The sequence below is a fragment of the Tasmannia lanceolata genome, unplaced genomic scaffold, assembly GCF_043159265.1.
Source record: "Tasmannia lanceolata isolate RefF3 unplaced genomic scaffold, GAP_Taslan_0.1 ptg000002l, whole genome shotgun sequence".
Lineage (NCBI taxonomy): Eukaryota > Viridiplantae > Streptophyta > Magnoliopsida > Canellales > Winteraceae > Tasmannia > Tasmannia lanceolata.
In genome coordinates, this window is record NW_027518679.1 from 52,985,148 (window position 1) to 53,273,505 (window position 288,358).

General features: G+C 38.4%; 14 protein-coding genes, 1 non-coding gene and 1 pseudogene across 31 annotated transcripts; 9 read left to right on the forward strand and 7 right to left on the reverse strand.

Annotated features, from left to right (window-relative positions):
* Nucleotides 1–4,115: 4,115 nt before the first annotated feature.
* Nucleotides 4,116–10,906, forward strand: LOC143878457 (RGG repeats nuclear RNA binding protein A-like). 2 transcript variants are annotated; one of them, XM_077380755.1, is made up of 7 exons: nucleotides 4,116–4,542; nucleotides 5,986–6,289; nucleotides 6,388–6,456; nucleotides 6,570–6,702; nucleotides 8,911–9,069; nucleotides 9,173–9,233; nucleotides 10,439–10,662. In XM_077380755.1, exons 1-7 carry the CDS (start codon nucleotides 4,368–4,370, stop codon nucleotides 10,444–10,446), a joined length of 909 nt encoding a protein of 302 aa, XP_077236870.1. In that variant the 5' UTR covers nucleotides 4,116–4,367; the 3' UTR covers nucleotides 10,447–10,662. The 2 variants fall into 2 exon arrangements, with proteins under 2 accessions (XP_077236870.1, XP_077236865.1); XM_077380750.1 differs by having other exon boundaries at nucleotides 4,117–4,542; nucleotides 9,173–9,229; nucleotides 10,439–10,906.
* Nucleotides 10,907–11,882: 976 nt separating this feature from the next.
* On the reverse strand, nucleotides 11,883–19,828 carry LOC143878474 (GTP-binding protein YPTM2-like). The gene is made up of 8 exons (XM_077380762.1): nucleotides 19,609–19,828; nucleotides 17,968–18,040; nucleotides 13,662–13,709; nucleotides 13,524–13,571; nucleotides 13,165–13,236; nucleotides 12,904–13,059; nucleotides 12,259–12,362; nucleotides 11,883–12,169 (listed from the first exon to the last, which is right to left on the reverse strand). Exons 1-8 carry the CDS (start codon nucleotides 19,620–19,622, stop codon nucleotides 12,073–12,075), a joined length of 612 nt encoding a protein of 203 aa, XP_077236877.1. The 5' UTR covers nucleotides 19,623–19,828; the 3' UTR covers nucleotides 11,883–12,072.
* A 4,571-nt stretch (nucleotides 19,829–24,399) lies between these two features.
* NARA5 (pfkB-like carbohydrate kinase family protein) lies at nucleotides 24,400–33,131 on the forward strand. The gene is made up of 5 exons (XM_077380765.1): nucleotides 24,400–24,816; nucleotides 25,163–25,425; nucleotides 25,986–26,103; nucleotides 29,057–29,265; nucleotides 32,486–33,131. The coding sequence occupies exons 1-5, from the start codon at nucleotides 24,475–24,477 to the stop codon at nucleotides 32,937–32,939; spliced, it is 1,386 nt and encodes a 461-aa protein (XP_077236880.1). The 5' UTR covers nucleotides 24,400–24,474; the 3' UTR covers nucleotides 32,940–33,131.
* Nucleotides 33,132–35,226: 2,095 nt separating this feature from the next.
* LOC143878496 (zinc finger CCCH domain-containing protein 56-like) lies at nucleotides 35,227–38,701 on the forward strand. Of its 2 annotated transcripts, none has more exons than XM_077380774.1 (3): nucleotides 35,227–35,460; nucleotides 36,311–37,143; nucleotides 37,599–38,701. In XM_077380774.1, the coding sequence occupies exons 1-3, from the start codon at nucleotides 35,417–35,419 to the stop codon at nucleotides 37,892–37,894; spliced, it is 1,173 nt and encodes a 390-aa protein (XP_077236889.1). In that variant the 5' UTR covers nucleotides 35,227–35,416; the 3' UTR covers nucleotides 37,895–38,701. The 2 variants fall into 2 exon arrangements, with proteins under 2 accessions (XP_077236889.1, XP_077236897.1); XM_077380782.1 differs by having other exon boundaries at nucleotides 35,232–35,460; nucleotides 36,355–37,143.
* Nucleotides 38,702–43,445: 4,744 nt separating this feature from the next.
* On the forward strand, nucleotides 43,446–45,557 carry LOC143886861 (uncharacterized). The gene is made up of 4 exons (XM_077391021.1): nucleotides 43,446–43,582; nucleotides 43,683–43,844; nucleotides 44,268–44,483; nucleotides 45,208–45,557. The coding sequence occupies exons 1-4, from the start codon at nucleotides 43,514–43,516 to the stop codon at nucleotides 45,352–45,354; spliced, it is 594 nt and encodes a 197-aa protein (XP_077247136.1). The 5' UTR covers nucleotides 43,446–43,513; the 3' UTR covers nucleotides 45,355–45,557.
* A 3,420-nt stretch (nucleotides 45,558–48,977) lies between these two features.
* Nucleotides 48,978–49,062, reverse strand: TRNAM-CAU (transfer RNA methionine (anticodon CAU)). The gene is given in 2 exon segments: nucleotides 48,978–49,013; nucleotides 49,025–49,062. It is a non-coding gene; the product is annotated as a tRNA-Met (tRNA).
* A 2,887-nt stretch (nucleotides 49,063–51,949) lies between these two features.
* On the forward strand, nucleotides 51,950–68,234 carry LOC143878511 (pyrophosphate--fructose 6-phosphate 1-phosphotransferase subunit alpha-like). The gene is made up of 19 exons (XM_077380790.1): nucleotides 51,950–52,122; nucleotides 53,535–53,707; nucleotides 54,631–54,743; nucleotides 56,136–56,210; nucleotides 56,992–57,105; nucleotides 57,195–57,262; nucleotides 57,464–57,547; nucleotides 58,205–58,258; nucleotides 58,393–58,473; nucleotides 59,017–59,110; nucleotides 59,975–60,048; nucleotides 60,300–60,410; nucleotides 62,241–62,285; nucleotides 62,377–62,433; nucleotides 62,537–62,641; nucleotides 62,728–62,844; nucleotides 65,746–65,846; nucleotides 66,505–66,670; nucleotides 67,843–68,234. The coding sequence occupies exons 1-19, from the start codon at nucleotides 52,039–52,041 to the stop codon at nucleotides 67,969–67,971; spliced, it is 1,845 nt and encodes a 614-aa protein (XP_077236905.1). The 5' UTR covers nucleotides 51,950–52,038; the 3' UTR covers nucleotides 67,972–68,234.
* LOC143878522 (mitochondrial carnitine/acylcarnitine carrier-like protein) lies at nucleotides 65,475–72,688 on the reverse strand. 2 transcript variants are annotated; one of them, XR_013251006.1, is made up of 5 exons: nucleotides 72,468–72,688; nucleotides 70,595–70,986; nucleotides 69,356–69,914; nucleotides 68,372–68,459; nucleotides 65,475–65,818 (listed from the first exon to the last, which is right to left on the reverse strand). XR_013251006.1 is itself a non-coding variant. In XM_077380797.1 (3 exons), exons 2-3 carry the CDS (start codon nucleotides 70,984–70,986, stop codon nucleotides 69,413–69,415), a joined length of 894 nt encoding a protein of 297 aa, XP_077236912.1. In that variant the 5' UTR covers nucleotides 72,468–72,687; the 3' UTR covers nucleotides 69,171–69,412. The 2 variants fall into 2 exon arrangements, 1 of the variants encoding a protein (XP_077236912.1); XM_077380797.1 differs by lacking the exons at nucleotides 65,475–65,818; nucleotides 68,372–68,459 and having other exon boundaries at nucleotides 69,171–69,914; nucleotides 72,468–72,687.
* Nucleotides 72,689–75,175: 2,487 nt separating this feature from the next.
* Nucleotides 75,176–186,265, reverse strand: GSL8 (glucan synthase-like 8). The gene is made up of 51 exons (XM_077380809.1): nucleotides 185,807–186,265; nucleotides 184,648–184,745; nucleotides 183,311–183,474; nucleotides 170,899–171,022; nucleotides 170,076–170,186; nucleotides 169,794–169,919; nucleotides 167,755–167,844; nucleotides 163,355–163,452; nucleotides 163,151–163,268; nucleotides 162,080–162,211; nucleotides 142,506–142,582; nucleotides 142,336–142,414; nucleotides 130,477–130,569; nucleotides 130,269–130,371; nucleotides 129,995–130,118; nucleotides 129,684–129,873; nucleotides 129,504–129,556; nucleotides 126,041–126,101; nucleotides 125,804–125,885; nucleotides 121,859–121,908; nucleotides 121,616–121,702; nucleotides 121,377–121,462; nucleotides 121,242–121,269; nucleotides 114,839–114,936; nucleotides 114,639–114,720; nucleotides 114,374–114,534; nucleotides 113,863–113,986; nucleotides 110,601–110,698; nucleotides 110,421–110,511; nucleotides 110,177–110,337; nucleotides 109,978–110,087; nucleotides 108,991–109,125; nucleotides 108,738–108,806; nucleotides 108,472–108,649; nucleotides 108,019–108,136; nucleotides 101,797–101,916; nucleotides 98,889–99,004; nucleotides 98,721–98,804; nucleotides 86,977–87,089; nucleotides 84,820–84,872; nucleotides 84,556–84,732; nucleotides 84,400–84,447; nucleotides 83,984–84,142; nucleotides 83,285–83,398; nucleotides 83,084–83,172; nucleotides 82,825–82,983; nucleotides 82,556–82,658; nucleotides 77,772–77,891; nucleotides 76,719–76,769; nucleotides 76,433–76,615; nucleotides 75,176–75,735 (listed from the first exon to the last, which is right to left on the reverse strand). The coding sequence occupies exons 1-51, from the start codon at nucleotides 186,012–186,014 to the stop codon at nucleotides 75,499–75,501; spliced, it is 5,733 nt and encodes a 1,910-aa protein (XP_077236924.1). The 5' UTR covers nucleotides 186,015–186,265; the 3' UTR covers nucleotides 75,176–75,498.
* Nucleotides 186,266–188,819: 2,554 nt separating this feature from the next.
* Nucleotides 188,820–195,276, forward strand: LOC143886869 (uncharacterized). Its single transcript, XM_077391034.1, has 5 exons — nucleotides 188,820–189,025; nucleotides 190,516–190,645; nucleotides 193,086–193,179; nucleotides 194,734–194,814; nucleotides 194,903–195,276. The coding sequence occupies exons 1-5, from the start codon at nucleotides 188,992–188,994 to the stop codon at nucleotides 195,038–195,040; spliced, it is 477 nt and encodes a 158-aa protein (XP_077247149.1). The 5' UTR covers nucleotides 188,820–188,991; the 3' UTR covers nucleotides 195,041–195,276.
* A 697-nt stretch (nucleotides 195,277–195,973) lies between these two features.
* Nucleotides 195,974–210,935, reverse strand: LOC143878543 (protein PARALOG OF AIPP2-like). Of its 8 annotated transcripts, none has more exons than XM_077380829.1 (13): nucleotides 210,482–210,935; nucleotides 209,837–209,914; nucleotides 206,630–207,937; nucleotides 205,298–205,383; nucleotides 204,634–205,172; nucleotides 203,798–204,250; nucleotides 203,024–203,681; nucleotides 202,677–202,907; nucleotides 202,465–202,589; nucleotides 201,631–202,160; nucleotides 196,767–198,164; nucleotides 196,625–196,670; nucleotides 195,974–196,542 (listed from the first exon to the last, which is right to left on the reverse strand). In XM_077380829.1, exons 1-11 carry the CDS (start codon nucleotides 210,551–210,553, stop codon nucleotides 197,100–197,102), a joined length of 5,145 nt encoding a protein of 1,714 aa, XP_077236944.1. In that variant the 5' UTR covers nucleotides 210,554–210,935; the 3' UTR covers nucleotides 195,974–196,542; nucleotides 196,625–196,670; nucleotides 196,767–197,099. The 8 variants fall into 8 exon arrangements, with proteins under 8 accessions (XP_077236944.1, XP_077236941.1, XP_077236934.1 ...); XM_077380826.1 differs by having other exon boundaries at nucleotides 196,625–196,678; XM_077380819.1 differs by having other exon boundaries at nucleotides 196,625–198,164.
* A 10,545-nt stretch (nucleotides 210,936–221,480) lies between these two features.
* On the reverse strand, nucleotides 221,481–222,772 carry LOC143886875 (AT-hook motif nuclear-localized protein 23 pseudogene; annotated as a pseudogene).
* Nucleotides 222,773–243,295: 20,523 nt separating this feature from the next.
* Nucleotides 243,296–250,417, forward strand: LOC143878592 (uncharacterized). The gene is made up of 2 exons (XM_077380870.1): nucleotides 243,296–243,664; nucleotides 250,089–250,417. Exons 1-2 carry the CDS (start codon nucleotides 243,476–243,478, stop codon nucleotides 250,311–250,313), a joined length of 414 nt encoding a protein of 137 aa, XP_077236985.1. The 5' UTR covers nucleotides 243,296–243,475; the 3' UTR covers nucleotides 250,314–250,417.
* Nucleotides 250,418–253,363: 2,946 nt separating this feature from the next.
* On the forward strand, nucleotides 253,364–264,174 carry LOC143886883 (uncharacterized). 2 transcript variants are annotated; one of them, XM_077391053.1, is made up of 6 exons: nucleotides 253,364–254,100; nucleotides 262,037–262,126; nucleotides 262,264–262,364; nucleotides 263,383–263,429; nucleotides 263,554–263,630; nucleotides 263,752–264,174. In XM_077391053.1, the coding sequence occupies exons 1-6, from the start codon at nucleotides 253,822–253,824 to the stop codon at nucleotides 264,025–264,027; spliced, it is 870 nt and encodes a 289-aa protein (XP_077247168.1). In that variant the 5' UTR covers nucleotides 253,364–253,821; the 3' UTR covers nucleotides 264,028–264,174. The 2 variants fall into 2 exon arrangements, with proteins under 2 accessions (XP_077247168.1, XP_077247174.1); XM_077391059.1 differs by having other exon boundaries at nucleotides 262,264–262,358.
* Nucleotides 264,175–267,766: 3,592 nt separating this feature from the next.
* On the forward strand, nucleotides 267,767–274,017 carry LOC143878602 (transthyretin-like protein). Of its 2 annotated transcripts, none has more exons than XM_077380877.1 (5): nucleotides 267,767–268,036; nucleotides 269,051–269,108; nucleotides 269,850–269,951; nucleotides 272,351–272,474; nucleotides 273,233–274,017. In XM_077380877.1, exons 1-5 carry the CDS (start codon nucleotides 267,816–267,818, stop codon nucleotides 273,709–273,711), a joined length of 984 nt encoding a protein of 327 aa, XP_077236992.1. In that variant the 5' UTR covers nucleotides 267,767–267,815; the 3' UTR covers nucleotides 273,712–274,017. The 2 variants fall into 2 exon arrangements, with proteins under 2 accessions (XP_077236992.1, XP_077237000.1); XM_077380885.1 differs by having other exon boundaries at nucleotides 273,236–274,017.
* A 6,053-nt stretch (nucleotides 274,018–280,070) lies between these two features.
* Nucleotides 280,071–284,648, reverse strand: LOC143878619 (protein LSD1). 5 transcript variants are annotated; one of them, XM_077380902.1, is made up of 6 exons: nucleotides 284,499–284,648; nucleotides 284,163–284,311; nucleotides 283,189–283,302; nucleotides 282,625–282,738; nucleotides 282,314–282,423; nucleotides 280,071–280,551 (listed from the first exon to the last, which is right to left on the reverse strand). In XM_077380902.1, exons 2-6 carry the CDS (start codon nucleotides 284,218–284,220, stop codon nucleotides 280,516–280,518), a joined length of 432 nt encoding a protein of 143 aa, XP_077237017.1. In that variant the 5' UTR covers nucleotides 284,221–284,311; nucleotides 284,499–284,648; the 3' UTR covers nucleotides 280,071–280,515. The 5 variants fall into 5 exon arrangements, with proteins under 5 accessions (XP_077237017.1, XP_077237021.1, XP_077237007.1 ...); XM_077380906.1 differs by having other exon boundaries at nucleotides 284,163–284,335; nucleotides 284,499–284,594; XM_077380892.1 differs by having other exon boundaries at nucleotides 284,421–284,578.
* Between the last annotated feature and the right edge of the window lie 3,710 nt (nucleotides 284,649–288,358).

Sequence of the window (288,358 nt, forward strand, 5' to 3'; positions counted from 1 at the left end):
GTTGATGTTAGAGGAGATGGCAGAGGACTCGATGACATTGGTGACATTGATCTTTGATATAGAAAGGTGGGTGAGAGAGCAGATGATAAAGAGACAGCAAAAAATCAATACTTTTTTGCTCGGGAAGGACAGAAAGGGAAGGTTGGTATTGCCTATCCATGTGGAGTTGTGGACCAACGGAAGAATTTTTCAATTTCCATCGAGGCAAAAGGATGGCAACTAAGCCGCTAATCAAGGCTGGTTAGACAGAAAAAATTCTCATTTTCATAACTTTTTTTCACGACAAGTTAGGTAGCCAAAAGCTCCCTTAAGTGTGAAGTGAACCTTGCATTCACAACCTTTGACTAATGTGCCTCATAATGCATGAATGATCCAAACGGAAAAATATTAGAAAAGGAGATCTTTTTTTATTTATAAAGTGCTGCCAATCTTACATATGCTAAGGTCAAACGGCTAAGAGGCCGCTTGAAACCATGCTGATGGTTTGTGGACCACGTGTAAATTTGAAAATGAGAAACGTAGGTTTAAGTAATCGGTAAACCCAAAAAAGAAGGAAATAAATTCTGTAAACCCACAAAAAGAAGGAAATAAACTCCCTCTCTATCTCTCATAAATTATGGTAAAGCCAAAAAGTAAGGAAATAAACTCTCTCCCTCTCTCTCTCCAACCCTTGAATTTTCCCAATGTCTCTTCCCACTGCCACCATCTACTCTCTCCGGCCACCCTGAACTTGCGATCATTTGTTTAAATTCCGATAAAGCCGAAAATAGATATATCTGTGTAGAGATATGTACACACAGGGAGGGAGGGAGGGAGGGAGGGAGAGAGAGAGAGAGAGAGAGAGAGGTGGTCAGTGCGCAATATTTCCAAATTTATTTCCTCCTTTTTTTCGGGCGCATTTGCAAATTTATTTCCTTCTTTTTTGGGTTTACGGATTTGTTGGGGTTCCACGCAAAAAGAAATTAATCCCACACTGGTAAAGTGAGATGGATGCAGATGGGTTAGAAGGGGATGGGCACCCTCCCTCTAATGGCTAGCTTTTAGGTTGAGTTCTACCCGATTAAATTCTCAACAAATGGTTGCAGAGCTTAGGGCGTGGTAACCCCGATTTGCCTCCGAGGGCGGGAGTGTCGCTTGGGGAAGATATTGGAAACCCCAGTGTAGTATCTCGTGGTTCCTACGTTGCCTCTGCGTGGAGGGGCGAGATTGTCCATGTTGCTTCCGCGTGGAAGGGGAGATTGTTGGAGTTCCACGCAAAAGAAAATAATCCCACATCAGTAAAGTGAGATGGATGGGGATGGGTTATAAGGGAATGAGCACCCTCCCTCTAATGGCTATCTTTTAGAGGTGAGTTCAACCTGATTAAATTCCCAACACGATTAACATTTCATATTTTTCAAATTTTCACGTGGTCAAATATCCACCCGTTTGGTTTCAAGCGGCTTCTCAGCCGAAGCCGCTTGTCCTTAGCATTCCTCCTTACATAAAATTTAAAAAGGTATACTTTGATGATGGGGCAAACTCACCTTGTTTTACATTCTCTAACTACCCATCTACAATTTCCAAAAAGCTCTTAAGAGCTTATTAAAACTTAAAAAAGTGTCAAAGACCTCATCAAGTCAATGAGGATACTAGTAGCCTGAAAAAAACTCGCTATGAGTTTTGACAATTGAACGAACTCATGTTATATGTAACTATTTAAACAACCATCAAAGGTTATTACAGTAGCCAGACAGCTCTCAAAAGCTAATTAAAAAAGAAAAGGCAGGCCGAGTTTGTGCAATTATTAAAACTTGGTGTGCTAACATCATATCTCAATTTTTTACCTCCTTCGTTTATGATATTACTAGTGGGACCAATCATGCAATGCACAATGCGTGATGAAAAATGGAGAAAGAAAGGTAGAGAAGATAAGCTTGGAAATAGGTTTAGAAAAACAGTTAAAAAATTAAAAGAGGCGTTAAAAATGCTAAAAGATAAAAAAAGCTTTGAATAAGAATGACATTACATGACAACTCACACATATTTTGCTCTACAAAGATAAATATGAAACACTCATTTAAACACCAATCAATTGTAATTGAGAGAAAGAGAAAGGTATCCATCCATTGTAAGCAAAAGAGAATGATACACATCCATTATAACAAAAAGAGAAGAATTCCTTGCATTCTTCCCTAAATCTCTGAAACCCACATTAGATGCAAGATCAGTGTGGCAAAAGCCTCGAATAGAATATAACCTTTGAAATACATTTGTGTCACCTATTCAAATTCCAAAGAAAAGAAAGTAAAGAGAAGCAATATGAAGTATTTAGTATAATAACAAACACATAGATCAAGTGGGTGGAGACAGCAAATGTAACCTATTACAGGTTAGTTTGGAAAACACAGACAGATAGTCTCATATCTAACCATGGAATCTATGTACTCTACAATATAAAAAGGGGAAATAATATCACCACTATTGTATTTTGATGTTCGCACTCCTCACTTCATTAAAAAGTACAGTATGGCCCACACCAAGGGATGACTGAATCGTCCATTAGACGGGCCATAGCCTCAATAAGTTGTGCCCCAAAAAACATTTCCATAGATTGATCCTAACCTTCCTATCGATAGAGGGAAGTTCTAGGAGTAACGGAAATTTAGCAAGACTGAAATTGGCATGAACAGTGTGCTTAAATACGCAATGAAAAAGGAAATAGCATAAGATATTGAAGATTTGTAATTCGCAATGCCACGTAGGAATTTTTTTGCCACAGATTTGAGGGACGAAAGGGAGGGCTGCCACATAGGCTTGAAGAGTGAAACAACCCTCTCTCTCTCTCTCTCTCTATATATATATATATATATGAGAAAATGGTTCCTGAGGTTAACCTCACATAGCTTATACGAGGTCGCGCTCACAAAACATAAAGGGCCCTCATTGTTAAGATGATTCAAAGCATTCATTTGAAAGGCCCCATCATAGATAGGGTGTGTACAAAAAATCAACTCCATTAAATCATCTTAACCCATCCAAAAATGGAGGGTAAAATGGATAGACACTTTTTGCCCAGAAATTTGCCTATTTTTTCCTCCACTTTTGGAGGGGTTTGGATGATCCAATGGAGCTGATTCTTGGTAAACACCCTATCTATGACGAGGCCTTTCAAATGAATGGTTTGAATCATCCAAACAAAGTGGGCGCCTTATGTTTTGTGAGTGCCACCTCATATAAGCTTATATGAGGTTAATCTCCCCCTGCACGTGTGTGCGTAAATCCAAACGGTAACTGTTACGATAGTGGAATATGAGTCGTTGATCTTGTAGAGCCACTTCATCATCACATGATCAGAACCACACGATTAGAAATGGGAATTTCAGGATTTTTTTCATCCTATCGTTGATCATTTAGATGTCCAAGCTGGTAAAATCACCATCATACTGGCAAGTCTCAATCGTTCACATGTGTGCCACAACATCAATGTGCTACAATTATTTCTGCGACGTGGCAAGTGCAGGGGAATCTACCTCCACTGCAATCAGACGGTTAGGATCATCCCATCAGTACGATTTTTTTTTTGCAAGAAAAATCCACAGCGGGGCGGGGGCCCATGGGGTGTCCGCTTTTAGACAAGTGAAAAAGAAGCGGCATCTCGTGTAGTTTCATGTAAATAGTGTATTTGGTAACAAAGGCGTACGATATATCGCCCCTGGACATTTTTTAATTTTTTATACGTAAATGATATACTCGCCCTCTTTTTATCTTAGGACAGCCCCATCTCGTATAAAACAGTAGTCGAAACTCGAAAGTCGAAACTCGTAACTCATAATCTCAAGTGAATATAGGGCGATGATTCTTTCGCCCCTTATAGGATAATGCGCCTCCTGGTAACGTGATTTGACGTCAAAAAGCGCTAGTCTGCCCCCAACTCACGTCATGTGGGGCGTATTATCATACAAGGGGGCGAAAAAATCATCTCCCGTGAATATATAGTCATAACTCAGAACTCATAAATACTCTTAGTCTCTAGAGACTAGAGAGGGCTGTCCCAAGTAAAAAAAAAAGGGATGAATATATCACTTCCCTTTTTTTTATATTATCTTAACGATAATCCACGAGGCACTGAATGCGATAAATAGTAGATCAGGTTCTGCATTTCATTTCTTCTCCAGTCTCTCACTCTCTCTCAAGTAGCCTGATATTAGGGTTTCATGCACCTCTTTTTCTCCGTTTTTGAAGAAGAAATCTGAGAAAAAAGACTCTCATTCTAATCTTCCTACATCTGTAACCATGGATCGATCGACGAGGAAGAATTAGGGTTTCTGTGGTTGCTGTTACTGCTTCAAAATCTCTGCGAGTTAGGGTTTCTCTTCGTGCGGGAAATGGCAACCACAAACCCTTTCGATCTGTTAGGTTTGTACGAAAATGACGATCCATCGCAACTGATAGATGCAAAGACGCAAATACTTTTGCCTCGGAAAACCCTAGCTCCGATGCAAACTACTGCTCAGCAGCCTCCAAAGCTTCCTTCTAAACCCCTTCCTCCAGCACAAGCAGGTAGGGTTTCTTTATCTTATTCCTCTATTTATGGATTTTGTTTTATTATTTTTCATGTAATTTGTTCGTATTTTCTTTTTTTCATTTTACTTTTGTTTTATGCATTTTATTCTGTTTTTGGATGCTTTATCTGATCGGAAGCTTATTTTGTTGAGCAAGAGCAATTTGATATAGAAATACTGTCCTGTTATTTGTTAGCATTTTCTTTTTCCATCTCTTTTTTGTTTTGTGATTCGATCTGTTGTTCATAGTTTACTGATCGATTCAACATATATATATTTTTGTTTTTGGATACTTTATCTGATTAGAAGCTTAGTTTATTGAGCAATTTGATATAGGAAATTCTGTCATGTTATTTGTTAGTATTTTGTTTTGTGCTTGGATCTGTTGTTCATATTTTATTGATCGATTCGGCAGATTTTTTTGTTTTTGTGCTTAGACCTGTATCTCTTTGTTTATTGATCGATTCAGCAGATTTTGTTTTTGTTTTTGAGTACTTTATCTGATTAGAAGCTTAGTTTATTGAGCGATTTGATATAGCAAATTTTCTTTCTCTTTTTTTCTCTTCGTGGATTTTGTTTTATTATCTTTCTTGATATTTGTTAGTATTTTCTTTTTCCATCACACTTTTGTTTTGCACTTGGATCTGTTGTTTGTAGTTTATTGATGGACTCGGCAGTTTTTTTTTGTTTTGGATACTTTGTCTGATTAGAAACTTAGTTTATTGAGCAATCTGATATAGCAAATCCTGCTTCCATTTTGCTGAAGTTACCTGATGATTAGATTATGCAGTGGAAGAAATGTCGTTTTTCATGGTGATTAGCAGAAACTCTTCGGTTTCGCTGTGTATTTAATTATTTATTCTCTTTTTTGTTAGTATTTTCTTTTTCCATCTCACTTGTCTGTTGTGCTTGGATCTGTCACTCATAGTTTCCTGCTCGATTCGATATATATTTTTTTCCCTTATCTGATCAGAAGTGTATGTTACGTGATGTTCGGATTACACAGCGGGAGAAATGTTGTTTGTTATGGTGATTAGAAGAAATTCTTCAGTTTTCGCTGCATATGTATTCTCTTTGATGTAATGTCTGGTAATCACAGTCGCTTTGGCAAGTCTTTGATACGAGCTAAGCAGGATGAAAACTACTATAACAGTTAAATTTTTTAGAAAAGAAATAGTACTAGAACTGTTGTTGATTTCATTGAGTTTTTTTTTTTCATCCCCCCGCTTTGTTTTTTGTACTTTTCTTGGTGGTTTGCTTGTTTATGGATTGAAGAAGTTCATGTCAATGTCTGTGTGTAGTTTCATATTTTCAGTCAACTTAGAGAACAAAAGCATTGGTGTTGATAATGTAAAAGCATCTGTTCTCGGTGACATTAAGCTTGAAATTAGTGTTTTCTGTATTGTCTTTTTACTCGTGGGTTTGGATTTTTGTGAAATAGTGAGAGATGCAAAGAATGAAATGGGTGCTGGGCGTGGAGGGGGCCGTGATGGTGGACATGGATTTGGTCGTGGACGCGGTGGCGGATTTAACCGTGATTCTGGAAATATTGAAAATGCATATAACAATGGAGTTTCGGATGAGAATGGTGATGTTGGGAAGACCTTAGAAAGGGGACGTGGGTCATATGGTGGACCTCGTGGTGCCTTCCGTGGTGGACGTCGTGGCGGTTTAAGTAATGGAGAGTCTGGCAACGGTGATCGCCCTCAGAGACAATTTGAACGTCGGAGTAGGACTGGGCGTGGGTTGGTATTCATTTATTTATTTTTATGTTCAACTATTTATTACTTGTGCTGTCTTTTACCGGGCTTCTGTTTTTTACTTTAATCTCCCATTTTTGCAGGAACGAGCTTAAACGTGACGGATCCGGTCGTGGAAATTGGGGAACTCCCACTGATGAAGGATTTGTCCTGTGAGTGTAACTCTTGCCAGCCCAAATTCTTTTCATAGAAATTGCTATTGTCCTTTTCTTTTTTCTTCTATTGAATAACAATGTAACAGAGTGTGCTGTATTTGCTGATTTAGGGAAAATGGGGAACTTACCAACGCAAATGAGAGGAACATAAGCCCAGAGAAGCAACTGGGAGAGGAAGATACTGCTGGTGGCAACAAAGAAGATCCTGTGAATGAGCCTGAAGAGAAAGAACCTGAAGATAAGGTGAATGTCTTCCATATTGTTATTGTATGGTCATTTAGTAATATATTCAGTTAACTCTCCTATTCATGATGGCAATCTTAGGGCCTGATTCGTTGCCTTATAAATGTTCTTTTCAATGCAGACACTCAAATATAGCATAATTCATTAAAAGTTATTGCATGAATGAATTCATTATACAGATTTGCACCATTCAATATATATATATATATATATATATATATATATATAGATTTTGCGATGAGAAAATATCTTGAAAGAAATTTGATCTCTCTTGCGATATATAATATTTTCCATCTGTGAAATAATCTATCACAATGATTTCTATAATGCATCCAGTCGGGTCCTTCGTAATTTATATCAACAGTCTAGCCATGTTGTAATTAGCTCTTTGATTCAACTTTGTGTCACCATATGTCAGAGTGTCTTCATTCGTTTATACTTGCGTGTTTCTATATTTGACATTTAATTCCTGTTTGTTGCGTGTTTTCTCATTTTTCATGTCATTGGGGGCTGGAAATAGGAAAGTAAATTGAGCGTTGAGCTGCTTACCTATCATATTATTTTGTGATTTGCTAGTTTGGAGAACTACTGCAAAGTGCAAACTAGTTCATATGTGTAGAGATTAGTGAACACAAGTTTGATTGGGATAGAGAATTGGAGTGGCCCCATATATCTTTATGTGAGTAGAAATACTCACATAGGAGCACGTGATCCATTAGTGCCAATTGAAACTAAAGTGTGTTAACTAACCAACTTCTCCAGTAGCTTAAGCTTTTGGAGAAGTTGGTTACTTAACATGGTATCAAAGCCAAAGGTCTCGAGTTCAAACCTCCCGGATAGCAAAAATTTCACATGTTAAGCTATTGGAGAAGTTGGTAAGTTAACATGGTATCAGAGCCAAAGGTCTCGAGATCAAACCTCCCGGATAGCAAAAATCCACATGCGTTGGTCGGCCCAAAGTGGGACCACATGTGCCACGTGTTTGCCAAGTGGGCCACATGTGCGGGGGAGTGTTAAAGTATAAAAGATAAATAACGCCTTTCTCCAACAGCTTAAGCTATTGGAGAAGTTGGTAAGTTAACAAAGTGATTGCTTTTTTGAGAAAAAATTTTCACTAGAAACTAAGCAGACATGGCTAGAATTAAAAGGAAAATAAAAGGAAGACATCACTGGTACTAAAGAGTTGAGTTTTGAAGACATCACTGGTTACTAAAGAGTTGACTTTTTCCTTGGCTTTGCAGAGGGAATGGGACGGTGAATGCAACCTTTGTGCTCGAACGATCTCTACTATTTAATTGGCAGTTAGTATGGGATTTTGAGGGATTTTTTCGCATATTACAGCTGTATTCATTACGATTCTCAAGAAATTTATATGTAAGAGCTGATTCTTGCTTGAATTGCTCTTCGTTGCTCTTTTTTTCTCGCTGTATCAGTGTGTAAAGCAATAATCCCTGGTATATAAGCTTCCTTTATGCTTCTCCTGTCCCAGCAAATGAAATGATGATGATCAGGCTTTTGTGCTGCTACCCCATGGATACTTGAGTTTGTATTTTAATTGAAAGGAGAGAGATAAGGAATGGAACACACTGCTTTTCTTCCTAGGATCTAGCAGTGAAAGAGCTTCTTGAATTGTTGGATGTTCATGGAAATGGGTACATGATATGTGCTACAAGGCCGTGGAAGAAATGTATGTTTGTATCCTCAATGGGTAAAGATTTGTAGACACAGCTAGAGGAGACCCCTGAGACTTGTTCCTTATTTTATAATGAAACTAAACTAACAAATTGGAATGAAGAGGATCTTTTTACCTTTTACGCATGTATTATGTACAGTAGTATACATGTGTAATGCAAGTATTACATATGCATGTTCAAATCTTGTGTTAATGGCTAATGCTACTTGGTAACTTGTTCTTTATAATGATTTTTAGATCCTCTAATTGCGGTTTGATATCCTTGGCTGTCACGGAAATAGTCTTCCACTCTACATAGCAAACGAGAACAAAACCCTCTTTCTTTGACCTCTCATATGGTTGGGTGGGCAGATTTCATTTTCATTTCGGTTATGAACATTTCAATTGAGCTACCAAGCCAATCATCTAATTTTTAGACTTGTGATTCCCTGGCTCATTGAAGAAAGTGATTTCTTGGATTTCTGACGTTTTCTGGCACTCCCTGATACTGTATATGATGTTTCTTGTTAAAATAGGAGATGACTCTTGAAGAATATGAGAAGGTACTCGAAGAGAAGAGGAAGGCTCTCCAAGCACTGAAAGCAGAAGAAAGAAAGGTTGATTTGGACAAAGATTTTGAATCCATGCAACAGCTTTCTGCTAAGAAGGGCAACGGCGATATCTTCATTAAATTGGTGAGTCTGTAGAAGCGTACTTAAATTTTTTGGTTTTTTTTTTCTTGTTTGTAATTTGAGTAGATGAAGGCAAATATCATAATAATCTATATTGTTTCATTAGGGATCTGAAAAGGATAAAAGAAAAGAGATCGCCGACAAGGAAGAGAAAGCCAAAAACGTACGTAAGACCCATTTTTCCCTTGCTAATAATGTATATGAATAGTAGGTCAACACTAATGATTTTCCTTCTATATATTAACACAGAAAACATTGGAAATAAATGAAAGGCTACTCATATTGGCACTGCCATATTTTAATAATTGCACAAACTCAGCTTGACTTTTCTTTTTTACTCGACTTCTAAGAGCTTTTTGGAACTGGAGTAACTTTTGACAGCTGTTTAAATAATAAAAGACAAGATGAATTTGTGCAATTATCAAAACGTCGTAGTGTCAACATCAATGGCCTAAATGAAAAATGTTGGTCTTTTCCCCATTTCAATAAATATAATTACCCTTTAAAATAAGCAATGGAAGTTGGCTTTTTTTCAGATACTGAACTATAGTGTGATTTTGAGTAGTGCAACACTCATGATACCAATCTCAACACCCAAAACCGAGATCCAATCAGTGGTCTGCATTATAAATGGGCGCTTGTGAACATGCACTAGGTTGTCCATTGATTATATTGTTAGGATTTATCCCTTTGATTCAATATTTGCATGGTGCATCTGCAGCCTGATTGGTACTGCTCAATTGTCCATCTGACAAGCCAATGCTCCAGCAGTTACGAGTTATCCTATATGTGTCTTTTTGGGTAATGCTCACTTAGAGTAGGACTCCTTGATTCCTCTGCATGTACCACAGTTATGGCAAGATTTTTGGGATTAGTGTGACCGTAAGTGTCTTATTTGCATGGAGAAAGAGGACATTTTCAGATGCTCATTTTCATTCGTACTGGTAGTTTAACTAATTGACTGTAACAAACCACCTGCCAGTTAATTCAGTCATGAGTCATACGGAGGGCAATATAAAATGTGTATGGGTGTTCAAGAGCATAGGTTTTTTTTTTTTTTTTAAATAAAATTAAGAGCATAGTTATGTTTATCAACACTATTCTGTAGAATATCTGCATGGGAGACTGACCTGTCACCTGCTATCTGTAATTGCATAATATTTCATAGCTTGAGTACTTTTGCATCTAATTGTTTTGAGTTGCCTATTATGCTGAGTTTGGTTTGGTGAATGGTAAACCAAGTTCTAAGTTTTTATGCATTATATGGAAATTTTCTTTTTCAATTCTAGTGGACAGGACCTTAGCCAATTTTCTGAGTTGGTTGGTTGGTTGGTTGGTTGACTCCCCTGTTTCCTTTGTTGTGGTGTGGCAGTCGGTTAGCATAAACAAGTTCTTGAAGCCAGCAGGAGGAAGGGATTATGGCCCCAGAGGTCGTGGTCGGGGACGTGGGGACCGTGGTTTCAGAGGTGGGTTTGCCAGGGGCAACATGATGAACAATGTGGCTGCTCCTTCCATTGAAGATCCAGCTCATTTCCCGACCTTGGCTGCTAAGTGAGATGGCCCCTCTCTCTCTCTCTCTCTCTCTCTTGGTTTGTTTGGCAGAGTTTATGTAGCAAGATCTGCAGGAATATAGAGTTTTCCTGTATCAAAAGATCTTGAATGCTTTTTTTATTGTATATTTAGGGTTTAATCAATGATTTTCACATGACTCGGCAACATCAGAGCAAATGTTCAGGCACTTTTTCTGTGGTTCAGCTTTTAAAATACGGTACTGTTAGACATTTCAAGGATTAACAGAGTTGGAGGTAGCATTGAATAAAAATACATTGTTGAATGATTATTAGCCTTGTTTAAAATACCAACAGATATGCTGTGGTGCACCAGCAGATTTATGATACACCAAGCTATGTTGGTTTAGGATGACTTAGTTGTCACCCGAGGCAACTGTTTCAAAAGAAAATTGGGCTATTTCATCTCTTGCACAAGCAACAATGAGCCCATTTTTGTATGGGAATAGCTCATTTTTGTTAGGGAAATGCAGTCCCATTTTCTAGCATCCTGTCAATTGGATTACCTTTATGTACCATTGGCCGCCTGCTATGAATCATATATTAAGGGACTTCGATGCATAGTTTGGCACAGTTTTGGACTCCGGAACGGTTCGGAAAACAAAACAAAATAAAATAAAAAACTAGGGACGAGCCCTCTTTAAAATGAAATCCAATATTGGCTGAAAATACACCTACTTCAACCTCCCCAAACGAACAAAGCATCAGAATAGACATTGGATTTCATAGAATGGCCGCTTATCAGAAAGGAGATCCAAAGAGCATCTGATTTGATGAATTGGCTTATCAAATAGTTTTTACAGAGGAAATTTCCCGGAGTTGAATTGCAGACTGTAGGACACTATTCAAATCATTTCACCACTAAAGTACCTGGCGGTCACAAACTTTACTGGTGCCAAAGGGCCGCCTGCTCCCTTAAGTTATTTCCACCTACGGCAGAACGTTCCGTTCCCCATTAATTGAGTAGACCGCGTCACACCACTTGTTCTTTTGATAAGAAGTCTTTCTTCCACCCACAGGTACCACCGACATACGCGCCGGCCGGGTGGTCGGGAAGGATGTATGTGTAAACCATGAGGAATGCTACCCCACAACAACATCCGCAAAAATTATGTAGTTGTCTGGTCCTAAATAATGGCTTTGTACTTCTGATATTTTTACTGTTCTTACGAGGTTCCTTTAAGGTGGAGTGAGAGGAAAGATTAACGTTGCATAAAAGGACAAACTATAGAGTCATGGATATGAATGTGAAGTTCAACACCAATAAGAACACAAATACTATTAGACTAAGTGCTGATTTGTACAGGCATAAAATCAAATAGGTGCAAAGAATCGAATTCAGTTTAGAAACAAATAAATCACAAGAGTGAGTGTGTCTTTCAATAAGAAAGGAAGCTAGTTTTACATGCCATGGGCAGATCAAACACGAAAACATTTCTTAGGAAGAGCAGCAGCTGGTCTTTTGGGCAACTGGTTTACCATGGAACTGCACCGTTGGGGGCCTGGCATTGTTCATGGTTGGTTGGCTTGCCATCCTACAAGGAGAAGAGGAAAACATATGAGAAACAGAGCGGAAATGGAAGTATAAATATAAGGTCACTGTTCGGAAAACAGTCGCTGATACCTGTTTTTTATCTCAGCAGTCATGGCCATGAAGGCCTGTTCTACATTAGTAGCATTTTTCGCACTTGTCTCCAAGAATGGGATCCCAATTTCATCAGCAAATGCCTTGCAAAGAAAAAAACAATGATGTCCTGTTATTATACTTTCCTAAGAAACACAACAGAAATACATGGCATGTTCACAAGGAAAACACGAGATGCAGTAATTTTCGGGATACAAATGGCTTTCTGAAAGAACACTAAAGGTGAGTATTCTTGGGTGCGGGCTTTTGCAACCAGAACCCCAATGGCAAGTAACCAAACCTAGTAAACCACTGTTTTTTAAAAGCTCTCGGTAGTCATGTGGAAATAAACTGTTGGAAATACATCCAGTTAATAAAATCTGCGGTGCAAGGCATGTATATAATGAACACATGTAGGGGAAAGTACAAAAAATTGGAACACCCACGTGCACTGCTTCAGTTACCGACAGATTCAATAATAATACAAAATAAACTAAAGGAAAATCAAATCATAATATTTTTCAAAAAAAAAAGATATTCTAAAGGCTAAAACCACATTGTACATTGATCTCAGAACAAGTAGAATAACTATGGTCAATGACTAAAGATTAATGTAATCATCATACTAGCAAAGAGACAGCTTACCTTGGCTGTCTCATAAGAAACTACTTTATTTGCAGTGAGATCACACTTGTTTCCAACAAGAAGCTTGTTGACATTCTCACTTGCATAACGGTCAATTTCACTCAGCCATTGCTTGACATTGTTAAAGCTTTCCTGGTCCGTCACGTCATAAACCACCTGCCAAAATGAACCAATGTGAGCAGTTTCCCCAACACAACCTACTTTGAGTCTACGTAAAACAATATTGCCTGAGCTGCACAAGGAAAAAAAACTAGTACTCACTATAATCCCATGTGCACCACGATAGTAGCTGCTCGTGATTGTCCTGAAACGTTCTTGCCCAGCAGTGTCCCACTGTGACCCATAAAATTAAACCAGTTATTAACTACAAAGGAAACCATTCATGAAATTGAAACAACAACTAGTGTGAGCAAAGAAAATAGCATTAACGGTGTAAAACTGTAAATTAAGGATAAAATAGAGGGTTATGAATAGACTCATCAATGAGTTACTATTTCATGTTTGAAAACATGGCTATTTAGGTATTTACAGCTAACAAATAATATTCATATAGATAGTTAAATACAGGTTAAAAGACATAACGAAGCCCAAAACCAAATAACAAAGAAACTGAAACTCACTATTTGAAGTTTAACGGTTTTCCCATCCTGCTCCACAGTACGTATTTTCTACCGTAAAAAACAGAATGAGTTATGTCAGTGGTGTACATTTACATCAAAAGAAGATGACGATTAAGTGTGTAGGTAATAAATACTTACAAAATCAACTCCTATTGTGCTGATGTAACTCTCCAGATATGAATCATCCTGTTATTAAAAAGATTAAACAATGATCAAGTTACATTAAAATACAGCACGATACAATTCAACACAGCATATTGGTCATTTGGAACTTGGCAGATGTTAGGATTTATCTCCACCAGCAAAACAATCACATCACATATGCTGCTAGCAAAGCAGAGAACTAAAAAGAAACCATACACTTGATACACAATTTATTAGAGCCATACTTTTTAAACTCAAGTTTGGTTCGCCGATCTTGTTTGCGTGGACAAAGTAGAGCGTAAACTATGTTTCACAGCCAGATAATTTTTTTATAATTCTACAGTTATATAGGCCACATATATTGCATAAAGTAAATATACTAATAAGATTTATAGTGTCACTTCCACACACACACACACACACACACACACATGTACACCCACATGCATTACAATCATATATAATTTACAGTACATAAACTAATAAAGTGTATACTGTATAGTGTCCCATAAACACGTGCATGCGTTCATGCACAAACAACACACACACACACACACACACACACACACACACACACACACACACGAGTAACAAAGTGCATATTCCATATCGTTGCTTTCATATTTCCCTAATCTATATAAAATTTCAACATGTGTATACTAAGTGGCCATATTTTACACTTAATCGACTTCACATTCACCATATCATGCAGTTATAAATTCCTGATAACCAATATACAATGCAGCTGAAGTAACCGTGAGTGTCAGCTGCAGGTACTGAACCTTCATGATTACAGATGGGGTAAGTGAACCCAAGGAAAATTGGTGGCACCTATTACTATTTCTTAGAGGGGAGATGCAGGCCCACTATGAGATAGTTTCTGCATCTGTTGTGGTCAAGGAACCTTGGTTAGTCTCTGTGTTTGCAGTTCATTCCTCTTAGTGATTGCCATTTCATGACATAAGGTGATTAGGGTGTCATTAAATTGGCCAACGGGGCACCAGATGTCCCGTGGAGGATCATCATGTCTTCTAAAAAGATTCCTTGTTTATTGATAGAATTCATGTACTTAATTCTTTAGGGAAGCGAACCCCATGGACACCTAAGTAACCAAATGGGGAATTAGATATTCCCAGGCCCAGCGATCTCCATGGAATGAAGCACAAGGAAGGTCCCCTTCTCATGAATTGATACACAACTCAGTCATTACTCAAAACTTCAGTTCTATATAAATTACCAACGTACTATGCTATGCATGTATTGTGTGTGTGTGTGTGTGTGGGGGGGGGGGGGGGGGGGGGGAGAGAGAGAGAGAGAGAGAGAGAGAGAGAGAGAGAGAGAGAGAGAGAGAGAGAGAGAGAGCTAACTAATACTGAGTTTTCTCCATACATAGCAACTTGTAATTTTATTTGATTAGTGTTATGCACATTATAGAACATCTCCACAGAAAAAAAAAGGGTTTTGATCATTCTGACAAAAAAAAACAGGCATTCAGCACTTTGTTCCCCATTACCTTTTTGACAAGTCGGACGTATATTCATTCATATTTTCAACTCTTAAATAAAACATAAGGGAAAAAAAGGAAAGAAAGTATGACGTGATCTAGCAGCCTTAGGATTAGCTTTATTTATGCTTATTTGGTGGACATCTTGTTTATTATTTATTTACGGTTTTTTTAGTATTTTAGTTGCATAATTACATCTCACTGTTCAATATGTGTGTGTGTGTGTGTGTGTTTGGGGGGGGTCCACATCAACACTATGGCCCACTATGCTACCTTTTACGCATGGCCCACTACTCTACATCCAAGTCTATACCAATTTCAAAGACCTTATAACTCAATTGGCCTTCCACCATGGCCCAACACTGAAACCCTAACCCCCTTCTTTATTTCTCATGGCCTGCTCCTATGGCCAACTACTTAAAGTTCCTCAACCACATCTATATAAAACCTTAATGACCCTCTCTCTCTCTCTCTCTCTCTCTCTCTCTCTCTCTCTCCCTCCTGAATCATGTAGTTGCCACCTTTCCCTCTCCCACTTTCCCTTCATGGCTGAGGTGCCTTTCCTCTCCTTCTTTTCCTCTCCCACTTTCCCTTCATGGCTGAGGTGCCTTTCCTCTCCTTCTTTTCCTCTCCCACTTCCCCTTCATGGCTGAGGTGCAGCCGGCACCCCTTACCTCATTACCCTTTTCCAACACCTTACTCCAGTATGCTTTGTCGTTCACGTGTGACGATCTCATTTGTAAGATTGTTCCCCCTTTGCCCTTGGGCCCTGGTCAAAATCAGAAAGCATTACTTTCAATGTTCCTCCCCTTAGTGGGATAACCATGGCATTGTCTGTTCTTGAAACCTTGATCCATAAGAATTTATGAGTTCCTTAGCGCTCAAGTCCACTACGGATATTACGAAAGCGAAGGGTGCAGTCACAAAGAATCTTGAACCGTAAAGGGAAACACCTAGTAAAGTTAAAAGTCCCTCCTAAAGGACTGGACCAAATCTTAGAGCTTAGAACAAGATCGAAAGCACTTCTTTTCATTCGATAGATGTGGTGCTAAGGTCACACTTCTCTTAATGAGTCTGTCCATTCAAGCAGTTGTTGTAAAGGGTCGCAATCCCTCTTTTGGTGATAGTAGCTCTTCATCCGCTTAAAGTAGGAGCTGAGCTCTTCCGCTAACTTACTAGCTCTTGTAGTAAGGCCCTTCGCCCTTCCCTTGGTATTGTCCCCCCTCCCGCCCCCCCCCCCCCCCCCGCCCCCCCCCCCCCCACACACACACACAAACCACACACACACACAAAATATCAATAACAACAACACCAAACACGCATACACACAAAACACCCACGCACCTCGGCTGGCTTTCCGGCTTTCACTTTCCCCTTCTTCTCTCCTCCTTATTCTCCCCCACCCAACAGATGAGTGCTTCTCCATCATCATTTCTCTCCCTTCCCTTACTCACTTTCTCCTCCCCATCTTTCTCTATCTATATTCTTTGGCCAAGGACAACCCCTTCTCTCTCTCTCTCTCTCTCTCTCTCTCTCTCTCTCTCTATATATATATATATATATATATATATATATATATATATAGAGAGAGAGAGAGAGAGAGAGAACGGTTCCTACACACAAGTGTAGATAAGTTATCTACACACTAGCTTAAAATACAGTGGAGGCCAGAGGGCATATTGTTTGGGTGATCCAAACCATTTATTTGATTGGTCCTCACATAGATAGGGTGTCCACAAAAAAATCAGCTCCATAGGATCATCCCAACCCTACGATTTGTGCAGGTAAAATGGACGTGTATAAACCTTCACAAATCTGTCCATTTTTTGCCTCCACGGTTCTAAGGGTTAGGATGATCCTATGAAGCTGATTTTTTGGGCACACCCTATCTATGTGAGGGCCCATCAAATGAATGGTTTGGATCACCCAAACAATGCGGGCCCCCACTGTATTTCAAGCTACTGTGTAGATAACTTATCTACACTTGCGTGTAGAAACCATTTTCTCTCTCTCTGATATCCCACTCCCAGGTACGGATCTAATCCTGTTTATTTTTTACAGCATATTCCATACTCTCCCCCTCTCGAAAACTTCTCAAATAACCTTTATACCATTTACCATAATCATTCCCTAGCCCTTAACACCCTCATAACCCAACCTTGATACTGCCATCCACCATCATTCCATTAGCTCCATTAGATACTGTTTGGGCCGTAGTTAGGTATATTTTATAAATCTAATTTCCATGACATATCTGATTGAGATATGATTTTATTTCCCATTAGTTACTGTTTTTTTAAGGACTTATTGTATGGAACTTGTATGGGTTCATTATTTCCTATTTGATGAATGAATTCTAAAGCTTTGAATATCTATGAAAGCCCAAGCTGAATTTTGATTATCTAGTTTTGTTTAGCCTGATTTTGAATGAATGCTGCTGTCCTAATTGAACCAGACACTGTTTTATGCTCCAAAGTTCAAAGAAATTAACATGCGAACCTTGGTTTTAACCAAATTATAAAAGGAATCTTCCGAACAGTCCACTAGATGCACGCATCTGATCAATCTCTATTTGTGTGAAGAATAATGTGTTTTCTTGTTTATATTTCCATATACATGTACATCCTTTTTGCTTCTAGAATCCACTTTTAGGACACAACAATCACATCAGTTGCATCTGAGAGTACAAGCACGTAAGACAGTAAGAGTGATGTACCTATTTTCTAAAGATTCTTAACAGCCATGCCAGTCAGAATTATAGAAATGCAAATAATCTTAATAACATCATTTCCTTACCGCAAATCTCAGAAGAAGACATGATTTGCCAACACCTGAATCTCCAATAAGCAAAAGCTTGAACAAATAGTCACTGCGAAAGAGAAATCCCATCAGGTATGCTCTTTGAAAGCCACAAAAGAATAAAAGAAAAGACCCCACATTAGCCATCCACAGCCTCTAACCACCCACTCTTCCTTTTCTTAAAAATAATGATTACAAGTCATTAGAATTATATTCTTGACCAAAATGAATATGTCGGGGAAGAACACAAAGATAACAGAAAAAAAAGGAGTCAGCCTCTTGAAAACAAGATAAGGAGGAAGCTCTTATGAGGCTCTTTTTTTCTTTTTTTTGGAAAAAGAGCACTTATGGGGTCATGCATTTTAAAGCTGATATGGACCAACTCTGAGTCTATGCTGGCCAGGCAATAATGCAAGGCTCTAGTATGACACGATTATTTATCTAGACCTCAAAAATGATAAAGATAGATAGAAAGAGAGAAAGCCAAGTTTAATTGTCCAAAATAGATTTGTAATGGGTGCAGCAGTCATTTAAGCGACTTCTTATAAGGTCAAAGCAACATAACATCTTCAGAATGAATTAAGGTTCTCCATATTAAGAACAATGAAGACAGTGACCGGCATAACAGAAAAGTCCAAATATAAAGTCTAAATGATTAATCTGTGAACAAGATGGCGACAAATAACACAAGGCAAGATAGAAATAATAACATTGGTTGCTCTTAGATCTTAATTAATTACACTTAGACAAAACTGAACATACGTTCCCAGTTGTCGTGATTTTTTTGGCAACTAGTTCTTGGCAGAGTCTAAATTTTTTGCATAATTTCTTTTTTATTGGATGTGACCAAGTGCCAACAAGGAATTATTATGATCTAAGAGATCTCAACCTAAACTTTTGTGTCAACAAGGAAATAAGTCAGCAACTGATGAGAAAAAAGATATCCATATTCGATTGGATATGCAGGCATGAAATTCAGACCATATAAAATTTAGTTATCCTCCTTCTAAACGATAAATATTAAGAGGTGAATAATTGCCTCTTAATTAAGGTGTAAAATAACAATTTAATTGAAACATTCATCTCATACTACCAGATCCGATTGCCTAACTGCCTGTAACTGATGCCCTTACTATTATTTATAATTTACAAGCATATTATTTCCAAAAAAAAAAAAAACGTTTCAGTCTCTGAAATCTGAATCCCATGCATAAACAACGGATTTTTACATGTCACTCAAAATATTGTGAATACGTTGCATGTAAAAAAGGTAATTTATACAAGTTACCCTAATTTATAGTCCGAACCTACACACCACAGTCCGATCATCAGATCTGAACCAAAAAAACTGAGATCTAGATCCTATAACCAGATCGCCACATATGAATCACCAAATACGCTTTGACCCCTTCAAATCCAATTCAATCATAACAAAAGAGGAGAATAAACGCATTAAGCTCCCAAATAAACGACAAACATACAAATTCACGATAATTCCTGGAAAGGCATCATAGATCTGAGAGATTACAACAAATCCGCCATAGTAAATGGAACAAAAACTCGAAAATGAAGAAAAAGTAGGGAATTTCGATCAAACCCTAACAGTTTTTGGGGGGATTCAGAATTTCTGAAACTTACTACTCCGGATTCATAGCGAGAGATCACGAGAGAGAAGGGATTAGGGTCGATTCGCAGAGGCGCCTGTCAGACTGGTTTTTCCGGCACGGATTCTCGGTCAGAGTATCGGATCTTCGAAGGAAAAAAGTAGGGCAAACAAAGATCCGAGGAGAGAAATGATTTTTTTCGGAGAGAGAGAGAGAGAGAGAGAGACTTTAATTGCAAGGTAAAAGGTTGGGGAATAAATAGAGACGGACATGGAGGTTCAATGCTATAGGTCCAACCGCGTAACATCTAATGTGTATATTTACGAAAATAGCCCCCGCGGACCTAGGAAATTAAAATTGAGTACCCTCTGACTTTCTAGAAGAACTTGGAGTATATGTATCTTTTTATTTTGGGTTTTGCTAGGCAAATTCGCGAAAAGCGGGTTACTTTTGAAGGAGAGAACGGCCACACACGCTCACTTTTTTTTTAGCAAATTTTGGATCTAGGGAAAAGATTATGGAAAAAAACCCCAGGGTCTATTAGATTAGATATGGGATTTGCTAGAGTCCGTCCCAAAAGGCATTTTGTAGATAGTCTGTTGCATGTCAGAGCAGCCACCTCGTGAATGAAGACAAAGATATGCTGAAAAGTGAGCCTGTGTGGCTGCTCTGATTTACAATTTGCCTTTAAAACAGGGAATTATCTATTTGGTCTAATAATAGATCTACGATTTTTCGTAGGGCACTGATAAATCGTCCCTCACATATCTTAAATCGGCTCCTTTTAACATAAAATGTTAGGGCGTGTGAATAAAGTTTTTATCTGCCGTTAAACACCGTACAAGTGTAAAACTCACATGCCCTAATGTTTTCCGCTAAAAGGGACCGGTTTAAGATATATGGGGGTCAATTTATCACTCCTCTTTCCATAAAGCAGGGAAGATTTTGGAAAAAAAATCTATTGAAAATGACTTGGGTGTAAAAATCGTTTTATATGGTCTTTTTTTAATAAAAAATTACAGGTACTTGCTAGGCAATTTCTCGGAAAGCCATTTCTCGACCGTCTTTTGCAAATGATGATATCCATGTGAGATGAACAGATTCTATAAGACAAAATCTGCCAAAAAGTCAACATGTGTGGCTGTCATCACATGCAAAAGAAGCTGAGGAATGGCTTTCTAAGAAATTGCCTAGCAAATCCCAAAATTACAATACAGCAAAACAGTCAATAATGATGTCTATGAAATTCTGAAATTTTAGAGTTAAGGGTTATTTTTGTCATTTTGAGTCATACATAGCTGGCTTTGAAAGGTTGGAAAAGCAAATCGATGGCACAACGAACAGTCGCGGGGCTTTGAATCTTTTAGCCCCGTACCAAAAATAATGGCTTTTTTTGTAGTTTTTTTTGTAACATTGGAAAGTGCGTGTTACGTATTGTTGCACTCTGTCCAAGTTAACCGCATGGTTTAAAATTTTGACCAAAATCCGAAATTTCGGTCCGAAATTCCGAAATTTGTCTTTGGAATTTCGAATGAGAGTACATAATTTCGGTCGAAATGACTGAAATTTCAGTTTAAGGGAAGACCGAAACCGGTACCGAAATCAAAATTTTAAACCTTGGTTAACCGAAGAATTATTTTTTTTGTGGAATTTTTTACTGCAGAAAATATTTTTTTCATAATTTTCTTTTACTAACACACCCTCCCCCTTTTCGGTTTAGAAATAAAAGAAGGAGAATATCAATCAAGAGGAAAATGATTGTGAGCTTGAAGCTCATATAGCTTATATGAGCTTGAGGGCCCAAACACATGTGGGCCCACGTTGTTAGGATGATCCAAAGCATTCATTTGAAAGGCCCTTACATAGATAGGGTGTGTACAAAAAATCAGCTCCATAGGATCATCCTAACCCATCCAAAAGTGGAGGGCAAAATGGACAGACACCGTTTACCACAAATCTGCCCATTTTTTCCCTCCGCTTTTGGAGGGGTTAGGATGATCCAATGGAGCTGATTTTTGGTACACACCCTATCTATGATGGGGCCTTGCAAATGAATGGTTTGGATCACCACAAAAAATGTGGGACCCATGTGTTTGGGCCCTCAAGCTCATATAAGCTATATGAGCTTCAAGCTCACAATCATTTTCCTCATCAATCAATGCTGTACGATTCCCATATGCAACAAAGAGAGCCTAGCAAAATCCTAAATGCTACTTGGTTGATCAAGGGCTAGGATCAACTGATCTCGATGGTCTCGTCAACAATTAGCCAAAATTGTGGTGGTCTAAAGTCTAAACAACAAATTTTGATCATGTGGGGCCCAAAAAGTAGTTGTTGGAAGCCAAAATCTAAATGTGGAGCATTTTTTATATATCGTTTTTTTTATCAACCACTCATATGCCCTTGATCATACACTCATGCTAGTTAGACCAACTTGCTTTGTGGCCATTGGATATCAATGATCGAGGCACCTACAGAGTGAACGATCTGGATCCATTGTGGCACGTGGGCATCCAGACTGTTGACACCACAAAAGGTATAGAATCCCTCAAGTTGTTTCCTTATTTTATTGTGATGATCTATCTTTTTTACACGTTTTGGTTAAGTTATATCTTGAGTAATTTGCTTCTAGAAACCAACATTAAATAATGTCTTGATTCTACTTGAAGAAGAGATTTGTTGGGCACAATAACAACTAGTTTGGGAAATGACCAAAATTCCCTTGTTAAGAGTTAAATTTTCAGTTAGGGCCCGTTTGAATGTCAAGAAGATTTTGATTTGGAATTCTCACATTTGCAGTCCTTTTTGCGTTGACAATTGGATCCCGATCAAATCCTTGAATTTCCAATTCAGCGACTGACAGTGAAAAAAAATTAGAATTTCAAATAAGCTGTGGAAATAAGAAATTGGGAATCTATAGATCTGGCAGTTTTCTTCACCCTCTTGGCTCCTCAACCTCTCCCATGCAGCAGGAATTACCCCCTTCCCTCTCTGTCTCCCTCAAAATGAGCTGGCATATCTATTCATTTTGTATTGAAAACTCAATTCCAAATCCAAATACAAAATCTGAAGTATCCAAAAGGGCCCTTAAATAATTTCCCATCGGTGAGAAAATGCTGATGGCGGCTTTCCGCCGGATAGTGAGACTCGTAGGCGTTTGTCCCATGCAGCTCGTCGATGTCACCAGTTTTGACGTGAATGTGAAGAGCATTTGAGTCATTTTAGTAGAACCCAGATTTTGTCCAATCATTAAGGCACTCTCCTTTCTGAAGTCCATTATTTTTCAAAATGTTCAGTGGGGCCCACTTCATTTGTTGGACCACAATGTAAATAGGTATAGAATTTTGATCTCTCTCTCTCTATATCTCTCTAGTCTCTAGTTCCAAGTTCTACTTGCTTTGGAAGCAGCAATTGAGCTTTATGGATTTCAGTGATGTGCTGGGTTTGGATCTTAGCAAGATTATCTCTTCTTCCTCCTTCAACCATGCGGCATGGGAAGTCGATACTTCAACTTTTGGAGTTGCTCAGGTTTGAGAAACAAACCTAGATTTTGTCCCATCATTGAGGCACTCTCCTTTCTGAAGTCCAGTATCTTTCAAAAAGTTCAGTGGGGCCCACTTCATGGCATTATCAAAACCGTTCATTTGTTAGGCCACAATGTAAACAGGTATAGAATTTCTCTCTCTCTCTCTTCTAGTTCCTAGTTCTAGTTGTTTTGGAATCAACAATTGAGCTTTATGGATTTCAGTGTTGTGCTGGGATTAGATCTTAGCAAGAATATCTCTTCTTCCTTCTTCAACCATGAGGCATAGGAAGTCGTTACTTCAACTGCCGGAGCTGCTCGGGTTTGAGAAACATCAGGCACCTAGTGGGAAGCTAAACACAAATACTTTCTCTACATACACAACCGGAGTCATATGAGACATTATATTCGATTCATCAAGAAGTATTGTAGCCATGCATTCCTCAAATCTTGAAAGAGAGGACATATATGAGCTAGAACTCAATTCCATACTTAAAGGCATCCTCATTGCAAAACAAAACCACATTGCAAATCTATGGATAGAATCTGATTCAGTGGTGGCAATGTAGATTACGAGCAAAGAAGCCTAATGTCCATGGAGAAAGGTGGACACTCTTTGTAAACATTGAACACCATATGAAGTACTTAGAGAGTTGAGAGTTGAGAGTTGAGAGTTGGAAAATTTCACACGTGTGGGAGGAAGCAAATGGAGCTGCTAATTTTCTTTGTAGAATGTCTATGCATGTGTGTGAATATCACTGTTTTCATCCCCACTCCCAGATAGAGAGTGAAGTGCTGGAATAGGTAAGAATGTAACTTTTTTTTTGAGGGATTTGCTAGGGACCATCACACAAGGCATTTCACAGAGCGGCTGTTGCACAAGAGATCAGCCACATAGGCTCACTTTTCAACAGATTTTGTCTTATTCATTAATAAATCTGAGGTGGCTGCTCTCTCATGCAACAGCCGCTCAGCAAAATGCCTTCTGCGATGGTCCCTACCAAACCCTAGCTTGCCCTGCTCGGCGAGTTTCGGCAACTGAAAGGCTTTTTCGTAATTTTCATAGAAAGAATGGCGAGTTAATCAAATTCCCTATCATCAAAAACTTCTATCTATCAGCTCTCAAAATCTTGACTCTAGAGCAAGTGATTAACCAAGACGCCACGCATCTCCTGGATCAAAAGACTATTCTACCCCTCCAGAGAAGGTTTCATAACAGGCGATCAAATTATGGATATTTAAAAAAGGATAAGGCTATATTGGGAAACATCCATTCGATAAATCCCCGCTACTACAGTTGATATATCCATATCCAGGCTCCCCACTCTCCCCTTCCATGGAGCCTGGTCCTCCCCTTTAAACGCTACAAAAGCGACTATGGCTTTCTCTAGCCACCTTCTTAGGCTTCCGCTTATCCCGAATTCCCGTTTTGCCCCTGACTTTCCTTACTTTAACTCTTCTCTTCTGACTAAGGGCTACCAAAGATGTTGCGATAGAAGGAGAAAGGAGAGGGTTCTGTGGAGAGAGAGAGGAGAGAAGAAATCTAGGGTTTATGAAAGAAAAAGAGATTGGATTTCTAGGGTGTGTAGCTTTGAAGGCGAAGAGACGAAGAACGAAATTGAGAGCGAAAGTGAAAGTGAAGATTGCGAAGAGGAGGCATCGAATTCTGCCTCGGTTGTGTCAGAGAGATGGGATGTTTTGGGTCTTGGACAGGCCATGGTATAATTCTTTTTTTAAAAAAAAAACTTTTCACGAGAGAGATTGAAAGCACTTTCTATCTGGGTTCTTATCACATGACCCATTTAGGTCCTCTTAGCTTCTCTTCGTCATTTTGTTCTGTCTTTCCCCCCCTTGGTTGTTTTCATGTAGGGAGTTTGTATGTTTTTTCTATTATTCCTTTCCTTCATCTATTTTTTAATTATCCTATAATGTTATTAAAATTCACATTGAGATCATGATCTCTTTCAATTGTATAACAGTCAAGTTTCTTTTTATTTCTTTTGTTAAGATAACCAAATGATAACCTTTCTAGTATTGCTCACATATGTAGCTTTCGCTCTTCCAGGTAGATTTCTCTGGCATGGTTGATGATGATTTTCTACAGAGATTGGGTATAGAAAAGGGGAGGAGGAAAATCATTAACCACGAAGAGAGAGGTAGACTTTTGCGGGCAATGGACGGTTGCAGCTACAAGGCCGCTGCTGGAGGGTCTCTTTCAAACACTATGGTGGCTCTGGCGAGGCTAGGTAGTGGGTCAGTTGGGTGTCCTCACTTGAATGTTGCCATGGCTGGGAGTGTTGGGAATGACCCTTTGGGCGAGTTTTACAGGTATATGCCATTGCTAATTTTACTACATGAACATGTGTGGAAAAATGTAGAAAATAATAGTGGGTCTTTCATGAAGTGTTACGATAACATTAGTTGTGTGGATGAAAGGGTTTATGGGAAATCACCATAATACCAGTTACACTTATTGGTTTTTGGGAAAATGACCAAAATTTCTATCTTGCGAGATGTGCCCCCGTCATTTTTTTTTATTTGGAAAATGATGTTAAATTTTTTTCTAGAAGTACATCCTTGCAAATATGATTGCATATGGATTTCCCAAAACAGTTTCTAGATGTTTTTCATAAATTTTAGGGAAAGGGCATCTAAGGTGCTCTGTGCTCTTTAATTTTAAGTAGTCTATGCATTAAAATTGGCTTAACAGCCCTTTTTATAGCAATACATAGAAAATCGGCCCCATTGCATCTTGTTAATGTTTTAAAACATTCATAACACCTGAAGAAATTTTGGAACCATACCCTCATTTTGCATTTCATGGATGAGATGCCACTGGTGTAGCTAGGAGCGGGTAAGTTATAGATGTCTTCTTTTAATACTTTCAGAGCGAAATTGCGTCGGGCAAATGTGCATTTTCTTTCTGAACCTGTCAAGGATGGGACAACAGGGACAGTTATAGTCCTCACAACTCCAGATGCTCAGCGTGCTATGCTTTCATATCAGGTCAGCTACATTTTGATCGACTTATCACAAGGAAGTTTCTTGTACCATACCTTAGTAAACCTGCAACTCTTTTGTTTACACTTTTAACTTCATTGCACTCTGTACCTTTTAATACTTGTTGACCTCCTACTCATTATTCCCAACTATTAGGTGCATCCTGCTCATCATCTATATTTATATATGTTTCTATATATAGTCATCTTCCTTATGCCTTCAGCTAAGCTCTTTAAACAAAAGGGCACGAGAAAGAGTGGCTAGTCGCTCGCTCTCTCTCTCTCTCTCTCTCTAGGAAAAGTGTTTCTGGTCGATCGACCAGATAACTTATCTGGCCCGTCGACCAGAAACAAAGTGGGGACCACGTTGTTTGGGTGATGCCAGGGGCGGAGCCAGGAATTTACACTTTGGGGGTGGGGGTGTCAGACTAATTTACACTTTGCCAACACTGGTCATTGGGGGCCTTGGCCATCACTTGGAATTTCTGCACATAGCGCTCGGGGGGGGGGTGCAAATTTTTTTATTTTTACGAGGGTTGTTCTGGCTGCAAGTTCACTAAATCATATAAAAGGTGCATCTTTTGGTTCATTTTCTCACAATTTCAATGTTCTTGTTTATGGACATTTTACATTTGGGATTTGCTAGGGTCCATCGCAAAAGGCATTTCGCGGCTGGTCTGTCGCATGTCAGACCAGCCACCTCGTGAATGGAGACAAAACCTAGCAATCCCCTTTACATTTTTCAAAAGCGCACTTCTATCGCCTAAGTATTGGACTACCAATACTGATCCCTTGTCATCAAACACCAATTGATAAAGTAACAATGATGAGACTGCAATTGATAAAGAAACAAAGATGAGTTGGACATCCTGGTGGCTTAGTCCTAGCTTGCTATTTAATGAACAGTAGCCATTCTATTGATTATTGGAAGTATTCACATTCACAAACAGAAATAATACTGATTCTAGAGTCCATGTGTAGGACACAAGTCACTGATCATTAGCAATTGGGACTCATAAATTCACAACCGGTTCTGAGCAGAAAGGAGATCCAAAGTGCGATCAACCTTTTCCTGATTTTTAGTGACATTTCATCTGACAACTGATCCTGGATTTGGTTTCCTGATTTTTAGCAAATTCACCCTAATCTCCACTTGAAAACTGCCGATTTTTCATGAAAAGGAATTCCTGGCAGATAAACGTGCCCAAAGGAGCCGAATTTCTGGAAAATTTTTAGTGTAACTTTCTCCACATCGGATATGAAATTATGAAGTACCTCCACCCAGAAAAGATTATACTCAATTCTTGAACCATCTTGTCAAAAGTACCAATATACCTTTCAAGTTTCACTTCTTGTCATCTTTTTCATGTAATGGGTTAGAACGATCCAATTTTATTTTCAGGTATTCACACATCCAAATGCCAAATATCTTTAAAACCCCACAAATTTATGGTCTTTATTTGAATCCTTAGGCCGTATTTGGCAGCCATTCTCCTGAGTGCTTCTGTGCTTTCTCCCTTCCGCAGAATGGATGGCAGCCGACCCCAACCCACTTGGCCTGCTTCTCTGATTCCCACTTCTCAGGCAACAAAATAAGCAGAAATCACGAAGTAAAGCGGAGTCTTTTCCGCCATTCTGTTCTTCCCTGATTTACCTGATTTGTGAATCACGAGATGAGAACTGTTGCCAAACACGCCCTTAGTAGAGATATGGTGCATTACATACATTAAGTTTGGCCTATTCCATGGAAATGCCTAAAATGAAGAATACACAATATTTTTAATTGTCGAAATCTTGGTAGCAGTGTTTAAAGCCTGTTGCAGCAGTAAAACCTAATAATTAGCCCCTTGATCCACTGGCTACACTAAGGTGGCGCTGATGCACCAATGTGAAATTGTGAGCTCATCGAAATCTCTTCTAGGTGCATGCCATTTGAATCTTCTTTGAGTTAGGCTTTACACTAACTGGGTCCAGAGCAGTTCAATGAGAAGTTGAGAACTGCAGTTGCTTTCATGCCAACGGTAGAGATAGAAATTTTTTGTGGAGTTTCGCAAAATATTTATTTTTTAACAAAATTTTATCAGTATGTCTAAGATGGAGAAATGTGGTAGATGACTTGTTGAGAACAGCTTCTGGCTTACATTGTATGTCCAGTATTGAAGCCATGGCCTTACAACAAGTTCAAGTAGCCTTATAAGTTATAACTTCTTTCAAGCTTTGGTAGTACCCTCAATATAACGGGTGCTTTTTGGTTTGTGTGGTATTACTTGGAATGGCAATTATTGTTTTTCTTTGATTTTTGGTAGGTGAATGGAAATTGTAAATCGAGTGGCACATTAAAGAAAGTCTATAGCTACTGGATTATATGGGAGAACTTATTAAAGGATTAAGTTTTAAACTTTATCTCATTTTATGGAAACTACCTTTCAATTTTAGAAGTAACCTTCATATAACAGATAGGAGCATGGCCCAATAGAAGTTATGCATTGTAATATGATGTAATACACATTCTTCATTATGCACGGACCTACCTTGACTGCTCTATACCTTCCCTCTAGTGGGTCCCTTCATGGATTGCCTATGGGCCAAAAATTTCTTTGATCAGATGACATCCTTTTTGGGCCAGGTAATTTAAGATAGGGCTCACCAGGGGGACATTTGATTCATTTTTTCATCCTCTTCATGGCTGGTGCATCATATTATGATGGATTGGAGTTGTTTTGGAACAGTTCTCATACATATATATATATGCATATACATGCCTTCTTAAGACGTCGAGCTTTTCCATGTGAATTTTGTTGGTCACAACCCACAAATCCTATATGAATATGAGAACCATCGACTTCTTTGGTTCTTCATCATTGGTTCAAACTTTATAGTTTACACATTGACATATGCTCTAGGCCTGGTTTATGGCGTGAATTACACAACCACTAATTTTCATTTCTTGATATTGTCAGGGTACATCTTCAACTATTAACCATGATCCATGCTTGACTGACATAATTTCCAAAACAAGTATACTTGTCATAGAAGGGTATTTATTTGAACTTCCTGATACAACAAAAACAATTGCAAAAGCATGTGAGGATGCCCGAAGGAATGGTTCTCTTATTGCTGTTACTGCATCCGATGTATCGTGCATTGGAAGATATTATGACCATTTTTGGTAAGTAATTACATTTCGGTTTCTTATTTTCATTAATAGTCTCTTCATTTATCAAGGTAAAGGGGTTTACATTTGAAAGTTAGCTTGTTCATCAATATTGATAAGGAAGCTATAAAAATTAATGCCAAAAACAAAATATTGAAGAAATACTGCTTCCCCAACTTACAATAGCTGTCTTATATTTATCATCTTGGGCACCAGTTCCTTTATGTACATTCAATGTAACATTGTAAACCATAAGGAAAAATACAGCGGTTCCTTTATGTACATTCAATCTAACATTGTGACCCATAAGGAAAAATAGCTACCTGCCTTACTTTTGAAACAAAGCTAGTTCATCATTATGACAAGTAATGCCCCAAACAGAACATTGAAGAAATACTGGTCCCCAACTTACACTAGCTGTCTTATATTTATCATCTTTTGCGGCGGTTCTTTCACGTACACCCGGTGCAATACTGTAAACCACAGGGAAAAAATATGACATCAGGCAAGATTGGGAAAGAGCAACTGCAACTTACACATCACATGTTTTTTTTTTTTTGGAATGTCAACTTCATTTATTCAAAAATATTCATAAATGCAGAGCCTGGGGCATTGAGGTGGTCAGTAACATAGCAAAACCCAAGAAAAAAGAAGAAGAAACAAAGGCTATACAACAAAATACCCTCAAGGGGGAGAAAATAAAAAACTCAAAATTGGGCATATTGACAACCTCCCTAGCAAGGTGACTGGCCTCGCCGTTAGCTGATCTTCCCATGTGCTGGAAACTGATGTTATGCCCCTATACCTTATCCATGACCTCTTTGATAGCATCGACACATCTCCATGGGTAAAGGCAATCCCTTCTCAGTCACCTCATAACATTAAGTGAGTCTTCTTCCTCAATGATAATTTCAAGGTCCCTATGCTGTGTCAAAGGTGATAAAGGGTTGTCTTGACCAAGGTTGCCAAGGCGGGAATCGAAAGGGGGATTCGATTCGGGATTCGAAGGCTCCTGGGATGGTTGGAAGCGGGAATCGTGGGTTTGCAAGAGAGTCGACGGGGAATCGTCGGGGAATCGCTGAGAGTCGTTGGGGAGTTGGGATTCGCTGGGGATTCGCAGGGAATAAAGTGGGAATCGGGGTTCCTATAAAGTGGGAATAAGGGTTTTCATAAATTGGGAATCGGGGTTCCCAAAATTGGGAATCAGGGTTCCCCAGAATCAGGGATTCAAATCGAATCACGGTCTTGACGAAGGCCCGGCAAAGAAGCAAAGAAGCCATGAGGCTAGATGTTAATCATGATGGAGAACCATGCTGGCAATATGCTCCTTTTAATCTGCCAACGTTATCTAGACCCAAAACTCATTCTCCCCATCACAGTCTACAAATCCCTATTTCACCCTGTCGTATCTGATATCCTAGTAATGTGAAAAGGAAAAATGTCCAAACCTAAGCAGTATCAACAATTTTGTCTATAAACTGACCTAATCTCCATGGAACACATTTGTTTCTTGAGGCCCAAACTATTGCATTCTTGATTCTTCTTTCACCCAAATCTTTTTCGAGAAGTCTGATTTCCATTAGTAACGCTCTAAGCTATGACTCTTGTCAACAATCTCCTTATTTATACAGGTTCTTTTTCCCCCCTCATTTGTTAAGGTTTTGAATACGGTGATTTCCACGAGGAGGCTGCTCCAGCATCAAACACGAGGACTTCTAATGTATGGCAAGCCCAGGCTCTGATGCTACTTATGAGTTATGACAACATTCAAGACGTGAAAAATGAAGGTGTTAAGGAAAACGATCCCCATATATGGTTCTTATACGCTCGCTCTGATGATCGATCAAATAATCAGAATAAAATTGGCTTGGTCAGGGATTGACTAGTTGACTGATTCTACTGCACTTGGATTAGGCTCTATTGATTCAACTACCAACAGAAGGAAACAATGGTTCTCTCTATTTACTTACCTTTAGTAGGTGGGAATAAGACGAGTAGAAAATAGGCTATTTATGGCTTAAAGCATCTAGGAATCACAAGATTCTAAATTTGGAGAGCAGCACCTTATTATAAGGTTTGTGCAACTATATTTCAGAGACATCAAACCCATGCTTCCTGGTCCCTTCAGCAATTTCTGTTCAACTGGCCTTGCAATGCCTCCTGAGAGCTGACAACAGAGCAGGATTCTCACTAGCTGACTTGACTCTATCCCCCAAACAGAAAATTATGGCCAAGGCTTGACTAATCTGAACGCTCTGAACATTTACTGCTTTCATTGAAAATTGCATCATGTAAGATTGGATCTGCTTCAATGGATGTATTTTCTGATTCTTGCTAAGTTCAACTAATCTGAACCCTCTTTAACTTATCAATGGTGATCATGGGTCTGACTCCTGATTCTCAAAAAAATTTCCACCCATAAGAGTATACAGTTGGTTGATTCCATGTCACAACTTTTTATTAACCTACACAGGGCCTGACCCTACAAGAATACCAAAAAGCCATACTGTTTCCTGTAGGCCCTTTTTGGTTACCTTATACAAATATCAATCACAATGAATTGTTGGAATTGAGGTTGCTTTAGTTACCAAAATCCATACGGTTTCCTCTAAGGCCTCTTTGGTTACCACTGAAATTGATCCATGTTTTTGAATAAGATTATTTTAAGTTAATCTGTTTGCAAATGGAAATGGGACATTGAGGACATTCTGAGGCCATTAACTTAGATGTGAAACTATTATAACCATTATTTGCTTATAAAACTATACTCAAGGGAAACGGTATCAGCACAGCCATATTTTGATATTTGCGCAAACCATCATGTCTTGTATTTAAAGAGCTGTCAAAAGCTTATTACGTCTCCCAAATAGCTCTCACGAGCCAGTTAAAGAAGAAAAGACAGATGGGCTTGTGCAAATATCAAAATATGGTTGTGCTGATAACATCTCCCTACTCAAATACCATAATATACATGTAAGATTTTATGTAAATAATTTTAAGAGGGTATCCAAAGAGGCGCCGTATAAGGGTTCAACTTGGGTTGGGTCAGGTTGATCTTGTACTAAAAAATGATTTGGACCCGACCCGATTTATGGTAAAAGCTCAACCCGGATTTCTAAAAATCCACCTGAGTTGCACCCCTAGGGCCATAGCCGTAACAACTTTTGCCCAAATGTTTCTGTTAGAACTTCTCTTGTACTTAACTATCATTAGCCTCTTGAAATCTTGTCTGCAGGGAAATTATAGGAAACTATGCAGATATTGTCTTTGCAAACATCAATGAGGCAAGAGCCCTCTGCCATTTCTCCACAAAGGATAGTGCAATCTCAGTCACAAAGTACTTGAGCCATCTTGTTCCTCTGGTCTCCGTCACGGATGGCCCAAGTGGCTCATACATTGGCGTTAAAGGTGAAGCCATTTACATACCCCCTTCACCTTGTGTGCCCGTGGACACATGTGGGGCCGGTGATGCCTATGCATCAGGTATTTTATATGGTATTCTTAGGGGAGTCTCAGACTTGAAAGGTATGGGTATGTTGGCCTCGAGAGTGGCCGCCATTGTTGTTGGCCAACAAGGAACTCGTCTTCGAGTTCAAGATGCAGTAGAGCTCGCGGAGTCATTTGAATTCCATCTCAAGAGCTCCAAAATCTGCTCTGATGTTGGGTCAGATCACATCTCCAGCATCTAATCTGGTTTCTTTTTCAATTTTAGTTTACCCTTGTTCCAATTAGACTGAATTTTTTATTCACTGTAATTTAGTTCAAAGCTTTGTTGTACATTTCCAATGTATTACACTCAATTTTTATTTGATTAGATTACTGTTAATGATTGTCAGTGGGAATTCATCTATATTCTTTAAAAAAGCATGATTTTGGGAGGATCTTCTTCTTCTTTCTTCTCTTTAATGTGTTAGCAAAGATTAACCCAGTTTGGTTTTCATAATCTTAAGAAAATTGGGCCTGTAGCTCAATAGTTGAGGTTTGTACCTCAACCATGAGGTCACAGAAAAAAATAGGAATGATATTTCCCCCTTTGTCGGATAAAATCTAACAACCACGCCCCCCCCCTCCGCCGCACGCACACACACAACCCCCACCCACACAACATTTACTGTGAGAATGGTTCACTGGTTGAGGATAAATTCGCACACACACAACCCCCACCCACGCAACATTTACTGTGAGAATGGTTCACTGGTTGAGAATGGTTCACTGGTTGAGGATAAATTCACCCCCTTGAACGTTTTTTTTTTTACCTTTGAAAGTTAACGGCTAATGTTCCGTCAAAGGGGGCACCCCTTTAACCTTTTTTCTTACCTTTGAAAGTTGACGGCTAACGTTCTGTCGGGTGGGGGGGGGGGGATACCATTTCCCAAAAAATATTGTAATATACATGCATAAAAGGTTGGGTGACCTCCCAGGAAGTCCTCATGTTGCACCCGGGTCCATTTTATCATTTCATATAAAAAATACATGCATAAAAGGTACAATGGGACCCACCTATGTGGATGATCTGAACCATTCATTTTTTAATCTCTGCTGTTGATAGAACGTGCTATAAAATTTTTGTCCATAGGATGATTAAAACCCTTTGATTAAGAAGGTTTTTGTATCTTAGTTTTTCTGAATGGTTTAGATAATCCAAATAGGTGTACTTGGATGATCATCCGCTGTGCTTTTGGCTGAGTTTTACCATTGATTTTTGTAGTCATGAAAAAATATTCCATTAAAAATTTGTGGGTCTAGTTGTAAGTTGTAACTTGTAAGTGACGGATAGGATGGGGAGGGGGAGACTTCAGCAGGTGAGAGTAGACCTGGCAAATGGGTGACTGGGCCGGGGTGGGCTTCACCCAACCTGTATGGGTCCGAGTGGTACGGGCCGGGTCACAAATGACCCGGAATCTTACGGGTCACCCGATTTTTTTTGCCAAATGATATATCCACGCCTTTTGATCACCAGGAACACCCTCTGTCAGTGTATCAATGACTAAAGATGGGCTGTTGTACTTATGTCAAAAGAATTCAATGCCCCCTGAGTGCCACAAACACTGAGGGGGTGTTATTCCCACACTATAATAGGATGATCCAAATTGTCTATGTGATGGACATAACGAAAATAAGTAGTTCCCAAAATGTCATTTCCATAGGTTGATCCTAGCCTATGAAACTGTAATAACGGTTTCCAAAAAGCACTTACCAGACAATTAAATACTAAAAGACAAGATACACGAGCGTGTATCTAAACATGGTTGTGCTGAAATCATTTCCCTTATATAGGCTGATCCTAGCTGATCCTAGCCCTCATATCTACATTGGAACGGCATAGAAAGCTCTGTAGATCTGTGGGTTGGATCATCCTATGGAAATGATTGTCAGGGCGCAATCTGTCTATCAAATGGACGGTTTGGATCATCCTACCGTGTAAGTCGTACAGCACACTTGGAAAAATACTGCACCATACTGGCTTACACTTTATAAAATAGCTGTCCAAACTACAAAGCTTACACCTACACCGAGAATTTATATGATGGGTGGCTGTGAAAACACGTGAAGTCTGAAAAAAGTAGGTACGGCCCACTTTTTTCGATGATCCGAACCGTTCATCTATTTTGGCACAGCATAAATAGGTTGTGCCCCAAAAATCATTTCCATAGGATGATCCTAACCCTACGATCTGTAGAAGATCCTATAAATGATTTTTGGAAATCTCCATTTTCAGATCAGTTCAGATCGAAGGGTTAGATCATCCAATGGAAATGATTTTTGGGGCACAACCTATCTACGTTGTGCCCAAACAGATGAACGGTTTGGATCATCAGAAAAAGTGGGCCGTACGTACTTTTTTCAGACTTCACGTGTTTTCACGGCCACCCATCATATAAATTCTCACACCTACAGTATCTTCGAAGTTACTGGTAAAAAAACGGCACTTTTGACTTTTCTTATGGGAGATGATAAATTCGCACCCATGTAGGATGATTCGCACCACTGTTAACCTGAATTGTGGCTGATTTTAACGCTTTTTTACGTGTAAGGGAACAGAAGCACGGAATCGGGAAAAAACAACAAACAAACAATGTGAAAGATCGTCTCAAGAGTACTACGTAAGAGGGAGAGCTCTTCTGAGTTTTGTTCCTTTTTTGTCCATTTTCGTCCTCGTAAATGGATGCATTGTAACTCAGTTCTCCACATGATTTTCAACATTTTAAGGTAGAGGATCAACACTACTCTCTTTCTTTGATTAGATCCTTAAATTTCCGTTTTTTCGGGGTTTTATGGGGGCAATCTTGTGAAATTTTGTGCTTTTAGGAGTGATAGATCTGGTGGTTGAGTTGAATTTGGGAATTTTACAGGGATTGTTGTGCTTCTAGGGTTTTAATTTGTGTTGATTCTCTGTTTTTAATTTTCTTTTTATTGGATTTAGGGGATTTTTCTTTTGGTTGAAGGATATGATGTTATATAGTTCTATTTGAGTTGGTTATTTTTATGGTTGATTTGAATTTGGGAATTTTACAGGGATTGATGCGCTTCTAGGGTTTTAATTTCTGTTGATTCTCTGTTTTTAGTTTTTTTATTGGATTTTGGGTATTTAGGGGATTTTTCATTTTGGTTGAAAGATCTGATGTTATGTAGTTCTATTTGAGTTGGTTATTTTTATGGGTGAGTTGAATTTGGGAATTTTACAGGGATCGATATGCTTCTAGGGTTTTAAGTTGTTTTGATTCTCTGTTTTTATTTTTCTTTTTATTGGATTTAGGGTATTTTTCTTTTGGTTAAAGGATATGATGTCTTGTGGTTCTATTTGAGTTAGTTATTTTGATGAGGGCAATGGTTGGAACTTGAAAGTAGATTTTAGATCTGGAAAATTCCATGGATGGATCTCTAGGGTTCCGCCTTTCTTCGATTTTTGGCTGATTCATCGGTTTTCTTCTCTTTGTTAAATTGAAGGCTTTGTATGTGTAAGATTTTGCTCGGGAGCCTTGTTAGAAAGGGAGCCTCTTTATGGCAATTTTGAGCTAGGGTTTCTATCTTTTAGCCTTTTTTTTCTTTTAAAATTCAGTTGGCTGGATTTTGTTTTTCTATTCATGGATTATGGTGGAGAAGCTGGGTTTTCTGGTGGCAATGTTGTGCAAATAATACCCGAAATGGGAGGCGGCAACGCCGACAATTGGATTCCGGGATTGGGCGATCAAGCAATTTGGGCGACAGAGGAAGATTATGGGGCTTGGAATGGAGATACATCTGTTGACACTTTGTCTAATTCGAATTACGATGGGGGGCAGTCCCAATCTCGTTCTGGAAGTGAACCTCCCAACAAGAAACCAAGGAGTTCTCAAGGGGATTCATATAGTAGAGATCACGATTTTTCGTCTGGGAACCGATCCAAAGCGATTGGGAGAATGTTTTTCAAAACAAAATTATGCTGCAAATTCCGTGCGAGGACATGTCCTTACATAACAAACTGTAATTTTGCTCATGGAATTGAGGAATTAAGAAAGCCTCCTCCTAATTGGCAAGAGATTGTTGGGGCGCAGGACGATGATCGAGGTCAGTCTATGGAGCCGAGGGAGGAACATCAGATACCAATACTCACTTCTTCCAGTTTGGTTGGGGAGATTCAGAGGTCTTACAAAGGGCGGCACTGTAAGAAGTTTTATACTGATGAAGGCTGCCCTTATGGAGATCTGTGTACATTTTTGCACGACGAGCAGTCCAAAGCACGAGAAAGTGTGGCAATAAGTTTGGGTCCGACAGTTGGTAGTGGGTATGGGAATGGTGGGGTTGGTTCCAACCAGAAGCCTTCGAATTGGAAAACAAGGATATGTAACAAGTGGGAGATGACTGGGTATTGTCCATTTGGGGCCAAGTGCCATTTTGCTCATGGATCAGCAGGTACGGTTATACTGCCATTTATTCTTTTTTTTTTTTTTTGGAATGGTTCTACCATTTATCCTTTTCTTCCATTTTCTAGCATGATGATCCCATACTGTTCATGGAATGTTGCTGTACCGATTTTCTTTCAAGGCATGGTATCTGTAATAGGGTTGTCCTTTGCTATAAAATACTGGTGTATTGGATAAATGTTGACACACCATTCAGGGCATTCTTTTGCTGCTTAAATTGTAATTTTATGCTGCCTATTCTGGTGTATATCTAACCTTTATATATTAGTACATTATTTGCTCTCTTAGCATTTCTGAGCAATTTGGTTACATGTGAAAATTCAGTTGCGGGTGTAATTTTAATTTTTCCGCCAAAAGATTTTTATGCAGCTTGGCTTTTCGGTTTCATAATTACAAAAAAGCCCTTAGATTTTGTTCTTTACTGATGTAGTTCTTTGGCAACAGAGCTTCACAGATATGGCGGGGGACTTGTGGAGATGGATGGTACAGAGTCTTCATCAGCTCCTCCCGACTCAAAGCAGGTTGGAGCATTTTCTAAGGTGCCAACAGATACTGTTGTTGCATCTAGCATGTCAGTTCCTCATACAGATGTCTATCATATGGGCGTTCCTGCTCAGAGGTCTGCTGCTGTAAATCAGAGGCAGGGACAGAGGCCCCTTCAAAAATGGAAGGGCCCAAACAAGATCAGTAGGATTTACGGTGATTGGATTGATGATAATGAATCGGACCCAGCTCGCTAATTTTGACGAGAGCATTTCAGATAAAAACATTTACAGATGATAGTAATAATGAGTTGTTCGTGTCTGCTACTTCTATTTCTTAATTATCAATAATTTGGTGAATTCCCACTCAGTGAAGAGGTATATGAAAGCTGTCACATTTGTTGCTGGTGGTTCGATGATGTGATGAAAGTTTTGAAGGTTCTCGCTCAAAATATTGAGTAGTATTTTATCTCATGTGATTCTTGGTGATGGGAATCAGGTGAATTTCTTGTGAGCAGAACTGGGATTTTCCAAACTCACACACTGGTAACTTTTTATGGTATTTGCTAGAATTGCTCCTTGGTAATTTTAGAAGATCGAGCATAGCTAGGTGTGCCAGAAATAGAAACATGTCTGGTTGGCTGGTTTCTCGTCCACTAGATGATAGCAATCACTGAAAAAATATGAAGAATTTATGTGGACATCAAACAGTGAAGGGTTTGTCGGTTGACATATGCATGGCAAAGAAGCAGTTGGGATACTAATGCACGTCCAATGTTTAAGATTCCACATTTTTCTGCGTGGATGCACTTTCTTGTATCGGTGTCAAAATTATTCAGATGTTCCCTACATGTAAGGCTGCAGAAACTGGAAATAACTTAATATTGTGGTGATTCTCGTGTTGTTTCTTAGTCGTCACATTTCCACGTGATATTTCTTTTATGCTCCAAATAAAAGAAAGTCTTATCTGCTCATCAAGTTATGAACATTTTTTATAGTTCTTTCTGTCGCCCTTTTTTTTCCTATAGAGACCATTTATTAATTTCATGTAATTGTTGCGTATCATGATCATTGTGCCTTCCCATCAGCTTTTTAAAGATTCAGTACTCAACTGTCTCGGTATTTTGCTTGTTGTAATTGAGGAGCATTCAGTGTGATATTTAGAGGCAATCAATTATTCTATTCAACGGACAGTGGAGGCAGATGGAAATGTGAAGACAAATTATATTGGAAAATTGAAACAATATAATCTGTACTAGTGCTAACCTTGTTTGTTCAGTCCCAAGTCCTAACATAACAAAGCCTCCAAATCAATGAAATCACTGCAGAAAGATGATGTCAAAATGCTGTTATGGTAGTGCACCAGTCTGACATGTTATTCTATGGTAAACCTGTAGTTGGACATGCAAGCAGTCATGCTTTCATTTGTTGGCTTTTTTCTTTTTAAGCTTTGCCTCTCTAATATTGTGTAATAATCTCTGTCTTATTTGTTTGTTGCTTCTATGTAATTAGTTTACTTCATAGAGCATTTTAGAGGATTTCCTTTGTCAACACACACACACACACACACACATAACTAACATTAAGAGAATTCCCTCTATTAAGCTAGTTGCTCTCAATAGCTTAATTCAGTGCCTCGCATTGTAGTTAAGTAGATAAACAAAGATATTAGTGACACGCAACCTAGACATGTATGTATATCACGTGTGTTAAGAATGGATACTAGGTGTCAAACTTGGTTTGGAGGATTAAATCGATCAAAGGGTTTCTTTAAATTTTCACAGGGACTTCAACAAGGGGATTTTTTTGTCTCTGTTTCTTTTAGCTTTGATGGCGGAAGCTTTAAATATTGGAGAAAAACCAGAAGTTGTAGGTTCATTGAGTACTTTTGGGAGTGGCAGGAGTGTTTTTGGGAGTGACAGGAGTGGAGGTTACACATTTACAATGGTGTGTTGGTGTTTAGTAGTGCTGAGGATGATAAAATTAAGAAGTTGAAAGTTGTTTTCAAGTGTTACGATATGGTAACAAGACCGAGGATCAGCAAATCAGTAATGATGGGCATTAATCTTAGTGAGGAGGACAGAGACTTGTGTTAATATACTTGGGTTTAGTGTGGGCCAATTCCATTTTAGATATTTGGAGATGTGGCTTGGAGGTTGGAACTTGCTTGACAACTACAGGGAACGAGTGTATGGTGTGGAGAATTCTTTTTTATTTTATTGAATGGTGTGGAGAAGCATTCTAACATTAAAGCTAAGAAAAATCACAATACTCACAAAATAAAGCTAAGAGTAATCTATTCGAGCATGATAACACAAAAGCTTAAATGAAATTTGTATTGGCAATAATCAGAAGACAGACAAAGAAACCACAGAACAACAATCATATCATGTTGGACAATTTTTCAAGGCTCCAACAGCAAAACTGGATTTAATTAAAACTGATAATCACCTCACATGGATGCCTTGAAAAATGCATTTAATTAACTTCAATTCAACATATGGAAATTAAGAGGGGTATTAAGGTATTTATGTTGGTTCTGAAATGAGAATCAGCAATTCAAAACCCAATAAATTTTCACATTTCTATACTCAGTCCTCAAGCATGATAAACATGCATTTGCTCCCTAAAAATGGGACTTGCTAGCCATCGCAGAAGGCATTTTGCGGATTGTCTGTTGCAGCTGACAGCAGCCACAGAGGCTCACTTTTCAGAACATTTTGTCGTCATTTACGAGGTGGCTGCTGTCAGATGCAACAGACCATCCGCGAAATGCCTTCTGCGATGGACGCTAGCAAATCCCATTAAAAATATATGAAACTACCTAAGGATTTTATGCCTTACCATTTGTGACTTGAGCTATAGGAGTCTTCTTCTCAACTAAAGCCTGCAAAATAAATAGAACACGAGATAAACCGGCCAAATTAGGAATAACAAAGCAACATTACAGAAATAAAGGTATAATAGCATCAAGGGCTCATCAAATTATTAAAAAAAAAAGAAAGAAAAAGAAAAAAGAAAAGAAAGCTATCCAGATTCCAGAGTCCCCAACAACATCATGGCAACAAATAGGAATTAGTAGGGTATAACAATAGTACCTCATGTAGTTCCAATAAACAATTTAGTGTCTTCTCTGAAGAGGAAATCGGGTCAGAATATGCTTTGTCAACTGCTCTGTCTGTATTGCAGAATGTAGACCTCACAGTTTCCTGTAAGCAGTGCATAACGGAGAAACAAACTAATCCAAAATTGATATTGTAAGATTATATAATAACTAATCATTAACTTTATTTTGGCAAATGCTTAATAGTCTTAGGCGAAACACAAACCTGCCGCAATCTATTTGAACTCGAGAATGCTTTCTGCAGCAAGAACCTCAACTCGAGAGTCTTATCCCAGAGGAAAGCCTAGAGAAAAAAGAAAAAAAACAGGTATGAAGCTTGTATATGAACAACAATAACAATAGAAAATGGAACTAAGATGGCAAGTATGAGAACAGTCATAAATGAATAGGAGCAAAAACAATAGCTAGTTCCCAGGGCCATAGTAGACACTTCATAGACCGTATCAAGACAGAAGATCAATGAATGCATATAGAAGAATTAAACTGTAAGTTCATGACTGATTATCCTAGGTTTGCAACGAGATTTAAAAAGCCGATGCATGCATAACAACTTACCCATGGATCATACCTTTTGGTTTTTCACAGCTTGACCTTTTGGAAGGTCTTCATCCTTGTGACGCTTCAGACTCTTTAGAAGATCTCTAAGCAGAAAACAGAGAGAAAAAAGAATTGTACGAAAAATGTGATAAAAATTTTGACAGAAAAGTTTATCTATTTCACAAGGGAAGTAAGTGTTGTATACCTTGCATTTAGGAAGTCTTATTTTTTCATCAAACTGCTATCAAATAAACATATGTCATATGATATGAAACATCAACAACAATAACTAGCATGAAAGACCAAATAAGATCTTCCAATATTTAGAGGGTGTCACGCATTAAACTTTAGCTCCATCAGCTTTCAGAAGGACACAACAAAATTACAGACCCCCACCCACCCACACGCGTGCTGCACGCATGCGCGCACACACAAAATAACACCACCACCTCTCCTCCTTCTCATGTCAATGTACATTCAATCCACACAACACCATTTCTACACACCGAATATTGGCATCCTGCCTTATTGAAGCAAAACTTGCAAAAGCTTTTTCAGTAGTATCCATGTAGTATGGAAAGAGCACCCTTCCTCAGTGTAACGCAATAGTGTCTGCAATGTGATTTCATTGTCGTCATGTCACGACCGCCTACAATAAAATCAGGAAAGTGATATTTACGCCCCTTTTGATTACTAGGGACACCCAGCGCCGTGTATCAATGACTAAAGAGGGGCTAATGTACTTGACGTCAGAAGAATCCAGTGGGTTTGATTGCCATGTACACTGGGCGCTGGGTGTCCCTGGTGATCAAAAGAGGCGTAAATATCACTACCCCAAAATTAATTGGGAGAGATTAGCGATTTAATATAGCACAGACACAAGGTACTTCACAAAATAGATGAAAAGTCTATACCCATCTCATCATACACCACGCATCGCATCTCAATATAAATTAAACACCAAAGCATTCCATAAAATTGTGTTGTTTTCTATGTATTGAGCTCATATTTCAATTTAAGACTCAAGAACATAGGAACAAATATTTTCAAGATCAGTAGAAAACTTACTGCTCCTGGTGACGAAGATTGGAATATACTTTCTCAAGCTCTTCCATCTCAGTGTCATTTTGAGCTACATTTTGGCCTGCAACGTTCTTCTCCTCTTCCTCCTCCTGCACCCCAATTCGTCAAATGGTAGACCTCATAAGAAAAACTGGGGATTTGAGTCATTTGACAACCTCAAAATAAAAAAATAAAAAAAGAGTAAAAGGAGAAAACTTGCAAATGAAAGGGGGAGTATTCAGTAGTTAATATTTAAGTTAGTGGAACAATAACTCATTCACTCAACCTTACAAGTGCATGATTTTTGTTTTGGTGAGGTGACACCAAGACATAACCTCAATGCTGCAATTCAAACATCCTAAAGACATTCTATTTAGACCATTGCATATATGGTTAAAAAATACCATAAAATAAAATTCTTCATTAATTAACAGAGAGTAATGAACCGGCCATATATGTAGCAAAAATTGAAAAGCAAGAGAAGGAAAAAAAGGATACTAACAAAATAACACAAATAGATAATCCTTTCTAAAAAAAATAACACAATGTTGAAATGGAATGGGCACCTTCCCTCTAACGGCTATCTTTTAAGGGCGAGTTCTACCCGGTTAAATTCCCTACAAACAAGTTCAATCCAAAAAAATCATGGGTCAGGCTGTGTATGAGTGGGGTCAGGTTTGGGTTTGGGTTGAGGAATTGTACCCGAGTCGGGTTGGTACCCGGTCAGGGTCTAGGTGTTGGGATGATCCGACCAACATCAAACCTGAAATTTATAAAGAAAAAATTTTAATTTTTTTTTACCCTTTTTCTGTTTTGTTTCTTTTAGAAGATGGAAACCTAAAGGGGGGAGATATCACCATAACCGGGTCGAACCGACCCAACCCAACCCGACTCAACCCAGCCAAAATTGGGAAATCGGGTCGGGTTCGGATTGAGATATTAATTTTTCAGGTTGGGCCGGGCTGACGGTTTAGAGTTTCTGGTTGTTGGGTTCCCAACCAGACCCGAGTTGCACCCCTACTTCAAAGGTTACTTTACATTTAATGAGATGAACTCTTAACCGTCCAATCTGCAGGAGAAAAATACTAGGCTGGTATAAATGTACGTGGCCCTGGAAAATAAGGATCTGTTATGAGATCAAAGGAAAAAAAAAAATGGAAGCATATGAAAGGTCTCCACCCTGCATGCCTGTTATTCCTAGATTGGATCGTCTAGATTCTCTGGTAAATTTATCTCTGTTTATTTTATTTTTCTATGTTCATTCTCTTATGTTTTAAAGTTTTTTTTCTTCTGAATTTTTCCATTTTCTTTTGGTGAATGCAGATGAAATATTTAGAAGGGAAGCACAATTTGTCAAAATGGAGCGATGATTCGATCTGGATGATCGATAAACAATGCAGGCCGTTAGATTTGGCGGTAGAGGAGGTTCATGCCAAAGGATCTGTGTTGGATCGAATTCTTTTGCTCGAAAATCGCATGCTTCAGGTGAAAAAAATGGTTAAATTTTGTATATTTCTTGGTATTTCAGATGGTTAGAGAGATGTTGTCTTTTGCGCACGTGTCACAACAGAAGACCTGGTCTTTTTTTCCCAAACGAATCCTAGTTTCCTTGGACCCACCATTGCCCCTGGTCCCACTCTCATCGGATGATCTAGACCCATTGTCAAGGGTAATGTACATATAAATATGGACTAGGAGAGAAAATTAAAAAAAGTTAAAAGCCCCTGTTCGTTTGAGATTATGATAACCGATGGTGAGCCCCAAAACTGATTATTGGAGTCAAAATTAATGTAATTTGAGTCCAATAATCAGTTTGGGGGCTCACCATCGGTTGTCATAATCTCAAACGAACAGGCTTCCCACCTAGAATGGATTAAGTGATTAAGAATTATTTTTTCTTTTTTTCAGCTAAGCCTAGACATGGAGGCAAGCAGTACATCGAGCTCTTCTACTGTAGAAACATATGAGAGCACATCCAAGAGAAATGGGTTTGAAATCAAGCAGGGCCTCTTGCCTTTACGGAGCTTCAATGGACGAGATCTGCGAGAACAGAAGCACTTTCATGAAAATAATCCCCATGAACCTGGTTTACAAGTAAATCATCCCCATGAACCAGGTTTACAAGTAAGCTTCAAAGAGTCTCTCTCTCTCTCTCTCTCTCTCTCTCTCTCTCTCACACACACACACACACACACACTATAAATGTTTCACTAACACCAACTCAAAAAGCTTAAGCTTTTGGAGTAATTGATTGTTTTACATGGTATTTGAACGCCTCATCATATGTCCTGGGTTCAAAACTGAACAACTCATTGATATTAAAAATCCACATGTATAGCCAACCCAAAAGAGGAGGGCCAGATGTACGGCCAACCCAAAAATGGGATCGTAGGAGTGTTGAAGTATAAATGATTAAATAACAACAACGTTTCGGATTCTGACCACCGATTGTGAGCCCTCCAACCGATTATTGGCCCAAAATTACATTTAATTTTCAGCCAATAATTAGTTGGGGGGCTTATAATCGGTTTTCACAATCTGAAACGAACAGGGCTTTAAGATTATGTCAACTGATTTTGAGTAGTGCTAAACCAATTATTGGACTCAAATTCAAAAATAAATTTTTTTTTTGAGTCCAAAAATCAGTTTAGTACTACTCACAATCAGTTTTCATAATCTTAAACGAAAAGGGCCTAAGCTTTTGGAATCTCTCTCTCTCTCTCTCATTGTTCATTAGATGAAGGCTGCATTGCATGTTAATGGGATGACAAATTCTAGTTTTAGCCCTACACATATATACAAATGGTTGATGTGAAGTCACTCACACATTCTATCTCGCATGAAACAGGAAAATTGTAATGAGGAGAAGGTGAAGCGTTCGATTAGTGAGTTAAAATGTCTACTTGGGGAGAGTGGGGATGAAGATACGGGCAAGAAAAGTGAAAAGAAGAAGAGGACTCGAAGATGGAGGCACAAGAGATTGCTAGGTTGCTGACATTCTTTTCTTCTCATTTCTTTCTATATTTCATGGAGGCAAGACACCCCCTTTCCTATTAAAACTCCCCCTTTTTTTTGTTTTTAGTAAAAATTGTGAGAAAAAATAATAAGAAGACACTTGTTTTAGGATCGTCTCAAACAACTATCCTAGTGCCACCATATCAATGCAACTATGCATTTTTCATCTTATGGTAAGGCTATTTCTGTCATGAAAAAGTATTATTTATTTGCTGTTGGAAATATGGTGTAATTGGGAGGGCTCTTAGCAATGCCCGTTTCATGGAGGTCCTTTTTTTTATCGGTAAGCTAGGGTTAGGCGGACCCCTACCAGAATTTTAATTAAAAGAGAGATGATACAATAAAAGCAACAAGACCACTCCCGGATCCTTAGACAATGAATAAGAATGGGGGCAAAACAACCAAGGACATGATACCCTAGAAATCAAAACGTAAAAACCGAACTCCAGAGCCAGACACCATACGGAAGCCCCTAATGATCAAAGGCTTCTTTCATCTTCTGGCTAAATTTCCTTGCTCTCATGCTCTTCCTTAATTTCTGAAACTTTGGGGAATCACCATCATCTTCAGTCACCTTTTCTTAGTCTACATTTGATTTTTCAGTGCATTGACAAGCTCCTTCGGTACCATAATTTTCATTGCTTATGTTTGTCTCTGGATTTTCTTCTTTCTCGGACTCTTCCTCCTCTTCCTGGAGAACAAAGAATGGATTTTGGGTAATAGGAGAAGTGATCTTTTGAGGACTGGAATGATTTCCCCTCGGAGAGAATGTTGGATGAGCTGTATTTGCAGGGGGGCCTTGGAGGTAGGGCTGGCAACGGGGCGGGTCAGGGCCGGATGTTGGGGTCCCCTACTCCTTCCCCTCTGCGGGGAATTTTCCCCCTCCCCTTCCCCTCTCCACTGCGGGGATGGTGGGGAATCCCCCTCCCCTCCACACGGGGAATATCTAATCCCCATCCCCTCCCCTTCCCCGTCCCGCATCCTTCGGGGACAATCACTTTACTTTGTTAAATGTTAGGTTTAAAACTAAAGATTTGCTAGGGACAATCACTTCAGGCATGTTGCGGCTTGGCTGTTGCATGTGAGAGTAGCCACACAACCCACATAGGCTAAGATTTTGTCTTGTTCATTTTATTAACATGGGGACAAAGGTGGTTGCTCTCAGATTTATTTAATTGATCAATAGTCCCCAACAGATCCCTAATTCCCAATCCCACTTGCCAAAAAGTATTGTACGTGCCACACCATAGGAAGATCCAAACCGTCCATTTGATGGGCACACCATACTATCATAGGCATAGGATGATCCAAACCTTCCACTTGATGGGCACATTTTAGGATAATCCAAATTGTCCATTTGATGGGCCACAACGTAAAGAGGTTGTGGCCCAAAAATCATTTCCATAGGATAATCCCAACCCTCTGATCTATAAAGGAATTGCATATTATGGTACCTTCTATAGATCGGAGGGTTGCAATCATCCTATGGAAATAATTTTTGGGCCGCAATCTATTTACGTTGTGGCCCATCAAATGGACGGTTTGGATGATCTATGGTGTGGCCTGTAAAGTACTTTTAAATTGTAGCCTATCGAATGGACGGTTTGGATCATCCTATGGTGTAGCCCATACACTACTTTTTGAAAAATAATGGACTATACGAGCGCACACCATATAAAATCTCATCACTCATCAGAGAGATGTTGCCTTTATTGGGGGAGGGAGATTTTCAAAGAATTTAATGTTGCCTTACAGTGATGGTTCGATGGAGAGATTTTAGGGATTTCTAAGGGTAATATACTATTATAATGAGGGACAATGCCCAATGGATTATGGGTAAAAGAAAATATAAAAAGCTATTTCAGGGACAAAACTGTACTAATTGAAATTATGAAAATTTTGGGGGAATCTTGTAGATATGTTTTGATCCAAGGGGTTTCTAGTAGTTTTCCAAAAAAAAAAAAAAAACACTTAAAAAAATACAAGAAAAAAATGGCATTAATGCGGGGCGGGGCGAACTCCATCCCCTTCTCCTCCCCTTCCCCACTCAAATCGGGGAATCCCCTCCCCAAGCAGGGCGGATCCCCGCTTTTCCGGGTGAAATTGCCAGCCCTACTTGGAGGTTTGCAATTGGAACTGGGCCAGGTTTTTGAATATGCCTCCATTCTTGTTTGTGCGGTTTGGTAGGAACTTTGTGGTTTTTTGGACAAGAAGCATAAGAATGGTTGAATGTCTTACATTCTTTGCAGGAAGGGAGCCTCCATTCGTACTCCACTTTTTGGTAGGTTGTGCGCAATGAAGTTTTGATTTCAACCTGATCTGGAAGATCAACCCCAGCTTTGACTTCGATGCATACTCTGGCATAACAGAGTCTGGTTGCACCAGTTGTATATGCGTCCATGTAAAGAGGAATGCCAATCTTGCTTGCTATCTTGCTCAAGCAATGAGCCGACCAAAACCTGAGGTGGAGACCAGGGAAGCGAACCCAAACATGGATGGTTGTCAGGGAGAGCTTTTCAAGCTCGATTTCTGGGGTCCATCTTCTGAGAACGAGGGGGCGACCACCAAAGATGTAGTTTCCGCCATCTAGGACCTTTTCACAGTCTTATGAGGAGTTGAATTGAAATAGGAAGAAACCATTATGTAGGTTAAACAATTGGAAGTTGCCTTTTAACTTCCATGCTTTGTTGAGATATTCCTTTAGGCCTTTTAACGTCCATGTAAAGAGGGACGCTTAACTTCCAAGCTCTGTTTCATGGAGGTCCTAACAACCCTCCCTTTAGTTTGTTTCAGGCGGATTTAGACACGGATTCTTAAGACCACACAGGCTATTAGTAACTCTTGAGGAATATCTACCTGAATATGCACACACTAGTTGACCCTCCGGAGACAACTGGGACTCGCAGGGTACTTTAGTCATTTTCATGAGATAAAGATTATTTTGGTTGGGCTTAGGCCTGTAGTTCAAATGGTTGAGGCTTTGTTGCTTAACCTTGAGGTAGCAGGTTCGATCCCATCTTACCAACCTGAAGAAAGGTTATTTTGGTCATTTTATAAAATAGGGGTATTTTATTATTTTTATGAGATCGTCGTTTTGGTCATTTTACATTTAGGTATTTTTACTATTTTTTATGAGGGGTAATTTATCATTTTCTACTGGGTAGGATTGTTTTTTTTCTTCTATAACATAGTGATATTTTGGTTATTTTTCATGAGATAGGGTAATTTGGTTGTCATTTTCTATCAGAGGATAGTTTGATTATTTTTCATGGGATAATAGTATTTTATAATTTTATAAGGGGTAATTTGGTCATTTTCTGTGAGGAATTTTATCATTTTACATGAGTGTATGCACTAGTAATTTTTTTATGAGATTATTTTTCCTGAGATAATAGTATTTTATCATTTTATAAGGGGTATTTTGGTCATTTTATGTGAGGAATTTTATCATTTTACACGAGTGTTTACACTAGTAATTTTTTTATGAGATAAGGGTACTATGTCATTTTTCTGACGTGAGCATTTTTTATTTTAGAGATTGTATATGGAGTAAGCCCGTATGGTCCAATATTTTTAGGAAAAGTATGTACGGTTAAAAATATATGGGGTGAGAGAGGCTCGAACTCTCGACCTCAGGATTTCTCGGAAGCTATGAGACCTACGCGCTAGCCAACTGCGCCACCACCCCTTTGCGTTTTACTTGCACCGTAGAAATTAAATAATTACTTCTAAAACTCATGGCCCAAAATCTTCTACACTTTAAGGCATGTTTGCCAATAATAAAAAGGAAAGTGATATATCCGCCCCTTTTGATCACCAGAAACACCCCCTGTCAGTGTTTGTGGCAATCAAGGGCATTGAATTCTTCTGACAAAAGTACAACAACCCCTTTTTAGTCATTGATACACTGACAGGGGGTGCTCCTGGTGACCAAAAGGGGCGGATATATCATTTCCCTAATAAAAAATTGGGCAGTGACAAATCGACCCCCATATCTCTCTCTCTCTCTCTCTCTCTAGGGGCGGAGGCACATATAGCATGAGGGCCCATGCCCCCGGCCCCGGTGTAGATTCCTGGCTCCGTCCCTATCTCTCTCTAAGCACTACTTATATTGGGGTCGATTTATCACTGCCCTAAAAATATTCTTTTAAAAACCATTTTTCCATTTTTGTTGAACCTTTTTGAGGAAAAAAATTATTTCGCGAATCTTTGTAAGGTATTTTGGTGGAAAATTTAATCCTAAAATAAATTGGGATTTGCTAGAGTCCATCGCAGAAGGCATTTTGCGGATGGGCTGTTGCATGTGAGAGCAACCACATCATGAATGAAAACAAAATTTGCTGAAAATTGAACCAGTGTGGATGCTCTCACATGCAACAATTCATCCGTGAAATGCCATCTGCGATGGACGCTAGCAAATCCCAAATAAATTTTGGTCACCGACAATCCCACTACCATGTTTTGATAATGGAACTAACTCAACCAGTTACTCCAAAAGCTTATGTTGTTGGAGAAGACGTTATTTAATCTTTCATTTTTGTGGTTTACTTCTGGAGTTTTGTTTTTCCCTTCACGGGATTTTCCATTTGTTACCATGGCGGAAGAGAGAGAGAGATGTTGTCTTTTGTGCACGTGTCACATCAGAAGACCCGGTCTTTTTTCCCAAACGAATCCTAGTTTCCTTGTAGCCCTGCTCTGTTTGGTTGCCGGGTTTTTTTTGTTCCTGGGAGTTTTGTGGGAGAGTAAGTTAAATTTTGGTCCCATCCCATGTTTGGTTGCCTTTTAGCACTAGGTTTATTTTAATCCCACTCTTGTAATGATTACCTGTGGGGTGAATTTTTTAATCCCACTTTTGTAATGATTGCCTTTTCATCCCATCCCATGATAACCCCAGGAACAAAAATAAACTCAGGAACCAAAAATAAGCTTGAGAAGAATTTTTTTCTACCCAACAGTTCAAGCAACCAAACAAAGGTTTTTTTTTCCCCACCATATCTCCCAGGGTATTTTTTTCTCCCACATAACCAAACATGGGATTTTTATTTTACCAGGATACTTCTAGGACTTTTTTTTTCCCACATATCTCCCAGGGTATTTTTTTCTCCCACATAACTCCCAGGAACAAAAAAAACCCGGCAACCATACAGAGCTAGGATCATCCAATCGTGACAAATTTTGGATCATCGGCCTTAGAAAGTTGAATAAATAACCGGACCCAACCCAAGCCTCGGATCGTGACATATAAATAATCGTGACAAATAATTATTAGCTTAGAAAGTTGAATAAATAAGTTTGTAAATAATACATTTACCAATGGCTAGGATCATCCGATCGTGACAAATTTTGGATGATCGGCCCTGACCTCCATCTGCTTTCAATGGACTTTCTTTATTCATTATCGGCCTTCCGTTTCTTACCAATATCAAACGCTAGGATCATCCAATCATGACAAATTTTGGATGATAACCCATCAATGTGGTGTCCCACCAGATTGAAAGTCCCTATCATCACACGATGAACGATACCAGCGGCCAAACTCGAAGAGAAGCTACACTTGATGTTCATGCTAGAATGAAAACTAGGGTTACAACTTGAGCCGGGTTGGGTTGTGGCCAACTCTAGCCCAACCCGAGGTGGCATTACCTCATGCCTAACCGGACCCAACCCATGCCTCGGATCAACCTAACCTAACCTGTTTCTAAATCTCTCAACCCTAACCCGACCCGTCGAACTTGGTTTTTCAAATCGGGTCGGGTTCGGTTTAAGTTGGCCGAGACAGAGGATTCATTTCATAGAAGAGGGGCAAAGTTTACGCCCGGGTGCCAATCTGACACCAACCCTCTTCCTTTATCCTGGCTTGGTGACAGGCTGTGAAAAACACAGGCGGAGTTAAGTTGGCCCATACAAAAATAGAAAAGAAAATACAAAAAATAAATAAATCATAACCGTAAGATTTTAAAATCATGATACAATTAGGAGGAAGGGAGTCAGGGGTTCACGTCAAGTCAAGCAAGTTGCCTAAGGCTTCAGCACTAACCCAACCCAAAATTAAATTGAGATGGCTTTTCCCAATCTTAGCCCAATCCAATCTGAGGAAATGTCAACCTAACCCAAGCTGAAATCGGGTTGAACCCATTTGGTTCTGGTTGAACTCGACCCAAGTTGCACCCCTAGTCAAAACCCGTAGGCATAGCACAAGGAGAAGAGGACATTACCGTAACTACTGAAAATTAGTAGCGGTATATTCGTAATTACATCCGCGTATGGAGACATATTGAGAAAAGGACATTTATGTAACAAGCGAAATATTCTAGGGGCATATTCGTAATAACGTCTGCATCTAACGGCCTACGATAAGGATGGGGAGAAAATCGTCAGCACAAAGGATGGCGGATAGCATGCCGTTAGATCCCCGCTTCGTGTGTTCCGTCACCCTTGGTCAGTGGGGCCCAGATTCAACCGTTAGGGACACGGATGGAAATAATTAAAACGAATTTCTTTTTCTACATTTCGATTCGAAAAAGCCGCCCTTCTTTCTCCTCTTCTCCCGCGTTTGTCTATAAACACACACCAAAAATCCCAATCTTGGAATTTTTTTTCCTACTTTCTCCATAGTCTGTCATTTCGTTTTTTTTTTTATCTTTTCCCTTTTCTCAAGAGAGAAATGGATTTCGGATCCGTGATGGAGTTATCGGGCTTGCAGAAGCATCGAAGCCTCTATTTGCCTGAGCTTCCTTCATGCCTTGAGGTTTTATTCTTTTTACTTTTTTTATCGCCTTTTTTTTTATATTTTACAGAAATTTATGGAAATTAGAGATTATTTAGTCGTGGTTCTTGTTTTTTTTTTAAAGATGTTGTTTGATCATAGATCATATTTCTTTGTCCTTTATTGATGATTTTGTGGTTAATTAAATGGTTTGCCTCTTAGAATTTTAATGGATCCATGCTGCTTTGGGAGAATTGTTAGAATGTATTGATCAGATCTAGAACTAGATCTGACCTTTGGATTAACTCCTTGTGTTTGAAATTCATAATACACAACTAAAATAACAAAAATGATGCTGCTATTTAAAAAAAACAAAAAAGATGTTAGTGTTGGAGATGACTGGAGATGAAACAGAGACTGATCTATGGCTTAGTCGAACCGAAAATTAAGAAGGTAGGACTCAACTTGGTTACTCGGCCACAAAAATGGTTACTAGAACCCAAACAGCTCCAAATTGGTGCAACTCGGACCTGAAAACTTATACACTGATAATTTTTTTAGAAATGAAATAAAAACAGTTTACACTTATCAGCCTTTCTGGAAATTAGATTGTTGACTTTGGAAAAAAGGAAGACTGAGTCGTGCCACATGGTCACTCTCTTTAAGAATTGTATCCACAGACCTGCAAAATCTGAAGGTGACCGAGTCTGTTTCTGTTTATGCATAACATCAACAAACATCGCCTTATCAACTGTGCTTCATTGTATCTTCACTGTATATAATAACACACCTTGAAACAATCTTTCTTATAGTTTCTCCACCAAATTCTACCATCCTCCATCTCCATCCATTTTCTTCAACATTTATCTACCACTATATGTCTGTTGTGAAGGATTATTCGAATATTCTTGCATGGTAAGCTTAACTGAATCTTCGAGTTCTCGTCATTTAAAGTGCTCTTCCTCATCTAGTTTGAGATGCATTTTATCTTGTAGATATATGAATCTTTGAAAGTGATATTAAGTGGAAATAGTGTTATGTTAAATTTTAGCCTCTGCAATTTGATTACTAAAATCATTCTAGAGTTAATAGAGCCTTGTGTTTTCATTACCCATGACCTTTTGGATGGCTTCGACTTTAACTCTCGACAGCTCATAAGCAGGCAGTTTTACTGCACTATTTTCCTTCTCTATTAGTGCTTAAGGTACCCTTCGCCATCCAGACACTAAATAATGTGTTTTGTAATCATCTCAGACTATGTGGTTTGAGGTCTAAATGGCATACCTATGCAATAGATTGGTAAGACAAAATCGACCTTTTAATTGGTTCATGAATAATATCCAGAATTCCCAACAGCGGTGATGAAATATATTATTTGTAGTAATTTTACTAAATTTTTTCTAGAAGAATGTGGGAACACTTGATCTAACTGTGTTATATTTCTAATCAATCAGGGAACTACAGTTCAAATTGAATTAGGTGATGCTACTGCTGTTGCAGATCCAGCAGATGCCCAGTCAGTCAGTCGGTCATTTCCTCTGACTTATGGGAAACCATTAGTTCATTTCTCTACTTCATCTAGAAGTGTCCCTGATTCTCAAGTGAAAAAAGAACATCCTGCAATCAGGTACTGAATGCATCATTGCTTCCATTTTTTTTATAACATTCCCCGGTCAATATAATTGGACAATACATGAAACTTTGACAAGAAGAGAAGACTGATATGCCATATAGAAATCTGTAGCTTTTCATTTTTATGTTGCTATATTGGTACCATCACAGCTGAAAATGTAAAAACTAAATTTTTGAGGATGCTACTCACCTTCAAACACACCTTAAAAGTTATTCTCATGTATCTCAACTCTTTTAAAGAGTTGTCTTCATCAGGTTTCCAATTTGAGCCTGTCAGAGCAAACTAAAAGTCTTTTTTATTTTTTTAGTGGCAACAAGAGCTTTGTTCGAAAATCAAAGAGAGACAGAAAAATCGAGCAAGCTGGTCAATTAATCATACAGCATCGATGAAAAAAAAAACACTCAACTGTACTCAAAGTGGTTGTAAACAACAAGAGTGTCTCTAGTCACTCCATGCAGATCAGGAATGAATCCGCTTCCCTGTTAACATTTATCGACTTTAGTTATGGGGGAAGTAGTAGTACCTGTTGTTTTATCTTTCAGAGGGTAGTGCTTGTTGAAATTTACAAAATATTTCTTTCTCCACATCTCTCTATAAATTGGATTTCAATTGTCGGTTTTGAACTTTTATACATGAAGTGGTTAACTTCATGTTTCATTGATTGGATTTATTTTCACTTACATAGATCCAGTATTCAGCAGTCCATTTTGAAAGCCAACATAGTTTGAAAGAAAATGATATTTTTTTTTAATGGGACCTTTCAAATCTTTTGTTTGGATGCCTGATGTCCAATCTATGTGAGGTGTATTTCGATTATTGCCTTAGTCTATCACATCAACTTTTTATTTATGTGCTTCTTTTTCTTTTCTTTTTTGATCTTGTATCTAGTACTTACATTACCAAATGGATGTTTCTAGGGTTGGGGTTGTCTTCTGTGGACGCCAATCTCCAGGAGGACACAATGTTATTTGTGGGCTTTATGATGCTATCAAGTCTCACAGTCCGAAAAGTACATTGTTTGGGTTCCTTGGTGAGTATTTATAGACTGATATGTTCCTAACTATAGTTCTTAGTTGCCAACTTACTCAAGGCCACTTCACTTGCTTTTTTAGTTTTCAAAATGTTTTTCAAGTAGAAGATTGTTAATTATGATATTGCTTGTCCAAAACATAGGAGCAACTATTTGGCATGTTCAACAGGATTCTTTCATTATCAGTTATTTTTCATTGAGTTTCTTTCTATAAATCAACAAAAAGGTATATCGTTTTTCAAATATATGGGGATTGATTGATTTATGTTACTTGTATTACTATTAATTGGATTTCTTTGCCTTCATCTGGTTGATCAACTTACATAACTAGGAATAAATAAAATTTTAGAAGCACTTAATAAGTGAATAATATTTCAGTTTATTTTTCGTGAATCATGAAAATACTTTGTAGTTAGCTCATTCATTGGATGAAGGATAGCTGAAAGTGGGTTGCATTTGATCTTCAGTGAGAAATCCTGTGTGCAACACGTTTCCACTATGAAATACTAAAGAAAATATAAACGGAGGCCTGATACGAAAATTTGATCCTATGAATTTTGTACTCTATTTTGGTGCTTTATGTAGTGCCCCCAGATTAGTGACAACGACTTCCTTGTGAAAATACCAGTGGAATAGTCATAATGTCTTTCTTGCAGTACTGCATGCATCCTCAAAACTCGAACAGTTTGAAAACTCTCCCAGTCAACCATCGGCTCACCTTTATTTTTTGTAGTTTTTCGTAGTTCTCAAAGGTTATATGGTTTGCAGATATGATTTTACACTGCAAACTAGAAATAGCTAGAAATTATGAGTTCCAATTAATGGATATATATATATATATATATATATATATATATATATGAGAAAACAGTTTCTACACACAAGTGTAGATAAGTTATCTACACGCTAGCTTAAAATACAGTGGAGGCCCACATTGTTTGGGTGATCCAAACCATTCATTTGATTGGCCCTCACATAGACAGGGTGTCCACAAAAAATCAGCTTCATAGGATCATCCTAACCCTTCGAACCGTGGAGGCAAAAAATGGACAGATTTGTAAAGGTTTATACACGTCCATTTTACCTCCACAAATCATAGTGTTGGGATGATCCTATGGAGCTGATTTTTTGTGGACACCCTATCTATGTGAGGGCCAATCAAATGAATGGTTTGGATCACCTAAACAATATGCCCTTCACTGTATTTTAAGCTAGTGTGTAGAAACCTTATCTACACTAGTGTGTAGAAACCGGTCTCTCTCTCTCTCTCTCTCTCTATATATATATATATATATATATATATATATATATATATATATATATATCCTTGTTCTGGATGGCTCTCCTTGTCTAGAATGCTTATTTTTCATATCCTCATTCTGGTATTAACAGGAGGTACTGAAGGTCTATTCGCACAAAAGGCCCTAGAGATTACAGGGGATATTGTCATGACTTATCGCAATCAAGGTATGCATCAAGCTACTTTCTTACACAACTTTCATTTGGATTTATTCATATCCTTGTTCTAATTTCCACATCGTGCAATGACTGCTTCCTTCTAGGAACAAAATGTATACTGTAATTTCGGTGACTCATTAGACACGTATATGGCCAATTTAAACACTGGTTTGAAGTGTTTCAATTTACTTGGATAGCTAATCTTTTTAGTTCTCTTTGTTTGTAATTTTTAAAGTTGCTCCAATTAGACATTTTCTACATTCACTGATGCTGCATGGAAAGGTTAATTAAAATTTCTGAATAAAAAAAATCAAAAGTTTGTCTCTATATTTTATTTATTCTTTGAAATTCAAATCCCAACTGAGGGGCTTAGGTGGAAATGTTGAGTTTAATGGTATTTTCATACATTTGGAACATTATGGAATATCAACTATGTTGACAGGACACTCCTGTTTGATAAAATTGTCCATGTTAGGAAGATATGGGAGTATGTTTCCAGATACATGATCCATTATACATATGTTCAGGAATTTTCTTTTGCAAATTGAAACTCGCAAATCTGGCTCAAAGTCACAACAAATTCAGTCAATAAAAATTTAGTAGCATGGAAATTGGGAAATACTCTAGGGCAATTCTCTCTGTACATTTAAGATAACCATTACCCATATTTCTTTCTTTGATGCAAAGATAGTAATATTTTTTTCCTGACAGAACAAACTTGACTAAATAATACATGCATTGATCACTTCAAGCAATGCCAAACTTAAATTTTTGCTTCTCACTTGTTTAGGTGGGTATGGTATGCTTGGAAGAACAAAGGATCAGATAAGAACAACTGAGCAGGTGAATGCGGCATTGGACGCATGTCGAACATTGAAGTTAGATGGGCTTGTGATTATAGGAGGTAGAATCTAACATGGATAACATCACTGACTGAAAAAATTTACCCCAATTTTTTAACTTGGTTTTCTCACTCTGCATATTTTCATTTAGGTGTCACATCTAATACTGATGCAGCTCAGCTTGCTGAGACATTTGTGGAAGCAAAATGCCAAACAAAGGTGTTTGATATACTCCTCCTTGTCTTAATATCTCCACAGGGTTTTTCTTTTAATTTTTTTGTAAGATGACCATTCTATTGAATCATGTTGCAGATTGTTCGATATTTTTGAAATGAGGAATACCGAATGCTTTTATGAACTAATTAAAGGTAATCGGAATATCAAACTGCGCATGCTAAATAGTAACTTTTGGTCTGATAGGTGATTGGTGTTCCTGTTACCTTATATGGGGATTTGAAGAACCAGTTTGTTGAAGCTAATGTTGGGTTTGATACGATATGCAAGGTGATCTGTCATTCCTTCTGTTTATCTTTCAGCCTAGTAACAGGCTATCATTTATTTGTTCTTACTTCTAACGTAGTCCTCTGCACTATAGGACTATTTATTTCTTCTCACTGCCATGCAAAAGAACTATTAACTACAAGCGAAAGAATTTGTAAACAAGCAATGGATCCTAGTCTGAATTCAACAACTAGGATTTATCACTCATAACATTTTTTAATGAATCTTTAAAACATGATTTCTAATTGTCACTAGAGATTTTCAAATGCATGTAATCATTAGAACAATCTAGACTCGGATTTATCACCTACAACAATTTTAAATGCATCTTTAAAACATGACCTCTAATTGTTACTTTATCACCTACAACAATTTTTCATGCATCTTTAAAACATGACCTGTAATTGTTACTTGCGATTTTTAAATGCATGTAAACATTATTTTTTACTTTGATGGATCATATCCAAGCTAAATACACCTTTCTGTTATCTTGTATAACATGGGAAACGTAACATTTGTGGTAGAACACTCTACTGTCTTGTGTCTCTCTGCCTGTGATTAGTATAGTATATAGTGCCCACCTACTTGTCTTTGGCTTTAAAAAAAAAATGGAAAGTATGAATTTTAAGCTTCATGTTGCTTCTTTGGAACTATCCTCAGGTGAACTCTCAACTCATCAGCAATCTATGCACTGATGCACTCTCTGCAGAAAAGGTAAAACCATACATTTCTCAAATGCCATTACAACTCTCACTTTGTTACATAAAATTTTCTTTCACTACTCTGCCGAGAAAATTAAAACATCCACATGAACGAATTCTCAAGAGCTTCTCGCTTGTGCCTTTCAGTATTATTATTTTATTCGGCTGATGGGAAGGAAGGCATCTCATGTTGCTTTAGAATGTGCGCTCCAGTCTCAGCCAAATATGGTTAGTTTTTATTGCTAGCCATAATATTTTATCTTTAGTTGTAAAAATTTAATGCCATGCCCGCCTCACCGCACACGTGCACTCTACCTCGAACAATCTGGACTTTCCATGCATTAATCTTGGCCCAAAAAATTGCTCTGATTGGGAAATCCTAATCGTCCATTAACAGCTAACAAATGGACGGCAACTTCATCGGAACATAATATTATGTTGCACACTACCTCTATGGCTATAGAGTCACGCCACTTTTTGTGTGACTCATGTGTTGCACTGGATCATTCCCTTTTATGTAGTTTGCTTATTTATTGTTTGATTGATAATAAGCTTAGGGAAATGATTTCAACACAAACATGTTTTGATACAAGACGCTCATGTTTCTTGTCTTTTACTATTTAAAGAGCTGTAAAAGGGTTTTTACGGTTCCCAAAAAGCACTTACATGACAATTAAATGCTAAAAGACAAGATACATGAGCGCCTGTATCAAAACATAGTTGTGCTGAAATCATTTCCCTAAACTTAATATTGTGTATTTCTGTGTCCAGGTAATCCTTGGTGAGGAGGTTGTTTCCTCCAAGCTCACCCTGTTTGATCTAACAAAAAGGATATGTGATGCAGTTCAAGCTAGAGCAGAAAAAGGTAAGCTTTTATGCGTTATACAGGAAATAGACATATCTGCCATGCCATTGCTTTCATGGATTTTTTGTGGTAACATCTGTTTTTAGTCAACCAAATACCATGGATGGTTAAGTGATTAATCTTTGATCATTTTTCACAGTAACCATAAATTCCTTAGTAATTATAGATAATGAATGATCGTTTTTTCTTGACATCATAATGTCCGATCCATCTTCTAATCTGAGCAAAGACTGTTACATAATAAGGAATGGACTATGCAGTGCCACCATGTGTTATATAAGGAGGTAAGCATTATTGCATAGATAAGCCCCACATCTGATCAATCTAGACCATTCACCTGCCCCAGATTGAATCTTCCATGCCCAAAAATCATGTGGCTTTGCAAGTCTTTAAATACCCGATTAATTTGTACTTTTTGGCCATTGAATGGAGAGTGTTTCCATTATACGTTTTTTGTTGTTAACAGATCCATCAGCTGGCTTTCAATTGATGTTTAGAATTGTTCGATCAGCATGACTTTTGGGCCAATGGAGATCCAAGGTCTGGATTGAACAGAGCTAGAGCCCCCCTATGTAATTAAGGAGAACCTTACTGTTATATCATGAGGGTTTGCCAGATTGGATCATACCATGTTCATTAAAAAAAAAACCTGTGCAGAGGAAAGACATGGCCCCAAGATGACCTTCAAAGCAATTTTATTAACTAATGTTCATCTAAAAAATGAAATATCAGAATAACATGCCTTAAAATGATTTAAGTGAGTAAAAGTTATATTTCCCTTCTGAAGAATAGGAGAATGGTTTATATCATCAGCATCGTCACCCTTTTCATCATATTTAACATTTAAATTTTCTGTCATGTCAGACAAATACCATGGGGTGATTCTTTTGCCCGAGGGGCTTATTGAATGCATACCTGAAGTATACGCTCTATTGCAGGTAAGAAAGGTCATCAATGAAAGATAATTATCAGCTTATCTAATTATTTCTTGTGAAAGACATGATGTCATGCAGATAAGCCCACCATTAAAAAGATAATCACTGCATTTATAATACAGATTAAAATGTAAAAAACAATAAGTAATGAAAATCGTTAATCTGTTCTATTTCCTACACCAGGTGTAAATAAATAATGATGAATTTATTTCCTGAATTACCCTTTTTCTGAGTGTGAAAGGTGATTCTCACAGGAAATAAATGGTCTTCATAAGAAAGGAGTTTCAGTTGCCAACATCTCCTCACAACTGTCACCTTGGGCATCTGCTTTGTTTGAATTCCTGCCTCCATTCATCAAGAAGCAGGTAACCTGAAATTTAATTTACGTCTTCTACCCATTGCAGTTTAATTTATTGAAGAAAAGTTAAAAGACTTTAGTAGTGCTTCTTTTTGCTCCTTTACTTCGATCTTCAGTATCTTTCGATATGTGGATGTCCTTTTCCAAAGGTAATCAGTCTTGCCCAATAGCTTACGAAACAGATCTCTAGTATACATTATTTTTCAATTTTGGTTGTAATATTCCATTTAAGTTGAAAAATGCAGTCAGATGTTTGGGGTAGTATAAGTGATCAACTTAAACTAGAAACAATTCACTTTCGATGTAGGATACGTATGCAAAAGTTTTCGTAACTCAATTATGCATGATGGAATCATAAAAGATCCAGTTTTACCAATTGATTTGATTGACCACCAGGTGTACGTAGTAGCAACGTGGTTTTGGATTCTAGTGGCTTATCAGTTTATCACTAGGTTGCAATCTTACAATCCTGCTCAGGAAAGCCTCAGGAAAAAAATAAAAGAAAAGCGTTGATGATAAGAGAGAGAAATGTATCTTTATTGGATATAATAATGAAACAAAGGAAGTGATCCAAAAAAAGTGAGGTGATTTTCATGGGTGGGGCTTTCAAGGGAAGACGAGATTGTGTGTTGCTGCCCGAGGGTTTATCAGAAAACCAAGATGAGTTGGGAAGCATTTTCAGTTCCCCATCCCTTGGCAATGGGAACCTATACAAATCATGATTGTTTCAAGAGAACATCTCCTAGTCCTTTTAAGGCTATCATTGTTGCCACGCCCCAACCCATTGTGTAAATATTGTCCGGTTCTGGGTTTTCCCACCCTCCCGGTTTTGTTTTCCAGCAGCACTACCGTGCCCTCCCCCACTCCGCGGGGTCCGCCCCTTGGAGATGCTGAAGATGCGTCTACATAGGGAGAGGGAGAGGGAGAGGGAGAGTTCACATATACAGCATAAGAACTTTCTCTCCCTTTCCAAGGGAGGTATGGCTCTGATACCATTTTGTCATGCCCCACCCCACTGTGCAAATATTGTCCGGTTCTGGGTTTTCCCATCCTCCCGGTTTTGTTTTCCAGCAGCACTACCGTGCCCGAACCAATATGCGGGCCGGCCCCTTGGAGATACTGAAAACGCGTCTACAGAGGAAGAGGGAGACTTCACATATATAGCCCAAGAACTTTCTCTCCCTTTCCGATGTGGGATCTTACAATTGTAAAGGAACATGAGTCTTTAGTTGACCATAATCTATTAAGGGTGTGATACAATTTGAAAAGAAAAAATCAGTAAAGGCTTGATAGGGTGTGCAGTGGTTTTTCAGCTGAGTTTAGTAAGATTATATGCTATTATTTTTTTATTTTTTGAATGGTACTTAGATGCTACTAATATATCATATAACTAGTAAACCATCAGCTTATGCATCACATCATTTGAGATAGCTCTCACATCAGTAGCCATTCTTTTCCCTTTGATGACTAACTTCACTGAACTGTTCACTAGACTATGTTGACTTTATGCTATAAATACATTTTCCTGATTTGGACTCTTCTCAGACCTGTTTGAATTTGATTTCACTTCACTTTCTAGTTCCAGATACTGAAGAAAGAAATTCCAGTTCATAAAAATGATAGATACCAAATTTGATTAAACTGAGGAAAGAAATGCAATTTCATTGTGGCACTTTTCATCCTTTCTCACATAAGGCATTTTGATCTTCCTGAAAAGCAGTTATTTTATCCTTCCTGAAATATATATGGTTTGCTTGGTTAATATTTAAATAGGAATTTTGAGTATTATAGATCATGTTTCACTGCTCTTAATTTGCATGAGATCTTTATGATGCAGCTTCTTCTTTCTCCAGAATCAGATGACTCTGCACAGTTGTCTCAGGTAAACATATCAGTTAGATGCTCTAAGATGAAAATAATTTTACTTTACGCACGAAAATAAATTAATTTCAATATTTATTCTATCACTATAGATTGAAACGGAGATGCTTGTAGCTCAATTAGTGGAGACAGAGATGAACACAAGATTGGTACGTTGGAAATTATTAGTTAACTGTTCCCCACTATTGATTATATTGCAAATTTTGATATGTCTTCAATTAGTCCTGACTTTGATTGATCAACTACCTGCAGAAAAATGGCACATACAAAGGGAAGAAATTCAATTCAATTTGCCATTTCTTCGGGTATCAGGCTCGAGGATCACTTCCATCTAAATTTGATTGTGATTATGCATATGTAAGGATTTTAACTGTCCCAATTGATACCAATTTTACTATCAAAATTTGGAATACATAACTAGTTTTGGTGTAAATTAAATGCAGGTTCTTGGCCATGTTTCTTATCATCTTCTTGCAGCTGGTGTTAATGGTTACATGGCTACAGTGACCAACCTTAAGCATCATGTGTCTAAGTGGTGTTGTGGTGGTGCTCCATTGACAGTTAACTATCAACCATTTTCTTTTTATTTCCTTTAACTGTTGAAATTTTAGATCTAGTCTTTGCGATTCTAATCTTGTTAATTAAAATCAGTACAGTTTATATAGTATTTTCTTTTTGGAGATTGGAATATTTCAGAATAAAACAAAACAAAACAAAAATGAGTTTCTTGATAACCACTTGGGAAAGGCCCACATGATATCACTTTTTTTTATCTGTGAAGGGCATATCCTTTGTCTACAAAAAAATGACACATCCTTTACTTTTCCATAATATTTCCTTGGCTTTTAAAAGCATATCAAATCAACTTTCAACTATTAGTTTACTATGGTAATTTATAGATGCTTGGTTTCCTCTTCAAAATGCACCATTTTTGTAACCCATCTTAGTCACAAACACATAGCAGTTTGGGAGATCAGCTGCATTCTATCATTTCATAGAAATCTAGGTAACTGGTGAAAAAGTAAAAAATTAATAAGTGAAGATGAACATGAAAATCTTGTCCAATTTTCTCTATTATCTATCAATATTGGTAATGCAAGCTGCACCAAGTTGATGCACACGCCCATTCCATGGAGGACGATACAACTTTTAAGTCCTTTTTATGATTGTATCATGTCTCACTGATCCATTACCCTTTTCAAATACAAGATTTGGTTAAATGCATCTTTCCCTAACCCATGTAGTATATACTCTACTGAATTTATATTCATTGGATGAGACATAACACACTTGTACTTGCTATTTTACCGTTGCTTCTGTAAGATTCTTACAAGTTTATCACATAAACCTTACTTTGTTACATAGTTAAATTTTTCGGTCACCGGGGTAAGACCTCCAATCTGTGTTGCATGGATTCAAATTCGCATGTCGGGATCCGATATGGATTTGAGGTGTAGGATTCAGTAAACCTCAAAAAGTAGGATTCGTGGATTCTGTAATTTTTATTAAATAAAATAAAAAATTTAAAAAGATATATATATATATATATATATATATAGGGAATTGCTAGCATCCCTCGCAAAAGGGTTTTCACGGCTGGTCTGTCGCACGTCAGACCAGCCACCTCGTGAATGGAGACAACACACAAAAAGCCTTTTGCGATGGACCTTAGCAAATCCCATATATATATATATATATATATATATATATATATATATATATATATATAGAGAGAGAGAGAGAGAGAGAGAGAGAGAGAGAGAGAGAGAGAGAGAGAGAGAGAGGAATATGTTCGTGCGCTCAGGCTCTAATAGGAAATGGTGCGCTTGAGTGCACCAATCACATGGGTCCCACAATTTCTGTGAGGATCCAAACCATTCATTTGCAAGGCCCTATCATAGATAGGGTGTGTACCAAAAATCAGCTCCATCGAATCATCCCAACCCCTCCAAAAGTGGAGGGCAAAAATGGGCAGATTTGTGGTCTGTCCATTTTGACCTCCACAAATGGATGGGTTAGGATGATCCTATGGAGCTGATTTTTTGTACACACCCTATCTATGTAAGGCCCTTTCTAGTGAATGCTTTGGATCATCCTAACAATGTGGGCCTCATTGGTTTGAGAGCTCAAGCTCACCATAAGGTTCCAACGCTCAAGCTCACAATCCTTTTCCTCATATATATATATATATATATATATATATATATAGAGAGAGAGAGAGAGAGAGAGAGAGAGAGAGAGAGAGAGAGAGAGAGTAGTGTTCCTGCGCAGCTGCTCAGATAACTTATATGAGCAGCTGCTTCAAAAACTCATGTGGCTCACATTTTTTGAGGTGATCCAAAGCATTCAAGGCCCTTCTATAGATAGGATGTGTACCAAAAATCAGCCATATAGGATCATCCTAACCCAATCAAAGGTGGAAGGGAAAATGGACAGACACTTTCTGACCATTTTTTCCCTCCACAAATGGCAATGTTAGGATGATCCTAAAGGGCTCATTTTTGGTACACACCCTATCCATGAAAGGGCCTTCCAAATGAATGCTTTGGATCACCCCAAAAATGTGGGGCCCCATGAGTTTTTGAAGTAGCTGCTCAGATAAGCTATCTGAGCAGTTGTGCAGGAACACTATATATATATATATATATATATATATATATATATATATATATATATATATATATATAGGGTGTCCACAAAAAATCAGATCCATAGGATCATCCTAACCATTCGAACTGTGGAGGCAAAAAATATACTAATTTGTGAAGGTTTAAAGACATCCATTTTACCTCCACAAATCGTAGGGTAGGGATGATCCTATGGATCTGATTTTTTGTAGACACCCTATCTATGTGAGGGCCTTTAAAATGGATGGCTTGGATCACCCAAACAATGTGAGCCCCCACTGTATTTTAAGCTAGTGTGTAGAGAACTCTCTACACATATGTGTAGGAACCGTTTTCTCTCATATATATATATAGAGAGAGAGAGAGAGAGAGAGAGAGAGAGAGAGAGAGAGAGAGAGAGAGAGAGAGAACACTGTAGGAACCGTTTTCTCATATATATATAATATGTGTGAAAATTTTGAGGGTGAAAGGGGTCTATGTTCGAGGGTAAATTGTCAAGGCATGTTAGGGTTATTATTAAGAGAAGTTGGGCTGTATTTTTATTAAAAAAAGTTAACAAAACACATTTAAAGGGAAAATATACGAGATTCGCATTTTAAAATAGACAATGACGTGTCAAATTTGCCTGAAAAATAGGATTCGTGTAGGACACGGCTACGACAAGAATCCATGTGTGCCACGAGAATCCATATCTGATTCGCGTTTCGGAACGTGTTGACACGGATTGGACATAGGAGGCAAAGAATCCATGAAACACAGCCTCCAACGCTCATGTACTCTGTAATCACAATATTATCATTTGTTTAAATATATTCTTCCTAATGTTTTTGGCAGGCAATGATGACAGTAAAGAGGTTGCATGGTCCCGGGGCCTCCTTGATTGGAAAACCATTCATTCATCCGACTGCTGTGGATTTGAAAGGAAAACCTCATCAGTAAGCATTTCTAGTTTTTCAGTATTACATAAAATTAGTATTAGCCATTGGTTTAAAAGTTTTATTTTTCACTACTATGGTCATATTTAATCTTTAGAAATTACAAGCATTCCTATCATTAAACAAGTCACTAGTCATCTTTTCCAGATTTTGCCCAATATGCAATCTCTTGGTAATCCTGATTTTAGTTTTCAAAAAACTGATTAGTGCATAATTTTAAAGCAACTAAAGTCACGATTACATTTTAACATGCCATCCATTTAGAGTTTCGTTCTTCGCTAGCAGCCTTGGTAGAAACACTCTGTAACTGATCTTCATTTGGAACTTATAATCATGAATCATGATGAATCCTAATGTAGATGCCCTTTATGAAAAGATAATCAATTTTCATATGCATAGCCTTTTCATGGAATACATGATTGGCAACAAAACAACATAGTGGACCTATCATCACAAAACACACCCAATAGGAGTTGGAAAACTGATCGGTCTTTCATCTAGGGAAGATTGTATCAAAACCCTACAATCCTCAATGTGATATTATGGGTTTGGGCTTGATCTAGCAATAATTTGTTGTCTCTTACTTCTCCATGACACTCAATTTCGTCGTCATTTCTCTTCTTACCAAAAGTATTTATCAGGTAACTGGTGTTTACAGATTGCTTCTCCGTGATGCTGAAAAGCTATTGATGAATGACCTTTACGCAAATCCAGGACCCCTTCAGTTCGAAGGACCGGGTTCAGATAGTAAGACCATAAGTCTTTGTGTAGAGGACCAAGACTACATGGGGCGGGTAAAGGAATTACAGGGCTACCTTGACAAGGTGCATTCAACAACACAACTCTCTCCTTACGCGCACTATTTTTTTTTCAGTTTCATTTGTCTATGTTTGAAACTTTCAATAGAATGCAGATAGTAGTTTTTTTTTTTTGGTGGGTAAGTTGGGATGGAACCTCAGATAGTTGTTTTTTCTTTTCTAACCATAATGTGTAAAACAAATACTATATCAACGTCCATTTCTATATCAACAACCACTTCTTGTCATCAATAGGGGTTTCAATTTTCAAGTCAAATTGCCATAGCTTTCTTCACATGCATAGTTTTAAATTTTCACCGAAACTGGTACGAAGCGACTGAAATATTTCTATTTTCATCCCATCGATATGCAGATTGAAACCAAAACTATAAGTGTATTAGTGGTATACTTAACAATATGTGTTCTATAATTATATTTATATGAATTGTATGTGAAATGTGATGTATGTGTATTCCTTGTACATTGTACACACTGCTTTTAATTTCTTTGTTACCTCATTAATAAAATACCTTATCTTTCGAAAAAACATGATGTGTGTGTGTGTGTCAATATTTATATGAAGGGAAGTGATATATCCGCCCCTTTTGATTACTTGGGACACCTAGCAGCAGTGTATCAATGACTCCAGAGGGGCTGATGTACTTCACGTCAGAAGGATTCAATGGGGTTGATTGCCACGTAGTAATCAAAAGGGGCGGATATATCACTTCCCCTATATGAATTACATGTGAAATGCAATATGTATTGAATTCACAGACATGCGCGGCAACACATGTCACTAGGTGCTCAATATTGTAAAATCATTTTATTTTTTAATTCTCTCATTTTTGTAAAACCATCATGGGTGTTTTTTTTGTTTATGCGATGGCTAGTGCTTATTTTAGCATTTCCCGAAATTTCATCTTAAATATCCACCATTTGGATATATATAGGTTTCTGTAATTTTACAGTATTATCACCAACATTTTCACCTCACTTTTCCCCATTTCAATCACGATCGAAACACGTACTGAAACCAAAACCGAAACCGAAACCGAAACCTGAAACCTTGTTCAAAAGTAGCCCCATGATGCTTATGAACATATGGAACTCTTCTATTCAACTAACAGTTCCATTTTAACTAACTCCTCCAAACTACATTCACATCCTTATAAGCACCTTCAATGGTCTGTGTGCAGGTGAAAATGATAGTGAAGCCTGGTTGTTCACAAGAGGTATTGAAGGCTGCCGTGAGTTCTATGGCTTCTGTCATCGAGATACTCTCTATCATGCCTTCCTCTACTTCAAAAAGCCCAAGCTTGTTGTAAGCCATCGCTCTTTATTCGTATACTTTATTCTCATTTCGAAGGGCTTGCCCCTTCTCATGGAGTTGTTTATAATAATTTCATGTATTAACTTCAGAGGGGATTTGCTTGCAAGATATGCATTTCCCTTTGTTTTTTTTTTGTTTCGGTAAGAAATAGATTTCCTTTTCTATGTTTTATCTACATTGAGTCAGAAAGAAACCAGGAAAGGATATTTGCATTCTCTTGTTTTGATAATGGCACTGTTCTCTTTATTTTTTCACTTCTATGATTGACTGTTGAATAGTTTTTTGAGAATATAATATCATCTATTAGCTAATCACAAAACTGTAAAATGAAGAATTCCTTTGTCAAATCAAGGTAGCATGGATATCATTATCCTATTTTAAAATGATTTTATTACCTTTCCTGGCACCATTTGCATGGGACAAATTACCAGCTTCCAGCTGATATAGCTACCTCCATAGCCATTAAATTTTACTGTCTCTCTACTGGGAAAAAAAAAAATCTGTTAAACTCAGATTAAGACAAACTGTTAAAAAAATTCTTTTAAAAAATCAACTTGATCCCATATCCATCAAAGTTATTTTAATTGCCTCTTTAAATAACCAACTTCTTTTCATCAAGAATAATCATGTTTATCTCAGTTGACAATCACGATTTATTTCAGTATACAAGATACAAGGTTTTATTGGCTGATATGTATGCTAAACTAGATATATTGTAGTTTTATCAGTCATACTGGCCGATAAAAAATCAAACATGTAAAGACATTTCTGCTAGTTTCCAATAATGAAGGTTATTAGCCAATATTTCTCATTTATTGGCCGACGACTCATATTTATTAGTGCATATTTTCCTCTCAAAATAACCTAAAAAAACATCTTGTATTCGATTTAATGGTATAAAGCTTGGAAATCTCTGTGAATCCATGCTTATTTTCAACTCCCTAAAGCATTTTTTCGCCCAAATGAATAGGGCTCTTCTGTGCAATTCCAGCACAGAGGTTGAGATTCAATCTCAACGAGTACTTAACAATATGAAATGACTAATATGTGGGTCTGTTTGCACACTTATAGATTAGGGATTGAAGTAGTTCATGGACTACGGATTAAGTGTAATCTAGGGGTCAGTCTAGATATAGATTGTTGAATCTAACACTAGACATATCTATATTCTTCTAGTACTTACATAAATATATGTACTTTTCAACCAATACACTATTGTTACTCTTCAACCATAAAAGATGTCATTTAAAGATTACACCAAAAATGTAGAAAAATGCTAACTAGAATTATAAAAATCAAGAAACAGAATTAGAAATAGTTGCCAAACGATGATTCTGTTTCAAAATTAAAAAAAAAACGGATTCTTTTATTTCAATTACCAAAAATGATTCTGATTCTGAATCAGAATTGTTGCCAAACACGCCCTTACTATAAGGTCATCCCAAGCTAGATTTAGTCATCTCATATGCCATAAAACAGGCTGCATTTGCTGGGACACTACGGGCCATGGCTGGCCCGAACCCTTTGTAGAGGCCCTTGACTCCCTCAGAAGCAAAGATTTTCTTGTAGGCATCAATCGAGCCGGAGAACTTTGGGTTCTTGTAGTTATCAACTTGAATCACACTCTTGACGACATCAGTTGGGTAGATCGATACCCAGAAGGAGGCTCCAGCCAAGCCTCCAGCGACAAGCAGTGACCCCATACCGAGCCCTGAAGTGTCTCGGCCCCCAGCGAAGAACTGCTTTAAGGCTTCGTAGACACCAAACACCAAGGCATTTCCAGGGACTTCGCGTGCTAAGGTGGGAACCATGCCTTTAAATAGGCCCCTCACACCCCCTTCTGATTTGAGAACATGCTTGACTACATCAATTGGACCTCCATATTTTACTGCCCCAGCAGATGGGCCAGAGTCTGCCAAAGCACTCTGTGCTTGTAACCTGTATTCTCATCAAAATTCCAAAATCAAAAGAATAACAAATGAGGATTTAGACAAGAATACTCTTTGCGTAGGTCATCATTTGAAAAACATTATATGACAGTAACAGAATATTTAACGAGGAGATCATTTAAACTCACTGGTGGTTGGTTGATGTCAGTTATGTTCTCTTTTTGTTTTCAATATAAGCCTTTCATGAAAATTGAATGGGCGATGTTTATGCAAAATGGAGCTCTAGCGCAGTGGAGCATAGACCACCGCTTTAACTGAGTATGGAAACTTGAAGTTGCTTGATTCCATAGGTGGTTGATTTAAAAGCCTTTTGGATATTTACAAAATGATTTTGGTCAACACAAGAATTGGAATTCATCTTTATCACAAACAGAGAGCAAGTAACTATGCCAGAAGGTTTTCAATATGTCATCTACAAAGAGGCTTCAGTGATTTGGATAATAAAACAAGGAAAATTATATCAACACAACCATGGTTTGATATTTTCACTAACACACTTTGTCTTATAGTATTTAAAGAACTGTCAAAAGGTTATTACAGTTTCGAAAAGCTCTCAAAAGGCAATTAAAAAGAAAAGACAAGATAGGTGTGTGCAATATTAAAACATGGTTGTGCTGATATCATTTCCCTAATAAAGGACATATAAAAGAAAAGATCCTTGACACTGACCTGCACTTGATTAGTTCAGTTGGGCATGCTAGAAAGGATACGGCGACTCCGGCACCTGCACCACAGACGCACTGCTGGTTGACTGAAAGTGGAACGCCGGGTTGGGACCTCAACAAAGCTTCCATTTTCCCCCTTGCAGTGAAGAGGAGTGCATTATAGGCTGCCACAGTGGCAAGTGGAGCACCCATCCCTTTGTATAAGCCCCTTAGGCCTTCCCCTGCAACTGTTTGCTTAACAGCATCAATGCCACCTGAATATTTGGGGAGTTGACCAGGAAGTGGGGTAGGCTGGCTTTGGAGCTTGACCTTGATAGTGTCAAAGGGATGCCCACATATCAACTGTGCTACCCCTCCAACAGTCCCGGCAGCTAAGTCCTTGGTTACTTCTCCCATCTGTAGAACTCAAAAAGAATGAGAAGCATAAGCTATATGTTGTTGCCATAGAAGTTTTGGTCTCCTAATTTAGTGACCCACTAGCTGAATCAATTTAAGCAATGCCTCTGTGAACCTTAGGTCTGTCACAAAAATTGTAATAACCATGATTGAAGTTATGACAAACTCTATCTAAAACTTTAAACATGTCCTTGTACAGGGCACACCCATTCATGACTACCCTCTTCTAAGTAGAATAAATCACGATGGAAAGCTCAAAAACATCCTCAATGATTAATCATACTAGATTGGAAGGACCATTTTTCTGATGTATGGCATCATCTCAAAGGCACAAATGCCACAACCATATTATGTTTTGATGTTGAGGCTTCTTCTGAACCTCCTCCTGAGAATTTTGGTCTTTTCTCATTTCCAATATTCTCTTTAGGTGACATTCTCATTTCACCTTCAACTTCAACCTATCATTGACAAAATGATGCTCTTTAGTCGTCCCAACTATCTAGTAGAAATATATTGCTGCCAATGTTACAAATAACAAAGGAATCAAAGATATGGCAAGAGGAAAATTTTCATGAAAGAGCGAATTTTCGGTACTAAATCACCAACATGCTAATGTATGCCCAGCAACCATCAACATTATTGAATGCTTACATCAAATAAATTAGAATCAGTCCCAGGTTAACATCTAGCTGCAATGAAAAAAGATGACTAGTCACCTTTAAAAATCAGCCCAACCGACAAAGACACCTACTTTGTTTCTTTCTAAACATCACAAAAACATTAAGGACCAAACGAAAATTACAAGATAATTAAGCAGAGCTCTGCTTCCTAAGGGCATGTTTGGCTAGAATATTAGATTACCAAATGGCGAGGGAGGGATAGACACGAGATGGATTGACTGAGGAGAGAGTAAGAAAAACAAGGAAACAAAAATCTCAACCCAAAACATGATTAATTTTTCCTTGTTTTTTAGCCACTTCTCACCCTCTACTCATTCATGCCCTCTCAAGTCTCTCCTTCTCCCACCCTCCCTACCCCTATCTGACCACTTGAGAAACTAATTTATCATGAAAAAAAAAAAAAAAATTCATGGTAACCAAACATGCCCTAAAAGTTAAAGGTCGGCCTAGAAACCACCCATCTGGCTAAGAAGTTGGCTGCCTCATTGACTACTCTTAAAACATGCAAACAAGAACTTCGATGCACCCGTAAGACCATCCAACATGGATCACTCTCATAGACCACATATTGCCCTGATCAAAGAATTCTATACAAATGGAAGGTTAAAAATAAAACTCAGCAGTAGATCAGACCTAATCTATTCTAAAATTTAGCAGTTGATGAGACCACATATTTCACAATAACCAGTACTAAAATTTCTTGTCTCACTTTTTAATAATGTTAGAGTAGATCAAATCTAATCTATTCTACATCTCATCTTCTTTCATGTATTAAAGAAGAAAAAAAAAAAAAAAACTTACTAGAGTACTGATCTTCAAACCAAGTGTGATCAGAAATGAAAGCTTAAAGTGTTCTGCAACTAAAAATCTTTAAAAAAAAGGTGATGATTTGCTTCTTTAAAATAAGAGAAAGAGAAGGAGTCTTTTTTATTCATTAACCCATTATGGATTTCTAACATATCTCTGCCCTACAAAACATGAACAAATCACATCTTTTCTTTAATTACATCGCAAATACTTCCAAGAAATAATAACAATGCAAACACGTTTTCAAGGATGGAATTATGGGTCATGATAACTTCGCAGCCCCTGTAGGATAATTCGCCCCACTTTAGCGTCAAAAAGTTAAAGTCCGCCTCATTTTCCTCCTTTAGAGGGGTGCGAATTATCCTATAGGGGGTGCGAATTTATCATCCCCCTATATTAAACGGAGATTTTACGAAGCATGGAAAGGTGGAGAAAACAAGAATGAGATACAGAGATCTGAGCAAACGAATATCGACCGTTGGATCGAGAAAAAGGGGTTGGTGCGGTGGAGAGATTCTTGGACACGTTTTGAAAATGAGTTGGATACTTTCTCTTGTAGACCTGGCAAACGGGTGGGTCGGGCCGGGTCAACCCGCGGGTGATGCGGGTGCGGGTCCACGGGTCGGGTGAGAAAATGACCCGCATTTTGGCGGGTCAAAATTTACGTGACCCGCGCGGCCCGCGGGTGGGCCGGGTCAACCCGCGGGTCACCCGCAAATATGGGATTATAATAATTATTTTGATTTGACAGCCTCTATTTTTCCCGTAATTGTCATAACCTCGGGTATGTGATTTGGTATTTTTTTCGTAATTTTAAAATTTTATAACCCTTTCTAGGTAATTTTTCATTCAAAACTTTATAATTTAGCTAATTTACTTTTTGTGGTGTAATGATTACTTTTTTACTAGGAACATTTTAGCAACATATGATGCGCGCATCTTTGCATACACAAATGCCACTTGCCGAGAAATTGCCAAAGGAGAAGCTTGATAGCAAATTCTAATAAAATAAAAACCACATTTAAATGTTATCAACACTACTGGGCACTCTCACTTTATGTATGGCCCACACCATAGGATGATCCAAACCGTCCATTAGTTGGGCCATAGCCTAAATAGGTTATGCTCCAAAAATCATTTCCATAGGATGATCCTATCCCTCCAATCTGAATGTTAGAGGGTTGATCTTAACCCTCTATAGATCGGAGGGTTAGAATCAACCGATGGAAATAATTTTGGGGCATAACCTATTTAGGGTATGGCCCATCTAATGGACGGTTTGGAACTTTGGATAATCCTACGGTGCAGGACATACCGTACTTTTTATAAAGTGAGGAGTTACTCATAAAAAACAAACAACAGTGATGATAACATTCTCAAAAAGATTAGAAAATACTGTAAAAATGCGGGTGCCCGCGGGTTGACCCGACCTGACCCGTGTTTTTGCGTGTTGGGTCACCCGCGGGTTGGTTTTTGACGGGTCACGGAAACTTAGACCCGTGCCCGCAAATTTGCGGGTGGGCCGGGTCGACCCGCGGGCACGGGTCACTTTTGCCAGGTCTATTCTCTTGAGTTCTCCGTAAGGATAAGAATGAAAGTGGCTAAGTAACGATTAACCTAATCTTGAGTTATATAGCCTAAGTATATAAATCAATCTTAGTTGCTTAATCTACCTTACATGCCTAATCTACCATCCAAGTAGATATATTCTAAATAAGAACTAATCTATTCCACTAGTGGGACCCATCTAGGCACTTAACAACTTGCTATTGTAGGGGTTTCAATGGAATTGGTCAGAATCCAAACTTAAATCTAGACACATTATTAAGATCAATATTGTTATACACATTTCAGATCTGATCCTGACCCATAAGGGATCTGAATGGATCCTGACTAAGACATAGGTGGATCCGTTGACACCCCTACTTGGGTATATACTTATACTGTATAAGCACTATGAACGGCTTATCAAAGGATTTCTATCCCCGTAGAGAACATCCCTAATGTTTAAGGATAGTGGTGTCAACAGATCCACTTCGGATAGGATTCACCTACGTCTTGGTAAAGGATCCTTTGGGGGTGCTCTTCGATCCTACTCAATGAGCCCAGGTCACAATACATTTTAAATCGGACCATTCAAAAGAGTCCTAGGTCTTTCTTACTTGGTACTCGGTTAGATGTTAGGTAGGGTTATGAGAGGGAAGAGAAAAGAAACAAAATAGAACATTATGGTGTAGATTGTTTGGTCACAATTAGGTATTACTGAGAGAAACAAAATCTACGCTCCATGTCTGCACATGTGGGGTTTGTCTTTCTTTGGCAGTAAAAAGTAAAGTGAGGCCAATTTATTTGGATCATCTAAACCATTTATCTGTTGGTCCTCACCGTAGATAGGCCGCACCCCAAAAATTCTATAGTCATATTTTGAACCTTATGCCACATACATTTACATAAAAAATCAGAGGGCAAGGATCATCTTATGGAAAAGATTTTTGGGTCGCATCCTATCTACAATAGGGACCAACAGATGAATGGTTTAGATCATCCAAATAACTGTACCTCTCTCTCTCTCTCTCATAGAACATTTTTCCTTTTCTTTTTCGCCCGACCTGAGGATTGCAGCTGAACTGAGCCCAGAGAAAATCCTAATCCGAAAGGTCTCCTTAATCCATATAGTCATATCCTGAACTCAAAGCCAAAGGTAAGAAAACAAGCACAATAAATAACACAAATTCGCATAAATCATGATCCAATCAAACAAAGCAGATCTGCCTACCCAAGCATTTCCCAAACAACAAAACTAATCATGGAAAAGCCATATTCATAACATTATCCTTTGGAAAAAAGGATGAAAAATGAAAACCTCTACTGCTCTTCTGTATGCAGTCACCGTTCGAAAACATCTACGGGTGCCCTCTAACATACAAGTTAGATAGTCAGTCGATGGAAGGGGCAAAAACTGAACTCAAATTTTACGGCTTCACCACCATTTTGGAACATGTATTCTCTGGTGCATGTTGAGAGATCAGGTTTCGACATTGGCCTTGTTTCCTGCCAAGATGATAGAGATCTCCAAACCTCGGCTGAATGCTTGGTTAAAGAGAAGGCGAGATTGGAAGGTGGAGATGAAGGGAAACCATGAGAGTAGTGCAACTGGAGAAAATATGATTATACCCATCCCGGCATCATATAATCGGGCAACCTCACGCACCGAATCCCATAGCCCTAAGGCTTTCACCACTCCACTCCATGCGATGGCGAGCTGCCAAGGAAAAAAAGAAGTTAGTAAGCAAGATATGGAAGGTTCTGCACAGTTAGAGTAGGCAGACGACTATTAAATTGGCCAAATTCTCTTTTTCTTGTTGGTTGGTATAATTCATAAACCACTAATATAATTTTAATATGTTATAAATTATCTATACGCTAAATTTTTTCGAGAGCAATTTTTCATCACCATAAATTATGTTTTTCTGTATCTAGCCCTCAAGAAAACACTAGCCCTCCCCAGACCCCGCAATGGCGGAAGCCTCGTGCACTGGGCCGCCCTTTATAAATTATGTTTTCTCTGTATCTTATGCTTTTATGAAGAGACATTTGTGGAAGTAATATTTCATCATCATCATCATATAGACATTTGGAATTATAGAATGAAGGGCGCCCTTGTAAAAAACCAACTTCAAGGATGCCCTCATTGGTCAATTTCAGCCAAGTGCGTTGATGATTGGCCCTGAAAAAAGTGGATGTCGCTATAAAAAGTGGAAAGGCTTTGACTTTTGCTAAAATTGACCAATGGGGGCGCCCTTGAAGCTGGTCTTTGCAAGGATGCCCTTCATTCTATCATTGCTCTATAGACATTAGTAAAGTAATAAAAATCTAATCTCAGCCAAAAAAAGTTCTCATTTGAGAAACAAAAATGAACATGTACAAGTGGGCTCAAAATGCAGTAATTATTAACTTACGGATAAAATGGCCCAGCCTGTAGGTATAAAAGCCAGAATACAAGCAAACAAATCTGGAATTGAAAGATTTGTGAAGAGAACAGTGAGGGCAATGCCTGCGATAAGTCCTATGGATGTGACACCCTGTATTAATCTCATAATGAGCTGAAAGTTGGTTGACTTCTTCGGGCTATAGGTAAAGATCTGTTTAGTCATTCAAAAGCATGCAATTGAGAATTAAACATGAACTGACCCAAACATAAATTCATAATCAGAATATGACGAAAAAAGGGGCAAAGATGCAAACCTTGAAGATCATAACAAAACCGAGCAGCACAATCCAAGAAAAGCCATAAATCTGGAGAAGAGGGGTAGCCATCTCTTGTCAGTTTCAACACAAAAAAAGGAAATAGGGATAAATATCCAAGGACGATTTTTCACTTGTGGTTAAAAAAAATTTATATATACATTTTTATAAAAAATATTTTTACAAATTGAGAATATTATTTGACATTAACAACTAATAACTTTCAACCACAACTAGACTCATGAAGCTGCCACACCCAGGCAATATAAACTTCAAAATTTCCAGCAGAAATGTGTTGTTTCTTAGAACTCTGGACGATCCTCATTTTGGGTACATCTAAACTCATCTTCTATTTTGATTGCCATGAATTTTCAAATAAGAATTGTACAAGTCGTATATCTGGGGGGAATTATATTAAAATATGATGCTGGTATAGCCTATACTTGCAAGGGGGTTTGTTACAATATTTGATTCTAATTGTATATGAGTTATGGCATTTCAAGCAAGGTTTCAGGTTTCAGTCTTTACGGAAATGAAAACATGTCAGTTTTGATGGAAATCCTGTAAAATCACAAAAACCTATGCAAATGATAGACATTTAAGATGAAACTTCAGGAAGTGTCGGATTTCGGCCGAAATTTAAAACCACGTCTCTAACCAAAGCATAATTGAACACATACCACAAATTTGGGTCCAATAATTTCAGTGTATTTTTGTGGACCATCTCGGTTCCTTTCTTTTAATATATTGCCATTTCAAAAATAAATAAAATATTCAGTGTATTACCCCAGGTGATAGAAATTGAAGATTAGTTTGAAGACGTGAGAACGACTTTGGTTATATTGAGAACAAATGTAGGATAATGGGTCTACATGGGGAAGAAATTATTCCCAGTAAAATGACCTAATTTAGAACCACTGGTCTGCATTTACTGACATATGCAAGCAAATCAAATTCACAAACTAAGATATCATGAAGAAAAGAGACATTAATCAATGACCAAAATTTTAATTGTACAATTCTGTTCTATATGTAGGGAAAAAAGAAGTGTACCGCTAATGAAGTATCGTTTCCAGTGAGATGGAATTTATAGACAATTCCATATTGAAAGATGAAAAATCGAAAGCTTAAGATTGTTTCCAAAATGCGGCCTCTCAACGTCTGGATATGTATCTGTAAAAATCAGTCACGTTAAAAAGACATTTCCAAATATGTTACATCACGACAACATGACCGAACCTATAATACATGAACAAAAACAACAATAGACCTCCAGTTGTCCAAGCACGATTGATAGAAAAAAAAGAATGGACCCAATTGAAAGACATTATTCTTTCTTAAACATTTGAACACCCATATTAGCACGACATCATTCAAGTTTAAGATACAATGAAGAAAATTAAAATTTACTTATTGACTTCGGTTTGGTAACATAAACCTTTTTTTAATTTGGCATAATACAAAACACTTAGTTGGCACATTAATACATTAATGTTAGCATAATACTAGCTACTAAGAAAATCTTAGAAGCCTAATTCCATGCAAGGTTACTTAGCTTTGGTGCAACCTAAGTTTCCAACACACTGATAGAGAACATATTAATTTTGGGCAATTATAACATGACTATCCTGATAGTTGTTCAAGTATTTCAAGAATTTAAAACCAACTAACCACACATTGTTAGACCTAAAGAGGGATGAGTTCATCCGAGTCCAAGTTTCAATACTTAAATGAACCTTGAGTCTAGGCTTGGTCGGTGGCTCAAATGGCTCGCAACAATGTGTGCCTACAAGGTGCAGTTTAAGTGCCCTTGCAAGTACACCTTCACACAGGCATGGGCACACCCACTACGTCAGATGGAGACTGGTAGGCGTGTTAGAAACCGACATTGGAACAGACTCTTAGATTTGGCTAGCCCAAAAATAAGATTCATGATTCAGATATAAAATAAATAATTTCTAAAAAAAATAACAAACAATAAATCTTGAAAAATATTTAGCAAGAGCAACTGTAAATAAGGTACATTCAAGCTAAATATATAGCAATTAAACATAAACAGAGAAGTGCCCTTCATTACAACAACAAAAGAAAATTCATTAAGGGATCTCTCTCTCTCTCTCTCTCTCTCTCTCTCAACACAAAAACGAAAGAAAAATATTGTGTCCCTCCCCAACTTTCATAAAGAAGGAAAAAAATGGATATAGCATCCCGATAATTTTCCATAAGTTTTTGACCTCCATGACTTTCACACGATGCTCGTAGGAGCTCTCTCTCTCTCTCTCTCTCTCTCTCTCTCTCTCTCCCCACACAAATAAAGAACTTTACGCATAATATATCAAATCATGGATAATTCAAATTATGGTTCTGTTAAAGTATAAAATGAATTAAATGAATAAGACAGAATCTGCCACCTCAGATGAAGCAATTTCACGGCATGGCTTTTGCATGTGAGAAAAGCCACCTCAGATGAATTAAATGAATAAGACAGAATCTGCCAAAACCTCAACCTGTGTGGCTGTTCTCACATACAAAAGCCAGCCGCAAAATGGCTTTCCCCACTACCATCTTTTGTCAATGTTCCACAAGCCACCTTATGTTAAAGTATTAAAGATTAATAACGCCTTCTCTAACAGCTTAAGCTTTTGGAGTAATTGGTTGTTTCACATGGTATCAGAGCAAATTGCCTGGGTTCAAAACTCCTTGATGGTAAAAATCATGTAACGGGCAACCCAAAAAAAGTGGGGCCACATGTGCCACGTGTAGGCGAACCCTAAAAAAAGGGGCCACAAGTGAAAGGGGAGTGTTAAAGTATAAAAGATTAAATAGCACCTGCCCCAACAGCTTAAGCTTTTGGAGTAATTAGTTGTTTCACAGGTTCGAAATGGAATCACGGATTTACGTAAAATCCCCGGTATGTTCGACCACGACAATATCAACAATGCCATTAGCTTGGGCTTCAATCATTGATATAAAACACCCCTTTTCATGATTTGGAAGATCCTGATGACTTTCTAACGGAATCATGGTTCTAAATGTCGATTGAACCCGACACGTAAAGGACGACATAATTCCATTCCATTTCATCTAGACCAAAACGAAATCCTTCAGTCGACATGTATAGATTTTGGTAACATTTTGGTCGGTCGACCAAAACGCTAACCCTTGAGTAAGTATATTACAGAACTTCGGTCAGCATGTCATAATTTTAACCTAAGTACATAAAGAAGCTCTATTTTTGGTATTTTTGCTTGTAAGTGCTTATTTTATTGTTCGATTCCTTGTTTCTTCAATTAGGGCCAGTTTGGATTGACGAAATTTCCTGAAAAAGTTTGGAAAGGAAAAATATTTCTAAAATTTCCTACTTTCTGCACACAGAAACCAACATAACTTGAACCAACGCATTCAATTTCTATTTAGAGGGACATTCAATTTATTTCAATTTCTAAATTAATCATAATCACATTATTTTTCCTTTAAATTGAGGAGAGAAAATTTTCCTGAGAAAAAAAATTTCAATCAGAAATGTATTTCTTGCAATCTAAATAGGGCCTTATGGTGCAAATACATTAACTAATTTTTGATTTGATGCTTTTTCACATCAATTAGTGCATGATTTATGGTTTTAAAAACAGGAAAAATGGTATTTTCTAATAAACTAATCATATATGCGTGCTAGCTTCTAATTTTATTACAAGTGAGTTCCTATTGATAGTGTGATTTTTTTCAATTAAAAAATTAATTAATTATTTATTTTTGTAAAAAAATCATTTCAAGTGAGTTCCTTTAGGATATGTATGATGGAGTAGTAACTAGTGTCAGAACTACGGATCGCACGTCTAGTGAGTTTCCAATTACAATAGGACTGCACCAAGGATTAGCTCTAAGCCCTTATCTTTTTACGCTAGTTATGGATGAACTTACAGAGGTATCCAGGATGAGGTGCCGTGGTATATGTTATTTGCAGATGACATAGTATTAATTGACGAAACCAAAGCAGGAGTTAATGCTAAGTTAGAGTTATGGAGAACTACTTTGAAATCTAAAGGTTTTAGACTGAGTAGGACTAAGACAGAGCATATGGAGTGCAACTTTAGTAATGTAAGGAGGAGAGGCGAGGATGTAGTACATATGACTGGACAGGAGGTACTTAAGAGGGATATCTTTCACTATCTTGGTTCAATCCTAAATAAGAAAGGAAAGATTGAAGAGGATGTTAACCACATAATAAGAGCAGGTTGGTTGAAGTGGAAGCATGCTTCAGGAGTTCTGTGTGACCGTAAAATACCTACCAAGTCGAAGGGAAAGTTTTATAAGACAACTGTGAGGCCAGCCATGTTGTACGGCTCAGAATGTTGGGCCACCAAGAAGCAGCATGTGCATAAGATGAGTGTAGCGGAGATGTGAATGCTTAGACGGATGTGCGGCTACACAAGGTTAGATAGAATAAAAAAATGAAGACATCCGTAAAAAGGCGGGGGTGGCACCAATTGAGGAGAAGATGAGAAAGTATCGCTTAAGATGGTTTGGGCATATCCAACGTAGGCCTTTGGATGCTCCAGTGAGAAGAAGTGACTCGTGCCAAGTTGATGGAGTAAAAAGAGGAAGGGGCGTACCGAAAACAACTTGGGTAGAAACAGTGAGTCAAACTTGATGGCTAGGAACATAATAGAGAACATGACCTTGGACAAGAGAGACTGGAAGAAAATGATCCATGTAGACGAACCCAACTAGGGTCAAGATTAGACTTAGTCAATTTGAGCAGGGTAGACTCTTTCACCTTTTTCATAAAAATTTTCTAAAGGATTCATTAGCCTACCCCAACTAGTTAAGGACAAAGATTTAATTGAGTTGAGTTGAGTTGAGTAAAAAAATCATTTAAAAATAAGAAAAAACTATATTTTTGAACAACTTATTATGTATGCATGTTCGCTTCTAATGTTTTATATGTAAGTTATTCTTGTCCAATCCACAGATTAACAGAGTTCCACATATTAACAGAGTTAATTTTCCAGTTAGAAAATTAATTATTTTACGTATTTTTGTTAGAAAATCCTTTAAATTTCCATCATTATATTGTACTCCTTAATACATTGTACTTTTATTTATGAAATTAATGAATGAATTGGAATTTTTTCTCCAATTTAGTTTCAGTTGAAGCATATGTGCATGTGGTTGTACCAAACTCTGCCTTACGTAAAGTTGACAGAGTACGATTAACCTCTGGATTTGAAATCACTGGTTATATATTTTCAGTTTGGAATCAACATTACTATTTTAGACATGAGTGACAACATGTGTCATTAGGAGTTTGATCTTATTAAACCATTATGGATGGCTGTCATGAGAGGAAAGGAATTCCCTAGACGAGTTTTTTTTTTTTTGGGAGAATAACTCCCCAGAAGATTTATGAGAATGAAGAGTCCAATATATCAATTCACAATCTAATTTATCGTAGTTTTAATCACATAATGACGAGTTTCTTTATTTCTTTAATTCTCGATAGTATAATTGATAGAAATCGTGTAGGTCTGAAAAGAAATCGGTGAAAAAAGAGCTCTCCTCTCTAGGCCTTGATTCATGATTCATTGATAGCTTCAGTATGTTTCAGCCAAAATGAACCAAAAAGACCAAAATCATTAATGTCATTATATGTGGGAAAGAACTTGAAAGGCGACAGATAAAGGGAAAATAAGACAATGGATAATAAGTAACAAGAAAAATAAATGGGCATTTGAATAAATAGATTAGCCAGTCATCAAGAATCAAAGAAGTATAACACGCATAACAAATCTTGCATGGATTTGAAGGACAACAAAATAATAGTTAAGATAGTTGACCTGCTCTTCGTCCCACCAAGATTCCCAGCTATTTTCCCCCTTCACCCCAACTCCACCTTTGTAAAGAAGCCAACTAGTCCAATCATCAAAGTCCTCCACAGTTCTGTTTATTGCAAAACAAAACTCTCACTAAACAAGACAGAATAATGTTATGCATAAAGCATACTGCCACAGTAAGAGAATAATGTTACGTGTAAAGCGTACATAGTCTATAACAGCAAAAGAAAAAGAACACTACACTGATCTATAAATTACGCTTTTAAACTTACTTCTGCCATTCAAATCCCGAGGGGTTGAAGATATACGGAGCAAAGAGCCATGATATGACAAGAATCCAACTACTGACAGTAATTAGAATAAAAGAAGTTGCACCTCCAGCTGTATAACCATATGCTGTATAAACAATGAGAAGCAATGCCACTTCAAGCCTGCACACAAGATGCACGATTTAAAAGTGTGAAATTTTACAAGTCAAAGGAGTACATGGAAAATAGAATATCAATCTAGGAGAGGTTAAACAATACTCACGCCTTGACAAAGTGACTTCGAGAGTAAAGCCTGTAATTTTCGGCGAACTTGATGTGACGGACAACAAAGCCTCTACCAGTTGCTTTGTACTGTTGGTCAGTTATAAGTGTTGGTAACAGAATATGACATCCAATCATATAAGATAGCATAATATGACATCCAATCATATAAGATAGCAGAAAAGATCATAAGAGAACATACTTTTGCACCGCCATGGAGAATTGTGCGACCAAAATAATGTGTTCTAGTACCAAGAGAAAATGTGAAGAAGACAGAGCACAACTGAAGCTGCATGGTTATAAAACTAAAAACAGCCTGCAAAAAGGTAGGTAAATTCAAGAAAATTAAACTCATGCTCATGGGTAAGACTTTCAAAAGAGTATATCATAAAGGAAATGAATCAGAAAATGTCAAAAGGCAAGAATAATATAATAAGACAGTTCATCCAATCAGGAAACAGCAAAAAGAGGCCATATGCGTTTATATTTTCTATCATGTACCGACACCGAAAGTACCGTGTTTCAGTGTCGGTCCAAGATTTCAGCAGAAATTTGCTGAAATTCAGAAATTTTGGGAATTTCAGCCAAATTGATTTTATTATTTTTTTAACCCAAATTTTTTGGGTGGTTACAAAATTTCGGCGCCGATTTTTTTTTTTTAATTACCGAATTTCGGAATTTCGGCTCAATTTTGATTTTGTCCAAGGCCAAAATCGAAACCGAAATTTCAAACCTTGTGCAGATGACAATAGACAGAGGTTCTAACTATGAAAGCTTTGAGGTTCTAATATGGAAATGAAATTCGATATGAGGATAAATAATTGAGGTTCCTCTAAATAATTATTCAAAATTAAACATCCGATGATAAATGAGAAAATTAGACAGATAAATTGAGTAAGACCTGCAGCAATCCCAGCTCCAAAATGAAACCCATTATCATCGGTACTGCAGTAAAAACACCAATCTGAACCAAGAATTGAGCATTTAAAGCTGCATCAAGTGCAGTGTTACCCAACAACTTTGCTTGCCTTGTAATTGCACGATCCAATCCAGATAAGGCCTGAAAGATTTGGCAGAACTTGAAATTAAGTTGACATTACACAAGTTTTCCTTTTTTTTTTCTTTTATACAAGTCAATCATGTGAGAATACTATTCGACTACATGCACAAAAACCTACCAACATCAAATCAACAATACTTTTAACAAATATTACAGACAAGAAAGCAAGCCAAGTTCAACTACCACTTGAAAATTCATTTGAGAACATCATACTTAATGAAAATGAGAACCTAAGACAGGATACTGAGTGGGATTACCAGGTATACCCTCCCATATAAGTAGATGTAAACAGTAAGAACAGTCATCTGCATTAACGACTCAATTTGTTAGAAATTTCTTATGACTAAATGTAGGTAAAATTATAACTAAGCAAAAAATTAATAAATAAATAAATATTAAAAAAAACTCCGTACCATTGTGCACACGTAAAAGCCAACAGTTGTGAAAAAGAAAGACAACATTCTAAAGAAGTCAAAAAGCTGCCCAAGCCGGTATACGTCTCTACTTAAGACTTGTTCTCCATTCCCACCAGCTACTTTACCCTCAAATAATGCAATTTGGTTCAACCCAACATCTCTCCCTTTTCCAACCTGCATGCATATCGGAGAGCTAAACTACTGTTTAAAAAGATAAATGACAACAATTTAGACAAAAAAAGATGGCATATTATAAGGAACCTGTATGTATTCATGGTGTGTGATATTGCCCTGCCGTAATGTGGAATTGAACCCTGCAGGAGTATTTGAGCTGTATTAAGTATATCAATCACAGATAAAACCCAAGTATTGCATTAGAGAGAGTAACTATAGGTGCTACTTTTTGTTAGATAGTGGAAACTAATCATTCTACTATCATGTAGTAGTTACAAACAAGGTTTTAAATTTCAGTTTTGGTTTCAGTTTCGGACATAGCTGAAACCAAAATGTTGGCCGAAATACCAAAATTTCGGCCAAAATTCAGTAAAATAAACAAATTTCATTATTGTAACAAAATTTCGGCCAAAATCTGAAATCTTGGGAAAAATTTAAAAATTTGCATTTTCCTGAAATTTCGGTTCCGGTTTGGGACATAACCGAAACCGAAAAGTCAGCCGAAATACCAAAATTTAAGCCAAAATTCGGTAAAAAAACAAATTCCATTATTGTAACGAAATTTCGGCCAAAATCTGAAATCTTCAAAAAAATTTAAAAACTTGCATTTTCCTGAAATTTCCGAACTGGCCAAAATTTCAGTTTCAGTTGATTTTGGTTTCGGTCTTGACCGAACCGAAATTTAAAACCATGGGTCCCAAACTCATAAAACTTGAACAAAAAATTGATCCATACGGGAAATTATTTTCTAAATGAAGATTGTGCAAGGAGTTATAGGTGTGGATCAGTGGATGCAACCATGGAATGCATCCCTCACAGCACTGGCTGGGGTGGAGATAGAACTCCAAGTACCAGTAGACATTAATTTGATACCAAGAAATGAACTACCAAGGAAAGGAGTCAAAGGACTGTCTCAAACACAATGAACAAATCACTTATTTGAGTTGTTAGTGATTTCTGATATATTTCCATTTCTTGGAGCCTTAGTGGCAGGAATCTTCTACATATGGTGCACTTCCTGCTCTGACTTTGAAACCTCCTCTTTCTTTATCCTACCGCAAACTAGCCGGCCATGATAACATCACATGAATTCCACAAACTTTGTAAAACATGAAATCTGAATTGTGAGTTTCTCTATGATTTAGCTGACACTTTGAATTTATTGCAGACATGTGTCATGGTGTGTCCGACACGACACACGTGTCTACACTCCTTTCGACACATTAATTGTAGTGCTAGAAGTGTGACTCAATGTGGACGTGCCAACATCTCTTTGATTATTGAATATTGTGTGAATCTCTTTAATTATAAACTCTTCTTTCAGCTCTCCTTTAACTAATATTCGATGTTATATCCTCTCCCCTAAACCAAAAACCCATATCCTATGGTCTCTCTCGCTGCACATTGAAGACTAAAGAGAATGGATTAACTTGATGAATGCGTTGTAATTTGTTTATCTCATGTTTGTTTTAGATTATAGTTGATTAATCCTAAGATTTATTAATTTGTTAAATGAATATCATATTTATAGGGAAATGATATCAACACTACCATGTTTGGATATTTCCACTAAAGCATCTTGTCATTTAGCATTTAAAGGCTGTAAAAAGATTATTACAGTTTCCAAAAAGCTCTCACAAGCCAATTAAAGAAGAAAAGACAAGCTGGGACCATGCAACAATTAAAACATGGTTGTGCTGATATCATTTCTCTATTTATAATGTTGCAAAATTTGATGGTAATATGTACTTTTATATGTAGGTCGGTGTTTGGGCGTGCCACCATTTTTAGATTTTTAGGAGTTGCCATGTCAGACACCACATATCCGTGTCGAAACTCGACACACGAATCCATGTCGCTAAATCAAGATTATATATACTTGTTGTTTTAGCCGTGTCTCTGTTTCTAAATTTTGGGGGTTTGCCATGTCCGACACTTCATGTCCGTGTCGACACACGACACTCTTGGACACTTGTCGTGTCCATAAATCATAGGAGTTTCTATAAACACAATCACTAAGTTAAATTTTATACAAATTTACAAATAAATGTAAAAATTTACAAATGAGGGAAACTTATAAAACCAAAAAGCGTGTGCAAAGAAAGGTGCCAAATCTCCCAATTCAGGAACTCTAACCCATTTATATACATAATATCTGATCACTGAATAGCTCACAGTTACAACTAGCAATAGCTAATCCCTTTAGCACCATTATATGAAAATGCTACATTTAATCAACCATACCTGCATATATATCTTCACTAATATTGATAACACGGGATGCCTTGCTTACACCACCTCGGGATATATGAAATATCCTGTCAAACACATCAGGATGCCCATAGTGCATGCGAACCCTGTGAGGGAAAATGAAATAGGTGAGTAGCGTTATCTGGTTAAGCCAACATAGAAGCCTGCTGTTTTAACAAAAATAGGATGACAATTTTGACAGAATGTGCTAAAGTATGCTTAGGAAAGGATCAACCATTAAATGTGGTTGACTAAATGGAAAAATGTATGCAGTCAATTAGAACAAAGCCACATACTCGTATCATTCTAAATCATCTTCTATCCACACACACACACACATTGTGTTTTTATTTACAAACTTCAAAGCCTCACACACATACTGCATTAGCTTTATTTGGAATTTATTCAAGGTTTACCTCATTGGCTTTAGCTTGATCATCTCCATCATGTCTGATGTACTCGTCATGGATTGGAATATTGGAATCGCATTAGCGAGACTGCTAGATAAATCCTCTAATACTGCTCTATAAAGAAAGCACCCATATCAGTATGGTATCAATCGATAAAGAGACCATATCATATTTATCAGTCTGTATCACCAATACCGTACGGATAGTGTCACATCTCATCTTAAATCACGTCTTGGGTTCCTCTGTTGATTTCCATAATCGTGATGCTCGATCCTTTTGATTTCCATAAATCACGTCTTGGGTTCCTCTGTTTCTGCGCTTAATTTTCTTGATTTCCTTTGCAATTGTCACCAATCGATCTTTCCAAATCTCCAATTGCATTGCCTTTCATCTGTCCGCAATTTATTTCCTGTGATTCTCTGTGGCTAATCGCCGGCATTCCTGCCTTTGTCAACATTCCTCAGGCCACTGTTCCTGTCTTCATCTTCAATTGTCATGAGTCATCCCTAAATACAGAACCTATTAAATCAACTTGATTTCAATTACATATTGGTGACCCTAGATCCATTCGATTTCTATAAATCATGTTCCTCGATTACTCTGATTATGGGCAAGATTTCTTTGATTTCTTTTGCACCTGTCACAACAATATCTCCCTCCATCCCTCTCGTCCGCCTCCTCTTGCCAATTGACTTCCTTCAATTCTCTGTTGTCGATTGTTCCTCAAGTCACCACAGGCATTCCTGTCTTTGTGAACATTCCTCAGGCCATCATTCATATCTTCATCTTCGACTCTCATGTAGTCATCCGACTCATCCCTAAATAAGGAACATATTAAATCAACGAGATTTCAATTACATATCGGTGACCCTAGTTTTGATTGTAAAATCTGTCATATTTTAGGTTGTAATCTGTTCAGAGTCCTTCTCGGTCTCTGTTTTTTCTAATGAATTCTATTTGCCATTCAAAAAAGAAAAAATTTAATCAACTAACGCAAAGTTATTGTACACTAAAACTATAGATATATTATTAATAAATTACTCAGTATTATTCATAATAAAAATATTAATCCATTAAATTTACATAAATTAGGTAAATTATTTAAATATAATTAACTTATTCCATTTAGGCATGATTAGGTATATTATTAAGTTATGGTATTAGGTATACTGACTTTTGTGATTATATTATTATGTATAGAATATAACACATATTATAGGTGTGTAGGCTCCAAGCCAAAGGGGAAGAAAAAGAAATCAAACTTGAAGCAGTGCAGTAAAAATACATTTACGGAATGCTGAATTATAGAGCAGACATGAACCTAAACAGATTTCATAACGGGTGTTCGCAGTATTTGAAGCTCCATTGGAGGAGAGAGAGAGAGAGAGAGAGAGAGAGAGAGAGAGAGAGAGGAGGTTTTTTGGGTACATTTCCTCAGAATCCCTCTTCACGCCTGGGCTGTTTCAACGGTGGAGGCGCTAAGGGCTCTCTATGCTAGGGTTAGAGACATTAAAATGGAAGGTAACCACAAGAATTGCATGAGCTATGTTTCTGCTAAAATCGTAGCTCCCAGATGGCATTTTTTTCGTTCCTGTGTTAAGCTCAAAATCTCAGACCAGATCTTCATCGTGGGGGTCGAGTTTTCGAAGGAGCCCTCAGTTCTTCCCGCTTTGGCTCCTGGTCCGATGGAGGATCTATCTCCGGGAATTGGGGATCCTTTGTCCGGCGAGCCGTTGAACCCTGTAAAGATTTCAAAATTCAAATCTTCAAAGCTTGAGGGCGGGGTTATCGAGAAAGGACTTTCCGTCCCAGAAAATCCGCCGCTCTGTCCTGCAATTTCCAAGCCTAGGAATTTTACCCCTAGACGGAAGGTAGGTGGCTTGAATGCTTTTTTCAAAACCAGCTGGCCTAAACCCAAGAAGAGTCAGGAAGTTGTTTGACTATCGAGCTTCTGTTGTCGCTCAAGCTGGCCCAAAGTCGTTGGCCAAGTGGCCTCAATCTCACCACTCGACAATGATGAAATTTCTGGAGATCGCTTTGGCCTCGGTTCATGGATCAAGAAAGAACAGATTACTCAAGACCCTTAAATCCTTTGCCAAACTGGGAAGGATTGGCACTTGCCACAATTAACTTTGTTCTCCTAACCCTGGAGTAGAATAAGGGCTTGGGTCTTTTTGTGGATATATTGCGAATGAAAATCTTTCGAGATAAGGGCAGATTGCTAAAGCTATATCTAGTCTCCTTGGGGATCGTGCTTGGGATGACAAGTGTATTCTTTCATGTAAGGAAAAGGCGGTGACGGCTTTCGTCTCTCTGAGGTTATCATGATTAATTTTATTGGGAAAGGACTACTAGCTCTTAATATCTGCTTCATTCAAGGCATCCAGGATGTGGGGCCCAAGTAGGGCGGTTACACATACAAGAAATAAGGGGGTGATGAAGAAAAGATCAAAATGTCCGTTGGTATCCTCAGGAAAAGGTGAGTAAAAACATCTGCTATATTTAGAATATGGCTTCTTCTCCTTCTTCTTCGGAAATTCAAACATATAATCGGATACGAAGGGAGGCACCCGATTTTTCGCAATGGTTTGAGCATCGCCGTTGGGCTAGAAGCCTGAAATATAATGAAGCAAAAGCCAAAGTTGAAGCTCCTACCTTAGCAGAATTGGTAAAAGGATTCATCAAAAGACAGTGGAAGCAATTCCAGGAGGACTACAAGAATAATGTTGAAGAATTTTTTCCCATAACAGGTACTCATAATGTCAAGGATATTTGCACTCCGGTATACAAGCTCCCTTATTTCAGAGGTCGTCTGGAGTATGAACACAAATTGCGTCGGCTAGAATGGGAAGCCAAGCAAATTATTTGCATTAGGAAGATAAAGGAACTGATAGCTATCCGGTTGGATCCAGTGGAAGAGGTTCCTTTCCCGGAGCTCGCTTCAGACTTCTTTTCAAAAGAAATGGAACTAGATTTCCAGATTGGGATTCTAATGAGGGATTTGAGGAAGTGTGCGTAAATTTCTGGTCCAGAGGTTTAGGACGTTTTGGTGTATGGTTTTGTTGAAGTTCCTTTTTGATAAACGGTTTTTTGGGAGGCTGTAATTACTTTTTGATGGAAGGAGGAAGTTAGAAGATCACAAAGAATTTTTCCGAGGTCTCCTTAAGTTAGTGTATAGGCAGGTTGTAGAATTGGAATGTTCATAATGGTAAATGTGTTGGGGGTGGTATAGGAGGTATATAGCCTTTGAATATTTCCGGAGCCTGGAGTTCTCTTCGAGGCACTCACATGAAGTATCTTATGGGGGATTTTTAGTCCCTCTCTCACACCTTTGGGTAATGCAAAGGTCATGTTTAAGTGTGGTGATGGTTGCTCTTTGAACACGATTGTCGAAGATCTCGAAAGGGAAGGGACACAACAAAGTAGTATAGTGGGAGTGCATGGAAGTACTTATTTATTGGCCAAGGGGTATGCCCCTAGCCAACCTTAATTGATCCTATGTAATGCAAGTTGGGACCCCTAGTCCCCATTGTAATTTTCACAGCATCAATAAAATTGTCAACTTTCAAAAAAAAAAAGAAAAAGAGAGAGAGGTAGAGGTTTGAGCAGAGAGTGGAATAACTCTCCCTCTAGTAACATGTATTATATATATGTGTAACTACAGTTCATATACAATGTCTAAAATACATCTAATCGGGTATGTAATTACACCGCTTCGTCTAACACTCCCCCTCAAGCTGGAGTGTATGTGTCATACATTCCCAGATTGGCAGACATATCAATTAACCTTGCTTTGCCTAATGGTTTGGTAAACATGGCATCTGCCTGATTTCTCGATCTAGTGAAAACAGTACATATATCTCTTTTTGAATCTTCTCACGAATGAAGTGGCAATCCACCTCAATGTGTTTCGTCTTCTCATGAAAGACTGGATTTGAAGCAATATGAACCACACTGCCTTACTATCACATTATAGTGATGCTGTAGATGAGGATGGCAAGCCAATCTCTAACAAAAAAGGATCTTAACTAGATCAATTCACTACATATATGGGCCACGGCTTCATACTCCGCTTATGCGCTTAACCTGGCTACCACATCCTACTTTTAACTTTCCATGAAACCAAGTTGCCTCCAACAAAGGTGCAGTACTCTGTAGTAGACCTCCTATATGTAGGTGATCAAGCCCGCATCAGTATAACCCTCTAATCTCATGTGATTATGCCTTCTAAAGAATAGCCCTTTACCAGGAGGTTTCTTCAGGAATCTTACAATCTGGGTAACTACTGTCTAATGAGATGTACGCAGTGAGCTCATGAATTGGCTCACCACACCGACTGCAAATGAAATGTCTGGACAGGTCACAGTCAGATAAATCAATTTTCCAACTAGTCTTCTGTATCTACCTGAATCCACAAGTAAATCTCCTTGATCAAGATAGAGTTTGGCTTTGGGATCCATGGGTACTTCAACAGGTCTCACTCCCAAGAGCCCTATTTCTTCCAATATATCGAATGCATATTTCCTTTGTGACAGAGGCAAACCACCACATGAATAAGCTACCTCCACTCGAAAGTACCTAAGGCGACGAAGATCTTTGGTGCAAAATTCCTTCTAAAGAAACCCCTATAGTCTTTGTATGCCTTTGTTGTTACTCCCAGTCATGGTTTCAAATTTTGGAGGACATGGCTAAACCAATGCGTAGAAAAGACTTCAACTTCCCCAAGTCCTTGATGTCATACATACGCAGCTCTCAGCGGAATCTGACAGTCGTATATGCTTTTCATATGATCCCCAGTGACCACAATATCATCCACATATACCAGAAGGAGAGCAATACCATGCTGAGTTCTCTTAATGAATAGGAGTCAAGATGCCCCATCTATTGACTTAGATGAGGAGTCTCGTCTTGAGCACGAAACCTGCTTTGACATGTCCGATGCTTCTTCGGCCAAATAATATATACACGTGGGACCTTCACTATGAGCAAGCTGTGCGAAAAAACGCTTCTTTTTTCTGGGTCCACAACTTGGTCAGAATGGGGTTCTACCGAGAAACCCTGAATTTTTTAGTTTTCGCCATTGGTTACAGTTCCAGCCACTGGAATGGAATGAGATAGGAATCTCTGGAGATCTTTCCTCTCTGCTTACTCGCAATAGGGTTTCCATCTGTAGAAGTCTTCTTCCGAATGGCATAACTCTCCGATTTTTTCCTCAATCTTCAAAGAAGACTGACTCCTCCTCCTCCTTCTCAATGTGTTTCGGTCCTCTCCGAAACTGAAATTTCAGCCGAAATCCGACGAAATAAAAAAGACAACTATTTTATCTCGTATAAAAATTCGACCGAATGAAATTTCGATAATTTTGGCTGAAATTTCGGGAAAATATTAAATAATTATCAAAAATCCAGATTTTTGGGTGAAATCCCTCAAGTTTTGGATGAAATTTCGGGATAAACGAAACTTCGGGTATTACCAATTTTGGTTTCTTTCTCGACCGAAACCGAAATTTCGGATTTTGGTCAAAATTTAAAACCATGCTCCCAATAATAATAATGCCTTTCACACAAACGATCAGAAAGTTGCATCCTTCGTCGGACCAAGAGCTAAAAACAAAATGGTCAACAACTCATTGTTTCATGTCAAATTGTATAACCTCCTCACTGAACCTCCCAAACCACGCTCGAGGAGAATGTTTAAGGCCATATAATGCTTTACGCAGACAGCATATTGCATGTTTCATCTCCCCTTGAGCAAATTACCCAGGAGGTTGCTCTATAAAGACTTCGTCCTGCGGGCAAGGTTTTAAATGTCGGTTTTGGCTATATTTCGGTTTCGGTGAAAATTATGGCCGAAATCATGTAAAATTTTGACAAAAATTTTGGTTTTTTTTTTTTTTTTTTTTATAATTTCCACCGAAATGTATAAAAGGGTGAAAAACAAAATTTTGGATTTCGCCGAAATTTCCCAAATTTGGATTCAATGTACTTTCGGTTTTCGTCCAAAACCGAAAACAAAATATTTCAACTGAAATTTCGGATTTTGGCTGAAATTTAAAACTATGCCTAGATGTCTCCATGTAGAAAGGCATTTTTTTTTACGTTGAATTGATATAGGCCGCACATGTTCACCGCCATAGAGATAATACGAACGGAAGGACTTTTGGCAACCGGAGGGAAGGTCTTTGTGTAATCAACACTAAGGGTCTGTGTGTTTGGCAACCAGCCGTGCTTTCAAACTTTCAATTGTCCCATCTGATAAGTATTTCACAGAAAATACCCAACGACAACCTACGGCATGTGCACCAAAAGGAAGAGGGACCAACTGCCAAGTATCATTAGAGTGAAGTGCACCCATCTCAGCATCCATTGCAACTTGCCAAGCTGGATGAGCTAATGCCTCTGAAACAGAATAAGGAAGAGAAACAGAGGACATGGCAGAAAGAAAACAACGTTATCAGGTGAAAGATGAGCATAAGAAACAATCTAGTAGGGAGAACAATCTATCGAGTACCACGGGAGTAAACCTACACTAGAGACGATGAAGAAGACAAAGACGAGGACAGTAAAGGAAGAGCCAGAGAAGGATCACCAGTATTAGAGATGTCAGGAGAGTCAACGAAGGACGCGGTATACTAAAAGAGGTGACATCAACAGACACATAGACTTTCCTCAGCTTAGGAATGTAACAACGGTATCCCTTTTGGGTCCTGGAGTAGCCAAAAAATATGCTCTTCTTTAGATGAGGATCGAGCTTATCCAGGCTAGGAGAGAGATTATGTACAAAGCAAACAAAACCAAAAGCTCGAGGAAGGGGTCCGATTATTCAAATGATTCGCAAAGAAACAAGCAGTGAGAACAGCATCAGCCAGTTGTGTGGAGAACAATCTATCGAGTACCACGGGAGTAAACCTACACTAGAGACGATGAAGAAGACAAAGACGAGGACAGTAAAGGAATAGCCAGAGAAGGATCGCCAATATTAGAGATGTCAGGAGAGTCAACGAAGGATGTGGTATCCTAAAAAAGGTGACATCGGCAGACACATAGACTTTCCTCAGCTTAGGAATGTAACAACGGTATCCCTTTTGGGTCTTGGAGTAGCCAAAAAATATGCTCTTCTTTGCATGAGGATCGAGCTTATCCAGGCTAGGAGAGAGATTATGTACAAAGCAAACAAAACCAAAAGCTCGAGGAAGGGGTCCAATTATTCAGATGATTCGCTAAGAAACAACCAGTGAGAACAGCATCAGCCCAGTAAGTCTTCGGGACCCGCATCTGAAACATAATGGTTCATGCAATATCCAGAAATTACCGAAGTCGGTAACCCCATTCTGCTTAGAAGTGTGGGAACAAGAGGATTGGTGAACAATACCACGACTCTCTAAAAACTATTGAAAACCATTAGATGTAGAAAAGTATTCACGAGCATTATCACTCCGCAAACATTTAATAGAACAATGATTTAATAGAACTATGATATTGATTAGAAATTTCACAATGAAAAAGAACGAAATGCAGTTAACACCTCAGAACAATCTTTTATCAAGAAAAGCCATGTCATCCTTTTAGCTTTCATCCTTGAAAAGTCGTCAACAAATACAACGAAATATTTAAAAGGCCAAACAACGACGTAGTTAGGCATGGACCCAGACATCACTAACTCGAACGATACATGACTGAGTAATAACTCTTGGGAGGAGCAACAGAGACATTATGAGCATATTTAGGGGGCGTAACTTGGGATGTAAATTAGAATGGCCCTCCATACCACAGTGAGTACAAAACCGGGATCCACGGCCACCAGAGCCACGGCCTCCCCCTGAATCCCGACCAGCACCACGACCGTGGCGCCTACAACCTCAGTCGCCACGACCACCACAGCCAGAACCAGATTGCACAGCAATAGCAGAATGCTCGACGGACGAATCAACGGGCACCTCAACCCTCATAGAACGTTGTGCTCGAGAGAAAACCTCGTCAAGGGAGAGAAGTGAGCCAAGTTCCACAATCTGTTCACGAATGGGGAGAAACAGCGGTCCTAAGGAGTCCAGGAACTGCACAACCCGCAGATCCTCCTGGCGCTTGGCTAACACGGTAGCATACGTGGTGAAGGGCATGTACATATAGAGTTGCTTCCATAATGTCACAAACTTGTAGTAATTTTCTGAAACATGCTTATCAACACGCTGCAGATGGACGCGTTCTGAGTAAACATCACATATCCGTGTGAGGTTGTTTACATTATAATAAAGTGTTTCTGTGTGTTTCCAAACAACCTTGGAAGAGTGAAGAAACATCATCGGCGCAGCAACCTTTGGCTCGATGCTATTCCATAGGAGCGTCTAAATACATGCATCCTCTTTACGCCACTTGCTATAAGGTCTATCATCAACAGGTAGAGCGTCCTTTTCAAAATATTCAACTTTGCCCCGAGCCAGAAGAAACGTCTCAACTGCGTGACGCCATAGGGGATATAATTAGAACCATCCAATTTAATGGATGCCATATGAACCATAGGAAGCTCCATCGAAGTAGAACCAGAAGCGGTAGCCATGACTCATGAGAACACAAACCACAAAGAAGAGATCAAACCAACCACCAGCAATGAACTACCAACAAGGAGACCACACAAAGACAAGCACGAGTACCAACGGATCAGACAAGGGCCATGAGAGACGAGGCAAATGTGAACCACATAACCAGGGCGAGTGAAGCAAACAGCAACCCAAGTCGCATTGAGAAACACAACCACGACGAAATAACTGGAAGCAAATCAACCAAGTAGCACACATATTTGAAGATCACAGCAACGGCAAAGGTCCTGGAAGAAGAAACGAAGCTGGAATCGAGCCCATAATATGATGGAGGTTGAGCACGCAATCTGAACGGCCAGGAACGGGTATCAAAAAACCCAAAAAAGGGTGATCGAAAGATGGGGGTTGGGAGGATGCAGCTACGGTATGTGTGGGGGTAGCGTGGTGCGGTTAGGGAGGAAAAAGAGAAGGGATGGGGGCGGCTAGGGATTTGAGGGGCGTAGGATGGTGCGGCTAGGGTAAAGAGAAAAGGGAGGGATGGGGGCGGCGGCTACAGCTAGAAGAGAAAAGAAGAGGGGAGGGGAGGGGTGCGGCTAAGGTAAGGTGTTTGCGTGCGCACGGGCGCGCGGAGGGTTAGGGTCGGAAGGAGGGGCGACGGCTACGTTGAAGGAGGAAAGGGGAGGCTCCACAGAATTGAAAAACCCAATTTGGGTTTTTTACTTTCTCCTCTCTTTTTTATTTGTTCTTTTCTTCCAACACGAATCATAACATATAGCTCTGATACTATGTTCGCAGTATTCAAAGCTCCATTGGAGAAAAGAAGAGAGAAAAGAGAAGAGAAGAGGTCAATGAAGAGAAGAGAGTGGAATAACTCTCCATCTCATAACATGTATTATATATGTGCAACCAAGGTTCATGTACAATTTCTAAAATGCTCCTAATCGGTAATTACAGAGCTTCGTCTAACAACGGGAAAACAACCACCATCATGATTTAGAAGCTAACCTATCCACCCCTAGTTTCAGCCACATAAGCTTCATATTTCTCAAATTTGTAAGCAAAATGTGTGAATCCATTCAAGTCTCTATATGCTGACAATATCTCGAAAGCACAGTAAAAGGCAACCTTCGCTCTCTTTTGCTAGTATGTTTAAGAGCTTATGTGGAGCAAATATGAACCACTATTTGGAGGGTTATGGGCGCAGCATCACTTCCCCAGTTTCATTCCATCAAAAACAGGTTCTTATACGAGTCAACAATATATCCCCTCATCACTTCCTTCTACCATCACCACAGCTTCCATAATTCTTCCAATATGACTATTTCTTGCATTTGATACAAAATTTTCATAGTTTTATATGTTTCTTTAGTCTCTTGATCCTCGACATATTATGCCAATTAATCTCCCCCACCATCATGTCTTCCAAATCCGTTTTCAATTCTTCCCACCATTCCCTACCATAAAAAAAGCAAATATCTCCACCTTGATCAAGATGTGTTAACTCTTGTCAGACTTGATTGCCATCCTCAATAGTTTTAACATATGTCAGACTTGATTGTCATCATCGTTAGTTTTAACCATAGTTACCAGGGTGGGAAACGAATTCGGGAAATGAAACGTGAAACGGAAATGGGAAACGCGTGAAAAAAAATACAGGAGAAACGAGAAACAATAGAAAATCGTACGAGAAACGTCTTAGGAAATCACGTGTTTTTTACAAAATGATTTTTGTTAGTTCCACACATGTTTCCTACACGTTTCATATGCATTTTCTACTAGTGTTGTATACGTTTATCACGTGTTTACACATTATTTACATAAGTTTTCCATATGTTTCCCATGTGTTTCAGCAACATTTCTCCAATTTTGTATCTTATTTTGGAAACGTTTCCGAAACGTGTTTCCCTCATTTTAGGGGAAACGAGTTTCCCAACCGCGAGAAACGTGTTTTAGGGGAAACGGGTTTCCCATCCGCCCAAGGAGTTTCCGGCAACTATGGTTTTAACAGATTTTGTAGAAATAATAACTTTGTATTCCTTTCACACAAGTGATGCAGAAATGGCATTCAAAGATGAATATACACCAATTTATAAATTTGAAAAAAAGATGAAGAAGTCAGTCATCCAAATGATGATGGCCATGAAAGAATCTGCATACCAACATGCAAAGTTTGCAGCACAATTGGAAGGAACAGATTGGGGACAAGATTAGAAGAGATGAAACGACAATAATAGACCAAAAACAGAAGAAGAAATAGCTACAAGTCTACAAGATAGAAAGAGACACAAGCTCAACTTTGAAGGAGTTCGTATGGGCAACCCAGTTCCACCAAAGGTAGTGGATAGTGACTACAGATAATTGAAGTGAACAAAAGAGGATTAGCCAAGAAGTTGTGAGTTGAATGGAACAATATAAAAATCATAACATGGGCATCAAAGAGGATTCCAGGCCTAGGGTTCATTAGATGTTAGCTTGCTCCATTGACAAAGGGGTCTACATAGCGGTATATAAGAAGCATTTAGTCATATGAGTTGGGCCAAAAAGAAACAGAAAATCTAATCAAAGGAGCCCTTAAATAGAACTCGTGTATTGGGTAATATCTGTACCTGTTATAATTTAATAATCTTGTTATAATAAATTTTTCAATCAAGAAAAAATGGTTTTTTATAAATTCAAAAGCATGAAGCTTGCTTGGAACTGATCAAAAGGAACAATCTGGTCAAGTCAAGGTAAGCAGAGTCAGAATATTACTTTCCAATCAAAAAAAAAGAAAAAAGAGTCAGTATATTACTTACTTGAGAGGATTTGCCAAAACACGCTGACCCAAGGTGACAAAGCTAGTTTCTTGATTGGACATAAACCAAGCTAACGATGACACACTGAAGACGGAGATCCACTATGCAATGAATAAGTGAATTAAACATGACTAGAAGTCAAATACTGATAGCAATAACAAGACTAACCTTCCTGTGAAGACATGCTCTCTCACACCAAGGATAGTTGGAGGCCGAAGGCCATGATTTGCATGGAACTCCTCCAGAAGATTCCTCATTTTCATAGCCTCTTCAAGGTAGTTGTCCTGTATACCACAAAATTTAAACGTTTCTCATTCGTATAAAAATCAAATTCTACTTGCACCTAAGTGCAACAAACAGGTTGTGATGGAACACTTGAAATAGATAGAATGCTATTGATAACCTTCCCAATTGTTAGTGGGTGTGTGTGTCTACACACACACACACACACACACACACACACACATAGAGAGAGAGAGAGAGAGAGAGAGAGAGAGAGAGAGAGAGAGAGAGAGAGAGAGAGAGAGGAAACAAGCAACCTACAAAAAAAAACAGAAAGAAAGAAAGGGGGAACATACAGCCAAGATGGCAATATTCAAGGAAAGGATGACATGCTAATGAGTTTACAGAAAATTAAAAGAGGTTCATTTCTGAAACTAGCAAGCTATCACAATTTTAATCTAAACGGATAAACCGATACTCTCCTTAACCATGTTTTTTTTAATAGTAGAGACATATATTAAAGGAAGAAAAAGAGGTGAGAACAAGAAGAAATAAAAAACTACAACAAAACACCCAAAAAACCAAAAGCCACATGGAGGCGTCATAAATATGTAGGTCAAAAGAAAAAGATGCACCATTGGCGTCATAAAAATGAAAGTCATAAAGCCCATATTAAACTGCAGCATCCTAGACCACCTGCAGCCATAACAAGTTACTCCAAATTGGACAAAATGTCACTAAAGTGTCTTGAAAAAGGACCAACAACCATCCCGAATGAAATTTAATGCACTTGTAGTTATCAAAATCTCGAAACAGTCAACAATCGACTACTAGATCATCAATCTAAAATAATTCCAGTCACATGAAGGGAACAAAAGGCATCAAATTCTGTGTCTTGAAAGACTAAAGAAACAGATAAATAAAATATAATATTTTGATCATGAAAAAGTCATAATCAGCCCTACTACCACAAGCAAATCAAATGTTGTTGGTGAGGTGGAAGTATAACTAGGGTTTACGAAAATATGGAAGGGGCTAAATGTGAAAATTTGAAATAATGTGTGAGCCTTCCAGCACCCCACGCCATCCTAGACAAATCCTAATAGCAGACCGTCGTTGGAATCGTCACACGATGATTATCGACCAATGTGCCTTATGTGTACAAGAACGAGAGACAATGAATCATCATATGCTTCTTCATTGCAGTTTGGATAAGTATGTTTGAGGGAGAGTCGAGTAGATTTGGTATGTCATGGATGGTCCCATCCTCATTTTCAGATTTGTTGGAAAGGTTGTCCCTAGTTCCATTGCGGAAAAAAGGAAAAATTCTTTGGAAGGTAATAATGCTAGTCGTACATTGGGTCCTATGGAAAGAGAGATGCCCGACTCTTTGAAGGCTTGGTCAAAAGTTCACAATTCATCATTTAGAATGTGGTAGAGAATTTCTTGAGTGAGGAGTCTCCCATTTCAGCATATGATCTCTAGCATGGCTGGAGTGAGACTTGTCTGAGTGGTAAACAGAGGGAGCGTATCACCCAAGATTGGGAGCCTCCGGCCTTGGCCTCCTAAAGCTTAATTTTTGATGGGTCTAGTGCGAGTACGTGGTCTCCTTAGAGATAATAGCGGAGCGACAAGATGGACTTTCTCGGGCCCAATCGAGATGTTAGACTCCACTGAAGCAGAGATCAGAGCAGTGCATTGAACATTGAGTTCTCCCTCTTAGACTGAGTAATAATAGGAGATTCCCTCAACACGATTATAGATGGTTGAAGGGAACCCTCTCTCACCATTGGAGATTTGATCATTTGATATGTGAGATTATGGACTGTGTAGCAGGTCCATCCATCGCATACCACAATATAAGAAGAAATTAGGGTTTCGTACGGAGGTTCAGTGGGACTTGTTGGATGAAAAGAATTAGAGTTTTGGACAGGTGGATGGGAAGAATTAGGGCTTCAAATGACTAAGGGCAAAAGGGGTAGGGTTTTGATTCAAAGGCTGGATTAAGGTCCTGACTGGTTGATTGGGAAGGATTGGATTTTTGAAAGAAAAAAATGTTGGGGATAAATAGAAGTTTTTGCAAAAATCAAGGACCAAATTCTCTAGAAGAGAAATGAACAAGAGATCACGATACACCAATTCCGATAGCAAAGAAGGCAATAAGTCTAAGGCCTCATATCCAATAGCAGATGGGAGGGCCGCAATATAAGAGAAAAAAGGATTTAGTATAATGCCTCAGATCCAATAGCAGAAGAGGGAGCCAAAAGACAATGGAAAAAAGGATTGGGGTTTCAAATTGATGGGTGTACCTTTTCTTAACCTTAATCAACCTTGCTTTGATATCATGTCAAACTATGCTTGATTGGAGAATATAAAGGAGGAGCTGGGGTGGACCCTCACCCACGAAACCAAGGAAGTTTGTGTCCCCCTTACGACATAAACACAAACCAAATCAATTTACATGAAAGCCCATACACAACATACATGAACCAAAGAGCACGAAGGACATATCGTAATAACTTAGGATACATCTATACATGTCTATATAAGTAGATACAAAGAGTGTTTTTTTATAAATGGCAGCAAATACAGAGAGATCCTCTTCTACAACTTATATACACCAATTTGTGTAGAGAAGTAACCTACAAAGCTTACGAACAATAATACATCAAAAGAATAAACAATACGACTGTCCCACTAGAAAAGATAGCTAGTAGAATATGCGAAGCTATGCCACTAAATATTCTCAAAATTAGACAAATATTGTGCATAGATCTAACGGAGGTAGTTATAGTGTAAGCAAAAAATAAACCCAACCAAAATTAGTAAAGGGGGAATGAATTAAAAAACCCACCTGATTCATGTCAATTGTTTGAATAGCTTCCCCACGCGTGAAAACTATTGCATGATTTTGGTTTTCAGGCTTTCCTTCTCCAAGCTTGGGATCTCCAGGTAGCTTTATGGAATATATTTCCTACATATATAAGAAGATACTCATCAATATCATACTGACAATGACTAAAAACAAAGTAACCTACAGTTTTCAACATTGTATTAAATCATGACAACTCTAAAGAATACAAATGCATGAGAAGATGTCAAAATCCATGTGCTAATATAATGAAATAAGTAAGTACAACTAGAACCATGTACATATGCAAATACTAGCATATAATCTCCAACCTCAATATGCATTATAGTATAGTCGTCTGAGTGGAAAATGAGTGCGAGAAGCGATGTGGGAAGCGAGGGGTTTAGAAAAGAATAAATATGGGAAGCAAAAAACTCTAAAGTAAAGAGAAAATGTGTGGGAGGACGTGTCATTGAAGTCAACATGAAACTTGTATGAAGACTCATCGGAAGGGAACAAGAAGTATATAGAAAAAATAGGATTATAGTCGGCTAGGAAGGAGGAAGAGTTCATATAGTTAAGAATTACAACTAGAAAAGAAGCCTTTGCAACCAATTAGAATTACAAATTTTAGGAATTTAAAGTTTCACATGTTTTATTCATGTATATTTAATGTTAACTTTTTTATATAAAGTTCCACATGATTTTTACTTAAAATAAGTTTTACAGTTTTACATTATCAAAAAAAAAAAAGTTTTACAGTTTTAAATGAACTCTTTTTTAAATACACTAGTTCAGCATTATAAAAAGGAGTAAACATTTTTTTAGGAAGAAATGATCACCTAAATGGGAGCCTACTCTTAATTAAGAGAAAACATGTAGGAAGCATATGAGAAGTGCGCTTCCCAAATTTTCCACATGATTTTTACTTAAAATAAGTTCTACAGTTTTAAATGAACTCTTTTTTAAATACACTAGTTCAGCATTATCAAAAGGAGAAAACATTTTTTTAGGAAGAGGAAACAAGTAGGAAGCGTATGAGAAGTGCGCTTCCCATAAATTTGGGAAGCAAGAAGAACTTAGCTTCCGAAGCGAGTATGTTGGGAAGTGAGCTTCCCATCCAACTAGAAAGTTTCAGGTAACTATGCATTATAGTATAATATGCATGCATATACTGATACACATACATCTATCTGACACTATTTAGGAATAAGGACTGAAATTTTAAATGTAGGATACATCTGCTCCTCAGAGGTTAAACTAAATTGAAGGAAATTTGAGAAGATCCACCAAGAGGAAATAGCCACAATTAATAATGGTCCGTAAAAATTGGGACTGTCACAGAGGACCTAGAACATCCACGAGGAATTTGAAGCATTTGCGACTTTCTCATACAAGCAAATTGAAAAACAAGCTTATCACCTCACCTTGGCTTACTCATCACAACTTAAGGTTCAATGGTAAAGCCTCCTTAGGCACCAAACTGTTGATATAAAACTCTCCGAGGCATAAGATTTGTAAAGAGGTCATAGTCATTTGCGAGTTGAAACATTAATGTGTGCTGAAACTTACGAGGCTTATGTATTTTGGATTTGTGAAATTGAAAGTGATTTTAGTTTACCCACAAAGTGAATAAACTTCTCATGAAGCAATCCTACCAACTTCACACGAAGGACCAAGACCTGGGAATGTGCATTTATTCAGTCACAATGTACACCATCTTCATTTTTTTGATAGGTAACTTGGGATTGAACCTCCGACCACAAAGTTGAAAACCAAAGCCTTAACCAACTAAGCTAGAGGCTGAACCCCAGGGAGATGATTTTCATTGGCCCCTTCTAAACTACCCTAACCTTTAGTTTGATTCAATGCTTCACCAATTTTATTGTTTAGTTTGATATATATTTTTCTCCATGCTTGTATATTTCTCATCTTGGTATTAGAGAATGCATAGGCTAAACACGGTCTTATGAAATCATGGTACCAATTGTTGGTAGTCGGAACAAAAGGGAAATTCAAAAGCAAGAGTAAACTACAAATACGAGGGGCAACTTAAACAGACGATACATTACCAAAGTGCATATCACAACAAAGTTTAGTGTGCCCAATCTCCAATAAAGTGAATAAATCACAATATTTGTCTGAAACAATCGTACCATGATGAATTCGACTTCTAACAAGAAATATATAAAATATTTATTCTTGTGATATTACTGCAACGATATCGCGATATTTGAATTCTTTGATTATTAGCTTTTTAAATTCTGGAAAGTGGAGACAACTCTTTAAAAGAAATCTTTTTTATGATGATATACTCCTTCATTTTTATTTTTATTTTTATTTTTGTACGGAATTTAACTATAAGATCAAATCAAACTGCTACAAGCAACTAACATAGACATCCTCATCAAAAAAGATTGTGAACAGTAACTAGCAGGAAATCCCATAACCTAGCAACCCTAACTCGTAGTTCTTTTAGAATGTTCCCTTCCCACTACATCAATTCTTTCTAAAAAAAACTAAACAACAATCCAAAACCGCTCATAAAAAAAGAAGCTTCTTGAATTACATTCCAATTGTATTATTTTGCAATCTTAGTGCTAATCTGCCTTCTAATAATTATTCATTTCTTGGTTTTCTCACTTCCCTGCATTGAAAGCCTACAGAATAGAAAAGGTTAGACCAGTAACAATTTCCATTGACTTGGGCTATAAGCTCAGAAACCAAACAAGACTATCCCAGAAAGATTCAGAGTTTTATATACCAAAAACAGTTTTCTCTGTTGATTTCAGTGCAAACGTAGCATTGTGGTGTCCTGCTGATGTTAAGATGATGTCACAGTACTGTCCTAATGACGTCATTAAAAGTTCGCAACATTTCAATGATAAGGGACAAATTTATATCTTTTTGCTCAAAACTTGTTCTGTACTATACAGTCGTTATACTCTTTTCAAAGAAATGAGATTAAATGAATTAGTTGAAACTGAGAGATAATCACACACATGAAATACGAATGAAACAGATTCATGAATTAAGTCCCCCCCCCCCCCCCCCCCCCCTTCCCCCCCCCCCCCCCCCCCCGTAGAATTGAAGTTGCACTGTTGAAGCTTTTTTTTTTCTTTTGTGTGTGCCAACAAAAACCTTTAGAAATGCTATTAGAGTAGCTTTTTTTTTCTTTTTTTTGGGCAAGCACCTAACATCTTATTGACGAATGAAAAAAAATACATGGGGGGACATAGCACCTTACCTCAAATCCTACAAACAGATAAAAACCTACATAATTCGAATGCTAGGAATACCTAGAAAATCACACCTCATAGCAACCCTAGCCAATCTAGGGAGGTCTCTCCATTTATAGAACATGCTATAACCTTTATTGTGACAAGCAAAATTTGCAAGGGAGTCGGCTACCTGGTTAGCATCTCTATATTGATGAGATATCCTTGGCTTAATATCTAGAAGAAGATCTTGAAGTTCCTGCTAGTAATATATAATAGACCATGGTGGATTCCTCTTGGTATTGATCACATCTATTAGCACTTTACTATCTGATTCAAGCCAAACTTTAGAAACTCCCAGGGCCTTGCAATACCTAAGTCCGTCAAGCATACTTCTCGCTTCCGCTTGTAGGCTAGTGCCGACATCATAATAATGTGAAAAGGCAGAGATCATCTTACCCATATAATTTCTAATAACTCCGCCACCACCAGAAATTCCGGGATTCCCTTTAGATGCACCATCAGTATTTAGCTTTACCTCTCCTTGCCTCGCTTTAACCCACACCACTTTCAATATCTTGGGAAAATTGACCTTTTTAGGAATAATACCTATAGCACTTGACGCCCAACACGATAAAGAGTAGTACACATTTATTTCGTGTACTTGTTCATAGTAGCATATCGGTTGACTATTTTCTTTGTGTCACTTTTCTACTATTTTTTCAGCTTTTATAGAATCCCATAACCTTCTTCAAAAAAAAGATGCTCAAGCAACTCAGATATTACCAAAGTCTCTGAGTTGCACAACCACTTCACTAAACTCCAAATACTATAGTTTTTAAGTACATGGTGGTTATATAGCTACATTTATTATTTATAGTATAATGTCAAAACAAGATGTTAATGCTGATGGAGGACCCTCCTAAAGTCAAAATTTTAATTTCCAGGCATCATTTATGTCCCTTAAGTTATAGGAGCAGGGGGTGTACATGGCTTTTTCCTACCAATTTCACTTGGTTTCTTTAAGTTGTAGGTGTTTAAAATGAGGCCCACAACTGTATTACAAAAATCTTAAGTGATAGGGGCATTTAAGTAATTTGCAATAAATCTAAGTTGTTAAGTGAACTCAAGGGCACACCCATTAACTTAAAAGAAGTCCTTGTAGTCTATATATAATGGTGGATGAAAGAATCCATAGCCAATCATGTCTTCCAAGTCGCATGTTGCTTTCTACCATAAAGTCATCAGGAGTTTGAGTTGCATTAGGAGTTTTATTTAAAAAAGGAAAGTAGTCTACTTGTAATAGGATTAAATAGAGTAAAAATAAAGAGAGAATATGAGTAGTTTTACTAGGACTAGGAGTCCTTTTTTCAAATTTTGTACGTCTTGCATAGCCTATAAATATGAAATGCCTATTGACTATGAAAAGAGTTGAACATGAATGAAAATTGATTGTTTCTTAAGTTGATTGGGTGTGATGTCTTTTCTGAATGCTTCATATCCTAAGGTGTGACTCCAAGTCAGTTTTCTATCACTATAATTTTCTTATTCTTTTTCCCTTGTACCTCTTTCTTTATTTCCTTTCTCTGATAAGGGACAAATCATAACCAATCCCTTGACCTTCTTTTTTCCTCTTTTCAACATTCTCTTTCACTTTCCCTTTCCCCCTTTTCATGTTGTCTTCCACCTTTCCTTTACTCCTTTTTCACATTCTCTTTCACCTTCCAGTTTCCCCTTTTCCACATTTTCTTTCACCTTCCGCTCTCCTTTCCACATCCCCTTCCTCCCTTCCATATCCTTCACAATCCAAATGTACCCGCTATATCTTCCATTACACAACCTAACAACCACCCTAACGCTCAAGAATCAATCTTTACAAGCTCAAGAACCAATCTTTACCTATCTTTTCCCCCATATACCCAACTTTATCGTTCATAACCCTTTCTTTACGTTCTTTCCAATTCTTTATCAAATCAATAACTTTCTTGAACCTTTCTTTAAACATTTTCAAAAATTCTAGAAACTTTTTTGTGAAACGACCAGTTTTCCCCCATATAGCCAACTTTATCGATCATAACCTTATCCGCCGAGGAGACTCAAAGTTGCAAGAATCTATTTTGTAGTGTTCCACCCCTTTTCAAGTAGGTGGGCATTTTCTCTACGATCAAAATAATTAGAACTTTTCCCCTCTTAGAAACGTGTGAAGGAAGCGTACTGACTTTGCCGTCTAATATTTGGCTTAGCTCGAATATATCTACGCGGCTTTGAGAAAGTTCTTCCCTTTCTTTACATTCTTTCCAATTCTATATCAAATCAATAACTTTCTTGAACCTTTCTTTAAACATTTTCAAAAATTCTAGATTTGTGAAACGACCAGCTACTCCAGAAGCTTAAGGTGTGATGGAGATGGCGTTATTTAATCTTTTATACTTTAACACTCTCCCTCACGTGTGGCCCCTCTTTCTAGGGCCGGCCTACACATGGCACATGTGGCTCCTCTTTTGGGTTTGGCCAATGCATGTAGATTTTTGTGATCCGGGAGGTTTGAACTCGAGACCTTTTGCTCTGATACCATGTGAAACAAAAGTTACTCCAAAAGCTTAAGCTGATGGAGATGGCATTATTTAAGCTTTTAAACTTCAATACTTTTCAAGAATTCAAGAAACCCATTCAAGAACCTTTCAAAGACCTTTATCATTGACCAAACATCTGTCCTACATTAATTGGTATCATAGCATATATAGTGATCTTCTCTTACACGTCCTACGTCAAATGCTAAACAACAATATTAACTTGCTTGAGCAAAAAAAAAAAACTCAGGTGTTAAACAATAGAACTACACTGGATAAGTGATGCATGAATAGAAACTGATTTTAGGAACATGAAGTATCAAGATAAAGATAAACATTCAAAAATAAATAAATAAACATTTTGCCGCATTTACCGTTCCAAAAAAAAAAACAGAGATAGATAAACATTACATTGTTCATGAACTACAATTATCTACCTGATCCTTTCCATGTACATCAGCTTTGACAAGCTTCGAAAAAAATTCCTTGACAACCTGTCCATTAGTTGTAACATTCTCCTCCACATGTATAAAAGCAACTCGAAGTGCTTCATTTCTGATAACGAATCAACAACAAAGAAAATGTAACTAAGAAAATAGCAAAAACATATTAAATTATGTAAAAATTCAATAGGAGAAGGGTTCATTGTTCGAAGACACATTATTAATTTTATGAAAAAAGGGGACTTGAACTTGACATGATGATTGTGAAATACGGATTTATATGAGGCTAGGGTGTTCTGCCTTGAATATTAAAAGGTTACTTTCCTGAATCAAACAATCTCATTTCCCATATATATTGCAAATAGCGATCAACAGATTCAATAGATAGAGACTCAATATTATGAGTCATGTATTACATGATGGTAAAACCAAATGGAAGCAAATAACCTCTGCAACAAAAGAGCAATATCAGCTGCCTCAGGGGCCTTTTTCTGTTTCTGCTGTCCATAAATTTGGCATGACACCACATATGTAAACTTTAGATCTGCTTGTGCCCGAGATTCACGAGACAACTCATATCCTTGTGTGCTGTTGAAATCAACTCCTGAATAACCATCCTCAATCTCTGCAAATAAGATGGCATGTTTGAGAAATATTGAAAATTTCTCCTCAAATAAAATAAAAGTGGTGAAAGGAATTATTTAAATGCATACCTCCAGATGCTCTCTTCTCCAAATAGCTTTGTAGCATTAGGGCCCTCCGATAATACATCATACCACGAACTGCATTACGAGGTCAGTAAATTAATATTATTAGGGAAATGCATCACATAGAGAAAAGGCCTAATAAATAACCTCCAACATATGAACTAAAGAGGACAGGAAGTATGAAATCAGAGTGTTTTTGCATGCTTTGAAGGCAGATATGGTCAATATATTAGCATCAGAAAGCTTCAAACGTTTTAACCTGTTCTCGCCAAAGTTTGGCCTCGATAAGATGCCCAAAATCGTAGCTCCAAGGCATCGCTGGAGCTTTCTTGAAGATCAGCATCCCCCGTAGACTCACTACGACCAATTCGCTCCAAAAAATTCTCCCATTCATCTGAAAAAAAACAATCAGATCAGCCATACAACACCGAATAACCTAGTGTATCAGTTGTATCATGGAAAGAAAGTGTATAAAACAGCTCAGAGAATTTCTAAATGACCCTGGATAACTGCGAAAGAGTCCCCACTACAGTAAACACAGACAAAACTATGGCCATGAACACCTCCTGCTTAAGAAAAAAGATGCTAACTGCATAAACCATCAAAGATAGGTGGTCAAAGGAAACAAAACAGCAGGACTACATTTAAAACAATGGATTTTCCAGGAAACTTTGTTGCAAGTATTCCGAGCAAGATGTACAAAATCAAGAATGTCAAAAATGGGTTCCTTTGTTTTCCTTTAAGGTATGCAGCCTAGAGGCCCCATGGTTAATAACAAATAATCAAGAAAGATCAACAAGATACCAATGAATTGTGGGTTAAAAATATAGAAATAGTGAATTTGGAAGAAAATTAAATATCTTTATTTCGTTTGAACAAATAAAAACATTGAGTTCCATATTTTGTTAGCCCAAGTATATATTATCTATCTAGGTTGAATTTAAATATTATGTACATGTATAGACTGACATAATAATCTATCATCCAAAATTAACAATTAACAGGACAGATGTATCAGCAAATCAAAGCTTGCAGTGATCACCAAGTCCAATATTCCATGTTGGATTCTGAAACTGACACATGCCCATGGCTGTATATAGGAAACCATGCTTTCAGAATGACCAAAACTATAAAATGTGACTGCTTATACCATAAAATCTCTGGACAAGGGGACTAAAACTATAAAATGTGACTGCTTATACCATAAAAACTCTGGATAAGGGGAAAGAAGAATACTCTGAATTACCTGGAAAGATCTTCTGAAGATAGAAAAGTGTAGAGATTCCATCCTCGTTGTCAACCCGTAGTTCAGAAGAACTATAGAGTACAGTCTCACTATAGTATGGGGTAAAGACACTACATTGGCAAAAAATAATGTGTTACAAGAATACGTCAGGAAAAAAAAATCTGATGAATCCTCGAGATACATTTAACTTCAGAAGTACCAGAATGGAATCATCTCACAGACAGGCCTTGCTAAAGGCATGTCCATGAATAAAGAATTTGTGAAAAATTCTAGTCTTCGCCTAGCTTCTAGATTCTTTGGAATGTTGGCTGCAGAATCCTTTACTGTGAGAAGTAGGTGTAATCGTTTCACTTGCTCCTTCTGTGATAAAGATTACGAGAATGACATAATTAATTGCAATAAGCAATGGACTCGTTAATGAATAAAATTCAGAAGAGACATACAATTTCCGGTTCCTTGGGCCACTCAATCCTAGAGAAAAGGCGGCCTTCATTTCTTGCTTTAGCTAAAATGTTCCATGTATCAAACTGCTCCCTGGGAGATAAAAAAGGTTCATGAATTCCTAGTTGAACGGAAAACAAGGACATGAAACAACAAATGGGGATGCAATATTTCCCAATTACCTTAAATTGGATGATAGCAGGTCATGAGTAACAACATCGTAGAGATCATACACAGCTTTTGCAACACCCCTTGCAAGTTCAGGAGTCTCATTCCGTATCTGCAAATAAGTACATTGTTCACATAATGTAGAGCATAATTGCCAAAAATGGAGAATCAAACCATGATTTATGATGGTCTAAAAAATTTTATGAACAAAATTGCAAATTCTGGAAAAAATTAGCATAGTATCAGATTTTCAACATGGACATGGATGATAAAACTTGCATACCACAGAAGGCTTAAAGGAATACCTTTTAAGATTTGCACTCAACGTGTAGAGGGGGAAAGATATAGAAACATAAAAAATATACAACAGATGTCTTCGTAATCAAATTAAATATCATTAAAAGAAGTTAGCCATAAAGGTCAATACAGAAATATAAAGAAACAAAGTCATTTAAATATCAGATATAGGTTATAGCTAATTGGATTTTTTTTATGTGCCCATATTTTTATAGATTAATACACGCATTGCATGGAAAATATTGTTAGACATTGAGTGGCCCTTGTCATTTTAAATGGATGCTTGGATTCACGATGATGAATGCGGTGTTCCTTTCTTGTTATAATTCGCTTTATCTGTTAGATGTTAATGCCTATTAATTCAGGATTGTGACAATGGATGTGAAGAGCTTCTTTGTTTTGTTGTTTTTAAAGAATGGCAGATAGCTTTGCTATTTAACTGTAATTAACTGATAATTGTCAATAGAATGGTCAATTACATAGCTAGATCGACGCTGATGAAAGGATGAGAATAATCAAGTAGAAATGATAAACTGAATATTTATAATCCAGTATGGAAAGTCTAGGGGTGGTTATTCGGCTATAACCGAACCGAAATAACCGAAATTTGATAACCGAAATAATTTCGGTTATCAAATTTCGGTAACCGAAACCGAACCGAAATTTTTAAAAACCGAACCGAAACCAAACCGATTAAAATTTTGGTTATTCGGTTATAACCGAATAGTGGGAGAAAAAGAGGGAAAAAAGCAAAATCTTGGTTTCGATCGGAGGGCTAGGATCATCCAATCGAAATGAATTTTGGAGCACAACCTAATTAAGTTGTAATCAATCAAATGGACGGTTTTGATCATCCTACGGAGTGCCCATATAGCACTTTTTTTTTTTTTAAATAATGGTTTTTATCATAATTTCGGTTATTTCGGTTAACCGATTTTTTTTTTGAGATAACCGAAACCGAATAACCGAATTTCCAAAAAAAAAACAGAAAGCGAACTGAAAAGGAAAAAAACCGAACTGAACCGACCGAACCAATTCGGTTCGGTTCGGTTATTCGGTTTTAACCGAATAATGAACACCCCTAGGAAAGTCTGAGGCGAGTTAGTCAAACCCGGGTTAGTCAATAAGCCTTAAGATGTGTGGTGGGATTATTTGTCAAAACACTTAGTTTAAGGAATACTGTAAGATTCCCTTGTCCACAGAACAACACACATAGCACATAACGTATACTGTAGACTATTACCTATAGGTAAAAGGTGGATCATCATTCCTACAACCAAATGAGAAGTTGGTGTCATAGGTGGCAAATGAGCGCTCAACAACCTTTACTATGTAAAAAGGACAAACCTTAGGAGCCGTTTGGATACGCGGATTTTAGAATCCAGGTTTTCAGTTTGAAAACAGTGTAAAAGAGGGTTCATGATCAAGCTGTTGTATGCTGTCCTGACAGCGTTTCTTGGATTTTAAGTGAGAAATTCAGGTTTTAAAAATCTCTCCTGCATCCTGAGATTTCTAAAACCTGGAAATATGGGAGGATCTGCTACTCTCTTGCTGACAGAAAGAAGGGCAAGAAGTCAAAAACGACGGCTGGTCCGCTTCTTCTCTTGCCTCTTAGCTACAATTTTGAAGAAATCCCGGAATCTAAAATCCGCGTATCCAAACGGCCCCTTAGTGATATTTCAATGACCATTAGAGTTTAGTCCTAATGGGACACTTCACACTACCAAGAAAGCAAATGACTAAAGCCAAATAGCAAATGTTCTTGGGAAAGCTCCTTTGGCATTTATGCTACCACTTTCTAGCATATGCTCATGTAGCACACTTTAATTACTTATCCAACTAGGCATAGTATTGAGTGTTTGATCGGATCTTTGCAAATTGTTTTCTAAATGTAATAATAGTTATGCATCTACTAAGGGAAAATAAGTTTGTTCAATATCAGTTTACCCGATTAGCAGTAGTGTTTACTGAAGTGGGAGGAGGCTCTGAGTAACACGGTCTTGTGGGATTGGAGCTAATTAACTTCCACATACATTTTCCAGCTCTAGGTGTTATTAGAGATGAGATGTTGTCTTGCAGGCTAGATGGAATGTTTGCCTTGGTAGTTGATAATTGGTTACATGTTCTTTAGTCCACACCCCACAAGGATCGCAAATTCAAATTATTATTATATATCAACACTTACTGATGTGTCAATCAATAGAATTCATCAAAATAGAACTGTATAAGTGCCTTTAGTTTTGACTATAAATAATTAATACCAATACGACAAGTATGAAAAACTACAAGAAAAATAGACATCTTAAGAATCTAATAGGCCATCAAGTAGGTGTGAAAAAAATGAAATATAAGATAATAAACTTATAGAGGTAGATTTATAATAAACTGATAGAGTAGATTGATAATCAACCACACTACTTACCAACTATTTTTTCGGATTTGAAGGATCTTTTTCTAGGTGTATCAGCAATATGTGTCTCCTATTAACAAGCCACAGTGTTTACGATGTTGAGACCACATGTAACCTATGTACCAGCCAATCGTGCTTAATGTTGTAATGTGGCATGTCAAAGCTCATATACAAAGCCATAGTGGGAGAAGAATTTTCAGCAGTTGAGGATAATATAAAGAGTTGAAATCAAGATAAAGATTGCTCGCTCATTACTATAGAAAAAATATAGTCAATGCTAAAATAATTATGATTTCCTACAAGGCTGCCTATCAAAATGGAAGTGAAATAGTATTCTACGAAGGAGAGATGGAAAATGGCAATAAACTCAGCAATATGGGTTACATGTGACATGGCCAGGCAGTTATGCTAATGGATGCAAAGTAGAGATGTCACAATGATTGTAAAGAAACGTACAATATAGTCCTTTTGATAAAAGCTCAAAACACCTTGAAAAATTAAAACCCTGGATATTAGGGTAGTAAAAAGATTCATATAAACTGTGAGATTATATGTATAAAAACACTTACGAGGAGTCCAGTCAATGCTGTGAACCTTGATAGTACAAGTGGCAGCTTTTTAAAATTTAATGTCACAAGAACCGAACCCTCCACCAGAACACTGTCATTAATCTCACGAAAAAGTCTTTCAACCCTGTAACAAAAAGGTGATATGTGAAGCATTGGATTTTTAAAATCATATCTAGAAGTCATCTCTCATTACACAGAAAAGATAGAGAGCTTAATCTCATGTTGACTTTCATGAAGGTAACTACTCACCGACGAAATCCTTCTACGCCATTCCAAGGTTTAAAGTTTTGGTTTCGGTTTCGGTTTCGGTTTCGGTTTTGGTTTCAGACATAGCCGAAACCGAAATTTCAGACGAAATACCAAAATTTCGGAAAAAAAAGAAGTAAATTTGAGCCGAAATTACTGAAATTGCCGAATGGAAATTTGGAACTCTGGCCGAAATTTCGGTTTCGGTCGAAATTTAAATCCATGCACCAATGAAACAGCAGGAGGTAGAACAAAATATGCTTACCATAACCTCCCTTCTCCATCAACTAGAGAGTGTAAAATTTTTTCAATGCTGTAGAAGCATTCCTGAACAGCATAGGCCATGTACTCATCCCTAGAGATTCTGTTCCAGAGGTCCGTCTGTGTATCCTTGCAGTCCAATGCTAGATCAATCGCCAACAAAATCTGGACATGTCAAGAAAAATAATAAGCACCCTACAGAGCGGTTACAATCAAGCCCTTTTAGCTTTAACACCACAAGGGTAACGAAAGGTTCTAACAAGGCACACCTTACTGCTCAGAAGAAACAAAGGCCACTGCACCAATCTTAAGCTCCCAGTATTGCTCGGAACTGAAAGCAAGTCCATCTCCCTTGAAGCAGGAAAGGAAAGTGAAACATCAATAGATCAACTCATAGAAGTAAATGGAACAACAAAGAAATGAATGTCAAAGTCCAAATGGTTGGTAATACGTTCATAGTATCATTTACCGGTTACTAATATAATCCTCTTCCCGCAAACTTTTGACTATCTCATTCCAAAAAGGAGAGAATCCAGCTGCATACATCTTATTCTTCTCTTGAGAACCCTGAATTAACAGATAATAAGTTATCTTTCACTAAGAACTCACGAAAATTAGATTAGCACATAGAAATATCATTTACTCACCTCAATGGGCACACAGAATTTACTTGTTATGAGAAAATTGTAAGTAGATGATAGTGCATGAACAAAGATTTCGTGAAAGATAAGCGTTAAATCAAATATACCCAGACAGAAATGCTCGCTTTAGAAGCAACAGTTTCATCTTAGATTTATAGCCTGACATGAGTCCTCAAAGAAAAAAAAGTAATTCCTCTGTAAACTCTAAAATTTCATATTATGACCACCTACAGACAAAATTTGGATTTTTAGTTTAATAATGAGTAATATCATGATGGATATGCGTGCGTGTCTCAAAGAAATCAAATAATACGAATAAAGATCGGGTCCCAGTGTGCACAAGCCCAAAATCTTACCTGACTCTAGATAGCTATTGCAGGCACAAAGTTGGAGTATATCAGCTGATACGTTGCAAGGGATGATCATCAAGTCAACAACCCAAAGTTCAAATTTGGTGTGAAATGGGTCATGTTTGCTACGATTTTTGTGGATATAAATGGATGGAGTTATTAATTACGTCAAATAGGGGCAAATTTGTCATTTTCCTTTAAATAATTTATGAGTGGGGCTTCAATAATTTTAATTTATTTATTTGCAAGAAAATTCGTGTGGGCTTTCTAGAGAAGAGAAAAGAGGACTTTTCTTGGCTATTTCTTTGTTTTCTATTGAGACTATTAGGGTTCACCCTATTTCCCTTCTACTTCTCCTTCTTGGATCCATTGTTTGCAGCATTATTGTCATCTAGATTGATATCCGTTTACATAGTAATAGTATCAAAGCCTATTTGATTGGCATTTTCACGGGCCATGGTAGGAGGAAGAAATAATCCACCAAGCCATCAAGCCTAGGTGAGCCAAGTGAAATTTCAAGCTATGACAATTTTTATTTTTTTGTAAAGAGGTAGCCAAATTATAAACTCAACTACGCCTTTGTCCCAAACTAGTTGGGGTCGGCAAAGAGGTAGCCAAATTATATTAATGAAAAACAAAAAGACCGAGATGGTTCGTACAGAGTTCGAGAAAGTAAAAGAAAAGAGCAAGAACAAAGAAGGGGTAACCAGGGAGGAAGTGAATCATAAAGTGCCAAAGACTCCATGGAAACCCCCGCCTTAGCAAGACCATCCGCCACCTCATTGGCGGAGCAGCAAACATGATTGAAGGGCACAGAGAGGGGTTTCACCAAATCAAATAAGTTTTCAAATCTCCATGAGGGCTTTTGAGGACCCTTAAGCCATCGTATCACATTCAGTGAGTCCTCTTCCACTATCACATTATCAATGCCTTCTCTCGATACGAGTCTCAGGCCTTAGTGCACTGCCTGCACCTCGGCTTCTGTAGCATCTGCCTCACCTAGAGGCCTGCAAAAGCCCAAAACACCTATCCCAGTTCATTTTTTAGAACTCCCCCAATTCCACCAGGACCCGGGTTCCCCATGCTAGATCCGTCAAAATTGAGTTTGATGAAACCGGACGAGGGGGGAGACCACAGTTGAATTTTTGCTTGGCCTCCACAGTGCTGCAAACTTTGTTCCACCTTTCCCAAAGGTCGTAGGCAGAAATGGATTTGAAGGACAGAAGTGCTTTGGCCCATGAAATCGTTAGTGCAATAACTTTCATGAAAAGGAAATGGGAATTTTTAGACTTTCCTTTAAAAATTCTAGTGTTTCGTTCCTTCCATAATACCCATATCGTCGCTAGGAAGCATATATTCCAAAGTATTTTTCCTTTACTCTTCCACGGAGACGTTAACCAACCTTGAAACAGATCAAGTAGCTTTGTGGGGAACACCCAAGTAATGCCAAATCTACTAAGCACTTTGCTCCAAATTCCCCTTGCCAACTTACAATAAATGAGAAGATGATCCACTGATTCTCCTGCCTCAAGACAAAGCGAACAATGGTTTACAATAAGAATCTTTCTTTTGCGAAGGAAGTCAGCGGTTTGAATCCTCTTTCTTAAAGCCACCCACCCAAAAGTGCACACTTGGGGGAGACTGAATTGTCCACACTCTCGCGATCTTGGAGGACACCGGGCAGACAACAATAGAAAGACTTCACAGAGAAATCTCCATGTGTGCTCCCGATCCAAACCCTTCTATCTGCCCCTTCCTGTTTTATTTATACCCTTTCAAGCAACTCCTACAGCCTTCCAATGGAAACCATTTCTCGATCGAAGAAGTTCCTCCTAAACTCGGGTTTCCACACAATACTCCCATCCCTTAGTTCCATACTGTCACTGCCTAGGCCTTCTTTTTGAGATGCAACCACATACAAATCAGGATACAAATCTTTGAGCAAACGGTCACCACACCATTTATCTAACCAAAAGCGAATTCTATTACCTGTATATACCCCGTACCTGATGCCTGCCTCAAATAATTGACTGAAACCATGATTTCTCTCCATATCGGCAACCCTCTGCATTTAAAAGAATCACTAGACACCCAACGACCTGGAAGAGCGCCATATTTTCCTTCAATGACTTTGACCTACAACTGAGATTTCTCTTTACCAGATCTCCACAGCCACATACCCAAAAGGGCAATGCCTGTCTCCTTTATCCTCCTGATCCCTAGGCCCCAAGCTTCTTGACAATCGATTGTGCAGCTTTGCCAACGACTGGAGCAAGTGGTATCTATGAAACCAATGTTTCTGTTGGAAACCATGGAATCCCCCTAGAGCACCAATCAATCTGTATGCTCCTCATAATGAGCTGCTTGATGATGGAATTATTAGGCTTTTGTGCATGTACGATCAATTAAAATAGCATCGGTGCAATTGAAGAGTTTGAGAGTCGCACATTAAAATCAACAAACCTTATTTTTAGGGAGAGACAACCGGAGCAATTACTTGACTGGTTGGCTGAATAGACAGCATTTTTTGAATATTTGGAGATGTCCAAAACAAAAAAGGTGAAGCTTCTAGCTATCAAATTCAAGGGCTACACATCAGCATGGTGGCAACAAGTCCAATCACCTAGAATTCAAATGGGTAAAGACAATCATCTCATGGAAAAGGGTGAAATTAATCTGATCCCAATTTTTGGCAATCAACCATGACGGTAATCTCCATATAAATATCAACTTCTGCAAGAACATAGGACAGTCAGAACTCAGAATACACCAATGACTTCTAAAATCTCAAGTCATGTGTTCAAATTCGAGCGACGGAAAAGCATATATTGTGTCGTCACATCATGGGTTTGTGCAGTGCCATGGAATATATCAATATTAGATGGTTACACAAGAAGTCGTTCTTGTGAACAAGGTTGAGGTGAAAAGTCCCAGACAACTTTTAGGACCTCCACAAGAGATAGATGAGGCACCGTAGACAGTGGAAGCAGCCGTGTAGCGACCAGTGGTTGCGAGGTACAACCCAAATCCATCAACCAAAACCAAAAAACCATGGGTAAGGCTTTAAACTTCAATATAAAAGTATCGGTTTCAATCAACATAAGCCGACTTCCATGGGGACAGAAGTAAGAAGCTTGATTCCTTGCTATGCACCCGCATAACCAAAAAGCCCACATACATCTAGAAAATATTAATTTTCATTCCATAAAATAAGATGAGTAAGTTGAAAAGAAAAATTAGGATGATCATCAGCTTTTAAGACATGTAAAATATCCATATTTAGAATGAAAATTAGTGGCAGACATGAAGGACAACATATGTCACAAGGCGTTTGAACTTGTTAAACCATTATATACCGTCTTGCATATGCGATGGATTCTAAGTGTGTACTGTATTTATTCTATGATTCATTGAAGTTTCATCTCAAATTTTAATCATTTCCATTGGCATCCATAAACTTCCATAATTTTTGTAAGAATTTCAAGGACTTCCATAAAGTACTTGAACTTCTAAGGGGACCTAATTTGTTGATTCTGTTTCATTCACCGTTTCGTTTGGTCAGTGAAACGGAACATGTCGGTATATCGGCCGTTTCGGAAAAGGCGTAGTGGCCTGAAAATTTTTGCTTTTACCGATTAAAAAAAAAATCATATCCAAAAATTTTAAAAAAAATCGCTATAAAAATAAAGAAATCATTATATGAACCAAATATTAAAAAAACACATATTATTACTTAAAAACATTAAATTTATTGCAAAGCATCAATACAACTCAACTCAACCCAACTAAGCCTTTGTCCCAAACTAGTTGATAATACAAATTACATATCATCGCTCAAATGTTAGATATAAGTCATCTCTTGAATCCTTCTAGGGGCTGTCATAACTCATAAGCAAGATCAGTATACTCTAAGTTGCCAATTCCACATCCTTCTATAACTTCTTTTCCCTTATGTCATAACATAACTATTGGTGGGCTATTTATACAGAGAATTTATATGATGGGTGGCCGTGAAAAAACGTGAAGTCTAAAAAAAGTAGCGACGGCCCACTGTTTTTTATGATCCAAACCGTTCATCTGTTTGGGCACAACGTAAATAGGTTGTGCCCTAAAAATCAGTTCCATAGGATGATCCAAACCCTCCGATCTGTAGAAGATTCCATAAATGACTTTTGGAAATCTCCATATTCAGATCAGTTCAGATCGGAGGGTTAGGATCATCCTATGGAACTGATTTTTGGGGCACAACCTATTTACGTTGTGCCCAAACAGATGAACGGTTTGGATAAAAAAAAGTGGGCCGTACACTTCACGTGTTTTCACGGCCACCCATCATATAAATTCTCATTTATACAAACATAATCTCGTTCATCAACTTCATCTTCGTCTTCTTCTTGTGTTGTTCCATACGAATTACCAACCTCTGCTCTAACTATATTTTTTTCTAGGTTTTTTTTTTCTCTTTTTCTTATTTTCTAAGAGTTTTCCTATTCGCCATTTTATATCAGCAATGACCTTATAGGTTGTCACTTCGCAGGAATACCCGCTAGATGTTCTTTCAAACAATATTCTTGTTTATTGGATCATTCAAACATTAAGCATTTACTCAATTGAGATTCGGCAGAAGTCAATAGGGTCACACAGTGTTGCATGGAATCGGATTCGAATGTCGGGATCCGACAAGGATTCAGCAAACCCCAAAAATAGGATTCAGATTCGGTAATTTTTAAATAAAATAAAATTTTCAAAATTTAATATATATGAGAAAACTGTTGGCGAGCTTAAGCACACCATTTTTTTGGTGCGCTTAAGTTGTTATAACGCCTCCCATTGGTGCGCTTAAGCGGGACCCAAACATTTAAACGAATGGGAGGCGTTATAACAACTTAAGCACACCAAAAAAATGGTGAGCTTAAGCGCACCAATAGTTCTCTCTCTCTCTCTCTCTCTCTCTCTCTCTCTCTCTCTCTCTCTCTCTCTCTCTCTCTATATATATATATATATATATATATATATATATATATATATATATATATATATCTGTGTGTGTGTGTCTATGCATATATATTCATGAAAATTTTGAGGGTAGAGGGTTGAGGCGGGCTTTGTAATAAGAGAGTTTAAGGAGGAAGGGGGTCGATGTTCAAGGGTCGAGGCACTAGGGTTTTTATTAAAAGAGTACGAGTTGTGCTTTCATATAAAAAAAAAGTCAATCAGAAAATATGTTTAAAGGGAAAATATAAAGGATTCGCATTTCAAAAGAGACAGCGATGAATCGGATTCGCTCGAAAAAAACATGATTCATGTGGGACAAGGCTACGACAAGAATCCGGGTGTGTCCCACGTGAATCCATGTCCGATTCGGAGACGTGTCGACACGGATTCGGCAGAGGGGGCAAAGAATCCAAGCAACAAAGGCGTCACATGATCTTTTAGAAATCATGAAAAACACACCAAACTAGGGTTGAAATTTTGTGGGCAAAATCTACTCCTCAGACTTGAATGGTCAGTCAACAGTCGTTCCAGCCGATCAACTCCAGCAGTGTGAATGGTTGATCTAGTTTCAAGCCAACTTGGACTTCAGCTTTATGGAGTTTGGGCCAAATCTTGAGTTTCAAAAGCTTAACATAAAGCTACACCCCCAGCCCCCTCCTTGGACATAAGTTACCAGTTATAAGAAAGACAATAAAAAACAAACCAACATCCACGATGCATGACTTTCAATACCAATCCACTTGCACCATAAGCCATAATAGAGATAAAAATATCTACGACCAGAACTAATTTCTCATTATGAAGACAGAGCACACGAATGAGAACCATAACCTGAAAATAGCAAGAACATAACCATGACTGGAAAAAAAACATGAAGCAAGCTCACCTCAGCGGATTGTCTGTCAAAAGGCATCCTGTAAGAGAATACCATAAAGTGCATCACCATAACAAATTGTGTGAGCAAAAGAATAATAGAAACAGAAAGTACTAATAAATGAAATTTAAACATTCCAACGGCCACCTTTTTGCTTGGGGAGACACAAGGTTTTTCACAAAAGCTTCTGGAAAGTTTTCAAAGCGCTTGTGCAACATCTCGATCGAGCGTATCTGTCATAAATCCACCAAGAAGTTCTTGTCAGTTCCACAAAACAACTACATACCAAGGCAAAAGCAATAGAATTGAACATTAAAATTGGAAAACATAAAACGCAACTGTCAGGAATTAATCCCATAAAATTTTGTGAAGATAAATATCAATACCTCCCCTAAACGAGCCCTTGCACCCATCAGGCCACCAATAATAGCAGATAAGAGTGTGTAGAATATCTGAATGTCCATAATGTAAATCTGGAACATACAAAATAACCATAACTGAAGGTTGTATGGCTAAAATCGAGAAAACGGAAACAATTCAACATTAGATGACCTTTAACTATGTTCTGGCAGATTAGCTACTAAGGCCTACATTATCAGATGAAATTATAGGGAAAAAGTCATACTCACAGCCACTACAGGTCCCCATAGACTAGCAATCGTCAAGGCATTATGATTGCCTGCCCCAAATTGTCATAAATCCAAATCAGAATATAAGGTAATAAAACACCTACTTTTCTCAAAAAACTATGCTAAAAACTAATAATAAAATTGTCTCCATAAACTCAACTCAACTAAGCCTTTGTCCCAAACTAGTTGGGGTCGGCATGTAATAAAAAATATTCATATTCAAAAAAGAAAAGCAACATTACCTTCAAAGCGAGATAAGACTGGGTCAATTTTATGAGTGTTGGCAATAGGAGGTGCAACAAGGAGAGAGGTCTTCTAGAGATCTTCTTTGTCTCCTAACTTCTAAATATACCTTCTATTAAGAATAGAATCTTATTACGACATTTAAATGACTAAAATTTTATGATTTGTGGACATGGACACGAGTGTCGCCTGTCGACACGGACACGGAGTGTCGGGCACGGCAAACCCCAAAATTTAGAAACGGGGACACGGGTAAAATAAGAGTTTGTTTAGGGTTTTAGGTTTATGGGAGGGGATATAGAAACAAATATTAGTTAACTAAGAGCTAAAAGAAGAGTTTATAATAAAAGAAGACTTAATAATAAAAGAGGTAAACACAATATTTAATAATACAATTGAATGTCACACTTGACACGGTACAAAAATGTGTCAACATGCCAACATTAAGTGTAACACTTCTAGCAATGCCTAAAAGTGTGCAAAGGAGTGTCAACACGTGTGGACACGGGTGTCGTGTCAGACACGGCAGGACACGTGTGTCGGCAATAAATAAAAAGTGTCCGCTAAATCATAGCAAAAATTAATAAAGAAACAATCCTAAATCCACTAACCCAAAATAGAAACTCATAAAACTAACAAGGACTCTTAACATAGCATATTCCAATTAGGAAACAAATCCCATCATTTATTTTTCTAACTAAACTTGCTAGCAAAAAAATAAACTAAAACTAACCCAAATCTCGCAACATAAACAATCCCCTGCCCCACCTCCTTAGCATATTTCAATTAGGAAATAAATCCATCATTTATTTCTCTAACTAAACTTACTAGTAAAAAAATAAACTCTTGCGACATGACCCCCCGCCTCTCCTTTTACACCTCCGAAAACAAAATCTATCCCATTTGACAGTTCGACCAGGGTCAAACTTTTCAAATTTAAAAAATTTGTCCCCTTTCCCTCTTTTGGGTTATTTTTCAAATGCTTCATTTGTTGCAGGTGTCTGTCTTTTGGGCCCCACCTGATCGTAAAGTTTCCTGGAAGATTCTTCTGCTTTGCTTGTTCCGAATTTTATCCAGGAAGGTCATCCATCGAATGCACACCTTGTGAGGAGTCGGAATGACCCATACCCAGGAGAGAGGCGGGAGATTTTGACGAGAAGTCAGTTGATGATAAAATTTGACAGTCAAGACCGGGGAAGTACACCCGACCCAAACCACTGTATCTTCTCCAATCCTCCTGATGAAGCAGGCCGCAAGCATTTCCAACAGTCTAGCAAACTCATCCAAATCCCTTTCATAAAAATTCCTCCCGAAATTAAGCTTCCACGATATTTTATTCTCTGCCCACTCAAAACAATCCTAGACGAAAACCTCTTTTTCAGAGGCTACTGCCAACAAAGATGGGAAAACATCCTTCAGAGGAGCTTCTCGACACCATTTATCTGCCCACTTTGTATACTTTGAACCTGAACCCCTCATTGAATTTATGAGATTGTATTAGAACCTCCCTCCAAATTATGAGGGCACTATGTCTGAATTTATCATCCAGTGGCCCGGTAGCGATACGTATTTGTTTTCAACGATCCTTGCCCAAAGGTGATGGCTTTCTTCTCATAACTCCATAGCTACATCTTAGAAGGACATTGTTAACTTCCTGAAGCCTTCTAACAGCGCCCCCCCTCCCACCACCCATGCCCCATCCCACCCAAAACACCGCACACGCGCCTTAAAGGGTTTACAAATGTCCCCCCATCTCACCAAATGAAGTTTCCGCTTCTCATCAGGTCCACCCCATAAGAATCTTCTCTTAAACTGCTCAATTCTCCTAATGGCACTCATAGGGCATTTGAATATGGATAGCTGATGGATTGGGATGTTAGCCAGCACTGCTTTAATGAGGGTTATTCTTCCCCCTAAGGAAACCAGGTTGTGCTTCCAAGTGTCCAATCTCTTCTCTATCCTTTCCACGATCGGATCCCATTATTTTTTTATGGGGCAGCTAATACACAAGGAGAGGCCTAGATACTTCATTGGAAAGCGGTCGACAGTGTACCCAAGAATGAATACCTGCCAAACCTTCAGAAAGCTGGTCTGGAATGTAAATGCCAAGCAGCCTTGATTTGCGGAAGTTTGATATTTGCCCAGACACCACCTATAACACCTCCGGATGGCTTTTAGCTTTATCACCTTGCCTGCTTCTGGGACTATGAAGATTATAGTACCATCTGCAAATTGGATATAAGACACCTCCACTTGAAAGTTGCCAATCTTGAAGCCTTCTATAATCCCTTGATTCCTGACCTCCTCCACCATTCTGCTAAGGATATCTACTAAAATCACAAATAAGAAGGGGGGAAGTGAGTCTCTTGCCTTAATCCCCTGGAAGATTTAAAGCAACCCTTTGGAGATCCATTTACCAATATTGAAAACCATGCCGAGGATACAATGTTCATCATCCATGCACATCATCTATTCCCAAAACCCACTCTACTCAGTCGTAAGCTTTCTCCCTATCCAGCTTACATATGATGTCATTCTCTCCTTCCTTAGAGTTCTAGCCCACAACTAGGATTTGTCTTCCCTGCACAAAAGGCGACTGACTACATGATATAACTTTTGGGAGAACTTTTTCATCTGCTCTGCTAGCACTTTAGCCAAAACTTTGTACAGGCACCCCACTAGGCTAATCAATCGAAACCCGGATAGGCTTGAAACATTAGATTATAACTTCTATTCAGGAATCCAATAAATATAATACCTTTAAAGCTATTTATTTAGGCTAGGGTAGGTGCCCTCAATGTCAATAATTAAACAAAGATGGTTTGATGAAACTAGTTGGAGGAAGTGTGCCTCCACTCAGCTTGAACCGAACTTTGCCTTAACAAGAAGCACACTTTGCGTAGAAGCACAAAAGCGTAAGTACACAAACTCGAAAGCACAAACTACAAAATTAGGAAGCATGCTTTTCACACTTTGGAAGCACGAATCCCAATTTTTTTGGAAAGGGCTTCCCACGCTTCTAGTAACCATGGGACTACCCCGACCAAAATGTCCTGCTATTAAACTTCGACGGAAGCTCTCATGTTTAGAAATTGTTTTAGTGTTTAGGAATGCAGGAGAGATTATTGATGTTTTCCTTTGTTGGTCCTATGGGCTTCGAATTCCAAGGAGGATTTGGCAGGCCCTTTATGTGTGGATGGAAATTTGCTAATGTGATTGCATGGGAATCTAAAGCAAGCCCTAGAACTCAACGCTTAGGAAACAGTATTTTAAAGATTTGAGGCCTTTATAGTTCTCTCTACAAAGCAGGAGTAAGGCTGCGTACATCTAGCCCTCCCCAGACCCCGCAATGGCGATAGCCTCGTGCACTGAGCCGCCCCTATAGGAGTCATGTGAGGGCTTGTCTTTGGTCATCGTTTTTCTTTTTATTGCTATTCCTTTTTCCACCCACCGTGCCCCCTTGGTTGTAGCATTGTCAGTATTTCTAATAAATTGCTTTGTTATTGCACAAAAAATAAATATAAAGCAACAAAAAAAGTGAGGTAGGTTTCTACATCTGATTTTCCTTTCTTGACCATGTTACACATGCTTCATAACCCATAAATGTGAAGTTTTAGTATGCTAGCAAGACATGATGAACACAACCTCTGAATAAGATAGTAAAGTATCAAGAATAATTTGGGTGAAGAAAAACACGCTAACCCTTTGAAACAAGATCATGCCATGAGTATTGTAAATTCCGCAGGTCTACAATTATTCTGGTCGGTTGTACCAGAGGTTTAATCTGCATCAGGACATAACAATAAAGATTGTCATTGTAAACCAACATAGATTTTAACTATCTAATCGATACAGCTCAAAAAAAATTGGAATGGTTTGATACAGCTCAGAATAAACAATGAAAAACAACAAATTTAAGGTGAAAGCTAAACTACTTGCCTGTAAAAAGTAGGCAAATGTGAATTTACATGCAAAAATCACCAACCAAAACAGAACGTATCTGCATTTGGATCCAATAAAAGATATTGTTACTTGAAGAAGTTCATCACACTAATAACAAATTGTAAAAGCTCATAAACAACGAGCTAACACTTAATTACTACCCCTCTTGTATATCATTGACAGCTAAATATTTGATTATAAGTTGGGATTTGCTAGCGTCCATCGCAGAAAGCATTTCAAGGATGGTCTGTTGCATCTGACAGCAGCCACAGAGGCTCACTTTTCAGCAGATTTTGTCTTCATGCACTCTGTGGCTGCTGTCAGATGCAACAGATCATCCGTGAAAAGCCTTCTTCGATGGACGCTAGCAAATCCCTTATAAGTTATAACATTAATAATATTCCTAGACTAACATCATAGAGAAGCATAATTAGAAAAGAAAAACAAACCATCCAAAAACAAAAGTTTTGTAAATGTATACACAGCGTACGAAAAGAAATGTGAGATACAAATGCATATGTTTATACTTAGCTCGGGTGCAACAAAGAATGACCTAAAGCTTACACTAGAGAAACAAAAGCAAAAAGAAAAAAGAAAAACATTGATAAACATAATTATGCAAGTTTCTTATCTTTCCCATATTTCCATAATTGAGAATTAAGGTCAGTCCCTTTAGATTTGAAAATCACAACAACTTCTAAATTTTATGCATAATTAGGGGAACACGAATTTTCAAGGGTAGACAAAAGGTTATATTACATTTTATTCGCGCATATTTAAAATTAAATTCTTGGAAAAAGATCTACATAATTTTTATTTGAAACTTAAGATGAGTCTCAAGTTTTAAATTCACTCTTCTTTTTTAAAATGTGTTCCTTCAGTATTGTCCAAAGGAAGATATTCTTTTAGAAAGAAATATAGAAAGCAAACTCTTAATTAAGAAGAGAAGCGTACGAAGCATTTGGGAGGCATGCTTCCCCTAAATTTGGAAATCGAGAAGAACCTAGCTTCCAAAGCGAATTTCCGGGGAAGCGAGCTTCCCATCCAACTAGTAGATTTCCGGTAACTATGCTCAAAGCCATTAGTGTTTCCTCGGACTTCTTTATTTTTATAAATAAGAGTTTCTTTCTTAGCTTGGAATTTCAGCTCTATTTCTTGTTTCTCGTCCGTGATCATTCAGATCTTCTTCTTTTTTTTGAAAATGATAGACAAATCTATTAATGGAAAATAAGACCAAGATGGTCAAATTACAAGATAATAAAGAGAATACAACATCACTCAAGAATCTACAAATAGATTTGATCACGGAGGAAGAGAGTCGAAGAGAGCTAAAGATGCTTGACAACTCCCCCCCCTAGCTAAACTATCCGCCATGTGATCGAGTAAATAGCTCAACGAACGAATGGATCGGATCGAAATGGGAAATGGAGCACCGAACATGATGAAATTCTACCTCTAAGGACCTCACCCAATCAAGCATTTCATCAAACAACCTATCAAATCTCCAGGGAGAATTTTGAGGACCTTTGAGCCAATGAATAACTTTCAATGAATCCTTCTACGGTTCTACAACAACATTATTGTGGCGGTTTTTCATAACAAGCTCCAAACGCTGGTATACTGCACGCACCTCCCCTTCGTAGCATCAGCCACCCCAATAGGCCCAGCAAAGGCCCAAAGAACCTCTCCAAGCTCATTCCATAAAACGCCCCTACACCTATTGGACCTGGATTCCCCAAGCTAGAGCCATCAAAGTTGAGCTTTCAGGAACCAGGAGGTGGGGGCTCCCATTCTTGAACAATTCTTTGTTTAATCTCTGCGCTATTGCAAATATCCCTCCATCTTTCCCATAGGTCATAGGCAGAAACAAATTTGAATAGAGGGAGAGATTTTACCCATGATATCGCTAGAGATAATAGGAACTCTTGGATTTTCTTTTAAATACCCTAGCATTTCTCTCGTTCCAAATCACTCATAATGATGCTAGGAAGGAAACTTTCCACATAACTTTACCTCTAGCCTTCCATGGATTAACCGACCAACCTGATATGAGATCAATGAGAGATGCTGGGAATAACCAGGAGATGCCAAATCAGTTTAACAACTTATTCCAAATATCTCTAGCGAACTTACAGTGGATGAATAAGTGATTAACCGATTTCCTCGTTTCAAGGCATAAGGCACAATGATCAATAATAAGAATCTTTCCCTTTCTGAGAAAATCCACCGTCTGAATTTCCTTGAGCACCGCCCATCATTCAGATCTTGCTCATTTTCTTGTACCAAGTTTTCCCTGCATCCATTTCACACTTATGTTTCCTTTTCATCTTTACTGTATAATTTACTTTTCAGTGTTAATATGTTAATTACAACTATACCATTTTACTACTCATTTAGTATCTTTGTGTATACATCTATCTGCCCTTTCCAAACACATTAACATGTGCCTAAGATAATTCAGTTATTAAGTGGAGCTGGGCCAGCAAAGGGCCGAAACTTCAAATAAAAGCTGGGCCTCTACAGCCTGGTTGCTGCTCAGGCAAGGGTCCAGTTCCTCGAGTGTTGGGCCTGAGGAAACCTGGGCACAGCCCAAAACCAACCCTCTTGCAGCCCTTACTAGCGTATGCCCTAACTAGCATATGTTTACAGGTATGAGTACAAGTTTAACAACAAATTATGTAGAATCACTATCCTGCACAAATGCATGACTAAACCAGCCTTCACCATTAACATTAGTCCAAATTTAACATGACGGACAATCACAAGACATAGTTCTAATTTCTAAATTTCCACTGACACCGACACGAAATGACCGAAATGTTTCCGTTTACATCCCTGCTGAAATCAAAACTGAAACGACAGAAATGCATAAACCAAAATTATAAGTGTAATAATGGTATATTATTTTAGTATGCATTACATAATCATATTTATAGAATTTCATGCAAAATGAAGTGCATGTATTATGTAAAATATTTATATGTATTACATGTGAAATTTGGTATGTACTAAATGATCAAATATGCGCAACAGTGCATGTCACTAGGTGTTCAATATTTTTAAACCATTATGAATGGTTTTCTTGCTTATGTGATGGTTTCTAAGGGCGTAGTTGTGCTTATTCTAGCATTTCCTGAAGTTTCAACTTTAATTTCTATCTTTTGCTTATGTTTCCTTCATTTTACAAGATTTCTACCAGAATTTCCAACCGAAACAGAAGCGTTTCCATTTTTGTATCAACCGAAACCGAAATTTAAAACCTTACCCAGAGACAGAGCAACCCAATAATAAGAGAAAGATGAACCAGATAGGTGAAACATAATAGTCATGGAGACACAACTTGGGAACATTGTAAAATAACTCACACTACAATTTCAATTTTGAAACCAAGATCTCATGGCAAGGAAGCTCATAAAGGGATAGACTATATAGCCATTGCTCCATGACCAATGCAACAAACCTGAAGTAATCGCTAATTCTCTCGTAAAGACCACGGCCAATGTAGTAGCGTTCCTGCAGTTTACAAAAAATACTGTTTAGCATCAGCATGGAAGGCACTTCTAAAAGTACACGCCGGACCAAGAAAAATAACTTGCCAACTGTTGGAAGAGGGAATTACAACTTTGAATAGCAAAATTACCTGATATATCCACTTGAAAAATTGAAAGAATAACCATTGATCTGACATCTCTGATAAAGTGTGACAGGCTGGAAATTGAAGTAACAATGCAAAGAACAAGCGTACAGCGGCATATACTCCCAATACAATAATATAAATACGAAAATAATATGAATCTGAGTTCTGGTTATTTTTCTCCTGCCAAACCTTCCTGCAATTCAATTTGCAGCACATTTTAATAGGAGAAAATCATTAAATTTAAAATAAAAGGGAACTAGCTCATATCTGCCATCAATGGAAGAATTTAAATGACAAAGCAATCAAACACTCACAAGTAGATATATGTCATAAATACCGAACTGATACCAAACCAAAAAAACCTAATAACAAGCCTTGAAATTGCCATGCCCCTAGCTGTTGTGTAAGCCCCAAACATGAGCAGGACATCTAAAATACCTACAAAGGGCAGTGAAGAATTACAAGTGAAAATTCCAAAAGAAACAAAGAAATTGCGACATCTGAAGAAATCAAAAGAAGGAAGGCACAAGCACAATAGCAAAAAATAACACATTTCAAAACAATCGTGCAGAAGGAAAAACGGCATACTCTCCACGAAATTCATGATAGCGAAAATTGGTCCAATACTAAGTACTTCCTTAAAAGTATCGAGGTTAATAGTCCCATTGTTGAAAGCTATGATCGTCAAGGCCTGGATAATTAATACAAAAAAAAAACACAACCCTCAAATCAATCAATAATAGTGACCCTCAGAGAATCAAATAGAAACAACATTATAAATGTAAAAGGGCTAAACCTGGAACATTAAAACCAAAAAGATCCACAGGCGGTGAAAACTCCGATATAAATGAAGAAATGTCCGGTGTTCAACAAAGGTGCTTTTCCCTGTCTATATGATTCAAGAAAAATGTGAAATTAGATGAAAGGATAAAACTATACTCATTAGAACTTAATGATAGGATATGAATAACCATTCTTCAAAAGTACTAAACAGCACAACAATAAATATTCGCTAAAGGATAAATAGGGAAGACGATATATGCTCCCACTCGCACATTGGGACACCTCTACATCATTGCCTTATCAGTTATCACAGCATGCATGTTACCATTAAAACAAAATGCACATTGCTTGACTTCCTCTCATACACAGAAATCTACGAGCTAAGTAATATAGAATATCCATAATGCAACAATGTTGCAACAAACGGTTTTAATGTCAACCACAACCATTTTCCACCACTGTATAAAAAGCCCAAGATGAAGATTTGCCGCACAGATGATTCCATAATCATTGCGGTCAAATGATCTCCAAAATGATACGCACCGCCCCGATACATTCTCTTTTCTTGTTTCTTTTTCACCGATGTCAAAGAAAATGACCAATACACTATGCTTACACCAAAAATTCCAGAAAATGGCAACTATACTACGCTTCCACCACAGATTCGTGTCTACTTCTAATTTTATGTGGCTTATTTCATCCAATTATATGTTTTTTATCATTTTAATGCTATTTGTAATGTTTCTAGTATGCTAGCAAGCTTGTCAATACCTGCCATGTCAGCTTTCCTGCCAACTCATTTCAATACTACTCGAAATAAGTGTACAAACAAGAAAATTAAAGAAATGAACAGTGTGAGTGGGTGATACAGTAACACAACTACATAAGTAGCAGCCTGGCACAACCTAAGGTACTAGCAGATCATAGATAAACATAGGTTGCTCGTTAGTTACAGAAAAAGTACTATAATACTAGAAGCTATAGATGGCAGTGTTATGAATTCAAAATGGCAGTTGAAAAAGCAACATATGTGAAGAAAATAAAAGCGAAAAAGAAAAATAAATAAAGTAAATAACACTAGGTTCATAGAAGCAGACATTCTATCTAGGCCTAATTGAACTATATGTCGTTCACCTACCAACTTTCAGTGGTGTATGCTCCTTGTGATGAATGACAGATAAGGCTTGTGGTGTGAACTTTCCTCTCTCAGATCAAGCTGGAGCAAACATTCTATCTAGGCCTAATTGAATTATATAAGTCGTTCTCCTACCAACTTTCAGTGGTGTATGCCCCTTGTGATGACTCTGACAGATAAGACTTGTGGTGTGAACTTTCCTCTCTTAGATCAAGCTCCCTTGCAACTTGGTCTATTTGGGAGATTTCAACTAAGTTAGATGAACCGAGGAGAAAAGAGAAAGAGCCTGAAAGTTCTATGGTACAATCGAACGATGATACATTGGAGAAGGAGCTTCGAGAAAAGAGTAATAGTTGCCTCAATGAGGAGGATGAAACAGCTACCTGGAGTATGCTGGAGGATATCAAAAAGCGGGCTAAGACTAAAAAAAGAGAAACAAACAGGAAACAAACGTGAAAGGGGAACTGGGAGTCCCGTGCCTTGTTTGGATCATATGGAAGGAAAGGAATCAGCGCCTTTCTGGAGAGAGAGAAGGGTACGGGGCATTTTGACAAGATAGAACTAATAACTGGGGCCAAAAGCCGTATGGAATGTCATATGTGTTGAGGACATTTTGTGAAACTGGAGTGCTGTTTATTTGGGATAGGAGAATTGTGGAGAAAATATCACCAAAATGGGAAGCCCCACTAAGGGGATGGATGAAATTAAATTTCCTTGGGAGCTCATTACGTAATCCCGGAATGGATAGGATTGGTGGAGTGGTTAGGGATGAAAATGGAAACGAGGTGATGACCTGCTCCGGACCTACTAGTATATGTGATGCAAATGAGGCAGAAGCAAGGGCTCTACAATTTGGTATAAACTGGTGTGCGGAACATATATCCAAACCACTGATCACTGAGAACGATTACCTAATTCGATAGTTTGGGACATGGATAGTACAAAAGGACCATGGAAACTCTTCTGTAATGTGACTGGGGTTCAATCCTGGATCATTGTACGTAGGGGCATCTTGTCCCTACTTCATGTTTCTGATTAATAAAGTTGTCAACTTTCACACCAAAAAAAAAAAGAGATGGACCGAGGAGAAATCATTTGCAAGCACGCCCCCAAAGCCATGTTGAAGTTCTAGGACTTTATTCCTGAGCATAATCTGGTGGACTTGCCGCTACGGGGGTAAACACACTCGACCGAGTGGTGAAGTCGATTCTATCTTATGTCGGCTGGAAAGATTCTTTATCCCATCGAATTGGGAATATCTCTACCCTCTGTTGGTAGAGGATCCTACCTCGTCCTATCACTTATCATGCCCCTATTTAATTTGGCATTGGTGATGATCTAAGACGTATTGCTTCCAACTTGAGCATGTGTGGTAATCCCATCCTGAATTTAGAACCATAGTTTCAAAACTCCCCCACGTCATCGTGGACTCCCCCGAGTCAACTCCCTTTTCCCTAGGCTGCGTTCCACGTTTTGCCACCGCATTTTGCCCTAAGAGTCAATAAAAACTCCTTTGACTCTCCCGAGTTATGACTGCATCAACCGAATACTCAGTCGCATCAACCGCATTCTTGGCCACGTCTGCGCCGAGTCGACAAGGGTCTTTCTTGGCCACATTTTGACCCGCATCTGCGTTTTTAAACACTGTTTAGAACTTTTGTGTGTAATTGGTCGTGATCCCATGGTTTCTCATGTAGACAAGCAGTTCATTTATTTTAAGTATTGAAAGTTGTCAAGTCGGTCCTTAGTAAGTGCAATAAAGTTCATTTTAAGAAAATGGTAAATAAAGAATGAGGATGATGAGTTAGACAGGAAGGAGGAGTTTGTTCCCCTCCTCGAGAGGGGCCGGGTTTCGCCGAAGTCTGAATAGGAAAATGCATGAATAGGTTGGAATCAATTATCAAGAAAAGATATTCTAAAGACACAGATTGAGTGCCTAATGGCTTTCGGTTGGTGACCAAAACTCTAACTTCTTCCAACGCTTTCCACTTTCAGAGGAAGAAAGAATCTCATTCAAATATTAATGTTGTTCGCTTGGGTTTGCATCGGACTGTTTTTTTCCTTCCCTACATTCTACCAGGTTCTCGATATGTTAGGTCCCTCGGGGAGGTTCCTTCCAAGGAAGCTTGTGCTTGCCGTTCTTTTCTCTCCTCTCTAGGCCTAGCCCAATCTGTATGAAGAGTCTGCCATTCATATATGGAGATTTACCTCAAATCTTTGTGTCTTGTAGTTATCTCTTGCTTCAACTTAGATAAAGATAAAGCCTCCGACCTTCATGAATTTTCTTTGTGCCTCTTCCAAGAATTCTAGGAGACTGTTGAATGCAACATCATGCAGGTGTTGGAAGAATTATACTTCTACCCTTAGAAGCAAGAATCTTCCCCATGGTTGGCGCTCCCATCTCGGAACCTCGATTCGGCGCTCCTTAGGAAGGAGCTTTTAGGGAGCGCGACCCCAAAGAGACAGAAACCGCTCCCATGACGCTCCCAACCCGCTCCTTCAGTCCCACCATAACCAACTTCCTTGCATCAAACTCTTCCAACTCTTCAAAGAACTTCATTGGAGCAAGCACAAAGTCATCTTCAGAAGGCACGAGGAAAGATGGTACGAAAATGAAGATGGTTAGAAATTACTCTTAAATTTTGAAAGACAAACGAAGAAAATATTGCATACACACTCTCATGGCGCTCCCAAACTTACACTCTTCTAGACCCCCACGCTTCCTCGCACCCGCTTCGTGCTTCTAAGCTTCTACCACAGTACCAATGAGGCTTCTCATGTATCATTGATTGCTTTAATTCCAAGTGTGAAAAGCTGAGAACATTAAAGAATTTAGATCTATTACCCATATAGTACAGATTTATAAGATAATATCGAAATTCCTTTCTAAATAGAACCAAAAGCCGCACCCTCCCTAGGCGCTTCTAACAAAACAGGTTTGTGGACAAATTCTTGATGGCATTACCATGGCAAATGAGGTAATTGGTTTCACATAAGGTTTTAAATTTCGGTTTCGGTTTCAGTTTCGATAAGCACGGAAGCGGAAACATTTCGGTTTCGGTGGAAATCTTGTAAAATCACGGAAACGTATGAAAACATATGCAAATGATGAAATTTCAAGTTGAAAATTTGGGACAATAAATTTTAAGTGAGAAAGCCATCCCTAATAGCTTGGGGGGTGCAACTTGGGTTATTTTTTGGAATTCGGGTTGAGCTTTTACCTTAAAATCGGGTCGGGTTCGGGTTGATTCCTCATTCCTATTCATGTTTTAGCAAAAGCTCAACCCGACCCAACGCAAGTTGCACCCCTAATAATAGCTTAATCACATCGAACACATGCACATATGTCTGGAACAATAAATTCAACACAGAAGTACAATGTAATTAAGTATAGGAAAGTACAATGACCAGTGTCCCCTACAAGAACCCCAACTCTATGTCAATACCACACAGTTACGGGGTATTATTGGTTTCTACCGATCTGACATCCCATGTATAAGATACGGTTACTTTGATGTATAGTTCAATGATGTTACCTACCAAATTTCATTTTCTACATTAATGAAATAAAATGAAATGTGAATCATTACATCTTTCTATTCTTTGTTGTTCCGACCATTTCAGTAGAATTTCAGTTGAATTTCGGGAATGTCGATCGAATTTTGGGAATTTCGGTCGAAATTTTGGGAAAATAATGACGTGGAAGGAATTCATTGAGATTTCGTTTTGGTGGGGATGGAAACGGAAACATTTCGGCCATATCAAGGAAATTTAACACCAAGGTTCCATAAACAATTCTAGGACACCGTGGTATGGTGCTCAAATTTGATCACGAGAAAGCATAAGATGGGTAACAATGGCCACTGTTGATGTGGACCCTTGAGGAATAGGCTTCACCGTCAAATGGAGAAAATTGACCCAGTTAATTTCTACATCATCAATTTGCATCAGGTGGGCCATTTCGGCGTCACAGGTGATCACGAGCAAGTTGACACTCTCCCCCAATTTATTTAGGTCAGTTACGGAGAAAATGGTTATATTCTATCTAATTGTAGAAAAGTTGGGATTCTCAATGGAAGCCAAGTTATCTCTTTGGTTTTAAATTGGAGTTTTGGTTTCAGTTTCGGTCGCCACGGAAACAGAATCTTTTTGGTTTCGGTTGGAAATTTCGGTGGAAATCCTGTAAAATCACGGAAATGTATGGAAACATATGCAAATGATAAAATTTTAAGATGAAACATTAGGCAATGTTAGAATAAGCAAAAATACACACTTAGAAACCATCACATAAGCAAGGCAGTCATCCATAATGGTTTAACAGCATCGAAGAAGCAGTGATATACATTGTCTCACATGCCTTATAACTGAATACATACCACATTTCATATGTAAATCATATAAATATTTATCTATAATGCATAAACCCCATTTCAATACAATTCATATAAATATAATAATGTAATATATATGGATATAGAATACCACTAATACACTTACGTTTTTGGTTTCTCTATATGTTTTCCAGTTTCAATATGCATTTCGATGGAGATGGAATAGAAACATTTTAGTCGTTTCGTACCACGATTTCGAAGGAAATTTAAAACCATGGTTATCTCTAATCTATAATAAGTTCCTGACACTAATCTATAATAAGTTGTCCCAATTCTATCGTATGCTTTGTCCCAAGCTTCTAAGACTAATGCTTCAACCACCATCATCGAAGAGGCCACTGGCCAAAAATTTGGTCAAAGACTAACACTTCAATCACCATCATCGAAGAGGCCACTGGCCAAAAATTTGGTCAAAGACTAACACTTCAATCACCATCATCGAAGAGGCCACTGGCCAAAAATTTGGTAGACAAAAAAACTATTGTATGTGGCATTAATGTTGACAATTTGGCAATCGAAAATTATTGGATCCCAATTGAACTTTAAGGCCATCTTTCTCCCAATTGAGTATTTTGCGTGTTCCTCTTACATACGGATGTTTGCATCATCGTAATTGGGATTTGGGAACATGTTACAGGCCAGCCATTCCTTAGCCTCATGCCGATGCAATACTTGTGCGTCGCTCCACTGCAACCTCAAATCAGCCTACCTCAACTGACCTACCTTGTGTCTAAGGCAAGTACACAGAGCCTCACACAAGGAAGCACACAAGAGCGAAATGTGAAGAAGACTTGTATTACACCGCAGAAGGCTTTACAAGGATTGAAGTTCACAAATCCAAACGCTTCCTGGGTGTCTAGCCCTAACTCTGCCGAGGTATCTAGGGTGTGGACGATCGAGGCCCCGCTCAGGGTGTGTGTCATTGGTTGGGCAGTGCTCCTTAAAATAATTGAGACCGCTGACTTCCTGCGAAAGAGAGAGTTCTTGATTATTGATCATTGTTCACTTTGCACTGAAGCGGGGGAATCGGTAAATCATATTTTTATTCACTGTCATATTGCAAGGGAGGTAGGGAGTAAAATATTTCGGAGATTCAGGATAGCTTGGGTGTTCCCTGCTAAGCTTATGGACCTTCTCAGGAGTCAGTCCTTCGTGCCGTGGAAAAAGAAAGGTAAGATCCTGTGAAATGTTTCTTTCTTAGCTACGATTTGGGTCTTATGGAAAGAGAGAAACACAAGAATCTTCAAAGCGAAGTTGAAGAGCTCATCCTTCCTATATTTCAAAGTGGTAGCTCTAACCATATCTTGGGTAAAAGTCATCCCAATATTTAAATTTGTTTCAGCTTTCGACCTATGGAATGGGTGGAGGGAGATTTGTTTAAGTATGGAACAAAAGCAGAAGGTTAGTCGAGGTTGGGAGCCTCCGCCTTCGGTTGAACTTTGACGGATCTAGCTTTGGAAACCCTGGCCCTTCTGGTATTGGGGGTGTCTTGAGAAATGAACTTGGAGAGGTGTCGTGGGCATTTGCAGGCCCAATTGGCATAGCCGATGCGAGTGAGGCGAAGGTGCGTGATGTGCACCAAGTCATAAAACTGTTAGACAAAGAAAGGATGGATAAAGTTGTGGTAGACAGAGATTATATAGTGTAATCCGTTGGCTCAATGTTTTGCATAGTCATCCTTGGAGATTTAACCATTACTTTGATGAGATTCAAGATCACATGGGTTCATCGTCTATTGTCTTTCAGCATGTTAAAAGATCAGCAAATGGTGTTGCCGATAAGCTAGCCAGGGAAGGGTGGTTAAAGACTCGCTGGAAATGTTTGACTCTTTGCCCCCTGGGGATTATTCCTTGGCCTTTGTTTAGGGGCTCTTTCTTTTTTCTTTGTTTTTTCTGTCTTTTGCTTTACTTTGTATCAACCATCTCGGTGGTCATCTTTTTCCGATTAATAAAATTTGCTGCCATTCAAAAATAAATTCAAAGGTTTCCTAGGTCCACAAGGCAATCATCCAATGGTCCAGGACCATCACAGAAACTTCTAAACTCACTAGAATTTTCTATTTCTACTCATCTCTACAAAAAGTCTACAGGAATACTCAAGAAAATCCTACAATATTTACATATATAAACACTTTCAGGACCCAAGTGTCTTCTACACAATCCTCAAATCTGATTTCGGTCGCGTCCACATTGTGACTTCATCGCCTTGCCTCCTTCACCAACCCTCCCGATGAGGCACTTAATGCTCCCATCGGGCCTTCGATTGCCTCATTGCTCGGTGTGGTGCAGATATCTTGTATTATGGCATTATACATGACCCTGGCGGACTAATGTGTGTGATGCACGCTAAAGGGTATTTCAGTAATTTTCTCCATGCAATGCAATTGATATATAAGCCACAAGTTAGGTTATCTTAGCCCTGACCCTGAGTCAGGGCCGAAAATCCTCAACCCAATGCCCGCCCTACAGGTTCATCCCAACCCTTGCCAACCCTGATTGGCCCTGATTGGGCAGGGCCGGGGCCGGGCCGACCCTGCTTGGGCCGGGCTGGCCCTGCTTGGGACGGACCAAGCCGGGCAATTATACATGTTTTCGGTCTGTTTTATTGTCAAAAATCAAAATACTTCCACACAATCTATTATTCTAATTGATATATGATTTTTGGTGATAAATACATAACCAAAACCCAATAGATAGAGAAATGAAAAACATAAAGGCTCAATATGAAAAAAAGAAAGGCTCAAGGGTGGGCCGCGGGTAAAGTGTAAACAGGGTCGGGCCAAAAAAATGTACCCAAACCCGCCCTCAGGATCAGATTTTCCAACCCTGACCCTATTTGGGCTCAGGGCGGGTCAGGGCTCACAGGGCCAAACTTGCACCCCTAGGGACCATGCATGGAATCCACTCGTCCTCGTTACCCCTTCTCTGTATGCATGATGGGGACCATGCATGGAATCCACTCGTCCTCGATACTTGCTACTCCAAGATGAAGCATGGGAATTACCTTTTTCCAAAAAAAATCACCTGATAGACATCCAATGGAATCCTTGCGAGGTCGATGGCACTCACCAATCTTCCAATCTTTACCTCAATGCTTTTGGCTATCCCGTTGATGGGCTTGCCCTTCGAGTTGAACACCTTCATCGATGTAGTCAACATTGCAAGTTGAAGGCCTAGCCTCTTAGCAACCTCCTTCAACAGAAGTTATGAGTTGTGCTAATGTCCACCAAGGCCCTCGTGCCCTTGTCGTTGATGTGCATGTCAACGTACATCAACTCTGTCTTCAAGGGTTCAACGATTGTTGTATAGCCCCTTGACCGCATTGAGGAGTCTCAAGGCACTAACATGTTGTTCCTCATCTTCACTCTCACTAGGCATCTCATTCTTTTTTAGTTTGAACCCGGTCCTACTAAGGGTCTTCTTCTTTGGGAAGTCCCTTCCCAGATGGCCTCCACCATATGTGAAGCAACCTAATGTCTTTTCAAAAGACTTGGGCCTTGCACGTCGTATAGCCTCTTCCTTGACTCATCCTTATGGTTACACTTCTTGTCTTCCCCACCTTTCTCATCGTGGGTCTCGGTCTGCTCGAAAGACTCCCTCTCTTCACGAATTCCATAGTCCTCTCTGTTGTAACCGAGGTCGGAGCCAATTCACGCACTCCACACCGCAAGAGTTCTTCCTCATGCCATGGTTGCAGTCCATTCGTGAAGAAGAGTGTCTCATTCTCTGCCATGTGTAGATGATCAAGCATGACTGTCGTGAATTGCTTCACATAATCATGAATCAACCACGAGTGCTTGAGGCGCACCAGTTTTTTGAGTAAAGTATTCTACATTCTTAGTAAGGAACTGACCAATCAAGTCCTTGAGATATTCCCATATTTCAATGGTGCAAAGGCCCTTCACTACATCATTGTGACACGTTCCACATCAAAGCATGCCATCATTAGCAAGAAACATGATCGCAGTATCTTCAAGCTTAGTAACCTTGAAATGTTGCCATAGTAAGTTCTCCAACTACTTGGCACCGCGCGCGCCATCATATCTCTTTAGTTTTAGGATCCAAAACTTCCATAAGTGCAGTCAAAGCACTTGTGACAATGCCCATGAATGCAACCACTGCCTTCCTCATCTCATCCTCAAAGAGGTCGAATGTGCTTCATATGTCACCCTCAAGATCCATATCGACTTCTCCAAGCTCATGGATCTTTTCATGAATAAAGTCCGCATTTATATCAAGATGTGCCAAGACAAGCTCTAACGTGCTCATGCAATGCTCCAGTGGCACCAAGTTCATCGACAGATCTTGCTCTTGGGATTTATCCTTCCGCAACTTGGGAGGCACATTTCCCTTGCTGCCAACATTCACCACTGCAGTGACGTCTAATGTTGTCATTGTGCTTACATCGCCTACGAATGCAGCTCCCCAGTACTCATGGACGTAGCAAACCTCATTGTGATAGCAATTATCACAGGCCTACAATTCCTTAGCCTCACACCTGTGTGGCACTCGTGCAAAGCTCTGGTGTTACCCCAAATCAACCTAGCTCAATTGATCTAGCCTGGTGTCTACGGCAGGGACACTTAGACTCTCTCAAAAGGAAGCACATAAGACTATAAGAGTGGCAAGGGAACTTAGGAAAAAAAGTTGTATTGCACCATGGAAGGCTTATGAGGATTGAAGGTCTCAAATTCAAAGGATTCATAGGTTCAACATGATTTGCAAATGAGGGTTCACCTATATTATAGGCTCCCAGATGCCAATAACCCATTGGTTCAGGACCATCATAGAACAAGAGTCAATAGAATAATCTACTCTTTTCTCTACAAAGAATATACAAAAGTACTCAAGAAACTACGACAATATCAACATATATATACACACTTCCAAGCCAGCCAGGAGTCTTCTACACAGTTATAAAATTATGGAATGTTGTGAAGAGATACACAGTGATAAAATTATGGAATGTTCTCTAATCCATAAATGGTTTTAGCCTCCTTTAGGCCTATAAAAGGGAACAAGTGAGACCATTGCTCACCCTATGACATTCTGCTAGAAAGGGTCAACTCAAAAATAGAAAGATGGAGAGGGAGATACCTCTATCCAGAGAAAATGAAGCTCCTCAAAGCCTTACTTTCTAATATCCCTACCTATTTCCTATCTATGTTCAGGATCCCTTGTTCCGTGGCAGAGAAGATAGAGAACATCGGTTACAACTTCCTTTGAAATTATGATCTTATTATTTTATGTTATTATTTATTTTTATTTTTTTGACACGTAAGCTAGGATTGAACCTATGGCGCCATGTTTGAGGTACAAAGCTTTAACTAATTGAACTACAAGCCCAATCTCAATGATCCCAATATTAGAAAGGTGCAGCTAATAAACTAAAAGTAGGTTTGTCTTCATAAACACGATAGATTATAAACTTGAAGTAGCTGTGCCATCCAAGACATGGAGGCCAGGTGGTTGAACTATAGGAACACAGAAGTAAGGGTGTTAATTTTGGCTCGGGCTCGGAAGCTCGCTCGATCTCGGCTCGGTAAAAGCTTGGCTCGAGCTCGGCTCGAATCCTTAACGAGCCGAGCCTGGCCTAGTCCGAGCTAGGTCAGGTTCGGCTCGTTAAGGATTTAATATATTTAAATATATATATATATATATATATATATTATATATTAATATATACACTAAAAGGGTTGTCCAGGGAGTGAAAGGGGGAGGCAAAATATGTCACTTCTTTTTTGGAACCCCATTTGTTACTTGGACCACCCCCATGGTGTAAAAAGAGTAGTCAAATTACACTAGATAGGGCTGTCCAAGGAAGATGATGGGTGTGAATATATCATTGCCCTTAATATAGCCCAAGCTCGGTGAGGCTCACGAGCCTGGCCGAGCCGAGCCGAGCCGAGCTAGGCCAAGCTCGGCTCGGCTCGTTTACACCCCTGCACACAGAAGACATCAAAATGATGTTCTCCTAGCAAGATGGTGGTAGAGGCTCTTTAAAAACTAGGATGAGCTCTGGACATAACTCTTTTTTTAATGAAGCTCTGGACTAAAGTTATTTACTCAAAAATACATGATTAAGAATAAAAACCTTAAATTTGGAATCAAGAGTTCAAAACCATTATGGACAATATCACTTCAGAAACTAAGCAGTTCTTGAGACTAAAAAGTTAATGAAAGAAATAGATGCTTAACCAAAAGTTTTCATCCCAGATACCCTAGTTAAAGGCATCACAGTAAGTGGTTTGTAATAATGTAAAAAGGTAGAAGCCCATATATCAAATGAGCAACTATAATGTAACTTGAATATCATGGAGCTTAAACCAAACAATCTATGCACTAACCCGCTTCCGCTTCTTTGGTGTAAATAGAAATGAAGAATCTCTTCTCATCGGCCAGTTCAACTCAAAGCAAGTAGGTGACCTAGAAATACATTAGGTATGAAAAGGCAAATCAATCACACACAAAATTATGGTGAATAAACAAAGGATTGTTAAGAAAGAAAAAGCCAAACCAAAAATATTCATTGAAGTCATCATAATTCCTCCATGCCGAGTGTGCAGCTTTCCCATTCTTATTTCTAGCAGCCTCCTGCAAATATAACAGACGGATGGACACAAAAGTTACAAAAATGAACAAGAGAAAAGTCAGAAAGACATTAAAGAGTGGCACTCAACAAATAATTTACTAGGATCAATAAGTAATTGGTGTAGGGGCACAATCTCATATAGTTCATTCTGATGACTATTAATATGTACTCTAAAGTTACCTTCTGCTTCATGAGTTGGCATGCCTTACATATAGCTTTGCCAAAATTGTATTCAACGTGTGATATTAAACAAACAAAGAAACACACACACACACACACACATATATATATGAGAAAAGAGTTCCTACTCCCTAGAGTAGATTACTTATCTACTCCCTAGCATAAAATACAGTGGGGGGCACATTGTGTGGGTGATCCAAACCATTCATCTGATGGGCCCTCAAATAGATAGGGTATGCCCAAAAAATCAGCTCCATAGGATCATCCCAACCCTTCGAACTGTGGAGGCAAAAAATGGATTGGAGGTTTATACACGTCCATTTTTACCTCCACAAATCGTAGTGTTGGGATGATCCTATGGGGCTGATTTTTTGGGCACACCCGATCTATGTGACGGTCCATCAAATGAATGGTTTGCATCACCCAGACAAAGTGGCCTCCACTGTATTTTAAGCTAGGGAGTAGGAACTCTTTTCTCATATATATATATATATATATATATATATATATATATATATATATATATATATATATATAGAGAGAGAGAGAGAGAGAGAGAGAGAGAAAATGGTTTCTACACACAAGTGTAGATAAGTTATCACAGTAGAGGGCATATTGTTTGGGTGATCCAAACCATTCATTTGATTGGCCCTCACATAGATAGGGTGTCCACAAAAAATCAGCTCCAAAGGATCATCCCAACCCTACGATTTGTGGAGGTAAAATGGACGTGTATAAACCTTCACAAATCTGTCCATTTTTTGCCTCCACGGTTCGAAGGGTTAGGATGATCCTATGGAGCTGATTTGTTGTGGACACCTATCTTTGTGAGAGCCCATCAAATGTATGCTTTGGATCACCCAAACAATGTGGGCCCCCACTGTATTTTAAGGTAGTGTGTCGATGACTTATCTACACTTCTGTGTAGAAACCGTTTTCTCATATATATATATATATATATATATATATATATATATATATATATATATAGCAGAAGAGAAATTGGAGAATTATTGTCCATTTAACACGTCAGTGTAGATGATTTTTACCGTTTTTTGCCCTCCCCACATATCTAACATCTATCTCTATGAGAAATTATTTGAGGGTAAAATCGTAATCTACATACGAAAAGTACCGACACAGGGTATTTGTCTATGACAATTACGGGAAAAAACTACCAAGAAGAGGTAAAGACATATGACAATGACGAAAGAACTACTTTATATTACGCATGCATGACACTTGCAAAATATTGACGGATTCCGGGCACCTGAAGAGGAACAACAATTATGGAAACCTCTATCGATTGGAGGGCTATTATCAGCCTATATCGATTGGACCTTTGGAGGGCTAGGATCAACCTACAGAAATGATTTTACAGGCACAACCGATTGATGTTGTGTTCCATCACATGGACGGTTTGGAGCAACCTATAACCCTCTATATATCGGAGGGTTCGGATCAACCGATTAAAATTATTTTTGGGGCACAACCTATGTAGGCAGTGGCCCATCTAATGGACGGTTTGGATCATCCTATGGTACGGGCCATACCGTACATTTTATTAAAGTGAGGATTGCGATCATCAAAATACGATGAGTAGTGCCATTATAAAATAAGGTAGTGAGGACATTAGCACTATATATAATTTGAAACCATCGTTGTTACTTAGATGTTCCCGCGCAGGTCGGGTTCAACCCGAACCCGACGGGTTCAACCCGAATTTGGGTTGGGTCAGGTTAAGCTTTTTCGCAAATCGGGTTGGGTTGGGTTGGGAAAAATCAACCCGAATTGGAAATCGGGTCGGGTCGGGTTGGGCTATCGGGCAACCCGAAACCTGAATTTGGGTTCCATCACATGGACGGGTTGGATCAACCTATGATGTGATCCGTACAGTTCTTTGTCGGCCCGTGCATCGCACGGGGTTTTTTACTATATATATATCTACTTGATCAAAATATATATATATATATATATATATATATATATATATACTATATAGCTAGAGAAAAAAGGAATTTCTTTTATTTTTATCTGAGATTTACATGTCAGCATTACTCTTTTACCATTAACCCCTTTGCTGATATCTAACATCTATCTTTATGAGAAATTATTTGAGGGTAAAATTGTAATCTACATAAGAAAAGTACCGACACAAGGTACCTGTCTATGACAATTACGGAAAAAAACTACCGAGAAGAGGTAAAGACATATGACAATGACGAAAGAACTACTTTATATTACTCATGCAGGAGACTTGAAAAATATTGACGGATTCGATTCCGGGCACCTGAAGAGGAACAACAATTATGGAAACCTCTATCGATTGGAGGGCTAGGATCAAGCTTATATCGATTGGAGGGCGAGGATCAACCTATGGAAATGATTTTACGGGCACAACCGATTGATGTTGTGTTCCATCTCATGGACGGTTTGGAGCAACCTATAACCCTCTATAGATCGGAGGGTTCGGATCAACAGATTAAAATTATTTTTGCGGCACAACCTATGTAGGCAGTGGCCCATCTAATGGACGGTTTGGATCATCCTATGGTACGGGTCATACCGTACATTTTAATAAAGTGAGGAGTGCGATCATCAAAATACGGTGAGTAGTGCCATTATAAAATATAGTAGTGAGGACATTAGTACTATATATAATTTGAAACCATTGTTGTTACTTGGATGTTCCCACGCGGGTCGGGTTCAACCCGAACCCGACGGGTTCAACCAGAATTTGGGTTGAGTCGAGTTAAGCTTTTTCACAAATCGGGTTGGGTTGGGTTGGTAAAAATCAACCCGAATTGGAAATCGGGTCGGGTTGGGCTGTCGGGCAACCCGACCCGACCCGAAACCTGAATTTGGGTTCCATCTGAAGAAGTTTTGTATATGTGTTTTTCTTTTTCAACATTAAAATAGTCTCCACAGTCCACAATGGACAGTTTGGATAATCCTATGGTGCGGGCCATACCGTACTTTAATAAAGTGAGGAGTGTGATCATCAAAATATAGTAGTGCGGATAACATTTCCCTTTGTTAATTGTTAGTCCCTGTTTGGTTAGGATTTTGAGAACCGAACCGATTGTGAGTTAAAAACTTATTATTGGTGATTCACTATTGGTTCTCAAAATCCAAAACAACCCGGCTTGAGTTGAGGTGGTCAACAATTGGTACCATATCAAATCGGGTCAACCCGACCCAACCCAACCCGAATTGGAAATCGGGTTGGGTCGGGTTGGGTTGGAAAATATGGGTTCCTCGGGTTGGGTCGGGTTGAGACCCAAAATGCACCCCTAACAATGACGAAAAAACTACTTTTCCTTCTTCACTATGTGGGGGTCAAATTACGGAAAGTTTAATATTACGAATGCAGAACACCTGTAAAAATATTGACGAATTCTGGGCACCTTAAGAGGAACAACAATTATGGAAACCTCTATAGATTGGAGGGCTAGGATCAGCCTATGGAAATTATTTTACGGGCACAACCTATTTATGTTGTGTTCCATCACATGGACGATTTAGATCAACCTATGATGTGGTCTGTACAATTCTTTGTCGGCCCGTGCATCGTACGGGGTTTTTTGCTACTATATAGCAAATATATGGCAGAAGAGAAAAGGAGAGAATTATTTGAATTTCTCCCAAAATTCTAAGAGAATTACACATCACTTTTTTTTACTTTTTTTAACAAAGGCACCCATTCAACCCACATATTTTCAATCCTACCCCCTCCTTTATGCTTTTTAACAAAGGCACCCATTAAAGCCACATAATTTCAATCCTACCCCCCTCGTATATGTTTTTTGAATAAAAAAAGTGGACAAAGACAATAATAATCCGTACGTACTTGGAGGAAAATTACGGAAAGAGTGCTTGAAAGTCACAAAATTACGAAAAAAAGTACCGAAACGGGTACCTGTATGACAATTACGGAAAAAACTACAAAGATGAAGTATTGATATATGACAACTACGAAATCTTTAAGAATTTTTTGAGGATATTATGAATTCCGGACACCTTTAAACATATTTACGAATTCTGGGCACCTGAAGAGGAACAACAGATTATGGAAACCTCTATAGATTTGAGGGCTAGGACCAGCCTATGGAAATGATTTTACGGGCACAACGTATTGATCTCACATGGACGGTTTCGATCGACCTATGATGTGGTCTGTACAGTTCTTTGTCTGCCCGTGCATCGCACGGGGTTTTTTTACTAGTATATATATATATATATATATATATATAGAGGAATATGTTCGTGCGCTCAAGCTCTAATAGGAAATGGTGCGCTTGAGTGCACCAATCACATGGGTCCCACAATTTCTGTGAGGATTCAAACCATTCATTTGCAAGGCCCTATCATAGATAGGGTGTGTACCAAAAATCAGCTCCATTGAATCATCCTAACCCCTCCAAAAGTGGAGGGCAAAAATGGGCAGATTTGTGGTCTGTCCATTTTGACCTCCACAAATGGATGGGTTAGGATGATCCTATGGAGCTGATTTTTTGTACACACCCTATCTATGTAAGGCCCTTTCTAGTGAATGCTTTGGATCATCCTAAGAATGTGGGCCTCATTGGTTTGAGAGCTCAAGCTCACCATAAGGTTCCAACGCTCAAGCTCACAATCCTTTTCCTCATATATATATATATATATATATATATAGAGAGAGAGAGAGAGAGAGGAAAGTGTTTCTAGTCGGCCGACTAGAGATCATTCTCTAGTCCGCCGACCAAAAACACATGGGTCCCACATTTTTTGTGGTGATCTAAAGCATTCATTTGATAGGCCTCATCATAGATAGAGTGTCCACAAAAAATCATCTTCATAGGATCATCTTAATCCTTCGATTTGTGGAGTTAAAAAATGGACAGATTTGTGGCGGTTTATAGCCGTCCATTTTAACCTCCACAAATCATAGGGTTGGGATGATCCTATGTAGCTAATTTTTTGTGGACACCGTCTCTATGTCAGGGCCCATCAAATGAATGCTTTGCATCACCCAAAAAATGTGGGACCCATGTGTTTTTGGTAGGCGGTCTAGAGAATGATCTCTAGTCGGCCAACTAGAAACACTTTCCTCTTGTATATATAGGGGATATTTGTGAGCAAGAGCTCACAAACCATATCTCACGTAGTTGGTTGAGTCACCCAACCATTAGTTTTATAGGTTATAGTTATGGTTTATAATAAGGGTTATGATTTGTGGAGGTTTAAAATGGATGGCTAGAAATTACGCTCCTATAAATCGGATGGTTAGGATTATGGTATGGAGATGGTTTCTTAGGAACATCCTATCTATGTGAGGTGCTATAAAATGAATGGGTTGGATGAGTCAAACACCTACGGTAGATGGGGTATTGTAACCTCTAGCGCAGGCTGAGCTCTAGCTCATGAACCGCGCCCCCTATATGTGTGTGTGTGTGTGTGTGTATATATATATATATATATATATATAAGGCCCCTAAACGCCCTTACGTTTATGGCACTAGCTTATATGCATTTTTTAAGCAAGCAACGGCTTCAAAGCCCCTATTAGTCAGGCACACTAGGCGCTTACGTTTTCCAGCTGGCTTCAAAGCCCCTATTCACTCGTCTTGCCTTCGACGACTCAAACTAGGAGTGACCATCCAAAGATCGCACAACTTGGCTGTCAAACATGGCGTCCGTCCCATCAAGCAAGCTCAACGTCGCTATCGGCTAGCAAAAGTCACGACCACCAAGATACGCATAATGATTCGATCTTTTGATCACCCATTTGAGGAAAACCTTTTTCTGGGGCTTCCGCGTGACACACGGAAAGGCGAAGCTGTTGAGTCCAGTTCCGAAGGCTCTCAAGTCGATGTTCCAAGATATGCAGATCCTTGCGAGGCCCTGCCGATGCAAACTGAGATTCGGAATCTGACCTTGCAACTAAGCGAAGGGCTGAGGTAACGAGTGAAATCGCTCGACTATCAGGAGAGGAGTGAGACTGCTTACCCAAGAACGGGAGGAGCGAACCCTTCTTCAGAAGATAAGGGAATGAAAGACGATAAAAACGATGAAAAGCTTGACCGAACGACTTTCCTTACGGAACTTGAACTTTCTTTACAGCTGGAACTAGTGGTTTCTCTCTGTTTTTTTTTTACGCAATTCTTCGATCGATACACTTCTTTTCCATTATTTGATTTGATGAAAAGCTATTCATGCGCAATTCCATTCCCATTCTGTGAAACGCTATTCTGTTGGATACGCCTTACAGCTTTCTACACATCATTTCGTCCACCAATGGTGACAAATGTGATTACACTTGTCCCTGCAATTGAGAATAGGTTTAAAAGCTTGGCTAATAACCTTGGGGAAGCTACTGTTGATACTCTAATTCATAGGAACTCGATGCCTCGGCTGCTAATTGGTCTTCTTTCGAAGGCAATGAAGAATTGTTGTTTTACTCAAGAAATTTGTGTTGGGACCTACCTGTTTGCAAGACAAATGGTTCGCCTGATACGGAGGTCTACATGGTTACATCTTGGTATGTACCTAAAGGCGTGCGCGTTTGCGCTTCAGTGCTATTACGCTGAAGCGTTTGACAAGCATTGTAAGCTCTCAGTCTCAGTCTCCCTCACGAGGTGGGGGGTGCCTCGCATCATTCCTTCTTCGAATAGATTAGCTATATACAGGAGGAATGATTACTTTGATCTGTGAAGTTCTATCTATCGCTCTTCTCCTTGTATAAGTTGGTTCTAGTCGCAAAACCGCTATTCAGAGTCACTTTGTTTGCCGATTTAAGCCTTCTCTTAGGTCAGGAAGGAAAGCATGGGTCCCGTGGTTGCTCTGAAGAGTGGTATCCCTTCGGTTCCGAAGAGTCTTGAAGATAGTATTTCAGGTGGTTCTCTTATCTCAATAGTTTAAAAACAAAAAGGGGATTTCCAAAGGAGCAAGTTGCTCAGGCGGAACATCATAGGGAGATGACTAGAGTCTTACACATTCTCAACTCTATTGGTGAAAATCAGGGTGTTTTTCTCTTGTCTCTCATTCTAAGTGGGGCGGCCCGGATGACGGAGAGTGAGCGGTTAGTAGCCAATAGCGCCCTAGTTGATGGCATTCCTCTCTGCGGCTGGCACTCGAGGAACCACGGGGCACTCCATACAGAGCAAGCAAGTCTTAGGGATGAGAGCAGCTTATTATGCTTTTATTCCAGCCAACGAAGCTCCGTCTAATAGGGGCGCGGTTCACCCATCATACCTACTAAGTAGAAGGCAGCCGAACTCGGACCAGTGCAACAAAGTTTAGACTCTCGCGACTGGACTCTATCACAGAAGAGGTTGTGCAAAAGGGAAGGGGGATGAAAAGAAGCTTTGCAAAAGAGCGACCAGCAGAAGCTCTTTGGGCGATTATATATATATATACTAGTAAATAACCCCGTGCGATGCACGGGCCGACAAAGAACTGTACGGACCACAACATAGGTTGATCCAAACCGTCCATGTGATGGAACACAACAGAAATAGGTTGTGCCCGTAAAATCATTTCCATAGGCTGATCCTAGCCCTCCAATCTATAGAGGTTTCCATAATATGTTGTTCCTCTTAAGGTGCCCGGAATTCGTCAATATTTTGAAAGATGTCCTGAATCCGTAGTATTATGTAATATGTTCACAAAAATCCGTAGTATTAGGTAACATATGTACCCAATCCGTAATTTTGCAAAGAAAAAACGTCACTATGTTGACTTTGTCCACCTTTTTTTATTACAAAAGCAAAACGGAGGGGGGTAGGATTGAAATTATGTGGCTTTAATGGGTGCCTTTGTTAAAAAGCATAAAGGAGGGGGTAGGATTGAAAATATGTGGGTTGAATGGGTGCCTTTGTTAAAAAAGTCAAAAAAGGTGATGTGTAATTCTCATAGAATTTTAGGAGAAATTCAAATAATTCTCTCATTTTCTCTTCTGCTATATATATATATATATATATATATATATGAGAATTTATATGGTGGCCGACCGTCAAAATTACAAGGGCAGGGTTTGCCACCCTCCCATTTTTTATCTTGGTCAAACCACCTTTTTTTACTTCCCACTTAGATAAAAAATCAAGGGGCAGGGTTTTGACACCCCTGCCCTTGTAATTTTGACAGTCGGGCATCATATAAAAACTATCTCTATATATATATATATATATATGGAATTCATCATCTACACTTCCTTTTTTTATAATGGCACTCAAATAACTACTTTAAAACTTCTCAAATTTACTTTTAAAGCTTTTACAATTCTCAAGATGCTCAAAATAGCCCTTTCATATATGGGGTGGCATGCGGTTTGTAATATGAAACATGTGCAGCAAATGGCATTGAAAAAAATGCAAGTGCAGCAACTGTTAGCCGTTGCACAAAAATGTGTTGGACATGAAAACAAGTGTCAATTTAGAACAAGTATTCATTTAAAACAAGCGTCAATAATTTATAGGAATGTGATTCAAATTAAATGAATGAAATATCCACAAGAATAAAAAAGACCCCTCCTCTCCCTTGACCAAAACCTAAGCTAAGCCTTCGCCCCATATTTTCCCTCAGCAGGTGCGGTAGCACAGTAGCACAATTCGAGTGGCATCTAACATTCAACAGTCCAACCTCCATTAGCCCATAAATTGAAAGAAATTCAACGGCCAAATAATTTAAGAAACCCATTATTTATTTTTGTGCGTAGCACATCGCACGCTAGCTAGAGTTGGTGTATGACTGGCCACCACGTCTAGGTGACGCAATATCTAGCCCTCCTACCAATCGTCGGAGGCCTGATATGACAGTGCAACCGCAGAGCCGAAAAGTCACTATTTATTTGTTTCTTTTTTTGTTCGACGGCAACTGCAAGCCAGCCAGCCATCAGCGCAAGCCAGGGTTGTGTGGAACATGTTGCCCCACCCCAGCGACGTTGTCCAAAAACCAGTGTTACATGGATTCGGATTCGCGTGTCGGGATCCGACCCGGATTCAAGAACTCGGATTCGGCAAATCCCCAAAAGTAGGATTCAGATTCGGTAATTTTTAAATAAAATAAAATTTTCAAAATTTAATATATATATATATATATATATATATATTCATGAAATTTTTGAGGGTAAAGGGTTGGGCGGGTTTTGTATTAAGAGAGTTTAAGGAGGAAGGGGGTCGATGTTCGAGGGTCGAGGCGCTAGGGTTTTTATTAAAAGAGTACGGTTGTACTTTCCTATAAAAAAAAAGTTAATAAGAAAATACGTTTAAAGGGAAAATATAAAGGATTCACATTTCAAAAGAGACAACGATGAATCGGATTCGCTCGAAAAAAACATGATTCATGCAGGACACGGCTACGACAAGAATCCGGGTGTGTCCCACGTGAATCCATGTCCGATTCAGATGCGGAAACGTGTCGACACGGATTCGGCAGAGGGGGCAAAGAATCCATGCAACATAGCCAAAAACCCAACCAATAACTAGTAGCCCAAATCCGGTGATACGACAAGCAGAAGAAACCCCCATATTTTTCTCTTTTTTCCTTTTCGTTCTTATCTCTTCTCCCAACTCTCCACAGAGGGCATTCATTTGCAAATTGCAAGTCATAGTGGAGCGGCGACCGGATAGATGTTTGTTGGAGAGAATCATCAAAGACATTATGGCAAGTGCAACAATTCGTGGAGAAAACTCCACCACCTCGACTGATTTTATGGTGAATGCAGTGTTTTAAAACTCGTTGGCTCGGCTCAGGACTCGGCCGAGTCGACGCGGAATGGTGGTAGCCGCGTTATAGAGTCACAGACTCGGCCGAGTCCGAGTCATGTTGAACCCAAAAAAAATGAATGACTCGGAAAAAATAAAAAACAAGATTTGTTTTTTCAATGTAGTAGACCACTGAAAGCTATAGGGCAGAATGTCTTGTCACTTGTCACCTGCCAACTAGAGTAAAAATAAAAACTTTTTCCAATCACAAGATTCGTTTTCAGTAAAAATAAAAAAACAAGAAGGCTGAATGTGTTGTCACTTGTCACCTGCCAACCAATACAGCCGTTCTATCATGCCTTTTCAACCCCTAAATATTTGGGAAATGCCATAAGTGTCCCTTTGTTTATTTGTGGCAACCCCTTCGAGTGTATTTATGACTACTTTTTTGGACTACAGGGGCTGTCCCAGGTAAATAGGAGGGAGAATATAACATTTGTTTAAGGGATCTACTAGGCAATCTTGCAAAAAGCCATCTAGTGGCATATTTTGTCTTATTCATTACGGGCCCTTAATGAATCTGAGGTGGTTCTCTGCTGTAAAAGTGGGCTGTGAGCCTGTGAATGGCTTTTTACAAAATTGCCTAGCAAATTCCATTTTAAAAAGGGAAATGTTATCAGCACTACTGTATTTTGATGAGGGCACTCCTCACTTTATTAAAAGTACGGTATGGCCCGCATCATAAGATGATCCAAACCGTCCATTAGATGGGCCACAGCCTAAATAGGTTGTGCCCCAAAAATTATTTCCATAGGTTGATCCTAACCCTCCGATCTATAGAGGGTTAGGATCAACCCTCTACAATTCAGATGGGAGGGTTAGGATCAACCTATGGAAATGATTTTTGAGGCACAAGCTATTTATGTTGTGGCCCATCTAATGAACGGTTTGGATCATCCTATGGTGCGGGCCATACCGTACTTTTAATAAAGTGAGGAGTGCCCTCATCAAAATACAGTAGTGCTGCTAACATTTCCCTTTAAAAATACCTCTATATTATTTCTATACTTTTTCTATTTTTTTAGTTATTTTTTTAAATGAAGACTCATCTAATTTGACCGCATCAACCGCGCCAACCGCGTTTTTGGCCGCATCCGCGCCGAGTTGACAAGGATTTTCTTCGGCTGCGTTCAACGTCGGGTCCGCGTTTTTAAACACTGCTAGTGAGTGGCCATAGGAGATAGATGATGCATAGCACTGCTAAACTGAGGTAGGACTGATTAGGGAAGACAGGTTCAAGTCTGTTGAATTTAATCATAGAAGTGAAGATAAGGGGTAAATGCTATATTTTAGGGGTCTAGCAAAGGGGTCAAATAATACAGAACTGGTTTCTTCGCCTCTCTTTCTCTCATCTTTCCTACTTACATTGATTGTTTCTCTCTTCTTAGAGTCGAGGCTGAAGTAGAAAAAAGAAGAGGAAGAAGAAAAAAAAAACAAGAAAATAAAGAAGTTAACGTAATGTTTTATTGTTATTTTTCCTTTTTGGTTTTTTTAGTATCTGGAACCTACCGACCAATGGCTGAACAAAGAAAGAAGAAAAATAAACGGAGAAGAACGAAAATTTTATTGTTATTTTTTCCTTACATGTAGGGAAGCCGCATAAGACCGGAAGAAGAAAGAAGGGGGAGAAGAAGGCAAATTTTTCCTTTTGTCTTTTATTTTTTAAATCTGCATGCGGGAAGAGGGGAATTAAGAAGAAGGAAAGATGAAAATATTAAAGAAAGAAAGAAGAAGAAAAGGTAATTTTTAATTTTTACTTCTAAAATATGAGTGCAGCCAAGCAACGGCCGGAAGAAGAAAAAAATGAAACAAAGAAGGTGACGTGATGATGAAAGAAAGTGACGGTGATGATGAAAATGATGATGATGATGATGATGATGATGATGAAAGAAGGAAGAAGCAAGACAGAAGAAAATAGAAGAAGATGAGGAAGAATGTGAGTTTCTTTTCTTTCCTTTTTGCCCCATCGTATTATTTTAATTTTTAAATTTGTCTAAATTATAAATATTCCATTGTAGCATTTGTTTTTTTTTTAATTTCTAAATTTGTCTAAATCAAAATTGTAGCAATTGTTAATTTTTTAATTGATTAATTACAAGAAGAAGAAATCAAAGAGGCATGTATTTAAAGTTTTCAATTTATTTTTCCCCTTTTCACTATTTTTTCTTTAAATTTTGATATTTCGAATATTGATTAAGTTAACTTTTCATTTGTTATAGGTATGTATTGATTGAGTTTTTTTCTTCCTTTTCTATTTTTTTAATGTCTGTATTGAAATCTTTTATTTTATTTCACTTTCTCTCCGTGTTTTAGACAACCATGAACATTAGTGGCCATTAAAAAAGTTACAAAGTTCTCTCATGTTCTGTATTTCATGTTTTCTAAGTGATTTTTCAGTTGAGTTGCACGAGTTACTTGTTGCATGTCAATTAAATGCGTGCTCCTTGGTTTTTGTATGCCACATGTTCTCTACGAGCTTTGTTTTTGTCGTGGACATATTTAATCCGAAAATAGTCAAAACAATGAGCATAGCAGGCCTTCCAGTTGCTACATCTATTCATCATCCTCACTTAGCGATCTGTAGCCATTCGAATCTATATTCATTTAGTGATCTCTTCGTCAGGTGATTGTTACAATGTTTGTCTTCATGATGCCTGAACATGTTTGAATTATGTCCTGATATGAGATTTGTTTCACTTAAGCCTTACTTTCAAGTTCTGTTATGATTGTGGAATCATGAATGCTCTAATCGTATTCACAATTTGCCTTCTTAATCTGGCCTAACTCTCTTCATATACGTGTTTGATCATGCACCCTATAATTGGGGTGCAACTCGGGTCGGACTCAACCCGAACCCGTCAGGATCAACCCGATTTTTTCTCAGGTAGGGTTGGCACTCGGACCGAGTTGGGTTCGAGTTGCGAAAAGCTCACCCGAAGTAATTTCCGGTTGAGGTCTCGGGAAACCCAACCCGAGGCAAAACCCGATTTTATCTCGCTTTTTATTACCTAACCCAACTTTTACAGATTTTTTTTATTGAATTACTAATTCCTATCGTATCCCCCAAAACGCGTAAGAAACCACCTAACCTAAATCCTATATCTCGAAAAACCCTACAGCACTGCTCATATTTCTCCTCGACATTTTTACCCTTTCTACATTACAACTTCCTATCGCATACCCTAACCAGCTAACCTAAATCCTATATTCTGAAAGGCCTAAAACCTTTTCTCAGTTTCTCATATTTTTCCCCTTTACTGCCAGCTCATGCATTACTCTCTTGGGACCTTGTCATTAGGGATGGCCGACAAGGAGGCCAATGAGCGGCAGCATGGAGGAGATCTGGATCGTGCATCTGCAGTGGAGAAGGATTCTCCTGCGGCTGCTGGTCCACTATCTTGTTATAAATCTGTTCATCAAGTTCTTGGTGGATGCACAAGTTTTTTCAGTTCTGCCTCTCTTTCTATAATCTGAATATCCACTTCCATCGTTGTTTGCTTTCTTCAAATGAATGCACAGAATACTTGTTGTAGTGAATGTGAAATCAGTCGTTCTAGGATTGTTCGAATCAGATTTTTGTACAAAGTTGGTTAGGGTTGAGTTCGGGTTTTGCTCTCTGGTTTTCCATCTGTTTTTGCTCATTAGCTACTTTTTCAAACAAGCTGGTTACAGGAATCCTCAGGTTAGGGTCGGGACATGGAGGGTTAGGGTTACATTTGGGTTCGGGTTCGGGTTGATGCACTTTGGGTTGGAGCTCGGGTCGGGTCCAGTTAGGGTTGACACATCACCAAGAATGCAGAAATCGGTTGTATCCAGCAAAATCCAGGGGAATCTCCATCTCAGTCAACAAAATCAACTGCATATGGGGTGAGATGCTCGGTCAACAAAGAGAAATTACTGATTTCAATCTCCCACCTATTATATCTCTGCTCAGAAAAAAGGGTTTTCAGTTCGTTTATACAGCTCGTTTTCTTCCAAGTTGATGATTTCTCTTTGTTTTCTTGCTGGGTGATTTGGTTTTCACAGGAAAAGATGCTGGTTTCTCTTTGTTTTGTTGCTAGGAGATTTGGTTTTGCAGGAAAAGATGGGTAACAAGGGTAAAAAATGAAGGCTCTGGAGGAGCTCTTCAAGAGAGCATGGATCGGTGTGGAAGGGTATGAAAGTAAGAGGCAGAGGCTAGCATCTTAGCCATCGGATTTTTCTTCAGTAGTTGATGGAAGGAAGAAATTGAAGGGATGAAACAAAACATGTTATCATTGAGGCTTTTGGAACCCATGGCCGCAGAGAGAGAGAGAGAGAGATTTGCTTACCCTGCTTCGTCAAAAGCTGGAAATCGAGTGATCTGTGAGGAACGGAGAGGAGCGTGCTGAAGATACGTGAGGAGCGTGCCGAAAGAGTTTTACTTTCTCTGGGTTCTCTCGCAAGGGTCATCTTCTCAAGAACGATGAACGGAAGGGCGATGGCACGGAAGAAAGATACAAGAACAAAGAATAGCACTGTTAGGATTCATTTTCTGCTTATATCCTCTTGATTTAGGTGGAAAATGTGAGCATACGATTTGGGTGCCAGCTCGACTAACAAGGCTTCAACGAGGATTATTTCATAAATTGAAACTTCGCTTTCCCCGGCAACTGAACATGTGTTCTAGGGAAAATGCGTCATTCATCATGAAGAGAAGTGTGATTACCTGTGTAGATTGTGAGAACGTCTCCAAACTCTTCACCCTGCCCATCCGTTACCGCCACTGCCATATTAGTAGCACCATTGTCCGCCTGCTCAGCTCGCTTTGGACAATCCCGCTTGATATGGCCATATTCCCTAACTTAATTTACATGTTAATGTAACTTCAATAAGCACAACCATTGCTTTAATAAACAGGATAATTAAGTTCAATTACTTGTTTTTAGATTTGAGAAACATTGAAAATAGATTTTTTTCATGTATTTGTAATTTTCACTATTTTTTTTTTTGTAATTTTCATTATTCTTCCGCTTCTTGCGCTTCTCGTTTCTTCCCCTCCTGATGGCCCTCACTTCCTGCTTCGCTTCTCGTTTTGACAACCTTGACCAAGACAATATGGCACAAGCAACAGTAACAATGATGAAAAACAAAAAAAGAAGTACAAGATTGCTTTAGTCCGCCTACTCAGGCATATAAACTCAAATGACCACAATAGGACAGGCCAGTCGGTTTGCTAATCTATCAGCCTCCCCCATTGGCTTCTCTATTCATATGACGCTACATTTAATTTTTCCGAACACCACATCTGAAATTCGCTACCATTTTGCTGCAGATTCCAATGAATAGTAATTCATCACTTAATAATAGCTTTCCTAATCAAAATATATCAGTTGGGTGTGAAGTTTAAGAACTAGCACAAATTGCAACAGCAAGTAAAAGCCCCATGTTTCTCAAAGTTGTTCTCTCCATCCTCATTCTCTTTAGCAAAAATCATTTCTTTCATTTCTTTTGTGTTATTTTGTTATGGACAACATTGAGCTGTTATTTATTGGCTTGTTATGAATTGTAATCTATATTTTTGAATTTTTTATCTTTTTGGCTGTTATGGATGTTTGAGGTTATAGTTTATTATTATAAATTGATTGATGTCTAGTGCTAGAAATGAAGCATGAATATTTCTAGAATATTTTAGCTTCTCTTTTTTGCAATTTTCTCCATGAGAGTTTCTCTGTTTCCTATATTTTATGAATTTTTAGTCTTAGAAATCAAAAAAGTGCACAGGGCTTACACCTCATAACTCATGGATCATGCTTTGCCTCGCAGAAGAGTTGAATGCCACAACTCACACGGTCACACCTGCACCTTCAGGAACACAAGTCATGAGTCATGACATCAGAAATTAGGCCAACTCCTGACCCTAATTCCAAGCATTTGCAAGACAATGACTGTTACAATCACAGAAATAAAAATGGAAGGCATGAAACCTTGAACAATAAAAATTAGGATCAGAGAACAGCAAATCATGGGACGGTCCTCTCAGTTTGGAAGTAAATTAATCCCAGATGTAATTTACGAAGAGTCGTGCCTCCTTTTTAGTTTTCTGATCTTTTTTTTTTGAAAGATGACAATGTTCATCGATATTAGAAAGGCATTAGAGACCAGGGGTCCCGTCCTGCATTACAAAATACCGGTAACTGGGCATACCCAAAACCGAGACAAGGACACTTAACCGGACCCATTCAAAACCAAGGCGAGATTATATTCCATCATGGCATTACCTATCTACCCTATATATTCCCAACGATTCATGTGGCCAACCTAAACACAAGTCCTCCTCCAGGTAGTAACCCAAATATATAGCATCCCCCACAGAGATAATGCAATCAAACGTAAATCCCAAAAAACTCTTCACCAATAATCCATGCAACTGTGCAAGGCAAAAAAAATATAAAAATTAAAACTTCCCTTCTACTCAACACACTTCCTAAGATCCAAAAGAATATTCAATTTCATTTTCTATTTGATACTCAACCAAGTAGTCCAGGAATCATCCTCCTTTCGATCCTCAACGCTGGAAACCCGTTTCCGGCTAATCAAAGCCTCTAATCTCTCAATCCCCGCCACCCTCTTTTCTTCCCAATGAAGGGACCGCTCTTTCCTTTCATCTCCCAGGAGCTTGATGAGCAGGGGGTGTTTATGTAATGGCGAGTGGGATTCCTTGACGTTACGCATACCTGAAATTTCAAAGAATATAGCCGGCCTCCTATTGGCTACCTCTTTAAAAGATTTCCACTGTCTTTTAAGAAATATATTGACTTTTTCTCTTGGGGTTGGTAGGGACACAGACGCCAATTTTTCATTGTAGACCATAGCTTTTACAGTTGATAAAACCTCCTCAATTTCTAGCACCTCCAAGGGGTGCTTCTTGTAAGAAGGGGAGGGATTATCAAATGAGTCCCGGTCTTGGGCATCCATTTTTAGTGAGATACTTGTCCTTGGTTCTTTTCTTTGATGGTAAAATAAACCCCATATTTCAATCCTTCAGCATAAGAGCCACCACCGAACTCCGAAAAAACAAATGTCTTTTACACTTCCCAATCACCTCCATCATTACATTTCAGCAGCTACACACTAATATAGCCCCCGTAAGCAAATTCCATAAGGCCCTTTGACTTCCTCAGGAAAAAAAGACAACTTTTAAACTCCTAGGACTGACAAGTCTACTCAATCTTCCAAGATATCCTTTTAAACTTTTACCCCAATATACAACCTCTTTTTGACAGCTACACAAAAGATAGACGCCAGAATCATCAAACAAATCCAAATGTCAGGAAGAAGGACAGCCCCAGAATCTTGCTCTTATACCGAACATGCCACGTATGAGGGCCCACACTCTTCTAAGGACTGACGAAAATTTCGGGATCTCGATTAAACCTGGGCAGATATAGCTCACTACTCAATCTATTATTCCAAGCTAATCCAGGACCCTGCTCTCGCGGTCCTGATTTGAAACGCAGATGTCCTTTCAAACCAGGCTTGGGAAGCGAGCCTCGCAAATTTCCAAATCTGACCCTTGGAAATTTGAAATTTGAATCCTGACAATGGAGGTCCAGTGTGCCAATTGACCGCCTGGTCTGAAGCTCACGGGGGGCACCGGCAGCCTATTCACCGATGGGGCATTCAACGAAGGTACTCTCTGACCAACTCTAAGAGCCAAAAGGGGGCCTCTGGAACCCTGAATGGAGACTCCAACTGTGTAACAATGGTTGGAAATATGAATCTTCACAGAAGAAGAAAACTTCCATCGTGGGACATATATTTTGGCTGATACAAAGCACATACACTGATTATGGAGACCCTCTATTTTAACTCCCAACACCTGTCCAAAAAATTTTATCAGGGCTTCAACCGTCGATGAGGCCCACACATGTAATGGAATACCGAAAAAGCTAACCCATAATGTCTCAGAGCCCTGAGTGTAATCTGGGGACCAAGGGGAAAGAGACGATAGGAACACTCCCCAGTTATCGACTCCCAAATCCAGAACCCTTAAGGCCACCTCTTCGGAATCAAAAACAAAAAGGATCTCTTCGTTGGAGAGCAAACAAGGGCAAGGGAGGGTGGGAGAATTCTAGGACTTTTTGGCCCACTCCCAAAGGTCCTGAAGGGATCCAGGCGAATCATTCCTTCTACCCACCAGACATGCCTTTAGAGAATCCATTCTTGTTTTTACCTCCTTTCCAGAAATAGAGATCAACGGAGATCCATCTTCCACCAGAGAGGGCGAAATTACCCAGAATCAGGCCATGGATCAGCTTCCGGAGCTATCAGGCCTTCAGCCCCTGATGTGGTGGGGAATGGATATGAAGGGTTTTGTTTACGATCCAGGTGACAACAACAGTCAACTCGACAAAGGAAGGGAGGTATCAATAGGAAGACTTTACTAGAAATGAAGAAAATCCCAACAACACTTCAAAAGAAAACAGCAGAGACTTCCAAAAATAAGACAAAAAAAATGTGTCAGGGATTTAAAATAGACTACCAATGCCCAGCAGTCCAAAAGCAGTCAACATGTACACATAATTGCGTAAACATATATGCAATGTGAACATTTACTGGGATTACCCACATAACTAAAAAGTGGCACATAAACTTGATATTTTCAAATGAAGTGATCACAATCAATAAGTGAAATTCTTCAATGTTGGCACTTCAACTCCAAATTCTCGAAAATAACCCAGCCACGAGATTTACAAATTGCCATAACAAACAATGAATGTGAGACCTGCTCTCCATATATTACATGGTCCTTTCAAGCATGGTTTTAAATTTCAACCAAAACCGACACAAAACAACCGAAATGTTTCCATTTTCATCCCCTCCGAAATGCATTAAGAAATCAAAATTGTAAGTGTATTAGTGGTATATTATACCACTATTTGTTATATAATTATATTTATATGAATTGCATGTGAAATCTGGTGTACATATTATATTATGTATAGATATTTATATGAATTACGTGTAAAATGTGGTATGTATTGAATTATCAGACATATACGACGACAGTGCATGTCACTACGTGTTCGATGTTAAACCATTAAGGTGTAATTTTACTTGTGTGATGCTTTTTGGGTGTACAGTCATGCTTATTCTAGCAATTCCTGAAGCTTCATCTTCAATGTTCATCACTTGCATATGTTTTCATATGTTTCAGCGATTTTAAGGATTTCCACAAAAAATTTCCATACAAAACCAACATGTTTCCATTTCCGTCACGATCGAAACACATAATGCAATCAAAACCTAAAACCTTGCTTTTGAGTCGCATGAATAGCTTTCCGTGCAGTGCAGTTCGCCAACATAAGCTACCTACTGGAATTTTCTTCTAATCAATAACCGGTGCAAGAGTACCAGGTCCTTGCATTTGCAACTTGTATCAAAGCCATTGGTGTGCAGCGTAGTAAAACAAATAACATAAGAACTCTAAAAATACACCAATATAAATGGGTAATATAGATTTTTTTTATTTTTTATTTTTTTATGACGTAGGATGTCCCCACCCCCTTCGGGAGTAGGACAAGTCCCTATGGGTAATATAGATGATGCACTAACCGCTTCCAATGTCTCATAGATAGGCAAAATGATTTCCTGAAGATAAGAGACAGAAGAACCATCTTCATTTGTACAGCTTGCAGCTGGTTTAGCTTCGGACTGGTCTAAAATGGTGTCCAACTCCCTTGCCATCTGCAAATTACAAATAATATTTAATACAAGGAAATGGGTTATGAGATGAGTCCACTAATAGCATAAACAAAACAAATGTGCATAAATATAGACATATGCAACAATGTCTAAACACTCGTACTCCAACAAGAACTCGGCCAAGGTAAACCGAGTCGATCTGGGTGAATCAATGGCCGAGGTCAAATCAAGGGAGTTTTTATGAACTAGGTAGGACCAAAAGTGATGATTGACACTCAAAGTTTTTTAAACAGTGAAATGATATGCATATGTGATGCACATACATATATGCCCGTGTATGAATGTGTACATAAATATAGATATATGCAACAATGTCAAAAAACTGGTACTCGAACTAGAACTTTTTTTTTTTTTTTTTAAATGCTCTCGAACTAGAAGTCAGTCAAGGTAAACCGAGTCGATCAGGGTAAATCAATGACTGAACCGACTCGGTCAGATTTTCATTGACCGGGGCAAATGAAGGGAGTTTTTGATGAACTGGGTAGGGCCAAAAGTGACGGATTGGCTCTGAGTTTTTTAAACAGTGATATGAATATCCATGCATGTGTATGAATGCATCAGATGTACAAGCATGATAAGGATAAAAATCTCATAAACAAAAAAATGAGAGAAGAATTAGCATCATAAAATATGGAAAGTGAACTGTCATTTTTTAATGGAAAGTGGACTTGCATAATTATGAAGAATGATAACGTAAAACTGAAAGAAAATACAGTGTAGCAACAGAATATCATATTTTATGTAACCAACTCATATCAGCCAAATACTAAATTCTAAGAAAGTCTCCCATTTAATGAACATGAAATAGGAAAGATTGAAACCAAAATTATATGTTGATGCTAAAATAAATATACTTCTATCTGCAGATCTGGAACATGTAAGGAGCAAAATTGTCTACAACCAATACTATGAAATACTCACATGGTGGAATATATAGCAAATGCATTCAGGAAGAAAACGAACATTGGCAGCTTCACCCCAAATGAGAAAGTACAAAGAAACCAAAAAAAGCTTCCTGTCTCGGTTGATTGCTTCCATGCTGAAAAGGTAAGCAATTGAGATTTGTCTATTAGTAAATGGAAGGCAAAGAGGAAAGATCCTGAATAGCTGAACTACTATAAATACCTGTTCCATGCAAGGCGTATGCGCAAGTATTTGCACCATTTGATGTAGTTATCCAATAACTTGCGGAAAACCTCAATGATAGCCTTCTCATCCAATTTCTGCAGGTGCGAAACATAAACAGAAAGAATTGATAAATTTGGTCGGCACACTCATATCACAAACCCTCAGCAGGCAATCCAAACATTCAAACATCTTCCCAAGAATGAACGATATCAAATCCCAATATATTGAAAATTTTGAACTGGCCAGAAAATGCATTGTGCTGCACATGAACAAGTAACAGAAAAAGAAATAAAGGGGATAAATGATGCGAATATTTCATAAAGCCATTGCAAGTGATGTAAAAGAATTTACAAACCCGCCTGAACAACAATAACACAGAGAGTCCACAGACAGCCGTCAGAAAAACAGAATCTCAAGCACTTGCCCACAATAAGTTGAGGAGGTGGTAGCAACATGATAGTGGGACCATGCATAGAAGACAACTCATAAAAGAGACCCCCATATATTAATGCAAGTAGTAACGTGCTCTAATACCAATTAATGCAGGAGGATGGCAACTTGCAGTCAAATCTTTCCAAAGATTAGAAGAAACAAACATACAATAAACATACAGTGATCCACCAATAATCCTCAAGAAGAATCCAAGATAATGCTAGGCACGGATAAAGAAACAAGATATACTTGATCAATCTAGGTAAATCAGAAAAAAGGCTCAAAACCACGTAGAAAATGTCTAAGAAAGCCCCAACCCCAAAACCCACCCACCAACCCACAAGGTGGTTCGGTAAGAGACTTTCCTAGTACCTAAACAATGAATTCGGAAGTTAATTGGTGTTGCTTTCCATTCTTCGATCATGGGGATGTATTTGCTATGCACATGTAGCTGCAACTAGTTGTGCAAGTTCCCTGCAAAAGCTATCAATTGTAAATTTGTTGCCTAATGTGACAATTATAAGGGTGATCATTGCTATTCTCTAGTGTCATAAAAGGTTAGAATCTCCCGCCATGTTACATTTGATGAGCATACAATACAACCCGCCTATTGTGGCCTTGAGATTAAGGAGCAGATAAATGAAACGACCGAAATGTTTCTGTTTCCATCTCCGCCAAAACATATACCGAAATTGCAAAGCATACCGAAACCAAAACGATAAGTGCATTAGTGGTATACTATACCAGTATGTATTACTTAGTTATACTTATATGAATTGCATGTGAAATGTGGTATATTTATTATGTATAAACATTTATATGAATTACATGTAAAATATGGCATGCATTAAATTGTCAGGCATGTGTTGTCGCGCATGTCACTTATGTGTTCGATGTTTTTAATTCACTATGGGTGGTATTTTGCTTATATGATGGTTTTCGAGTGTGTATTTATGATTGTACCAACACTTCCTGTAGCTTCATCTTAAAAGTCGATCCTTTTGCATGTGTCCATAAATTTTTTTAATTTTACAGGATTTCCACCAAAGTTTTCAACTGAAACCGGCATGTTTCCATTATTATCATGACCAAAACACATACTGAAATCGAAACCTAAAACCTTGCAAGCCACTCCTATTGTACATTTGCCTATCAGTATTACTCGGCCTTCTTCTACCAGAACAGATAGTGATTGATAGCATTTCATGTAGCCATATGAGAAGAAATACATGTGAAGGATAGGTTAACATACGTATTGACTGATAACTAAGATATCTACTTCATTTGAAGAAGCAATGAAAGTTGTAGATAGCTTGAAGCAATTGAGGAAAAAAAATGATTTCCCTGCACAAAGATGACACGGGAGATTAATCCTAGACACGTAAACAAAAATGTGGTTGGTTGCAAGAGGGTGCTCAAACTAAAGCAAAAGGACGATGGTACAGTGGATAGGTACAAAGCTAGACTGGCTGCAAAATGGGTGCAATCAACAATATAGTCTAGACTATAACAAGACTTTCACTCCTATTCATCTAATTCTTTCTAACTATAAATAATTTATTTGGATGGGTCTTCATCATATGGGACAGACCGAAGAGAGCATTATGTGGTCTGAACTCTTAAGCAAGCACCAAGAGCATGGTTTGACAGATTTAACAAAGAAAAAAAAAACATGTGCGATGCACAGGCCAACAAAGAACTGTACGGACCACATCATGGGTTGATCCAAACCATCCACGTGATGGAACACAACATAAATAGGTTGTGTCCGTAAAATCATTTCCATAGGCTGATCCTAGCCCTCCAATCTATAAAGGTCTCCATAATTGTTGTTACTCTTAAGGTGCCCGGAATTCGTCAATATTTTTAAAGGTGTCCTGAATCCGTAGTATTATGTAATATGTTCACAAAAATCCGTAGTATTATGTAACATATGCACCCAATCCGTAATTTTGCAAAGAAAAAACGCCACCATGTGGACTTTGTGGACAAAATGTATAATAAAAAATTCATAAAGAAAGGTAAAATAGGTATTGTGAAGGGGGTAGGATTGAAAATATGGGGCTTTAATGGGGGCCTTTGCTAACAAAAGCAAAAAAAAGTGATGTGTAATTCTATTAGAATTTTGGAAGAAATTCAAATAAATGCTTCCTTTTCTCTTCTGCTATACCAACTTTACAATTCCTCAAAAGTTGTGAAAGAGGTAATAAAGTGTTTAATAAAGTAAGAAAGGCATTGTTTTATCATTTTTCTTTTGGGAATTTTTTAAAGAGATAATAAATGGGTAACTGGACAAAAGTGTCAATTCATTGACTGACACTTAACTGTTAATTTTCTTGCCTAAATTTGGGAGCAGTAACCTAAGCACACATACAATCAACTGAAAAAAACCCAAACTTAAGCCCACACAGTCAAAATAAGCAACCCATACATGATTCGGAAGCTATAATCACCTTTTTTATAGTAGGCAATTTATCAAAGAATCGTAAGAGATGGATGGAGGGGAGATGGGACACGTGGTAGATGAATAATACCTAGCCTAAGGTCATTAAAAACTATATTGATATAAATTATTTATGGGCTAAATTGTAAAAGCATATGAGAGAGAGTGCAGGAGAAAAATCGGCAGCTAAAAAAAGAATTCTCTTTTTTCTCTTCCTATATTGTAGTGTGTGTGTGTGTGTGTGTACACACACACACACACACACAGAGGAAATGGTTTCTGCGCTCGAGCACGAAAACAAGGGTGGGGCCACATTTTTTATGGGATCCAAAGCATTCATTTGATGGGCCCTTTCATGCATAGGGTGTCCACCAAAAATCATCTCCATTGGATCACCTTAGGGTGTCCACTTGTGGGGCCAAAATGGACAGATTTGTGGACAAACAGTATCTGTCCATTTTTAGCCCCACAAATGGACACCCTATGGTGATCCAATAGAGCTGATTTTTGGTTGACCCCCCATCAATGATGGGGCCTTCCAAATGAATGGTTTGGATCACCCCCCCCCCCCCTGTTTTTGGGCTCGAGCGCAAAAACCATTTTCTCATATATATATATATATATATATATATATATAGAGAGAGAGAGAGAGAGAGAGACAAGGGGAGGGAGGAGAGAGTTGAAAAGTGGATTAGCAAGATATCCAGGATCTGTTACCAACTATAATCTCACTCAAGTGGAATCAAGTACTCTACAATTGATGGAAAAAGGTAACTTATTTAGTTAAATAGCTACTTCGACTCTTTATACAAAATTCATTGCCATTGTTCCACAAATTTAGATACAATTCACATTCGAACTCTTTGAACGATGACAAACCTAGAATTTAATTGACAGAAACAAAGCCAAAAAGTTAAATGCATGCCATAGATTTCTGATAAGGTGCTGCTGCGGAATTCAGAAATAAAGTACAAGCATTTTTGTGTAGGACATCGCTTTCGACTGAAGTTTTCACAACAACAAGAAGCTTCACATAAATATTTCCAGTTCAGGTAAATAATTTCTTTTAATCGTATTGGAAAGGATGTAATTTATTAAAAGAAAAGAGACTAGTACAAGGGCCTAATCTAAAGGCCTACCTACACAGAAAAAAGATAAACTTTTGGATTTGTTTCGTATCAAAAAGAAAAATAACAATCAGAAAATGGTCCATCCATAAAGACCAATGGGGCAATATCGTGGGTATTGCAATTAGAAAGAAAAAGACTACAAAATAGATGAAAACTATATGATAAAGGAGCGAACATGCTCGCATTCATCATCTCACCCTTGATATTTGATCGGACAGCAGCAGACCTTTTAAGACGCCACTGTCCGATCAAATATCCGTCCTACGCTGAATGGGAGCATGTCCGCTCGTTCAGCATATAATTTCTCCAAAATAGATAATGTAATCGTACTATTTGCACAGAAACAAGTTCAAGCACTCTGCTTCTAGTCAGATCATGCGCATATAACTCACTGGTTCAGCTTCAACAGGTATGCCAAGACGAGATTGTGCATTTGCTATACAAAGAACCACATTCTCACGTTGGTTCCTGATATTATCTTTCTGCAAAACAAACAATTCTGAAGTATCACCATCTGGATACTCAGGAACTACATACAGAAAATACAAGGCATTGACAAACTCAATTAACACAAACATATCATACAAAATAATTTCAATATTGTATTACCTCTTCAAGAAAGAACTTTTATATCCATCATGATTGAATCAATACCTTAAGTTTATATGTTTTTATCAGGTAATCACCTCTAAGTTTACAATATGGTTTCAAATATTAATGGTTTTAAATATTTTATTACTTGACTGTAAACTTTCCATGCAGATGCTACAAATTGTATACAAGACATGTTAAGGCCTCCCAAAACATAACCTCGAACTTATAAATGCTATAAGTAGATAAAAAAACTTTTAGAAGTTCATTAAAGGGGAAATAAGGCCATTGCGAATATGAGGATAGATTCAGGCAGAAGGAAGTGACAGTTTGGAGAGATATCAAGTGATTCAGAGCAAAATTCCTAGAAGGGACTAGATTCAGAGTTATTCAGGGGACCGTATAAGGTCCTGGCATGATCAGTGGTGTATAGGGCCCTTTAAAGGATTTGAACCCAACTCTGTTCATTATTGTTGTGGATAAGGACGTGGTGGTCAAAGAGTGCTTCAAGCATAGGAAAAATAAGGTGGTATGGAGCAGGAATTTTTTTATAGAGAGCTCACCTCGGTGGCCGGCGCTTATTAGAGAATTTGGAAGGGTGCTACATCAAACAAGGATGGAGAAGATAAGAGGATTTGGATCTAGAACTCTTCTGGGGATTTAACTATTAAATCATATTGCTTTCACCTTGTGTCTTGCTCTGAGCCCTATAGAGTAGCCAGGATTTGGACATTCCAAAGCCCCACCTCGGGTTTGTGGCTTCGCCCAGGCTGCTCTGCTCAATAGAATTCAGGCGGACTTTTTGCGAAAATGTGAAACGTTGATCATTGACCATTGTGCACTTTGTATAGAGGCAGGGGAATCAGTTGACCATTTGTTCCTGAATTGCAAAATGGCTAAGGTGTGGAGCGGGATTCTGAGCAGGTTTAGAATATCCTGGCTATTCCATGCTTCTCTTATTGATTTACTAGTCGGATGGTCGTCGGCCCCTTAGAGAAAGAAAGGAAGGATTATGTGGAACGTTTGCTTTGTGGCAACAATTTGGGTTCTTTGGAAAGAGAGAAATGCTAGTTTTCAAGGGATATGCAAAGAAATCTTCTTTTCTCATTTCCAAAGTGTTGGCTTTATCGATCTCTTAGGTGAAAATCCTTCCAAGTTTCAAATGTGTGTCTGCTTTTGATTTACGTATGAGTGAAAGGAGGTATGATATACCTTTGAGCAGAGGTTGATGATAGTGCAGGGGTGGGAGCCTCCCGACCTGGGCAGCTTAAAGCTTAATTTTGATGGCTCTAGCATTGGGAACCCATCCCAGCTGGAATGGGGGTGTTCTAAGGGATGAGATGGGGGTTGTGATATGGGCTTTTGCGGGTCCTGATGAGGTGGCAGTTCAAGCTATGCATCAGGGTATCAAACTACTAGAGATGGAGGCCTTGGACAAAGTGGTGGTGGAAAGGGATTCCCTTATGTGATTCGTTGGCTTAGGGGTTCCCATGCCCCTCCATGGAGGTTCGCCAAATCTTTTGATGATATTCATGATTGGGTGGGAGATTCTAAGATTTCTTTCAAGCACGTTAGAGATCGACTAAGCAAGATGCTGATAGATTAGCCAAGGCTGGTGTATCTAAGGAAAGATTGGAACTTTATGATTTCCTTCCTCCTTGATTTCTTTTAGTTTTGTTGGTTTCTTGCTCGTTTGAAGGGTAACGGTTGTGTCTTCTAGCCCCTTTGGCTATTACGTTGTTTTTCTTGTCTTGACCATCTCGGTCTGTAATTCTCTTTTTTTCTTTAATGAAATTTCCTTGTCATTTAAAAAAAATTGATAAAGTAAATATACACAAACCTGAAAACCAAACACATATTGTAGGAGATCGAACATGTCCAAATTTCGCAGATCGGAAACCTCAAAATCATCAGGAAGTTGAGGAAAGTCTGCAGTGTAGCGTAGTGCAGATATAGCAGCTCTAACCTGGATTATCATTCATAAAAAATCAACAGCAAGCAAAGATAATTGTTAGATGTCATTACTAACCTTTACACAGAAAAATTGGCTACATGAACCCATGGCAATTGAGTAGAATGACACGAAAATAAAAAAGGAAATTAAATAGAGATTGAAACTTACTTCGGGGAAGAATCCAATAGCATTGGTTAAAGATGGTGCATCTAGAGGTACAATATTGTATGGAGTAAGTTCTCCTGTCAATGTTCCATCAGATTTCCTTATCCTTCTTAACTGAAACGGCCAAGGAACACGGTCCAGAGACCACAATATCTCACATTTAATTTGATAACAAAAAACAGTCAAGAATCAAAATTGCCTGATTGCAGGCACAGTAAGAAACATAACAAATATATAAAGTACATATACCAAAACATGGAAATTTTGAAAGGACAATATCAAAATACAATGCTGTGTAAACTGAAACAAGGGCAGCTCATAGAAAGTCAAGAAAATAATGGTCATAGAATAACTTCCCCGTTGGAACTTTCAAGGAGCACCTGAGACGGAACGCAATTGATCTCAATTTTCAGACTTGGTTTTATATAACATGCATTTTGAAATTTGACTCTTGAATATGAAATAGATGGGTCATGACATGCAAAATTCAACTCAACTCAACTCAACTCAACAAAGCCTTTGTCCCAAACTAGTTGGGGTCAGCTAAATGAATCCTTTAGAAAAATTTCATGAAGAAGGTGAGAGGAATCTACCCGGCTCTAATCCTGGCTCTAGTTGGGTTCTTCTACGTAGATCATTTTCTTCCATTCTATCCTATCCAAGGTCATGTTCTCTGTTATGTTCCTAGCTATCAAGTCTTTCCTCACTGTTCCTAGCTCTTAAGTCTTTCCTCACTGACATGCAAAATTATAAGAAAAAAAATACTATAAGGTGTTAAATGAGTAATTCAAGCCATAAGTATAAAACTAGGAAGAGGAAAGTTTACCTCCTCAACAATTAGCCTGCCCACCCCATCTGTAGCTGCATCTTTGCTAAGCACCTCCATAACCTCAATTAGGGCCCTCAGTGTTGCATAAACCTTTTTCATCTCTAAAGCTCTAAGCTCCAACCTGATAATATATCGGAAATAAGACATGTAGTTATGCAATGGGAACAATAAAAATACACAAGCATGTTTGAGAATCATTTAGATGTCATGCTAAATCGCATGCAATCAGCTGATGTGAAAGATAGCTACCCTTTGACTATCAGCCCAATTTTCTACTGGTTCAACCCAATGGTTCAAATTCACTGATTAAGCTAACAATTCAATGGGTCTACTCTGCTTGGGCAACCAAACAGTCAACTGAGAATATAAAGAGACAAACCTAGCATGATAAAATTTGTTGTTAGTTTTGGGATTAGCAATACACTTCTTTCACTACAAGAAAAAAAATGTGTAATTGTGCAAAATATTTACGACATGGAATATCCAATGAAACTCCTCCAGCGAGTTGGGACATATCTTCCCCCTCAGCATCTGAGGCATTAAAACTATTGAAACGATTAGTAACAATAATAGGTCTAAAGAAACATTGTACATGATGATAAGACAGAGACGTGCTGACAGAGTTCGGGCGGATATGTGTGAATTTTACAAGCATGTGTCTCACTCTATGCTGGTACATTTTCACGGCATGTCACTAAGATATTGTGTTCCACTTCTGTGGCATTCACACGCACACGCATGTATCCATAGCTTCTGGTATAACATACATGCATGCATGCATGCATATACATATATCTATATATAATATATAAATTATATCCAAAGCTATTAACTCACCCACCCAACATTGCATGTTCCGTTCTTTTGCCCTAATCCTGTTGAGATGGAGGGCACCCTTGTGAGTATTGGATCACAGGAGCGGCCCCAGTAATATGCCACCGCGGGGCCCTCTCCAGCAGTTGGGCAATCCAGTGGGCTCATTGGAGGGACTGGATCATAGGATGACCCTCACCAAATTGCATAGAGAGGCGAACTAGTTCAGAGAAGAATCCAGTGGAGAGAGTGGGCATGTGCCAATTGAGTTAAGTGCCCACTGCAGTGCGTAGTCCCATCTGAGACTGGACCGAGTATCGAACCGAGCTAACCTCTTGCTCATCGAGTCTACACAAGATGTGGACATGTGGTACAAGTTGACTTTTAGTTAGGATTATCCATCCCTTCCGGCCATCAACGAGTTGATATGTTCGAGGTGCCAATTCAATGAGGTATTTACAATGATGTGCCAGGTAGGAGCACAGAGCACTGAAGCCCAACGTTGGTTTCGATGCTGGCTGATTTTGTAATCCTCTGAGGGTGGGAACCTGGGCAGTAATCACGATCTGCCAACCATGCCAAGTCAATAGGAGGATTGGGCTCTCGTTGCAGTACAGGAAGCCAACTCCATCCATTGGCTTAGATGCATAATGCAGGAGGATCATGAAGTATTGTGGTTGGCAACAGGTCTTCATCAAGAGGAGCCCGCAATGGGAGAAGAGTAGAAGGGGTTGTTAACATATAGTGGTCGCCCAATGAAGGTGCTCCGTTGGAATGATTAAGGATTGTGGACACCGGGAAAAACAGCCCATGCTAACACGGTGTTGATCAAGCATAAGGCATCTATTTTCTCGCTTCAAGAAACTAGGATGAGCAGGCTATCGATGTTGGAGATGAGGGTGGTCGGATGCAGCAATTGGTTCAAATATGTGGCTCCTGACTCGGTGGGAGCTTCACAGAAACTTATTATTGTATGGATTGAAGCCCAATATAATTTGAAGGAGATCTTTGAAGATTACTCGCATCCTCTAGGGCACACCAGGGTTACCACGCCCCGTCTTTGATAACAGTTTGTAGAAAACCAAGAAATACCTTCTCAGCAGGGATAGAACATGAAGTGCAACAAAAATTCCAAGAAATGATGCAACGAAACAGTCACATGAGAAAACACAAGATTTACATGGTTCGCCAGTCTGCCTACGCCCACAGTAGAAGAATTTTTACTATTTCCAGTTTAGGGTTACAAACTTCTTTCTTCTTGGCCAAGAAAACACAGAGACAATATAGCTGCTCGTAACCCTAACCTATGGCTTATACATGTGGTTTTAAATTTCGACCAAAATCCGAAATTTCGGATTTCGGTCAAGACCGAAATCAAAACGTTCTGAAACCGAAATTGGCGAAAAGTACCAAATTTCAGCCACAATTTTGTCAATTTCGGCGAAATTTGAATAAAAATATTATTTTTTTATTCCTTTCCCAAATTTCAGCCGAAATTACCGAAATTTTGGCCCAAAAAATTGACATTTCGTGCGTCTTTACCAAATTTTCAGCCGAAATTTCAGGATTTCTGCTGAAATTTTGGTTTCGGCTAGGTCCGAAATTTATGCCGAAACCGAAATTTCAAACCATGCTTTATATATCAATGCCACTACAAAAAAATTAGCGGAAAACCGAAAATTAAATTTTTCTAACGGGGTGTTGCCCAGAAACCCCGGTAGGGGCGCGCAGCCCAGTGCATCCCCAGCGAGCTGACTGCGAGCTCGACTCGCATGTGCATCGCACACATTAGTCCTCAAGGGTCCTGTATAATGCTAAAATAAAACACATCTGCACAGCAAACTCCACCTTGGCTTGATTTCCGCAAGCACCTAAAGATCATACTCCGTTGTATACTCTTTCAGCTCCACACCTCGTGCACATGGGGTGCATGGGGTGCCTCACCAATCATCAACAACTGTTAATATTGGCCAGGTCTAAACAATGTTTGAACTCAGTCGTTGTAATTGACTTTGCCAACTTATTTATCGCATTGTCATATGTATGCATTTTCTTCAAGTTGATGCTTCCATCCGCCACCCCATTCTCGTATCTTATGATGTCTCACATCTATATGTTCCATCCTAGCATTATATACTAGATTTTTCGCCAAATGTATGGCACTTTGACTGTTACAGTGCAACAAGACCTCTTCCTCCTGCTTTTGCCCCATATCACAAACCAATTCATCCATCCAGATAGCCTCATTGGCAGCCACACATGCTGCCATATATTCAGTCTCTGTCATAGACAAGGAGATCGTGGACTGAAGAGATCCAAGAAATAGGCCTGCCTGCTAGTGTGAACACATAGCCTATAGTGGTTCTCCTCTCATCTAGTCCCCTACATAGTTTCAGTCTACATATCTTGTCAACCCATCTTCAATTTTGCCTATGCCATACACCAAGCCAAAATTTCCAGTGCCCTGTAAGTATTTGAGAATCCACTGCATTCCAATGCTCTTTTCTTGGATTCGCCATATATCTACTTACTACGCTCATACCATGAACCATAACTGGCCTCGTAAAGACCATTGCATACATTAGACAACCAATGGCACTTGCAAAAGGAACATTAGACATGCCTGCATGTTCGAGTAGATGGGCATAAGTGCTTACCCAGTTTGAAGTGGCCCACCAAAGGAGTGCTAACTGGTTTTGAATTCTTCATGTTGAACCTCTATAGCACCTATTTAATGTAATTGGCCTGTGAAATCTAAAGTACTCTCGTTCTTGTCCTGTCTAATTTCCATCCAAAAGATCTTCTTAGAGCTCCTTCATGTCGAATTCCTAGCTCAACATAGATTTTAATTTATCTACTTCCTATCTGGTGTTAGCAGCAACTAGCATATCAACAACATATAGTAGCAGATATATGTATGAATTATCATCAATAGCACGATAATAAACACAAAAATTGAAGTTACTACGTGTGTACCCATTCCTCCTCATGAATGAATCGAACCGCAGATTTCACTGCCTAGGTGACAGCTTCAACCTGTAGAGAGACCACTTCAACAGGCAAGCATGATCCTCTACCTTTTCAACAAACCCCCCTGGCTGCTCCATGCAAATTTGTTTCTCCAAATCGCCATGAAGAAATGTTGTTTTAACATCCATCTGGTCTAGCTCTAGATTATGCCATACGACCAGACTCAACAATACACGGACTGAGGTGGGTTTTACCACATATGAGAATATATTGTTACCTTTACAAAAAAAAAAAATATATATATATATATATATATTGTTGTAATCCGCCCTCTTTCAAAGCTGTGTACCATTCTCCACCTGCATAAGAAGATGCATCGTAGATCCACTTGCAGCCAATTGCCTTTTTACCCTTGGGAAGCTTCACAAGATCCCAAGTTTAATTTTGATGGAGAGACTTCATCTCATCTATCATAGCTATAACCCACTTATGGCTTTCACCACCACTCATAGCATCCTGAAAACATAGAGGTTCTCCACTTGCTGAGAAAACAAAATCATACTTGAGTAGTTGCTTTGTACTCCGCTTTGGCTTTGACCTTGCTATCAATGTTATCAAAATCGTACGATTTACGATTCAAATCGTATGATTTGAATCGAATCGGATAGTTACTGATTTAAATCGCTTATGTGAATCGTTTTTTGCTTGAATCATACGATTCAAGTGAATCACGCGATTCATTTAATTCAATGGTTTGCAAATAAGTGGGCCCCACAACTTAACTAAAAAAGTCCCAAACTGTGGTTTTATTACCTATTCTCTACGTCTTTCGGTTCAGACGAGAGAAAAAAAAAACCCTTTCTTTCTTTCAGTCGATTAGGGTTTACAGAGAGCAAAGCCCCCTCTTTATTGTCTGCGATTTAGGGTTTCATCTCTCCTCATTCAACCTTCCACGAACAAGAAGAAGAAAAAGAGGTAAGCACTTTTCAGTTTTTTCTTATCTCCTCTGCTTTTTCTTTTTCTTTTTTCTCCCTAGGAAGCACCTAAGCCCTGTTTGTTTTCGATTTTAAGAACCGATTGGACTCCAATCACAATCAGTTCTTAAAATCCAAAACAAGCAGTGACTTAGGTTCTCAAATTCCTAAGGCCCTGTTTTGGATTCACAAAAAAGTGTACCCTGTTTTGGATACACAAATGGTTCTCAAAATCCAAAACAGACTCTCAGTTTTGAGTCAAATATTCAATTTTTTCCTTTTTTTCCCCTTAGGCTCTGTTTGTTTTGGATATTGAGAACTGGTTTCAAGTCCAAAACTGATTTTTAGACCCAAATTTAGGGTCAAATAATCTGTTTTGGATTCACAAATGGTTCTCAAAATCCAAACCAAACAAACCCTTAACTTTCAGTCTACTATTCAATTTTTTTGTTACAACATATTGGACTCCAAATTTAGGTAGCACCTCAGCCCTGTTTGTTTTGGATTTTGAGAACCGATTGGACTCCAATCAGTTCTTAAAATCAAAAATAAATAGGGATGGCTGAGCTTAAATTAATAGTCCCTGTAAATAATACTTGAGCTGTAATCCGGCTCTATTTTTTTAGGATTTTGGGAACTGATTTCGAGTCCAAAACTGATTATTAGAGCCAAATTTACTTTAAATTTGGGTCAAATAATATGCTATGGACTCACAATCTGTTCTCAAAATCCAACACAAACATAGCCTTAACTTATATTTTAAAATCCAACACCAATAGAGCCTTAACTTGTATTTTAGTGCTTCACTCCATTCATGTATTTAAAATTTTAATGTGCCATGTATCATCATTTCTTTGGTAATATGATTTTCATTTCAGCCATTGGTTTGAGAAGTTTGAAGTGTAGTATAAAGAAAAATGGTTAAAGCTAGAGAAGTGGATGTGACATGGGAGTATTGTACGACGGTCGTTCCCAATAACAAGACAAGATTACGATGTAATTATTGTGGGAAAGAGTATTCTGGAGGTGTATTTAGAATGAAGCATCATTTGGGACGTACAAAACAGAATGTAGCTGCTTGTACACAAAATCCGGATGGCGTTGATAAATTTAAGGTACTATTGAAGGAAAATGAAGAAGAGAAGGAGAAAAAAGATGATGCAAAGTATGATGTGGGGCGGCCGAACTTCTATTATCAAGATAGGGAAGAAATAGAGGATGCACGTGTTGCTAGAGGAAAGAGGAAAATGAATGATTATTTTGGTGAAGGGGGACAAAAAAACCGGCAAGCAAGCAACTATCAAACAAATTTGGAAAAAGGGGATAGGGATAGAGTTTGTCAAAACATAGCAAGGTTCTTTTACTCGAATACATTATCTTTCAACCTTGTTAAATGCCCTTTTTTTACGTCATGGTTGAATCCATAAGCCATTTTGGACATGGATTAAAAATCCCAAGTTACCATGAGATGAGAAATACATTCCTCAGAAGAGAAGAGAACATGGAGTCTATGATGGAAGAACATAAGAAAGAGTGGAAGAAGATGGGTTGCATGCTTATGTCAGATGGTTGGACGGATGGAGTGAATAGATCCATTACTAATTTCTTGGTGAATGGTCCAAAGGGGACAGTGTTTTTGAGATCAGATATCTCAAAAAAGGTAGATAACTTGTTTGATGTACTTGACTCGGTTGTGGAAGAAGTGGGAGAGGAAAACGTAGTACAAAGTATCACGAATAGTGAGAACAGGGGAGTTGTTGATGGAGAAGAGGAAAAAATTATTTTGGTCTCCTTGTGCCGCTCATTGCATATATTTGATGCTTGAAGACATTGGAAAATTACCAACCCATGCAGAGACCATCGCAGAGGCCACGATGATCGCAGTCTACATTTACAATCATAGTTGGGTTTTGCATCTAATGCGTAAGCATACGAAAGGGGAATTGACAAGGCCAGTTGTGACACGTTTTACAACGTGCTTCCTGACATTGAAGAGTCTAAGAGAGAGAAAGGCGGGCTTGATGCAGATGTTTGCCTCGTATGAATGGCAAAAAAGCCCATATTCCAAAAAAGCCGATGGGGTCAAGATACGCAAAATTGTGTTGAGCGATTCCACATTTTGGCCTAGTGTGTATTATTGTTTGAAATGCGCATCCCCTTTGGTGAAAGTCCTACACTTAGTGGATTCAGATGAGAGGCCTGCCATGGGGTACATTTATGAGGCTATGGACCGAACCAAAGAGGCCACTGCAAAGAATTTGGGCCACATAAAGAAGAAATATGAGCAAATTTGGAATATCATCGATGAACGTTGGGACATGCAACTTCATAGGCCCTTGCACGCAGCGGGTTACTTTTTAAATCTGCGGTTTCAGTATGAGACCTCAAATGAAGTGGATATTGAAGTTAAGGTGGGGCTATTGGATTGCTTAGAAAGAATGGGTCCATGTTCAAAAGAGAGGGTGTTAATTGGAAACCAAATTGAGAAGTTCAAGAAAGCAGAGGGTCTCTTTGTAAGGGAAATGGCAAAGTCAAAGTTAATGAGGAAAGAACAGCTACCAGGTCAATTCTTTAACTAAAAATTTTAATTGAATTCTTATCTTATGTATTTAGAAATTATCATAATTATTTTTTGGAAAAATAGGTTTATGATGGGACACCTTTGGAGATGAATGTCCCGAGTTGCAAACATTTGCAATTCGAATTGAAAGCCTGACGTGTAGTGCTAGCGGTTGCAAGCGCAACTGGAGCATATTTGAGCAAGTAAATGTTAGTAAGTCTACTTTTTTTTATTCATATCTTTTTATTTGTATCCCTTTAATTTTTATTACTAACTTTTTTTATTTTAGATACATTCAAAAAGAAGAAACCGACTCGAACAAAAGAGGTTGAATGCACTTGTTTTGTCAAATACAATCTTCAACTTCGAGTTCGCAATTCAAAGAGGAGGGAGAACAAAGGATTAGATCCTATTTCGTTATCTGACATGGACTCGGACGATGAGTGGATAACGGAAAAAGATGGACCTGTGCTTCCAAAAGACAGGACTTGACTGGATATAGGTGAATGTTTTGTGGAAGAAGCTGCAAGAGATGAGACAAGCGCTGGCTCCAGCCATGCGCCTCAACAAAAGAAAAGACACAAGTTATTTGTAATTTCTTTTTTTAGTAATAAAGACATGATTTATTAATATTCATTCTTGTAAATGTAACAGGCGTTAGAAACCTCAACAAAAGGAAGGACAAGCGCCAATTGCAAGATGAGGAATAAGAACTTGGCTCTGCTCCCGGCACAGATGATGGAGATGAGGTTGTTAATGTTGAGGGAGGAACTACCGATGCCGATGACGAAGATGATGATGAGGATGCGAATGAGATCGATGACATCCACGATCTATATTTTATTCAATCATGATATGTCTCATGTTTCGTTTTAGGGTTGATGTGTGAGACTTTAAAGTTGTTTTTTAGATCATTATAGAGAGAATGAATGGATTTTTCTATTTTGGTAATGAATTGTTAATTAATTTTACTTATGACAATCATTTAAGTGATTATCAAGCATTTCATGTTATTTATTTTAATAGTTTTGAATGGAAAATTGATAATTACTCTTTTTATTCTTATTTGTAATTTTTCCTATTTTTTATTAATTTTTTCTGATTTTTACATATAAATCTGAAAAAATCTTAACATTTACGATTCGATTTGACCCCTCTTACAATTTACGATACGATTCCGATTTTCAGAACATTGCTTGCTATGATATGTGGCACTTCTTGTTGCTCATCATGACTACTACGTGACGATTCTGCCCTGGAAAATTGTATCATGCCGTTCCCATTATCAGATAATCTTGAATCATACATATCAAACCGTGTTGTATCATGTTTTACAACCACATCTATATCCCGTGACTCTTCTACTAGCCCACCGGTTTTCAACATACTAGTCTCATAGAAGATCACATCCTAACTAATCATTATCTTTTTTGCAGTAGGATCCCATAGCTTATATCCTTTCACCCCTTCCTCATACCCGAGAAATACAAACTGTTTAAACTTAGCATGTAGCTTGCTTCTCTGTGCACTTTGAATATGCACATAGGTTGGGCATCCAAATATATGAAATACAGAAAATCAATTGACATTCTAGTCCATACCTCTTCTGGAAGTTTGAAGTCAATTGTCGTCGATAGAGATCTGCTTATCACTTAGCACGCCATGTCCACTCCGTCCGCCCGAAATATATTTCATAAGTTTGCATTAAGCCTCATACTCCTGGCTCTATCAAGAAAGGTCTTATTCATTCATTCTGCCATTCCATTTTGGGCAACCGGGTTAGTGAAGTGACGCTTGATTTAACGATCTATGCAGAAGGCCAAGAAATTACCATCCCTGTATTCCTTGCCATTATCTATACATAGACATTTCAACCTTTTTCCCGTCTCAACCTCTGGCAACTAATACTTGATTTGGAGAAAACTTCGAACTTTCTTCTCATGAAATACACTCATACCTTCCTTGAATAGTCACCAATGAAGGTAATAAAGTACTCCATACCGCCTTGTGCTCTCACTAGCGATGGCCCCCAAAAGTCTAGTGAACATAGTCAAGAATACCTTCACTGTTGTGTGTCGTTGTCCTGAACCCGACTTTGCACTGCTTTTCATATACATGGTGTTTGCAAAAATCAAATTTGCAATTCCGAACTCCCTTAAGCAATTTCCCCTTTTGAAGTTCCATCAGCCCTCGCTCACTCATATGCCCTAGACACATATGCCATAACTATGAATCATCCCTGCTAGCTTCAAATGATGCAGCTCAACCTATCGCAGCATTTCCTAGTAGCTTGTACAAGTTTTCAAATTTTTCCCTCTTCATTACAAGTAGTGTTCCCTTCACAATTTCCTTAACTCCCATTACACTGTACCGGCAGACACCAATATCCAATGCCCCAAGAGAAATTAAATTCTTCTTTAAATTCAAAACATGACTTACCTCAGATGAAATACGCACAACTCTATCATGCATTTTGATTTTCATTATGCTTATCCCAATAGCTTGGTAAGCAGCATAATTTTCCATATGAAACGCACCTCCATTGTATGGCTTGTATGTATCAAACCAGTCGTTGATCAAAAACATATGATAAGAACATCCAACATCCCAAATCAAGAATCCATGCGTTTCGAAAATAGCATTCATATGAAGAAACTGATCAAAAATCCACTCAGCTTCGCCAGAATTTTCCGCTCCAATACTGGCTTGATTTGAATTATTTTGTTTCTTCTCTTCTAAATCTTGTTGGCTCTTCATGCAATCTCTTTTGATGTGCCCCCTTTAATGGCACCAGTAGCATTCAACCGTGCTTCATCCTCTCGATTTGGATCGAGATTTACTCCCTTCTAGCTTTCTGTCACGAGATCCACCACGGTAGCCTTATTTATCTTTTCACTTGCAAGGAGGGCTAACGTGAGGTATCCTTCCCAAAGAGAGGTAGTGACTAAGTGGTCGTAGGAGCCATGAAGGGACGCCAGAAACAGTAGAGGATTCTCCTTCTCTTCCAACTTGCCTCCAACATTCAGCAGTTCTGAACCATAATGTTGGAAGTGTTGAGATGCCCCAACAGACTTGAGTTTTCTTCCATCCGAAGAGCATACAGTTGCTTCTTGAGAAACAACTTATTGGTTAGCGATTTCTCATTGTAGAAACTCGAGTTCGCACCAAATCCCGGTTGCAATCTCTTTACCGATTTATGTTGTAAACAACCTCATCCGCCAAACATAGACGGATCATGCTAACCGCCTTCATATCCAACCATTCCTAATTTTCATTGCTCATCTTTTTCGATTTCTTGTATTTGCCTAACAAAGCCTTCACCAGACCTTGTTGAACCAAGAGGTCTCTCATTCTTTTCCAATGTGGGGTCTTTTTGCTTTTGGATGGAACCCCCAAAAGGTTTAGTGAAGAGAATATGAAAGCCCTACTCTCCATGAAGGGAGATGGGGCTTCAGACCCAGTGGCTTCTGCTTGGCATACTTTCATGAGTGTTGGGATTGGATTAGAGAAGACATGATGAGCATGTTCAGTGATTTATATGAGTTGATTGACCTAGATGGGGGCATAGCAGCTACCTTCTTATCACCCATCCCCAAGAGAGATGGAGCGGGATGTTGGTTTGATTTGAGTCCAATCAGATTGGTCGGAAGCATATTTAAGATCCCCATGAAGTTGCTTGCTAAGGACATGGGGCGGCTTACTGTGCAAGCCCAAAGTGCCTTCATACACGAAAAGGGGATTCTTGTCGGGGAGATCAACTTCCCTTAACCAGTCCTACAACAAGTGGCATCATAGCTAAGATATCTAGTTTTCTTACCTTAGGATCATACATTAGCAATAATATATGCCTCCTCTTGCACCATTAGTAGCATGATGTGCGCATCTATCAAAAGTGTTTCCAATAACCAAGAGATCGAAAACTTTTATCCTTCACCTAAGAATGATGTAAAGATAACATAGTGTCGCAAAATTAACAGAAAGACTGTAAACACCAGCAACTCCAAGAACAAGAACTCTTCCCAAGGAAAACAGTTTTCCCAAAGCACCATCAGGTTTAGGAAGAACAGAAACACGTACACGCCAAGGATTTGAACATTGTGGTTGTAAAGCCATACTAAAAAACAATGGACAAGAAGTTTGAGGAAAGTATAAAATTAAGATTGTGAATTTTGGGAGCTGGCTGCGCTCTTGATAAGTAAAGTCTGACCTCAATATCGTTTACCCACCACCTAATGGTTCATGGTTGTGAACTTTTGCGCATAAACCGTTTGATGCTTCTTCCAAAGTCTATCTAGGAACCAGCAATTATAGTGATGAACTTGTCAATTTTGTTCCAATCTAGCGAGGATGGAGTTAAGACCTAAGTAAGATGCATCCCCAAAACAAAGGCTATGTTTAACCAAGAAAAACCATCACTTTATGTGAATTATGTGGACGGTAGTTAGACTATGTGCATTCCAAATGGATGATAATTTCATATTAATGACACTGGGTCTAGTGACACGTATGTTTGTGTGATTCTAAGGTTTTTCTTGGGTTCTAAAGTTTTTCATTCCTTCTAATTCTTCTTAAGTCTTTTAAGCTTTTACTGTGCATTTCCACACGTATGGTTGTGTGTTTCTAAGGTTTTTCTTGTGTTCTAATGTTTATCATTACTTCTAATTCTTCTCAAGTCTTTTAAGCTTTTATTGTGCATTTCCTAAAAGGAAACACAAGAGTAGGCAGAACACATAAATGTTCAACTTTAGGAGAAAACCGAAATGCCCAAAGGAACAAAATTAACAACTATGAACTTGTGTGTAGTCTTGACTCAAACAGTTCAATTAGTGAGAAGTTAATATCTAACATAGTAAATACGAGAACACGGGAGAAAGAAGCAGCCCAAAAGCAGTCATGAAACGTGCACCCAAAATGTTACTTTATTAGGATTAGGATCTAGTATTTCCTTGATCTAGTCAAGTCGTAATAATGGATTTTGCAAGGAATATGTATTCACAATGAATGATGGACAAATTGGCCTTGGATAATAGCAAGGACCAGTTTCAAGAAATCTAATAAACTATGGGAAGCAAAATACAAAAGCAGTACGTACTCTCCGAATGCTGTGCTGAAGGTTCCAGATTCTCTCCATCTTTGTTCCTCTTTCTGAATGTCATCTATTCTATGTCGTCGCTTATAAAGTTGGTAATATTCCCACAAGCGTTCAATATCACGATGGCGATCAATTCGTTCTCCATCCTTCTTGGCAAGCTTTTGCTGCATGATAGCAATCAAACACTTAAAATCCTAATTCAATAGGTAACAAAAAAATAAAGCATATAATGCTGCAGAAGGAACAGTTACATTGACATCGACATTAAGGGCCTGTTCAGTTGCGCCGATCTAGCGGAAAGGAAACGGATTTGGGCACCGTTTCTGCGGAATGTGCGTTAAAATGGCTGTTTTGTTGCAGGGATTTGGAAAGCGTTGGTACAGCGTGGAATCCGACTAGTGTGACTCAAGCAACTTTCCCCGCATCAAAGTCCGACTAAAAACATCGGATTTAAAAAAGAATCTGAGGGAATCGGGCACGCGAGCGCAAAAAAAAAAAAAACCCTTCTTTCTTATGTTCTAGGGCAACAAACAAACCCTTCTTTCTTCCGCTCGTCTTCCTCACCGACGACCTGGTTCGTCTCCGGCGAGGCTTCTTCTCCGGCGAAAAATTTACACTCCACGAGGTAAGTTTCTTTGGAGGCGAGCCTTCTTCTTCTCTCGCCTCTTTCTCTCCTCTTTTTTTTTCTTGGATCTTAGGAGAATGCTTGGATCTATGTTCATTGTCTTTGAGCTATGTTTTTCCTTGTTAAATCTATGTGTATGCTTCGCCCTTCTCGTTTCTTTCTCTCTCCGTGGGCTTTTTGTTTACTATTGTTGGGTCTCATATACATGCTTCGAACCATGTTTCTATGGCTTTGATTGGGGGTTTCGGTCGGGGGTTTGCGGTTGGATCTCTGTGTATGCCGAGTATATTTTAGATTGGGGTTTGCAGTTGTGTATGCCGGTTGGATGTCTGTGTATGCGGTTGGGTTTTGAGTGTTTTTTTTTCTCAGATTTTTACGGATTGCCGATTGGGGTCTGTTTGCGTTGGGGCAAAAGATACCGTTCGTGGGGTAAAAGATGGGTTGGGAAGTATGATGAAGGGGTTTGGGGTCTGTTTTGTTGGGGTAAAAGATGAAATGGGGGTTTTTACAGATTTTTACTTGTTTCTTTTCCGTTTCCTGGCAACTGAATGCACACACCTGCAGCTTTCTTAGCTGTTTCTTTTCCTTTTCTTTTCCTTTTCTTTTCCCACTGCCACGTCATTTCCGTTTCTTTTCCGTTTTCGCTGCGCAACTGAACAGACCCTAAGGAAAATTCCATAGATGCCAAACAAAATCAAATTCATGGGAATACCTTAATCAAAGACGTTAAACCAGTCTTGAACTGGAGTACACCTCTTCCATCACTGTTGGGGTCCAGGTCTTGTGCCATTGTATAAGCTTGCTCACACACTAAACAAATCAAAGAAGCCATGTGAAACTCAACTGTGAATTTTTTGCAAATAAAAAAAAAAGTTACCTAAGCCAAAAAATAGCCCAATTAGATGATTGTACAGTTCCCAGATTCATAATTCAGTTCAGTTCAGGCTTAGTTCACAGTCTGTAATTAGTGGGTTTCCTAGTACCCTAGTCGTTTAGTTTTGTTCATAATGAATTTGTCCAATTAGGATTTGGATTATAGATGTCAGCTCAACCAAATTTCAATAAACAAACACCGCAATCTTCCAATTCGACATGATTTACTAATTCAATTTTGCTTCATCTAATGTAACAGTAGTATTGGCTGAATTCTACTACGCCGGTGCGGTGCAATCATCGAATCAAAAGTTATGTACATAAGAAAAAACGAGAAAGTGTTGCAGACAAAATCAACAACTATTTTACTAAACAAATCCGCAGAAAGAAAAGAGGACAGTAAGAGTCACTAAAATTTAAACCAGCTCTATACAGTGCAATAAAAGTGTTTATATGGTGTAAGCCCGTATAGTCCAGTATTTTTCAAAAAGTACTGTAAGGCCTACACCATAGTGTGATCCAAACCGTCCATTTGCTAGGCCACAATGTAAATAGGTTGTGCCCAAAAATATCATGTCCATAAGATGATCCTAGCCCTAAAATCTATAGAGAAACTGCATGTTATGTAAACTTTTATAGATCAGAAGGTTGGAATTATCCTATGCAAGGTTTGGATCATCCTATGGTGTAGGCCGTACAGTACTTTTTGAACAATACTAGATTATACAGGCTAATGCCATATAAAAACTCATGAAAACGAGAAAAGAAAACCTACACATCAATTTAGCTTCATCTCATGTAAAAGCACTATTGCCTGAATTCTACTAAGTCAGTGCGGTGCTACTATCAAATCAAAAGTTATGTACATAAGAAAAAATGAGAAAGCGTTGTTAAACAAAATCTCAACAACTATTTTCCTAAACAAATCCAAATAAAGAGGTTAGTGGGACACTACAAAAAAAAAGAGAGAGAAAGAAAAGCAAGAAAAGAAAACCTACATATCCTTGCGACATTTGGATTCTCATCTTGGATCTCATCGGCGGCCTGTAAGATTGCATCGATGTTTGTTGTTTTAACAAGTGACGGAGGTACGGCTCCGGCGAGGCCGCTGGAGGTCCGGCCATGGCCTTGCCCAGCGCTTCGAAGCTGTTCTCTCTGTAAGGTCGCACGAACCAGTCTCTCCCAATTTGAGTAAACCCTAGCCATCTATCTCTCCCCTGCTTTAGAACATACCCTAAATCTAACAAAATGAAGCTCGAAAAAAGCACATATAACAGATCTTGAACGGAGAACTAGGGTTTGTAAGGGAAGGTTTTATGATTTTGGAGAGGAAAAGGAGTAGAAAAAAGAGGAGGTGAGAGTTTTGAGAATTGAGAAAGGGGAAATCAGATGGGGGAAGAAACGCGGGGTTTAAATGGGGAATAGATGGGCGATGGATCGGGAGGAAAGCGAAAGGGAAAGGGGAAGGAGACAAAAAGTCGCGATATATCGCTTTTAATTATTCGTCGCTTTTAATTATTCGTCGAGGGGCAGAAACCGCCCTTTACTTCTTGCAAATTACATCCCCAGCCTCCAGGCCCCCGTGCGTCCGATGACGATTAAAATTACGGAGAAGTCCCTATTGAGTGTGAATGGACCTAAAACGGCCCGATGGATCCTTTTTGTTAGGGGACTGAATTTGGCCGCAGCAGGTAGATCCGTACATGTCCAACTTATTTTGGATCGTGACCCAGAGGAAGCTACAAAATCTGATGGAGTGTGCTCTATCCAAATAGCGAGTATAAATGTACTAAAATGCTCTTAATATTTTCATTCATCTATGTCTGATAAGACGTAGGGTGCAGCTTGAGTTGGGTTCAACCCCATTTTGGGTTAGGTTGGGGCCGGGCTGGGCAAACCATATCTAATGTCGGTTTAGGGTTACCCGATTTCATTTTAGGCGGGTGCTGGGTTGAGGCATAGAGCAACAAGACGCGCCCAAAATCTGGGGATGCATCAATGTGAGAAAGTTAAAAATTTTGAAATTCAGTATGAAAATGTACAACCTGTCTTTTTTTCGAAAGGAAAATGACATGGACACCGAGAGTACCACCTAGCAGGGGACTTAAATGAGAAAATGCCGTGTGTTCAAACAAATATTTACCTTTTATGATTTCCCTAAACTTAAGGGAAATCTCACATCACTTGTGATGATGTGACGTCAATCAATTTGTTTGGTCTCCTTTTAGGTCCAACTCTTGGTTTCTCCAGCATTACTCGTTTTGAAACTTATTTTTTAAACTTCCACGGCTACGAGCACCTTCCCCCCACATTTGACTGAGGCATGGATCAGGTCCGGTCAAATTAGGGTTGATGTAATTCTCCATCGGAGTGGGTACAAGTTGGCCCCAACCCGACACAACCCAAAACAAGTTGCACCCTTATTCATTGACTGTGCTCCAAAGCCATCCAATTGTTGGGACCCGATTCTCCCATGGGCGAGCAGATATTTTGAAAAATATAATGAAGCCCAAGACCCAAACCATTAAGTTCTTGGGCTCCAACGTTACTAGACCGTGCTCCAAAAATCATCTTCATTAGGTGATCCTAACCCTTGGAGATACGCCGTACCACAAAAAGCATCTCCATTGGATGATCCTAATCCTTGTAGATATGTCGTACCACGAAAAGCATCTCCATTGGATGATCCTCATCTTCAATCTATAGAGATTTCAATTATGCAGCGCCACAAAAAGCATCTCCATTGGATGATCCAAATCCTTCTATCTATAGAGATTTACATGCGGTGTAAGGGTTAGGATCACCCAATGAAGACAAATTTTGGAGCATGATCTAGTAACATGGAGCTGAAGAACTGAATGGTCCGGCCTCACTCTATTTTTTAAGAAATACGTACACCTATGTACAGATAGTAAAATACATATTTGTTATAAAATTCACTGCATTCCCCATTATTTCTAGGGGAACAACTTAGGTTGTACTCGCCCTAGGAAAAAAAAGTCAGGTTTGGGTTGAGTTTTCCCAACCCGGATCAAGTTCGGGTTGAGGGCTTGGGCAACCCGATTTGAGTTCAACCGGACATTTTTTATCAATTTTTTTAGCAAGTTGCACCTCTAATTATTCCAATATCCAAAGTGTTTATTTTATAGGCCCCGATGTAAATAGACTTTCCCCAGAAATATCTCCACACGAAGATCCCAACACTCCGATCTGTAGGGTTTGGTTAGAGGGTTTGGATCATCCTGTGGAGATGGTTTTATGTGCAAGGCATATTTACGTTGGGGCCCAACAAAGAACGGCTTGGATCTTTGAAGCATGTGGCCCCAAGTGATTTTTTTTAAAATAAAATACATAACTTTGTATGGTGTTTACCTTCTTCAACTGTATAAACCATTCATTGTTGAGCCCCCATTTGAGGGTTTGTGCTCAAAGATAATAGTGGGTACCATTGTTGAGAATAATAACAGGTGGGGCCTACCTTGTTCAGAAGATTTAAACAATTAAAAGAGAGCGAGGGAGAGAGATGTACTGCTTGTGGGTAAAGGGGCAGGGATGTAAATTGGGACAGGCTCAGCCCGCACCCGATGACAGGTTCAGCCAGATTTTGGCTCGGGTTGGTTGGCATTTCATGGGGTTGGGCTGGGAAAAGCGAACTCAATTTAATTTCAGGTGGGGTCAGGACTGAGGCATTGGCAACCCGATCTGAACCTGATCTCTTTCCTCTAATATCATCATTTTCTTAGGTTTATGTTTTTTTGCTTATATATTTCGAAACCAACCCTAACCCCCGACCCCGCGCCCCCCCAAAAAAAAAGGTTCGATAGGTTGGGTTATGGTTAGGCAGATTGGGTTAGGGTTGGCCATCCTCGACCCGAGGCTCAAGTTGGGTCAAATTAATGCGAATCGGGTTAGGCCAAGGTTAGCACAACCCGATCCAACCAGACCCGTGTTGCACCCTTAGTAAAGTAGGGTGAATTTATCGTAGAGTAGGGCGAATTTATCAATCTCCTTGGTTTGAGTTAATTATCCGTCGAAAGAAACGGAGCTAAAAAAAAATTGGCGATAGAATCGAGGGTTCTTTCTTGAATTAAGATACCTAAAATCCTCACCCTCCCCTCCCAATCAAACTAGAAAAAGCCTGGATCAAATCTCTCCCTCCTTCCCTTCTCAACTCTTGTTTCCCATGGCGGTTTCTGCTTCTGCTCTTTCCCTCACAGGTAAATTTATCTTCATCCAACACTCCTCACTTTCCCCTTTCTTCTCTATGAATCTCGATGCCTTGTGTGTTTTTTACTGCCAAAAACATTCAAATTCTCGATTCTTACTCCTTTAATCCGCGCGGGTTCTTCAATTCAGTCCTCATTTACAATATCGGCGTTAGATAATTCATTTCAGTAATTTCTCTCGATACATGTTCAGAGCGTTGCAGATTGCCTGACTGCGTTATAATAGCACTTGGATTTTTATACATGGATTTTACAAGCTAGAACTTGGATTTTATAAGCTGAAACCTAGACTAAAACCTAGGTTTTACAATCCTGAAAATGTACAATCCAAGTTTTAGCTTATAAAATCCAGGTTTTAGCTTTATAAAATCCAAGTTTTAGCACGTACAAACCAGGATTTTACAATCCTAGATTATAAAATACTTGTATTCAAACGGCCATTATAAGTAAAACTATGATTGTATAAGCTAAAACACGGATTGCACATTATCAAGATTGGAAAATCTATGTTTTAGCTTGTAAAATCCAGGATTATAAAATTATTGTATCCAAACGGCTAATGGTCAAGGGTCTGTTCTTTAACCTTGAGGTCGGAGGTTCAATCTCAGCTTAGCTTCCCAAAAAAGAGGCTGATGGTGTTGAAGTTAAATATGATAATTTGCAAACAATGGCTACAATAATTTTGGAAATGAAATAATTGATTGCTTCCAAATAAGCCCTAATTTCCCCTTCACAATTAAAATTAAACACAGTAATTAATTCTTTATCCCGATTTGTGCATATTTCATGTGGATTTTTACTTTATATTTCTCCTTGCCGCTTCTTGTAACTACCAATTTCATTTATACATGCATATACGGAAGACAATTGTAGATTTGTTACATGCTAGTGTCTGTGGTGAACTGGTTGGTGATTAGTGACTTGGTTATGAATATGAGATTAGGTCTATCAGTAATTTCAATGAACAATGTCCTCATTGACAAATCTGTGGTTTGAACTTTGAAGCTTGATTATCGGTGTGCTAAGCCAATATAGCATATAAGATGTACACTTAAAGTGTGAATTTTAACGTGAGCATAAATGGTGAGTTATAATGTGTTTATTGTCAGACAATTTGAAGATCAGCATATTGACTGTGAAGATGAGTTGAATTGACACAAATTAGGGATCAAGTTCTGTGATTGAAGCTTTTGCGGCATTCTGGGCAATTTAGGATGTTAATTAAAGCTAGTGCCCTTTATGTTGCATATATTGTTGTTTTATATTTTTGGTTTTCTCTGTAGCTGTTCCATTATGTCAATATGGATTAGGTCATATAAGTTTTATGATCACAAAAGTTTTCTGGTAATAATTATTTTGGTGGTGTCAGATTTCTGTTTGTTGTCTGATTAAAAAATTCAAATGTTTTCTATGGATTGATAGCGATGCTGACTTTTTTTCTTTCCTGATTGACATGCAACTTTTTTTTTTTTTTGATGTAGGTGGATCCCACTTCAAGTCATGCGACCTTCGTTCTACAAAGCTCAACACGTTCGGGAACCCATCAGGACTGACATTTCAAAGAAAATCAAATCAACCAAAACCCAGTCTCTCTGTTTGTGCAGAGTACAAGTATGATATTCTAAACTTTTCATTCATGAATAAGGTACATAGAGAAGCCATCCTATTCATGAACTAGGATGTGTCCGATTGGAATAGTAGATGCCCATTTACACCGGATTTCACTAATCTATCAGCTAAATCATTAATACTATGAGAAATGCACGTAAAGTTAATCTGTCTATATCTGCATCTGTCCCTAATTTCATCAACAAAAAGAGCTAAATCACGCTGACCCTGACTATTGTCTTTCGCTCAAGCGATGATGTTAGCTGAGCCCCCTTCTTCTTCCAATCTACCATTAAACCTATCTTGGTAGATTCTCAAACCAGTAGGAAGAGCCAGCATTTCAGCTTCATTAGAATCTATCTTCCCTACGGGTCCTTAATAGGAATATAAGATGCCACCATTAGAGTTTCTGATAGAGCCCTCAACTTCTGCTGAACCCGGATTACCAATCCAACATCGATCAGCATTCAATTCAAGCTAACCTCCACCAGTGGATTTCAACGGGGCCCGAATGGTCTGTTTAATCCCACGAGACCATAAGTGGACCTTCCACCCTCTAATCAGCTGAGAAAAAAAAAAAGAATTTCCCCAACTTTCATTTCTGCAGTTCGCGCACCCCGATGTTCATTAACTTAGTTTTCAACAACAAACTGGCTTTAGAAGATGCTTTGTCATTGAAAATTCTGTTGTTCCCCTTGTTCTGTATACACCAAATGAAGGCATAGGGAGCTAAAATCCATAGGATCTTGCCAAGAGGGCCTGGACCTCTAAGTTTCTAGCTAAGAAGACGCTCCCTAATTGATTTAGGAAAGACCTGACTCACGGCAAACCATCTGATAATTTTATTCCCTACGCAATTGCTGATCTTATAGCGAACAAAAAGATGATTGACGATTTCTTCATTGGCTTGGCACAACGGGCATATGTTGGCGAGTCTGAATTTCCTCTTTTCTAGGTAGTCTTGGGTATTGATTTTTTCTAAAAAAAGCAGTATAAGAAAGATTTGTGATACGAGGTGGAGCGGGTGCTTTCCAAAGGTTGTTCCTGGGTGACTAAGAGGAATCATAGCCATTGTTGAGGGTCTTGAAGAAGGATCTGACCGAATAGTCTCCATTTGGATCGCACCTGAGATATATTGGACCATTCCAAAATAGAAAACAGGTTATTAATACAATCTATTTCTCCTTTAAATTCCTGGAGAGCTCCCAACCCCTCTCAAAATTCTACCCCCATTCTTCATGCCCTGGGAACCATGACCTCTACCTATTTTTTTTTGTCTCCCACCCCCTCATTCTCATATTTGCCCACCAAAACGTTCCTCCAAAAAGCTTCTTTTTTGTTGTGAAATCTGCATAGCCATTTAGCAAGGAGCGCCTTATTCCTGGGTTAAAAGATTGTCGAGGGAAAGGTAGTTCGAGAGTTTTTGATGGGGAAAGTTTTGAGATCAGATAACCGAGCAATGAATTTGCTATTGATGAGGAGTGGACTCTTCATCATATGGAAAATAGAGCATCGGAGAGACCAAATTATGTGAACTTTCAGAAGCATACTACATTCAGGGTATCAGGAAGTTTTTGATCAGCATGTCAGTAGACTTCTACAAAATCAGCAGGTTTCTATCGAGTTTTCCGAGTTTACTTGGAAATCAGAAACTCGGTTTCCAAATCAAATCTGGGATTTTGTTGTATCATGAATGACAATCTCAAACTTATATGTTCATGAAGTTCGTTTTATTTCTTTAACCCCTCATTATAATTTTGTTGAACGCTCAAAAGTTCTCCATACTGTTTGGCGACATCATCTTGATTGAAGAGAGATTGAGTGTTAGTTCCACTTAAATTTATAAACATCTCATGAAGTAAAAACTAGTTTTCATAAAGTAAAAACTTGGTGTTCATTAAGGCCACATATTGCTATAATTTATTCTTTATCCAAATTGGATTAATCCTCATAATACACCGTGGTTATTAATTTATGGATGAGCGTTGAGTTCTTCTTGACTTCTGACTGAACTTACGGGCAGTAGAATGCATCAAATGGAGTAAAATTTAATTATGGTTTTGCATTTTAATCTTTGTTTGAGAGTTCACACTTGTCAGTATGCGGATGTGTAACGTGACCTCTTGGGAAAGTCCTTTTGTTGCACTCCTTATTTTTCTCTCTTCAAAAATATCTTCATATGGAGAAGTAGAGTTATTATAACAGAATACTTCATGAACACTTATTTATTTCTTTGTTTGTTTATTTTAGTAAGGGTTGAACCATATAAGTGCTAGAACAGGGAAACATTGTCATGCTTTATTCACATGTGGCATAAGGCTAGAGTGGCTGTTGGAAATGCTCTATTTGTTGTTTCTTATGCTTCCATAAATGAATCTATTTAATGGTGCCTGTGCCAATACTCATCTAGCAATCTTCTTTTTGCTTTTCTTCTTGGATGTAGTGATGGATCAAGGGGTGGAGGTGGCGATTTTCTTGCTGGCTTCATTCTAGGAGGAGCAGTGTTTGGAACACTAGCTTATGTCTTTGCTCCTCAGGTAATTGTACTTTTCCTGCACATAATGTTATTTCTGACCTGTTAGTACTTCAATAACACTTTTCATGAATACCTGAAATATTCAAGAACTCACTTCTAAATTGGCATTGTTTGAATCAGCTGTTCTTAGATTGGAATGGTACTGTTGCTAAATATGACATATGGTTTAAGCAAGCAGCAGATGTACTCTCTGGCTTAGAATTGGATTGTTTTCATTTTTAAGGGTAGAAGTGGATTGTTTTCATTATTTGCAATTAATAGAATATGTCAAAAAGACCCAAGCTTTCTATGCAATTTGCAGTCTTTAACACTGCACCTGAGATTTAAATGATAAATCTTTTAGTTCATCATGAGCCTTTCTCAATCTCTCATCTCGTGGAGAACTTTGGGGGTGCTCCCTTACAGATGCTTAGTAAGGTCCACCCATTTTTTTATGTGGATAAAAGGAGGATTCATTTAAAGCTCATTTGATGTTGCAGTGACAATTACCCAGGCTGTGGTTGTTATGAATCATGGCTTTGAAGCTCCCAAATCTGCATCATTTTGCTCCATCATATAGAGATACTGTATCAACAGTATTAGTTAAACATTGCTACATTATTTAATACAATTACCCAGGTTGTTTGTACTCCTTCTGATCTACGTTTATGGATGCATGCATGAGATGGATTTTGCTTTGACAAGAATCCATATAACCTGACCATTCCCCCCAAAAAAAAGAATCCATATAAACTTGGTCCAAAATCTCTCTCTCTCTCTCTCTCTCTCTCTCTCTCTCTCTCTCTCTCTCTCTCACACACACACACACACACACACACACACGCGCGCGCATGCTCTCGCTCGCTCATATGGCTGCTGCAACTCCATTGAGCTCGCCATCATCTCCAATTTTCTTCTATTGTTTCTGATGCATCTTAACACAACTCCTTTAGGTACAGCCTCGGTGTTTGTGATATTCCTTACCTAGGCTATTCTATATTCTTCTATTTAATGGTGGTGTGATTCCCTTTAGGTATGGGCCGTACGGCCTCGGTGCTTGTGATATTCCTTTCCTAGGCTATTCTATATTCTTCTATTTAATGGTGGTGTGATTCCCTCTGATATGTATACTGGAATGCTGGGGCTGAGCCTCTAACTCAATTGGTTAAGAGTCAACATTGATGTCGGAGGTTCAATCCCAGCTTACCTACCTAAAAAAATGTGTGCTGGAATGCTGGACTGGTGAAACTGTTTGGAGAAATCTTTTAAGTTATTTTTTGGAGAAATCTCAAGTTAACATTCAAAATCTGAATTCCGGCAGGTTGATACTAACCTTCCTCAGTTTTGATAATTCAGGCACAAGAACAGCCAGATGGCTGCATTTTCATTAAAAACGGAATTACCGACCCATCTTTGTTCGAGAAAAATATTTCAGGATCGTGGTTCCATGTTACTATGTGGTTCTAGGTTCAGCATTCATGAAAACCTGTCCATTTGACATGCTTAATTCTAGTTGCTTTCCGTGCTCGAGTATTTTTTTTTTCTATTGTACAAAGTTTTTTCTGTGGGCAAGCAGATCAGGAGATCCATACTGAATGAGGATGAATATGGATTTCGAAGAGCCAAGCGACCTTTATATTACGACGAAGGTTTAGAGGTGACTATCTTCACCAAACTCATTTGATAGACAATACACTCGCAAATGAGAATGTGAATTGACTTTGTAATTTTTTATTCAAATGCAGAGGACTCGACAGACATTGAACGCAAAGATAAGCCAACTGAATTCTGCAATCGACAATGTTTCATCACGATTGAGAGGTAGTAACAATGTAGCGAAGGAGCCCATTGAGACTGACTCTGAAGTGGAGGCTACAATGTAGAAATTTTTTACTGCACAGACTCTACACTTTATATCAGCTTTGAAAGTTGTACTCTGCACCTGATATCACTCATTTTGGATGATTGCCTTGTTCCAAATCTGTGGGCAATTTATAATAATTATGTACTAGCCTTAAGTTTGTCATGGTGCTTATTTCCAGAAACCAAATTTCAGACTCCAGTACAATAGCAGCTTTTATGGAATTGTCAAGCTGGTACTTATGTTTTTTTTACAGGATTTTGTGGAGTGCAAGTCCCTTCTCTAGTGGCCATTTTTGAGGATTTCTGCTGCCCATCTTCTTCATTCTTTGGAATGTGTTGACAAACGAAGGATCTGTTTGGATTGCAAGAAAAACATTAGTGGCAGATTTTTTTTACCTTCCCACGGTCTAGAGGGTAATGATATGGTACTGTCTATTTAGAGAGATGCCATCATAAATTGGAGGCCCCTCTAATTAGAACTTGGAACCAACGTGATTCAAGTTCAATTCAGATAAGAAAACAAGGCACTGTTTGTATTGCAAGAAAAACACTTGTGGCAGATTTTTTTTTTTACCTTTCCGCCGTCTAGAGGGGAATGATATGGTGCTATCTACTTAGATAGATATCATCATAAATTGAAGGTTCCTCAAAGTAAAACTAGAACCAACCTCATTCAAGTAATTTCTTTATGTGTGATCAAGCAATAGAATAGCAGGAAATTTTAGAATAGTTTTCACTTGAAAATTCCTGCAATCCAAACAGGGCAAAAAAAAAGGTAAAAAAAGTATTAAATGATGCAGATTATGGAGCTTCCAAGCCGTGATTCATAACAACCACAGGGAAAGATCCTTCCTCCCATGGCAAGACAATATACTTCATCTTGCTACATGCTGCAACCAGCCTCTGAAAGTTTTGAGAAATATACTCCCAACGAACATACGGGCCAATTTGGGTCCAAGCAACTTCCAAAGTATATTAGTTTAGGCCTACATTGTCACTCTTCCATTATTTCCTTTCTCCATTTGAATGCAAAACAAAAGGAGTTTTATATTCAAACATTTAGTAATCTCTGAGATTTGCTTTCTATTCCTTTTTTTCCCCTTCCCCTTTACAAAGCAACAAACAGAAACACAAGTGAGAAATTCTAGGGTCATAAGAAACAGTTATGCACACATTATTTAACAATAGATGAAGACACCACTGGTTCCGGTTCAAAAGCCGGGTTCCAAGTCGAGCCCATCAGCACATATGTCAGCTTGCAGAGCTCATGGATGGTTCAAGGCTTTAAGCTTAACACCCTCCCTCGTCCTCACTGAGATCTGAGTTCGATTCTCGCCCTTAATCATTGGTGACATGCTTTATTAGAGTTCTAACTGAACCTGATTCGAGATGTTTACATGCTTGAACAAAGCGTTGAAATTCAAGATAATTCAAGATCTTTGAGTATGGACTTCTCCTAATCAAAACTTCTAATTGATACACATCAACCAGCTGGGTAAATCCTTGCGTTAACGCTAGCCTCCTGCAGATAGCTAAATAACTAAAAACTGTGCAATCAAGAGAGAAACAAAAGCAACGAGAAGCAGAAATAAAGGCAAACGAACCTTAATATATGTGAGGTCGAAGAAGATGAATTCATGGTACAGCTTCCTGGTGCACTGAGCACATGGTTAGTCCCCAAAAAACTACGAACTCAGACCCATATGATAACTGATAAGTACAGTAACCTGGATTATATATACGCACAAGAACATAAGCAGCAGCAAACTAGACGTCTAAATCCAACGGCTTAAAGGCACATCTATCCGGAGAGTCCCGCATGGGGCATGGCACTAGACTGCGACCTTCATTCTCTTTATACACAAACAGCCAGTCTCCGTACCAAGGCACCATGAAACCGAGAAGAAAAACCAAACAAGTATATTATAAATATAAAATGGATTTTGTATGGTTATGAACAGATGGCAGCAGGAGAGATGGATTCTGACAGAACCTGTGATTGATCCTCGATGATCATGGTATAGAATGACAATATCCATTTGATGATTTATTTACAGGCAAGCAGCATCTAATTTGGATTCATCTATGGCTGTCAAGAGGGCGACCAAAGAGCAACACTGATGTGTTAACATGGTGGCTCTCGGGCAAGAGATGCTCTGTCTTTGAAACTGGTTTTGCAGTTCTTTCCTTTTTGGAGAGAGGGGAAGCAAGGGAGAGAGAAAGAGAAGCTGAAAAAACATCGTCTCCATCATCTTTTACTGGGTCCGGAAGCTTGTTTTTGTTGCTTTTGTCATCTATTAACTGAAGAAAAAACGGCAAGTTTCCCCCTTTTGGCGATTTCTTTTTGCCCCCCAATGCAAGTTCGAGGTTTGGGACATCAGACTCGGATTGATCTTCATCATCTGAAGAAATTATTTGCAATGGTATGGAGTCGTTGCCTGCTTTGCAGTCCCTCACAGGATCAGAATCTACTGGAAAGAAGTATCTTTCGAAAGTTCCCGAGTTCTTGGGAAGACCAGAGTCACCATAAACACAATTCGCTTTCTGCTCCTCTCTGACGGGGCTAGCATCCAGGTCAAATATCTTGGGCGAAAATCCATACCCAAAACTCTGTTCCTGAGAACTAGTCCTATCACTTGATTCACTACGACACAACTTCATTTTCTTACATTCTTTCCCACACTCAACTTCCATACGATCCATCTTCTCTTTATACACCATTGTTTGACTTGTCTTCCTCGATGATTCACCAGAAGCTTCTGAGGCCGTCTCTGGAGAATCTGAGTGTGGGCCTTTCCTGCTAGATATCAGCTCCCAGTTGTTTTGTTCTTTCTTTATTAGCCCCTTCCACATGTTCCTGTCTAAAGATTCATTATCCATAAAACTCGTCTTATCCTGGTCCCTTGTTTTCGTTCGATCTCTGCAATACAGAGGACCTGCTTCTTGAACAAGAGAATATGATCTGGCTGGAGGAATATCTGAAGAGTCTTGTCTAACAAGTGAGCTTGAAGTAGAACCTGCTTGTCCATCCAAGTAAATAGGCACTGCTTTACATTCATTAAGATCATTCTGTACAGTAGTTGCTTCATTGCTAGGTAGAACTTCAGAATCCTTCCTGCACTCTAAATCTCTAAAGACTTCTTCCTACAGGCAGAATGGCTACATATTAGTCAAGAGTGGAAATGCTACAAATGAAAGAAAAAAAAAATATTGGCAAGGCATGATAAACTCAAGGTGCATGCATATCAGGTGCACACTGCTAAATCAGCAGTGTACAGAGATAAATGTAGATTGGTGGAAAATAGTTGTGGTTCTTATAATTAAGGATCTAAAAGAGTTGGTTTGCAGGAGTAGTTGCCCCTTTCAATATCACATTACTTAAAACTGAAAAATAATTCCCCAGACATGTAAACAGTGACCAACCTAATCACACTTGCAACTGCTGATTTCCTAAAAATGTTAGTTTAAACTTTAAACCCATGGTACACACAAAGAACACCCCTATGATAATTTTCTCATCTGTCAGGAAGTCGGAAGTCAGAACCAAGGGTTGGATCTTCAGGACATCAAAATCAGAGTCAACCAAGAGCATATAACTGCCTCATAATATTCCACTCTCTGTTTTGATGATCAAATTAGTCGACCAATGAAAGTTTTAGGGTAAAAATGTGAATTCCATCCTCACTGCAGTGCGAAAGCAATAATCTCCTCGCATAGAAGTGGGAATTACAGGCGCAAGAGGGGGAGAAAAGAATTTTGATGAAAGTTTTACCAGAGAGACCAAGCATATCCAATCAACTCCTACTAGACAGCAAGCATAAAAGCTCCAAATGCAGGCTACATGGGGTTTATACTTCCAACCCAACATACACTTTGTGGACATGCTTTAATGTTAGCATCAAAGTACTGAAAGGTTATGATGCAGGATGATCAAAGGAAACACTAATTTGCAGCTCTGATACCAAACTGGATGAGGAAGGATCCATGGAAGGATTATGTCTGCTGATTTTATTTTGAAAGTTGACATATATTCATTGATACCATGAAAGTTACATTAGAGACCAAGAGTCCCAAGTATCATTACATAGCATCAGTTAAGGCAATTCAAGGCATACCCTGAACCACCAAGAGACAGTGATAAAGGTTATTGAATCCTACACATTCGCAGAGCATACCTTACTCTACAGTTTAACCAAGATATATTCTTCCCCAAGAGCACCCATAAATCTATCTAGTACTATTACTATCTCTCCTTATCTCTATCATCGATTCTTCTCAAAACGTCCAACCCCCAAATATGCATATCATCATCTCCTCACTCCTTTAAACATAGGAGAGTTATATGGCCCAGTTGCACCTGCTGTTTCACCCGCATATTTACATTACCATTTTTAAACTATAAACAAACCTAGATTTGTATGTACTATACTTCGACCACCATCCTTATCTTCCCAAAAGTCACATTTTTTCCAAAGAAACCAAAACTAGCATTCCCCAAGAAGTCTCATTCATATATACTATTCCCCAAAAGTCTCATGATGTCTGTTGATTTTAATCACGTATTGAGGAGTTTAGGGCAGGTTCTTGAAGGAATTCGAGTTTCAAAGAAATTTAAAAATCCGGATGATTTAGGAATACGAGGAAATATGTTTGAAAATATGGGTAAAATGAATGGGTGAAAATTAGGGTTCTAAAATATGTGATTGGATTGGAAAAATATTTCTACTAGGCTTAGGGTAGGTTTGGAAGGTTGCAGATGTATGCTGGTAATGTGCAGACGTATGCCGAGAAGATGCAGGCGTATGCCAGAAAGCTGGAGGTGGATGCCTATAAGGTACAAATGTCGGGAAGGTGTAGAAAATAAATGAGATAATGCAAGATAGGTTTTGGGTAAGAGTAATGGCGGTTTGGGATTCCAGGGAAAGCTAGTTTATGGGGAAAACCCAATAAAAAGAAGAACGAATATTATTATAAATAATAAACAACAAGCACTAGGATGTAATCTACTTATCTCAAGGCTTCACACCAAAGAAGAAGATTATGCTAGAATCACACTATCAATTCCGAAGCTTCGCACCATGGGAACCCTAGGCATCACACCAAGGGGATTAAGGCCGCATACCTTGGAAAAGTAAGGCTTCACATCCATGATTTGCAAGAAAGCAAGAAAAAAAACGATTTTCATTCAGTCATCCATAGCATCCACCATCTATTGTCATTATCATTATCATCATTATTATTAAAGAGAAGTGCCTTGAGCCTTACAATATATATGAAGAAGAAGAGAACAAGAAAGTTCTAAAACTATACTTTTAGACTAAAATACCCTCTAATGACTTAAAAATCTCTTTATGCTTAAAATTTTCGTAATACATGTGTAGTAGACTAGTAGGGCCTATTCATAACACCCGTAACTTAAAAAACTAAAATGATTATGATGGGAAAAGACTAAGGTACCCGTACTGTAACTTAAGGGACTTAAACAAAACACCTCAAAATGAAAATTTGTACCTTAAGATCTTCCATGTCATACTCCCCCACTTAAAAGACTTATCCCGTCAAGTATAACAGTCAGGATTAGCACTAGGAGCTTTGTCAAATGTGATCCTCACGCTTGTCACAAATGACTGTCCTTTTCAACAAATTAGGTACTTCCAACGCACAAGTAGTTTTGGGCAATCATTTCGTCAGTCCAAAGTAATGTAATTATAAGGTGCGCCTTCGACATACGCTTTCTACTATGGCCATCGTAGTAGATAAAATGCATGTTTGCCTCTTACAGTAGCTTCCTCTGTCGTAGTCCTAAACTCCTAATACCTTCTGATAAAGGATGAACTTTCCACCAGACTAAATATTTTCACTGTAGTATGTTGTAACAGTTGTATACTCTATTGAGCCCAATCTGAATCACGCATTCATTTTCAATGTAGACTTTCAGTTTTTTGACCATAGGTGAAATAAACAACATCATATCTAGGCCCGCTACATCATCAGCATCCGTTAGTGCTATTTGAAGCTCATATGGAATATTTGCTCAAGGGTATGGTTTTAAAATACCGCTATTCCAAAATATTGAGATAAATCGGAGCATTAAAATATCATAATATATTGCTCGATATCTCACAATATAAAGGTCAATATATATATATATATATATATATATATATATATATATATATATATATATATATATCGGCCGATATTTTCCAATAATAAAACTATGCTCAAAAGAGCAGAGTAATAATAAAAGGAGAAAAACAGAAGGAAAGAAACCAAATCTCAAACATCTTTAATACCACATATGCCTATAACAGGGTACCTAAACTGGTCATACTGGGCACATTCCCTATCTACTCAAGTAAAAGTCAAACTACCAAAGGACAAGAACCAGTTGTGTTGAGTGCATACACAGACATTGTGCCAGACCTCACATCGCAATACATAGAACCATAGGTGCAGTAACTTGTGCAATCAACGTCTGCTCCCCCATTTGAAACAGTTTTCAAGATATTGCATATTTAATAAATATATTTGAAAAAGCAATCAAGAAGCAAGATGAGATGGTTTGTATAGCATTGTACACAGAGAAGAAAGAGTATAAACATTTTACCAGGGTATTGTTGCATTTCACTTCTGAGCACAACTGTGATTCACTTGATGGAATCTTTGACAAAGAACAGTTTTCAAGTACACTAGGCAGATGGCCAACACCAGTTGATGGAGGCATTTCAGGAGATAAACATGAAGTGTGCTTCTTTGATGAAAGTATTTCCTCAACTGCCGACTGATTAAGTTTATGACAACCTATAGAACTCTGATTTAGAGATGATGTTTTCTCATGACAATTCCCATCCATACTCGAGTAAGATGACAAAGACGGAAAATGCACAGAGGCGCTTGACTTGACTGCTTCTGATACTTTGGATGATACGTCACATGTGGACAATTCATTATCCACATGGTCGTGAAAAGTTTTCTGAGGTACAGTACCCTCAGCCATGACAGTAGGCAAATCTTGGACTGAGGACTCAACACCTAAATTGGCCCCACAAAGCTTCTTTTGAGAGCCAGATAATGATTCTGAGCAATTTTCCTTCCTTTCTCTGAAAACAGCCCACAGGAAAAATAATCGGTTCCAACCTGCAAAGAACATTTAACTGAGACAGCTTTTCTCAAATATAATGGAGTACAAAACTAAATTAAAAATGGCAAGGATGTTAATATCTGTTCGTGGAAGCAGACATAATCCATTAATCGAAGCAAGTGAGTTGGGATTGAGCCTCTAGCTCAATTGGTCAAGGCTTTGTCCTTCAACCATGAGAGGTTCAATCCCAGCTTACCTACCTCCCCAAAAAAGTAAGCGAGTTCAACAACATGCCCAGTTAATATAGAAGTTAAACATGTCATTCAATAGTACACATGGATGTTACAATATTATTCTTACGCTGGGATTTCTCAGGTAGCTGGTTTGATGCAAATATTAGAAGTTCAATCCCGTCAATGTTCCCTTTGAGAGCTAAGTCATTCTTAAGTATATTTTCCAACAACTTCTTGTAATTCCTCTCGTAACTGTGCTATGGAAAACAAATACATCAGCATGCAAGACAAGATTTGCCGCTTTGCCGTGAAAAAAGAAGTAAATGTGTGAAAACAAACCTCTGAATATCTTGGGCAAAGAAGTAGAGAGCAATATTATCTTCTGTCACACAGCTTCCCTGAAACTGCAACGGCCATGAGCTCAGTCTAGGAACTTCCTCCAATTGGACTTTGTAAGGAAACTTGTTCACTACTTCACGGACTTTTGATGATGCACAAGTTGACAAGTGTGCTTGAATCCCGTCACAAAGGTCAGGAAGTCTTCCACTTCTCTGTAATTCAAAACTGCCTCTGCAAGTAGTAGTGAAACACATTAGGAATTCCAAAAAGACAAGAAACAGAATATAATGACTAAACCGCTATATCCTTTACCAATAATTCAAAATTTCAAAGGAAAAGGTCCATACTGCCATATGTAATAATGCTCTGGAAAGGCTGAAATTCTTGAAGGAATTGCAAGTAAAGGAGCTAGACCAGGCAGCTTTCTCATGTAAGGCTTCAGATTAGACTCATCTGAAATGGTAGGAATAAAATTCAAGTCTCTTTCTCTGGCAGAACTTATTCTTTCTGTCGGGTGCTTAACATTGATTGTAGGTGCAGCTCTACCAGAATCACTTGTAGAACTTCTCAAAGTCTCTTGCCTGATAATCACCCCATCAAATGAAGGGAAATCCCTCACACAACTGATAGAACTTGACAATTGATCCTTAAAAAGCACTTCAGAGCACAAATCAGTACTTGAATTGGATAACCTATCAGATTGATCGGGAACTCTATCATTCTTATGAACTTTAGTCCGTGCTGTGGCTGCTTTTACAGCATCTTTCCACTTACTACTTTTGTTTGTCATCTCCTGCGAACTTTTTGCCTTAAAAGCAGGAAGGCGGAGACTGCCAACTGTGCAAAATTGTGCAATATGGCCCCTTTCACCACATCTATGGCATTGGATACTTTTACCAACTTGGCACGGTTTTTGTTCCTCCGAATTGCACATGCCATTTGAGGATGGAGATCTAGAACCACTGGATAAAGATGATGACCGGTTCTTGACTTCACCATATCCATCTAAATACCATAACAAAAAAAATTGCTATAGTAGATTAAAACAAAAGGCAAGAGTAAACAGATACGGAAAACATATGAATACCAACAGAACCTAAAATGAGTAAGTAGCTCCCCACCTGAAACAATTGCATTTACAAGTCCTTTATTAGAAACAGCTGGGCTAGATGAAGTTTTTAGTTTCACATCATGTTGCCCGGCCTTTGGATCACGGGACACATTTTTTGGATCAGCCTTCAGAGGAGACATACTGGTAGCAGCCTTTGGCGATGAACTGACCATAGAACGATCTGATTTAAACGAATTCTTCCTTTCTATAAGATTTTGATCTTTTCCTAGCTTCAAGGGTCTTGGATCTTGCGTTTTGCCCTTTGATTCAGTTGCATTTAAGTGACTAGAACTCACATTTTTTAATGAAGCAGATTTGTTGAACATTCGAACTGATCCCTCTTTTCTTGCATCACTGCTAGTAGATTCTGTAGCCAATTTTTGCTTTTCAGATACTTTTGGGACCTGTTTGACTTTATGCATTGTGTTTACGCCGTTGAAAGTAGCTGAACGTGATAATGTACCTGCGAAGGACCACAGATCTAGAGCTTCAGAAATACTTTGGCACAAACAAAAAAACTATAATCCCACAGGTAATGCAATGCTGTTTATGTGAATGCAACGAGCTAGCTAACACCTAAGGTATGTGCACTCACGAAATTTCGGATTTCCCAAATTTCGGCCGAAATTCAAAATTTGGGAAATTAATTTAAGAAATTTCGACAAATTGATTTTTTTTTTTCAAAAAAGTACTATTTTTAAAAAATTTCGGCGGAAATTACAGAAATTTTGGTAATTTCGGTCCAAAATAATAAATTTATACTTTTTACCGGATTTCGGCTGAAATTTCCGAATTTCGACCAAGGCCGAAACCAAAACCGAAATTTAAATCCATGTGTGAACTTACCCAGAGGAGACTGAAGCCGTGCTTGCATCCTTGATGAGTTGGGACTAGAAGTACCAAGAGAGTGGGCAGTTTCTTGAAAATTATTAGCAGAGCGGCTTCCAAATGAAGTTGCGTGATGAGCTGCTGGTTTCACTTTCCCTGAATCCAAGTTCTTGAATGAATTCTCCTTAGAAAATGCACTTTTGCTAGGGATTTGAGCCCCTGGGGATCCAGCAATTTCAATAGCTTGCTTTTTTGATATATGACAAATTTCCAGATTGTCGGCATGTCTCTTAGCAGAGACCTTGGGACTTGGAATAACTTTTCCAGCATGGTTTGCCTCTTCTTCTTCTGCTATGATATCCAACTTAGACAGAACCTTCGGGTTGAAGGTGTCTCCACTATTTTGACTTATTTCATTTAATGATGGTGCTGTTGGAGTTGCTGACATTGTTTCAATTTTATTTGGTTGTTGGTTTTCAGCATCTTCCTCGAGCTTGCAACCTTCACACAGCCACCGGCCTTCTGGAACCTTATCCAGCATTATTCTCATGCAATAACTAATTGACAATAAACAGTGTCAGCATGTTTTCTACAAACAAATAAAATGCGTGCAATTCAATTAGATGATTAAAACAATCATACAACTAAAATTTAAAGAGCATAAAGTAAAAGTGCCACTTACGTGTGTTCCGCACCATCGCTACATCTGCTACAAATAGCAAGCATCTCCTCCTGGCCCGCATCTCCACAGATATCACAGACTTTGACCTATTTCCACAAGTCACAAAAATACTCAACAAATAGCATTGTTAATGTTCCAAAAGGAAACTGCAATTAACATGGAGAATACAGTTTCATGAGGACTCTCTCGGTTGCTGCTTTAATAAATTCAGTTATCTTAAAAAAAAGAGACTTTTCCAAGGACAGCATTAATTGCCTCGGACTATTTCCATGAAGAAGTAATATAAGTAGCGGTTAGAAACTTAGAATAAACAAGATGGATATCTGCATGCAGAACTTCAAATGTCGTTTTATTGCATCCCATGGGTTGGGACAGTATTAGTTACACCAGCCAGTTAAAAAAAGAAGGAAAAACAGATGAAATTCCGCATGTCTGGTGAACCTTCTGCATGCTCATCATGGCACTAACAAAATCCCACAGCTTCAGCTCCTGAAACTCCCTTGCCCGAGAAGGAAATCCATAGCCCTCTGCCAACTAGGTCACATGTCCAGTTGCAGTCACACACTCAGCAACCATCGAAAACACCACCCCAAAGCACTTCTCTTTGGACCCACTGAGAATCCCACGTGACCATAAAACGAGCTGACAGCCTCACCCTCCCTCCTCTCTTAACGAATCTCCGACTCAATCAACCACCCAACCACCTAATACATAGCCCTCCCCATCTTTACGCTCAGCCAACATTTTTCTTACAGACCTATCTTTGACATCCTCTACCAAGTAAACTCAAATGAGTTACTGATCTGATACACTCCTATCCAGCATTCTCAATCCCTCAAAAACATCTTCCCCCATTGAACCACTGAACCTAACCAACCCTTGCCAGAAACCCCTTCCACAAATGAGATCCTGGGATTCGGGGCAGCAACCTTCCTCGCATACAAAAATCCTACTGCTACAGCCCATAGGGTGGCACAACACAATAATTCAGGTCATGAGGTTCTTGATAGTAGCACGTGCATATATCAATCCCCTAAAATAAATTGTGGATGTATGGCAGTCCATTTTGTTTCTAGGTGTTTACAGATAACATGCTACTAGAATGGTCACCTAACTTCTGATGTGTTGAGATCCAAAGTGGCTTCTAATGAAGCTATAGCAGCAACTATTTCAAATTGAAAAACATTCAAGAAATCCTTTTAGCTAGCTGAAGGATGTCAACATTATTATAAATTGAGGAGTTGTACCAGATATAGATTAGTATAAACTGGAATACATAAAATACAAATTAACAATAGGGAAAACATAAGCAAAGGAGGAATTAGTACTCACATCTTGCTCCAAGATATCTGATCCAGACTGTTCACTCTCAGAGATGGGTTGAGATTGCAATGATGATTCCTGGATATCAGATGCTGCAAACAAAGCATTTGGCTTTTCAAATTGATGGTTTATGTCTTTGCAATTCATAGACTTGGACTGCAGGCTCTCACTATTCACATCAATTTCCGTGCCCAAGCACGGATAAACTTTCATTGGAGCCTCAAAGGAATAATTACTTCTCACCCGACCTACTTTGCTATCTTCAGTCCCAAGAAGGATATTAGTAGAGTCAATCACAACAGATTTCAGTTGATCTGCACTTTTGGCTGTCACAGGTCCTGCCAATGAAGAGTCTACCTTCTCCAAAGAGCACTGAGAAGGCTCTCTCCGGAGCTGAGAACTTGAATTTTCTTCCATATCCTTGGAATCTCCAGTATTGTCACTTCGTAACTTTGGTGAAGCATTGCCTACATAGACATCTTTTGAGGAAGGCAACAATGTTGGATCAGGTTTCTGGGGAAGGCCGGCATTATCTGAAGTAATACCAGAACCCTTTTTACAAAAATCATTTTTCATAAAAGTGCTTGACCTCCTAGGGTTATGCCTGCTCTCAACGATTTCACGATGACAATTAGCCACACAATCAGGAGCATTTTGAGGTTGAATTGCCTTTTCAACACCTTCCATAAGAAAACTGTTAGCAGAACTACATGAAACATTCTTCCTATCTAAGTCAACAGTATGATTGTTAATTGATATATTTGCATCTTTAACTCCAGCAACGCACAAAATGTTATCACCATGGCATTCTAATCCTCTTCGCTCCTCATATTGTCTGGATGAGGTTCTTTGAAACAAAGATGGAAAGGGTTTGTGATAGGAAAGGTCATCCTGAGCAGCAACATCCCGTGGTCTGTCAAGAGGCTGAACTTTACCCATTGTTCTAATTGACGATAACTTTGGGAGCATTTCACCATCTTCGGATACATCAGATGTATCAAATGTCCTCATAGTTACTTTACTTTCAGCATTTTCAGAGAATGAATCATGACTTGAACTTGCACTGAGTAAATTATTTGTTTCACTAGCTGTATGCTGCCGGTCATTATAGGAACATTGATTTGTCTCCTTCCCCTTACAGATTTCTTCTGAAAATTCGTCTTCAACTTTTGATTCCATAGCTGATACAGTTCGATTGAAATGCATACACGATGAGCAAGGAGTAGCACATACGTTGCATGCCCCGGACTCTGCTCTCATACGGACATTCTCATGGAGAGAACCCTTAGATTTTTTTCTCTCAGGTGGAGATGCTTCCTATTGAGAAAGAAGTGATGAGGATTTCATCAAGACAAAAAAACCTATAGAAATATCAGTCACAACAGAAACATACAAATCAGAGCTTGAAAATTGCTAATAATAGAACAAGAAAAGGAAAATTCAATTAGTGGACATCGGCATTATATCCCCAATATACTATCAAGATTTATCAGTGGAGAAAATTTAACATTCAAAAGTTAAAACAAACTAAACAAGAGGGGGTGTATGTTCATTTTCCAATGAATACCAAATGACAAATAAAACATATCATTCCATAAATCTACATATCAGAATGACAATAATTTTTCATCAGTCGAAACACGGTAACAACTCAACTCATCTCAACTCAACCAAGCCTTTGTCCCAAACTAGTTGGGGTCGGCTAATGAATCCTTTAGAAAAATTTCATGAAGGAGGTGAAAGAATCTACCAGGCTCAAATTGACTAAGTCTAATCCCGGCACTAGTTGGGTTTGTCCACATGGATCATTTTCACAGCCTGTCCCAAGCCAGTATAAAGGAGGAGGGTTGGCGTCAGGTTGGCAGCCGGCAATAAACTTTGCCACTCTTCTATGAAATGAATCCTATAGAAAAATTTTCGAAACATAGTAACAGCAGAAAAAAGAAAGAAAGGACACCCTAATGGCGTGATGTGACACCGATAAATTTCCATAAGAAATTCCAAGAAAGTGTCATTTAAGAACAATACACCACGCATACATACATATGAATACATCCACGTACATAAGCACAGATGCGTGCTTGTGAACGTGTTTATGTTGAGTGCCAGTTATACATTAAAATGTACATTGCGTTTTCAAACACCCTCAAAATACATAACAGCAGGGTAAGTAGAGCCTTGAGAGGTTGAATAATTTTGACCTATGGCATCACATAAAAAACAGATCCATGCAAATTATGCACTTTTGGATTTCAGAATCAAAAGCATTAATGTGGTTGATAGGCGCTAATCCAAGCTGACTAGGTGTGGTCCCTAGCCTGTTGCAACCAAGCCAGAGAACTTGTCCATTATGCCTTGGTTTACTTGTTGAACTTGATCAAAATCAAGTTAGTTGACCAAGTTAGATCTTTTAAGTCTGAAATTTAGATATGCCAAGAGAATACCAACTAATACCAAGAGGAGGAGGAGAAGGACCTTATGTTCCCCTGTGCATTACTATCACTACTATCCTTATATAGTTTTTATACATCAGGTCAAGGTTATTGTTTCATTAGATAGAGCATTTTTAATTTAATGAGGCAAAAGTCTAGGTTTGTGAAGACCAAACAGGACAGAGTGGTAGAACACGGTAAATGCTCATACAATTTCCAAAGAAGGAAGTAATATCAAAATCTGCTATTAAACAAGGGCAGGCAATACCATTTTGACAAAAAAATGATCAAATGAAAGAAAAGTATCCTGCCCAGTATTATAATTTATTCTTGATATTGGATTGAAGATTACAGTAACAAAAATGTTTTTTGACATGGGATCAAAGATAAAATCAATAGGCATATAGAAAAAACTATATTATCATATCCCGATTTACCCAGTATTGTAATTTATTCTTGATATTGGATTGAAGGTTACAGTTACATAGCTGGTTTTTGACATGGGATCAAAGATAAAATCAATAGGCATGTAGAAGAAACTATATTATCAAATCCTGATTTAGCAATTGACAAATCATTTGTCACTGTAACTAGTCTAAGTGAACTAAAAAGTGGATCAAACTATGATTCCAGTTGCCAAATTTATTGGCGATAAACTGACGCACCACAGTAATGCCTAAGAAACGATCACAATAGTATCCTAACATGTTTAAATTCAGTTTATACAATATGTTAGGCATAGACACATAAGCAAACTATCCAGTTTGTTTCATAGATGATTTACCGTATTGTTTTGAAGATCATGGTCCAACTCATCCACGGGTCCTTGTATCCTGCAACTCCCTTTCAGGACTGGAGTGACCTAAATAGTATATTAAAACCACATAAATTACCCTCTCCAATACAGTAACAGTTTAAAAAAAACTAAATCACAGCAGTCAGAACCAATAAACTTCAGAATATCAATGATCGGAACAGATGATTAACTGATTAAGATAATTTACTGGAGACTGAATTCATATGATTGAGTTAATGCACACATTTTCTGTCAAGGAACATGAAATGAACATTTCATTCAATTAATATAACGATCGATGCCAATCCAAGAAACTATCAAATGATTGTACGAACTGCATCTCACCCCATTATTAAAAAAAATAAGAAAAACTGTAATCCAGTAACAATCACGACAAGAATACTATATAACTCGGAGCAGATAAAAGGGAAAAAACCCTAACTTTCCAAACCAATGCGATCAGAAAGATTAAAAAAAAAACCCTAAAAAAATAATCTTTCGATTAATTTATCAACCAAACAAGAAAATCAAGTACGAAACCAAATCGCAGAACTAAGAACATGATCAAACGCAATCTGATGCAATCGAGAAACCCTAATTCGAGAAAAAAAAAAAGCAAAAATTTTTACATGCCTCCGGTTCCAAAAGCTTGTCAGTGAGATCGTAGAGCTCTTTTAGGGTTCGTTCCTTAAGCTTTCTCGTCATCGATCGGATTATCGTGAAACCATCGGATTAGAAGAGAATTCAGAGCAAAGTTTCATGGAGCCTAGGGTTTGCTACAGTCATATTTCTATAACTTAAGAAGGGAAATTAGGGCAAAATGGGGGGGTGGAATTATAAATTGGTGGGGATAGGGGCTTAAATTAGAGGGTTTGGAGATGAAATGTAGTAGATCTGAGGGGGATTTTGAGGGGCCTAAAAATCCATGGTGGAGAAAAGAAGAGTAAAATCACAAGCGTGTTACTCATGGGAAGACTCTCTCTCTCTCTCTCTAAAAATGAAGAAACGAGATTTTGTTTTCTTCTGTTTTGTTGAATTTTATCGGAAACGCAGATTCAGTGATTTTAGTCTCTCTCTCTCTCTCGCTCTCTGCCTATCCCGTTTTATTCTCTTTGGTGGTAATCTGTATGGGGAATAAAATCAGGGCGATGATTTTTTCGCCCCCACGGTAGGAAAATGCGCCCCCATTTTAAAGTGACTTGATGCCCACAATTCACGTTAAAAATGGGGCGCATTATCCTATAGGGTGTGAAAAATCATTTCTGAATAAAATCAGCTACATGCATGTGTGAGATTCGCACGATAATGTAGCGTGCGCGTGGGGTTCGGAGGCAGTAGATTGGGCTAAGGCGGTAGCAAAGCTATCTTGCGCTCGGGGTGTAAATGTAATAGCGCGTGTGAGGGTTGCCATTCCTTAATCTTCAAGTAAAATAAAATAGTTACTCACACGTGGACCTCACGTGAGTTGAAATTGCGTGAGTGAGGATAGTCTGCCACCATACATCGATTATTCTCTCCTTTGTGCATGAACTTCTTAAACATATCGTGCAACTATTCAAACTCCTCGTCTGAGAAAAGGATGCATCCGAAATTGAACTAGAGAGAGATATAGAGAGAGATTGACTTACCAGGCCGCAACAATGGAAGATTGTGATATCTATGCTAGAATCTCTCGACCCATCTTGGCTGTTAATTTGGTCTCGAGTGTGCCGGATGCGAAAATCCTTATGCATTTGTTTCTCATGTGAATAGCAATGCCAGGTTTGCTCTTTCCTTAAATAGGTTTGATATCCTCTCTTCGACGTAAGAGCTGTGAAACAATGAAGAAATTTGATTTTCACTAATCTTCACTTGATACTGTCAATCTCAAAGTGTGCTTATATAGAGCACTTACATGACAAACATAGAATGAAACAAGATAATTATAGAAGGAAATAATCCTAATCCAATCTACTTTCCTAATCTCTTTGGGTTACCTAATCCAATCTACGTTCCTAATCTCTCTGGGTTACCTCTTCTAATCCACTTACCTAATCTATCTCCAAGATGATAACGGTGAGATCTACACATAATCGAACAATTGGATCTTATATATTCTAACATGCCTCCACAAATGTATGTGGATTGAAAATTCTACAGACATTTGATGACAAACATCCCCAATAATTACCATCAGCTTGTTTGATGCACATTGTTGAAGATGTTCGGTGACAAATGCTTGTTCCCGAAGACATTTGATTACAATGATTGGTGCCGATTGCTAAAAGACGTTGGCGCTGAGCAAAGAAGAGTGGTAACAAAATTCAATGAGTCATAATAGACCACTTCTTTAATGAAATGGATTTGACTTGAGCTTCGATGGGCGAATTCATAAGCCAGTTTTGAATATCGATCCTTCTGAACATGGGCCTTAATGGACCAATACCACAATGAGTTAGAATGAGCCTTTATGGGCAAGACCATAGTTAGCAAAAGTCCGTTTTAAATGGCAATTTTTTTTTTCAAAAAAACGCTTTTATCTGTGTGCCGTTTAAAACTCCGTTTGAAACTTTTACAATGAATAAAACTCTGTTTTTTTAGGCAAACATTTTAAACACGTTTAAAATGCGTTTTAAACGTTTTAAACAAATCTTTTTGGCCAACTTTCCAATTTAACCCCACCATATTTTGTAAATGACAAAATTATAAACTATGTTTCTTGTATTTCCATTTTTTTACTACGTTGTTTTGAACCAGTACAGTATTAAACTCTAATTATGGTCAAGACAATATGGGTCGGTTTTGTTTACCGATCCTCATGGAATTGAAATTCTCTTTTAGGCACGAACTTCAAAAGAAATGAAGCACCTAAACTAAAAGGAGCCAATATTCCAAGTACACACCTCGAATGAGGTACCACAACTGAAATAAACCAAAGATGGAAAAGTTTGGAGATAGAAAAAAAGAAACTCAGATAAAATGGAAAATAAAGAGTGGCAATTAGCTACTTAGAATAATGACGGCAAGGACAGTAAGAAACTTTGACACTTTGGACGAGAGTGTAGATATCAAATATAGAGTGAAATATTTCACTTAGGATGAGAGAAGGGATCTATGAAGAAAATGAGGGGTAATTAGAACAGTAGGGAGTGTCAATATCAATTTTGAGGTGTCTCATGCGCGAGAGAGAGAGAGAGAGAGAGAGAGAGAGAGAGAGAGAGGGTGATAACAAAATATGCCATAAACATGCCCGTGCTGATATATTTTAAGTTGCTGTGTGAGAGAGCTATTGATAAGTGGGTCAAAATGAAATTGCTTAGATCATGTCAAGAAAAAACTGCCAGGTTGGAAATTGATGGCTGAGCTGACATAAGCTGGAAACCAAGTCTCATTTCGATTCTTTTCTGACTTCTAAGGGAGTTAGAGAAAGAAATGATATGGTGAGAAACACGGACCGCAATCTTTAGTGATGCATGTTTCGCACTCCATGTCCTTTTATAATACAGTATTTTAAAATTATCTTTTATGGCCATAGCTGTTTGGATACATGGATTTTATAATCCAGGATTTTACGCTAAAACCTGAATTTTATAAGCAAAATCCTAATTTTGAATTTGAGAATTTAACTAGATCGAGATCTTACTTGTTCATTAAAATAAACACGAGAGAGAGAGAGAGAGAGAGAGAGAGAGAGAGAGAGAGGGGTTGGGGCCCTCTTGCCCTCTCTTGTGTTCCTTTTGGCTTTCCTTTTGGAGATCTTTTTGTTTCCCCTTTATGCTGTGGGGTTGCCTTTTGGCTTTCATGTTGTATCTGTCTTTTTCTTTAATATATCTGGTAGGGGTCTGCCTAACCCCAGCTAAGAGAGAGAGAGAGAGATTACTTATACAATGAGACCTTTTAGGTTTGTTAGCATGGTCCCTCCAGCTATTGACAAGGTTGGACAGTACCCTTCGCCTGTTTGTTTTGAATTTTGAGAACTGATTGTGAGTACAAAATTGATTATTGGACAATGAAATTTACATTTAGGCCTCGTTCGTTTTGGATTTTGAGAACTGATTGTGAGTCCAAGGTAAAAAAAAGAAAAGACTCGATGTGTGCAACTCAATGATTAGCGGGTTAACTTTTAGTTAATTAATTCAGGTGAGCCAAAAGAAGTTTTGATCAGCTTGGTAGGACGAAACTCGGACAAATTGATGATCTGACTGAGGAGCTTTTAAAGAGAGGGAGAGGTTGTTCAAAAAGGGCATAACAACGTCCCCGGATAAGATGTTCCTGAGATTGGCTGTCCTTTCTAGACAGTTTATCCTGAAATATCCATGCTTTTTTAAGTACAATTTTGTTCTAATAATATTTTATACAAGCACTTCACATGATACGTTGCTGCACTCACTTTGCATGCCAAAACTTCGAATCAGGTGTTGGAACTAGTATCCTATTCCGATTCCGCCTGATTTGGCAATTGGTTAAAAATATGAATGGAATCAAGGGGTGGAGTTGACACCAGGGTGAAATTTATTATAAAAAAAAAATTATTATTATTAAAAGGGAAAAAAGATGCCAAATATGTTTCCTGCCCTAAGAGGTGGTATTCTGATACTGGTCTGATCAAAACACACTTTTTATTTGGTAGGTAAGCTGGGATTGTTTACATCTAGGATAAGTGTTCACCAAATGCTGAATTCGTATTTATTCAGGGTTTAGTTTTATCCCAACAAACCTAACCTCAAATCAAACAGGCCCTCTAGGTTGAGATACAAAGCCTCAACGATTGAGCAACAGGTCCAAACCCAAGAATGAACTTTTAATTAGATTTTTAATTAATTTTTTTATTTAAAATATTTCCATTCTGATCAGAAGGAAATCGGAATAGAAATCAGATGTCAATTCTGATTCCTGATTCCGACAATCCAAAGACACCCTTTAAGGACACCCTTTAAAAACCTAAGAAGTTGGAGGTTGGGACCATGCCTTTCATTGAAAATGATGCTTCTAAGGCCAAACAGTCCTTGTTAAGACGTAGGCCTCTTTGAAAATGGAGTGTTAAAGCCTCTCTGGAAGCCATTACCTACATCATTTCTAACATTATTATAACCATTATTTACAAATAATCATATATAACATCAAAATCATTTGCATATAAGATTACATGAAAATAATCTTTAAAGGCATTCAAAGAACCCCTAGACATTTGCAAGGTTGCAACGGCCCATTGAGGATCTTTCTAATGCTGGTAATCTTTCTTGAAAACATCGATCTCAAAATCATAGTGTTAATGCAGATGACCATACTGTGGTATATAGTGCATTGCTCGGTGGCCTCATGCTAACAAAATTGCTTAGGCCCGGTTTGTTTTAGATTGTGGCAACCAATTGTGATCTCCAAACCTATTATTAGACTCAAAATTACTTTTAATCTTGTGTCAATAATCAGTTTGGGGTATTGAAGTATAAATGATTAAAATAAGAGATTTCTACTAATCTCAATTAATTACAATCAAATCCTAAACAGTGCTTATATAGAGCACTTAGGAGATAGGCAAGGAAGATAAAGATAAACATGAAATCAAATCATCCTAATCTACATTAATTTCTTAATATATCTAAACTACTTCATCTAGCACATAATCCAATGGTGAGATAACATGGGGCTTACAATCGGTTGTCACAGTCTAAAACAAAAGGGCCTTAAGATTCTGATAACTAATTGTGACTTCAGTACCAATTATTGGACACAAAATTAAGTCCAATAATCGGTATTGGAGTCACAAAAGCTGGTCAGAATTTCAAACGAGCAGGACCTTACTTTGTAGAGAGGCTGTTTCCGTGACCCGAACCTGTGACCACTAGGTCACAATGGAGCAACCTTACCGTTGCGCCAAGGCTCGCCCTCTATGATCTTCCATTATCAGAAATAAAAATATAATAAGATTATAATGGGGTTGACTCGAAGCGCTTGTGGAGGCTCTCCCATTCCCTTCGGGAGCCCCTCCCTTGGTCACAAACACGGCCGACCGGGAGGCGTGAGAATCCGAGATTTGTTCTGTCGTCCCTACTTCTATAGCCTAAAAGAATAGGCTTTGGTAGTAGCTAGGTACATGGATACAACTAGATGGATGGATCAGACAGATAGATAGATAGAGACTGATTGTGAATGGCGAAATGAACCCCAAGACCGTACACACAAAGTAAAGAGAACAAAAGACCCCCTCTCAGTTTCTAAACCCATGAGAAAACCCAAGAAGAAATTAACTCTCTGTCAATTCTCTCTGTGTGTTTCTCTCACTACCCACACATGGTCGTGTGAATTTTCTATCTTAAAAGACCTAGACCTAGCATAGTAAAATTAGGAAACCTAACTCTCCTCTTTCGATTCTAGTCATACTAGGAAACCCAAATCAAAGGGAGTCTCCTATTTGTATAGAAAACAAGACACCTATCCCAACACCTTTATGTTCATATGGATAAGCAAACAAAAATGAGGTGAGCTCTCTCTCTCTCTCTCTCTCTCTGGTGGGTAAGTTGCAACTTGCAACACACAGTCACATGCGACTTTGGTAATAATACAATTGTGCTTGGGAGTTTGAGAATTTGTTTCTTCATGATCAAACCCCTGCTATTGTTTAAAAATAAATACATTAATTAATTAATTCTCAATCTGGAAGACTGAAAACCAAGTCTTCTATGGAACCCTCATTGTTTTTTTAATTATTACTTCATTCTCCCCTCTTTCATTCACGACGTAATTTGGTGGGTATGTCATGGGCTCAAACCTGGTTTCCATGTTCTTGTTTTCTTCATTCTCATTTTCCAAACCCTAATAAAAAACTTGCTTGGTGATCCTAATGCTCCAGCGGTTAGGTTGAACGATCCAAGTTGAGGTCTTGTGTTTGACCCCAGCTGACTAACAAAAAAATAAAAACCAATAACTTGGGTTGAACTAATCTCCCCTTTTCCTTTTATAGCACTTAACTGCCGATGTTGCATGCGAAGATACAAGTTCTACTAGGTATTATCTTGTTATTCTCTATGAGACCATGAAAATCCATCTTTAATGAGAACAATTTTAGAAGAAAAATATGATAACATGTCTAGGTGGCTCCGAGATACCATGGAAGCAGTTTTAGAAGAACTATTTTATATAGTGAAGTGATATATTTGCGACCCCCCCCCCCCCCCCGATGGATTAAATCACCCCCCATTTACGCCGGGGGGGGGGGGGGTATATCAGCGGCCATTATGTATTGTATTAAGTCTAACAACAATATTATGATTGGATATTCTACTAAAGGGGTTGAATAACACAGCAAGAAGTATATTGAATTTAAAAAATTAAGTTAATTTGATCCAAAGGTGCATCTAAGCTCTTGAATTTCAAATGAAATTTTTTTGCAGACATGATGATCAATTTATGCAGTTGGGTGCCACAAGTATGTCCTTCACTCGACATCTCTATGGAGGTTGGTTTTTCTTCATCGGGACTACTTCCTTTCACAGCTTACCATTCTTCCAGGAAGGAAGTTATCACTATGGAATACGAAGATTGAATTAGTTGTTCCTCTAAGCCAAAAGCATTCCAATGATCCTTAGAGAACATGATAATTGAAACTACTGCAAATTGATGTCATTAATGTCACTGATGTTTTAGTTTTCAACGAAAACTAGACAAGGGAGTGGCGTAGGTCAAAAAGGCTTAAGGCCATGTTTGGCAGCCACGAAAACTCTTCCCATGGAATATTAGTTTATCCAGTGGTGGGAAAGGGGCAAGGAGGGTGGGAGAGTGGGAGAATTGAGAGGGCATGAGTGAGGACAAGGTGAGAAGCGGCTGAAAAATAGGAGAAAAACAATTTTTAATGGTAATGAATTAAATTAAAAAAAGAAATAATACATGGGTCTGCACGACGTTTGAGAAGATCAACCCAAAACAAGCAGGAAGGAAGAATGAAAAAAATAAAAATAAATAAAACACCACAAATCCAACAGCCAACTAAGGGGGGAAATCAAAGGCTTCCAACTCCGCCCTAGAGGCACCCTCCTCGCTATTGGCCGACCTTCTAACGTGATGAAATGAGATTAGAGTTCCCTCCACACAATCCGAGATCTCATCCAACCATCTTGCAAATCTCCATGGGACGGGCTACCCTTCAACCGTCTTATCACATTTAAGGAGTCTCTTTCCAAGATAATTTTGTCTAGAAAATGATGATCCATCATCCTTATACCTTGATGGATAGCTCTAATCTCCACCTCATTGGAGTTGGCGATTCCAATGGAACCTGAGAACGCCCATAATGTATCTCCTCTTGCATCCCTAAGGAGACCTCCTACTCTAGCCGGCCCAGGATTACCTAAGCTAGAACTATCAAAATTAAGCTTGAAGAAGCCCCTACAAGGGGGCTCCAAATCTTGAGGGATCACCGGACATATCTCCCTACTCATACACTTTTGACCATCCTTGCCATATATCATGTGCCAATACAAACCGGAATCAAGGCAAAGATCTAACCGATGCAATAGTAAGAGCCATAATCATAGTGAAAAGAAAGTGAGGCGGTTTCACTTGGTCTCTAAACACCTTGGAATTTCGCTCTTTCCTCAACACCCAAATAGTGAAAAGTAGAATCGCATGCCATAAGATTTCCCCTTTTTCTGCCATGGGACCAAGGATTAACCCTCCAAGAGCTCTTTATCTTAGCTGGGAATACCCATGATATGCCAAAATAGAATTTTATTTTGTGAAGTGATATATTCGCCCCTTTTGATCACCAGGAACACCCCTGTCAGTGTTTGTGGCAATCAGGGGCATTGAATTCTTTTGAAATGGCAATAATTATATATAGCCAATTTAGGAGGCCGAGATGGACCACCCATATCTACAGTAGGAAGCAAGAAAGAAACAGGAACGAAGAAAAAACAAAATACAGAGAAAACCCCTTTTCAGGGAGGAAGGTGGTCGAACCACATAATAGAACCTCAGACACCACGCTTAGCTAGCGCATCCGCCTTATCATTTGCCGATCTTCTAACGTGTTGAAAGCCGATAGCGGACCCCACAGTTAAGTCCTCAATCTCATAAAAAATGGAAAGAAATCTCCACGGAGGAGCCACCCCACCTTTCAGCCAACGAATCACATTTAACGAATCTCCCTCAACAATTGTCTGATCCATCAACCTTCTATCAATATTCAAAATGCCAAAATGTGCCGCCCTCACTTCCGCATCTGAGGAATCAGACACTTGGGACAGCCTCCTATAGTGTATTTATGACTACTCTTTTACACTAGAGGGGCATGTCTGAAGTGGAAGTGGCATGGGGAAGAAGTTGAATATATCATTTCCCATTTATATAGGGAAATGATATCCCCCTCCCCTGATGGATAAAATCACCCCCCGTTTACGGGGGGGGGGGGGGGGGGGGAGGAGGAAGAGAGATTGTGTATCAGCGGCCATTATATATTGTATTAAGTCTAACAACAATATTATGATTAGATATTCTACTAAGGGGGTTGAATAACACATCAAGAAGTATATTGAATTGTTAATTTGATCCAAAGGTGCATCTAAGCTCTTGAATTTCAAATGAATAGTTTTGCAGACACGATGATCAATTTATGCACTTGGGTGCCACAAATATGTCCTTCACTCTACATCTCTATGGAGGTTGGTTTTTCTTCATCGGGACTACTTCCTTTCACAGCTTACCATTCTTCCAGGAAGGAATTTATCACTATGGAATACTAAGATTGAATTAGTTGTTCCTCTAAGCCAAAAGCATTCCAATGATCCTTAGAGAACATGATAATTGAAACTACTGCAAATTGATGTCATTAATGTCACTGATGTTTTAGTTTTCAACGAAAACTAGACAATGGAGTGGCGTGGGTCAAAAAGGCTTAAGGCCATGTTTGGCAGCCACGAAAACTCTTCCCATGGAATATTAGTTTATCCAGTGGTGGGAAAGGGGCAAGGAGGGTAGGAGAGTGAGAGAATTGAGAGGGCATGAGTGAGGACAGGGTGAGAAGCGGCTGAAAATAGGAGAAAAACAATTTTTAATGGTAATGAATTAAATTAAAAAAAGAAATAATACACGGGTTTGCACGACGATTGAGAAGATCAACCCAAAACAAGCAGGAAGGAAGAATGAAAAAAAATAAAAATAAATAAAAGACCACAAATCCAACAGCCAACTAGGCCTCCAACTCCGCCCTAGAATCACCATCCTCGCTATTGGCCGACCTTCTAACGTGATGAAATGAGATTGGAGTTCCCTCCACACAATCCGAGATCTCATCCAACCATCTTGCAAATCTCCATGGGACGGGCTACCCTTCAACCATCTTATCACATTTAAGGAGTCTCTTTCCAAGATAATTTTGTCTAGAAAATGATGATCCATCATCCTTATACCTTGATGGATAGCTCTAATCTCCACCTCATTGGAGTTGGTGATTCCAATGGAACCTGAGAACGCCCATAATGTATCTCCTCTTGCATCCCTAAGGAGACCTCCTACTCTAGGCGGCCCAGGATTACCTAAGCTAGAACCATCAAAATTAAGCTTGAAGAAGCCCCTACAAGGGGGCTCCCAATCTTGAGGGATCACCGCTTCTGACCATCCTTGCCATAGATCATGTGCTGATACAAACCGGAAGCAAGGCAAAGATCTAACCCATGCAATAGTAAGAGCTATAATCATAGTGAAAAGAAAGTGAGGCGGTTTCACTTGGTCTCTAAACACCATGGAATTTTTCTCTTTCCACAACACCCAAATAGTGAAAAGTAGAATCGCATGCCATAAGATTTCCTCTTTTTCTGCCATGGGACTAAGGCTTAACCCTCCAAGAGCTCTTTATCTTAGCTGGGAATACCCATGATATGCCAAAATAGAATTTTATTTTGTGAAGTGATATATTCGCCCCTTTTGATCACCAGGAACACCCCTGTCAGTGTTTGTGGCAATCAGGGGCATTGAATTCTTTTGAAATGGCAATAATTATATATAGCCAATTTAGGAGGCCGAGATGGACCTCCTAAATTGGCTATATATAAAGTTTTGCTGTGCCACCCTGAGTATTTTTCTTTTCTATCAAGAAAAGAATAACTTATAGCAAAGAGCATTTTAGTTTTGTAAGCTTATCAAAGATTAAATAAAATGATATATCAAACAGAACTTGAAGATCAAGAGGAACAAGTAGTTTGACAGAATGGAAAGCTATTTATGGATCCAGAAGGGAATCACTACAATGAATGCAGTTTTATGAAATTCAATCGTGAAATTGTCTCAATGTTTGGAGACAGACCTCGTGTTTCGAAAGCAAAAAGAAGGAAGAAGACGAAACCATAAAAGCTAACTCGAGAAAATCAAGTGAAAAAACCCTAATCCAAGGAACCATACTTTCTCATGTTCGAATGCTAAAAAATGGAAAATAGAAACCCATCAGGAAGGAGACGAAACCATAAAAGCCAATTGAGAAAACCAAGAGAAAAAAACCCTAATCCTAGGAACCCTACCTTCTAATGTTCTAATCCTAAAAATGGAAATTAAATAGAAACACATCACCTTAAATCTTGCCAGATTTATCTAAGAATAGTCCCATCACAAATGGCCACATCATATACAGCAACAAAACAAAAATCAAACATAAAACAGTCCAATAAATAGCAAGTTGTAGTAACTATTTACTACAAGTAGAAGAAATATCATTTAGTAGTACGAAGGAATCAGATGTTTGGAATCAGGCACAAAGACCCAAAGACTCAAACCCTTTGTTTACGAAAAAAGAAAGATCCATGAACAAGAAGAAGATGATACGAGGAAAAACAAAAACTAAACTACAGAATAAAGAAAAGAAAACTAATTGCTCACAATCCATGAATTTCCGACCTTTTCCAAACCATAGCCCGTAACTTATCCTCAATCAAATCAACTCGGCCAGAATTTTCATCACCCATCACCCAAAACTTTACAACGTACTCCACCACACCACCATAGCGGCCTAATGCAGGAGCATCATCTCATCTCCTTGGGGTAATTTGTTTTTGTCTATCAGTAAGGAGGCCGCCCATTTGTGTTACTAGCCCAGTTATCCACAGGTAACTGACAATTCCCCATGTTGAGGGGCAAATTAAAAAAATTCAACCCTGTGGATGGGTCTGAAAACGGGTTAGTGATACCACCAGATGACTGAGACACCGTCGGCATTATCTGAACCGTTGATTCTTCCTCATCCAACGGCAGCCGTTCATACGCAACATTGATAAACGACGCGGAAATCACGATCACCGGGCCTGCAGCGATCAGTGCTCCGACCACGCTCCCTCCGACCACCTGCCCTTGCCCGCCGGCCAAAAACACAGTGAGACTCGTGGTCCCCGGCGGAGCCGGGGGCGGCAAGAACGAACCCGAAAGAGATAAGATCTCGAACCGCCCGCGCAACGTGACGATCCCACCGGATGCCTGCCGGAGGCTGACGTCTGTCACTGCACCGGTGCCGGAGAGGATACAGATTCCCTTTTGCCGCCGGCGAGCATACGTGGCAACACATTCGAATATATCAGAGCCGGGTCCCACTTCGAGTATATGAGCTCGGAGTGTGTTGGAGCTCTCTTGCCTAATAATGATAGGCGGTTTGGGTTTGTTTTTTGAACCGGCCGGTCTGCCCCTCGGCCGCCGGCCCACTATGTCACCTGGTTCCCCGGAATATTGTCCACGTGGGTTGTCCTCGTCGGAATCCGGTTGGTTTTGAAAGTGTATTTCTGACGGCCGGTGAATGTTGTGAACGTATCTCGATTCGGTCCCTAAATCCAACTCCGTCATCTCCACATACACAAGGAAAAATAAAGATTTTTCTTTTGTTTTAAAAAAAAGAGATTTGGATTTTTATATTTAATATAAAAGAGAAAAGAGAGGTTGAGAAATCGAAGCCTAGACCGAATAAAAAACGAGGATGGAGTGCAGACAGAGAGAGAGAGAGAGAGGATACAGAGATGGAGAACCTTTTTACGTGCTTAACCCTAGTTAAGAGAGTTGACCTTAGGGTTAGTACGTATGTGGGGCCCTATTACAAACGAGAGATACGGGCAAGTGGGCCCCATCTTGTCTCCTTGGCCGGCCTTCTCCCTTGTAGCCGTCGGCTTTGGCTTTAGCCGAGCTGACAGCTCTTTCCTACTGACTCTGGCTCCGCTTACTTATTTTCCTTTCCAACCCTGCTAGGAAAACGGGAATCCGTTTTGGGAAAAAAAGGGCATCAATTAATAGAGCCACGTCTACTAGAAGACAAAATAAGGAGTTTAATTCCAATAAAACGGTCTACTTTTAAAATGGTCAATTCAACAGTCATGTCCATCCCGTTTTTATTCTCAACACGGAGAGTGTTTTCCTTTTCAAAATTTCATTTTATTGGGGCAATGATGAATTCGCACCGTCTGTATAGGATAATTCACACCAGATTATACGTTAAAAAGCGTTGAAGTCTGCTTCATGGTGGTGCGAATTATCCTACAGGGGGAGCGATTTAAAGTAAGCTAACGAGAAGCTTGAGCCGAGCCGAGCCAATCCATTTGATGTCAAATTGTCAACTATAGATGATAGTAGACAGAAAATAACTCCATAAAAAACTTGAAGGTAGTAGAGCATTCACGTGCAGGCTCAGATTGGACAGTTGGGATCATTCGGTAAATACGATTTTACAGTACTACATCTTTGGATAACCCCAGTGTCACGTGGGTGGGCCACATTAATTTATCATAATGACGCTTTTTTTAAGTTTTCCATTGGAAGTTGAAATCATGGGATGTAATTAGCAAAAGAAACATTGTGATTGGGCAAACCCATGTCTCAATCTTTCCCATTGGGCCCACCTTGAATTTCTAATAAGCCATAAGAAATTTTTGGATATAAGGAAAAAAAGAAGAAAAATAAAATTTTCCTAGGATTTTTTTCAAGGAACTGTTTGGAGCACTTGTGGCACCATCACTATCACCTCGGTGAAGAGGAGAGCCCTCGGCTGGACGACACTCGACAGTTTACAACCGAATTACCACCACTCGACAGGATACGAGACTAAGGTCAACCGAGGCCCCCGCACTCCCCCCGACTAGGTTAGAACACCCGGCGCCTTCCAGCTCACCGACTTACAACCATCGAGGGTCGTACAACATCCCTTCACTCACGTGCTCCATCTCTAATTGAACCGTATGCGATCCCATCACCGCTTATTCCTAGCTACCACCGCCAATCGCCGGATTGTCACTATCAGAGAGACTGCACACCTCCCATGTCACATCACGTCATGGACCTCCCATCTCTGGCAATCATACTACGCCAGTGCTTGCGACCGTGCTAGCGATCACACAGCGCCACATCGCTGTCACATTGCACACGCGACTCCATTTCAAAGAAAACGATGGCCCAACCACCGCTCCACACCCAAGTGCGTGTACCCAATATTTCATTCAGACCACCCAGCCACTTCTCTTTCTCTCTCCTCGTGTTCAATTCTCATTCTATTGGCTCTTACCGTCTTCGGGTCGGGTGTCCCTAACTTTTTGTTTGTGAGCGCAAGTCACATGCCCAAACCACCACTTTGGATGTCCCTAACCTTTTGCACACTCGACCTGATTTGAGATTTTACATAGTTTGTTATCAAACACATGTACCCTCTATCTATTTTTTGTTTTACAAAATATATTTTCTGTTATCGCAATGAGTTTGTAGAATTGGGAGTGGTGTTACCAAAACAAACAGCCGTCATAAATATCATCTCCCTCTCATTCATTTTTAATGTATAGATGCAGACAAATTCCCGAGAAGACAAGTGTTAAGGTCTGAAAAACAAAAACCTTTTTGGGAACTCTGCCACCCTATGCTAACTCCCACACGAAAAGCAGCGTGAAAGACGGATCGGACGTTCCACCACCTAACGTGTCACCCTCGGCGCATGTTAGTCGAACCAGCGCTGCTTAACCACGGCTGAAAGTTTTTAAACTCGACCACGGTTAATCTCTTGTATAGACTAAAGAAGCAGAAGAAGAGGAGAGGTGGGTAAGATAGATGACGTGGACCACGGGGAAGCCTGGGGATGGCACATGCAAGGGAAGGGGGACAATTGCCCCCCTTAATTTTTTGGAGGAAAAAATTGGCCAATAGGGAAGGGGGACAATATGAAGCTATTCGGAACTCTATTGGCCATAATGTGCCTTGCTGGCTTTCACTTCTAAAACTACAATTAATACATTGGCAGAAAAATCGCCCATCTCCTCTTGACGCTAAAACTGACAGGCCGGCATCGTTTTTGAAATAAATCCTTCTTTTAAATACCACCAATAGAATCCTAAATAGTCGGCATTTTCCTCACAATATAAACCGTTGATTTGTTGCGCCCTTGCCCATAAAATCATATCCATTGGATGATCCTAACTCTTCAATCTATAGATATTTCTTAATTTAATTTATCTACATATTAGAGGGTTAGGATCATCCTATGGAGATTATTTTTTCACCTGTGATTCCTAAATCAAAGTGTACTAATAGGACACACGTAGAATCTAATATTTGCACTCCATTTAATTGAAAGGTCTCAGATCCCTTGAGAGTTATCTTTCAGAGAGGGAGATTATATGATGGCCGGTCATGTATGAGGGTGCAGCCCAGACCCACATTATTTGGGTGATCCAAACTGTTCATTTGTTGGGCCCTAATGTATATAAGATGTGCCCCAAAATATCTTGTCCATTGGATGATCCTAACTCTCCAATTTATGGAGGTTTAAAATTGACGGTACAATATAGAAATCTGCACATAACAGAGGGTAAGGGTTTGGATGAACAGTATGGAGAAATTTTTTGGGATACACCCTATCTACATCTACGTAAGGCCCAAAAATTAATGGTTTTGATCAGCCAAACGATGCGGGGCGGCCACCATATATAATCTCGTTAGAGAGGGGTTTTTTAGTGACTCAAAGAAACCCCAACAAGTTGACACGTGATAACATAGAAGTCGGGGTTTTTTTGTGACTCAAAGAAACCCCAACAAGTTGACACGTGATAACATAGAAGTCTCAAATAACTAGATTTACTCCGTCAATGCCCGTCAAGAATAACGCTATAACGAGAAAGGCTCATTAAAGAATAGAGCATGGCCGACTATTTTGACCGATTTTTTTTGCCGATGTATTAATCGTAATCAGAGAAGGGCAAACCAGCAAAGCGTATTATGGCCAATAGAATCCTGAGTACAAAATAAGTTTAAAATTTTAATTTTACCATTTTTATATCCCTTCATTCTAAAAAATATCTTTTTCTCTTCCCAAGTGAGGGTTTTTCCCTTCCTTTTAAAAAAATATGCCCCCCTTTTAGGGATATAAAAGGGATATAACAATGAACATATGAGGGCTTTTTTTTTGGAAACTATAATAATGCTTTCTTTTGTTTGGAGAAAAAAATTACTATAATTTTTGCCCCCCTTGTGCAAAATTTCTGACATCGCCCCTGGGAAAGCAGTCTCTTTCATTGGTATTTGGTCAACCTGCCCAGAAAAACTGGACAGATGGGCCCCAGGTCTTGTCCACATTGTCGAGAGCCAGGAAAAGCCCCGGGGTTTTAGGGCACAACCAAGAGATAGAAGAGATATGGGCAAAACCTATGGGGATAGACGTCTATTTTTCTCTAGCTGCTACTGTCAAGTGTCCCCCCCCCCTCTCTCTCTCTCTCTCTCTCTCTCTCTATCTGCTATAACTTGTACTTCTTAATTTTCCTTAACTTTCTATTCCCGCCAAGCCCACGAGGGTTTCTTCTGACAGGTCCATTTTTCAAGTGGAGGAAGAAAACAAATGCAGGAGAAAGAGTGAGAGACGGGTGACGTGTGATGTGGACGTGGATGATATGGGTTGCTGGATTGTCCACATCGGATCGCCAACACATCTCTCTCTCACACAGGGAGTGGGTTAGGGGTGAACGGAAGTGATATATTTGCCCCTTTTTTAACTTACACACACGGGGAGTGGGTTACTGGTGAAGGGAAGTGATACATTAGGCCCTTTTTTTTGTTTTTTAACTTGGGACAGCCCTTCTAGTGTATTTATGACCGAGGTTTTAAATTTCGGCCAAATTCGGATTTTGGTGAGGACTGAAATCGAAACGTTCAGAAACCGAAAATGTCGAAATCGGTCGAAATTTCTGTAATTTCAGAAATTTCGTCGAAATGACTAAATTTAAGATAAAATATTATTTTTTATTCCTTTACATAATTTCGCCCGGAATTTCAGCCCAAAAAACGACATTTTGAGCGGCAGTTACCAATTTTTGGTTGAAATTTTGGGATTTCAGCTAAAATTTCAGTGTTGGATAGGACTGAAATTACCTCCGAATCCGAGATTTAAAACCTCATTTATGACTACCTTTTACAGTAGTTTTACGCTAGGGCTGTCCCATGTAAAACAAAGGGGCGGATATATCATTTCCCAACTAAAATGGGAACTACCATGGTTTAATAATTGCACAATCTCAGAGAGTCTGTTCTTTTTAATTGGCTTCTAGTAGCTTTTTGGGAATTGTAATAATCTTTCAAAGCTGTTTAATTAAATTGTTGAGAAAATCCGCTGGGCAATCCAATCCGACCGTGCACAAATTAAATGGAAAGATAAAATAAACAAAAGCAAGCCACAAGATGAACACTAAGATTTTACGTGGTTCGGCCAAGCCTACTCCACGGGCGAGAAACACGATTTTCCACTATGAGAAAAACAATATATAAGGATTACAATGGATTTAACCCAAACCCAAAACCCGCAACCCTTTCCTTGCTTCTCAAACCCAAGACCGTAATTTCCTATTTTGTTTCCCACCACCAGGAAAGTGGCGTGGGAAACATGGCAACTTTCCAACATAAATAATAAGTGACAAGATAAGTTAGTGCAATTATCAAATTTCATTCGGCTGATAAATTCTTGATAATTTCGATAAATTAATTCATAGTGATACAAGTGGGATGACCCGTGCAAATGCACGGGTTGACATATATTTCATTATGTAATAATTTAAAAATTCAAAGACCCCTTTGAATAGCAGGAAACCAATGAACAAAAAAATAAAATGAAGAAAGCAAAAACATCCATCACAAAGTGTCACAGAGTCTCATGTTACTTCTTCCATTTTTAGCTTTTCTATAAGAACTTTGTTGAATACGGTGGGTAGGGGTGCAACTCGGGTTGGGTTGGGTTGGCCCGATCCCAACCCAAGGAACCATTTACTCAAACCAAACCCGACCTGACTTCCAACTCAATGAGGTTCAACTCGGCTCAACCCGAGTAACCCTTTTTTCCAACCCGAATTCGACCTTACCCGAGTTCCAGCCCAACCGAACCCGAGGTTTTTAGCTTACTAAAAAACTAAAAAATGATAAAAAAAATGTCGGGTTTCTCTCAGGTCGGGTTGCGCAAGCCCTCAACCTGAACCCAACTTTTTTTGGGTTGAACCTGACCTGATCGAGTTGCACCCGTAATCGGTGAATGAATCTAGCAATGAGATTTCCATTTGAAATGTAATTGGGAGTTTTTATATGGTGTAAGCACGTATAGTCCAGTATTTTTCAAAGAGTACAGTAGTCCATTTGATGGGCCAAACGTAAATAGGTTGGGTCCCAAAATTCATCTCAATAGGATGATCCCAACCCATGCGATCTATAGATGTTTCCATAATATGCAGTTCCTCTATAGATCGGAGGGCTAGGGTCAACCTATGGAAATGATTTTTGGGGAGCAACCCATTTACAGTGTGGTCCATAAAATGGACGGTTTGGATCATCATATCCCGAAATTAGGAGTGTCATGTGCCACCCTGTATGGGTTAAAGAGCAAGGATTTAAAACTTGCATTGATTGGATGAAGCTTACCATTGGTTGCATGTATTTAAAACCATGGTCGGGACTGAAACCGAAATTTGCCAAAATTTGGAATTTCGCGAAATACCAAATTTCGGTCGGAATTTCGATAATTTAGGCTGAAATTTTGAGAAAATGTATATTTTTTTTATAAAAAAAAGAAACATTACCAAATTTCGGCCGAAATTTTGGAATTTCAGTGGGGTCCGAAATCAGAACCGAAACCGAAATTTAAAACCTTGGTTAAAACATATATCTTGAATAAAGAAAAGCTGTACAATCTTGGGCCCTATGTGGGCCATGTGGAAATGATCATGTCCATTGATCAAGCGGTCAAACATGTCTAGCCCAATTCTGTTATCTTTACTCCCAAGACTATTGAAATCAGATGATTCTATCACCTTGATCTATACTCCCAAGACTATTGAAGTGTTGGTTTTTGAGGGTATGGATGTGAAGTATTTTCATGATTGTCCACCTCAGAATGATCGTCGAATTAATCCGGCTTGCATTTTTCTGTTAAATTTTTACTCACATACGTGCAGATTTACCGAAATTTTAGGGCGTTATGTATGGTAAAAGGGTTATGTGGAGAGAGAGAGAGAGAGAGAGAAATCTCCTAAGATTTATCTATCTAAATAGGAGTGTGCAACGGCTGATTTTTCCCAAAATAATCTCCTTCCCATTCCATTAGTGAGGGGTGGACGGCAGGGCATGCACTTGCAAGTTGCAACCCAAAAACAATAGGGCCCACATTATACTATCTCAAGCTGATTGTTTGCCTAATTATTCTACTCACTACCGATTTAGAAGGATAGTAAAAATAGAATCCTTTTCAAATTACTTTTTTGTACATACTATTTAAAAAATATTTATGCCACATATGATATTAGCCGGATGGGGGGACCGTCCGGATGGGCGGACGTCAGCATGAACAGTGAAACCCCAATCCTGCTATATTATAATAGATAACATGTTGCCAGTTAATTCTCGATAAACTTTTTTTTTTTTGGTGTGACTGGCTTAAATGATTCATAGCACTTGGGTCCTTGTGATTCTTTGTAGTAAGTCGCCATGGAGCCTAATGACTGGTGCTAATTTGTCGTCTTTCTCTTTAGAAAATTGCTAAAAGTTTCTTGATAATCTCAATTTAAACATCACTATCAAGAAAGTAAACAGCATAATCAGACTTTAAAAAAGAAATTAACTCTTCCCAATCTCTGCTCAAGTCCGGAGTCCCCACTAATCTTTTTTTCTTAAATAATAAGCTACATTTTGAACTACATGTTGCCAATGATCCTTTTGGCCATAAACTTGTTGAGGCGGTGGGAGATTGATGCTTGAAGCATTACGCCTAAGGCATCTAAGTGGAATGCCAGACACGTTTCCTCCAGCCCCTATTTATACTATGTATAAATATTAAAGGAATAAAGATGAGAAATAAAGAGGAGGTTATGGGCTTCAGCCCATATGGGTTAGAACATATATCCAACAAAACTCTTATGGGGATTCCCGGAAAATCTACAGGTTTCTTCATTTTAAACCTCATGTTTCATCTCAATAGCCCCTATGCTTTTCACAACAAAACAAAACCTCTTAGGGCTTGTCTGGTAACCGTGAAAAAGTATTTCATGAAATATTAGTGTGTCCAGTTGTGAGACATTGGTGGACAGGGTGGGAGTGAAGGCAGCATGAAAAGGCTTTGTAAGGGAGATGATATTTTGAATTCCTCTACGGTACGCATTCGCCCCCCTTATAACGCCCCCCTTATAACGTGAACAGTGGCAACTTTAACGCTCTTTTGATGACAAATCACATTAGGGGGGGGTGGGGGGATGCCTACTGAAGGGGGAGTGAAAATATCGTTACCCTAATAAAAAATCATTGGGGCAATATGTTTTGGGAAGCAATAATCCCCCCGACATGGATAAAATTCCCCGCATGTCTGGTAACCGTGAAAAAGTGAATATTAGTGTGTCCGGTTGTGAGACATTGGCGGGACAGCGTGGGAGTGAAGGCAGCATGAAAAGGCTTTGAAAGGGAGACGCTATTTTCACCCCCTCTGCAGTACGCATTCGCCCCCTTATAACATGAACAGTGGGCAAGTTTAACGCTTTTTGATGTCATGTCACGTTAAAAGGGGGGCGAATGCCTACTGCAGGGGGGAGTGAAAATATCATCACCCTAATAAAAAATCATTGAGGCAATATATTTTGGGAAATGATATTCCCACCCCCGTGTGAGAATGGTTCACTACGTAAATTCACCCCTGTAACGTTTTTCTTTCCCTTTAAAACTTAACGAATAGCGTTAAACGGGTGGGAGGGGGGATTGTATCCATCAGAGGGGGGAAATATCTTTCCCCTATATTTCGTTGCCTTTTATTAAGATAATCTAAAAACCCTTTTCAAGTTATGAAATAAAGGGTTTATAAAGGGTACATGTCATTTCCTTCTTTTTTTAAGTACTCACTTTTACATTCGCATGTCCCTTCTAAACCTCGGGAAAATTCTCAAATTCAATCATTCAATGATCGATGATCATAACACGAATATAATAATTTAGAGTACTAATTGCAAACTCACTGTGCTCTCTTAAATCTCTCTTTCTCCCCCAGCCCTCCTTCACCACTTGAGAAGCTAAATTTATCATTAAAATTTCATGGTCTGTGGTCAGTAATTCATTGTTTTTACTATTTACTATACACCATATTTTCTTATTATTGTGTTGCAAGTCCCACCCTTTTTATCATCCCAACGACCCCAACAAAAGATCAACCTACTTGGACGGACGAGTAAAAAACTGGTCAAGTGGTCAGGCCAATCATTTACCTTTTCAAGTTGATCTGTTCAGCCTAGTATGATTTTTTTACCATTTTTTTTAAATATTAGCTACGGCATGAACGAAACGTCCCGGTCATAAATTCGTTTTATATCGGTCCCTTTCGTTTTGAATTGTTTGTATAGAACAAAATAGGATGAAATACTCTGTTTTGTCTGAAATCGTATTTTTTTAAAAATTCTAAAATTTCTAAATTATTGTATTTTTTTTTTCAGTTTATTTAGATTTTAACCTATTTTATAGTTTTATTCAATGGGAATTTAATGTTTTATGTCGCCCAAGTGATGAATTAATGCTAGAATACAAGACATCCACGAAATATTTTTCGTAATTTTCTGCGATTCTTCCAGTTTCAAAGCATTATGTAATAAAGCGGGAAGTCTTCGACTTCATCTAACCAGCAGTGTATATGAAAGGAGTATAGTATTTTAGGTTTTATTTGTCTTTTTTAGATTTTCTTCTACTTTCAAAGCATTATGTAATAAATTAGTATATAATCTTGATATTTTATACTAATTTTGATATTGATCAGGCCCCCTCCACATACGTTTGAGAGGGAATGTTAGAATAGGATCAGATCATTGAATTGATTGCGATAGATTAAGTAGTTTTTTTTTTTTTTAACCCGGAAATTGAACAGCCCCGGGGCGGACCGCCAAGAATATATAAAAAGTGTCAGTCAATACAAAGGAGGCAGAGCCAACTACCTCTAGCCCGGAGGATTACAAATAGAAAATGCTAGCAACCAAATAAGTAGTTATATTAGACTCGGTTACTGAATTAAATTAGGATAATCTGTTTTGATTGTTACAGTTAATCTTACCTTGTTTATTCCTAAAGTGCTCTATGTAAGCACCATTAGGGTTGGTTGTAACCAAGTGAAATCTATCGTTTTACACTTTCAAGTCTTTGGAATAATAATAGTTGTAAACATCAACTGAAATCGTTTAATGCCGAAAAGGTGATCACAATTGGTTCGAGGAAAATTAGGTGACATGAGAGCCAAAGCAGTCTGTGTCAAAATCTTGAGTTCTTAAGATCAAATATCGACAATTATTTTATGTACGAGAAGTTAAGACATTATTGTTAAAGAAAATCCGATGCGGTGAAACACAATCCATAAATAAAAAAATAATTAGAAAAAAATAAAGAACATAAGAGGTGAAAGATTTTACGTGGTTCGGTCTATACACATGAGTTTCGAGTGAGCGAGGGGAAACCATGGCTCCAATTTCTCAACACCCACATGCAAATGATAGAATATGACCTTGTTTCTGTATGGCAAAGAACATATCCTACCCAACAAGTCAATCTTGTTCTCTGAATTAACTTATAATGAATCTATATTTAAGAAATGAGATCAACTCTAATCTTGTTTTTGCTGAAGCATAATGTTTATTTGATCAATTTCTTCATAATGCATGACACTAGACATTGAATAACCTAGGTTGTCAAACTTCTCATTGGTTTGAAGCATATTAGAAAAGGGTGTCTGTAGGGATGCCAACGGATCCTCATGGGATTAGTCGGATCCTTTTGGGGTGCTATTTGTATCCTACTAATCTAGTTTTTGAGCCCAAATCCTGCCCATTAATGTTCAGATCCATTGGATCCAATGTATCCATCGGACCGTTTCGACCCAAGGACACCCCTAGGTATGTGATGAAGAGATTCAACACCTAAAAGGTACGAAAGTGACGAACATTTTAAAGATAAAGGACTATTATTACCCTTCTAACAAGGTCCGGAAAAGCCAACTCTAGCTTCATTGAATAGTCCTCTTAATTATGCAGCTCGTTTGCTTTTGAACTCCAAACTTATCAGCATCATCAGGTTGACAAACATATCCAAATCAGCTTTTAAATTGGATATACGTTAGCCAACTTGGAACTTGATTTAAAATTCAAATAAAGGATTAGGTGCACCACTAAATGTTCTTAAAGAAGTGATTAAAATATTCATTGGAAAGGGGCCTACATATATAATTTATTATCACACCCATTACAGCATAGATTCGATGGGGCGCCAAATTTTAATAAAAATAAATGGAAATGCTAAAGAAAATTAGGGATATTGAGCCACGATCATGAGCGGCTACATGATTGATAATGATTTCTTAGTCGCATTATCGCTGCATTTCCCCAACTTGCTGGGGCCTTGTTCGTTTTCGATTTTAGAATTGATTTTGAGTCCAAAACTGATTATTGGACTCAAAATTAAGACCCGCTGGAGTAAAAAAAATCATCTTCGGACCCAAAAACAATTTTCAAAATCCAAAAAGAATGAGTCCTAAATGCAATTTTGAGTCTAATAATCAGTTTTGGAGTCAAAATTAACTCTTAAAATCTTAAACGAGTAGTGGGGCCTATAACATAAATAGGTTGCACCCCATAAATCATCTCGATAGGATGATACAAGCTAACCATCCGATCTATAGAGGTTTCTCAAACCCAACTATAGATCTGAGGGTTACGATCATCCCGTCTATAAGTTGTAGGGTTAGGCTCATCCCACGGCAATGATCAACGGGGTACAACCAATTTACGTTGTGGGCGAACAAATTAACAGTTTCGATCATCCTATGAAGTGGGCCCCACTGTACTTTTTGAAAAATACTGGACCACGCACAGACAACATATAATTTCTCTTATAAGAGAATCTCTATTTAAATACATATAAACCATTAGCTCTTAAAAACTTGGAGCAGAGCAAAACTAGACCAAAACCATCTCTGATACAACGGATAACATTCAAAATATGCACAAGAAAAATGCTTTGTTTTGCAAGAAACATAAGAATGTTTTGCCTTCATTTATTGGAGCTTAGAGCTGTGTTCTGTGAACTCATAAGATTTTCTTGGTTCAGATGCTTTCTTTTTCAAAATGAAGTAGATTAGGCCAAAAACTGGTTTATTCTACACATCACAGCCCCTTTACATACAACACCGCATCGATAAGGGAGAATGATATTGCCACTCACTTGTCTTGATGAGTTTTTATGTCGTGTAAGCCCGTATAGGCTATTATTTTTCAAAAAGTACTGTACGGCATACACCATAGGATGATCCCAACCGACCATATGATGGGCCACAACGTAAATAGGTTGTGCCCAAAAAATCATTCGTAAGGGATGAACCTAGCTCTCCGATCTATAGAGGAACAAACCTAGCTCTATAGATCGGAGGGTTGGGATCATCCTATCGAAATGATTTTTGGGGCATAACCTATTTACGTTCTGGACCATCAAATGGACGGTTTTAATCATCCTATTGGGAAAGCCGTATAGTAGGGGGCGGCCCAGTGCACGAGGCTCCTGCCATTGCAAGGTCTGGGGAGGGCTAAATGTATGCAGCCTGAGGCTGTTTCTGGAACTCAAACCCGTGACAACGAGGTCACAATGTAAGCCGTATAGTACTTTGAAAAATATTGGACTATATGGGCATATGCCATATAAAATCTCTATTATGATTAGAAGAAATTTCTAAATAGGAAAAATTGCCAATGGGGACACCAAAATACAAGAATTGTCAATGGGGACACAATTTCGAAAAATTGTTAAAGATTATAAAATTCTGGATTTTATAAGCTAAAACCTGGATTTTATAAGCTAAAATTATGGATTGTACATTCTATACCCTACCCAGTTAGAGTGGGATCAGACAAAGGCAATATATTGTGAGTGGGAATTTTTTCAAAAATATGGTTTTTCCGGGTGTCATACTTCATTAATAAAAATATAATCTCTCTCTCTCTATATGGTCTACGTATAAAATACATATTTATGCTTGAACCCACTAAGTTGGCCATGTGATTGGGTTTTAGTAAAGGCTCTATTTTTAATAAGGATGGTAAGAGGAGCATTAAGATAAAGCAGAAAAGATAATTAGTTAATGGTGGCCATGGATGGTCCCCAAGGGCTCCTTTTGGCGCAGAGTACTCTAGTGTGCAACAAATGCAAGTGGGATGAAATGGGTGCCTGGGAGAATGGCGAACGTGAGAAGCGTTCTTGCCTCCTCAAGGATGCCCAAGTCTTTATAAGTTCTTCCACATCCATTCACTTTTCCGAGGTGGATCTTTTGCTTTCATGTGGAACCCCCAAGAAACTTAGCATTCGAGCTTAAGAATTCACATCATCAGATGTATTAGAAATGAAAGCTTAAATAATGTGGAATGATACAATTTACAAGCTCTACCATGACTCGATCTTGACTGCCTAATTTCCACAGTTATTTTATATCTAATGAGGTTGTTAGCATCATTAACTCCTTTCAATATTGAAGAAGGGAGGGTTCTTTATCCCCAATGATTTACACCCATTTGTTTAGAAGCTCTACTTCTCTCAAATATGCTTTGACATACTAACCTTTTGACTCATAGATGCACATGGAGACAAAGTAAAGAGAGTGCATGTTACATGTCTACAAGATTTATGTGAAGACCCAAGCATAATCTGTTTGAGAAAAGAAGGGGAAGAAGAAGGAAAAGTTGGGGTCAACACGGTAAAAAGTTGGGATAAATCAGATTCTGTATTGTTGAAAATGGTTGGAAAATAGATGAAATGCTAGTGGAGGGATCTCATTTGTGTAATGTTGATTCGAGATTCTCTATCAGGCACATATTTGCTTACAGAGAGTTGTTGCTCCAGCAGAACTCTTAATTTCTATTCACAGTGCCAAATGGATGGGCCAAAATCTCAATCAGATGATCCTAGCCATCTTATCAGTGGGCAGTGGCCTGCAAATGGATGGTACCCATCAATGGAGGATGAACAGTTCCAATCATGTGTAAGTGGAGATTTGAGCAAAATACCAGGGAACGCTAATTCATTAAAATATCAGAATCAATGTTGCTAAAGATGGAAAAACTGTTATTTCTTTTTTCTTTTTCTTTTTTTCTGATGACGTAGGGTGTCTGCACCCCACTTTGTAGAGTGGGACTAATTCCCTCCGGATGCGCGCAATCACCTGTAAACCACATGCATCGGGTAAGCCCTAGGGATTCGAACTCTCGTCTCCGGGGAGCATACCCAAGACTTTAAGCCAAAGAGCATACCCAAAACTGTTATTTCTTTCAAACTGAATGTTTGACACTATACATAGTTCTTGCTAAGGGCAACCAATGTCTCACATCCAATAGCGACCCGCGTCAAACACTTTCCACAATCCCAACTGACAATCAGCCTTTACAACAGCACAATTGAGATGGAATTCTACTCCAAAGAATCAAATGTAGAACTCCACCCTTAAGAAAGAAAATGTACAGTTTTTTTTTTTTGATAGGTAAGCTGGGGTTTGGTGGGGACCCTTAGGCTCTGTTCACTTCTTTTCCCTGGTGCTGTTTTCCCTGGAAAACATCTTTTTTTTTTCCATGACAAGACAGAATTTCTGTGTTCATTTCTTTTCCATGGGAATATATTATCAGATGTGGAATTTCTTATTTAAAGCTGAAAATGACGTGGAAATTGACTTTTTTCCTGTTACTCGAGATTTGGTTTCCGATTAAATATATTGGAAAGAGGCTTTCCAAGGAAAACGAAACCTTTTCCTTGACAGTTTCCCTGGATTCCTTTTCCTTCTGCCATGTCACCTGGAAAGGAAGGAAAACGAAATCCTTTCCTTTCCTTTCCGGGGAAAAGAAGTGAACAAAGCCTTACTGAAATAATCAAATGCAGAGTTCCACACTTAAGAAAGAAAATGTACAATAATACAAGAGAATGTAACAAAAGGCTATTTTTCCAGGGGAGAATAGGGTGCTGTGTACCTGATAGATCTGGCAAATTCATTCTATGGCTCCATCGGTTTCAGTTTAGCTTGCTTGTAATCTTCCCCTCATCTGCCCTCGGACTTACAACTCTTAACAAAAGTGTCAAAAGAATAACCGCAGAGTCTATCTAGCATCTGACCTCATACGAGCCGGCTTTGGTAATATAACGGACCCATTCATCTGTATTAGTAGGGGTGTTCATTATTCGGTTAAAACCGAATAACCGAACTGAACCGAATTGGTTCGGTCGGTTCGGTTAACGGTTTTTTTTTATTTGGCAATTTGGTTATTCGGTTTCGGTTTCGGTTATCTAAAAAAAATAAATTCGGTTAACCGAAATAACCGAAATAATGATAAAAATCATTATTTTTTCAAAAAAAGTGCGATATGGGCACTCCAAAGGATGATCAAAACCGTCCATTTGATTGATCACAACTTAATTAGGTTGTGCTCCAAAAATCATTTCAATTGGATGATCCTAGCCCTCCGATCGAAACTAAGATTTTGCTTTTTTCCCTCTTTTTTTCCCACTATTCGGTTATTCGGTTTATTCGGTTATAACCGAATAACTGAATTGTTAATCGGTTCGGTTTTGAAAATTTTCGGTTCGGTTTCTGTTACCGAAATTTGATAACTGAAATTATTTCGGTTATCAAATTTCGGTTATTTCGGTTCGGTTATAACCGAATAACCACCCCTAGTACTATTAGATCCATTCTTCTCCCACACCTGCATGTAGTTCATGAGATTGCGACAGTTGATCACGTTCGACCAAGTAGCAGAAATGAAGCTAGCAAATTAGTAATATACCTTGAGAAATCACATCCGTAAGCCGAATGCGGTAAACATTTGAACCTGCAGAAACAAAGTTTCCAATAATCAATTAGTAGTCACGTTCATTTAGGCCCCGTTTGTTTTGGATTTTGACAACAGATTGGGAGTCCAAAACTGGTTATTGGACTTCAAATTTTGATAACAGATTGTGAGTACAATCATTGCCAATGCTTGCACATCATCATTCACATGGGAATTGGTACTGCCACCATATGTTTTTTTTCTAATTATAGGAGAATTTATTGAGTTGCACAAAGATACTGGTAACCCCTACCAAGTCCATTCACTTTTTCCCATGTGAGATCTTTGCTTTTTGTGTGGAACCCCAGACACTCTCCACTAAATCAAGTTCCTTCTTAAATGAAGTCCAAGATCAGATGTCTGTGGGATTAGTCTCTTTGGCTCCCCTTGAGATGAGTGGTCACTATCATAACACCATTTTTGCCCTACTTATAATGGACCCAAGAGAAAGACTAGAAAGATTCCTCTAACAAATCTAGTGCAAATATCAAAACAGACAAGAGGGTTTACTGTGTCTGCACCAACGAGGAGAGATATGGACATGTTGTTAAATCTGTGGAGAGAAAAAGAGAGTAGAATGCTTGAAGCATTTCGTACAAGGCATCGAAGTGGAATGCCAAGATCGCTGCTCCCAGCCCCTATTTACGTTTATAAATATTGAAGGGTTTGAGTCTGTGATTTTGTCGGTGAAGTTAATGGGCTTAAGCCCATAAGGCCCACTACACTTAGCTCCATTATCTATGGGCTTATATGAGAACATATATCTGTAGACACCCCATTTTGACCTGACCCCAATTTCCCAAAAATTGAATAAATCCCGAAATTTGAGTCCCGAGACCAAATTCGAAGTCCTTCAGAATCAAGTTTCAAGTTTGCGGATCAAGTCCGAAACCAATTCTCGAGATCGAATGAAAGTTCTAAAAACCGACCTCTAATTGCAAAAGAACCTGGAATATCCGAAAATGCCCATTTGGAGACCATTTTTTTGAAATATTCTGAAAGCCTGAGTGATCCCCGAGCCCCATTGATATCATCCATTCAATTGCCCTTGATCTTATCCCTTTAGTTTTTCTGAGAACTTGGAAAAATTTCTCCGAGCTTTGATATTAACACTCCTTCGTTTACATCCCTAAGCTCCAATTCTTACTCGCAACTTCACTTTGATATTTTTACTGACTCCCATTGTCCATTTGTACACAAAAATGTTGCCCAAAAGGTTGTTAGCGTTCTAAAGAACGTGCCTGTAAATTTTCAGCAAGGGGGGTGAGATATCTAGCAAAGAAGTACCAATACCAATTCTCATATGTGATTAAGTAAAGAGGAAAAGACCAAACAAGAGTGTGACTATCAAAATGAAGATGTGTGGAAATTGACACACCCTTTTGCTAATAAAAGACCCGAATTAGGGTTTGTAGAAGGGGAGATAGGGGGGTTCTTCATGTTGGCTTCTCCCAACAGGGGAGCCGAATAGGGGAGCCACCAAGAGAAAATCAGAGAAAAGAGAGAGAGGCAGAGAAGAGAAAAAAGGGGATTTTCTGCAGAGAGAGAGAGAGAGAGAGAGAGAGAGAGAGAGAGAGGAGAAGAAGGAACCACCATCTTCTCTGGCCATCTTAGCCGGAATCCGGCAAAAATCCGAGCCGCCATCAACCACCATCCTTCCATTTTCTTCTTCTCAAACCCACCATTTTCCTCTCTCGTTTGCCACAGCCACCGTCCCCCTACACCATTCCCAACTCCGGCCGTGCCACCTCCACCGTCATCCACCACCTCCGCCATCACCATTTCCTACGCAAAACCCATCAAACCCTCTCCACCACCGTCATCCACCACCTCCGCCATCACCATTTCCTACCCAAAACCCATCAAACCCTCTCCACCACCGTCATCCACCACCTCCGCCATCACCATTTCCCTACCCAAAACCCATCCACCACCCTCTCCACTACCACCATAACCACCTCTGTTTCAGCCACCATTTCCACCTCCTCCATTTTCACCAAACCCATTTCATTTTTCCCATCTCCTCTTCTCCGACCACCTACTACCACCATCTTCAACCTCTAGCCACCGTCATCCACCTCCACCATCTCCACCAACAACAGCCACTGAGAGAGAGAGAGAGAGAGAGAGAGAGAGAGAGAGAGAGAGAGAGAGAGAGAGAGAGAGAGAGAGAGAGAGAGAGAGAAGGGGAGCCGTCATCTTCGTCTCCTCCGGCCGAAATCCGGCAAACCCCACCGGCCATTCCATCTCTACCAGGAAAACCCACTTTTCTAATCCAAACCTCCCAAAATCCGACCCCAATCCGGAAAACCTCTAGCCACCGTCATCCACCTCCACCATCTCCACCAAAGATCCAAGATGTCATAGTGAATGACCTTTAGTAGATCAATACTCTTGGTGACACCCTAAACCGATTAATCTTTGTATATTTCTCCTTCAATGTACCCCGTATTATTGTTTAAATCGGTAAAATCAAGTGAATCTAGAATTCTTCTATTACCCAACTATCCTCAGATATATGGTTAAAAAACTTAAGCCACTGATTGGATAAATTCTTGTTCACGCGATTTCATTTATTTCTAACAATACTGATTATCTCATTCTAATGCAAGGTGGGCCAAGTCTGACCTTGAGAGAAGTGCAATCCAAGTCAATAAGGATTGCCCTGAAAAGAACCAAAATCACTAAATGGGAAATGAAAAACTAGAGAGAATCCATTATACTTCCAGACCTTGATTCATAGCCAAAGGAATCAAGTTTTTCTAGAATAAGGTTTCTAGTTCATATGAAACCAAAATTTCAGAAAAGAGTGGCGAGTAATAATGGATTCAAAAGCCACCTTTATTCTATTTCTCAATATAATGGTATACTCTCCTCTACTAAGCACCTAACTCGCACCAAGACCTCACATAGAATTCTAAATGTGAATAGTAATGCCTTAATCTATTCACAAATCTTTTTCCGGAGTACTTACGAAATAGAAATCATAATATACAAAGATATGATATTAATTCCAGGCCATTTCGAACTTAAGGGATCCATACTTTATGTGTCATTTATTATTCAAGATAATGACACTTGATACTAAGTTCACTCTCTTTAATTGATAATGCTAAGACTAGTCTATATCTTCAGGACTCTAATGTTGCCATTTTAAAACAACCAAGAGGTGTGTCGAAAGTGATTTTCTCTCCTAGACGGAACTTGATTTCATTGGCTTGTACAATTCATAGGTTGCACAAAGACCTGATTGGATTCATGATAAATTATTTTCTATTGCAGTATCTTTTATTGCATACGTGAAATATAATATATTGCAAGAGAGCACACTTTCTCTTATGAGTTATTTTCCCACTGTGAAGATGCACAATCACGGTGTGAGCAATGCAGATCCTAATCATATCATGGTTTATGAATGAAGATGTGAGGTTGCAACGCATTCGCTACATGAACGAGACCATGAACATAAAAAATGTCATAGGAGAAATCTGTAACCTCTTGTTTGCAAAGAAATCACTGAGAGTTGTACTAGAGGTGATTCTCAAACACATCAACTGGTCCTACTGTAACACTTTTTATTTTAGGAATGAAAAATATAAAAAGAGATTTGCTAGGGTCCATCGCAAAAGGCAATTCTCGGAAGGTGTGTTGCATCAGAGACCAGCCACCTCATTACTAACGACAAAATCTGTTGGAAAGTGAGCCTATGTGGCATGAAAGTGGGATTCTTACACATAAAGAACAAAATTAAAAATAAAAGAAAAAATGAGGCATGAAAGTGGAATTCTTACGCTACATCGTCGCGATAGAGGCGACTGACTAGATTATAACCACAAAGATTCAAGAAATATATAGCCGAAGCTGCCACAGGCATTTCGGCCGAATACGCTAAGATCCAGTTGAATCCGAATAACCAAGAAATCTATAGATTCACCTCCTTCTGCGATGAATTCACCCTGTATTTTTCAAAATGGATTGTGCAGCCTACATCATAGGATGATCCAAAACCGCCCCTTTGATGGGCCACAACGTAAATAGGTAGTGCACCAAAAATCATTTGCACAAGATGATTCTAACCCTCCGATCAAAAGAGGGAATCACATTATGAAAACTTCTATCGATCGGATGGTTGGGATCATCCTGTGGAAATAATTTTTGGGGGACAACCTCTTTACATTGCGGCTATCAAATGGACGGTTTCGCAGTTGGGATCATCCTGTGGAAATAATTTTTAGGGCACAACCTCTTTACATTGTGGCTATCAAATGGACGGTTTCACGGTTGGGATCATCATGTGGAAATGATTTTTGAGGAACAACCTATTTACATTGTGGCCTATCAAATGGACGGTTTGGATCATCCTATGGTGTGGGTTGTAAAGTTCATTTTAAAAAATACAGGGTGAATTCATCCTAGAAGGGGGTGAATTTATCACCGCCCTTTTTTTTTAATGGCAAAAACTAATGAAAGAGTTACTATGATCGGAAATGAAATGAACGGAATTTCAGATCTAGGGTTTCGAATTCCCGCGGTCTTAGGATTTCTTGTAAGAGATTTTGGCATTACTAATTTGTATAATTGAACGAACTGATCTTGTCTTTTCTTTTCTAATGGCTTCACAGAGCTTTTTGGGAAATGTAATAACTTTTCACAGCCTTTTAAATAATAAAAGACAAGATGTTTTAGTGCTATTATCAAAACAAGATAGTGCCAACATCATCAGTAGCCTTTTCCAGGCCCTCTTTCTTGGAGTGAGTTAGAGCATGATTGTCCAACGTGAAGCTTTATTGGCACCATCTCTACCATACATGTGGCAGATGTTTGATCTAGGCCGCCCATTTTTAAGGACACGTTATCCATCTGATTAGTATTTATCTGGCAAATAAGTCAAAGTTTGACAAATGATCAAATCAATCGGACGGCTATTATCTTTCAGGACCTGACCTTGTAAACTTTCTTAGTTAATAACGGGAAGTGATATATTCACCCCCTTTCCTACTTGAGACAGCCTCCTCTAGTCTAAAAGAGTAGTAATAAATACACTAGAGGGGGTTGTCCGAAGTAAAAAGACATGGGGAAAATATATCACTTCTTTTTAATAACGAGCCTCCTTGAAACTAAAGTAGCCCAAAGGTTTCTTTTAAAAAACTCATCCCCCTCCCCAAAAACCAAAAGCACTCTCGATCGAGTTCTTCTTTCTTGCCCCTTTCTTCTTCCAAGAACGCTCTAAAAAATTAAAGATCATTGAGTTCGGGTTTCTTTGTCTGATTTGGGGTTTCTGGGTTTTTTGTGCTGATAACTAGAAGAAAATCAGATGAGATTTTTGAGACGGATTGCGGGCATTTTTGGGTTCTTGAAGGACGAAAACCACGATAAGAACGAAAATGAGAAAGAAGATCGTGAGGTTAAGGAAGAGACACGTCATCATCGCCCCACCAAAGGGTTTAATGTCTATCAGGGCCCTGTTCTCTCCCCTTGCAATCTTGGAGAAGGTGGAGTTCAGGTACTCTTTTTCTTTCTTTGATTCTATTTTTTTGGGTATTTCATATTTTTCAGTCAATTCCTTCTAAAAATTTCTTGGGTTTTTTTTTCTTCCACAATTTTGCTTCCCTAATATGATTATGGTTAATTTAAGGTGGTATTATCATAAATTGAAGGTCTCTCTAAGTAAAATTTGAATAGGGTCGGTTCATGACATCTTTTTTAGTAAGTAAAAAACAGTAAGAAAGCTTAGAATTATTTTCCTTTCCTAATTATTTTTATAAAATTGCTGCAATCCAAATAGGGACTAAGGTTACAACCTTACTTTTTGGACATTTATCATCAAGGGTTGTATTAACCTACTGGGTTAGATGCCGAAAGGATTTCAATGTGTTTAAGGAAAAATAGGATGGTCGAATTCTGATTGCTAGGATGTTTTTGTCCTGTGGGGGCTTGCATAGGTATGGGACTAAGTGGGACCTAGTCTGATATGTGACAAGTTTAAAGGACCTTAGACTTTAACGCATTCGATTAGCTCAGGAACTTTTGGCATATTGGTTTGGTACATAACATTTGGTATCAGAGCAACCACCATGTCACATGTTCGAGTCTGAGAAGGGGCGACATTTGGAAAGGGCCACCTGGAAAAAAAGGCCAGAGTGAAAACCACAACAGATGCGGAAGTGTGGTGGAAACCGTAGAATGTTACAGTCCTGAGTGAGGGCTTGCATAGGTACAGGGACTAGGTGTGACCCAATCTTGTATGGGGCAGGTTTAAAGGGCCTAGCATAATGCGTTTCCATTAGCTCTGGAGCTTTTGGTGTATTGCTTAGGTACCTAACATAGAAACTGAATAGGTTGACTGACGTTGGAGGAGTGTAAGGAAGAATGTTTGATCCAAATAACCTGGGAAATTATTTGTTCGGTCATGAGAGTTAATTAGGATGTTTTGTGCTTTGTGGTGTTTAATACCCTGCATTTTGTTTTTGTTTATCTTGCATTTGAGGAATTTATTATCAGCAACTATGCTATGCGGATCCATCTTGGACACACAAATTACTTCACTGCCCTACTTTTTGTTCAAAGACTCAATAGAAGTCCAATCTTTCTTGAAAAACTTTAACCCCATGAAAAATGACTGGACTCAAATTGTATCCCAGGTATAATCTTTTAACCTTAATGTTCTTATCTGAAATGCTAGATCCTTACAGTTTTTGCTTATTCATTGTGGCGAGGTCTATGAAGTCATAGTCCCTATCTGGGCTAGTGAAATCTCTCCATCCATGCTAAAAGAAATTACCCTATGTATACACTTGAGAGTTGAGACCATTTGAAAGAAAAATCATGTATTTTAAATTTGTACCTTGGTAGGGTTGGATTTTGTTTTCCAACAGATCAATCTCCAATTCTTGGATCATCAGTCTATTGGGCAGAATATCATTTGTTGAAACAGCTTATAACATTCGTCTTCTTCTCCAACGGACTGTTTTTATTTTTTTCCCTCTCCTTTTTTTAATCTCATAACCTATATTTTTTCCCTTCTGTTCTTCGTTTCTTTTTTCTTCTCCTTCTTCCTTCCTTCCTTGTTCGTCTTCTCTAATAGACTGTTTTAATCTATATATTTTTTCCATTTTTTTTCTAATCTATAGTTTTCCTTCCTCCTCCTAAATTCTAGTGGACAGCATCATATATTTTTTGTCTATATTTGCATTAGTGAATTGCAGTAATTCACTAATTTTGTATTTGTGTTTTTCCTTTCATATAATTGCAATATAGTTGGGGCTCTAATAATTAATATTGTTGCTGGCCTCATTTAATATTAGAGAGTTACAATTATCAGATAGGTGTTATGCTTCACTCCCGCCCCTAACCCTTAGCCATGTGGTACTTCTTTTATCCAACTCTTTGTCCTTGTACTACTGCCCACTTTTATGGTGCATCAGGTTTTATACATGTCTATTCATCAAGAAAAAAAAACCGGCAACCTCCTACTGCCATTACTAGGTAGAGTCTCCCTGCTTGCATCTGCCATTGGTGTTGCTGCCATTGCCACGCTAGATTCCATAGTCGCTACGAACACCACAATGGATTCTACGGAAAATATTGAAGAGTGTTTCATGTGCACCCACTTACAGAATGTATTTACCTACAATATACACTTTGAAGTTTGAACAACATTAATGTTCACATATATGTACTTTGGATGACATTTCCTAAGAAGATACTCTCTTATATCATATATCAATGGATTTTCGTATAAAGTATTAGAAATAAATGAATATAGCTGATAAGGACTGCTGCGTGAATAGTAAATGGCAACCAAATAATGCCAGTAAATGGAAAATATGTCCTTTTACTTTGATTTCTTATTTTTTGGTCTATCCAAAAGGACCCTTAGGATAGTTTTGTTTGGCCCCAATTAACGACTGAGATTAGTCTATGGTGGATGGCTTAGATTAAAAGTAAGATTTGTGGTTGGTGTAGGGAGTATATATGTTAGTTTGTGGGGCTTTTATTGGATGTTTTGTTATGCTTGTGAAAGTTTGGGAGTTATATTCTTAGTTGATCATATATAACCTTTTGGCTTATATCTCTTGACTACCAGAATCGTAATTTTCCATCCTATGCGCATCTTAATTTGTATTACAATACACATCACTTATACATTTGCTTGCATATATCCATGTAACTCATGCTGTTTGTTGGTTTTTTGCTTTGTTTTTCCTTTTTATTCTTCTCGTGGGTTATATGTTGACCACCTCGGTCATGGTCTCTTGGCTCTTTTTAACTAGTCTTTCTCCTCCATGAAAAAAAAACCCTCGTGAATGATCATAATATGAAATTTATGGAATAGCTCAACTTATGTTAGTGATTGACAAGAGGTAGAGTCCCATTCTTATTGTTGAGGACCAATCCTAAAGTTTGGAATGCTGGGTTTTATTATCAAATGACCTCGAAGAGTGTTTGGAGAAGATGTGCAATATATGCATATCATGATGCCCTAGGTTACCTGAATAGAACCATGTTGTGGCTTTAGCTGTTGATGCTCATCTTCAAAGTGTGACCCCTTTGTCAATACCAAAGCTCTCACTTATGACCTATGATTTGTGGACAAGGACACGGGTGTCGCGTGTCGACACGGACACGGAGTGGTAGACACGGAGTGGTAGACACGGCAAACTCCTAGAAACGGGGACACAGCTAAAATAGAAAGTACATATAATCATGACTTGTAAACACAGATTCGTGTGCCAAGTTTTGACACGGATACGGGGTTTCTGATATGGCAACCCCTAAAAATTTAGAAATAGTGTCACACATACACATACATACATAAAAGTCACTGACACTTCTATTAGTATCTTTAAAAGTGTCTAAAGTTGTGTCGACACGTGTGGACATGGGTGTCGTGTCGGCAATAAACTCAAAGTGTCGGCTAAATCATAACTTATGACCAAAGGTTGAAGGTGGATTCCACGTGTCCAAACTGTTTGAAATCCTGGAAAACCCATTGGGGAAAATGTTGTATTACAATTTAGCAACTTAGCAATTTGATTACTATAGAAGGGACTTACATGAAATGTTGGAACATGGAAGCCATCAGCTACAAAAAGATGTGTGGAGAAATAACAGAGCCAGTTAGAATTGAAATTAAAAGATCATTGGCCAAGGTGACATGAATATGACACTTCCGAAGACAATCAAAATCGGAACATATTGTGTGGAATCTAACACTATTGCCAACTAACCATGGGAAAATTCTTTGAAATGGAAATGAGGGGATGGTTGCCGAATTAGCAGTTTTTGGTTGGAAAATATTGGTGCGAGAAAAATTACAATAAAGCTGCTGTTCATGCCATTAAGATCTGCTTGCAGTTGATGTATATTGTTGGTTAGAAAGGTTTTATGATGTAGTCATGGGACACATCAGTCCTTGTACAAGTTTTGATTGTTTTTTACTTTTTTAGGGTTTCGTTGCATAAAGTAGTTGCATGATGGTCTACCACTATGATTTGTGGACACGGACACAGAGTGTCGGACACGACAAACCTCCAAAATTTACAAATGGGGACACGGCTAAAATAGAAAGGATATATATGATACAACAACAAATATTAGTTAAATAAGAGCTAAAAAAGAGTTTATAATCAAAGAATAGTTAATATTAAAGAGGTAAACACAATATGCAGTAATAAAACAAAATTTCACACTTGACACGACACGAAAATGTGTCCACACACCCACATTAAGTCTAACATTAATAGCAGTACATTTAAAAGTGTCCAAAGGAGTGTCAACACGGGTGGACACGCGTGTCGTGTCGGACATGGCAGGACATGTGTGTCGGCAGTAAATTCAAAGTGTCGGCCAAATCATGGGTTTACCATATGTCCTCTTTTCTGTGTGGATAACCTTTCTACAATGCAAGAATGGTTCGCATGCCTCATTGAGCATAAATTTGTCAACTGCCATGACGCAAAATGGCAGATGACCATCCATTGATTTTCAACAAGATTTCTTGTTAAGTGTTGGTCACTGGAAAATATATCGATATTTTCTGGTTTTGATCTAGCAAGAATCGCTTAGCTTTCTTTTCTTGTTCGGTGAGCTTTTAAGGATCTGAAGGGTGCAAACTGATATGTCCTGGTTTTTTTTTAAGTAGCTGATACTGTTATGGCCTATTGAACTTCAAGTTTAACTCACGTTTTTAGCAAACTGTTATGGTTGGACGTGATGGCTAACCAGCCTTGCCGAAATAGAAAGAATGGTTTTCTGAAAATAACTTCAGTTATCATTGAGCTGTGAGAGAAGTCCGCTAATTTGATCCTTGTTTCATGACCTCCTTTATGTCTGAAATATCCATTAAGTTGATACAAACACCTCTGCCCACTACACGAGAACTATGGTGAAACTTATTTGGCTTCTTTCATGGAATTTATCATGACAGTTCTTTAAGAGGTGTCGTCTTGGGGTGGACCCCTTCATTAAGCTACTTTTTATGCTTTATCCACAGAGAAGGTTACCAGCTCTGCACATTGCCCATGCATAACGTATCATGGGTTATGATGACCCGAGTTGAATAGAGGTCCGCTCATTGTTTGATTCCCAATACCGGAGATTAAGTGAAGCATATTCATCATGATAGTGAAGGAAATGGAGGGCCTAAGAGTTATTGGAGACTAATTTTGTCCTCAATTCTAAGTAATGTTAAGGTGCCCAACTATAACATGTTCAGTATTTCAATGGAATTGCTTGTCTGTTATCATCATTAGCAATTGCGTTACTATGGGTCCTTCTTTGCTTGTTTAATCTGAGAGTGAGTTTAGTTCCCAGGGGAGTAGAAACTGTATGTCATTCAAATTCAGTGTTGTCACAATATGAGATACTTCTTTGTCGTGGTTTTGAGTTGTTCACTTATTAAGACCAGGTCAGGTTCAGGCATTTAGCATTTGCAGCTTCATCCAGAGCTACAGATGCTACCACGTGGGAGTTCCCGCATGACGTCGTATCTCTTTCTTTAATGCAGTCATTGCCCTTTGTCATTAAAGTTGAATCCTCTAGGTCGGCATCATACTGTGGTGACAAGCCTGAATGAATATAAATATTCTAAAATATATATGTTAGTGCATGTTATCCTGTGTGATTTCTGCCTATCTTTTTATTGGAGATTATTGAATGCTTCCAACATTTGAAAAGATACATATGCCAATGCAGATAAAACATGTTAAACTAAATACCGACCAGCTGAAATGATTATAAGGAGCATAAAATCAAGGGAAAAATACACTTAGACCCCCTGTGGTTTCTGACACATTCAACTTAACACCTAATACAAGTAGACCCCCTGTGGTTTCAATTTGTATAATGTTGGCCCCCTCTTTTGAAACGCTATCAATGCTAATGACGTCCCCATACACCCCTCCAAACCCCATACCCGAATCCAAACACTACCAAAAACACAGTGGGTCCACATTGTTTGGATGATCCAAAGTGTTCATTTGATGGGCCCTAACGTAGATAGGGTGTGCCCAGCTCCATAGGATCATCCTAACCCTTCAATCTGTGGACGTCGACTGAGGGGGGGTGGGTGGGGTATAGTGTGTACCTTACACAAATTCAAACCACAGGGGGTCTACTTGTAACTTTTAAACATTAGGGGTTAAGTTGAATGTGTCAGAAAGCACAGGTGGTCTAAGTGTATTTTTCCCTAAGATCAGACTATCAAAGCATTAGGAATTCCTAATAGTCAGTCCAAGTGATTTCTTTGTTTGTTTGTGGGATTTGAGTCAAGGCCCCATGTCCTTTTCTTATGTATTTTCCTTAATATCAATAAAATTTAAGGTGCCAACCGGGGTTCCTAGATAAATTCCGGTATAGAAACTGTCAAAGCATGTTACACAATATATAACCTTGTTTTATTTATTTTTTCTCAAATGTTGGATCAGGGTCTGGGGTGGTACGCGAAGCGCCTTAGAATAGATGAAGATGGGGATGTTGCTGATGAGTTCCTCAATGAGGTCTTGCCAGAAGCTTTGGACAATCAGAGAGCGTCGCCAAAGTTTGAATTGAAGTACAGTACACGACCAGCTAAAGTAAGAAAACAGATAATTGCTGTGGATGGAAATATCCATCAGAGTGTGGAGTATAAGGGCAGATTGCAGTGGGTCTGAATAGTAAAAGCAGTATTTTTGGGGTTTTTTCTATTCATTTTTTTTATTGTACTCATTTCACCATGTAGAACAAAGTTACATAATTGACAATTTCCTTCTATACCTCTTCTTTTTTCATGAGTTCCTACTTCCTACAACTTGTAATGAAATGTTTCTGCATTTATGAGATCGGGGTCAAAGATCAAAAGTAGTGGGTGGCTGTACCAGCCCCTTGTAGATTTTGATTTGCTTGTGTTTGTGAATTATATGATTTTTTTTTGAGACGGTAAAAAAGAGTATATTAAAAGACGAACCAAGATGGTTCTAGGAAATTACAGAAAGAGAAAAAAGACGAAAATACAAAATCAAGGTGGGAGATAATCAAACCACTCCAAGCCAAACCTAGAAACACCAACCCTTGCTAGGGAGAGAGAGAGAGAGAGAGAGAGAGAGAGAGAGAGAGAGAGAGGCCGGTTGTGGCTTCACATCCGGTCCGGGGGGTGATTTATCCTACAAAAGGGGGGTAATATCAGTGCCCTTGTTTTTTTCTTTTTCATGTCTTTCTCATTTTCCATTAGACAAGGTTATTTTGGTCATTTTTCATGGGATAAGGGTATTTTGATCATCTTTCTTGATAGAATAATGATATGGTAACCGAATATAACTGAACAAATAGCCTTCACAGGTTAGCAATCTTAGTTCTATTATTTTTAGCTTTTTTCTTTAAAATGGCAAAAGTAGCCCTCCTATGCCATGTGGGAGTGGAGGGATTTGGCCAATTCTACTTTCGGTTCCACTCTTCGTTTTCTACTGCAGAACTCTTCATTATATAGGGGTATTTTAATATTCTTTTTCTTTTTAGAAATTTTCTATTATCTATTTTTTATATCTTCTCATTTTTTCGTGAGCTGAGTACCTTTTCTGGTCCATCTTCCATGGGAGGGTAAGCAACTGCCCTGATAGAACTTTGAAGTTCTACCCATGTGAGAAGGATTTTCAGGTGGGTGTTCTAATAATGAGAATGTGATTTGGAAGAATCGTAGAGCTAAATCTCAAACCTCCCAACTAACTCACATTTTTCAAAGAGGAAGTCAGAAGTAGTGTGGGACTTACACCTCACTCCTCAAGCCCCTTTGAGTTCCTTGAAGTCCAATATGACTAATCCCCTCTTACAAGACAACCAAACAACACTTATGAGGCTTACTTGAAGACTACTTAAAGACTACTTCACTACTATTTTACTAGAAGACTTCTTGACACCATGTGGAAATGAGTTTTTGGCACAACCTGTTTACTATGTAGCACATCAGATGGATGGTATGGATCATCCTATGGTGTGGCTGTACACTACCTTTTGAAAAATACAGGACTATACTGGCTTACGAAATATAAAGCTATTACAAGACATGCTAAGTTAGTGCAACTATAAATCATGGCAGTGCCCAGGGGTGGAGCCAGGAATTTACACTTGGGGGCCGGACTAATTTACACTTAGGCTGCATTTATCATTGGGGTCATGGCCACTAAACTACCTAAAGCATGCCTGTACATCCATGCAATATAAAAGGAGTTTTGCAAGTCATGGGGCCATGACCCCCGCAAGAGAAGTTGTCTTGCGAGGCACACAGAGACCCTCTTCTTATCCGGGCCCGGAAATTCAAATTGAAACCCTCTTCTTATCCCTTGTAAAGAGGTTTTTATGCAAAATGTAAATCTAAAACATAGCGATTAGTGCTGTTGTAAAAATATAGCAGTGCATTGCCATATTTGATAATTGCACTAACTCCCCTTGTCTTTTATTTTTAATGGGCGTTTGAGAGCTTTTTGGGAATTGTAATAACCTTTTCGACAGCTGGTTAAACAATAAATTAGCATTAACTTAGCTTTAAACAAAAAAAGACTAGGTAAGCTAGCGCAACTATTAAAACTATTGAAACACGTGGAAGTGCCAATATCAGAATCCCTTTTCTTTTCTTCTTTGATTATGAGGCGATGATATTTTCACGCCCCGCATTACGCATACACCTCCCTTATAATGTGTTTCGACGTCAAAAAGCGTTAAAGTTTCGCACTTTTGACGTCAAACCAAGTTATAAGGCGAGCGCATACCTAATGTAGGGGGAGTGAAAATAATCATCTCCCTTTATACGATGTGTGGCCCCATAAACCCGTATATTTCAAAAAGTACGGTACTGCTCACTTCATAGGGTTATCCAAACTCCAAAGTACGGTTTGGATCATGTTGAAAAACACGGGTTCATACGGCCCAACAGGCCCACATCATAGAAAATCTCTTCTATATGATGTGTGGCCCCATAAAGCCGTATTTTTCAAAATTTCAAAAAGTATGGTACAGCTCACTCCATAGGATGATCCAAACCATCCATTTGTTGGGCCACAAGGAAAATAGGTGTTAAAACATGTGGCAGGGCCACAAGCTACTTACGTTGTGGCCCAACAAATGGACGGTTTGGATCCTATCGAGTGAGCCGTACCGTACTTGTTGAAAAATATGGGTTTATACGTTGTGGTTCTATGAAACTGTATTTTTTCAAAAAATTACGGTATGGCCCACTCCATGATCCAAACCGTCCATTTGTTGGGTGGCCCAACAAATGAGTGGTTTGGATCATCCTATGGAGTGGGCTGTACGATACTTTTTCAAAAAGTACGGTTACATCCTACTCAATAGGATTATCCACACCGTCCATTTATTGGGCAACAACATAAATAGGTGTTAAAATACGGTATGGTGTGGCCTTTCCACATTTTTTTAACACCTATTTACATTGTTGCCTGACAAATTGACGGTTTGGATCATCCTACGAGTGGGCCGCACCATAGTTTTTGAAAAATATGGGTTCACATGGCCCCACATTGCTGTATGATCACGTACTTTTGGAAAAGGTACAGTACGACCGTCCATTTGTTGGGCCACAAAGCATGTTTTAACACCTACAAATACACCTATTCACCTTGAGGCCTACTGGGCATAACCGTAAAAATACGGGCCCCACATCAGATAAATTATAAAATATCTCCTTGCGATTTTAATGCAGATATGCCCCGCATTAAAAATCCCTTGCCACGCGCGAGCAAACGAGAGAGAGAGAGAGAGAGAGAGAGAGAGAGTTATAACAGCGGGTTTTTCTCGAGTCCTGAAATTCAAAATGAAACCCTCTTCTTATCCCAAATTCAGAGGTTTTTCCAGCGCGGTTTCTAAACCCCTATTTATTGATTACTGTTGAAGTCCTCAGATCTTTCTCAACACCTGGACCTTCCTCTCCACAAGAATCTCCTCCCACCCGTCACTCCCACAAAAACCCTAACCCTAACCCTAACAAAAGAGCAAAAGCGGACAAAATGCTGCCAAGTTACATGAATCTCCAGCAATTCTCGGACAGGAGTTTCAATATCTCTCCTAAATATAGAAATTTTCGATTCTCCTTTACCTCTATATATACTCTCCTCTCTCACTCTTCTCAATCCACCTGTAACTTAAACTTATCTTATTCTCCAAGAAAGAGATATGGATCCTCTAAATCTCCGCCCTTTGATGATCAGAAGCTCAAATTCAGCTTCAATCGAGAGAATCGATCAAAATTTCGAGAATTCAGATCCAGATCTGAGAGGAGAAGGTTTGCTTGGATCGGGACGAAGAAGAATGGAGAGGACTGGTGCTCCGATCCCCAGGATTTTGGATTTATCTATGCATCCGACGCCGTGGAATCTGTTTCCGAGAATCGAACGTAGGTCATTCCAGCGGAATCTGTTTCCGAGACCGGAGACTAGTTCTTTCCGGCTAAATGTAAGAATCTTCTATTTTTTCCAGATCTTATGTTATATGTTTATCCTTCTTAGTCGGAGATTGTTTTACGATATTCTTTGATTTTTAAGACAGGATCGAGTTAGAGAGCTTATGAGTTCAAGTTCAGTTTCTTATAGTAGAGAGCTTAGAAGTTGGAAACTGAGTAGAAACATTTTTTTTTTTTTTTGTAATATTTTAATTTTTTTTTCTTGCTGCGATCTGACATCATGATTGTATTTTTAAGGCAGGATCGAATTAGAGAGCTTAGAAATTGTTCTTCGTCATGTTCGGTTTCTTAATTTAGTTTTACTGTTACTTCGTTTTTTTTTTTTTTCACTCTCGTTTGGAACTGAGTAGAAACAAACTGTTTTATTTTTTATTTGTAATCTTTTTATATTTCTTTCTTAATGGCTGTGTTATCACTCATCAGTAGACAAATAATATCTTCTATGTTTTCTTTTCTCCTTTTTAGTTTTGATTGTATTAGGATCTTTTAAAATTTCTTTCATAATGTAGAGTATTATAAATTTATAATAGCAACATCATAATTTATTTATTTTATTTTTTTTGCCATTTCAAAAAAAACAATCATATTTTTTTCTGTTCTCTTTTTATTTTTGTCACAATCTTATAACATTTTTTTTTTCTTAATATAGTTCTATAATAGAAACAGAATAACCGATTTTCTTTATTATATTGATTTTATTGTAATCTTTAAAATTCATTTTTTAATACATTGATAGAAGTTTTAATGCTGTGTTATCACTTATCAGTAGAGAAATAATTTATTCTATCTTTAAGTTTTGAGTGTATTACGACGTTTTAAAATTTCTTTCATGATGTATGGTATTATCTATATTAGCAACAAAATAAAATTTTCATTTCTCTTTTTATTTTTGTAGCAATCTTATAACATTTTTTCTTAATATAGTTCTATAATATAAGCCGAATAACCGATTTTCTTTATTATATTTATTTTATTATAATCTTTAAAAATCATTTTAATGCATTGATATAAGTTTTCAGTTGCTAAATCTCTAGCAAAAAATAAGAAATAGAATAAAGACGTAAAAAAAAAATCGGCTTCTTAGTATGCCAGGAAAAGAGAAGACACACACATATAATAAAGTTATCATACTGAACCCGATGCCCGACACAACGTGGCGAGTTACCAAAAATGTTTAGATCTGGAATGTTTGATATTATTTTTTCTAAGGTTACATGGGATAAATTCTGTTGGAACGCTTTCCCTTAAAAAATGTTTGGATTAGAATGATTTTGTCGGGTAAGGCGGACTCGACAAGAGGCTTGATTCTGTTTGAATGGGAAGATCTGGAATCTTTAATATCATTTTTGTCGGGTAGCGCGAGTTCAATACTAGGCTCAATTCTGTTCAAATGCTTTTCCTGGAAAATGTTCGGGTTACAATGATTTTGTCGGGTAAGGGTGGCTCGACAAGAGTCTTGATTCTGTTTGAATTCATTAATAGGGAATGTTTGATATTTGTCGGGTAATGCGGAGCCGACAAAAGGCCCAATTCAATTCGCATGCTATTCCCAGAAATATTCGGATCCGTATTTTATTCTATTATTTTGTTGGGTGAGGCATACCGACACGAGGATTGATTTTGATTGAATTGCTGGGAGATGCTAAGGTCCAGTTAAAGCTGTATTTATTGATCTAATCACTACATGAAATTACTATAGTTGTTAGAGTGGCAAGCATATGCAGAAAGCGACGTGGGAAGTGGAAGTGGGAGCGAGAAGTGAGGGGTCTAAAAATGGAAAATGCGAGAACGCAAAAGCATTAAAGAAGCAATGGGAAAAGTAAAAAGGAAGCGTCATCGGAAGTGAACATGAAGGATGTAATAGGCCTCATTGGAAGTGAATAAAAGGAGATATGGTTATAGTCATTGTTTTTAAAATCTGAAGATTTACGATTCAAATTAAATCTCATGGGTTATGACTTGAATCCCATGATTGAGTCTTAATTTGCATGAATCATGTGATTTTTATAGAAACTTTAAATCCTACGATTTATATGATTCATGCAATTTATCCTAGTTAAAGTTTTGTATAAATGAAAATAGGATTTACTTTCGAAAGATTTCCTTCCCCCTTCTGTATTAGAAGAAGCCTTCGAAGGTCCTCTCGTGAGAAGGAACAAGGCAAAGAAGATGGAGTTTGAATGATTCAAACCTGTTTAAACTAGTCTAGCATAGTGCGTGTGCTTGAGGGCATTACTTACATCGAAGAGGAAGATGACTATAATGAGGACAACATTAATGACTTAACAATTTTTTATAATATGATCCAGTTTCTTTTGTTATTTTTAAGATTATTAACCAAGGCCATTAAAAAAAAATTATTAACCAATATGCTCTGTTTGGATAGGATTCAGATAATTAGTATGCGATAAGCTTGTCAGCAAACAATTCATATGCTGAGAAGCTTAGAAGCAGGAACCTTCCCTCTGGTGCCGCTCCCACCTTGGAACCTCGATTCGGTGCTTAGGGGCCCTAGGTGTACTCCGTGGAGATTCCTTCATTTCTTTGATGAGATAAAAGACCTCTTAAAAGGACGTCCGGTACCTTTTCAGCATGTGAAAAGATCTGCTAATGCTGTGGCAGATAAGTTGGCAAAAGATGGAGTATCGAAGCAGGTTCTTGAACTTTTTGATTTTCTTCCGCCCTAAGTGATTTTTCTGGGGTTGTATAAGATCCTCGTGGCTTGTAAGTGTGTCGTTATATTGTAAGGGGGACCCCCTCAGTCTACTTTTAATATATTCTGTTACCATTCAAAAAAAAGGAAGGAGCTTCCGAGGAGCGTGACTCCAAAGAAACTGGAACTGCTCCCATGACGCTCGTAGCCTGCTTCTATTACTCCGTAAGTCTTACCATCGCCAACTTCCTTGCATCAAACTCCTCCAACTCTTCAAAGTACTTCATTGGAGCAAGCACAAAAGCTTGTGCATCTTCAGAAGGCACGAAGAATGAGTGCACGTAAATGAAGATGGTTAAATTACTGCTTTTTGATGTACTTAAATTTTGAATAATATATATTTAGAAACTATTACTTTTTTATTACTTTTTGATGTACTTGAATTTTGAAAGATAAATAAATTAATAAATAAAATATTACATACACGCTCCCTTGGCACTCCCAAACTTAGACTCTTCGAGGACCCAAGCTTGCCATCCCCCGCCCCGCCCTCGCTTCGTGCTTCTAAGTTCGTATGATATTTTCGAATACATAATCATTGTAGTTTCTATTTAAATCAATGGATTTGGATAAAAAAAGAATAATGTGCTATTTTGTTAATCTCTGATTTGTTTATAATTATATATATATATATATATATATATATATATATATATATATGTATGAATGAATGAAGCTTATGATTTATGATCTTATATGATTTGATCCCTACTACTATTTACTAGTTGTTTCTGATTCTCAAAACAATGGTTATAAACTTATAGTAACGGAGGAAAGATTAACGTAAGTTAGGGTTACTTCAGATCTGATTAAAATTGCAAGTTTTAGGGATTTTTAGTCTTGCAAGCTTGATGTATTTGTAGAATTGTGGCGCTTACCAACTATCCTAAAAGCAATTGCTGATGGGAAGGGCGCTACCATTATCTTCATTAAGAGTCCAGACCAGGGGGCATTGCTGGCACAAGGCCTAGGACCACGCGGCCATACTCCAATCTGGGTCCAGTAACCCGCTTAGGCCAACAATCCCTCCACCCTCCCCCTCAACAATGACCCCGGGGGGGGGGGGTTCGAACGTGAGACCTGGTTCTAATACCACTTGTAGGATCGTGGCGCTTACCAACTATCCCAAAAGCAATGCTGATGGGAAAGGCACTACCATTATCTTTGTTAAGAGTCCAGACCCGGGGGCATTGCTAGCACAAGGCCTATGACCACTCGGTCATACTTCGATCTGGGTCCAATAACCTGCCTAGGCCAACAATATTAAAAAAGGGCGTCCCAGTGCACGAGGCTCCCGCCATTGCGGGGTTTGGGGAGTGCTAGACGTACACAGCCTTACCCCTGTTGTGCAGAGAGGCTGTTTCCGTGACTCAAACCCATGACCACCAGGCCACAATAGAGCAACCTTACCGTTGCGCCAAGGCTCGCTCTCTGAAGGTGCACAATATTATTCACCTAAATTTAATGTTTAAGTTATTGAAGAGAAAAAAGTTCATTTTAAGTTCCATTTGAAGGTACACGCACCCATGTATGCATGAAATTATGAACCTAAGGTCCGACACTATGTGATGAGTTAATGTTCAGGTCGGGAATGTTTGATCCTATTTTTGTTGGGCGATATGAATCCAACATGATGCTCAATTCTCTCCAAATCCATGTGAAATGTTTGGATCTGGGAAGATTTTGTTGGATAAGGTGGGCTTGACAAGAGGCTTGATTCTGTTTCAATGCATTTATCTGGAATGTTTGATATATTTCTTCTTGGATGACGAGGGGTCTACACGCAGCCCAATCCTTTTCGAATGCTATTGCTGGGAAATTTTGGATACGGAATTTTCTTATATTATTATGTCGTTTAAGGAATGCTTGACACAATGCTTTGTTTTATTCAAATGGGGGCAAAGATGTTAATGTCCGCTTAAAAACTGTCTTCTTTGCTCTAATTATAGTAAGAAATTACTAAAAATAGTTTTGAAACCTGATATTATCTTTGCCAGAATTTTATTTATGGAATTCAATCTCAGATTTTCAAGCAGAACCATTGGTAATATTATTGATTACTCATTCCTGAATAAACCATGTCAAATTATGTAAATATTGAGTATTTGCTATTTAGTTTGTATGCGTGATGATTTTCATAGTTATTGAATGCGGTGGTTATCTTATATGCTAAGTATGGGATATTTAGTTTCTTAACGACGTTACGTGAAACAAAACATATAAAGTTAGAGAAGAGTGCATATAAGGGTAGGTTTAGTGGTATGTGTTGTTCCTCAATATGGTTTAAAAACTTGACACAATTTTTGGCTCGATGAGAAGCTGGGCCCGAGCTTACTCATAAGTCTTTTGAGTATTCAATATTTTTGAGTAATTGATTGAGTATTTTCTTGTTTTAATGAAACCAAAGTACCCGTTGTTTTGTTTCTTAATTAACCATGTGAAGATATGTCGAACATTTAATTTGAGTGCATATCGATAGCATTCTATACGCATTCTATACTATCAATTTTGTTGGTCATTTCTAAGAAAACTATGGCATGTTTGGTTTCTAATCTAGTAACATGAAGCCATACAGATTTATAAAGGGACAAGACATTCAACTCAGTTTGTATATTCCTTTAAAAAATATCAATTTGGATATTTGATCAAGTTGTTTTAGTTTTTAAGGTAGCCCTTTAACTCGACCTACTGTTGATTATGTGAGTTTACTCGACGAGTTCTTGAAGTACCTGATCAAGCTTTCGAACAGTGTTCATTGTTCAAGAACTCATGGAGTTTTCTTTTATTAGTTTGTTGTGTATGGTAGACTCAACATAAGGCTTGATTTTGATCGAGTTGCTGGGAGATGATAATGCTTAGTTAAGGCTGTATTTATTGTTCTAATTACCACATGAAATTACTATAGCTGTTAGAGTGGGAAGCATATGCGGAAAGCGACGTGGGAAGTGGAAATCGAAGCGAGAAGTGAGGAGTCTAAAAATGGAAAATGTGGGGAAGCGAAAAGCATTAAAGAAGCAATAGGAAAAGTAAAGAGGAATCCCCTAAGCCAACAAATCACATTAAGGGAATCCCCCTCCACCACCACTTTGTCCATGACCTCCGTCTCTAGTACTTTGATACCCCGATGCACAGCTCGAACTTCCGCCTCATTAGAGTCTGTCATTCCAATAGGACCCACAAAAGCCCGTATCACAACCCCCATCTCATCACTTAGAACACCCCTCATTCCAGCTGGCCTGGGTTTCCAATGCTGGAGCCATCAAAATTAAGCTTTAAGCTGCCTGGTTCGGGAGGCTCCACCCCTGTCAGAATTTAATATATGGGATTACTAATAATTTGATATATTTACTCTCTCTGTCTCTCTTAGAAAATAACAAAAAAGGAACCTTAAACGAAATTCAATGTCAGATTTTTAAAGCAAAACTATTGGTGTTGGTTTTGATATAGATATATTATTGATTACTTATTCCTGAATAAACCGCGTCGAATTATATAAAAATTGAGTATTTAATTTGTGATTTAGCCGATACTCTGAATTTATTGCTGATACAAGTGTCGTGCCGTGTCCGACATGACACGCGTGTCGACACGTGTCGACACTCCTTTGATGTTTTTAAATGTAATGCTAGAAATGTTAGACTTAAAGTGGGCATGTGGACACTTTTTTGTACTGTGTAAGTGCGGCATTCTATTTTAGTATAGAATCTTGTGTTTACCCCTTATATTATTAACTCTTATTAGAAACTCTTCTTTTATTTTTAAAATCTTTTTTAGCTCTTCTCTAACTAATATTTGATGTTATATCCCCTCCCTTGAACGGTTGAACCTAAAACTCTAAACAAACTCTTATTCCATTACTATATTCATTATATCATATTGGTCTCCTTTTCTCGTTGTATATTGGAGGTGGATGAGAACTAGATTAAATTGATGAATGTGTTGTTATTTGATTATCTCATGTTTGTTTTAGATTATAGTTGATTAATTCTAGGATTTATTAGTTTGTTAATTGAATACCATGTTTATATTGTTACAAATTATGATAGTAGTGAGTAATTTTATATGTTTGTTCCTCTCACCATTTTTAGATTTTTAGATGTTCTCATGTCAGACAACTCATATCCGTGTCGAAACTCGACACACGAATCCATAACCATAGATTATGATTATATATACTTTTTATTTGAGCCGTGTCCCCGTTTCTAAATTTTGGGTGTTTGTTGCATCCAACACTCAATGTCCGTGTCCACAAATCATACATGCATGCTAGTTTTCATAGTTATTGAATGTGTTGGTTATCTTTTATGCTAAGTATGGGATGTTTAGTGTCTTAGTGAAGTTATATGAAACAAAACTTATGAAGTTAGAGAATAGTGCACATAAGGGTAGGCTTAGTGGTATGGGTTGCTCCTTAGTACGGTCTAAAAAATTGACACAAGTCTTGGCTTGATGAGGTGCTGGGCCCGAGCTTACTCAAAACTCAGTTGAGTATTCACTTTTTCTTTTCTTTTTTGAGTAATTGATCGAGTATTTTCTTGTTATAATGAAACCAAGTTACCCATTGTTTCTTCATTAACCATGTGAAGATACGTTGAACATTTAGTTTGAAATTTTGAATGCATATCGATAGCATTCTATACTATCAATTTTGTTGCTTATTTCTAAGAAAACTGGGCATGTTTGGTTTCTAATCTAGTAACATGAAGCCACACAGATTTATAAGTGGACAGGACAGATTCAACTCAATTTGTATGCTCTTTAAAAAATAAAAAAATAAAAATCAATTTGGATATTTGATCAAGTTGTTTTAGTTTTTAAAGAAACAAAGCTAGCCATTTAACTTGACCTGAAGTTTGGATACTGTTACCTGAAGTTTTTGAATACTGTTCCTTGTTCAAGTATACCTGTAAAAGTGAAGACGTGTTGTATATTCTTCTAATGAATCATTTCTCTTCTAAATCTTTCTTATTCCTTTGTTATCTTATTATATTGGCCATGCTCTTCACTGGAAATCAAATAATCAGTATCTAGACTTAGCTGCCAACTGCTAAAGCTAGCAATGTCATATGATGGCTATTTAGATGTCGTATCAGTTTCCTAATTTGGGTGCTAAATGTATTGGCCTCTTGTTAGCTTGGAAATGTGCTGGGTATCATTTTTTTAGCAGTTTACCATGGTCTTTGGTTTGATAACTTTGTGGTGATCTTTTTTTGTAGGAAACTAAAAACACTTCTCTGGTATACCTTCTTCGTAAGGAACTTAAAAAAAGCGATGTCGGTCCCCTTGGGAGGATTGTGCTTCCAAAGGTTGGCATTTAATCTTTATAATTTTACATACGGAGGCAGTACATGTGTCTTTATAGCATGCCACCCTCTGTTCCACTACTGTTCTTCATTGCTCTCGGAGCATTTATGAAAAACTGATTGAGGAATTTGTGTTTCAGAGGGAAGCTGAAGCCTACCTTCCAATACTTACTGCCAGGGATGGCATCCATATGAAGATGCTGGACATGGATAGCTACGACGTGTGGCACTTCAAGTTCAAGTCTAAATTCATCTTCTCCTATTTGTTTCATGAACATCTGTTATGCCTAAATATAGATATGGTAGCTGAGATATAGACATGTCGCATTTTCCAGAAACCTGGAAAGGAGCACGGATATGTGGATTTTAGAATCCAGGTTTTAGTCTGAAAGTAGTGTAAAATTCTGGATTTTACAATCTATTATCCTGGATTTTAAGTAAGAAATTCAGGTTTTAGAAATCTCTCCCCCATCTTGAGATTTCTAAAACCTGGATTTAGGACGATCTCCTACTCTCTCGCTCGACGAAAAGAGGGGTGAGAAATCCAAAAACGACGGGACAGTCTCCTCCTTCCCTTGTTTGCCATGCAGGATTTTGAGGAAATCCAAGATTCTAAAATCCGCGTATCCAAACGTCCGCTTAAAGTTTTAAAATTTAAAGAAACGATATGCATAACACAAAAGCTAACACTGGTTATGTCCATTAATGTCTGCAAGATACTGTCTGGCTGTACCTTGATCTATAATATATGTACAGATACTTTATTAGCACCCTAGCTCATAAAAGCATATAAGATCTTCACCTTTTTTTTCTTTTTTTGAGAAGCTTCTCATCTGAACTATTTAAACCAGAAAAAGGTTTCAAGTTTATAAAAATATTACTATTGGTTAGTTGCTTAATGGTAAAATCATTGTTTGGAAAATCCATCCCTCGGTGCAATTCGATCAGCAAATGACTTGGAATTACAATATTGATTCTGGCAAGTTGACTGTTTGTTGGCTGAGTTAAATGAGGCACATGTCTTGCCACCCTGCCCTTTTCTGATAAAGAAGTCCACTGAGTTGAGGGGAGGTGATCCCCGAGTCAACCAAATAATTTTTTTCAAAGCATAGGTAGAAGAAATATGCGAGTAAATTGGGTAGGTATGGCATACCAAAATCATATGCGTGTTGGATTTGGGAATTAAACTGCATTCTTTTTAATTTGTCATAAGGCTTCTGATATAATCTTACTTGATGCTCATAACTCATTGCTTACAGATATTGGCCAAATAACAGGACCAGAATGTATATTCTTGAGAATACTAGTAAGCTCTCTCTCTCTCTCTCTCTCTCTCTCTCTCTCTCATTTGAAATCAATAGTGATTGTCTTTTAAGTGTTAACTTCTAGCAGAAAATGCATATAATCTTGCCTGCCTTAATTTATCCCAGGAGAGTTTGTTAGGGTACATAACTTACAGGCCGATGATACCGTCGTGTTTTACAGAGATGAATTCAATCTGAAATATGTAATAAATCCTCTCCATTCCTTAAACTTTCTTTACTCTACATCTTCAACACCATCAGCTTAGTTGCCTTCAACTGCTCATTGTATCTGTTCTGTTCGTTTGTCTACAAACTCATTCTCAGGTTATACAAGCAAAGAAAGCAGTTCGTGTAACATTACCCAGAGAGGAGCCGGGTGTGCCGGGTGCCCAGGTTATTGAACTGGCTTATTTGAACAACGAAAATGTTCCGTTCACTGAAGAGATGAATGAAGAGATGAATGCGGAAGGCATTGACAATACCTTGTCACTGGATTTTCCAATAGATTTGGAAAATGGAACGATGGAAAACTATCCACTGCTTGAACCAATTTCAAGCTTCGACCCTGTTGAGAACTTACCCTTCAATGACTTCTCGTGAAGTCACCGTTATTTCCATAAAACTCAAAAACAATAAATGAACCGATACAATTGAATAAAAGTTATACCGATTATATTACCTACTTGTATGGTGATTTCTCTTTCAAGGGGAGCTTTAAGTTATATGAAGGACTTTTGTTTATGTTCATCTTTGTTTGGTTTGGCATAGGTTTGATAAAGAATAGGAACTGAAGTCCTCCATGACCTGTTACTGTCTTTAGGTTCATGGGGGCTTTGATTGCCCAAAAATATAAACAAGGCTCTTTCGAGACTGAGCATTCAACAATGATACCGCTTCGGCGCTACTACAGCGCTTCGCTAACTCGAAGCTCCTCGCTATGAGAATAACGCTTCGCTAACGCGGGTCGGAGTTCATGCTACATTTATTGGATGTTTAAAGTTACCATGTGAATGATCTATATGCATAAATACAAGAAGAAAATAGAAACATATCGGTTTCAAATAGAAATCTTGTAGAGTTATGAAAACATGCCCAAAAGACGGGCATTTAAGATGTGCTCGAATAAGGAAATACTCACTCAAAAACCATCACCTATGAAAAAATCACCCATAATAATTTAACATAATCAAACAACTGGTTACATGTGTCTGTTGCACATGTTTGATAATTCAATATATACCATATTAGAAAGGAGTCGACTCGGGCGAGTTCCTTGTCGAGTCAAGGAGTTTTTAAACACTGGTATAACTAATGCACTTGTGCTTTTGGTTTGCTATGCGTTTTGATTTTGATATATACTTCAATAGAAATAGGAACAGCGATTTTGGTTCCCTATGCGTTTTGATTCTGATATACGTACTGCAATAGAAATAGAAACTTTTCAATCATATTTCACGTCAATTTTAAAGATTCCTTGATCAAACTTTCCTTATGGGCCTTGTTTGGCAATCATGATTTTTTTTTTTTCATGGAATATTAGTTCACTCAATGGTGAGGGATGGCCAGAGAGGGAGAGACGTAAGAGGGCGTGAGGAAACTCTACTGAAAATGTGATTTACATTTTCCCTGTTTTTTAGCCTTTTCTCATCCTCTCCTCACTCTCGCCCTTCTTTTCTTCACTTGAAGAGACAATGCATCCTTTGAATGGACAATAAAAGCGTTATTCAGCTTGCTAGTTTGCTACGAAGCCTGTTAGCATTAGTTGGATTAGTGCCCTCTCGGGTCTTTCCTCATCTCTCACCACCCTGCTTCAAACAAGTTCTTTATTTTTAAACGTCTTTCCTTTTTTCTCTGTAAATTTTCCAAAGTTTTTTATCCCCTTACATTTAGATCATTCTTTGTTTCAAGTACTTTTTTGCAAAATGTTAATAATTTTGGGTTTGAAATTAATACACAGTTTCCAAAAATCTGTCTCTTGCCAAATATTTGACAATGCCACTCTTCTCCCTATTGTATACTTTTTCTGTGTTAAAATTCCTAACAAGCTATGTACAGTAAAACATACATTTAAAATATAGGGAGTTCCAATATCAATGCAAGGGAGTGTGGATGTCATCTCCCACACACACACCATTATACCACACTGCTTGAATGTGCTGCACTCATGGTTTAAAATTTAGGTTTCGGTAACCGTTTCAGACCCCACCAAAAACCGAAATTCCGGACCGAAATTCCGAAATTTTGTGACGCTTTTTTTAAATAAATAATGTCATTAAATTGAAAACGGCGAAAAATTGAATTTCGGCATCGGTCCCCACCGAAATCCGAAATTTTAAACCATGGCTGCACTACACTACTCAAATTCACTCCTCTCACTGCCTTATACTTTTTCTGGCTGTTAAAATTTCTTACAATCTATATAAGGGTATTTCGGTCATTTTCCATGACGCATGGTATTCTGGTCAGTTTTACTTGATGGGCGCATTTTGATCATTTTTTTTATATCATGGGGATATTTTTCATATAGATTCGAGCATGTGCCTATGGGAGGTGATTTAACACTGTTTTTTTACTTTTCCATTCCAAGAATCAGAATACCACCCGTTGGGCGGGAATCAAAAAGCGCCAAATATTCTCTTTTTACCAATCGGAATTGAGTATCATTTCCCATTCCATTTTCAAACGAAACCAACCGCCGGAATTGCCTAAATCGGAACTGGATACCTACACCGATTCCCAATTCCGACAATCCAAATGCACCCAAAGAGTTTTGAAACGGTGGGCAATTGGCGTAAGGAGTTTCGAAACAGTGGGTCAAATTGTTAAAGTTTTTATTCAAAAAAAATAAATTCCAAACTAATTATTTATACATAAAAAAATCTTGAAAACTCTTACACTACAAATAAAATAATTGCTGTCATGGCTAAAACCACAACACCTGATTTACTACTACGTTTCGTGATGTAAGACAATGAGTTTCACTAAACTTAAAGTGATTAACAAGGAATCCAAATAGAGCAGTTAATAGATAAATAAAGAAAGAGACAGAGATAAAAATAGCGAGGTAAAGATAAATATTATCCTAATATAACCTAATTACCTGATTTAGCATAATTGCCTAATCTATCCTAACTAATCCAATGGTGAGATCTCCACCCAATCCAAAGGCAGATCTCATTTACTCTCAACACATTTTTCCAAAATAGAAGACCCTCACTTCATCAATTCCATGCATAGTAGGGGTGCATTTTGGGTAGTGACGGGTTGAGCTTTTTGCTAAAAAAAAATTAATTGCAAAATCAGGAGGATGCTATCCAAATCCTCTTTGCCCCCTTAAAGGCGAAAATATTGAACCCCATTGCATTCCTCCTCCCCTCTCTGGTGTTGAATCTACTGACTCATCTGTAGTCTCATTTTCACACTTGTAATCTTCATTTCATTATTAATGCACTAGTAGGAGTCCGCGTAACCCCGTTTAACCAAGAAAATCGAGAAGAAAAGAAAAGAGAAAAAAGGGAGAAAAATACAGATACACCCCCTCTAGTTTCTGACACATTTAACTCTAATCTTGACTTTCAAAACGTGACAAGTACACCCTCTGAAGTTTTTTTAACGTGACGGAGTAGACGGCTAGGCGGAAATGACCAAAATGCCCTCATCTTCCCTAACTGAAAATTAGGTTTTTCAGACTTGAAAACTGAAAATTAGGCTTTGATTCAAACCCTTGTTTATTTATCAACATAAACCCTCAATTTAGGAGTTTTATTTGTCTTCAATCACGCCATTATCATGATTTGCACATAAACGCTAATATTTTAGGGCTTTTTTTGTTTTTATCAAATTTTTTTTTTTTTTTGAAATGTGGGTTTGATGTTGCTATGAATGGGGTTTCATTGTCTGTGGTGGGGGTGACGGCGGTGGTCGGAGATGGCGGCGGCGGTCGGAGATGGCGACGGCGGCGGCGGCGGTGGGAAATGGCGTAATCCTAATCCCTCTGCAAATGAGGGTATTTCTGTCCTCAAAATATTAACCATGGTTAGTTCCAGGCTTTCCGTCGAGTTAAACTGATAGACTGTTGACGGACGGGGTGTACTTGTCATGTTTTGAAACATCGGGGGTGTACTTGTCACGTTTTGAAAGTCAGGGTTAGAGTTGAAAGTGTCGGGTGTAAATGTAATTTTTTCAAAAAAAAGAAAGAAAGAGAAACCATGCTTGGTTTGGTTGCTAGTAAAAAACAAAAATTGTGTAAAAGACCCACTACTATGTCATAGTGGGTCCCACCATCGAATAATCTGAACCGCCCAAAAATCTACCCAATCAACCCAATTACCAAAATAAAGTAAGAATCTAGTCGAAAAACGCCATGGTGCCGAAGAGGTGAGAGAAGAATGGAAGAGAAGGATTTTCTAGCATGCTGCGGGAGCACCAAATTCGCCAAGGAGATGGCCCGCGTCTCTCCCTTCTCCAATCTCGAAGAGGCCATCAAAGCTGCGAGATTTATTTGGATGAACGGTGTTGATGTAAATGGATGGCTTCAAGCCTTCTCCGCTCATCCTCAGATTGGAGACCGTTCTTCTTCTGAGTCGAAGAAGAATGACACTAGTGCCCTGTTTGTTTTCTTTCCCACCTTCTTAAATGATGCTCAATTAGGGTTTTTTTTTTTTTGCTTCAAGCCTGTAACTGTAAATTACTCAAATAGAGAAGCTTTGATTTGTTTAAATCAATTGATTAGGTTTATTTCACTTTATTAGAGCTTCGAAATGAATATGATTATATGAATAGGATTTTAATCAGTTTTTGGGTGTTTTTCGTTAAATTACTCGAATAGAAAAGCTTTGATTTGTTTAAAGCAATTGAATAGGCTTATTTCAGTTTCTTAGAGCTTTGAAATGAATATAAATAGGATTTTAATCAGTTTTTGGGTGCTCTTCGTTAAATTACTTGAATTGAAAATCTTTGATTTGTTCAAGACAATTGATTAGGTTTATTTCAGTTTCTTTGAGCTTTGAAATGAATATAAATAGGATTTTAATCAGTTTTTGGGTGTCCTTCGTTAAATTACTTGAATTGAAAATCTTTGATTTGTTCAAGACAATTGATTAGGTTTATTTCAGTTTCTTTGAGCTTTGAAATGAATATAAATAGGATTTTAATCAGTTCTTGGGTGTTCAAATTACTTGAATTGAAAATCTTTGATTTGTTCGAAACAATTGATGAGGTTTATTTCAGTTTCTTAGTGCTTCGAAATGGATATAAATTAGATTTTAATCCGTTTTGGGTGTTCATTCTAATTTGTCATTTATATGTTGTTTATGAGTTAATTTTTGTAGAATTGCTGTTTCATTTTCGATTTGTTAACAATATAATGGGACTGGTTTGAAACATGGCGGCTCGGTATTGATCACCCTTTGAAGTGGAAAATCTTTATGTTCTTTGATAAATTTTAGAGACATCTTATATTTTCGTCTTTGCCCTTTACCCTTGCTTCTCAATTACATAACCTTTCCATTCCTCTTTTTTACATGCTTTATCTTTCTTGTTGCCTGCCTTCCATTCCCATTTGTTGGGACGCTGCTAGAATTCTGAAAATTGTGTAAATTTGCTAAATAGTGGTTATTTGTAGGTGGAGCAAAGGAGAGCAATCAACTGCATTAGCAACTGCTACTGAGTCTACTCAGCAGGTTTGCATATAGTTCTATCAAACATTTGAGACAATAATCCAAATGGAAAACTCTCTTTCATTTTGGTTCAAGACTTAGTTCATTTGCTTTTTAGGAACCTTACTGGCAAGTGTCTGTAACATTTTTATATTTGATGGGCAAAATTGATCATTGTACTATGTAGGCTCCATTGGTGACAACCATAGCTTCAAACCGTCTTGAACATAGGTTCAAAACTCCCCCACATCATCGTCGACTCAGGCGAATCGACCTGACTCCCTTTTACCTTGGTCGCGTTCTTTTTCGAAGCCCCATTTTTCCCTAAAAAGTCAATCGAAATTCCTTTTGACTCTCCTGAGTTATGACCATGTCAACTAAATACTCAGCCACGGGGCGTCAACTGAGTACTCGATCACGCCACACCGAGTCGACTAGGATTTTCTTTGGCCACGTTTTGGCCCGTGTATGCATTTTGAAGCATTGGTTTTGTAAACCAGCTATAAGGCGCACCATGTCAAACTCTGTTTACTGCTTGACTTGTTGACCAGGTGAAGCTTCAATGACAGCTGAATCAAGGGAGTCACTCTCGGGTCTTGGCTAAGTCCAAGTCATTTGGTTATTGAATTGCTTGAGAGGCTGAGCCTTGTCAACATTTTCTTAAACTATGATTTTGGACACTAATCTATTACCTTCTTGTGGTTATTTTTTGGTAAGAATGTGACTATATGGAATTCAGTACTTATGAATCACCTTGTTTTACAGGAACTTTTAGAATGGAACTTTAAGTATCATCAGAAGTTTGGATTTGTTTTTCTTATCTGTGCATCTGGGAGGAGCACACCTGAAATACTTGCTGAATTGAAGGTCAGATGTAGATTTTTTTGCGTTTTATTTTGCCTGCGTTGTAGTCAATGTGTAGAATGGTTTTTCACTTGCAACAGAAAATATATCCAACAAGTCGTTTTTAACTGAATAAGAATAATGCCATTCAAAAAACTGGATAAGAATAATTTATTAAAGCTTGGTGTATTAATTACTTGGTCATTCCAAGCACTGAACAAATGTTGTTACTACCCTTTTTACCCCCAAATTAGAACTAATTTTTCACATTGTATTTATTTATGCCGGTTTCCAGAAACAATTCCTCTCCTGGCCCTTTCATTGTACTGATTACAGCCGTTGTGAGTGTAGACTTCATTAGCTGTGGTCTTGAAAGATTCTTTAATGAAAATTGTGAAACATAGACAAGATCTACCAAGTGTAATTGAAAAAAAATGTAGAATGTTTACTAACGGATACAGAGTATATCTTAATCAGGATAATGACTGATATGCATTCCGGGATCATTGACTTGATTTTGAGGTCTTGGTTGTTTGTTTAAAAAACCTAGAAGACCTAAGTCATTCTTGAGTGTCTGCCTATGAAAGTGCAAAAATCTTGATTGCTAAACAGAAAAGGCCCACAGCTAAATGAATGTAGAAGGGTGTGTCGGATCACATCTAGTTCTGGCTTATATTTTAACTCATCAAATTCTAAGAACTTCAGCGTAATACTTAAGTTTTTAGATTTGAAAAGGAAATATGAAGTAGTGGCAAATAATGAATTCATCCAATCAGTTGAATTGGGTTCATAAATAAGGTTAATAGGCTAACTCACTCACTTTGGCTGATTTGACCTGAGTTGATGTCAATCCTAGTTCAGGTCGAATTCTTTGTGAGTTTGGTTGCTGATCTTAGCCAAAGAACAAATTGTGTAGTGTGGGCTCTCCTTCCTTTGTATATCTCTTCTAAGGTTCATGGATCACAAGTTCTGCAGCTTTTTCTTATATTTTGCTCTATTGCTAATTCCTTTTGAGGCCTATGTGAAAGGAGTGCAGTATGATGCTATGTTATTACAAAGCTTTTTTGTGGAGAAATGCAAAAGTGAATGCTGGTTGATTCTATGAAGCTTGAATTACTACATAACTTCCTGATTGAAGAAGATTAGAGATTTTTGCAGACAAAGATACTGTTTCGCTGAATCTACGAAGAAAACTTACATGATATGAAAATGTGCTAATTCTGGTGTGCCTATATTGAAGTTTAGAAAAGTTAAGATGGAAAATTTAGGACTTCTAATGGTGGTCCTGGTAGATAGTAAAGTCAATTAACAAATTTTAATTGAGAAGATATTATTATTATTATTAATATTATGATTATGATTATCATCATCATCATCATCTTTTGGTTCTGCTGCTTTTACATTTTATTCTGTTGGCTTTAGTCGCTTTGCAATCTCTGAATTATTTATTACTACCTGTTTTGTCTGGGTATTACATTTCTGCAACTTTGTGGCACCCTCTACCACAGTGGTATGTGAAAATTCACTTGCAGAATTTTTCTATCATGTGTGGCTATATCCATACAGGAGTCTCTGCTAAAATATGGAATCTTTGCAGAGTTTTAACTGATTTTATATGCACAGTAACTCGTTTGTAATTGAAAAGAAAGTAGATCTTTGACAAGGGGGAGAAGGAAGAATTTCGATTTCTATCAGGAAAAAGGAATGGTTCATTCTGTCCGTGTATTTTCTCTAATCAATCTAATTATAACCAAAATTGAAGACAGCATACATCTTTAATTCTTTTTTTGGTTTGCTCCCTAAACCTTCTTTTTGACCTGAGTGTGGTTATTGAATTAATCATCCCAAAACATACCTGAAAATTATGTTGAACAATCATTCTTTCAGTGAACATGCTATGGTATGTTGCACCATTTTTCATTTCAAGTCACCTACGCATGTTGGATACATAATCTGTTACATTTATATTTTTTTTAAGTAACAATTTTATTAATCACCAAACATTACAGCAAACCAAAAGCTACATCAGTACAAGTAATTATTAAACTGTTACTTGTATAGGCACACCACTTCTGCAATTTTCTAGATATGTTTGGTTCAATATGCATCAATCACTCTAATTCCAATTAGATGATGAATTCTTTGCGGGTTTCATTAATGTATCTTTCTGCTTATGTCCAATAAGATCATATTAATGTTGTTTTCCTACATCTTATCTTTCTTCGTAGTTTTATCTGTATACCTATATAATAATGCTCATACCTTACATTGTACCCACACACACACATAGACATGTTAAAACTAGCTTAGCATATTGGTCTGTTGAATTACATGGATATTTCTGATTTCATTGATATTTTTTTTAGTTTTTAAGTTGTAGCCCTTCGTAATCATGCTGATCTTGATTGTTTGTCCTGTTATAGAAACGGTACCCAAATAGGCCCATAGTTGAACTTGAGATTGCAGCACACGAACAGATGAAAGTAACTGAGTTGCGTCTCGCCAAGCTCTTTGCGGCTAAAGAGAGAACGACTTCTTCAATCAATGGTCAGTATCCTGACTGTCTTATAGGGAAACAAGTAGGTGCTACTCTTATCAAAGCAGTTCATCCTTTTACTCTTATTAGATGATTCGGAAGTCATGTCCTAAATTGGGTCTCTCTCTCTCTCTCTCTCTCTCTCTCTCTCTCTCTCTCACACACACACACACACACACACACACACACACACATGCAAGCACGCATGCACGCACGCACACGCACAAACGCACATGCGCAGGCACACCCACCAACCCACCCAAAAACAAAAGCATCTCAAGCTATTCCATCTTCAGCTGGGGAGTCGGCCACGTCATTCATATCCCTCATCACATGAAAAGAAGGAACATCCAAAATCCCTAGAAATATCGAAAAATCCATTCAAAATATGAGCCAATCCTACGGTCTGTCACTTGGAAAGGACCAGCGAGTCTGCTTTGACTCATATAGAACCAGCTGACTCCCTTTCGAGTAAGAGCAGCCCAGCTAAGAGAGTCCTTGCCTCGACTTCAGTAGAGACAATATTTTTCACTTCTCATGTCGTCATATAAAGACTCCTTCATCTTGGAATCCATCCCATCCATCATCCATGCCCGCCGCTCGCGTATGTAAGCATGAATGTAAACAAATATGTAATATTTTGTGTATGTTATGGATGCTAAATTCACCAGTACACTTATATGTCCATTCAAAGTTTTTATCTGTAAGCATCAATATTTTCATTCCTGAATTTATTATAAACATTGTGACACTCTATTTTTGACTGTAGAAGATCGTATTAGTGTGATTGGAGCACATTTGAATGCCGCTGCCGATGCCTCTACAACCCATCTCCCCAGCATACAACCAAAACCCTCCCATGTTTCAGGTAGAACCCGCCCACCTATTACAACCCATGTTCTGGATGTTTCATGTGGGCGCCCAGCTTCTGGAATTGAGGTACACTTGGAGATGTGGAATGGCACTCAACAGCGTCCATCTTTCAGTGCCAAGGATTCCTCAGGGTGGGTTCTTCAAGGCTCTTCAGTTACAGACACTGATGGTAGGAGCGGTGCTCTGATGGGCATAACTGACGATGTTGCCCCGGGGATTTACCGGATAAGTTTCAACACTGGCAAGTACACACCTACCGGCTTCTTCCCATATGTCTCTATCTTATTCGAGATCAAGGAGTCACAAAGGTCAGAACATTTTCATGTGCCATTGTTGCTTTCTCCGTTCTCATTTAGTACATATCGTGGGAGCTAAACCACTGTCATGGTAGATTTGGCCATGATTTGTGTTTGCCGAGACAGTCTAGATTTGTCTTCTGAAAATGATAAATGAAGAATTAGATCAGTATACATGCTCTGGTCTGTTGGTGTTTTTAGACTGAAAATGGCAAACCTCCTTGTGGTGTCTGAGACATAAATGCCAGAAATACTTCAGTAGAATGCAAATGTATAAGTGTTTGAGAATGTTTTGGAAATATATGGTAGAAATGTTTGAAGTCGGGTTGCAGTTTGATGGATTCTGAAGGTCTGAATGAATTAAAAATGATGGTATTCTAGGTTTTCTGGTTTTGTAGCAGGAATAAAAATTGATATTCTCACTCCCTTTGAATAAAGGAACTGTGGTCCAAAATCTTGCTATTTCCAAATAGTTCTCTTTGGTTTCACATAAATTTTCTTGACTTGTTTTGAGGTATATCCTCACTGACTAATGATACTATCTAGTATCTATGGTGCAAGTGCTTACAACAATAAGGTCTTTGTACGGTGGACGTGCCACCCTTGACATTTGATCCAACAGCAGCTCATCAAAAAGCTCAAAAAGTGAGCTGCTGTTGGATCAAATATCAAGGGCGGTACCCCTACCGTATTGTTGTAAGCCCTTACACCATATAAAATCTCTCTTATTTGATAGGTGTACATAGGGGCAGGCAAAAGTTGTCTTACAAGGCTATAATTGTCCAGTAAGAGTAGATTTTGATCCGTGGCCCATCGATAAGAAGGGCTAACTGATAAATGGTTTTGATCAATGAACAAGTGGTCCCCACCACAATGATCTTTGTTGTTGATTTGGTGGACCACCGTATGTGTGCTGGCCTTTTTGAATGTTGATTGATCATTAAAAAAAAAAGGGAAATGATATATCCGCTCCTTTTGATCACCAGGAACAGAGACCTCCTGTCGTGTTTGTGGCAATCAAGGGCATTGAATTCTCGTGACATAAGTACAACAGCCCCTCTTGAGTCATTGATACTCCTGACATAAGTACAACAGCCCCTCTTGAGTCATTGATACGCTGACAGGGGTGTTCCTGGTGATCAAAAGGGGTGGATATATCACTTCCCAAAAAAAAAAATGTGCGTTTTCCTTTTTCCTTTGGTGTCCATTCGAAGCCCATTATTGGATGGCTAGGATAATCCCATTGCTGTCCGCCTTGTAATTGCGATGAACTGCCTATTTACATCCCTACTATACATATGTAGGGAGGAAAATCAATTCTTCTAGGCCCTGTTTGGATTGCAGGAAAAACATTTGTTGCCGTAGGAAAAAAATTTTCGTACAGGAGGGATATCATTATAGATTGAAGGCCCCCAGACAAAACTTGAATGGTTGTGGTTCAGGTTAAATTTGTAATCATACAATGGAAAAGCATGAAATTTCGAAAATGCTTTTCTTTTCCAAACTTTTTTGGAAAGTTCTTATAATCCAAAGAGGGCCTTAGCAAGGGGTGCAACTCGAGCCGGGTTGGGTTGAGGCCAACCCTAACCCAACCCGAGATAGCATTCCCTCAACCCTAACGCAATCCGAGCCTCGGGTTGAGGATGGTCAACCCTAACCCAACTGTTATGTGCCTAATTGGGCCGTAACACAAATAAACAAAAAAGAAAATAGAAAAGAGGGGGAAAGAGGTTGATTCGAGGCAACCGGACCTCCTAGTGGTTCAAATTGAGAGGAATCATGACTCTCCAAGAAACATAAGTTTCCTTTGCTGTAAATTTCTCTTCTCTTCTCATTTCATTGAATCAAAGAACTTAAATACAAGCACAAAGGTGTGCCACATCACTAACCCATTTGCCCACTTCCATAACCCACTACCCACAAACTTTACCCACTAACAAGACACGTAATGAAACTAACACCCACAACCTTACATAAGTAACTACCTTATAACTTCTTTGCAACTACAACACATACAATGTAAAGAGGTATATATCACCAACCTGCCTCCAAATCGGGTCGGGTTGGGTTCGGGTTCATCGAGCCAAAAAGAAAAATACAAGAAGAAAACATATTCTTAAGAAAATCATGATAAAATTAGAGGACGGAGGTCAGGTCGGGTTTCCAAGGCGTCAAGCCTAACCCAACCCGAAATTAAATCGGGTTTGCTTTTCCCAAGCCTAACCCTACCCAACCTGTGAAAATGCCAACCCAACCCGAGGCAAAATCGACCCGAAATTAAATCGGGTCTGCTTTTCCCAAGCCTAACCCAACGCAATCTGTGAAAATTCCAACCCAAGGAGGCAAAATCGGGTTGAACCCGTCGGGTTCGGGTTGAGCGCCCCAAATTGCACCCCTAGCCTTAGCCCTTTGGGCTTGTTCTTCAACTCGTCTCATTTTCTGTTTTCTAGACTAGTAGGAAGAGAATCACTTGGAGCTACTCTGCTTCACTCCAAGAATTCATCACAAATCACTGCCAAATCCCACTTGGAAGTCGAAAATTACAGGCACAATGGGTGGGCTTTGCCAAACAACAACGGAATATTCACAGATGTGCGCTTGCCCAAGAACAAGCCCTAGGTCCAACTTGTATCCCTACTCACATACATCACATCAACATTGAATCATGGTGGGACGTGGTATCTCTATCGTGGGACCCACCTAAATGAACGATTTGGATCTTATTAGAATATAATTTTGGAGGGGTCCAATCCCTACATCTGATAGATAGGTGGATAAGAATCTTAATAGTAGAATAACAGCTACTGAAAAAGTGGTGAAGTTGATTTTATATAAATCAATCACTTCTTTGGAGTAAAAAGCATTTTAGGCCTAATCCCTCTCACGATTCCAACAGTCAAATCATGGTACGATTTTTAACTGTTCATTAAAATTTAGTGGACCCCATCACAAGGATCAAGTCCTGCATTATTCACAAATGTGGGACTTGGATCAGGACTATCACTATAACACAACAACAATAGATCTTTCCATCTACATCAGTAAACATTTAGATCGAGGGATGATCTTGAACGTCCATTTTAGATCAAGTGGAATCACCACCAAGAACGAGCTATGCACCCCACAAATAAGGGAATCGAATCAGAACCTACAGATCTGGTCACAAAGATAAAGGAGGAGGGTCGGCATCAGGTTGGCAGCCATTTGTAAATGTTTCCAGTCTTCTATGAAATGAATCCTATAGAAATTTTTTTGAAGGATTCATTAGCCGACCCCAACTAGTTTGGGACAGAGGCTTAGTTGAGTTGAGTTGAAATCAAGTATGCCTGAAACCTGTACTTAACCCAACCGAACAACCGATTATTGGACTCAAAATTACATTTAGGCCCTGTTCGTTCTGGACTTTGCGATAAAAAGGAGATTTTGGTTGCAAGCATAACTGTAGTCTTGACATGCAAAGAGTCAATTCGGGTGAGTCAATGATAATGCGGTAAACTTTTGAGTCTAAAACTTCTGATTTTTTGGTTAACTAATGGCTTAAAGAGTGTAACCCAAGAAAAAGGAGTCAACTCGCGCGAGTCAACAGTGATGCAGTAAATTTTCATTAACTCAGTCGAGTCAAAGAAGGTTTAGATTGATTTGGTAGGAGAAACTTGGACTAGGACAAGAACTTTGACAAGGTTAAAAAGGGTCGACTTGGGCTAATTGATGATTGACTCTGGGAGTTTTTAAACCATGATGAAAAGCAAATAAGACAAGCTGATTCTGGTCCCATTAATTAGCTGTAATGAACAGTCACTTTCCCACCATGAATCATAAGTATTATGAATGGAGAAGGCCCACAGAATGTAGAGTAGAATCCATATGTCATGGGTGCCAGAGTAGTGGGGAGAAAGATCCACCAAACATTGATGAGAATATTAAAGTGGTGGGGCAAAATGCAGTTGGCACAGGAAGATACTGACACAAGATGTTACATATGTCTACTTGAATAATTGGTGTAAGAACTTCAGATTGAAACTCATGAACTGTATTCAGCATTCAAGTATCTCTGTAACCCCACTTCCATAAGACATGATAGGGGTGGAGAGGCCAACAAACAAAAGAGATTGTTGGCTTGCTTTATTCCCAAACAGTTCTCAAACTAAACAACTAGACAAAGTTCATAACTTATGGAACAATGAGAATATCATCCAATGGTGGGTGTGAGGAATTTTAACAGTTAGCAGTTTCCTTGATGATGGATTGAGAATTCAGTGACAATTCACTCACTGAATCCCAAATAGCTCTCAAGTTAAACAATTAGATGAAAGTTCAAAAACTTATGGAACAATGAGTTGAGAATATCATCCATTGTTGGGTGTGAGGAATTTTAACAGTTTGAGATTTAGTTAGCAGTTTCCTTGATGATGGATTGAGAACTCAGTGACAGTTTGCTAACTGTTGCAGTGACTCGGTTGTTGAAGTGGTGTAGTAGGGTCTTAAGTCTTCTCAGCCAGCATATCAGTTTGTCTCCTTAACCACCTACATCTAACCAAAGATGGAAAAATTGAGATAGCTGAGTTTTATTTTCTGGCCTTCCATAATCATTGCAAATACTAAATCAAAACATAGAACTCTCTCTATAGTATCCCTGAGCATATTTTATGGTGAATTTAACCTTATCTATGGGTTAAACACAGTCTGATGTGAATTTGCAAGCATATAACAGATCAACAGTTTAACAGGAGACTAGATTGTGATTTTAGACATCAGGTAGATGAATGAGCATGAGTCTTGCAGTCATCAATGGATTGAAGGCCAAGGTGTCAATTTTGTTTCGTTTCGGCTGAAACATTTCGTTCCGGTCCAAAAAACAGAACAGACAACTTATGTTTCGTTTCAGCCAGAATTTTGTTCTGTTTTGGCCGTTTCGTTCTGTTTAGGCCAAAACACCTATTTATTTGAAAAATTACAGTTTTACTCCTCGACGGCTCTTTTATGGTTTTCAACAATTTTAACCTTACTTTTTATAGCGTTTTATAGCCGTTTGAAAGGTATTTCCAGTCCTTTTCTCTCCTCAAACATGAAAAAACCTATGTAAACCCTATCATTTTTCTTTCTTTTATTGGTGTATTTCAATAAATTTAATATTTTAAGTAATAAAATGTGTTTTTTTTTCTCTTAAATTCGATTCATATAATGGTTTCTTATACTTTTCTAGCATTTTTTTTCTTTTTCTTTTGGATTTAAAAAAAAAATTTAACTATTAAAAAATTCTCCTGTCGTAGCGTCTTTTCAGGAATGAAACGCCGATATCGAAACTTTCCATTCCGCTGACCAAAACTAAACGGCGAACTAAACAGAATCACCAACTTAGATTGAAGGAGATTTGGAGAATGCAATTAGTTGGGCGTTGCACAAGAGTGGGGGTTTGTGGAGATTTGCTAATGTTATAAACGAATATGTGTGAAGTGTTCCATATTTTCATCTTTCTCATGTACTTAAGTATGTCAACGATATTGAACAGTCCTTGCTAAAGAGGGAACTTAGAGATAATCTTGTATTGGGAAAATTTCTTCCTCTGATGTAAAATCTTCTTGTGTTATTTTCTTTTCTGTTTATAAAATTTTGTTACCGTTTCAACAAAAAGGAAAAAGAAAGTATTTGTCATTCAGAGACAGAACTGTTGCTTTTGTTGTATTATTGTTCATCAGATCTGATCTTTTGGCTGTCTGTTGTATTATTGTTCGAACTTCGAACCATCCACATGATGGTTGTTCCTATAGAAAAAACTCCCAACATATCCGAGCCCAAGATATTATCTGCTATCTTCAAATCTGCTGCTTGGAATTTACTCAGTTTAAGAATCTGTCATATTCCTGGAAAACTGGGATTTATCATAATATCCTTCTTGCCTTTTGCAAGGCTATTCTGTTTATAAGTATCTCTTTCTAGAACTTTGAATTGATTGTTAAATCTGTTTGGTCTATCCAGGATAGGAATTGATCAGTGTCCACCACTTTTCACAATCAACTATTTCAGTGTGACGTCCCTGGCTTCAGTCTTATTTATTCTCCTTCCTGAACTCTCTAGATATAATTTCAGCCATTAAACCTTTTTACTCTCAGTGTTATAGTAATTCATTGGAACACTGGTAGTCTCAACTCAATGGTTCGATTTGATCTTCTGGAGAAAGTGGGAGAGATTTGTATTCATAAATTGGTGAAAATTCAAATATCAAATGCTAATGAGATCCTAGGAAACAACAAATTGTGATCAATAAAGCATGTGGAATTCATAAAGGTTGTACTCATGAATTAGAAAAATAAAGGTGTTACTCTGCAATCGGCTCTGGTGTAAAATCTAGATCGCCATACTAGAATGGCTCAACAAGAATTCTTCACTAGACAATTTCTTCCATGAAAGTTCCACACACATGCTTTGAAAGAACAAATATCCGCAAAAATATACACAATGCTAGTAGATTAATATTCGAATTGTTATAAAATTTTGGAATAAGAAACATAAGGAAATGAAAAGACATTGGGGACCAAGGGAGACACACACACCAAATATCTTTCACATGGCTTACTATTAGATAGAAACTTTGTTCTTCACTTGCTGAGTCGATGAAAGAAAAATGCCCAAATCCTAATGTTCTAACTTCACTCATAACATGTCTTCAATGGAATGATCCTCACTCACTGAACCTGCCAAAACTGCTTATTCAACAAAAATTCCAATAAGAGAAATAACTCTTTACATTTAACTTTTTGCGAGTGGAGTTGCTAGAGAAACGAAATTCTTCACCTGCTGATGGACATTATTACTTAAGGCAACAAATGAAGAACTAAAAAACATCAGAAATCTGAAATTTTACTGACAGTCCAATTTCTGGATTTCAATTACTGAACTTCTGCTCAGTGCTGGGGGAAGCCTGTGGGGGACAATTAACACACATTATAAAACAGCATCCAAAAAATAGCAAAGCCGTATTGAGATATGCAGTAATTCATTAGTTGTTTTCTAGGAACAAACCAAGTTACAAATTTGATTTTAACATTATTAAAATCATGAATGTCATAACAAAAAACTTAAATTACACAATTTTTGGCCATCAACATTGACCATCTAGACATCGATTAAATTTTTACAATATTTACTGAGTTGGAAACTAATGTTAAATAATTCTCTAATCAGAACCAAGAAGGGAATTTGTAAACTCAAATTCTCTCTGGTAACAAAGTAAATTTCCAGTTATAATTTCATGTCAGAACAACCTTTAATTTTGTAATAATGCAAAGAAAGGTTCTTGCAACCCTGCACATTGGATTGCTTATTACATGCATGATAAATGGCTCTCAGTAAGTAAGCAAAATTGGCTACAGGAAATGATAATTTTAAGTGCGATAAGAACGCATTGGACTAGGTCATAGGGGAATGCCTATTTTGAATGTATCCAAACAGTAGTTTTCATGTTTTTTGACAAAGAAATGCATTTTTCCTTGGATGTTGAATAGCCAGAAGGTACTTAGGGTGCAAGAGAGAAGATGTTTCAGTGAAAGATAGTGCTATGTCTTCCAAGCTCATGTAACATGCATAAATTAGAAAGTTGTCAATTATGGCATGTACATATAAATTTCAGAACTTAGGTAACTATGGATGTCTTATGTTTTCCACTTATCTTAGTCAAGGTTTTAAATTTCGGTTTCGGAGTATATTTCAGTCCCCACCGAAACCGAAATTTCAGCCAAAATCCCAAAATTTGGTAAAGGGCGTCCAAATTTCGATTTTTTTGGCCGAAATTTCGGTAATTTTTGCTGAAATTTGTTAAAGGATTAAAAAAATAATATTATTTCTGAAATTTCGGCGAAATTTCGGCTGAAATTCCCAAAATTTTGCACGTTTCGTATATTTCGGATTTCGGTCTTGACCGAAATTTCGGATTTCGGACGAAATTTAAAACCTTGATCTTAGTGACGTGTCTTCCAAGAATTATGGCATCCACAGATAAATTTCAGAACTTAGGTAACTATGGATGTCTTATGTTTTCCACTTATCTTAGTGACGTGTCTTCCAAGCTCATATAACGTGCATAAATGGAGAATTTGTTAATTATGGCCTCTACAGATATATTTGAAAACTTAATAATTACGGGTGTCATGTTTTGCACTAATCTTTCAATGTGAAAAGAACGTAAACAAAATTTACACCCATTTTTCCACTTAAAAATGGGTTTTAGGTTGAAAGAAACATAGCCTTAGTCACACAAAAAATAGCTCTTTCTATTTATAATAGTAGAAAGTTCTAGACTGCAAGAATTTTAAAAAAATATCAATATATATAGACTGCAACAGCATCTATTGTTTTTTGGAGTGGTTTGGAGAATCTGATTTAGTAGTGGTATGCCAAAAAAGACTAAAACTTGTAGAGCTATAGTCAGGGATTGAAGGCTAGATTCAGTTTAACATGTTTTAAGGTTGACCCATATGCCAGCAGTCCTTTTACATTGCCGTTTTTAACATTTTGAATAAATTCACTTAATGAGAATCAGAATCATGGTCATGTCCTATGATCTTATTCTATTTTCATAATTAGATGAATCATGCATGCACATGAAATTAACCCAACAGTGGTAAATCACATATATTGTAGATTAATATTTATTATTTGACAAAATAAATTGCAAGAATACTGACCCCAACTGAAGTCACAAAATTGCAGACTGAACATTTCACTGATCGCGCTCCGTATTGGTACATCAACAGCATATGGCAGTTACCACAGTTCACATGTGCTACCTGATTTGCTGTAATAAAACAAACAGTTTATTCACTATGTATAATTACCATGCTTCTTTTTTCACTAGTTTTAGATTTCATACAAAACTCCCTTACTCTTAAAAGGAAAATGGTTACAAGACACTAGAATGAACTCACACAAAAGAGAATTTGATGATAAGTGACTGATACCCCTTACAAGATCATACGTGCCCTCATAATTAACTCACCTTCCAAAGCCAGATTAATTGTGTGACAGCAAGAACATTGTACACTTGTTGCACCACGAATGTACATCAAAAGAGTGTGGCAGCCTCCACAAACCAACTGAGCCATTTCCGTCCCTGTTTCAAATTCAACAAAGTCTCGCCAATTTAGGTTTCAAAAGGAGAAAGAAAGTAGGTCCTCAACCCATCCATCGACTGATCCATGTCACATGCAAACCCACATTCATCTGTCCTCTATGCTCAATTTTGAAGGGATGTTAACTGCTGTTTTTCTCTCACTAAGATATTTTTTCAATATTTGCATTTTCCATACATTTGTACACATGGTTAATCAAATTTCTATCATCTTTATCAGCCTAGTCAATTTTTCTTGTAGAGCTTATTGAAAACATAGAATAGAAAGGGTATATCATGGAAACAGAGTAGAATTTATGCTCAACCCTTTTGATAGCCATTATCTTGAAAACTCTACCATCATTACAGGAAACTGAGTTTCAGTTGATACAGTAGACAAAGAAACACAATAATTGTAATAGAAGAAAACAGTACAAAAGAAAAAATACATACCAGGAGGTGGTACTGGAGTCACTGCATTGCAAACAGCACAACATACAGATGTTGCTCCGAGCGGATAGAGGAGAAGGTTTCGACATCCAGAACAAACAAGTTGGCTCTGAACACCTGAGAGATCAGATTTTGCACAAATTTCGTCAAGCTCAATATCTCTATGACCTCCGCTCCAAGTATAAATGGATTGTGTTCAAGCACTTAGCTGAGAAAGCACTAACAACGAGCGGTGAAACCATATAGAAGTTCGTTGATATAGAAGCAAAAGTTTGAAGCTCTTCCCTAAAATAAGCTATGGATTTCTGGGGTGACTCAAGAAAGGTGTGCTTAGATAGCCAACTTGATAATGTTTTAGAACCAGGACAACTCAAGGGGGTTGGAAAAACCCAAACCACGGCTTTTCTAAGGATACCAAAATCAAGCCAAACAAACAAGATTTGATGCCCAAAATATATGCTACAAATAAGATGTCGAAAATAGAAGTTGAAGGAGTTGTTCCACGCCACACGTTCTCCATCAGAAACCCACTTCCTGATTTCTGAAATCCTGCAGTCTCAGCATTCGGGAACAGAGCTTTCTATCAAATTTATCCTTAATTCTCTCATAGAAATCCAAGTCCCTTCAATTGAAAGGCTCCCAGAAAACAATCAACTACAGAACCATAAATCTAAATTCCAAGATAGTAATAATTTTTGCATTAAATACAGAGATAACTTCGATGAAAATTCTAATTCCCCGCGATTACATTCAACATAAATAAGTACTTATAGCTGTAATTTTTTCACAGAAGTTGATGAGGAAATGATAAAATTGAGAAAATGACTGAATATATTTCAAAATCAGATAACATACAATGAATTCAAGTCAATTTCAAAATAAATGCTTCCGGACCCAAGCAGACAAAGCTCATAAATGGTACCAGAAGTGGATATGTTACAATAAAATAGAATTTGCATGGAATGTACAAAACCTACCATTAGGCTGTGTAAATGGGGCTGGAGGCGTTGGGTAAGGCGCGAGAGGAACCGGCATTGCTTGTCCCACAAGTGTGAAAATTTTCTAGGCCTAGTTCCAAACTCTGCAATCTCAAGAGAGAAATACCACTCTCCCCATTCCCTCCACTCTGGGGGAAAAAAAACTGCAGTATCTAAGATTAAACAAAAACAAATAACTCAATGCACATGTGAAAATTTTGTAAATAAAATCACTCCATGAAGCTGAACTCCACATACCCAGAATCCAAGAAGCTCAGAAATCACTTTAAAAAACAGGAAGGAAAGTAAAAGGCAATAAAATCAGTTGAACTTTACATAATTGTGCAGGTTGCAGATGAAGTGCAGAGAGAGAGAGAGAGAGAGAGAGAGAGAGAATCTAAAACTTTGGATAATAATATGAGAAAATATAAAGCTTTTAGTTTAATGAGATTTGACTCTTTTTACTTTTTTTACGTGCAACTTATATCCATTCCATTCCATTAATGCTGGTGGCATTTCAACCAAATGCTTTTAGTTTATTGAGATTTGACTCAGTTTCTGTCTTGTAGTTAGTGCAACCAATTGCATGCATCTGAGTTCCATGGCCAACCACACGCTCTACTCATCTGGACGGTGGAGGTTAGGCCACGTAACCCAGAAAATTATCAGAGCCCTGAGCCCATAGGGTGCTGTGGCCTGTGGGGCTTTCACTAGTAGCAGTGGTCCCTTCCTCTCTGCTCATACATGGGATATATCCACCCTATTTTCGCAGCATGTCTACACTTTTCCTGAAAAAATATTTCATTTTCAAAACAAAAGGGCTGCAAATAAGGTCATATTTTAGGAAGGGTATTGAATGTACACATTGTTTGAGAAAAAAGACTTAAAAGCCATGTAAATTTATTGTAAATTTACATTTCAATGCACCATTAACATTTTCAATGCACCTTAACGCCCCCTGAGCACTCATTAGCAAAACCCTTTTAGGAAAGACAGAAATGTAGTGGAAATGCTGGAAAAAGTGGTAGAATACCAAGGCGTCCTCATTGGACAATCTCACCAAAGTGCATTTATAATGCTGACGTTTAAATCATTTATGTCGCATTGCAAGAACATCTTATTATTAGTATTCCAATTCCCTCTTATCATACTCTAATGTACATCATGTGATCCATGGGATCTTGAAAAATCCCCTCCAGCTCTCTGTCCTTGCCCTACTCATATTTTTGGCGCACCATGCCTATTTCGATGACCTCCTGGTGCTACTTGTAGATGGGAATGTGGTCTTACTCTACTCTCACACCAGAATTCGTAACTACTGCCACCACCACAACGGATTCCATTGAAGAGACTGAAGAACGTTTTCTATATACCTACATACGAATTCCACTAAAGAGGGCTATATCAGTTTGGTATATATATAACTAATACACTGAAAGTTTAGTTTCATTAATGTAGTTTTTAATTAGTAAAATCATGATTAGACAGTATGAGCTGCACCAGCCACCAATTTGCTTGAATGGAAAGAAGTGATTGACACCTCTTTAGCAAGTTGTCGACCCACTCTCTTGTGCTATCGTGGATGGTGAAACAACAAATGTTACAAAAAGTGTTTAACAAAGTGAGGAGTGTCATTATCAAAACACGTGCTATCGTGGATGGTGAAACAACCAAGGTTTAAAATTTCGGTTTCGGACCATGAAATTTCGAAATTTCGGTCGAAATCTGGTACAAAACCCGAAACTAATATTTTATTCAATATTAAATTTTGGTAATTTCGGTAGAAATTTCGGTGAAATATTAAATTAATATAAAAAAAAGATTTTTCGGGTCAAATTTCGGTTTAACCGAAATTTCGACCGTAACTCGGTCGAAATAAATGACCGTTTCGGTTTTTATCGATTTCGGTGTCGGTCGGATTTCGGTCGAAATTTAAAACCATGGAAACAACAAATGTTACAAAAAGTGTTTAACAAAGTGAGGCATGTCATTATCAAAACACGGAAGAAAAAGAAGTATTTAGATCTGGTTATAGTAAAATATTTGTGCAAAATTAAACGACTGAAAACTTTAAAAGATACCTAGAATTAGGGCTGCAACTCAGGTCGGGCGGGTCGGGTTTTGGAGAACCCAACCCTACCCAAGAAATATCTTGTGTCGGGTCGGGTCGGGTTTTTTTTCGGAAAACCCACGATTCCCAAACCCGGCCCTACCCATGATAAATCTCGGGTCGGGTCGGGTCGGGTTTTTCCACGTTGACGCAAATTTTTAAGGAAAATTCTTGTTTGGCAAGGCAACTCAACTCATAGAAGCAGAAATTACATTCACATTACACTTGAATCAAACAATGATGTAATTACACTCACATTACACTTTAATCAAACAATGTTGTAATTACAATCAAACAATGCTGAATCAAACACTTGAATAAACTCAACTCATAGAAGCAGAAATTACACTCACATACAATAACAGTGGGTGCGTGTGTTTTCACTTTTAACTTTTAACTAACAATAGAAAAAAATGTACATACTATATATAACTTATGTAACTCGGGTCGGGTCGGGTCGATGCGGGTCGGGTAAAACCCGGCTCGAGTTGCAGCCCTACCTAGAATGAACTGACCTATAAATAAATGTTGGTGACATGTATTGTTTTAGGTATGAGGGTTTCCTTGTTAATGACATGGGCTGCTAAAGACTAGGGCTGCAACTCGGGTCGGGCGGGTCGGGTTTTGGAGAACCCTACCCTACCCGAGAAATATCTCGGGTCGGGTCGGGTCGGGTTTTTTTTCGGAAACCCCACGATTCCCAAACCCGGCCCTACCCATGATAAATCTCGGGTCGGTTCGGGTCGGGTCGGGTTTTTTCGCGTTGACGCAAATTTTTAAGGAAAATTCTTGTTTGGCAAGGCAACTCAACTCATAGAAGCAGAAATTACACTCACATCACACTTGAATCAAACAATGATGTAATTACACTCACATCACACTTGAATCAAACAATGCTGTAATCAAACAATGTTGTAATTACAATCAAACAATGCTGAATCAAACACTTGAATCAACTCAACTCATAGAAGCAGAAATTACACTCACATACAGTAACAGTGGATGCGTTGGTTTTCACTTTTAACTTTGGAATAATTACATTTACACCCCCTCTAGTTTCTGACACATCCACTTCCACTCCTATAGTTTAAAACGTGACAAATACACCCCTGTAGTTTCAATTTGTTTAAGGTTTGCCCCCTCAGCTGAAGGTTCGTCCCTAGATTGAAGGGTTAGGAGGATCCGATGGAGCTGATTTTTTGGGCACACCATATCTATGTCAGGACCCATCAAATGAACGCTTTGGATCATCCAAATAATGTGGGCCCTACCCGAATCCAAACACTACAAAAAATCATCCAAATAATGTGGGCCCACATTGTTTGGATGATCCAAAGCGTTCATTTGATGGGTCCTGACATAGATAGGGTGTGCCCAAAAAATCAGCTCCATCGGATCATTCTAACCCTTCAATCTATGGACGAACCTTCAGCTGAGGGGGCCTACCTTAAACAAATTGAAACTACAAGGGTGTATTTGTCACGTTTTAAACTATAGGGGTGGAAGTGGATGTGTCAGAAACTAGAGGGGGTGTAAATGTAATTATCCCTTTAACTTTTAACTAACAATAGAAAAAAATGTACATACTATAACTTATGTAACTCGGGTCGGGTCGGGTTGGGCCCCTTCAAACCCGGCTCGACCCGAGATTCATGTGGGCTTTTAAATGCTGAACCCGGCTCGACCCGAAACCCATGAAACCTGAACCTGAACCGGGCTATTTTCAGGTCGGGTCGATGCGGGTCGGGTAAAACCCGGCTCGAGTTGCAGCCCTACTAAAGACAATGCATTTCTATCCAAAGCTTTTTATTGTTATTGTTGATCATTATCTGAATATCTTGAAGAGTGGTCCTTCATTATAATATGGGTCTTAGTCCTTGTTTGGTTAGAAAAGAAAGGCTAAAAAATTCCATCAAGGATCCCTTTGGATTGCAAGAATCAGATTCCCCTATAAATAGAATGGAAACACATTTTTAATAAAAATTTAATTCCAACCGGGGCAGAATGAGAATACCACCTTTTGCCTTTTGGGTGGGAAACATATTCTGACATTTTCCCAATCTATTCTGCCCTGGTTTCATTTCGC

Coding starts and splice junctions, on each gene's coding strand:
- LOC143886883 (XM_077391053.1), top strand. CDS start 253,822: ATGGATCCTCTAAATCTCCGCCCTTTGATGATCAGAAGCTCAAATTCA. Junction 262,127..262,263: donor GGAGGATTGTGCTTCCAAAG/GTTGGCATTTAA, acceptor TTTGTGTTTCAG/AGGGAAGCTGAAGCCTACCT. Junction 263,631..263,751: donor ATGAATTCAATCTGAAATAT/GTAATAAATCCT, acceptor ACTCATTCTCAG/GTTATACAAGCAAAGAAAGC.
- LOC143878474 (XM_077380762.1), bottom strand. Junction 13,710..17,967: donor GTCTTCTTCTGAGATTTGCG/GTAAGGAAATGA, acceptor TTTTAATAACAG/GATGATTCATATCTGGAGAG. Junction 12,170..12,258: donor ACTGCTGAGATAAAAAACAG/GTATCAGCGACT, acceptor TTCTCCTTGTAG/GATGGCAAGCCAACCAACCA.
- LOC143878602 (XM_077380877.1), top strand. CDS start 267,816: ATGGAAGAGAAGGATTTTCTAGCATGCTGCGGGAGCACCAAATTCGCC. Junction 269,952..272,350: donor AAATACTTGCTGAATTGAAG/GTCAGATGTAGA, acceptor GTCCTGTTATAG/AAACGGTACCCAAATAGGCC. Junction 272,475..273,232: donor AACGACTTCTTCAATCAATG/GTCAGTATCCTG, acceptor TTTTGACTGTAG/AAGATCGTATTAGTGTGATT.
- LOC143878543 (XM_077380829.1), bottom strand. CDS start 210,553: ATGACGAGAAAGCTTAAGGAACGAACCCTAAAAGAGCTCTACGATCTC. Junction 207,938..209,836: donor ATGATCTTCAAAACAATACG/GTAAATCATCTA, acceptor CTTTCTCAATAG/GAAGCATCTCCACCTGAGAG. Junction 203,682..203,797: donor TGTAAATGCAATTGTTTCAG/GTGGGGAGCTAC, acceptor TATGGTATTTAG/ATGGATATGGTGAAGTCAAG.
- LOC143886861 (XM_077391021.1), top strand. CDS start 43,514: ATGGAAGCATATGAAAGGTCTCCACCCTGCATGCCTGTTATTCCTAGA. Junction 43,583..43,682: donor TGGATCGTCTAGATTCTCTG/GTAAATTTATCT, acceptor TGGTGAATGCAG/ATGAAATATTTAGAAGGGAA. Junction 43,845..44,267: donor TCGAAAATCGCATGCTTCAG/GTGAAAAAAATG, acceptor TCTTTTTTTCAG/CTAAGCCTAGACATGGAGGC.
- LOC143878511 (XM_077380790.1), top strand. CDS start 52,039: ATGGATTTCGGATCCGTGATGGAGTTATCGGGCTTGCAGAAGCATCGA. Junction 53,708..54,630: donor AAAGAACATCCTGCAATCAG/GTACTGAATGCA, acceptor GGATGTTTCTAG/GGTTGGGGTTGTCTTCTGTG. Junction 62,845..65,745: donor GTGGTGGTGCTCCATTGACA/GTTAACTATCAA, acceptor TGTTTTTGGCAG/GCAATGATGACAGTAAAGAG.
- LOC143878522 (XM_077380797.1), bottom strand. CDS start 70,986: ATGGGAGAAGTAACCAAGGACTTAGCTGCCGGGACTGTTGGAGGGGTA. Junction 69,915..70,594: donor ACTGAACTAATCAAGTGCAG/GTCAGTGTCAAG, acceptor ATGAGAATACAG/GTTACAAGCACAGAGTGCTT.
- LOC143878619 (XM_077380902.1), bottom strand. CDS start 284,220: ATGCCGGTTCCTCTCGCGCCTTACCCAACGCCTCCAGCCCCATTTACA. Junction 283,303..284,162: donor CCCATTTACACAGCCTAATG/GTAGGTTTTGTA, acceptor CTGATCTCTCAG/GTGTTCAGAGCCAACTTGTT. Junction 282,424..282,624: donor AATTAATCTGGCTTTGGAAG/GTGAGTTAATTA, acceptor GTTTTATTACAG/CAAATCAGGTAGCACATGTG.
- LOC143878592 (XM_077380870.1), top strand. CDS start 243,476: ATGAGATTTTTGAGACGGATTGCGGGCATTTTTGGGTTCTTGAAGGAC. Junction 243,665..250,088: donor TTGGAGAAGGTGGAGTTCAG/GTACTCTTTTTC, acceptor ATGTTGGATCAG/GGTCTGGGGTGGTACGCGAA.
- NARA5 (XM_077380765.1), top strand. CDS start 24,475: ATGGCTTTCTCTAGCCACCTTCTTAGGCTTCCGCTTATCCCGAATTCC. Junction 24,817..25,162: donor TGGGTCTTGGACAGGCCATG/GTATAATTCTTT, acceptor TCGCTCTTCCAG/GTAGATTTCTCTGGCATGGT. Junction 25,426..25,985: donor CCTTTGGGCGAGTTTTACAG/GTATATGCCATT, acceptor TAATACTTTCAG/AGCGAAATTGCGTCGGGCAA.
- GSL8 (XM_077380809.1), bottom strand. CDS start 186,014: ATGGCTAGGGTTTACTCAAATTGGGAGAGACTGGTTCGTGCGACCTTA. Junction 125,886..126,040: donor CATTTGCCTACTTTTTACAG/GCAAGTAGTTTA, acceptor GTCCTGATGCAG/ATTAAACCTCTGGTACAACC. Junction 110,512..110,600: donor CTGCTATCATCCAATTTAAG/GTAATTGGGAAA, acceptor TTTATCTCCCAG/GGAGCAGTTTGATACATGGA.
- LOC143886869 (XM_077391034.1), top strand. CDS start 188,992: ATGGCGGTTTCTGCTTCTGCTCTTTCCCTCACAG. Junction 193,180..194,733: donor CTTATGTCTTTGCTCCTCAG/GTAATTGTACTT, acceptor GTGGGCAAGCAG/ATCAGGAGATCCATACTGAA. Junction 194,815..194,902: donor ATTACGACGAAGGTTTAGAG/GTGACTATCTTC, acceptor ATTCAAATGCAG/AGGACTCGACAGACATTGAA.
- LOC143878457 (XM_077380750.1), top strand. CDS start 4,368: ATGGCAACCACAAACCCTTTCGATCTGTTAGGTTTGTACGAAAATGAC. Junction 4,543..5,985: donor CCTTCCTCCAGCACAAGCAG/GTAGGGTTTCTT, acceptor TTTGTGAAATAG/TGAGAGATGCAAAGAATGAA. Junction 9,230..10,438: donor AGGAAGAGAAAGCCAAAAAC/GTACGTAAGACC, acceptor GTGGTGTGGCAG/TCGGTTAGCATAAACAAGTT.
- LOC143878496 (XM_077380774.1), top strand. CDS start 35,417: ATGCATTGTAACTCAGTTCTCCACATGATTTTCAACATTTTAAG. Junction 35,461..36,310: donor ATGATTTTCAACATTTTAAG/GTAGAGGATCAA, acceptor TTTAAAATTCAG/TTGGCTGGATTTTGTTTTTC. Junction 37,144..37,598: donor TTTTGCTCATGGATCAGCAG/GTACGGTTATAC, acceptor CTTTGGCAACAG/AGCTTCACAGATATGGCGGG.